General features: G+C 41.3%; 3 protein-coding genes and 1 long non-coding RNA gene across 10 annotated transcripts; 1 reads left to right on the top strand and 3 right to left on the bottom strand.

Moving 5' to 3' along the window:
- Nucleotides 1-48542: 48542 nt before the first annotated feature.
- CTXN3 (cortexin 3) lies at nt 48543-53244 on the bottom strand. Its single transcript, XM_077346414.1, has 2 exons — nt 52868-53244; nt 48543-49747 (listed from the first exon to the last, which is right to left on the bottom strand). The coding sequence occupies exon 2, from the start codon at nt 49692-49694 to the stop codon at nt 49401-49403; it is 294 nt and encodes a 97-aa protein (XP_077202529.1). The 5' UTR covers nt 49695-49747; nt 52868-53244; the 3' UTR covers nt 48543-49400.
- Nucleotides 53245-74131: 20887 nt separating this feature from the next.
- PRRC1 (proline rich coiled-coil 1) lies at nt 74132-92259 on the bottom strand. 4 transcript variants are annotated; one of them, XM_077344458.1, is made up of 9 exons: nt 91895-92259; nt 88763-88880; nt 86596-86997; nt 84949-85112; nt 81388-81490; nt 79129-79292; nt 78223-78326; nt 76674-76776; nt 74132-76376 (listed from the first exon to the last, which is right to left on the bottom strand). In XM_077344458.1, the coding sequence occupies exons 2-9, from the start codon at nt 88860-88862 to the stop codon at nt 76167-76169; spliced, it is 1350 nt and encodes a 449-aa protein (XP_077200573.1). In that variant the 5' UTR covers nt 88863-88880; nt 91895-92259; the 3' UTR covers nt 74132-76166. The 4 variants fall into 4 exon arrangements, with proteins under 4 accessions (XP_077200573.1, XP_077200574.1, XP_077200576.1 ...); XM_077344459.1 differs by lacking the exon at nt 91895-92259 and adding an exon at nt 91635-91758; XM_077344461.1 differs by lacking the exon at nt 91895-92259 and adding an exon at nt 90238-90266.
- Nucleotides 92260-97078: 4819 nt separating this feature from the next.
- MEGF10 (multiple EGF like domains 10) lies at nt 97079-212967 on the bottom strand. 2 transcript variants are annotated; one of them, XM_077344457.1, is made up of 26 exons: nt 212369-212967; nt 191224-191305; nt 188111-188243; nt 185898-185999; nt 184930-185030; nt 180096-180188; nt 151166-151412; nt 147029-147149; nt 143941-144077; nt 141941-142153; nt 134758-134932; nt 133609-133729; nt 132019-132182; nt 127562-127664; nt 119477-119623; nt 118163-118297; nt 116385-116513; nt 112644-112772; nt 110065-110193; nt 108185-108313; nt 105930-106166; nt 103177-103298; nt 102934-103057; nt 102654-102695; nt 100252-100458; nt 97079-99410 (listed from the first exon to the last, which is right to left on the bottom strand). In XM_077344457.1, the coding sequence occupies exons 3-26, from the start codon at nt 188224-188226 to the stop codon at nt 99244-99246; spliced, it is 3390 nt and encodes a 1129-aa protein (XP_077200572.1). In that variant the 5' UTR covers nt 188227-188243; nt 191224-191305; nt 212369-212967; the 3' UTR covers nt 97079-99243. The 2 variants fall into 2 exon arrangements, with proteins under 2 accessions (XP_077200572.1, XP_077200571.1); XM_077344456.1 differs by lacking the exon at nt 191224-191305.
- On the top strand, nt 144019-178707 carry LOC143840962 (uncharacterized). Of its 3 annotated transcripts, XR_013232497.1 has the most exons (4): nt 144019-144178; nt 153059-153325; nt 178080-178163; nt 178297-178707. It is a non-coding gene; the product is annotated as an uncharacterized LOC143840962 (long non-coding RNA). The 3 variants fall into 3 exon arrangements; XR_013232495.1 differs by lacking the exon at nt 153059-153325 and having other exon boundaries at nt 144025-144205; XR_013232496.1 differs by lacking the exon at nt 153059-153325 and having other exon boundaries at nt 144030-144178.
- Nucleotides 212968-216017: the final 3050 nt, after the last annotated feature.

Genomic DNA, 216017 nt, shown 5'->3' with positions numbered 1-216017 from the left:
CTGCGATGCCTAGTGGGACCCAACTGAACTAGTTGGAAACATCTGGGAAGTGTCTCCCCTCTGTTATCCCCAGTTCTTATGAACAACTAACTGTTCATGATGGGATCCTGAACAAAGCAACAGCATGCAACAAATCAGGATCCAGTTTCACCTTCTTTTTTTCACCTTTCTTTTTCTCTTTGATGTAGCTGCTACTTGACAACATTACTTTTTTAATACACGAATAAGGAAAGTGGTGCTGCAGAGACATATCAAGTAAAATATACTGTTAAATATTTTGGAACTGTAGGAAATATGCATCTAATTATGTGACTTGGCACGCTGTGTTCATTTTTGCAGGTGCTCTACTTATCTTGTGGAAATATAACACTTCTCTGAAAAGCTTTCTTTTGTGAGCTTTGAGAGCTATTTTTGCCCAAATCATAGGATCTTCTAAAAAGGCGGGGGGGGGAGGGAACAACAGTATCAGGACAGTTTTAATTTCACCCTGCAGAATGTAAAATGGTGGCAGCATTCCTGGCAAGTCCTGTACTCTTTTTTACTCTCCCTCTTCATGATTCCGTACTTCGTGGCCCCTGCTGACTCAGGCAGCCGCCAGAATCACTGCTGGCACCACAGCGTATTAAGCAACAAATGAAACAAACACACCAGCTGGCTGGCTGACACACTGCATATACAAAGGGCAACTCTGCTGTCTGTAGTCGACACCTCTTGCTTGTCTGTGGCACAATCCCTTTGTCTCTCCTCATCCATTTTAAAGGAGGACTGGAAATAAAGAGGGCGGGGAACTGGTGGGCATCTGTTTACAGAGCCTATGTGCCTCCGCCCTGTAGAAAAACAAATACACATACATACGCTCAACCCGACATATTTCTCACAGATCTTAGCGCTTCATAATTAGCTATCCCAGTTTATCCTCATAACAATGCTCTGAGGTAGGTTCAGTAGAAAGAGAGAGAATGACTCACGCAAAGCCATCCAGAAAGGCTTGTGGCAGAGTGGGGATCTTAACTCACTTCTCATTCTTTAATGTATTAATTTACTTCAATCACACCCTGCCTTTCCCCTTTGGGGAACCAAAATGTTTTACATCATTCTCCAGTTTTCCATTTTATCCTCACAACAGCCCTGTGAGGCAAGTTAGGCTGAATGCGTATGACTGGCACACGTCACACAGCAAAGTTTCCATGGGAGAATGGGGACTGGGATCTGGATTACCCAGATCCTGGTCTGACACCAGACTGCCTCTCCATATGCAAAAGCACTATAGACCTCAACTTCTAGGTTTAGGCTTTTATACTGAGTCAGGTGTACATGTCATGGTGCTGACTTGTATCCAGGTTTCATATAATCTATTTAGATTCTGAACTTCAAACTACCATGTAGCTGCTGTTAAGTATTACGTATCTTATAAGTATAGGAGACAACTTAGACCAACTGATATTTACCAGGTCAGTGAGAGCCTTTGTGGGATGAACACTCCACCCTTGTCCACCCACTATGCGGTTAGTGTCAAGTGATACAAGCACATTAGTGCCAGATTTCCATGTTTGCCCCCTCTATAGGGGGTGGTAAATTGCACATACGGAATTTCTGTTGCATCAGAATTTTCTTGGCAAATTACAGGGATGGAATCACTTGCCAGTGTCGGGTAGAGGTTAAGAGCAGCAGACTCTGATCTGGAGAACCAGTTTTGATCCCCTACTCCTCCTCCACATGCAGGCAGCTGGGTGACCTTAGGATAGTCAGTGTTCTGTTAGTGCTGTTCTCACAGAGCTGTCCTGTTAGAGATCTCTCAGCCCCACCTACCTCATAGGGTATGTGTCATGGGGAGAGGAAAGGAAAGGTGTAAGTCACTTTGAGACTCCTTCTTTGCATTTCTTTTCTGTCTTGAACTGGCTGGAACTAAATGTTTTTAGTTAATGGAAAATTTCAGCATATTATGTTAGATGATCTTCTCAATTTTCCTATGGGAGATGTCTATACTCACAGAGTTACTTGCCTCAGGACATGTATAAACAGAATATTTTAATATTCTCCTTGTTTGTTGATGGAAGTGAGCCATTGCGTCTTAGAAAGAAAGCAGTTCTGAAACTGGAAAAAATCTCTTCACCTTTATGACACCCATATTATGTTAGAAATTAAATCAATGATGATTTAAAAACATGATTCATATGTCAGTGGTAAGAAGCTAGTTCCCATGGGCTAGACCTTCAGGATGGAAATGTTCCAGAAGCTACAGGTTCCCACATCAACTGTAATGCCAACAAATTTTCTGATATGATTGGCTGGCAACAAAGGGACAAGTTCTACAGACCATTTCACAGACCACAAATTGAAGAAGAGTTTAAGAAGAGCCTAAGTGGATCACACCAAAAGTCTCTCATGTCTAGTGTTTTCGTTCCCATGGTGGACATGAACAGATACCTCCATGAAAAGAATAAACTAGATGTGGCCTATCCTGGTCATTCATAACGTGTGTGGGTGGGTGCGTGGGTGGGTATGCACATGTGCATGTGTGCATGCATGCATTCAGGTATATCTGAGCTTAAAATGCTTGAAATTATGTTAAGGTATTTTAAAGCCAAATACAGATTAGAGAATCTGTCTGGTTACTGATATAGTTGATCTTGAATAAAGCTGATTTAAAAAAAAACTTTTCAAGATATATTTAGCTATTCCAAATAGCTGGTGGTGGAGAGGTATAAAGGGCTGCAGAAAGATCTCCTCTAGGGCCTGTTCCCATGTACATTTCTCACCAATTGTCCTTTCACATCAGTGTGCTCATGTATTTTAAGGCACAAGTGACAAAAACTGTGTGTTCCCTTCTCATATGATATACTGTGCATGTATTTAGCTTGGAGATAGTTACTTGACAGGAAATTCTATGCTGCTAGAGAGAAGAGAGTATAAGAAAGGGAATCTAGTTTTTCTATATGAAAATCTTTACCTACTACTAGATTTGAAATAATGTATGTGTGGAACAAGAATGGTTGCTTTTTATACCAGTACAATGATGGTTCTCCTATATATTCTGAGGTCAAAAGTGTCTGTCATTCTGTGATTTAGTGACCTGCTGGAGATGGCAATATGTATCTGAGAAATAGTTCCCCCAGAAACCCCACTTTCTGGGAGGGCTTAAGTTACAAAGCAGAGAGCCAGGTTAAACCCACATTCTCTGTAAGGCAGTTGCTACCACCTTTAAATTGGATCCCCAGCCCCTAAGAGTCCAAGGGACAACTCTCAGGATTTTAGAAAACCTTCTGGCTTGTGACTACTTTTACACCTACGTTGAATGTGAAATCAGGATTCCTTCAGGATCATGGCTGGGTCACAATTGAATGACACTGAGGAGGGAGTCAAAATTGTAACTCCAATGAAGCTATGTAGCCCTGTGCATGGGGTAACTACTGGCCATCAAGATGGATTTCAGTCATAAATCTTTATTGTGAGTGGCCAAAGGCCATTACAAAGTTGATCTAATATAAAACCGAAAGAACGAAAACAATCATTAAGATAAGAAGCTGCAGCTGAGGAGAAAATACTATTCCTTCTTGTGTAGACATTACATACATGGCATCTATATATGCCCTAGCTGGCAAGAAAAGACGTGCAAAAGTAGTATCCAAAACTTAAAATCTGTAGTTTTGTAATCTATTTTAATTGTATACAAGGTTAAGACAGATAAGCAGTCAGTCTGTGAGCTAGACTGAAACACACATCAAATGCTTAAAAATGACACAGGTGTTCATATATACAGTTCACTGACTTTTCATTCTCAGCTTTAATTATTGGCAGTTAAATGCAGCAAAGGAGTGGCTATTGGGGTGTATGTAGAATGTCTAAAGTGCACAGTGTATGGCTGCAACCATTGTGAGTAAGCCAGCAAACCGGCTCAGTCAACTCACAAGCAACCTGAACTGCCTAACAACAATCAGTTCCCCTACTTGCAATTAGCCAGCCGGATGGGAGCTGAGCTGCCATGAACTAATTGCTCACACTTCTCTATTATTTTAAAATAATTATCCAATAGCAAGTTCTTTATGGTTATTTTGTCATTTCTGTATGAGGATCAGTGATTTTTTTAATTAAAAAAACTTGGTGTGTTTTATTTTCAATAGTATATTTGCATATGTTGAAAGAATTCTGTGAAATTATGCATGGTGACAGTAGAATGTGATCTTATGCACCCTCCATTTATTTCTGATGTGTGCCTTCAGACTGGCAGCCTGACAAAGAGGAAGGTGTAAATGTTATGCAGTATTACAGATGTTTGATTAAAGTCTTTATTGAGTGCTTCTGATGCATAATTTATATTATGCAAATGCTACCAAAACACTAACAGTGCAATTCTATGCAGAATTACTCTAGTCTAAACTCAGTTACTTCTGCTGGCTTGGACTGGAGTGATACTACTTAAGGTTGTACTTTGACTCAATTACCAAAAGACTCATAATATAAAATACTTACTTCCGTGGAGAAATCAGCAAAAAGCCGAACAATGATTGATGAAGATCATGATAAATATATCCTCTCTTTAAGCAGAGACAAAACAAAAGCAATTATTGTGTCATTCTTCATAACAATCGTCTGCTTGTGTTGATGAGCTAAGTTGAATATAAAACCATTTGGGAAACAGGAAAAATGAGAACTTGAACTCCGACCTCTGGAAGTGCCTGGGTCATTTTCCCACTCTATGTTCATGAAAAAGGTCAATGTCAATATCAACAGCATTTCTGAAGAAAGGAGACTCCCCCCCCCCATCTTTAATGTATGGTACTGATGATGGACTGCCTCCTTTTTGAGATTCAATTGGATAGATATTGAATATTTAGTTTTAGGCACATATTTGTATCAGTAGTGTATAAATGAATATGATGATTTATTTTAAAGGAGTTTACTCAGAGGAGAGCCTTCAGGGCTGCCAAAAATAAAGATGAAAATTAGTACTGAAAATCACCAAGGCTTATGAGTCTTCAGTTAATTAGCACTCTAGAAACAAACGTGCAGTAACAGAAACTCCTGCCTCTTCTTGGGTTTCTCTTTGAAAAATAAATACAAATACAGTTGGGTGTGGGAGAGATCAGCAATGCAGTCTTGGAGGAGGAGAAAAGAATGGTCTGTTTGTAGAAATGTAAAGGTATTTCTCCATCTGCTTTTTTGGAATCTAACAGAGAGACATGTAGTCCTTCAATACAGTTGTCTAAGTTAATTAATGGCACAATCTTGACAGAGTTACACCCTTCTAAGTCCAAGAGGGATTCTCTGCTTAGGACTGTATTTCTGTTCTGTTACAGACTGATGACTAGATAACAACCCCCTGGTTATTGCTGACAGGGCAGGGTTGCCATGTATTAATTCCTGACTGTGTCTTTAAGCTTCATGAACTCCAGTAGCTGCAGTAGTCTCCACCTCTGAGTTTCAAGGCAGTTGAATTGAATTGTTAATGGCAGTTATCTGGGGGTGGAAAAAAGAAGCCACATTAAAAACATGTGCCATCTGTAAACAGCCCGTGGCGCCACGGGCGCCACGGACTGTATAAAGGAGTAAGGGGTAGTGGGGAGGAGTTAGGGCGGGACCGGTCCGGGATAAAAACTCGGGGGGGGCCAATCAGGAGCCGCGAAGCGGCTCCTGATTGGCCCCTCCGAGTGTCAATCCCGCCCCAAGCAGACAATGGGGAGCCGCGCGAAGCGCGGCTCCCCATTGCCTGCTTCACTCGCTCGGAAAATGGCGGCCCGCCTGGTGAGAGCCTCGGCTGGGGGGTGGGCCGGGAAGCCTTCTCTCGGCCGGCGGAGCGGCCTCGCAGCGTTGTGGACGCTGCGAGCCCGCTCCGCCGGCCGAGAGAAGGCTCCAGAGAGCCTCGGGGGGGGTGGATGGGTGGGCGGGGGAAGGGAAGCCTTCTGCCGCCGGCCGCAGCGGGCTCACAGCGTCTACGACGCTGTGAGCCCGCTGCGGCCGGCGGCAGAAGGCTCCAGAGAGCCTCGGGGGGGGGATGGGTGGGGGGGGGAGGGAAGCCTTCTGCCGCCCCAAGGAAGCCCCCGCCGCAAACACAACACAAGACTCCAGCCGCCGAGAAGCTGCAGAGAAAAAAGAAACACCCCCGGAGGAGCCTTTCGCCGCTAGCGCGACGAGAGGCAGCAGAAAAAAAAACCCCTGTAGGAGCTCCAAGCCGGCGCGCCGACGAGAGGCAGCAGAAAAAAAAACCCTGTAGGAGCCTTTCGCAGATCCAAGCAGCAGAAAAAAAACCCCGGAAGGAGCCTTTCCCAGCTCCAAGCAGCAGAAAAAAAAACCCCTGTAGGAGCTCCAAGCCGGCACGCCCATGAGAGGCAGCAGAAAAAAACAACCCTGTAGGAGCCTTTCCCAGCTCCACGCAGCAGAAAAAAAAAACCCTGTAGGAGCCTTTCCCAGCTCCACGCAGCAGAAAAGAAAAACCCTGTAGGAGCCTTTCCCAGCTCCACGCAGCAGAAAAGAAAAACCCTGTAGGAGCCTTTCCCAGCTCCACGCAGCAGAAAAAAAAAACCCTGTAGGAGCCTTTCCCAGCTCCACGCAGCAGAAAAAAAAACCCCTGTAGGAGCCTTTCCCAGCTCCAAGCAGCAGAAAAAAAAACCCCTGTAGGAGCCTTTCCCAGCTCCACGCAGCAGAAAAAAAAAACCCTGTAGGAGCCTTTCCCAGCTCCACGCAGCAGAAAAAAAAACCCTGTAGGAGCCTTTCCCAGCTCCACGCAGCAGGAAAAAAAAACCCTGTAGGAGCCTTTCCCAGCTCCACGCAGCAGAAAAAAAAAACCCTGTAGGAGCCTTTCCCAGCTCCACGCAGCAGAAAAAAAAAACCCTGTAGGAGCCTTTCCCAGCTCCACGAAGCAGAAAAAAAAACCCTGTAGGAGCCTTTCGCAGATCCAAGCAGCAGAAAAAAAACCCTGCAGGAGCCTTTCCCAGCTCCACGCAGCAGAAAAAAAAAACCCTGTAGGAGCCTTTCCCAGCTCCACGAAGCAGAAAAAAAAACCCTGTAGGAGCCTTTCGCAGATCCAAGCAGCAGAAAAAAAACCCTGCAGGAGCCTTTCCCAGCTCCAAGCAGCAGGAAAAAAAAACCCTGTAGGAGCCTTTCACAGCTCCACGCAGCAGAAAAAAAAAGCACCTCCTGGTGTCCCCTGGGTCCTAGCGCCCATTGCATTCCTGGTTGCAATGGGCTTTCTTGCTAGTTCCTTCATAAATCAGCAACTGAACATAAGGAAGATACATGTTTGAGGATCAAGATCTAAAGTTAGTTGGATAATAAGCTTATGCCAACCCTCCACCCCAGCCCAGAAGCTATTGATTTCACTTTGCTGCTAAAGCACAAAGTAACCTGTACAAATTTTTACTATCACCTGGGTCTGCAATGTCTTATAAAGGAAAACTTTATATGAATCATATAAAATACAGTTGATAAAATATGGTATGGATCCTAATTCTGTCAGGTGGATCAATAACTGGTGGACAAATCGTACCCAGAGGGTACTTGTTAATGGTTCAGCATCTTCTTGGAAAAGAGTGACAAGTGGAGTACCCCAAGGATCTGTCCTGGGGCCTGTGTTGTTCCACATATTTATAAATGATTTGGATGAGGGATTAGAGGGGATACTTATTAAATTTGCAGATGATACTAAACTGGGAAGGGTAGCAAACACAACTGAAGACAGCAACAGAATACAGGATTATCTTGGCAGGGGTAGCAAACACAACAGAAGACAGAATCAGAATACAGGATGATCTTGATAGGCTCGAGAAGTGGGCTAAACTGAATAAAATGAAGTTCAATAGGGACAAATGTAAAGTTCTGCATTTAGGTAGGAAAAACCAAATACATCAATATAAGATGGGCGAGAGTTGTCTTGAGAGGAGCATGTGCGAAAAAGATCCCATACATTGAACATGAGTCAGCAGTGTGACTTGATGGCTGAGAAGGCAAATGGGATTTTGGGCTGTATCAAATGGAGTATAGTGTCCAGATCACAGGAGGTGATGCTCTGGTTCGGCCTCACTTGTGGTTCAGTTTTGGGCACCCCAGTTGAAGAGGGATGTAGACAAACTGGAGCATGTCCATAGGGGGGCAACAAAGATGGTGAGGGGTTTGGAGACCAAGACATATGAAGAATGGTTGGGGGAGCTTGATCTGTTTAGCCTAGAGAGGAGACGACTGAGAGAAGATTTGAGGGGGAATCAGATCAAAAGAGGAGGGACTGTATTTTCTAAAGAAGCAAGTCTCTTGGGATGCCACTGGCTTAAATTATTAGCTCCACAATCTTTGCTTCCCTATCACTTTGTCTTTTAATAATAATCTTTGAAATAATCTTTCGTCAGAAATGTCTAAAACCATTTTACTGAGATATTTTTTATCAAACAAGATAAGATTGGCTAAGAATTTTAAAGCAGAACAGCAGCCACCATCACAAATGCTTTTTCAGCTTTAAAACATTGTAAGATGAAGGTTTTTTAACTTTTCAGCTAGGCCTTTTCAAGCTGGACATACAATATGAAATGACTTTCACCAAAAAGACCGGAGGCCAAACCAGGAATGTTTTAGGAGACACATTAGAAACCCTTTGATTTACACAGGAATTCCAAAATGTCTTTTGTCATTGTGTTGTTATGTTTGTCATGTTCAAATGAATTTTATCTATTACAAAATCCATTTTTCTGGCTTTGTTGTGAGTCCCCAAGGGCTTGTGAATATAGGTGGCTCTGCTGTTCTAAATAAATAAAAACACTGAAGCTTTGGCTGCATAAAGACTTTAAAAAAACTACTCAGATTTCATGACTGAAGCTCACCCACCTACATAGTAAAGTCCAAAGTACTGGATTCAGACTCAACAGTCTGACATGAAAGTTTTTGCAGCCTTCTTGAACTATAGAAAAATACTATAGAACTAGGTCAGCTACCTTTAATGTGATTTAGAATATACCGCATTATAAGGTGGCTAGTCGAGGTCCATAGTATTTTTCCATAGCTCAAGACACAACAAAAAAAAGTAAATAACCTCTGTGTTTTTGTATTTCAAAGCTAAAAAGAATCAAGTCATTTGTTTTGGTGATAGCTGTGTTTTCTTCCAAGTTTTTCATGGACCTTATCATAATTGATAAGAAAATCTCATTGAAAAACTCAAGATCAAGCTAGACTTTAGAGCCAAAAGTAGCATTTCAAAGTGCTATACTGCTACCTAAATTGACCATTTTGCTATGACTATTGGAGACTTTTAAAAATCAATATCTTAGAGTTTTAAACTTACCTGAGTGCAATGTGTAGTGCTGAGACACGGACTGAGAAAAATCAAGTTCCCTAGAAACCCATCCTGTGAACTTGGGCCTCTCATTCTCTCTTGGTCTAATTCTGATTCATAAGAGTTCTTCCTGTGAATACAAAATGGTGGAGGATGGACTGGCAACCAGCATGAAATGGGGGTGAGGAAAGGACTTGCCAGTTGCTTGCGTGATAGACTTCCCCATATTAGAAGGGCCTCCATAGGAGGCTGTGTAGATGTGGAGCCACAAGGCAGAGTGTATGAGTTAAATGTAATTTTTACTCTGTTTAGTTCATTACCATGATAGATCTGTGTTTGTTTTGAACTAAGCTACTGTATTGAACAATTTTACTTTGTATTTGATCTTGTGATGGCCTAGTGCAATAAAGTTTGACTGGACTAGTAGAAGCTGATGCCTGCAGATCATCCAGCTTGTCTGCCACCACCTGGATGCCAAGCAGGCCTCTAGGTCTCGGGTTTGAAGTGTGTGCACTGCTTTATGCCCAGATCTGGCCGACTGGATGGGGCATCCTTGTTGTCTGCTGGCTGCAAATAGCTCGATCCACCATGTGGCACCCATGTTCACTTGCACAACAATAAATGTTGTGGCTGAATTTTTGCCAAATAGTATTTTTGTCTGAGTCCTCATTCCAGCCTGGGTAAATGCCCCCTTTCAATGCAAAACATTATTAGGGATAGCAATTCTTCTCAGTGGAACAGGCTTCCTCGGGAGGTGGTAGGTTCTCCATCTTTGGAAATTTTTAAACAGAGGCTGCATAGCCATCTGACGGAGAGGCTGAGTCTGTGAAGGCAAAGGGTTGGCAGGTTACAGTAGATGAGCAATTGGGATGTGAGTGTCCTGCATAGTGCAGGGGGTTGGACTAGATGACCCATGAGGTCCCTTCCAACTCTATGATTCTATGTTAGCCAGTCAAGTGGCTGTGGGAAACAGGGTGTCTGGACAGTAGGTATACTGCTATACTGGGAGATCTTTGTCCCCCCCCCCCTTGGCCCCTAAGGATGAGGGAAACAAGGCAGTTCCACACTACCATGGAATAATTTAGGATAGACCCAACCTAATGTTTTCTATAGAGAATATCTGGTAGTAGGGTTTTGTAGTGTGTGCATGTGTACAAATCATAGAATCACAGAATCATAGAATCATAGAGTTGGAAGGAGCCATACAGGCCAATGCAGGATCAGCCCAAAGCATCCTAAAGCATCCAAGAAAAGTGTGTATCCTACCTTTGCTTGAAGACTGCCAGTGACTTCACATATTTTTTTTTCTGTGGTCATTTTAATGACAAGGAAGGAAAGTACTATTCTCATATTGTGCCATTGGTGGGGCTCAGGCGGAAAGGCTTATTGACAGCTGTGGCATGAATGTGTGGTAGATATAAGGTCCAAAGCACAGATTACCTGGCCTCAACCACCACGCTCTACCTGCTTTCAGTCATGCTTTCAGTCTTTACAAAACAAACCATGCTTTGGAAGGACTAGTGAAACAACACCTTTAACAGGAGATTTAAACAGGAATTATACAGGCAACAGTAAATGGAAACAAGAAGTGGATTTAATAGAAGGCTGTAATGTAATGGTGTGTAAACAGCAATGAAAGTGTAAATGAGTTCATGTCAATGGGAGATAATTTGATGCCAAACAATAAAGGTCTTCCCCTCTAGATAAAGATGTCAAAGGCAAATAATACCACAATACAAAACAAACAACTTATTTTTTTCAAGTATTGTTGGTTTAGAATGTAAATGGACCAATTAAACAAATGGCAGAGCCATAAGATAGGAATATGAAGTTGAGTCATGCTGACATTTAGGAATTTTTATCGAGGTGTCAACAGACTGTCAAAACACATATTTTCTAACACAGGAGCAACACAGGAGCAAGGGGAAGAACCCCATGCACTAGGGTATGCTGTAAATATTTGAATACAATAGAGTCTCTTTTGACTGAAACTGTAATTAGCAGTGTGTTTCTCCTTGAGCACATACTTCCCACAAGATGTGTTCTATCAGTATACATTAGGGTTGGGTGCTTTGGTGTCCGAAGCAGCCATTCGCACCCAAAGCAGCCAGCGCCATGTCACGGGGGAGGGAGAGGCGCGTTCACGCCCGTGCCTCCACCCCCCCCCCCCGGCTGCAACGCGGCACTGTCTGCTTTGGGCATGAGCGGCCACTTTGGATGCCGAAGTGCTCAACCTTAGTATGCATGTTTTTCCTGATACTGTTTTAAGTGTGGAGTTGCTTTCAGGGGTAGCAGTGGGAAAATTAACAATTGAACAATATTTCCAATACTCCCTCTGGAAACAAGTTCTAATTGGAGAGCCAGCTTGGTGTAGTGGTTAGGAGCGCGGAGTTCTAATCTGGCAAGCTGGGTTTGATTCCACACTCCCCCACATGCAGCCATCTGGGTGACCTTGGGCTCGCCATAGCACTAATAAAGCTGTTCTGATGGAGCAGTAATATCAGGGCTCTCTCAGCCTCACCCACCTCACAGTGTGTCTGTTGTGGTGAGAGGAAAGGGAAGGAGATTGTAAGCAGCTTTGAGACGCCTTCAGGTAGAGAAAAGCGGCATATAAGAACCATCTGATCTTTTTTTTCAGGGTCAGATATATATTTGGTATATACCCAGTGCTAGGATTAACACATACCACAGTATTCAACCTTATGCAAACAGTTATGTATACAAAGTGCAACTCTAAGCAAAGTAGCACCCTTCTAAGTCCATTGATTTCTATGGTCATTTGACTGAACAGTTAAGGATTCCATTACTCATATGAGTCAGTTTAAATATTTATAAGGGCTAGAAATGTAAATTTCAAAACAGTGCTGTTGTTTTAAAAACAATTGTGATTTAAGAATACCCATGTGCCAGACATTGCTAAAACTATGAGCCACAGAAAACAAGAACAGGAGGATTTACTGTCTGACTGAGAGATTTTCTCATTGAGTCAACAGCCAGAAGGCAAAATGCAGGAGGACAACTGACTGAATCTGTTTTAAAAAGATAAATGATGGGTATCATTTGGTCAACTCAAGAATGTTGAAAGATCACATACTCAGGCCTTTTAATAATAAAACTCAAAGCAATGACAATTTAAATGAATTACATGTGTTGGGGTGGGAGGAAATTTTTTCCTTCAAAAATGTACTTTGCTGAAAACCAGTGTTAACATCTTCTACCATGAAGACCGTAGATATGTTTTGAAAGCAATTATAAACACACTGAGGAACAGTATATGCTATGAAATAGTAAATTTTACAATAACCTTGGCAACTCATATCTGTCAATTTCCAACCATTTTACAACAAGAAAGATCCCACAGTTCTGTGGGCACAGAAACCAAGATCCATAACAGAGGAGAACAGCCCAGCCTCTCTTTCAAGACACTAAAAGTAAGCGCAAAGATTACTTTCTCTGCTTGTTTCCCCATTTTGTCTCAAAGTGTGTGTATGTGTGTGTGTGTATGTATGTATATAAAGATTCTCAGTAAGCTAAAATTTTATTTCACCTCCAACCAAGATTCCACATAAAATACATCTAGATTTCATCGGCGAATTCAATGTGAGTTGGGGTGATTGGAAAACTCCTGGAGATTTGGGGAAGGAACCTGGGAAGGACAGAGATCTGCCATAGAGCACACCCTCAAGAGCATCCATTTTCTCCAGGGAAACTGATCTCTGTTGAGCATTTTTTCCCTATCTCTGTAGACTTGCTAATTAAAGCTTTGCAAAATTTCCTGTAAGGAAGCATAATTCCACTGTTACTCACAGATAAACTGACCTCTTGAGAAACACAATCTGGAAAAAAAACAAAACAGAGTGTATGCTGAGATTGAGAACCTAAAGGCCATATCCTTTTGCAAGTGCCCAGAATCACATACACAAACTGACCAACCCAGGAGGGTAAAATGAACAAAAATGCCGCAGCGCTGATGGTCTGATATGCAGCCAGAACCAGAACTCAGCTATCTGTCTGTGCTAGATTGATTCATAGTGATACAGCTTCATTGTTTACTGGGGGTGATGGTAGCACAGTTGAGCCTTGGGAATTAATTAGCTAGATACAAATTAATTGGTTCACAAACCCTGAGCTTTTCAAAATTGGAAAGCCTGATCCCTCCCACCCCCCAGTATCAGTTATAGCAGAATTTTCTTTCACTGATGCTTCAAAAAAATGTTCCCCTTTGACTAATTTAATTCCAACGTTTGTTTTAACAAAAATGTAATAATAAGCAGTTTTTTGCTCATAGAATGTGCTGCTGACAGCTTTGGACAAATGTAAATTTTGCTTCATTTAGCCTGGACCATGGAACTCTCTGAGTATAAAGCAGGAAGCATCAGACAATTAGTTGTATGAAAAATAAATATTTATTCTTTGTAAGACTGCCCTTTAAAAAAAACAATTACCGTCTTCGGGCAAAACAGATTTGGCACAATTGTCCATTTCTTTTTCCCAGACCAGTCTTCAAAGGTCTTATACTGATGGAGCCTCTGCTCATGCAATGATTTAGCTTTATGAAAACAGGATATTATATGAATGGTTCATTCATATTATAGAGGGGGAGTATACTTGACCTTAATAATTAATGCAAATGCAAAGGCAAATTCCATTTTGGGCTGTATCAACAGGGGCATCACATCAAAATCACAAGATGTCATAGTCCCATTGTATACGGCACTGGTCAGACCACACCTGGAGTACTGTGTGCAGTTCTGGAGGCCTCACTTCAAGAAGGATGTAGATAAAATTGAAAGGGTACAGAGGAGAGCGACGAAGATGATCTGGGGCCAAGGGACCAAGCCCTATGAAGGTTGAGGGACTTAGGAATGTTCAGCCTGGAGAAAAGGAAGTTGAGAGGGGGCATGATAGCCCTCTTTAAGTATTTGAAAGGTTGTCACTTGGAGGAGGGCAGGATGCTGTTCCCATTGGCTGCAGAGGAAAGGACACACAGTAATGGGTTTAAACTACAAGTACAACAATATAGGCTAGATATCAGGGGAAAAAATTTCACAGTCAGAGTAGTTCAGCAGTGGAATAGGCTGCCTAAGGAGGTGGAGAGCTCCCCCTCACTGGCAGTCTTCAAGCAAAGGTTGGATACACACGTTTCTTGGATGCTTTAGGATGCTTTGGGCTGATCCTGCGTTGAGCAGGGGGTTGGACTAAATAGCCTGTATGGCCCCTTCCAACTCTGTGATTCTGTGATTCTGTGAATCCAAATCATCACAACTTTGGAAAACAAAGCATATTCATTGAGAGCTCAGTTGCATGTTTCTTACATGTTTATTTTCAATTTGTGTTTTCATTTCAAAGATAACTTCTGGGATTACTTTATCATGGAGCAGAATGCCATTTTCTCAATAGAAACTGCTTTGTTGCTTTTAGCCATACGGGGGGGGGGGGGGTACAGGTACCTGTCATTTTTTTCTCCACTGGAATAAAAGTAGCTGGGAGGGGGCAGTACAATAGATCAACATTGGAATTCAGAAGAAAATGGAGTCTAATATTACATTATATTGAATTGTCAAAATGGATATGAAAAGAATTTTTAGATTGTATATGCAAACTTTGGGGGAAATGCAAGCTCTGGAAAAAATGCAGTTTGTGGTATATAATCTTTAAATAGAACAGGGTCCTATTAAATAAAAGAGTAAGGCCACCTGGGGAGGAGTTAGGGCGGGCCCTGTCCAGGAAAAAAACTCAGAGGGCCCAATCAGGAGCCGCAAAGCGGCTCCTGATTGGGCCCTCCGAGTGTCCATCCAGGGCCAAGCAGGCAATGGGGAGGCGCGCAAAGTGCCTTCCTATTGGCCCCTCACCAGGACAGGCCAAAATTCCATTCACCCAGCCCAGTCTGGCTGCCAGTCTGCTCCTGACCACCGCAGGGAGAGGAGGTCAGTAGGGCTGCCAAGGAGAATGAGAACAGAGGCTTGGACAGGCCAGCCCTTTTCACCTCAAGGCTGTCCTAACTGCCATGTGCAACTGCCACTTGCCTCAGAACCCTGACAGAGCTGGCAGGAGGCTGCAGAGTGCTCCCTCCCCCTCCCCCCCTTGAGGCCTGCTGCGAAGGAGCCTCTGACAGGCCCTGACTGAGGGAAGGAGGCCTTTCCAAGAGCAACGCAGGGGAGCCTGAGGGCCTTCCTTTTGAGGGGGGGCACTTTTCCCTTCTGCCAAACAGTTGCCTGACAGGGAGGCCACAGAAAAGCCCCTTCTCACTTAAGATACTGCTCTGGCCGGGGGTCAGACACAGCCAAGCCATGTGTCTTTCTTCTTTGCAACTCTCTGCAGATTTGAGGCCACTGCACAGCGTTATTCTGCAGAGGAAGCTGGCTCTTTTGTCTCCTGTTTCATCTGCACAACAACCCTGTGCAGTAGGCCTAAAGTCTTTCAATTCAACAACAACCTATGTGGGAAGCCTTAAATGTTTCTTCTCTACCACAACCCTGTCCGAAGTTGCCCTTTCTGTCTGGGGAGCTGATCTTTATACTCTGCAGGTGAGCTGTAATTCCAGGAGCTCTCCAGGCCACACCTGTAGGTTGGCTACCCCTGGGTTGGAAATATTCCTGGAGGTTTGGAGGTGGGACTTCAAAATCGTACAATGCCTCAGAGTCCAGCCTTCAAATGAGCCATTTTTGCCTGCAGTTGGTAGGGAGTGGTGCAGGTGTGTCCCTCCTGGCCTATGGGTTATGGCCAGCCCTTATCAGCAACTGTTTGTATTCTGGGGCGCAGACAGGCAGACCAGCATCAGTCCTGTGAGTCTGGAAAGTACAGGAAGATCTAAATAAATATTTACAGCCTGAAACTAAATAGAGAACAAGTAAATGTCTGGAGACACATAGTGACTGAAATAGTAACTGGCAAATGATCTTGGCCTGGCAAATAAAAAAAACAGTATAAAACACCTTACTAAGGTCAAGACTGCTGTGCACAGAGAGTCTTCCTCTTAGGGTTGCCAGCTTCCTTGTGAGGCTCGCTACCCCACCTCCCTCATGGGGAGTCTGCTATGGGGAGAGAAGGGGAAGACGATTGGAAAATGCTTTGAGACACCTGAGGCCTGCTGGGTCACTGCGGCCCATTCCCAGTTCTCTCAGATCTCTCACAACCCTACATACCTCACAGGTTGACTATTGTGGAGAGACAAATGGAAAAGGTGTTTGTAAACCGCTTTGAGACTCCTTTGGGTAGTAAGCAATAGGGTACAAAAATCCGTTCTTCTAAGGAGCAACCATGAAAGAAGCATGTGGGCACATAACATTTTACCAACAGTGAAAATATGGGAGACAGAAGGAACACCTGTGTACTGTGACTACCCTATGTGTATTAGGGCAGAGGGGCATTTCGGTGAATGTGGCCTAATTCACACAAGAAGGGAAATGACGCAGAACTGGGGGGAATTGGTTGCCATGTAATCTTCCCCTAAGAAGAGTCTCCAGTCTGATTTTCCCTTCACATATCTGAGGACATGGCTCTGGAAAGCTCATCTGTAACCACTATGCCACAATTCCCAAAGGTCAGTCCTCTCCCACAATCAACAAACATTCCACACCACAGGTTCTTGACACCCATATCTCCACACCCATGGCCTCATTTGCAACCATGCCACCACAACCTCCCACACGACACACATGACAACCCCATGCCCTTACAGACTGGACAACTCCTCCCCTTCCTCTTCCCACTGCCAAGCTCTAGCGCCCGTTGTATTCTTGGAGACAACGGGCTTTGCCCCTAGTATTAAGATGATGCAAAAGAACAAGATACATATTGACAAATGCTAGCTTTATGCTTATCTTTTCTTCAAATAGTACTTTAATATGCAGTATTTCTTTTTTTCTAAATAATCCTTTTTTTTAAAATGTTACCCATTCCAACATATTACTTTATTCACAATTAAGCATATACTCTTTGAATATTCCAACCAATAACACCTAACATCAAAGTTGGCCTCATTAGATCGGCAATTCTTTTTAAAGCTCTAAAATACTCTGCATTCCTGGGCAATTACTGCATGCTTCGGATGATGTTAACCACCCAACAAGTCTAATAGTCCCCTAGCAATGCACCACTGAAATATCTTGTTGCTTTCACAGAATTGAGTCTGCAAGGAAATATAAGGAAAACAATCTAAATGGGCACTGACCTATATAGGCTACTTCTACCAAACAATCCCTACGGCCAGAGGGCCAGTGCCGTTACATAAATAAACATGTTTAACATTCTTATTTGTCAGTTATAGTTTGGCATGAGAGAGCTGCAGGGAACGCTTTGCTAGAAAGTGATAGGCCACCTGAGCTCTGCTATGCACTAGATGCCTAATGACAACAACTGAAATTACAATTTTATTTTCTTAAATAATTTAGCATTCGTCACAATTTGCCTGTTGGAGAGTTACAAGGTTAGGATAAAAAAGTTTAATAGATATAGAGAAGATCTGGGATTTTTTGAACAGTAGCAACTCCCTGCCCTCAATAGGAATGTCTCATAAAGTTCGGAACATAATAAAAATATGAGACAAAATTGCAAGGAAGAATTTTTCAACTTAGTGATTCTAACAGTGCAAACCACAATTTTATTTGGAAAGTCATTAAGATTTCCATGACGCATCTCACTGGTTTTACTTGAAGCCGTTTATTCCTTGGGTTCATCATCCAACAGAAATTGTACATTTCAAGTTCAATGTAAACAGCATATTCATAGCACTGTCCCCTGTTAGGATGGTGACTGAATCTGTTGATGTTGGTTTTAATGCTGCAATGTTCATGGTATTATTTGTATGTGTAAACTGTTTTGAGTGTATGACAGTTAAGCAGTATATAAATATTTTCAATAAATAAATAAACAAACAAACAAACAAACAAATAAACAAACAAATAAATAAATAAATATGCTGGTGAGCCCATATGGCACTTACTTTCAGCACAGCAGCATCTTTTATTTGTGCCAGAAGATCGGCAGCAAGAGCAGGGGAGGGACTTTCTTTCTACCGCTACATTGAGAACGCACATGCCTTTCTCTGATGTGTTGCAGCTTGTGCGCAGAAGTGTAGTGGTTTTCTCAGGGGGAATCCACTTTTCTGGATTTCCCGTAAAGCACTACAATGAAGCGCTTTTTGCGGGAGTGTTGCAGGAGTGTTGCAGATTGTGTGCGACGTCACGTGGAACCTTGAATTAATAGCGTTTACCAAAGGTAAGACTTCTGCTACATTTAAGTCGTGCGGAATGGCCCCAGGAATTTCTGTGTATATATTTGGCTTTCAATTTCATTATGTACACCCCTACAGTGCTGCTGCTGTAGGGATGTATTTTCATACCTCAGTGTAGATACAGCCAGTCACATGTTTTGTTCCTCCAAACTGAGTTATGCTCAAATGCTGAGCACAATACACACATACACACTACATCTTTCAGATCTTTGTATTTGTCCCTGTACAAGTGGAAGATACGGTCCCCTGAATCAGCATGACAAGGAGCATCATCATAGTTAATTTTGAGATGGCAAGAAGGCTGAGATGGCTACCTAAAAAGAAGCACTACAGTATTTATTTTATTTACAAACTTACTTCATTTATGGCATGCTGTTCTCACAGCAGGAAACCTGGTTTATTTTCACAACAATCATGTGAGGTTAGTCAGGTTGAAAGTTTGTGACTGGTCCAAGCGCACCCAGCAAACTTTCATGGCAGACTTGGGATCCGAATCTGGGTCTTCCATATACTAGTTCAACATTCCAATTACCACATTATATGTCAGGAGTGGTGAAACTATGGCTCTCCAGATGTTCATGGACCATAGTTACCATGAGCCCCTATCAGCATGGCTAACTGGCAATTATAGTCCATGTACATCAGGAGAGTCCCAATTTGGCCACCCCTGATATAGGCACACAAGTAGTTGGGAGTAAAGGAGACAATGCTCTACGAAATTATGACTGCTTTTCTCCATTTTCCTTGCATATTATTTCTTTGGCCTCATTCCCCAACCTTTAAAAACTAGTACTGGAATAGGACAGCATTGTGAATTACAGTTTTGATGTGTTTGCCCTTCTAAACATTGTAGAGGATAGAACTAAAAAGTCCATCTAATGCAGGAGTGTAGCGCTTTCCGGAGGGTGAATCCACTTTGTGGGATTTCCCTGAAAGCGCTACAATGAAGCGCTTTTTGCGGATCCATTTCAGGAGTGTTGCAGATTATCAACGACGTTGTGCATAACGGCAAAACTGTAGCGATTTCAATTAGTAACCATTGTGCTATTTTGGACAAATGCGGAACGGCCCTGGGAGTACCTGTGACTCCCCATTGATGTTCATACTAGTTTATGAGACTGCAATGACATCTGTAGGCAGGTCTACTCAACAGTGTAATAAACAGGCCCTGAATTCAGCCAAGAAGAGTTGCTTCCATGTGAAACAGTTCCTATCGAGAGCCATACTCTGATTTCTATAGTGCTTCTCATGTGAGCAAAGCAAAGTAAGGAGGCTGTGACCCTGGGAATCTGTGACACAGTGTTCCAGGAAGCAGCCTTTGTTTGCACACACTGAGTCTCTTTTATTTTACTAATATGTGTCCTTAACAATGCCTTTTGTCCCTTTCCATATTAGAATTCTGTCACATGAGCAGTTCGAATGACACCAAAAGGATTGTGAGGCAAAGACAAGAGGCTCTCTGGTTCCAAAGAAATGTTATAATACATTAACACTTGACACACTTGACAAATGTCTCTGACAAATGTCTCTTTTGAGATCCCATCACCCACGTACGTTTTTAGTTTTCACTTACAAGGAAGCACCCAAACAATGAAGTTGAACAAAGACATTTTTTTCTTCAAGCTAAACAAAAGAATGATTAATTTATGAAGTTGTGGAGGCAACGTCTTGTTCTTTACAAAAGACAATTAAGTGTGTAATCAGATTAGCTGAAATTTCTGCATATTGAAGACTTGTGTATTTGTTAGGTAGTAAATTTGATATTTATAATGTGAACAATACCGCCATTCTCTTTCAATCAAGACTATTCTGCCTGATTTTTACTACACAGTAAATGTCCACTTATTATTTGTTGTTTTAGATTAGATTGTGAAGAGGTGCTGCTGTTGCTAGGATTCAGGGTGTCCCCAGTATTCAAACTTCCTTATTTTGTTGTTGAGAATATGCTATTCCATCTCAGCTATGCAGAGAAGACTGATGACTATAGTTATACCTGTCTGCAATTGGGTTGAGGAGGAACTGTCATTGGACCCTTCTGGATTTATGCTTTGAAAATTAGTAATCAATAGAGTTTCCTCATTCTGCACCATTGTCTGTCCTTTTAAAATAACGTTAATTTGGTACAGTAGAAATGTGCCAGGATCCAGTAGCATCTTAACAAAAATTTGTGGCAGGGTATGAGCTTTCATGTATCACTGCTCACTTCTTCAGATATTAATTTGCTAGTTTAGAGACACTGGATTGGACCAAACAGATACCTTTAGCCAGAGCAATACATCTCTTTACTTAACAGAAAGTAGCCATGATTTCAACCTGTACTTTTCCATTCTGCTGCACCATTGATAATTTAATCATGATGGCAAACATCAAAAAGCTACTCTTTTCCTCCAAATGATACACATCTTCAAAAATATGTAGTGCTGCTATGAAAGAAAAAACATGGTGACTGGCAAAGGAAGAAGAGTGGCACCCAGTGGCCAAATAATTGTATGCCTTTAATTCTTCCCTTCTGTTTTCCTTTTTCACTTATAGCAGCTAATTTCCAGGGGTGGGAGGAGGAGGCATGAGTGAATGTCCATCTAATACTGAGACATAAAAACGGCTTTATAATAATTTTAAAGGGCCATTACAAATCTATTATGTATGAAACTGATGATATTAACACCTGTAATCAAATCAAATTAACTCAGATTACAAAAATTGGTTGCCCTGCTGTGGTTCTAGGCACAGTTACAAGAAAAGAAAAGCTCACTGAATTCTGTGGTGTATATCGTATGTGTGTGCTGCTGCAGCAGAAACAACAAAACACCTTAAAGCCTATAAGCTTCAGCGCAGTAAATAGGCATGCTGGGAACTTTGACATGAACACATCACCAGGCAACCTACCTTGACTGAAATGCTCAGTTATACATGAGGTGATCAGATTGTCTTGATGGTTTTGGTCAACATTTGTCTTGATTCCTATCCAAACAGCTTTAGGCCTTCATAGTAGACACATGGTACAGGGCCACAAAGTGCCTCAGTAATAACTTTAATGACGTAACAAATAACAAACATGACAAAATCTTTCCAGTTACCAGAGAAAAGGTACATATGCCCCAGGATGTCATTGTTAAAGCAACCTGCCAGTCAAGCAAAAAATTGCTTGCAGTTCATCCCCTCTTCATGCCTGTGTAGAGGGAAACCACCTTTAAATGACCAACAATGACACCAATTCCACGTGGAGGTGTAAAACGTGCTTCACCTCCTGATTGCAAATGTAAACCGCGTGTTTGCATGCTTCCTGATAGGAGACCCCCTCCTCTGTTATCCCACCATTCTTGTTGCAGTTTTTTGCCTCCCAATGAGGCAGCAGAGAAAGATGGAAGTGTGGATAACCCAAAGTTTTCCCCTAGCTCCTCAGGTTGTCAATCAATGCAAACCACCAATTCCCTCATAGCGGTGGTTTTGAGGACTAAAACTTCCATCCTTCCTAGGCCCAAAGTTAATTTAAAAAATACACTTCCATGTTTCCACAGGAACATGCCACAACAGTAAAACATTTATTTAGATCTCTTTTCAGGATTCCTTGTATAATGGTCTGTCTTTGTTCAGGTAGACTTGTGATAGGCTGCTGATGGTAATTGGACCCTGATGGTTGTGTGTTCACAATGAAGATTTGAGCAGTCGCCTGAAACTCAACCCCTCCAAGGCGGAGGTCCTGTGGCTGGGAGGCAGAGAGCGGGATCAGGCAGCACGTTTACCCACCTTGGCAGGGGTGCAACTTACCATCACATCCCTGGCCAGGAATTTGGGGGTGACTATTGATGCCTCCCTGACTATGGAAAAATATAGATGCACTGGGAAACCAATATGGCAATAAAATATCCAAATTGGACTTATATAGAGTCTTCTTTTTTCAGTAATTCTTTTATTCTTATTATTTCACACAAGTCCCGACACATTTCGCCTTACAGATTTTTCAAGGGACGGTTCTTGGAAAATACAAAGGTAAAATTAGTGGTTGTTCAACATTGATATTAACAAATTAACAATCAATGGTCATTAATACATACTTTATATTTAAGGACCAACTTCAACTTATTAAGGAATCTCTTGATAGAGTATCTATCTAAAACAGAAATACGATATTCAAATTATTCTGAAAACAGGAGTAAAGATATTTTACAATGATTGTAAACAATATAACAAGCTAATATTGTTATTCTATAGCATTAGACTTGTAAGAAAAAGACGAAACAGAGACTTACAAGGTCATGCTCACAATGCTCACAGTTTGGGTAATGGCTCAATTCCCTGACTATGGAGGCACAGGTCAAGAGACTAGTGAGCCAGGCATTTTCCATCTTCGCCAAGCTTGGCCACAGTGATCCATGTGATAGTCACCTCCAGAATAGATTTCTGTAACTCGCTCTACATGGGCCTACCCTTTTCCCAAATCCAGAAACTTCAGCTAGTGCAAAATGCAGTTGCTAGGGTTCTCACCAGCACACCTTGGAGGGCCGATATCCAGCCTGTGTTGAGGCAGCTACATTGGTTGCCAATTGCTGCCCGGATCAGGTTCAAGATTCTTGTTTTAACCTTTAAGGCCTTACGCAGGTTGGAACCCACATACCTGTCACGCTATGTTCCCCGCAGGGCCTTGCACCTTGTGGGTGAGAATTTGCTGGTCATTCCTGGCCCTAGGGAAGTGTGCCTAGCCTCAACCATGGCCAGAGCCATTGGTTCTGGCCCCTACCAGGTGGATTGAGCTCCCGGGTGAGCTACGGGCCCTGTAGGATCTCTCAGTGTTCCGCAGGGCCTGTAAAATGGAGCTCACTATGGTTGAGGCTGGGGTCAGTGAAGTAGAACCATCGTCCCTCCACTGGGATTGGAAGTTACATCATTCCTCTCCACTCTCCCTGCTGCTCTGGTATTGGGGGGTGGAAATGAGATTATTTTCCATCATGTTGGGATTTTTAAAAGTCTTTTAATGGGTATTTTAATGGGACCAGACTATTGTTACCTGCCACAAGCCTCTTAGGGAGTGGCAGGAAATGATAATAATAATAATAATAATAATAATAATAATAATAATAATAATAATAATGATAATAATAATAATAATAAAAATAATGATAATAATAATAATAATAAAAATAATAAAAATAATAAAAATAATAAAAATAAAACAAAGAGCACAGATGCTAAGCAAAGGGCTGCTTTATCACATGCTCCCCCTTTCCCCATTCATACCCCACCACCAAAAAACACAACAGGAATGTGTATTAGATTGGGTTGTGCCCAATCCCAATATTACTGTGCACACTGAAGAGAACATTTTATTTGAACTGAGGGCACATTGCTTTGTAGTCCCAGATCTACACAGACCATGATTTGTTTGTTTGTTTTTAATTTCAATCTGGAAATGGGGAAGGGAAGGCAGGTGTAACAGTGGGCACATACTCCAAAGACTTTTGTGTGTTTCTCCCTTCAGATGGACTTGTTCCTGTTCGCATCCAGATTTGTGCGACAAGAAAGGGAAAGCAGGATTTTGCAATTTCCCTCATTGCAGAGCAACCTGAATGAAAACTCGCGCCAACTCCTACACAGCCGTGGGTTGCTGTCATGAGGAAGCAGCACTAAAACCTGCAAGTAATAAGAGGCTGTGCAGGGGCAAATGCCTCATGCAGAATCAGTCTGAATATGTAGCATTGACTGCTTTTTGTACCTATATAGTCAGCAGCACCTATTTGCAAATTAATCCCAAGAACTGATTGCAGTATTTACTGCAATAAATAGAGTAAATACTGTATTTGCTGCCCATGGGTGAGTAGGCAAACATGAAGAAGAAGAAGAAGAAGAAGAAGAAGAAGAAGAAGAAGAAGAAGAAGAAGAAGAATTTATTTTTATATGCCATTTTTCTCTACTAGGAGTCCCAAAGCAGCTCGCAATCGTCTTCTCTTTCCTCTCCTCACAAAACAGATACCCTGTAAGGTAGGTGAGGCTGAGAAAACCATGATATTACTGTTCCGTCAGAACAGCTCTACCAGTGCTGTGACAAATCAAAGGTCACCCAGCTGGCTGCATGTGTGGGAGCAGCTCGCCAGATTAGAAGCTGCCGCTCCTAACCACTACACCAAGCTGGCTCGTACATCAAAGGCACACAGAGACATATAAGTATTATGTCTCAATGCAAGTATTTCAAATGGGTTTCCCCCGTTTAAGTTATGAGACGTGTCAATAACTGGAGACAGTATATAAAAAAGGCAATCTAATCATGCAAGAAAGCAGATCTTACAATGGGTGAAACTAATTTGTTTGGATGCAGAAAAATATGATCTTTTTAAAATGAGTAGACAGGTAGCAAACCTGAACCTAATGTGAGAAGTCTGCAGCCTTGCTTCTTTCAGCTAGGTTGCTAGTCTGTGGCACTCCATCATTAATCCATGGATGGGTACAGAATTTATTTATCGCCATGCCATCTCCAGTTCAGCTGCATATTTGATCAATGAATACAAATAATATAGCATTTTCTAACATTTATTAAAGCAACATGTTATTTATTTTTAGGACACAAGCCAAAGCACACAGGAAATAATAGCGCATCTTTCCATTATCTTCAATTAGTTTTGAATTGAGCTGTTTCCCATCATTATACTTCTGGGAAACATGCATATTTGTTATGATAACAGTGCAAATATTTAATCATTAGTCACAAAGAAATTAATGGTTGCTCTCTGCATTAACAGTATTGTTGGTTTGGAAGACTTTCATGTCCTCTCATTTATTGCCTTGTATATGATAAAATGGATTCACTTTAGACTGCTGTTGGGGAAAATATATTCTTGAATGAGCTTTCCGTAGAAAATTTCCCCACATAAAGAAAAGTAACACACCAGGAATAGTACTAGATTTTTACCTACAATGCAACATTTTTTTGCTAAATTGGGTGGATTAATTATTTGTTTAACATCTACAAGGGTGCACATATCCTGGATACTGGATAAGCTAGCACATTAAATTAAATATTGCCTTGAATATGACTTACTAGTTTTAATGCCTTTCACTCTTTACAATGTTAAGCAGAAGGTTTTTGACTGCGAGCTAATCTAAATAGACACACTCATCCCTTTTAGATTTTCATATTCATATTGTTTGTTTAATTAGCCAATATGATATTTGCATGATATTTTTAGCTTGTGGGATTGTAAAATAATGAGATTTTACTCATAAGACATATCTTCCATCACAGAATTCTGATTTCAAACTGTCCAAAAATTAGAACCTAATTAACCATCTCTATCTATGATTGTTTTTCTAAAATACAGTTTTCTAAAACTTTCTTTAAAATCTAGTAATGACTTATAGGGATAAGTAGGCTCTGAAACTTTGGTAGATAGTGTGAAACATTCCAATGTAAATTGTGCTGTTGAAAAATAAATCTTCCGATAAAGATTCTCACCCCTTATATAGAACACATCTACATAAGAGGGGGGGGGCTGGCACCATGCTGAGCTGGTGTTAGTCTGCACACATATACATACATAGGGAGAGATTCCTTCCCCACACTCCTCCCTTGCCTCTCCCCCTTACCACTCACTTCCCCAACATCCTTCCTGATCCCTCCCCCTCTGTCTCTCTCAGACACACACAGATACACCCAAACACAGATTCCTCCCCCCCCCACTGCCCTCTCACCCCTTGCATCTCACTTCCTTAACCTCACCCCTGGTTCCTCCTCCTTCTCCCTCTCTCAGAAACATATACATACATCCAGACTCACACAGCTTCCCCCCTCCTTTCCCCCTTGCTGATGTTGCTGATGGGCAGACACACACTGCTTCCACTGCTTCCTGGGAGTTGCTGGGTGGCATTAGTGGGACTTGGCCAGCCCGCACCACCTCTGCCAGTGCCCGGGTCTTGTCGGGCTGCATTGGCTGGGCTGGGCTGGGCTGGGCCAGGCCACCTCTACTGCTGCCTGGGACTAACTGGGTGGTATTGGCAGGGCTTGACCAGCCCATGCTGCCTACACCCCTGCCCGAGACTCATCAGACAATGTTGGCATAGCTGGGCCAGCCCATACCACAGCTGCCCTGGACTTTGTGATCAGTTCCCTGTGGCTGGACTAGCCTCATCAGCTGCCATCTCCACCACTGGCTGCCTCCATGGCGGCCACCTCCAACTGTCTTCTAGCATGCTCAGTGGGGGGGGGGTCATCAACATCACATCCATGAAAACTTCTGCTTCACTGAGTGAGCTAGAAGATGTGTTCTACATCAAAAAAAACTTCATACCATACAATAGAAGAAAAGAAAGTGGTTTTTAACACCTTGCAAAACAAAGATACTTTATGCCTACAAGGGTAAAGGGTAAAGGTATCCCCTGTGCAAGCACCAAGTCATGTCTGACCCTTGGGGTGACGCCCTCTAGCGTTTTCATGGCAGACTCAATACGGGGTGGTTTGCCAGTGCCTTCCCCAGTCATTACCATTTAACCCCCCAGCAAGCTGGGTACTCATTTTACCGACTTCGGAAAGATGAAAGGCTGAGTCAACCTTGAGCCGGCTGCTGGGATTGAACTCCCAGCCTCATGGACAAAGCTTTCAGACGGCTGCCTGACCACTCTGCACCACAAGAGGCTCTTCATGCATACAAGAAACCCATATAAAGAGGAAACATGAGCATATTTTTAAATAATAAAAAGGTATAGTATATCTTGCTTCAGTCCTAAAAAGTGTGGAGTAGCTATTTATATTGGGGGGGGGGGGAGAGAGAAATTATAGAAAACTTAATAGATCCAGAGGAAAGATATTTAATTTTAAAAATGACACTTCTGGAGGCAAGGTATGTATGCTAGCAATAATATGTGAGCCAAACAATAGCAATTTCTATCCATCAGGGACCACATTAATGCTCCTTTACTAGTATTCTTCCTGGGACAGAAGGAGTGAAACATGTCCTTGCATAAATCAATAGCAATTTAAATTACCATTATAAATGCTTCAGCATTGGTGACTATTTTCTCCCACCAAACTCTACCTAGAAAGGTCTTGACAAATGTTCTGAAGACAACCTTGTTTCAGCTGTCTAAAGTTCAAATGCATTCTTAAAGACAACCATCCAACACTGACAGGGAAATGGTGGAAAGTCCTGGTTTAGCAGATTCAGGTAGGTAAGCCATGTTGGCCTGAAGCAATAGAACAAAGTTTGAATCCAGTGACACCTTTAAGACAAACAAAATTTAATGTTAAGTATCAGCTTTCGTATGCATGCACACTTTGTCAGTTGTACACAAGAACTCATATCCAGAATTAAATTTAGTTGATCTCAAACTTTGTTCTGCTAGTTTGGCAGTAACAGATTATTTTTCTGGAAGAAACTGATTCAGTATTAAACTACAGGGGATTTTCCATGACCTACAGTTTATTTTTGTAGATTCTGATGTATGCTTTTGGTACATTTTGTGAAACAGGGTCTGGAAATATAAACAGGATAATGGTGTCTGGGAAATATATTACATCTGAAGAATGATGCCAATATCATTTTACAATGGATAACTGTGGTGGTAATTTGCTGAAATTTGAACCAAGAAAAAATGAAAAGCTAGTATAGAAAAACATGAAGGAGGTAGTCACGGTGGAGATAGCAGACACTTCTTGCAAATAACTGGATGACACCATAATGATGAGGATATTCCAGGTTTATGGGAGAATTTGTAAGGGAACCCTATGAATAGGGTTTTAGAAGGAGGTTAAAGAAGCTACATCTGTCACTGGAGCTGAAACAGCCCATTCCACTGGTGGGGAGGGTCACAGCAGTTATTGTCTTACCCCTGTAGCAGAATTTCCATATTAGGGAATCAACTGGATTCCATGGATTCAACCAGGATGTGGATTTATTTAGGGCCTGATCAATAACATCTGCAAAACTGAGTTTTGTGTACATGTCAGTGTATTTTGTTACCATAAACCAGAGGTGGTCATACTGTGGCTTTCAGATGTCCATGGACTAAAATTAGCATGAGCCCCTGCCAGTCCAGCATTTTCTAAAGCCTCCCTACGTTTCCTCCCCTAAGTGAAATGCCTTGTAATACAAATTTTCAAATTTACACACCGTTTTCAGACTTTGTGGGATTTTAAGAAAGAATACCCTACTGGCCCTCCATTCCCTTTTCCTTGTACAATATTTGTATACAATATATGTTTCAGTTCAAAGACTCTGAAATGTTGTGAGAGAGATTAAAATACATGGAACAATATCTTTCTCTTCTCTTGTACTTGATGACTATTAAACAAAGTTTCTATTTGACTCAAGCAACTGACTATGGGCAGAGCAATCCTGTGCCAGGCTAGGCCATGGTGTCATATTGGCCAGACAGTGTACAGAAAATTATATTTTCCATGGCATTGGGGAAGGGCATTTAATGGCTATCAATAAATGAGAGGAGTGGTCTGCCTGCTAACACTGATAGGGACACCCAAAATAGGGCCTCTGAAGACGACCTGCACGTTTCTCCCAGTTTAGATGTTGCCTTTAAAATACATTTAAATGGCCCATGTTGTAAGCTGAAGCAAATCAAGGTTCTTGTAATTTTTCTAAAGGATAGATCTGCTTGGAGTTTTTCCGCCTCCTCACAATTCCCTTTCCAAAACACACACCCAGTGTTTAAACTGAAAAGTCAAGGAATCTATTTTTGGCTCAGACTGCTGGTGGTTTTTTATTACTTGAGAGAAGTTAGTGAAACCACGTGAATTCTTTTAAATTTCCTTTTTAACTAGTTCGGTCATGGATTATGGATCAATCCCCATTAGATACAGATAATTGACTGAAAACTGAAGTTATGGGTTTCACAGCAGAGAAGCCAGACTGCCATCAAGGCAACAAGAGGAAAAGATTGATCAGCTCACAACAAATTTAGGACTATACACCTCAAGGCATTTTGGTTCTCCCTGTTGTGCTCCCATCCTTAACTCTTTCCTGCACTCCAACAAAATGGCAGTATGACTGTGTTTCCAGGACACTTCACAAGGCAACTGTATTAAAGTGCCTCCCAAGCCCAGAAAACCATTATTTGTGGCATTGTGATCTTGTAACAGCTTCACAGAATCAGATTTAAACAGCACAAATACTGTTTAAATAATGCAGTATGCAAACAACTCATAGGCCCATTATGCACAGAGTGGAAGGTCCGCATTCGGGGTGGAATGGCGGTGGCTAAAATCACCAATTATGCACGCTGCAGGCGGCAACCAGGCGCAGAGTCAATGTATGCCACCGAAAAAGCCATGTTAGCAGCCTATTATGCACGGCCGCTGAAACGGCGGCATGGAGAACACAGAGGAGGAAGAAGCGAAGCAAACTGCATATGCACGGGACAGAACGCAACTGCGGCAAAACCCAGAGTATACGATTATGCACGCAGCTACTTCGGAGCCGCTTTTGATTGCGCCCTTGTCCCAGGAAGCTCCACTTTCTTCTGCATCTCACTAACACGGCTTTTTCGGCGGCATACGTTGACTCTGCACCTGGTTGCCACCTGCAACGTGCATAATTGGTGATTTTACCCGCTGCCATTCCACCCTGAATGTGGACCTTCCACTTCGTGCATAATGGGCCAGCGAGATGCGGAAGAAAGTGGAGCTTCCCAGGACCAGGGCACAACCAGAAGCGACTCCAGAGTAGCTGCGTACATAATTGGATACTCTGGGTTTTGCCGCCATTGTGTTCCGTCCCATGTGAAAGCGGTTTGCTTTGCTTCTTCCTCCTCCACGTTCTCCATGCCGCCGTTTCAGCGGCCATGCATAATAGGCCATATAGATCGCAGTATAAAGGATTTAGTGCCAATGGGGAGAAATGGTTAGTGGAGTTCAGATACCTGCTGTACCGTGAAGCTCATTGAGTCTGTTTATATACTGGAGGTTTCATGCCAGGCTGCAGGCTGTAGTTTTAGTTGTGGCAGGTTGCCCCACCTCCTCCTGCAGCCACACGGGGGAGCATTTGACCCAGTGCACCTCATTAGCCCCCGATTTTTGCTCCTGCAGAGAAGCTGGGGCAGTGAAGTTCCCAGTGTGTAAACGGTCTGAGTGATGCTGGGTTGGTCATTCACTCTCTGCAACCTGTTGGTTTTTGGACTGACAACAGGAAAGGTGATGTAGTATAGGATGAACAGCAAATTTTTAGCAAACTTTATTATTTGCATTATTTTTAAATGTAGAAGAGTGACTTTAATTTTAATTTTCTGTCACATTGAGTCCTAAGATTTTTTTGGTCTGATTTTGGAATGCCAAGTCCTTTAAACACATAGTGATGACATAAAATATATTCATAAGAAGCCAGACTCAGGGAACATTGAGGTTCTGGATTAAGTTTACACTTATAACTATCAGCATGGGGTAGTTTTCATTTCTTGGCCACCAATGAGTGGCCTATTCTGTGTTTGCTGTTTAGCTGCCAGGGAGGGTGGAAGAATGTGGAGTGTTGATTGGTGTATGAATGTTCCGCCTCTGGGCCGCCTCTGAAATTCTGACTCAACAATTGGCCTGGATGCTGCAGCTAAGACACAAACACGCTTCTACAATTTGTAAGTAAATGTGGAAATAGGGAGACACACAGACTTCTGTCAGAAGCCTTTCAGTGACACAAATATATCCAAACAATAGTTTATTTGATGTGTTTATTAAGCCTGAAGAGAACTTGGAATCTAAGACCCAAACCCACATGCCATCTCAGCAAGATGATTTTAAAAACAGCCTTGTTTATGGTTCTGAACTGGCTAACCTCTTTATATGTTTTAGCTCTCTATGGCTTCTTTTATTACAAATTGCTCATTGCCAGATCTAGATTATTAATAGAGATCAAAACTGAAATATAATATGATGCAACATTAAACTTGTTGTTTATATGTCTATATGCTTTTACTGCACTGTTAATTTTTTCCATACAATTTTTTCCCATAAATATTTTAATGCTCTGATGAATACCACCCTGGGACCATATTGGAGTGGAAAGACAGCCCTGGAGGGCCCATGTTCAGCCTTTGTTGAAACATCTCCATTGGCTGCCAGTTTGCTTCCGGATCAGATTTGATCTTTAAGGCTTTATGCGGCTTGGGCCCTGCTTACCTATGGCACTGCCTTATGCCGCCTGCAGTGCACTTTGCTCTTCAAGCTTGATGTTGTGCAATGTCAGACTGCCTCCCAATTTTGATCTGGCATATTTAAGGTGGATATGGATGAAGTGGCATCTCTCTCTCAGCTGACTCCCCCAGGATACTCAGTCAACCAAGAAGAGGAAGATATGAGGTGGGGGCAATTCTCATCCAAGATTTTTTTTTTTCTCCTTTGAATGACTGCCGGCACCAAATATTGCGGGTGGGAGTCTTTCGGATTTACCATCTGTCCAGTTTACAGCAAAATGCTCTTACTTCTCTGCCTCTATTGCATCTCCCGTGTCACATGCTTTTGACACAATAGACCTTTTGGTCCTGGTCAATTGCCTGGCCTTGCCAAGTGTGAGAGGTATGGTACTGAGCTGGTTCTTCTCATTCCTCCTGGGTCAGTCATCACTGTGGGTCCTAACCTATACAGTTCCACAAAGGCTGATTCTTTCCCCAGTGTTTTTTAACACTGATATGTATGCTTTGGCAGGATTGTCAAGAGGTTTGGAGTGGGGTTTCATCAATATGTGGATAACACTAACCAGTGTCTGTGAATATGGCTTGATTCTTTGCTCTCCCTGGACAAACATGACCTCGGTGACAAAGACTGCATTTTACCATCTATGCTAGGCCTGCCAACTGGCTCCTTATCTGTCTTAGAAGGGCCTTGTCTTGTAATTCACTCAATAGTCTGGACTACTGTAATGTGCTCAAAGTTGGGCTTCCTTTGAAGATGCTTTGGAAACTGCAAGTGGTCCAGAACATAGCTGCCAGATTGCTATGAGGAGTATCCTGGTCAGTATGTCTTACATCTATCATATTTCAGGTTTACTGGCTTCCAGTTAGTTTACAGTGTCAATTCAAAGTGTTGCTATTTACCTTTAAAGTCCTAAATGTCCTGGGACCCTCATACCTTTGGGACCACCTCTCCTGACATCATGTTCCCCATCTTCTCTGATCCTCATCTCAGCATTTATTGAAAGACTCGGGTCCACAAATTGTCCACCTTGTGCTAACTGATGTGAAAGCCTCCTCAGTTGTGGCTTCTGTCCTGTGGAACCATCTGCAGAAAAAGTTGTGTGTCAAATGGGACCTAGAAACCACAGGCCTTGCAAGGCTGCTCTTTTTCAAGAAGCCTCTGGTGATTTTCATCCACCAGATAACTGGTAAACTACACCCATTCTACCCAGCTTGCTAGTGGATAGATTTTAATCGGGAAAGATTTTTAGCCATTTTATATTTTAAAGATTATGTATTGTGTCCCTATATTGTTTTTATTGGGCGTATTTTATATGCTGTTATATTATATGCTCTCCAAGTCCCATTCTGGGGAGAGGGAGTGGTATATAAATTTAATAAATAAATAGGCAAAAAAATTCCATTTGGAAATCAAACAACTCACTATTTTTGTGCAGTGAAAGAAATCACAGTAACACAGAGATACATACTCTGAAGGCTACATGCAGAATATTATAGTAGTTTAAACCAAGTTGCAAGAAGAGCCAGCCCAGGATCAGCCAGGGCAGTGAGAGATGAAAGCTTCCAACCAGTTCTGCATGTGATGGGGAGAGGCCACCCACTGCCCAAAGATCCTGGGACTAGCTTTTCCTCTGGCATGGTTTAAATCATGAGGCAGGAGAAACCCCTCCAGCAGGTCTGCATGCTGGGAGAAACCTGCCTGCTTCACACAGATCCTGGGGATAACCTCTCCTGCAAATCGGTTTAAACCTTGCTGCAAGAGAAACTACACCAGCCCGAGGGTTGGGTTGGCTTTAAAAAAAAAATTCACATTTTTCTTCTTGGGTCTATTGGACCTGGAAAAAAAATCAGGATTTCTAAAAAATCCTGGATGCAGATATCATACCAGATACCATACCGACATCTGGAATTTTTCAGAAATACTGATTTTTTTTGGGTCCAATAGACCCGAACTAAAAAATGTCTTTTTCTTTTCATGCACACCCCTACTCCACTGAACCACCCTCTTCCCTTACTGTCCTTCCTTGATTCTGACTTGTGTGACTGAAAACTTGAAAGTTCAAGCACTAGAAATTACAAAAAATGTCCCATGTTTATGGATATTTTTGTCATCATTTTGAACAATCAGATGCATTATAATACCAACAATGATGAAAATGGATTTTTCATTTGGGTCATTTCATTAATTACACATCCTTTTATAGCATGTTTATTCTACACAAAGATAAAAGTAACAACATACAAGTCATAAAATTGCCCTCAAGGCAACAAATGGCCTATTTGGAAGAGATTTATGATTGTGGGAATTTCAGTTTTAATGCATTTTATAAACTTCATGGTAACAGAGAAAATTCTGACGCAAAATAAAAGAGCACAGAACTTATTTTTAGTGGTATATTTTAAGCCAATTACATTTGACTCCAGACTGCTTAATAAATGGAGTTTGAAATATTAGAATAGGATAATTGAAGTGAATTATCTCTACTAAGTGCCCCTATTGATTTCATTATTTGGTTAGAAGATTATTTATTTATTGGCAGTTTTTAAAATATTATTTAATTTATTAGACCATATACACTTCTCCCTTCAACAGCACATTTCCAGATTTTTAAAATGAAATAATTTAATTCCAGGAGTGATAAAGAGAGGCAAGATAGTAAGAGCAAATGGGCAACAGGATTGGACACACAAAGGGTGTCATAGGGACTCTGAATCTCCCAACAGACAGTAACACTTTATTCCTACCATGAGTAAAGGAGACAATAAAGAAGCTTCAACTCAGAATATGTGAAATGTGCCTAGTGGTATTCCCACATTGTTGGGAGTAAGAAAATCCTATAAAGCAAATCATTTAGTGAAAAGGCTTGAACATCTAACTGGATTCTTTATCTGGAATATAGTGAGGAAGCCCTCAAAAGAGATTGCTACAACATCTGAGAAACTCAACACAAGCCATGTCAAGAATGCAGATCAGTTTGTACACATCAAAGTTACCACACCAATATCACACAATGAATAGTGTATTTGATTTCAGCCTCCCATGATGCAAGCCAATATTGCACTGTTACAATGATCAGTTAGTAGTATTAATGTTATGGTTATTATATGTTATGGATTGTTTCTTTTATTGTTTATACGTTTGATGTTAACTGCCCTGAGGCTCCGGGGAGGGTAGTATATAAATATAATAAATAAATAACCGTGCTGGAGGGAAATCCTACTTTTTAATTGTTTACTGGAATGGGAACTCTGCTTAATTCATGATTTTCAGTTCTGTAATACATAAAATATACTATTTTTGAAGATTATGTGAACAGTAATATTAAGTTATGGGATGAATCTGCTGAGGCTTTTGTCCTCTGGGTATAGATCAGATCAAGATACAGTCACACCACCTACACCCCATGTGTCCTCTCAAAGGAAGATGCTGGCAGTCAAAATCGTACTTCTCACTTGGCAAAGGACTTCACAGTCTTTCCTTCTCTTCAAATGCGTGATCATGACTCATTAGGCAAAGGTAACATCAAACATATGTCACGAGAGAAGGGGAAGCTGGAGAGGAACATTCAGCTCCACTGGTGTTCCAAGGCCTCAGAAAATCAGTTTCTGTGATCATCCTGCATGAAAGGTAATCACAGGTTTGTTTTTCTACATAACAGAACATGCTGAATCTTTTAACATTTCATGTCACAGTATGAGTCAATCAGCACACTTAGAATACACAATTAAAAAGTCAATCTTGAGTCATGTATATGATATCTAGCAATGGCTAAAGTTTCCATTACACTGGACTCCCCTTGTAGCACAGGCTATTGCTTATCCTAAATCTACTATCTTGAGTATCTTACCCACAGACATGAAAGGACCACGAACATAATAAAAAACTAGTCTATTTGTATACAACCTATGTACATCATTCACAAAACATAGGTATGTGTAGAGTGAGATTCTTACCTTTCATTGTTGTTATATTCTGGCCCCTCCACATGACGTTGCCAACATGCAACATCTGAGCAGTAAACAGCCGGCTACATCCACCATTTTAAAACGCTAGTTGGGGAATCCCAAAAAGTGGATTCACTAACATATGTAGTGCTACCTACCGGAGAACAACCAGCAGGTCACCAGCAAAAAAAAGCATGGAGGTGAAGAAGTGCTATCTACACCTCTAATGTCCCAACCACACACCTATCTCCTTCTCCCTTCTCCCGGGGATGAGAGGATTTTTTTAAAGTGAACTGTTTGGAGCAACAAATGGGTGTTAATCATGCTGGCAAAGGGAAAAAAAATTCCCCCAAAGTTGTAGCACAAAGCATGCCTATCTAAGCTTCCCCACCCCAATCAGGAATGAGATTTATTTTTAAAAGAAGCAAGACTCATGATTCCATAAGCGGTAGCAATAAAGAAGCACTATGCATCTATGAGTAGATTAGATGCATGGGTATTTCAACAGATAACTATTGATTTTTTAAAAATAGCGGGCATCACGGGCCCTTTAAAGCATAGAGAAAGGGGATTGGCTACCTGGCTTGATTGACAGGTGGAAGAGAGTTGCGTATAAATTGCGTTTCTCTCTTCCACCATTTCCAGCAGCACTTGTGGAGGGGGACAAGCACGAAATGGCAACAGAGAAGAGTGAGAGAGCAAAAAAAGGTGAGAAAGGGCCAGGAGGCACAGTTACATGTAGCGTTATGCCACTCAGCTGGTGTAACAATATTTTTAACAATCTGCGGAAATCACCGAAGAGTTGGTTCTTATATGCCACTTTTCTCTACCTGAAGGAGTCTCAAAGCATCTTACATTTGCCTTCCCTTTCCTCTCCCCACAACAGACACCTTGTGAGGTAGGTGAGGAAATGACAATAAAAGAAAGCAGAGTTCATGGAGGATATAACACTTCCAGATGAAAGTCTATGCTGTATCCCCTAGTTTCTTTATTAAAGAAGCTAGGGAAATTCAATGAAATTTCAATATGTGAAGGTCATTATTCTCAATTTCTCAGGGGTGAGAGGTTGAGGATGGTAATTCTCTGTCTAGGTGGGTAATTAGGAAACATTGTGCTACATATGTACATGAAGATTTCCCCAATATGCAATTTCAGATATGTAAAATGGTGGAAGGGGGAACTATGATAATTGCCTGTGTACTGTGGTCCTAATCCAAATCAGGGCCCACATGCCAGGAAATAGTTTCGAGTGGCCCTTTATTACATGCCCAGAGTAACACCAGTCACCACTTTGGGAACAGGAAGGAATTTTCCTCCAGGCTAAATTAACTAGGTTTTTTTGCCTAGAGCAAGAAACACTGCAGGAAGGGGGGAGGGGGATTATCAATTTCTTTCAATTCTCTTTCAGCTCTGTGTTTGTATGAAAACCTTATGCGATTGCCATAAATCAGCTGCAACTTGACAGCACTTTACATTGTTGTTGTTAGGTGCGAAGTCGTGTCCGACCCATCGCGACCCCATGGACAATGATCCTCCAGGCCTTCCTGTCCTCTACCATTCCCCGGAGTCCATTTAAGTTTATACCTACTGCTTCAGTGACTCCATCCAGCCACCTCATTCTCTGTCATCCCCTTCTTCTTTTGCCCTTGATCGCTCCCAGCATTAGGCTCTTCTCCAGGGAGTCCTTCCTTCTCATGAAGTGGCCAAAGTATTTGAGTTTCATCTTCAGGATCTGGCCTTCTAAGGAGCAGTCAGGGCTGATCTCCTCTAGGACTGACCGGTTTGTTCACCTTGCAGTCCAAGGGACTCACAAGAGTCTTCTCCAGCACCAGAGTTCAAAAGCCTCAATTCTTTGATGCTTGGCCTTCCTTATGGTACAACTTTCACAGCCATACATTGCAACTGGGAATACCATAGCCTTGACTAGACGCACTTTTGTTGGCAGGGTGATGTCTCTGCTTTTTAGGATGCTGTCTAGCCATAGCTTTCTTCCCCAGAAGCAAACATCTTTTAATTTCTTTGTTGCAGTCCCCATCTGTAGTGATCTTGGAGCCCAGGAAAATAAAATCTGTCACTATCTCCATTTCTTCCCCATCTATTTGCCAGGAATTGAGAGGGCCAGATGCCATGATCTTTGTTTTCTTGATGTTGAGTTTCAACCCAACTTTTTTACTCTCCTCCTTCACCCGCATCAATAGGCTCTTTAGTTCCACTTTACATACACATACAATAAAAGGTATGACACAAGTTTTGTATTTGGCATTTGCCTGGAGATAAATTTAAAACTGTGCACTTTTTCTCAGCCTCATATCAGTCTTCAATTCTATGTCCTGATATTCTCAACTATTATATTAACATCTCCCAAAGGATGTTAAGGAGGTTTACAGAGTGCCATAGTTCCTTTCCATTCCTATGCTTGAATTCCTGCTTTATGCAAAAAATTGTGACAATGCATATAGGAAGGTCTCATTCATAGAATCATAGAGTTGGAAGGGGCCATACAGGCTCAACGCAGGATCAGGCCTAAGCATCCTAAAGCATCCAAGAAAAGTGTGTATCCAATCTTTGCTTGAAGACTGCCAGTGAGAGGGAGCTCACCACCTCCTTAGGCAGCCTATTCCACTGCTGAACTACTCGGACTGCAAACCCATTACTGCGTGTCCTTTCCTCTGCAGCCAATGGGAACAGCATCCTGCCCTCCTCCAAATGACAACCTTTCAAATACTTAAAGAGGGCTATCATGTCCCCTCTCAACCTCCTTTTCTCCAGGCTGAACATTCCCAAGTCCCTCAACCTATCTTCATAGGGCTTGGTCCCTTGGCCCCAGATCATCCTTGTCGCTCTCCTCTGTACCCTTTCAATTTTATCTACATCCTTCTTGAAGTGAGGCCTCCAGAACTGCACACAGTACTCCAGGTGTGGTCTGACCAGTGCCATATACAATGGGACTATGACATCTTGTGATTTTGATGTGATGCCCATGTTGATACAGCCCAAAATGGCATTTGCCTTTTTTACCGCTGCATCACACTGCCTGCTCATGCTTAGTTTACAATCCACAAGTACCATCATTTGTACCAATGGATACAGATTTGTTGTAAAAATGACCAAGCAGAGGCTTATTTTGCAGTCTATCCCTTGCTAAACATTAAAAATATGGATACCTGGAATTATCATCCCTCCCAATTCAACAGCCATTCTACTATTATGCTGAAACCAATTGTTTTTTTTAATGTAATAACTTTGTTACATATGATTTCACTTGCAGCTGGCAGTTGCTTGTTCTGCTCTCCCAAAATAGTAGGCAAGAAACAATTCTTCAATTTGAAACACTCTTGAATAGTGATCACCCAGATGTTAAATGTTTCATATTCCATGTTTCTAAAGAGTTTGACTCAGAAGTTAAAGTCTGAATTGAGAAATGTATCTAAAAGGATATACACAATTATTTGAAATCAATGACTATTATTTTCTTTAAAATGTCTTTACAAGGTTGCTTTACAAACTCTGTGTGTATTTGTGTGTGCGTGTGTGAACACAGGATCAAATGTCCTGAAAACAGCAGAGAATAGTCAGGGAGAATTCCAGCCATGGACAGTAACCACAACGATAACCAAACTAATGGAGCAGGGAGGGGTTTTTTCGCCTTACAGATGTCTTCTTATTGGTAAGTTTGGCACTGTTGGTAAGCATAGCCTAGGTTAGCACTGTTTTGTCCACTCTTGAAAAGTGATTAGTACTTTGATGGGAGGCCACCAAGGAAGTTCAGAACCAGGATTCATGAACCAGGAAGATGCATTTCAGTTTGTGGTTTCTGGCATGATTGGTTTGTGAACTTCAAACCATCAGTGTTTAGGTGTTAAATTAACCAGTTCAGTTTGTGACACAGTAGAATGGCCTGCTGGCAAACTGGATTCACTGACCTCACAGGATCTCTGGCTGACACTCCTCTACCTGCCCTCTAAGTTTGTTGATGATTGGATTTACAGGTTCTGAGTTAAAGCCCTCAAAGAAGGTGCCCCCAGGAAAGTGCTTTTGGGGCAAATAACAGGCACAAGTTCAGGTGTGCATAGAATGGATCTTGTGCAAGTTAGAACCACGAGACTTGCAGGGAATCTCTAGCTGACTGTCCTTCACCTACCCTTCAAGTGTGGTGAGGATGGATTTACAAGATCTGAGTTACAGCCTTCCCAAAAGAAGGTGCTCCCATCAACCATTGTTTCCAAAGCAGGGAGGAAAAACAGCAAAATACGCCACACAGGAACAGAACCAAAGTCACAGAGGATATCTGCAGTAGAAATGGAAAGTGGAAGGCATTTTGCAAGTCTAGCAGAACTACTGTAATGTGCCCAGCAGAGGCACTGCCACAATGGCAGTGCAAATCCAACAGGACTAAAAACAATCCAGAGAATCGCTGCAGTAGAAACTGGAGGGGGCAAACCGGTCAAAATCCTTCACAAAATTTAGTTCATGAATTAGTGGCCATCCCTATTCCAGGGTTGTTGTACAGAGGCAGGCAACAGTAAGCCGTATCTTCATCTCTTGCCTTGAAAACCCTGGGGGGAAAGGGTTCACCATAAATCTGCCATGATTTGACAGCACTTTCTACCATCATATAGTACATTGTAGATATTTCCAATAGAGTAGTATCTTTTGTTATGAGATTTGCTGTTCTATTGGATTCTCCTGACAGAATAGAAGGGCAAGCTCCGTGCTCTATTAATTTGTGAACTGAAAGTATCACTTTGTTCATTGTTCATTCAGTGTTTTAATTGTGAAGGCTTTCTGTGTTGATTTTCTTTTTTACAAAAACTTACTTGTAATTAAATCTCACTGAACTCCAAGATTTGCTTCCAGATAAACATGCATTGGATCCAACTATTTGTTTTCAGCTACTGGTGACAATATGCCAGAAATGGATATTCAAAACTGCATCAGGAGTGCATCAATGGGAGGGAGAAGGACTTTGCATAGTACAATGGCATAGTTCAGTATAAGTATGTTATTTAGTCCTGGAATGGTCCTTTATATTCAGCTGAGTCCAGGGACCAATTCCCATAATAATTGTGCAGAAGTATTCCTTGGGATTTAGTTCCAGGGTGAATTTTCTCACCTATTTGATTGCATGATTACTAGCCAAAGATTATTTTAGTTTATCTCTTTAATATCAAGTACAGATTTTGCTGTAGAAGAACAAATGTGGATTCATTTAATTAGATCATTTCAGGATGGAAATTCCATCAGAAACATTCTTTCTTGTTGCTTTGTAGCTTAAATAAGAAAAGTAGCAAGCAGTAGAGGAATCATTGTGTAGAAGAATAAGAAAAATACATGTCTGGCTATATAATACAGACTAGTTATGTTCCTGGACTGCAGGTGGCTTTTGGAGGGACTGATAGGCTTTCAATATTTGGATTCATATAGCTTTAATATATGCACAGAAAGAGACATTTCAGGAGGCACAGCCTATGTCAAAGTAGTTCAGTTAAACAACATTCTTTCTTCTACACAGCTATTGAAGGTCACTGATGCTCATAGGTTACTCATCCTAGTTTGGGTTTCTCAATGCAATTCATCCTGTCACCACTTAAGCTAAGAAATAAATGAACAGAGTATTACAACTAACAACTTGATCCTACGCGACCTGACTCAAAAGTGGGCTTGCCAACAGCACTGCTGGGCAGAAATTTGTGACAATGCAGATGGAAAGCTCTCTAGTAAATGCATCAGAACTGCAGCCAGAATTGCCTCCAGAGTGATTCACAGTCTAGTTCAGCTTCAGTACTTGGCCTTATACAGATTCATGGAACAAAAGGTCTCATTAAGCTATTAGACTTTTTTCAGATCTTTACACATGGAGGGAATGTGATCATGGCAGTAAGTCCTGTCCATAGTCTAGACAATACCCATAGAGTGAGTTGCCAATCTTCGTGTGTTAACATTAAAATAGTTGTGATTAAATCCATGTACAGCCTTAGAATATGTGCCATTTTCAGTAGTATTCCTTATTTTTAATATAAACCTTGGTGCAATGTTAGAAACTTGGAGACAAGAGGCCAGAATTCTGCCAGAATGTAATGTTGTTGTTGTTAGGTGCAAAGTCGTGTTTGACCCATTGTCATCGACCCATGGACAATGATCCTTCAGGCCTTCCTGTCCTCTACCATTCCCCGGAGTCCATTTAAGCTCACATTGACTGCTTCAGTGACTCCATCCAGCCACCTCATTCTCTGTCGTCCCCTTCTTCTTTTGCCCTCAATGGTAATGAGTGGGATTCAAATCCTGGTTTTGCTATATATTCATTGTTTTCCATATGATTCAAGGAGTGCTTTTTAAAATAGATGTAGCATTTGAAGTGTAAGGCTATGATTGATGACCTTTCTTTAGTGCTCCTGCGTTTGAAGCATATTTTCTTTTTTCCAAGCTCCAGCACAGGAAGCCAGAGCAAGGGAAGGTGTGAGAACAGTTTCACTCCCATCTGGCTGCTGAACTTTGCCAGAGTGAACAGTTTCCATCCTGCTGAAAACTCAGATATTTAATGGCCAGACTCACTACCACACCTACAGATGTACATACACATATCTTTGCTATCATACAAATGATAATCGCACTTCAGTATCCTCTTTATTGCACATAACAGTGTGCATGGTAATACTGGGATGTGTTTTCTGGCAGTAGGGTATGAATGGGTGAAGGGGGCGTGTGTGATGCAGCAGCCCACTCCCTATTAGCTTGGCATCTGTGGTCTTTGTTCTAAATCTTTATTGTTAACACACAGTCTTCGAGGTCCAGTTACCATGGCCAACCTACCACAAATCTACCAGAGCATACAGACCATTATACAAAGAATCCCGAAAAAAGATTTAAAAAATGTTTTATTGCTGTGATGTGATCATGAAGCAACACGGAAGTTTTACTGTTTTACAGAACGTTTTACTGTTGTGGTATTTCTCCATAGCAATGCAAACGTGGAAGTGTTTTTTGAATTAATTTTGGGATTTGGGGGAAGGGAAGAAAGTTTTGAGTCCCCAAAACCACAGCCGTAAAGGGATTGGTGGCTTTTATTGACAAGCTGGGGGAACCTTTTCAGTTGTCTACGCTTCCTGCTTCTCTGCCGCCTTGTCAGGAGGCAGAAAGCTGCAATGGGGCAGCGGGATAATGCTAGATGACCCATGAGGTCCCTTCCAACTCTTCTAGGAGACATACCTTGTTTTAGCCTCACTTTGGATTTCCTTTGGATGCTGCAAGTTGAGTCTGGGCTTTATGCATCTGGGCTTTCCTCCCCTCATTTCCCAGGCTGAAATTCATGATATGCTTTTCGCATTGGAGTCTGATGGAGGCAGCCCCCCATCAGACTTTGCTCCCTTCCCCTTTAAAAAAAATATATTTTGTGCAAAATGGTGCCTGCTCGCACCTTTGTTTTCATTTTGCCCTTTAATCCCACCATTCTGCACTCTTGATCCCTTCCGCCCTTCCCCCCAAGCATACTGGATGTATTTTTTTAATTGAGTTATTCCAATAACTCAATGGTTGTGCCTCTGTAGCACAACCATTATTTTGCATTTCTTAAAACAGCGTTGTAACCCGATAGCCCATTTTTTTTTTAAGTCAGATTTTGGGGATAGAGGGAGGGGCTGGGGAAATGATGATGAGGAAAGAGGCGTGCACAAATGACTCGAAATGGCAAGTGCAGGAAAAAGCCTGAATGCATGCATTTCTGCATTGGGCAGCCTCAAATCAGATTCCAACGTGACTAATGTAATCACTGTAACTGGGAATTTACAAAATGCATAGTAAGGCAGAGGGCTATTTGGGTCTGCTCTTGGAAAGGTGAATTTTAATGTGGAAACAGACAGAAATGTTGGCCCTTTAAAAATGCAAATCCAAACAATGTTGCTATTTGGGCAGGTATCACACACTATTGTGAAGGGAGAGAGTATTCTGCTCCCCATCGCCAAAAACATGTCAAAACCAAGTTGGTTTAGTGACACACATGCTTTTCACAACAAAGCAAGAGATAATAAAAATCATTGTTTGAGCCACACTACAGACTGTTGCTGTTAGATGTATTTTAGTAGACCTTTCCCTGGCAGGTCTAATAGATACCGAGAGTGTCTTAACAAGTGTCTATTAGTGCAGCCAGTAGCAGGTGTGAAATTGTTTTTGTTAAACATCCCTAGTGAAGAAACAGAATAGGCAGAGATAACAGGAGACTTTGACAATCACAACTCTCTAATTTGATTTCTTCTCTACAATAAATTTTCAGAGACAGAAGTTGTGTGTATAGAGAATTACTATAATAGCTATAAAAAGAATTCCAGGACCATTACAGTAGACGGTCTCAAAGTTAGGGCAATGGGTCTCCTAATGGACTTCAAGCCTGAATATAACCTATGGCCAATTGACTAATAAGCATTAAATGCTCTGGGCTCAAGGTAGTGGTTGGTGTGAAGGGCTGCCCAGAATCCATGTGGGACACAGCTACACACCTCCCCCGCCTTGGCCTGCAGGCCACCATTTGTCATCACCAGCACGGCTCAACTCCAGACTATTATTATTATTTCTTAAATTAGTAGGCTCGTAGCGGGTTACAGATGTCCAGTTAAAACCTCCATTAAAGCCCTATAAAGAGCAATTTCCCAGGTGAAAGCGGCTGCTTCAGAGGGTGGACTCTGAGGCATTCTACCCTTCTGAAGCCCCACTTCCAAATCACAAGGAATATTTCCAACCCAGGGGTAGCTAAGTCCTAGTGGGTTCTGTAGATCTCCTGAAATTACAGCTTTCCACGCAACTATAAAGTCTATAAAGATTAGTTCCCTAGGCAAAAATAGCTGCTTTTGTGCAGGCACTCTTTGACATCGTAACCCACTGAGGTTTAGGGATACCAGCCTCCTGAGAATCTCCTGGAGTTATAGCTCATATCCAGGCAGCAGAGATCAGTTCCCATGGAGAAAATGGCTGCTTTGGAGGGTAGACTCTGGAGCACTGCACCCTTTTGGTGTAGTGAGCCAATTTGGTGTAGTGGTTAGGAGTGCGGACTTCTAATCTGGCATGCCGGGTTCGATTCTGCGCTCCCCCACATGCAGCCAGCTGGGTGACCTTGGGCTCCCCACGGCACTGATAAAACTGTTCTGACCGAGCAGTGATATCAGGGCTCTCTCAGCCTCACCCACCCCACAGGGTGCCTGTTGTGGGGAGAGGAAAGGGAAGGCGACTGTAAGCTGCTGTGAGCCTCCTTCGGGTAGAGAAAAGCAGCATATAAGAACCAACTCTTCTTCTTTTGAGGATCCACTCCCAAATCTCCTGGAATCTTCTTGTCATGTGTTGGCAGCCCTAGCCTGGCTAGCTCAGGGGTCTTTGACAACCACAGGCTCAAAGTCCCAGTCTCCCCACACCACCCAGCATCCTGCATGAATGAATCCAAGGCCCCTCTCCTATTGTTCACTCCCCCCCCTTGTTGCCCACTTACCTCCCCATCATCATTTTGCTGCTTCGCCCTCTAGAAAAGGTGGTGGTGGTGGTAACTCTCCCTCTTTTGCCAGCAAAAGATGTGCAAGACTCTGAAAGAGGATCTCGTGGTGCAGTTTGGTGAAAGGTAGCTTAATTGAAAGAGATATGTGTGAGGGAAGAGGGTGACGCTGTGGCAATGAGAGCTGGTGAGAGTCTGGAGGGAGGGGCAGAAAAGACATGCATTGCTTGGATGCGTCATCCCTGTAGCAGTGAGGCTAGCTACAGCAGGATTGTAAGTAAGAAGGGGCTTTTCTCTGGCCTCCCTGTCAGCTATCCAGGGAAAGCTCCCCCCTGTCACAAGTGCCCCTTCAAAAGGAAGAGAGGCAAACTGTAAAGTAAATCCCTGCTACGATTACTATGCTGTCCTAGCTTGCTACACCCAGTAGCAGCTGTTTCAGAGAAGCCTGAGCAGCAAGCCCAGCCGGAGCAGAGTCAGAGTTCAGTCCAAGTCACCGGGGGTTAAACAAGTACACTGCAAAGCAAGGCAAAGAATAGTCGAGCAGTCCCAAGCCCCAAATCCAGAGAATCCAGTAGTCAAACATAGCCTTTACCAATGCTGTAGTCAAGAGCGAAGCCAGGAGTCAGTTGCCAGAGATCAATCAGACATTCACAGGAGCAGAGCTGGTCCGGAGGGGTAGTTGCATAGATTGTATCCATGCCTGAAGAGTTGCTTCTGTCTTCCTAAATGCAGCCCAGCTAATTAGCTGCACCTGGGGGATGACACCCATCCTCCCCCAGATCTAACCCAGCTGGCCCCCATCTATTCTGGCAGTGTGCCTGCAGCCTCTGGCTTCTTGGGTGTTCTGCCATCCCCACCCTACGGCTTTGTCTGAGTTGCTCAGGAAATCCATCTGAATCTGATTCAGACTCCTGTTGTGGCAGTGTCCATGATCTCTCATATGTCGGGCCCGGCTTACTGGAGCAGCCCTCCCCAGCGTCCCTGTCAGAATCTTCTGTGTCTTCAGCCAGAGCTGACTCAGCTGACTCCAGTTGTTCTGGCAACCCCTGGGAGATGTGGGGTGGCAGCGGGGGCGTGTAGAGCAATGAAACGCCTTTATCCTGCTTCAAGGCTAAACTAAGGGCCATTCCTCACAAAGGGCAATGTGGCTAAATCTGTGCGCTATTTAAAAGCGCTGCAGGCAAAAGCGGCAGATTGCGGTAACGCACACAGCCGTTTCTAGCGAAAAAAGGCTCTCCCATTAGCGCTGTTCTCATAATGCACAAGTTTCCGGTCTCGCCAAAATTGCAATAGGGGAGGTGATATTTTTTCATTCTTCCACCCGCCCCTTAACAGCCAAGTAACTGTTGTGTTCATGTTCCCCTTTAAGAACTCTTTTTTAAAAACCCGAAAACACCTGTAGCCATGCATATTCGTTCCTTCAGTGTATCAGAAAGACCTTTTCCGCAGGCGCTTAATCGTTTAAAGGCTCCTCAAGTTAAAAAAAGAAATCCTCCCCCCCCCCCCCCCATGAGCGAGATTTGTGGCCGAAATTATGGGCAGTGTCGAACAAGGGGCTGTATTATGCTTGGGAACTTTAAAGACACTTGCAGTACGGAGCTTTGTTTAACTTTTAATCACTTCTGTGGAGGGACTTTAGCCGGAGAAGCCTCTGAGAAGCCTCACTCGTTTGTTGCTTTCCCCGTCTAAGGAAAAAAAAATAGCAATCGCTTTGCTGGAAGTTCGGCGGCAAGAGCTGGAGAGGGCCTTTCGCTGATATGTTGCAGCTTGTGCGCAGAAGTGTAGCAGTTTTCTCAGGGGGAATCCACTTTTTTGGATTTCCCGAAAAGCGCTACAATGAAGCGCTTTTTGCAGGAGGCAGGAGTGTTGTAGATTGTGTGCGACATCATGCGGAACCTTGAATTAGTAGCGTTTACCAAAGGTAAGACTTCTGCTACATTTAAGTCGTGCGGAATGGCCCTAAATATTACAATTTCACATTCCCCACAGCCGTACAGGGAATAAAACAGAGAGGGACAGAGACCAAACACTTGAAATGGGGCTGCAGGGGTGGACAGTGAAAACCGGATGTGGAGGGGGGTGACATTTCCCAGGTTTTGCTGCTACACATGAAAGTCTCCCATGGCACTGTTCGGAGCTGGTATGGACTCTGCTTTTTTCTTTTCTTTTAAAGAAGCCATTCCCTTCAGGTGCTGTGTGGCTGCAGGGAATACACATTGAGTTGGGGGGGGACCTGAACTCAACTCTTGAATAACTGTAGTATTTACTTTGGCCCACAGAGCTGTAATACATGGGAAGGAAAAAAAGTATTAATAAACATACATGTGACTTTTGCTTTTCTACAGTGTAGATTTTCTACAAAGCAAATGATCTTAAAAATTATATTTCTTGATCCTTGCATTCTTGAATTTAAATTAACACTTCAATGAAATGCCATTAAATCCATTAAAATGTTTAGACTTATTATTTTAGAAAACACTGATACCATATTATTAATGTTGTTTTCTGAAACACAGTGGATGATGATGTATTAGACATTGCTGTACTTATTGGATTTGTGTTATTCATGTAATGTTCTGGTCTTTCTTGTCCTGTCTGACAACATATTCACCTATTCAGATTAGTTCATCCTTGTGACAGAATCTGACCACTGTGACCCAAGGAGTCATAATGGACACAGTGGAGCATGAGACAGGTTAGATGAAATCTATCGGCAACAAGACAATGATGTCAAGTTGAACATTTCCCTCCATTTTATTCTCTCCCAAAGAAGATTAACGGGTTGAAGAAATGACCTTCTAGATACGTTGGTGCAGTTGAATCTGACAGAAAATAAAACAACCATTCCTTATTATGTAAACGCATTAAGCTTATATATTTTAATGAAACTTGATTGATAGAATGAATCCTCACAAAGAGTTTTCAGGCCTGGTACACAGTACTGTGTCAATCCAGATATGGGATTACAAGAAATGGAGACAGAATGGCATTCTGTAAGAATACCTGCCCTTAATTGGTAATGATACTGTGCCATTCAATTAGGGAAGGAGCACAAAAATGCTCTGGAGTATGAGTATATGTTGTTCCCATTCACTAAGCAACTAATGTGTAGTGCAGACTGCATGCTTTTTGAGAGTACCTGCTAGCTCATTGGCACGGTTTCCACTATTGTCTCATAGTTTCTTGGGCCTCCATGTAGTTGGCTGTTCATGTGAAATATTGCAATGTGAACTGGTTACATTTACATGGTGAAGGAAAGCAGCCTCTACTTGTCTCCAGTCTCCTGTACCTTGGAGAATGTGTGTACAGAGGGACTCAAAGTTACTTAGTGAAAGACACATTGGATATGCTTTGTTTTTCCTTGGCACAAGATGAATAGTAAAATAGGCACTTCGACTGATTTGACTGAGTGGCTCTTGAAAGTAATGTGATCTTTGTTTAATAAGAACAATTTTAACATTTGAGGCCATGTAAGTTTCACAGAAAATACAAAGAAGCAGTCAAATTTTTATATTTTATTGGGCCAAGTAATTATTCTTCTGTCAAATTATATATAGTGCACATAAGCTTACAAAAATTAATTAACATTTAGAAAAGCTTTTCAGCATCAATATTTTCACAACCATCACTCCTAAAGAATTTCTTGTTAAAATAATCAGATAAGCTATTTCCACCTTGAATGGGTATGGAAACATCTATTTTCCGGTTTTTGCTATTTTGGCACGTGTAATTAGAGCCCTGGACCTGGGAGACACACACTTGCATTTTCACAGTGTTGTGGAAGCTTGCTCAGGGACCTTGGGCCAGTCACACGCAGTCAGCCTAACTTACCTCACAGAGATGTTATGAAGATAAAATGGAGGAGAGAAGAATGTTGCAAGCTGCTCTGGGTCCCATTGGAGAGAAAAGTGATGTATAAATGAAATAAAATAATATTTAAAATACAAAGATGATATAACGAAAATTCCACACAAAATTCAACAAATGGAGGGCTTTTTGTTTCTCTATTATCTGTATTGTATGTAAGATTCTTCCCAATTACTTTAGGGAATTTATACTATTAAAATATATGATAACAACCACCTTTGGGGGGGAAATCCAAGTATATTTTCTTGCTTAGGCATGATTGCAAAGGGTTTGGTGTTGAACAAACACTAAGAAATGGTTACCCTTAAAAATAACAAAACAAATGTTGTTTAAACTGTAGGTAACTACAGTATATGTATTGTATATTTTACTGCTTTGTTTTTGAAGCTGAATTTGGCACATGGAAATGTACTACTTTATGGAGACAATACAGCTTTAAAAAATAATAGCTTTTTTCTTGTTAAACATAAGCTTTTTTACATGTCAGAAGATCTAAATAAAGTTACTCTTTGACTCTAAGCAAGAGCATAATCAAATTGGCCTTTCTCTAGTCCATCAAGTCCATCAGCCCAGGTAGAGGTTGGCATACTTCTGTATGGGTCCAAGAGAATTCGGAAACATCGGACAATGAGGATTCCTAGGAAAATGAACAATAAAATCACAAAGATGAAGGTGGTCTTCTGTTCCAGCGTCATGCCAGTTTCTGAGGGAATATTCCCAGAATAGAAGAAGGTGGAAGTGAAGGTCTCTCCATCCATTCTCCAAGAAAGTGACAGGAAATAATTCCACAATTTTCTTCTTTTCATCATCAGTGAATGGAGGACATTTTAGAAGTCACTTGAAAATTCTTTGTTGCCTAAAACTAAAGGGATGAGAACCATAGTTATAAATGGAAATCACTCCACCCCGCCCTGGCCTGTCTGGCTCTATGCAGTTTCCCTCTGAAATCTGAAGCTAAGAGACAGTGCAACAGAAACGTCTCCTATTGAAGCAGTACTTCAAGAAAGGCTCAGCAAATCTCCCCCATCCTCCGCAGCCATCAGTCATATTCCCTGGCTTAGAATCATAGAATCATAAGAGTTGGAAGGGGCCATACAGGCCATCTAGTCCAACCCCCTTCTCAACACAGGATCAGCCCTAAGCATTCTAAAGCATCCAAGAAAAGTGTGTATCCAACTTTTGCTTGAAGACTGCCAGTGAGGGGGAGCTCACCACCTCCTTAGGCTTACAACAGACATCTGCTGCCCTTGCCCATCCCAAGCTTGCTAAAGGCAGTCCCTGTGCTGCCATAACAAAGCAGGGAAAGGGGAAGAGCAACCTACTCAAGGAAAATGAACAAGAGCAAAGCAGAATTTCCTATGTGATGCTACTGATGTGGCCTGGTCCTTCCTCTTTATCCTGGTAGGTCCCCTGCAACTTATGCTTGTGGTCCAGGAAGGACTTGGGGACCCTAATATACTCCATATTTACCCAAATCCCAGATAAAGACATCTCCATTCAGCAATAATTCAAAACTATCATCACTGAGCATAAGAAGTACAGAAGATTCCATGAAAAAAATGTTTTACTTAAAGGCCTTCCTACAAGAAAACAACAGAAAGTTTTTCCAGAGGCCTGGAACAGTTCTGTTCAAATGCAGACCAGGGGAGAAAGTAAAGAAATAAACAGACAGTAAGGAACACTAGCCAGACCTAAGGTGGCTCAAAAGGTCCAAGGATTAAAGAACATTAAACAGTATATATACTGGGGGTTAAAGATATGACAAAAATGCTTCCCTGTGACTAATACAGTGGTGTGAAAAGTGTTCCTCGGTTATTTCATGTGCACGTGGACAAGCTAAGATAGTGCAAAACTACAGGCTATATATTTAAACATGTGGCTGGGTTTTTCTGAGCTGATTTTAACTCAGTCACACCTAGGAGGAAAATTGGGCTCAGCCTTCTCTTATGTGCCTATTTCCTGACCCTACACAGTACCAGGGGTGCTATTTTTCCCATCAGGAGGCTGTATTTGAAGCCTGTCAGTCCTCATGCAGTCCCCCAGGAGTAGAGGAGTATTTTTAGTTACCTTTATAAATAGGTAGGCCAAACTGCAAACAGAGAAAATAATTTCTGTACTATGGGTTTATAATGTCCAATATCTAATGCAATACTATAGTTGAGTTTGGATTTAGGAGAGCTGCAATTCAACCCCCCTTCAGAAGTTATGAACTTCCAAATTCACAGACTTCTTGTGAATAATATTGCTCTAGAAAAATAGACTGAAAATTCTAAAAGTCTTTACTGCTTTTAACTGAAGGCCATTACAAACTGGGATACAAATGTGATATTTAAGTGATGCTTCTACCTCTTTGCTGAGTCATGTGTAATTTTTGTCTAAATCAGCAGCATCTGTTCCCCTGTCTTTTCAACTGTTACCTTGCAGATAGTTTAATTCGCTTTCATTTTGCTGAAGGTAAAAGCTGTAGAAGAACAGTTGGTTTTTATGCCCTGCTTTTCTTTCCTCTAAGGAATCTCAAAGCGGCTTACAATTGCCTTCCCTTCCTCTCCCCATGACAGATGCCCTGTGAGGTAGTTGGGGCTGAGAGAGTTCTGAAAGAACTGTGACACTCAGCAAGCTTCATGTGGAGGAGTGGGGAATCAAACCCAGTTCTCCAGATTAGGGTCTGCTACTCTTAACAATAACACCATGCTGGCTGTCTCTTAAATGTTTAGGTTTATAATTCCATCAAATCTGGGATGAAATATTAGAGCTGCAGTTATATGCTCATTGGGAGTAGGTCCCAATGAACTCATTAGGATTTACTTCAGAATAGACAGTAAAGAATATTAATTTTAACACACACACTGGGAAATATGCTCTTAGTTCTGTCAAACAGACCCTTTCAATTTACTATTTAAGCTTGACATTTAGATCAGTGGCTTTAACCAGTTACAGGATTCACCATACTACCCCTTTCTTACTGGTTCAACTCCACTAGGTAACAATATGTAGCACCTGTTAAGAGAGAGGGAAATCAAATTACTTCACATCTGTGGAGATATCCTGTTTTTCCATAGCATACACTCTAGCAAAGGACTCAACATATATATATCGTTAATCTGTCTCAAGTACCAAATGTACCAATAAAATAGCTCCATATATTTCTGAGTCTCGTTATAAAAGCAGCAACACTTGAAATTAATCCTAGCTTCTTAAAACTGCTGAAGCAGTGTGAAAGGATTCAGCATACCACTTGTTCTTGATATTAGTCCCTCAACACAATCCATCTGGTCTGTTATGTCTGCATCTCATTTTGTCATTTCATGCTTACAAAGTACAGGTCATTTCACTAACACTACTCAGGAAACAATGCTTTTCTAGCAGTTTGTAGACAACAAATACCTGAACATACATATGGCTAAAAACACTATTACTAATAAAAATCAGGGTTCTCTTAATCCAACCTTAAATTAAAGGCAAAATTAATAAAGCTTCCATTCTGGTTTTCAGGGAGGAAATCATAATTCTACTAGTTATCTGGAATGAGAATACTGAGAGAAAGTTGAATTATCTACTACATTCGGCAATGTTCAATATCTTTCTCAAGTTCTGTCACAATATAAATCCACCTAGTATTTGGCTTGGTTTTATGTGTGCGGGATGCACCATTATTACCATGATCAGGTGCAGCCTAATCTTATGTGTGTTTACTGAAAAGTAAGTTACAGTGAGTCCAGCGGGATTTACTCCTAAGTAAATGTGTTTGCCAGTGACTCCATAAGAAACCATCCTGAATAACAAAGCCCTTTAAGCTAGTCAAACGTTACGTGATTTAAAACCAAATTTAATTTCAGACTCTATACATAAGCAATGCCTAAAAAAATTCCACATGTCATCACCAACATCATGCTCTTACATTTAACATGCTCTTGTTTATAGTTAATAGGAGAGATTGATTAAAAAAAAACAGAAGGCACTCACACCTCTTCCTGGTACTTACCACATGTAATAAGCGTTTGCTTTACAACAATAAGTAGTGTTAGGCATGTGTAGAGGGGTTTTTGTTGCTGTAGAAATGTCTTTGTCCACTTGAGAGCAAACTTAACCCACATTCTGCTGCACAGGTTGATTTGTTCTCCTTCTCCAGGACCTCATTTGTGCCCAAAAGTATCAAGCAACTAGGTGAGCAACCCAACATCTGGCACCAGATTTTAAAGGCTTAGAATCTTGCATGAGCTTTTTTTAAAAAAAGAAGAGAAGAGAAAGCTTGAAAGTTAAAATAATTAGCTGACAACTCTGTCGTTTCTTTGAGGCAAGCCATGATTTCAGTTCTGCCTCAGCAACTCTTCAGCAGATTCTGCTTCACTGAGTCACAGCATCTGAGCAGCCTGTCTGAAACCATCTTCAGAAAACATTAACATTCAAACAGAGTACTCCCCCCCTTAAAAAAAAAAAACATCACAGGGCATTCCCTATGCCTTTGCAAAAATCAAAGCTTTAATAAGTTTCCCACTGTTGCTTCTTTTAGACAATATTGATTGCTATCAGTAATCTGCCTTTTTGATGCCAGTTAACGCTCATGCATTAGCCAATTGGAATATTCATTACTGTCAGTGACCTTCAGGCAAACTCATTCAATAGAAATCTCGTTAAGAAAAACATAGGATAATAATTCAGGATGATGGTTAATGGGGAAAAAATGTCATGTTCCTTGCCAACACACATTTTTATCCTTTCAGTTGTTTGATAGCCAGGATCATGCAACTTTTATCCCAAGTAGCTTCATTTGGCTATATTTGTTCTGTCTGTTCTTCACAGTTAGGGTCACATTCATGTACATGACAACATGAACACATGAAGCTGGCTTATTCTGAATCAAACTGGTCATCTAAGATTTTCTATGTTGGCAACAGCTTTCCACGGTTTCAGGTAGTCTTTCATATCACCTAATACCGTAACTGGAGTTCCTGGAACATTCTGCATGCCAAGTAGATGTTCTGTGATAATAAGTCTACAAAGCTGTCATTCATACCTTTCTAAGTATATAAACTACATCAGAGCCTGCTGGTACAACCAATTCCTAAAGAATCTTTCTACCACATATTCCATACACCTCAACGGAGAGAAGAAACGTGGCTTCCCCCCCCCCCCCATTCAAAGTAGCACACACATGTAATCTCAAAGAATGTAACCACGGCAGTTAACACCAGAATCAAAACATGCTGCTCAGCAAAAAGCTCATTAAATAAAAGCTCTGATTTAAAAACCAAGAATGATTGTCATTACATCAAAGCTTGTTCAAATGGAATGTATTTGCATAGTCTGTAAAACCTCACCAGACACCTGGCAAGCTTCAAGGGTAATCCAGAGGCAAGATGCCACCACAGAAAAATATATGTCTAATCCTCACTTGTCTCACCTCTAATGGTGGAAGAACAGACAGAAGAGCTTGAGAGATGGCCTAAATAGTATGGGGAGACTTTTTAAGATACCCTGGTTCCAAGGGCCTTAAAAGTAAGAATTGTGCCAGAAACAGATAGTTAACCAGTACAGATCTTTCCATACAGGGGTGATACAATACTTTAGCCAGTTCCTTACAGTAGCTTTTTGAGGAATGACCATATCTAGTGAACCAGCTGGAGCTTATAAAGGTCATTACATGCCATAGAAGGAGACCTAAGCCTTCATCCATAGACCAAGATCTAGCAACACCCCCAAGCAATGAACCTGCTCCTTCAGGAGGAGTCCTGTGCAATCCCCTTCAGGACAGGCTAACACTGCAGTCCCCAAAAGCACTTCAGTCTGTCTGGATTGAGTTTCACCACATTGACTTTCATCCATCCCCTTACTGTCTCCAGGCACCTATTCAGTAGCTTTAAATTTTGGCATAATTCCTTTCTGGTACCACCCAGGCCCTACCTACAGCAAATCTTTGTAACTAGAAAAGACTGCAGGAGATGTTCCTTAACTGGTACAAGTAATCTCACAGAGGACACTCATGGACAGAGGTTCTTGGCCCTGCTCTTTCAAAAAGGATACTGTGGCCAACTAGTTGCAGGACCTGGACCCAAAAATGGTTAAAGCCCTAATGACTGAAGAATAAATCAACCTGGCAGAAAAGGTGGTGATAACACAGATACTTTAGACTGCACCCTCAGTTGCCTGAGCATGAGTCATATATAACCAGTGGGAGCAGCTGGAGAATTATTTGATTGCCACCACTAGGCAAACCCACTTTGGGTCCCTTGTGAAGAAAAGTATTAGATAAATGTGCTTTAAATAAATAAATATAGTTATGCCTCTGTGCAGAGATACTGGCAAAGAATACTTAAAGTTCACTGGACTGCAGCATTTCAAAGCCTTTACATTCATTTCATATTGCCTTTTCAGTTAATATATTTTTGTCTTGTTCTGAAATGAGTTTTGTAAAGTAGCACAGCAGTCAGAACCACACAGTGTCCTTTTAATAATTCATTGTATCTGTTGGGGAGGGGGACCTCATTTCAAACTGTCACTGTACTATTTTCATTTCCTCCATTTCTTACTTTCATTGCTGGATGAAATGAAAAGATAAAGGATGTCTTAACGAAGATGACAAGATTGCAAAACATATGACATCTGCTGAAAAATCAAGGATTATGGAAGATAAACATTATGAAATTCTTCTTTCTTCCACCCTCAAGTTATTTATGTACATTTCTTGAGATAATTTTGACAGCAATAAGACAGCAAGTTATTCATTCAGCTTGTTGTAGCTAAGAAAGTGTTAGACAATCCAAAAAAATCCACTTCAACAATAATTTCAAATTCCAATCCAAGCAAAGTGGTTAGAGTAAAGAGCATCACAACTTTTAAACAGTTTAATTTTCAAAGGTGGAATATAAATCTCAAAATAAATAAAATAAAATAGATAAATTTGCCAATTAATTAAATGTAACTACAGTATTTGTTGGCATATAAGACTACTTTCCCCCCCCTGAAAAACATGCGTCCAAGTGGGGGGGGGTCGTCCTATACACCGGGTGCACTTCAGTTGGGATAGACATAGCTGCCCATAGTATTGTAATGTAATGTAATGTAACAAACTCTATATTTTGAGTGGAAATGTTGGGGGGGTCATCTTATACGCCCAGTCGTCTTATACACAGGCAAATACGGTAACTTAATCTCTGTGCTTCCTTTAAAGACAAAGTCTATTAATACAATTTCATATTACAAAATTTATTATATGATCTGACAGTCAACATGTGAAATTAATATTAATATAGAAGCCTTAGCCCCATTGCCTTGTAATCTTGAAAACAAAGACTTCTTATCTGCTTCCAGTTCTTTATTACAAACGAAACACTCCTCCTCAGGTCCCAAGGCCACATGTAAGGTTTCACCCTCAGTGAAACTAACCTTCCTCTTCCATCATGCTAGCAGTTCTGAACAACAGTGACCAATCCAGATATTATATAGTAGTCAGGATTTTTGACATGTGAATCCCTTGTGTTTCTGAATTCCCAATTCTAATGTAACATCTAAAATGTGTATGCCCAGATGTCCCTTCAAAACTTCACACATGCAAAAGTAAAGCACAAGCTTAAGTTTCTATTTGTTTGCTGATAGATGTATTTCTGTCCTTACATTTATAACATTAAATATCTACATTAAGTTCATGGGAAATGAAGTAAGGCTCAGAGGCATTTTACTGAATCCCACAAAACATTAAAAACTCAACAACAAGGTTTTTTTTGTAATAAGGGGATGGTTAATATCAGCTGCAGTCTTCTGCCTCATAGTTTTTTGCCTATTATAATTAAAACAGTTAAAGAGTACTTCAAGATCAGGCAGCAGCTTTCTAACATATAACTTTCAGAATCATTTTAGATGTGAGGTGTGGTTTTAAAAATTGCCTGCTGTTTAGGCTGACAGTGTTGTTTGTTTAATCACTAAATGATAAAGCTCTGCAAAATGAGAAACTCCAAATGGGAATCCAATCAGCACAATGAATCATGGAAGATAAACAATACATTAATGCTACTTGGGTAAGACAGATGATGAATATTGTTAACCCAAGTGATATTGTTAGCTCAAATGAAAGAGTTTACAATACTAAGGATTTATCAATTCCATGCTAAAATATCAGCATTTTTAAGTTCCCATGGGAACTTATTGAAAAGCTGCCTTGGAGTGTAATAACACAAAACCAAGCTAGGACCTAACTAAATATTACAGCACTCAGGAGGCGGACCTTTGGATGTCACTGTTATTTGAGAGAAGAATTTGGCAATTTAAACATGCCATGAGGGACTAAGGGTATAAAAATGGTGAAACAAGGTGATCTGCATTTTTTCAAGTGCTAAAACAACTGGTGGGGGCCAGGCAAGGGTCCAGGCAAGGAAAAAAGGGTCCAGGCAAGGAACAAAATTGCTGTGTCCTATTTAGCTGTATTTTTAATTGGCTAAATTTGTCTCCAAAATGCCATCAACATTCTAATATTGCAATGGCTATTTTGACCTATTCAGAGCACTGAAACGAAACAAAATCAGAACATGATGGAAGAAAAATGTAAATATGAGGGAAATGCTTAGAATTTTGATGCCATTTGGTTTACCCTGGAGATAGGGAACATGGTCACCATTGGCTTAATCAGCTCTTAAATGTTTCCCAAGTCTTACCATGTTTCCTCCTTAATAAAGGACCGGGATCCACCTATAAAATTTGAGACCACTCTTGTGTTACCTAGTGGATAATGACTAGATTCCGGACCACCTTTTATTCTTGTTGCCAGCTCCAATAACACATGAATGGATACCTTTCTACATTCTGCAGTCAGAAAAGAATCTGCTTCTTCAACTGACTGACAAGTGGTTTAATGTTAACATCTGAGTGTTTACAGGGTAGAAATCCAATATCCACCTCATCATTTCAGGAACTCTTGTACCAGTTAAAGGCTTTTTTTGTTCTGGAATGCTTCTTTTAAAAAACCCGTACCGCCTGAGACCAACATTCCCTAAGAATGCTTACTCCCATATGAAGCTACCCACTCACTCCAGATTCCCTGCTTTGGTTGCCCCTGCCATCTGTGACTAGACAAGTGGCAGCCCAAGAAAGAGCCTCATCCATCATGGTACCAAAGCTTTAGAACTCCCTCTCCAGGGAAATTAATTTATCTCCCTCTATTGGTGTCTTTTGACAGCAAAGTAACATATTTTTATTTCACCTGGCATGCCACCAATTCCTTCTATTGCTGTATGTTTATGTGTTTTAATTGAATTTTATATATTTTTATATTGTTTGATTGTTTAAATGTTTATATATATACTAGAGGCCAAACCTGTTGCATTCAGAAATACTATGAATGATAGACTGCGGGGTGGGGGGTGAAAGAACTCTGCAGATGGCCTCTCCCTCCCCCTAGGACCTGGAAACGCTGCAGGCTAGAAGCCACTGGGAAGTGAACTCACCAGCAGGGGCAGCAGGGATCTGCAGTCTCCAAGCCTCAGGGGGAAGTGGAAAGAGGAAGGAGTGGTCAGGGGTGGGGGATGGAAGATGATTGGCTGGCTGCTGGACAGACAGGCCAGCTGGTTGGAGGTCGAGGAAGCATTCCGGGGTAGGACAGCTGCCCTGAGTGGGTGTTAAGTGCTGAGTGGCACTTAAGCCATGAGACACGCTCCTCCTCCAAGGCCTTACCAGAAATATATTATGTGGAACAGATGCTGCCTTTGGACCCTGATTGGCAGCACAAAAATGTTTAAAATAAATAAATTTTAGTGTGGTGTAGTGGTTAAGCGTGCTTGATTAGTATCTGGAAGACCTGGATTTGAACCACTACTTGTGCCATGGAAGCTCACTGGATGACCCTGTGCCAGCCATAATCGCTCAGCCTCACCTACCTCAAAGGGTTTTTGTGAGGATAAAATGGAGGACATAAGAATGGTGTAAGCTGGTTTGAATCATAGAATCATAGAGTTGGAAGGGACCATACAGGCCATCTAGTCCAACCCCCTGCTCAACGCAGGATCAGCCCTAAGCATCCTAAAGCATCCAAGAAAAGTGTGTATCCAACCTTTGCTTGAAGACTGCCAGTGAAGGGGAGCTCACCACCCCCTTAAGCAGCCTATTCCACTGCTGAACTACTCTGACTGTGAACATTTTTCTCCTGATATCTAGCCTACATCGTTGTACTTGAAGTTTAAACTCATTACTGCGTGTCCTCTCCTCTGCAGCCAACAGAAACAGCATCCTGCCCTCCTCCAAGTGACAACCTTTCAAATACTTAAAGAGGGCTATCATGTCCCCTCTCACCCTCCTTTTCTCCAGGCTGAACATTCCCAAGTCCCTCAACCTATCTTCATAGGGCTTGGTCCCTTGGCCCCAGATCATCCTCGTCGCTCTCCTCTGTACCCTTTCAATTTTATCTACGTCCTTGTTGAAGTGAGGCCTCCAGAACTGCACACAGTACTCCAGGTGTGGTCTGACCAGTGCCGTATACAATGGGACTATGACATCTTGTGATTTTGATGTGAATTTTTGATGTGAATTTTTGATGTTTGGATCACCATTGGGGAGAAACGTGAGGTATGAGTGAAGTGAATACAATAAATATAGATATTTTGCTGGGTTTTGTATTTTGAACTGTTGCACGCCACTTTGAGCTTTCTTAAAATTAAAAGGTTGCATAAGTGTGTGTGCTAAACAAATAATAATGCTTAATTGTCCTCGCTGGATTCTTTGTCTGTTGCCCAGATCTAATATGCCTTTGTAAGAGACAAAGTCCTCTTTTCTTTCTCTGGTTTTTTTCATGTACTACCCCAAGCATCCCCCTTGTCATATAATGCCAACCCTATTCATATAACTTAAGCTGTATGTCTCTCTAATGCTGGAGTAATTTGCTCTGATGTCCATGAAAAGATGAAGCTACAAGCAAAAGATCCGGGCATCTCTAGAAAATGGTGATATGTTTCAATCCAATATAAGCAACAGTAATGTTATCAAAGTACAGATCATTGCCTGGTTGTCAAATGCCAATGTGCATTATTGACCTGGATACATAGGTTAGTTTATGTGAATCTGAAGTTTGATATTGTGAATGAAGTGTTGGGTTTTGTTTACATTCAGATGCTGGGTGGTTGGAAATACCACAATAAACAATATTTCTATTCTCAGCCTCAGAAGAAATCAAGAAGGCAATATCAGGGTTCACTTGAACATTTGTGTGGTACCTCTGTTTATGTCTGGGGTTCATTGTAAAAAGCTGAGATCTCTCCAAGATGATGGATGGAGTCATTTCTGCCCTTATTGAAATGCAGCCGCATTCTGATATCTTTGTGTGAATGTCCATTCAAAAGGCATACATCAAATGGGCAGCATTCCTTAGGAAATTCACTTAATTTCACCCTCAAGCAGACTCTTGATTCTTCTTCTCTCTTTCTTTGCATATGCCACATATGCTTAATAAAGGATATTCCATGTATATCCAGTTAGAATATGACATATCACTCAGCTTCAAATTGATACCCCACTTAAAAACCATGTAAAATATGCGTCTTTCAGCCCAACAAACGTCCTGTATGCTAGCCCAACTGAAATGGAAGTACCTTAGGATAAAACAAGGGCATCAAACATATGACTTGTGAGCCAGAACCAGCTCTTCCAGGGCTCTTATCCAGCCTACATACAACTGGTGCAAGGGAGGGAAGGCAGGAAAGTGCTTAATTTGTCCCATTTCCCCTTAATTTGTCCCCTTTATTTTCTGTAATATTTTTGTGAAATGTTTAGTTTCTTTCTTTCCATGGTATCTGAAGAACTGAGCTCTGACACCCAAAGGCTCATGCTGAAATAAATGTAGTTAGTCTTTAGGATGCCCCTGGACTTCTGCTCAGTTCTCCAATGGTCTAATCATGATCCACTGTTTTCCCCCATTCTCCTTAATAAACTACTAATATCTGCAGCATGATCAACCTGATCTGATTTCCTTGGAGAAACATGATAATTCTGCTCCTAATTCCGGTATATTTCTCCCTTTGTTGGCTTGTTGCTAAGTTCATCCATGTTCCTTCCTCACCCCTTCTTGCATAAGCCATGAGGGTGGAATCCTGATTTTAAAAAGAAATCCAGCTACCTGTGATATATGAATGCAGGCATTCAGTTCAGGTTAACTGACTTAGTGACCCCACCTTCACCCCATGTGCTGTGCTAAAGGAATTCAGAACCTGGCCTAAACTCTGGGTTAGAATCCCTGCTTGACTCTCCGTAGCAAGCATGCTTTCCTTCATATATCACGAAATAGGTGGAGCTCATTTTCAAGCAGGAGGATTGTCCATGGGAGAAGGGTGTCTGCTTTCACTTTCAGAAATTAAAAAATGACAACACTATCAACTTTAGGGTTAAAATCTAGAAATGCTTGCTGGATATTTTGTTCAGCACCCCCCACACACACCCCACACCCTTGCACATAAGAAAAAGCCCCTTTTGTCAGAAGGCTGAAACACAAATAGTCACTGAATTCTTTATCAATGAAACACTTCATGCCACATGGAATGCAGACTAATGAGATTGGTTACTGAACACAGCAAAAAAACCCATTGTGGTTTTGAGGCACAAGGCACGTTGTACATGTCAGTGTGAACTTCAGGGAAGGATCCATTTGTTATTACTTTGATCTTGATCCAACTTTCCTTCTGGACAGAATGTGACTGTGGTAACAGTAAGCATTGATGCTATTTGGCCTAAATATGGCATAATTTCCACAGTCTAAATACGGATTTTAGAAACCCACAGTTCTTCAAATCATCATCAAAGTAGCAGCTACAATTTGGTACGTAATTTTAAAAATGTGTACAAAAGTCTTTGAGACAGAAAATATTTGCTATGTAATACCTATCAAAATTAATTTGTAGCAAGAAGAAACTGCTATTGCTTTTATCAGGCCATCATAAAAATATTGATTGGAATTATAAAGAGAATTCTGACAGATCAGACCTATTAAATGGGACCTACTGCCAGGAGAATGTCATTTTGATTGCATTGTAAACCTACCCGACCTACTAAAGACCTGGTGAATCTCCCAGGATATGTAGAACTGCATGCTTTAAATCCGTGAAATTATTCTTTTTATATAAAAACTACTCAGGCTGAGAGCACAGGTTTTACATGTCCTGCATTATTTTTATTAATTAATTAATTTTAAACTGCCCCTCTTGGCAAACCATCTAAGGGCAATTTGCAACATTTCTGGTTAACATCAATGTAAAAAATTATTAACTTTATAATTTAGAAAAACATTTATACATTAAAACCTTAAACATTAGAAAACTCTTATCCAGAGTATGCCGATCTCAGGTGTTTGGAACTCTGTTTCCGTCCTTCCATTCCAGGGTAGATGATTCTGCGGGGAGAGCCCTTATGATATATTGCTACTCATTGGCCCCAACCGAACACCTGGCAGAAGAGCTCCATTTTGCAGGCCCTTTGGAACTGTGAAAGTTCTTGTAGGGCCTGCAGATATTCCAGGAGCTCATTCTGCCAGGTAGGTGCCAAGACTGAAAAGGCCCTGTCCCTGGTTGAGGTCAAATATACATTTCTCAGGCCAGGGATTGCAAGCCTGTTATCATTGGGTGAGCAAAACACTCTTCAGGGGATATAGTTAGTTAGGCAGCCTTTCAGGTACATGGGGCCCAGACCATGAATGGCCTTGAAAGTCAAAAACAAAACTTGATCTGGAATTCAACCGGCAGCCCGTGAAGTTGCATGAGAACAGACTGGATATGGGCCCTTCAAAATGTTCTCGTGAGGACCAGTGCTGCTGTATTCTGGACCGGTTGTAGTTTCAAAAAGCACATTGCAGAGCTGGGAAAAGTACAGAAAGAGCAACCATGATGATTAAGCACTTAGAGCATCTTTCCTGTGATGAAAGACTAAAGAAATTACACACAGAGCAGGGGGAGTGGATAAAGAGAACGTGTTCTCTCCCTCACAAAATACTAGAACTCAATGTACCCAATGCAGTTGATGGGCAATATATTCAAGGCAGACAAAAGGAAGTATGTCTTTACTCAGTGAATGATTAAAATGTGGAATTCACTGTCAGGGTGTTGGCCACAAGCATAGTGGATTAGATTTATGGAGGATAAGTCCACCATGCCACTGAATGCCAGTGCTAGGAGACAACATCAAGAGAAGGCCTGTTATTTGCCCTCCAGAGTAACTGGTTGGCCTAGCCACTGTGTGAGACAGGATGATGGACAAGATGGACCACAGCTCTTCTTATGTACTTGGGTCTTGAAAACGATAAAAATGAAAATTGTAATTAGTTATGGTGCTGACGATTGAAATGGCTGCTTAGGCACCTTTCACCTACCTGACAGACCCTCCCTACCCCCCCCCCCTTATATTTTGAGTAGCTGGGTAAAATGTCATATGACTTCACAACCTGCTTTTGAAATTCTCCTCAGTTTGTGAAGTGTTTTGCCATGCTGTGTTGCAGGATGAGGAAGTGATGTTTGAGCAAAACAAGTCAATGCCCACCCACACTTACACACACTAGGTACTCACTGAACTAGTTTTTTGGATCCCTGCCAGTAGTACAAAATGACCCAGATATCCTTCTATAATTTCCTCTTGCCAGGATTTAATAACATGTTATTGTTTATTTTACTTGAAGGAAGTACTTCTGCAAGGGAGTTTTCTTCTAACAGCTAGTACCCAACAGTTCACATATATAATTATGAACTCTTGGCACATTTGACCTTAGATGCTCCGTACATTAATTTTTTATATTCTAATAGCAAAGTTGGCCACATTTTCGGATACTTAAATCCTGTGACAGGAGCTAAGAATGGGCAAGATAAATATTTCAACAAACCTGAAAATGTCCCCAGGTTTGCAGAATAACATAACAATTTAAAAATAATTACATTGGAATTTTAGAAACCAAAAATAATAAAAGGATCCCCTGTAGCTTCAAACAATCTCTCCCCCCCCCCCGGTAGCAAGGCTTGGTTCTGTCAGTAAGAGCAGGGGGGAGGGGCAGAGCCATTTCCAGGCCAGCTTTGGTCTTTGAGAGAGGTCACCTTGGGGCCTGGCTTGATTAGGGTTGCCAGCTTCAGGTTGGAAATTTCCTGGAGATTTTTAAGTGGCATTCCACTTCTCCCACTGCCTTGCCCTTGGTATACCACTGGTTTGTTGCACTGTCATTGAGTTAGCATGGTGTTCAACCCAACTAAGTTGCTGACTGAATGGGAAAGCTATGTAGTCTTCTAAGACCCCATTATTTTAGATAGCACACAATGGGTTCCAACAAACATGCAAAAGGACACTGAGAATTTCTAGTCCTATATGCAGCATTATGCATGTGCATTGACAGCTGCATTGTCATATAGGTATTTTCCTTCCTGTATATAAGAATGATATAAGAACCGACTCTTTTTCTTCTTCTGTATTCTAAGATGTGCGTAACACACCTGAGTGTTTAAGTTTATGATAGTTTACTCAGGACAGACAGGAGAAAATGTTAATTATGCACTTCACATAGTACATAATTAACCATGGAACACACTGTACAAGGATATGATGATTGCCACCATGAATTTTGAAAGCTAGTGGCTAAGGCTTGTTATTAGTAACTGGCTGAATAGGACCTTCACACTTGAAAGTATATGCCAGCAGTACTGGGGAAAGCTTTCATCTCTACATTCCTGATTGTGGATCTTCTGGTCTCCTAGCGTGGGAAACGGGACAGTGTGTTAGATGAATTATTGATCTGATCCACCAGGGATCACCTTTTATTCTTAGTTGTACTGTAAAACTAATATTATTTCTATTGAGTCTGCGATTTCAATGAACACAGACTCCAGTTCTTCAGAACACCTGTTTTTATTTAGCAACTCCAGCAACAAACTCCAAATACTGAACAGAGAAAAACAAGCAAACTCATGCACTTTTATACCTTTCAGGTAGGCTGCTACTGCCTCTGATTGGCTCTAAGCAGAGCAATCTAATTGGCCCTAAGCAGAGCAATCCAATTGGCCCTAAGGAGAACAATCAGATTGGTTCTAAGCAGAGCGATCTGGTTGGACCTTAACAGGATCCTTTGATTGGTTAGTTCCTCAGCTGGGAGAAGCCCTCATTTGCATCAGTGGCCAAATGCCCACAGACATAACAATTTCCATCTGCCTGAATCTGTAAAACTGCTTTACCAATCTGCCAGGGATTCCTTGAGTTCTTCATTTTATCAATTCCAGCCGTGCTAGTAGGGATGGGCACGAACCAGGAAAATGCAGTTAGTGGCATTTCGTGAATTGTGGCACAAACCGGACCATGAACTGCCACAAACAAAAAGGACTTCATATATGCAAAACTAGTTTGTGAAGCCTGTGATACAGTGGAATGGCCCCCAGGTGTGCTAGAGATGCTGAACATCAGTGGATTTCCAGCTGAAACACCACTACATGTCCTCCAAGTTTGCTGAGCATTGGATTTGGAGGGTCCAGGATATACCCTCCACAAAGAAGGTGCCCCCAAGAATGTGCTTTCTGGGGAAATGACAGGTGCACATTCAAAGGGCAAGCTAGAGACATCAAACTCACAAGGGACATACCCTTGATGCTCTTCTATGTGCCTTCCAAGCTATGTGCAGATTGAAGTTAGGGCACCCTAGTTATGGCCCCTCTCAAAGAAGATACCTCCATGACAAGTGCCTTTCAGGGGAAATGTCAGGCATAGGTTCAAAAGTGCATATAGAATGGACCCCCTTCAAGCTACACACACACTTTGCCATTTCTCTACAACAGTGGTTCTCGACCGGTGACTCAGCAAGGTGCTCCCTCACCATCAGCTCTGCCAAATTCTCTGCCATTGCCTCCCTGCCTTGGGTGGCCACAGAAAGGGTAATGCAGGTCTACCATTTGCTCAATTCTTCATCATTCAAAAGGACTGTAAGAGTGGTGAATCAGAAAATCTTTAAAAAGTCAGTGATCAAACTCTGCTTCTTCAGGCCACAGTTCCATTTCAGATTTCTGCAATTTCTAGACCTCTTGCAGTCCTCTCTACGTAAATCTTTCATAAAAAGCAAAAGATATATATGGTGTGGCTATTACGCTTATTAGATGATTGTATTGATTTATGTTATATCATTCACCTTGAGTTTTAATGTGAAAGGCAGACTCTAAATCATGTAACTAAATACCCAGTATTAGAATGAATGCATCAGAATCAATGACAACAAACTAGACTTTTAAAAATGGAAACTCTCAGAAAGTAGTATTTCCATTTCCCAAGATAATCAGCAATAAACTTAAATGCTGACATACATCAGAAGAGTTTCAGAGAGAGACTCTGAGCTGAGATTCATATTCCCATTTGATTAAGCTTGAACTCAATAAAGACCAGGGGTGGGTAACTTAATACATGAAGAAATAGTCCCTCCCCACAGGTGCACAACCCCCAGTGTTGTTTCAAAGTTGGAAAACAGCTGTGGGCAGAGGCAAAGGCCTTCCTCCCTTATGCAGCAGTAGTCTGCATTCACATGGGCCCTCCTTTCTTTTTAAACTGTTATTACCTGCAGCTGTCCTGAGGCTGTGGGGAACCTGAGTTTGGTCATGTGGACCTGTACACAACCTCTTTAAAAAACAGAACATCTGTTTTGGCCCTGAAGCCATTGTACGAAGTCATAATGCTTTGTCTCAGAAATACTATTCTATTTGAGTGCTGACCTTGATATGCCAATTGGGAAGAAAGCTGCCATGTTTGACTTGCAGCCTCAAAACAATCATCAAAGGTTTAAATATAGATGCCTTATAATGAAAGATGTGAAAATAAAATCATGGAGGTAATTAAAACTGACTCAGAGGCAAATGTATTTAGCTCAGATAAAGAATCAAGTTCTGACATTCCCCAGCCAGTCACTAAGGAAAACAGGTGATAGATGTAATGACACCATAGTTTCAAGGGACTCCTGTTACTTTTGTGGCAACAGGACATTGGTTTCTTCTGTTGTGAAAGCCCTAGTGATCACACTACTTACAGCATCTTGTCCTTTGCGCAGCAGTTTTACAAAACAGTACTTGATTACTGTTATTCCCCAACAGATTTTCTGTGTGAAATAACCTTTTAAAAAGCTGTCATACTACTGGAAGTGATGTGAATTTCTCAGTTCTTCAGATTAAGGACAGTTACATTTAAAGGCTGCAGATAACCACTGTATGATTTTAAAATGTGGGGCTAGGACAATGAAATTTGTAACTACAGGGTGAAAAGAAATAAAACCTGGAGCCTTCTACCTGTAAGGCAGGCTATATGAGTGGAAAGTCTTGACTCGCCTGTGCCACAAGGCAAATGAACTGTTTTGTTTTCCATCAATTTCCATCATATGCTCATGTAGGATATTCCTGGGGTGACTTGTTCAGTTCACACACATCCATATTTATGAAATGCATTGCAATAATACTGCCCTCTTCTGGAGCATAGAACGAGTGGCAGACCATAAACAAATGGTAGAAATATCCCACTTAGCCCTGCAGTGTGCTTTACACATTTGTGCATGCGGCATGGCAGAAGCAGAATAAAATACACAAGAGCTGTTGGAATTATTTCTAGGATTTTGTAAAGTTGTGAAGGATTGTCTAACTTTGTGAGACAATCATGACAGGCAATAATGGTACTTGGTGGAGTTTCCATTGTTGAACTTACTTTGTTCTCACCAGAACTAAATACAGCTGAAAAGTAGACCAAGAGAGCAGTATTGAGGGTAGAGTTTTGAACAGCATGAATGTTAATGCTTCAGTCAATTGGATGCCATAAATGTAACCAAGTCTATAGTAACAGACGTTTGGACCAGGCAGCCCTCTCTCTTCCCTTTTTCCTATTATCAGACCTCCAGGATCAGTCTCAGCTGAGTTGTGCTTCACATACAAAGCTGGAATAATCAAACTTATTGTATATGATTCTTTATGGTACAGTGCTTTTCTTGTTGGTACTTTCTCTTCATAGAGTGAAACATTTAGTCTATCTGTAGCTGCAAAATGTTATGTAGGCTTTAGCAACTACATTATTAAAATTAGCAATATATTCCTACTAGTAATCAAGCCCGCTGCAGGGAAATGCAGCGGGCGCTAGGTACTCACAGTTGGCGGCGGTGGGCTGGTCGGCGGCTTGGTCGTCGTTGTCGGCAGCGGCGGGCTTTTTCCGGCGGCGGCGGCCTGACGCGGCGAGAGGCGCTTCGCAGCTCTCGCCACATCAGGCCGCCAGGCAGGGAACCCCCGGCAGCCGCGCTTCACGCGACTGCCGGGGGCTCCCTGGGGCAGCGGCCTGACGTGGCGAGAGCCGCGAAGCGCCTCTCGCTGCGTCAGGCCGGGAGCAACTGCGAGCCGTGCGCTGGGGCTGGGAATCGGAGGGACCAATCGGCAGGCGCAAAGCGCCTGCCGATTGGTCCCTCCGATTGTCTGTCGTGAGGAAGGGTCCAATCCGGACCCTTCCTCATCATGGACAAAGCCCACCTCAAGGCCCCTTACCGAATTATTTAGTCCATGGCGCCCGCGGCGCCACGGGCGGTTTAAAGATAATTGCAGCTACTTGGCAGGCCAACACCTGAGATTTGGAAAGCTGAAAACTTAAGCTGAAACTTAACCTTGACAGGACAGAGGTACTAATGACACAGAGAAAGGTCAGACCTAAAATTTAAGGCGTCACCCATTCTGGATAGGGTTACATTCCCTTCGAAGGAACAGGTCCATAACCTGGACACAGGTCTATTGCTAGATAAGCAGGTGGCAGAGGTGGCCAGGCTGGCAAGTCAGCTGCTGCCTTTTGTGGGCAGGAAAGATTTTGCTGCTGTGGTCTAAATGGAATTGCACTTGAAGGCTGCCTACAGTCTGTGAAGCTACACTTGGTACAAAATGCTGCAGGCAGAATGCTGACTAGAATGGGTTGTAGGGTCCAAATTATTGGAATATTTGGTTAATATAGTACAGGGGTAGTCAACCTGTAGTCCTCCAGATTTTCATGGACTACAATTCCCATGAGCCCCTGCCAGCAAACACTGGCAAGGGCGCATAGGAATTGTAGTCCATGAACATCTGGAGGACCACAGGTTGACTACCCCTGAATAGCAGATGCAGTTCACACTCAGGTTGCAGTCAAAAGGAGAGACAAGAGAAATCTAAAGCAGTGCAAAAAATGAGAGGAACGAAGGACACAGAAAGAGGGGAAGGGTCAGAGAGGATACCTCCCAGTTTAAGACAAAGAGAGGCATACCATTCATTTATACACACATAGAATGATGTTGCATCCCCCTCCAATGTCCAGGAGTTGCTCCTTCTAAGTCATGTCACTCCGGTCCCGTTCCATCTACACCAGTTCCGGATTTGCTGCTGGTATTGACCTTTAAAGCTTTCCATAGTTCGGAGCCAGCACACATTAAGGACTGCCCATTCCCATATGAGCCTAACCAAAAGGACCTCGAAAACTGCATACTCCAGTAATCTTGGGAGGTCCAGCTTTTGGGTATCCTTGCCACCTGTGTCTAGATGGGTAGCAGCAACCTGAGAAGTAGCCTTCTTAGTCATTGTGCCAAAACATTGGAACTATATCCTCAAGCAGACTTGTTTATCTTACTCTATCATTGTCTTTCTCCAGTGAGTGAAGACTTTTTTTGTTTTGCTTGGCATTGTGCCTCTAACTCTGATTAGCCCTCCTCCTTTTCATGTGCTTTAAAATTGTGTTTCACACATAGAAATGCTTTAATAATATAGTGAGGTTTTCTTTTTCTTTTTGCAAATACAGGATAATTTTTAAGAGTTCTAAAACAGTGCAAAATTTCCCAATCCAGACAAAGATAACCTCTTGTTCATAGTTTACAGAGGAATTACTGCAGCCAGTTAAGGTGCATGGCATCTTTCCCACAATTAGATAGTAGAGTAAAACATTGCAAATGTTCATGTCAGTGTGCCAAATTATTTGCAACACACCATGCAGAAAGAACGGGTACATTTTGAATGTGTAGTACATGCCACTTAGCATCTCACCGGTTTGAAGTATTCTTATATAGTTTTTGAGTTTGTTTCGTAGTGAACTGTATTTTCCAGGGTGTTTGGGAGGAACAAATTCTATACACTAAAATAGAATCCAACATGAATGAGAATAAAAAGCTTTTCATAAACGTTTGGAAATAGTGAAAACAAATGATTTGTAATGGAAATCTATTAAGGTTCAAAGGAAATGTATTAAAAGGCAATTTCATTTCCTAACCAGCATGTATTAATGACTGCATCTTCTATGTGTAATAAGAGTCCAGTGGTGCTTCAGAGACTGGGCTTCTTTGGTAGGAATATTGCAACCATATGGAAATAATTTTCCCTATGAAACACCAACATATATCTAAGTGAGCCTTGAAGATTTAATAATCTTTAATGACTACAGAAACCATGAAAGACCAATTGCCCTGTAGGAGAGCATGGAACAGGAAGCTGGATGACAAAGTCACAATCAAAGGCTTACTCTTTCTGGAGCAGACGAACTGAATGATCTCATGTGTGGGAGCCTTGGATACTTTCTGGGAGGGGGGAGCTTGGTTTAATTTTTAGTATGTTAAGATGGACAAACATGGTCCCAACTTTATCTTCTGACACCTCTCCCTGGCTATCTTCCTTTACCATTTCCTGTCACTGCCAGTGATAGTCCTCTTCCTGTTCTCCCCTCCCCCATCTACACTATACTCCCCTTGCCCCCCCCCCCAACACTGGTTCCTTACTTTCACAGCCCAAATGCAACCTTTCCTCATTTTGATCTCTGCTCTCCCACTCTTCACTGCTCTGCCTGCCCACCTATCCCTCTCCTCACCATTCTGCTTAATACCCCATTCTTGCTGCACTGCTCTCCACCCCCATTGTTCTATCCACCCATCTGCTCCACACCACTCTATTCACCCACCCCATCCTCCCTGCTCTGCCTGCTGACCCCAACAGAGTGTGGCTGATAGTCACAACGTGGCCGCCACTGGAGGCAGAGTCAGCCACAAAATGGCTTCTGCAGCTAGTGATATGATGACAGCTGCTGTCAAAAGAACTTTAATTAAAATCTGCACTGCCAATCAAATCTCCAATGGTCAATCAGAACCCTTGTTGGACAAAAGTCCCATTTGGCCCGGCCCACTTGGCAGGTGCAATGTCACCCATGGACCATAGGAAACCACTGTCCTAGAGACATTGTTAGTGGTGCAATGTGAACTCAAGAGAGAATAAATATTAGAAAGATGAACTTTTCAAGTGTATTTTTTTAAAAATGAAGTTTGCCAAAATTCCATAATTAAAAAGAAGAGTTGGTTTTTATACCCCACTGTTCTCTACCAGAAGATATCTCATAGTGTATTACAATCTTCATCCTTTCCTCTTCCAACAACAGGTGCTCTGAAGAGTTAGGTGGGGCTTAGAGAGCCCTGAAGTTACTCCTCTGTGAGAGCAGTACTATCAGAGTTTTGATGAGCCCAAGGTCACCCAGCAGGCTGCATGTGGAAGACTGTGCAACCAAACCCAGTTTGCCAGATTAGAAGTCACCCCTCTCAACAACTGCACCAAGCTTGCTCTCCTAGGAAAGGCAACAAAATAACATTGTTGGGGAAATATTCACAAACATGAAGCAACCTTTCTGATGTTATGCCACAGAATCTTAGAATTGGAAGGAACCTCCTGGGTAATCTAGTCCAACCCCCTGCACAGTGCAGGGACTCACATCTACCTGCCCAACCACTCACAGTCTGCCTACGTTCATAAAATCAGCATTTCTGTCAGCCTCTGCTTAAAAACTTCCAAAGGAGAACTCACCACCTCCCGAGGAAGCCTGTTTCACTGAGGAGCCACTCTAATTGTCAGGAACTTCTTAGGGATGCTTAGTCAAAAATTCTTTTGAACTAATTTCAACCCATTGGTTCTGGTCCAACCCTTTGGGGCAACAGAAAACAACTCTGCTCCATCTTCTATATGATAGCCCTTCAAGTATTTGAAGATGGTTACCATATGACCTCTTAGTCATCTTCTCTCCAGGCTAAACAGACCAAGTTCCCTCAACCTTTCTCATACAACTTAGTCTCCGAACCCCTCACCATCTTTGTAGCCCTCCTCTGGACACGCTCCAGTTCTCTACATCTTTTTTCATGTTCCTGCTACCAAACCTAAGGAAATAAGAAAATAAGATGATTTCCGGACATATTATTTTGTGGATATTGAAATTATTTTACTGGGATCACTCCTATCCCACAGTGGATAATAATTGTATCAGGAAAAGTTCAAAAAGATCCCACGGCTTGGTTATGTATTGCTGAAGAGGTTGGAAGCACATTAATACACCTTGAAATGGAGAATAGAAGCCTATCAATACACCATTTATGAAAAATAAACACTATGAATGCTGGGGTTTTAACTATGGGCTTTTCTGCATTCTCATTTTCCTCACTTATAAGTTCCCATTTCTCCAGGGATTTTTTATTGTTCACGTTTTGCGCCTTCTAGTGGTCATTACATATTATATCAGGTTATATCTTGCATATCTCCCTGAAGATTTAAATGGCAGGTTTTTATGCAGAACGTAAATGTAGAAATGCCTTGCCCTCCCAAACTTCACAAGCCATGACAGAAACAAGAAAAAACAGCAACTGTAATACACGTCCTAAGATAGGAGGCTAAAGATCTTAAGAAAAGTGGACTCAAACTATTTACAAGTGTAACATATAGATTTTGTTGGGCTTGCTCAGTTATACTTCTCAGTTGACAGTTAGTGGGTGCACAGAGCAGTTGTCGGTCAAGCTTTCAAAACTCTTGAACATTTGGCTGTTCTACAGCTTCAGGAATCCCACAATGTAAATGCTTGCTCCTTCCAGAAGCTTTCCCCAGAAAATAATTTATAAGACAAGTACAGTCTCTTCCTAAAGTATTCACTAAAGAAAGCAGCATTTCCTAAAAGACAGATCTTTCCTGGGAAAGAACTCCCCCAGCCTAACCAAATCCTCACTCAAATGGAGAGTTATATGGATTCTTCGCTCCACTCCTACCTCCCATCTGGCTCCTTCAATATTCCATGGACTGTGATTGTCCATTAGGTCTGCATGCACACCAAAAAGGCATACAGGAGATTGGCAGTTGTCAGAAAGAGGCAGGACTTTTGCCCATCCATTAAAGACACCTACCGATTTATGGCTGTTCATATCTTAACTCAGAACCCAGCACATGGTCTTCATGCTTTCTAACTATTTCTCTATTTCAAGCAAATGCAAATCCCCCTATGTTTTTTGAGCTTCAGTGATCTGTTGGAAGATCCAATCACAGCTCCTCAACATCACCTTTAGAAGAGAAGGATGCTTTCAGAAGCTCATGTCTTCCAAGATGTTACGGATTTCTTAGTGATTTCCCATATTAGTTACTCATAGGGAAGGTGCTGAAGTTTGGTGGCAAAGCCCATATTTTACATGTATGAAGTCCCAATCTCAATCCCTGGCATCTCTAGTTTTAAAAATACCTCAAGTAACAGGACTGGGAAATGCTCTCACCTGAAGTCTTTGGTTTTTGTCAATGATGGGATGAATCTTTTAACCTAAACAAAACTTCATGGTTTAACCTACCTAAGATACTGAAGAATCTACTGTTCATATCCTGGCAAGAGAACAGATAAGACCGATACTTTCTCAGATAGATTGGAAGCTGCTAATTTTCCAAGTACAATTTAAAGTTTGGACCCAAACAGGCCAGGGCTTATTACCATAGCATCTTTCCTTGATAACCTAATTTAGGGATCACTTTTCCCTATACTACTTGTTAACGTTCTCTGAGAGAAGCCCACCCCTTAGCATGACCTAGAACCAAGGTCAAATATATAAGGGGCAAAAACAACCTTCTGAATTAAGCACCACATATTTGGCAAAGCAAGCCAGTCCAACTCCAGTCATACAATCTAAAAGACAGTTGACCCTATTTTCATATCTGTAAAATTATTTAGGGACATGTTAACTCAGTGCTGATTTATTGTAGTGATTTTGAACTCATTTATACTATTGTCTGCTCTTAATTTTGGGGAACTCTAATTGCCTTTAACATCCTGTTCCTTTTCATTAAATGGTATAAGAAACTATCCTTTACCTGAACCAACACCACTGGAGGAATTCAGAAATGTGGAAGACAGTATGATAACATCTCAAAAATGTTCAAAAATATTTTTCTTCAACTTAAGAAAATACAGGACAATATTCAATCTGAAACCTAGATTCTTCTTGCAGTGTGAGTAATGGAAACACTAATTTTGAATGAAAGACACTATTTTATTTCACCCATAATAGTCTTAAGAACATCCTATCTAGCTGATACTTCAGACATGAGCCATTAAAGGCTCTTGCGAATTTCTTTTCAAATATTTTTCAGCAAGAGGACACATGCAAGGATATACATAGAATTTTTGATTAATTATGCAGGAGAAAAAAATGAGAGTAGGTAAATGTTACCCAGTTGCAAACTGAATAATGCAAAATTTTCTTCTCTCCCTTTTTCCAAAGGAAGTCCACTTTGCAGAAACATTATGCTATTCAAATTGATTTAGGAGAGCTGGTTTTTATATGCTGCTTTTCTCTACCAGGAGTCTTAAAGTGGCTTATAATCACTTTCCCTTTCCTCTCCCCACAACAGACACCCTATGAGGGAGGTGAGGCTTTATCGTTATCAGTCAGAACAGCTTTATCAGTGTTGTGGCGAGCCCAAGGTCACCCAGCTGGCTGAATGTGGGGGAGTGGGGAATCAAACCCAGCTCGCCAGATTAGAAGTCAGTGCTCCTAACCACTACACCAAGCTGGCTGTACTTGTACAGTTATGGCTGTGCTTGTATTGTTTTAAATAGTTTCTTAAAAACATTCAACAATAAATCCACTATTAAACCTAATAGTTTAAAGAAAAAAGAAATTACAATTCTATAGGAACAAAGTCTATTTAATTTTAATTTACAAGTTTAGCAAATAATGGCAAAATTACTTGGAAAAAAATATTATTATACCAGATAGAAATACAAGAAACTGGCTATCCAGAGTATTTGATATAAAACTACTTTTTGAAGTTGCTATAAAAGGTAGAGCTTAGTATCAATTGGGAAGCTTGTACTTAAGGCAGAAGGAATGCGTTTTGCATGAAGTACAAGAATTATCAAAATACTCTCTTTCCATAAGTGGTTCTACAAATTGGAACAGAGATTGTGCCAGAACACAGAATATGGATCCATATCTTCAGTGGGCAAACAAAACTCCTAATGGTCTTTTGTGCTTTGGAGAAACATAATTTACTATATTAATTTTCTGTCAATTCTCCTGCAATAAGAAGAATCTATGACAGTTCTAGATCAAGACGTTACTGGACAAGCACCAGTGAATTAATTAAGCAGCACTGCTGAGATATTTTCATGTATCAATAATGACAGAAATGGAAGTCACTTTTCTCCTATCAGTTCCGAAGGTCATTAAGCCTACAAAACTATTTGAGAATAAAAAACCTCAAAAGGCAGCATCTTCTCATATGTTGTACTTCAGTCTTATCATTTAACCTTTTCAACAACAATCCAGTAATGCCCAGTACCTGAAGATGTGTGCCAATATAACTTAATAACGGTTATAAGGGTAGGAAGAATCCAGTCGATGGCAGAGATTCAATTAACTGGTTGGGATGTGTTCCTTGGCAGAGAAATAAATACACATCCCATCATCATAAATTATATTTGCATGATTCTTAACATGCTAGACCTAAAATAAGCATATGCAAAAAGAAATTTTATGCTGGAAGTCCAATAATCTCTATAGATCTGCACACAAGTGCCATACTCCTGTAAAAATGAGAGATCAGTTATCCTGATTTTCCTTTCCACATTGAGTGAAGATTGCTGTAACAACTATTACAGATTAATATTTCTCTCAAAAATTATTGAATTATTATCATCTATGTAGTGTTTAAATGCATTCCATCAATCATATTTTTCATTTTAGAGTTCTATGGTCTTGCCGCTTAGATCTTCTCTATGAAGATATTTACAGTGTAATCCTAAACCTTCAATGGAGTCAGGAAGATGTAATTGTGATTAGGATTGCACTGTTAGTCAGATGAATTGATTGAGAATGGTTCACTTTCATTTTTCAAAGAATACCTTCACTTTTTTAAAATAAAAAAGGCAGGTTACGTGTAGAGTAAAAAGTTGAGGTCTATCTATATAGGTCCGCTGAATAGCTAGATAAAAACAGTTTCTTCCAAAACCCATCTGAGGAATGAATGTTCTTCAAAGTTCAGAGATTTCTCCTCTCCCTTTCAAAAGGTCCTTGGTGGCAAACGTTGCTTGTACATTCCTGCTACAGCTTTGGCTGCACTGTAGATCATTTGTCGACGGGACATACCAGTGAATGCAACATGCCAGTCTGTTCTGTTGACATGTAGTAAGTTCTTTTCTAGCACTTCACCCACTGTCACCAGCAAACCTGACCACCTTAGGTTATAATCCTGAGGAGTCAGACTTTGAGCCTGTGAAATAATTTAAGGACAGCATAAGAACAAAAGAAAACAACCCAAAATAAAACACATTCAGTATTATTTAGAGGTATAGTTTTGGAAGAGGGGCATATTGGTGTGGATAACTTCAATGTCCTGAATTTGATTTCACTATAAATAACACGCATGAAAATCTAATCCATATTGTATTTACATACGTAATGAAAAAGAAGCTGGTAATTTAATGACAATATCAGAGGCACTGTAGAACTCCTAGGTCTTGAGTTTGCAGTTCTGAATCCTTGGAAGATCCCACTCGATGAAACTCACCTGTTGTACATATTCCAGAGGCACTGGTGTTGCTTGTGTAAATGTTTCAAGATGAATTCCATGGATCGGATCTTCTACAATTAGGCAACCAATGTCAAACCACCTGCAACAGAAGAGAGCATATCAAATTCTACTGATGTCTAATAATAGGCATTAACTGAATGGAATGGATGAGACTGGTGGTTTTGAAAGGCAAGGCAACTGCACTTCACGAAAACTATTCTGTTGGAGACCATTTTTAGAGAACAATCCTAAGGTCTACTCAGAAGAATGCCCTATGTTATTAAATGGGGCTTAGTTCCAGGAAGTGTCCTTAGCATTACAGACTTACACTGAAATCATAAGAACACTTTCCAAAGAGAAAGTCTCCACAGACCTCAGTAAGATTCTGACTCTTAAGACTGTGCTCTGTCAATCCTATGCATTCTTAGTATGCAGTTATGTCTTACTGAACTCAGTGGGGCTGACTTCTGAGAAGCAGTGGCACACTTACTCAGACACAACATTTGCAGTCTGAGCCTGAGTGGAGGAATAACTTTTTCACCATCTGCAAGCCAGCTACGTGGTCTGTGGGGGTCTTGGCCCCAGCAGCAGCTCGTCTGGCCAATTGCATCCTCCCTGGGCCAGCCTTCAAGTTCCCACTCCAGTCTGCCCCTTCCCTGTTTAGTCATGCTGCCATCGTCATTTCATTCTTACTCAGTTTCCAGCATTCTTTCCCACCCTCCCTTTTTTCAGTTCTGAATTGTGTTTCAGCACATTTGGTTCCTTGTGTTTCATCACAGCTTGGTTGGACAGTTTGAGCACTGAGACAGATCCTTTGGAGGGAGTAGGCCGCCCCTGCACACCCACCTCCCCCATTTGGAAGGCTCCATTAAAAGGACTTGTATGTGGAGCCAGTGAGCAACATGCCCAGATTTGGAGCTGTTGGCTGGCTCCCAACAGCAGGAAGCAAGGAAACCATGCAGTGGCTAGCACCTGGGGCTATCAGGTAGCAGGCAGACTGCCTGATGCACGATTCATCCCCATGCTGTGCCAATGCTCCTACAGTTGTGGTCAATAAGAGCCATGGCTGGAATTTCCTGAAACTGGTTTATGTCGTGGTACTTCCTTCCTCACCCTTGCTACCTTTCTTGTCTCCAGGAGCCTGCAATACTTGTATATGATTGCACTGCTGGTTTCCTAGCTAATTAACACAAAAGACACAACTCCTAGCCAGCCAGGAGTTTCAGAGTGAAGGCACAGTAGATGGAGGTCAAGAATTAGATGCTTATAGCATGCACTGTTAGAGCTCAACAGTTTAACCTAAGACTTACCATTTTCATGAGTAAGTCTATGCATGTATAAATACCAATGTGTTTGTATGTTGTAGTGTTTTACTATGGATTTAAAGCACTATGATGCAAGATAGGTAAGTAAGAACTATCAGGTATCAGCTACACCAGAAAGCAACTCTTTTTCCTCTCCTATGTAAAATGCTTAGTAGTAGCCACTTTTTATGAGCCCAAAGATACAATACTTTTTTTCTGATGAACACATTAAAGCATCTCACTTGTCAGGAAGCAATTCTGCAATAAAATTCTCAACAGACACAGCAGGCTGTTTCTCATGTATCACTCCTGTCCTCCGCAGGCTGTCAATCCTTTCTTGTGCTCCCTAAATCAAAAGAATGCAATCAGTAAGAACCAGACTCAATATAGCACTGAAGTGATGAAAGAAAGTCATTTTTGATGCTTAAGATAAAGAACAGCTAGAATGCCACACACTAAAGGAAGCTGAAATAAAAACCAATGGGTTGGATCTAGCACAAGGATTGCCGGTTTCCCTGTCTCCCCAGCAACCATTTCTAATTCTAGTAAAAATAATCATCACAGAAGTCAGTGGGATGCAGTTAAAAGGAGAAGGGGGGCAAAATGACTGATTTCTTTCTCTACCACCAGTGGAGCTCCATTGACAGAAGTAGCAAGGAAGGATGTTTCATCTATTTCACCTTCCCACTGCAGTCTTGTAAACTATATTTACATAGGTCTTACAATCATAGGGATAAACTTTACCAGGGTCAGAAGTGGCTGCTGGGAGCTTTGAGAGGAAGAGCAGAGAAAATATATAACTATCAAAGCCTTCTGCTGACAGACACCTGGATCCAACTCCAAAAAGCGGAAATGAAGGATAACATAGCAATTATTGCCCTTTGCACAAGGCATATGTGTTGCTACTGTAGTTTCACTATTTATTAAACTTATTAGGAAGAAAGCTCTTGTTTTTGAGCACTTGAGGATGAATTCATTCTGACAGAGTTTTATTGTGTTCTAGTGCATTAAAAAATCTGGTCATGCCATAAAATACCTTCTTTAAAAATGAATTTAATTACAAACCGAGAAATGCTATGTTTTTTATTGCATTTTTCTCAGAATATGAAACATTTTCCTGTCAGGTGATCCATATGGTGGTTACTCACTTTCAACCCAGCTGCATAGCCAACCGGTTGTGGTGCAATGTTAGACTGTCCAGCTTCTCCTGTAACTGTGGCCAATCCGAAAACTTCTTGGAAAGCATCTCTTATGGCTGCAACCTTGACCTCTTTTGCAGAAGTGACAACAATGTCCAATTCTCCCCCAGATTCTGTAAAAGAATAAGCATATTATGTGGACACCTAGAGCTGTGTTAAAGCATCATTGGAAAACCAATCTTTTTATTGAATCATAGAATAATAGAGTTGGGCCATCTAGTCCAACCCCCTGCACTATGCAGGACACTTACATCCCTATTGCTCATCTACTGTAACCTGCCACCCCCTTAAGCCTTCACAGAATCAGCCTCTCTGCCTGATGGCTATCTAGCCTCTGTTTATTTCCAAAGATGGAGAACCCACCACCTACCGAAGAAGCCTGTTCCACTGAGAAACCGCTCTGTCAGGAACTTCTTTTGGATGTTTAGATGGAATTTCTTTTGAATTAATTTCATCCCATTCGTTCTGGTCTGTCCCTCTGGGGCAAGAGAGAACAACTCTGCTCCATCCTCCATGTGGCACCCTTTTAAATACTTGAAGATGGTTATCAGATCCCCTTTCAGTCGTCTCCTCTCTAGGCTGAACAAACCAAGCTCCCCCAACCTTTCTTCATATGTCTTGGTATCCAAACCCTTCACCATCTTTGTTGCCCTCCTCTGGACATGTTCCAGTTATTCTTGCAGCAAAGAGAACACCACAGCACTAAATGCTAAGAGTGATCTCCTTTTGAAGCTGAAGTAGTCATTGTGACCTGTTTGACTGCCCCTTAAAGTTTGTGAAAATAAAATAAACACCACTATAAGAATAACTACAGTTAAAACCCTCGTTACGAATTTATTCTCCTGCCTGCACATTAATGACACTGTTTACTTATTTATTTCTTTAAAAATATTAGCCACTTTTCCACAAAGCCCAAGGTGGGTTACAAAATATAAGCATCTACAGTTATAATGCATCAGACTGTAAGACTGTAACTGCCAGATATCAAGAGACATCCATCATTACCTGTTGATGATGTTAAATGTTACTGACTTGTTTCCAACCCTCCATACCTTGGCAAGGTAGTAGCAAGGCAACTCAGAAATACTTGAAGGAGGCATCTGCTTGTGACCAATTTTAATTTGACTTCAGACTTAGGTTTGGTAGTAAGACAGTGCTAATTGTTGTGGTGGACAGTTCCCGGCTACAAACTGCTAAGGGAAACTCCTCTTCAGTGATTTTACTACACTCTCCTCTTTCCATGAAAGGAGCAGAATTAATTTGGAACACCTTTAGCAGAAATAAGTAATGATTTCTTCCATAATAGTCTTATTACAGCATGTTCTAACTTTGAAGGGAAAGCTTCCTCTAATAAGGAGGTGTGAACAATTCTATCCAATCAAGAATTAACTGGTGAAGGGGACGGTTCTAATTAGCCATGAAGGGCACAGATCCAGTTTAGAACTTGTAAGTTTCACATTCCCATCCATACCAGAAGCAGTTAGTCTCATGCTTCATGACTGCATTACTGCAGTGTTGGGCTCTGGATACCCTGTAGGCTATACATAATTGGAACGACACTCTTGAAGCTCATTTTTGATAGGATTATCTCCTTCCCTTCCCCAGGTACACTAGCAGTTAGCTTTATTTTAAAAGTTTGTCCACTATCATGAACTGAGGCTCAGCTTTTCAAAAGGCCTCTTATAATTATTCAAGCTGGATTTCAAAGGATATTCAATTATACCTCTTATAGTTCAAGTCCAACTCTTTTGTTCTTGCTTCTGCAGAAATTTTAGCTACACATAGCCTGACATAAGCTGCAGGTTGTTTATGAAGCAATCCATCAAATATGAGTAAGTTGACACCACCAACCAGGCTTGTTATTTAAAACAGGAATGTCCACATTGGAGGAGATCATAGATTCTATCAGCAAAGGATTTTGGAAAATCATCACAATGCCCTGCTAATTCCCCTCTATCTGAGCCAAAACATCAACCCTATGAGGTTCTCAGTTATTAGCCAACTTTGCATTCATGTGAAGAATGCAGGTGGAAAATGTGCATAATTGTTACCTTTCTTGGTTTTGTCAACAATGCTGAAGTACATCAAGCAGTAGTACCTTAGAACCCAGCACTTCAAAGCAAGGACATACATCTCACCAGAAGGTAATCCCTGTCATACAATCTGGATTTACAAATACCAGAACATTTCCTATTAGCCTTCACTTACTGATGTAAGGAGCCATGCCAGGATCCAGTGTCGTGATCATGGTCTCTACAGAATGTTTGGTTTTATCAAGTACTGATTTCACCATAGGATTTCCAGCTACACCCTGTAGGAGAAATTCAGGGCGTTAAATTCACTTTGCAGTCACTTTGGTCTTTTTTCACACTGTGGCTGTATTTGCATATAACTTTCATAACTTCAGATTCAGCACTTCTTTTGCCACACAACTGCATTTGTCCCTTTGACCACAGGGAAAAGAATGACATTTACTGAGTCCTCTAAGTACAGTTAAGGGCAAACAATACTTGGTTAGTAACCTCTCAGTAAGTAGTTTATTACAGGATTGCTGCTCCAATAAGGAGTTTATTACAGGATTGCTGTACAAATAAATACATTAGAGTTCATTCTGTTGTAACCTAGATTCCCGTGTTGTACACATTAATTCTACCATTTGTACTTAATTCATAAAACAGCATGTATTTGAAGGCATTTACTAGATTAAAAAAAACTTATTAAAAACACTACTACAGTCAGCCTTCACAAATGCTCACTCACATTTGGAATATATGCAAGATGTTTCCAAAGACAAACTAGTATTTGACTACATTGCTGATCAGCAATAAAATTAATAGGTGGACTTTGTCTACTTGTGATCTATTAATCAAATGTACTTCACAATTTTGCAAGGAAAAACAATAGGATAATAGCATGTTCAATGCTAAGAGCTCCTGAGGGCGAAATATAAATATAAATAAATTTATTTTCACACCAGATTCATTGTTACTTTTTAGTTGCATATATCAGGCTGCAGACTCTGCACTTAGGAATTATCATTCTACCCGTACAAGCTGTCCTGATTCCTATAACCGAAAGAAAAGAAGTTGTCAGTGTGGTGCACGTGGGAACCATGGTCCCCACCAATGTCTTTTCTGGCACCTGCCAAGCAGGCAGGGACAGATGAGATTGCAGCCAAGCAATGCACACTTCCTCAGACAAAGGATGGTTCATATTATAATGTTAGTTCTGTGTGCATGGGTAAATCTGCTTCTGAACTATATATACCATTTGGAAAATGTTCTGACATTCCATAAATTAAGAAAACACCTATAGCTAAAAGTGGAACAATCCAGTCATTGGTTTGTAAGTGCTGTGAAAAATGAGCCAAATATAAGGTATTAATCTACATGAGCTATGGTAATATTCAGAAGGAAATTCTTGTATTTGACCATTTCCATAAAATGCTATATTCAATTCCTCAGCTGTGTAGGGGGCATTAGCAGAGCAAGATAGCTGGGACAGGTCAGGAAAACAACAAAAAGCAAGGAACACCATGGATACAGAAGAGTGGAAATCACAGATACTGCTCTGTTTTAATACAGAGATGAAGAACTTAAATCATTCTGGTCAGTAAGTCAAGAGAGCCGCCTTCTTCAGCTAACTACGGAAAATCAGTTTTCTATAAATTTAAATCTGTATTGTTTGAGAAGTAATACTAGCATAGTAATGCAGGTAAAGGTATCCCCTGTGCAAGCACCGAGTCATGTCTGACCCTTGGGGTGATGCCCTCTAGTGTTTCATGGCAGACTCAATACAGGGTGGTTTGCTAGTGCCTTCCCCAGTCAGTACCGTTTTACCCCCCAGCAAGCTGGGCACTCATTTTACCAACCTCGGAAGGATGGAAGGATGGGTCAACCTTGAGCCGGCTGCTGGGATCGAATTTCCAGCCTCATGGACAGAGCTTCAGACTGCATATCTGCTGCCTTACCACTCTGTGCCACAAGAGGTTCCCATAGTAATGCAGGTACTTCCCTGTAAAAGAGCCTGAGTGCTTTTACACATCTAAATGTTCCCAGAATTGTGGAAAGGAGCCACAACCAGTAGGTGTTTAGAATTCCCCTAGAACAGGGGTCCCCAACATTGTTGAGCCTGTGAACACCTCTGGAATTCTGACATAGGGTGGTGAGTGCAACCAAAATTATGGCTGCCTTGGGGGTAGACAAGCACAGAGAAGAAAAATGGTAAAATGCAATATGGATCCTAATTCTGTCAGGTGGATCAATAACTGGTTGACAGATCATACCCAGAGGGTACTTGTTAATGGTTCAACATCTTTTTGGAAAACAGTGACAAGTGGGGTACCCCAAGGATCTGTCCTGGGGCCTGTGTTGTTCAACATATTTATAAATGAATTGGATGAGGGATTAGAGGGGATACTTATTAAATTTGCAGACGATGCTAAACTGGCAGGGGTAGCAAACACAACAGAAGACAGAATCAGAATACAGGATGATCTTGATAGGCTCGAGAAGTGGGCTAAACTGAATAAAATGAACTTCAATAGGGACAAGTGTAATTTTCTGCATTTAGGTAGGAAAAACCAAATACACCAATATAAGATGGAGGAGACTTGTCTTGGCAGTAGCATGTGCGAAAAGGATCTAGGAGTCTTAGTAGGCCATACATTGAACATGAGTCAGCAGTGTGACTCGGTGGCTAAAAAGGCAAATGAGATTTTGGGCTATATCAAACGGAGTATCGTGTCCAGATCACAGAAGGTGATAGTACCGCTGTACTCTGCTCTGGTTCGGCCTCAGTTGGAGTACTGTATTCAGTTTTGGGCACCCCAGTTGAAGAAGGATGTGGACAAACTGGAGTGTGTCCAGGGGAGGGCAACAAAGATCTTGAGGGGTTTGGAGACCAAGACGTATGAAGCAAGGTTTTAAACAGAGGCTAGATAGCCATCTGACAGAGAGGCTGATTCTGTGAAGGCTCAAGGGGGTGGCAGGCTACAGTAGATGAGCGATAGGGATGTGAGTGTCCTGCATAGTGCAGGGGGTTGGACTAGATGACCCATGCGGTCACTTCAAACTCTATTATTCTATGATTCTATGCAGAGGCAAGGAGGGACAATATTTTTAAAATATACCAGTGAAAGTGAGGTAGCATAAAATCAACATTCCAGTGGCAGCTATTGCTGAAAGAAAATGGCTAGGCAGGAGGGATTGTGCCCATGCTTGGCTCTTGTAGTGCTTTCTTACATGCCCAGGGAAATGCTGATTGCCACTTGGGGTCAGAATTTACTCTAGGCCAGACTGGCCATGGATTCTGGGGGTTGGGGAGGCATCATCTGGCCATGAAATTGGGGTCACCGTGGGTGGGCAGGTAGTTGTGAATTTCCTGCATTCTGCAGGGGATTGGACTAGATGACCCGGAGGTCCTTTCTAACTCTGATTCTATGAATGTGATTTTAATCTGCACAGCCAATCAGATCTCCAGTAGCCAATCAGCTGGCCTGCTGGGCAAGAGCTCCAGCCACTTTCTCAAAAAACTTGGTGGGAGCTGGGAAAGGTGTCAGGGAGCACCCTGGTTCTCACCACTTCCATGATTTGGACTCCTGCCCTAGAGACAAATTTTAGGCAGGAAAGGTGCCACATCCCATGGAAACTATGTCATGCAGGCATGTTCTAATTGGTTACTGAAAATATTTTGATTTGTTTAATTTCATTTAAGTCTGTTGTATAAGAAAAATTTTCATCAGGAGTGTAAACATAAAGTGACCATTACTTTTATGAAGCCCCACAGTCCTCCAGCAGATGCTTCCATTGGCATGCCAACTACCCTGGGGTCTTCTCTCTCCTCTGGGAAAGTAATTGTGGAGCCACTTCCAGGACCAGGTGCTAATGAAGGTGGTACAGAAGTCTGCTGTGTTACAGCAGTTGTCAAGACACCTGAGAAGCAATAGCACAAATAAATACATTAGAGTTCATTCTGTTGTAACCTAGATTTCCGTGTTGTACACATTAATTCTACCATTTGTACTTAATTCAGAAAACAGCATGTATTTGAAGGCATTTACTAGATGTTTAAAAAACTTATTAAAAACACTACTACTACATAAGATAAATTGAACTGGATTATTTGGGAGCAAATGCTCTGGAGAGTAATATTCAACAGATATAAATAGAAAGAATGCTAAAGTTATTTATAGAACATGTTTCAATGAAACAGAATTCATATGTTCAAAGCGTAACATTTTTTCTCAGTGAGAGTATGTTCTTTATTTTGGTATGGGAGAGGACAGGGAAAATGTTATAAATGAAACAAAAACAACATCTAACTAGAGTGGAAGGATCACTTGAAAAAATGTAAACACAGTTTTAGGAGGATTAAAATCACTTGAGGGGGAAATCTAAAAATAACAGTCATAGATATTAAAATATGGATCTTTCCTCTTGAAAGGTTCACAAAGGCTCTCTTCTTTTCTCTGGAATCATTAACTCAGGAAAAATTATTTGGAATAGCAACTTTTGATTCACCAAAACAGAGATTCCCAGCCAGGGTTCTGGGGAATCTTGGGGTTATGAAAGAGGTTCCCAGGGGTTACATACAGCCTTTCCCAAAAGTTCAGATGGCCGCTGACACCACTAGACATCACTGGAGCCCACTTTCTAATGACTCTACAGATCTAGCTCTGTCTCCACAATGGAAATGGTAAATGACTGATTGATTGGCTGGCTGGCCATTGCATCTTACTTCCATGCCCACTTCTCTGAAGGGGCATGTCACCACTTCTCGGGTTCCTACATGGTCAAAAGTTTTTTAAAAGACTGCACTAAAATAGTAGGTCTGTAATCAGTGATGATTCACATATATATGTTTAAAAATCAAAATTCTGTGGCAAAAACTTAAAGTCTATGGCACATATTATTTTACTATTGCTGGTCATGGAAAGGAGCACTCTATTTATAGTGCAGTTCATTAAGCGGACTAGATTCTGACTGTTAGTCATCAGCAAAGATTTTAGATTACCAAGTTCTAGCTGACTGCATGTAAAAATAACATGTAAACTGTTTAAATTACTTTGTCAGTCATAACAGTTATTTATGATAAGAAAGTAGCCAAGATCCATTTTGTATGCATTAACACAGCTTATGAACTATATCCAGAAAAAATAAAGAAAAGCATACAAATCCTGGCTCCAAACTTAATATTAATGATTGAATTTTGGTGCTCCTTTATCTATGTAAACTAGCAGAAAAGCCCATTGGATAGTCTACCTATAGCAGAAGAAAAGAGCAAGTGAGCAGTGACTCATGAAACTTCATACCTTTCCATAAATTTTGTTAGTCTTTAAAGTGCTACTGGACTCTTGCTCTTTTATACTGAGAGTTGCCTCTGACTCTCAAATGTTTTATTAGAACACAATCTTACCTGGAACTGGTGGTGCAGAAAATGATGGCATCAGTGGTGTCTGTGGTGCTCGCCCAGCATGACCTTTGGTAATATCATAAGTTGAAGTAACAGAAAAACCTGAAATGGGGGGACCAGCTGGGGGTGCAGAAAGCACAGGGCCAGGAGCAGAGCTTAGTGGAGGAGGTGGTGTGAGGTGGGGAGTGGAACTACTGAATGCTGATGTGATTGGAGGGCTTACTGTAGGTGGATTATGAACAGCAAGAGGGGTGCCAGTAGAAATAGATGCAGAAGGTATAAACGGCAAAGGAGCTGGAGATAACATAGAAGAAAGTGAAGACACTGCAGAAGGTAAAGGGGAGGAGAATGTTTGGGGAGGAAAAGATGAGGAAGACGACAAGTTTGGAGGAGGAAGTGGAGCAGCTGAGGGTGAGGAAAGATAGAGAAAAGACACATTTTCATTAAGAGCTCCATTCAATTTTCTGCATCATTCAAGTGTCTGAAAACAGAATCTGAAATCTGCAGCAGAATGATTAATGATTCCTTCTAAGGATCACTTTAATGATACTGTGCTGAAAATTCAGTGGTTAACAACCTTCTCTGGCTCAACAATTCAACAGTAACTCTGCAAGATAAATCAATGAGCCTGCTACAGAGTGTAAGCATTTACTCGAATAACTTGATCATTTGAACAAACACCTTTTGACAACTTTTAAACTCTTCATGGGGATCTAATGTTAGCTAAGTATACATGAGGTAATTTTTTTACTAATTCCAGAGGAACTGATCTCACATTTTACTAAAACATCCACATCTTAATGAAAGGAAGACAAGTTGATCTAGAAGAAAGTGCATTGCCTGTTGTGAAAGACACATTTTATTTCAGCAGAAGGTTTTGCCAAAGGGTCTCTTGCATTGCACTTCTGAGCAGTGTTACACCCTCTGAATTCAAAGTCAATGTACTTAGAAAAGTGTAGTTCTGCTCTGGATTACATGTTTGGCAAAGTGCTTGGCGGTAGACCATAGTGCTCACTTCCATCGCCAAAGTCCCCCTGCCATAGATGTCATTCAATTTACTCCCCTTTTTCATCTCTGTATTGGCAACTTCAGGCTGCTCCCAAGTGGCTACATATGACCCAGGTAGAATCATATAGTTGGAAGGTACCTCCAGGGTCATCTAGTCCAACTACCTACCCACCCACAGTGACCCCAATTCCATGGCTGCCAGTCATCCTATGTGGTCAAGATTAAGTACCCATTCTAGCAATATTCTTGGTTTCATATCTGCTCTTGGAGAATCAGGCAGCATCTATTTCCTAGAGTGCCTTATCCCCCTAAAGGTAAAGGTATCCCCTGTGCAAGCACCGAGTCATGTCTGACCCTTGGGGTGACGCCCTCCAGCGTTTTCTTGGCAGACTCAATACGGGATGGTTTGCCAGTGCCTTCCCCAGTCATTACCATTTTACCCCCCAGCAGCAAGCTGGGTACTCATTTTACCGACCTCGGAAGGATGGAAGGCTGAGTCAACCTTGAGCCGGCTGCTGGGATCGAACTCCCAGCCTCATGGGAAAAGCTTTCAGACGGCTGCCTTACCACTCTGCACCATAAGAGGCTCTTGCCTTATCCCCCTACACTTTGCCAAATCTGCTGTCTCTTAAGGATAAAGGGCTTGCCCACTATAATGTATTTAGAAAATCTATATACTGCAGTGCCTTATTTATATACTTTGCTACTTTCCCTACTGGATCACAGAAAAACATTCTACACAGGCTGTCTTTGAAGATGGCTTGGAAACTTTATGCAGCCCAGAATACGTTAATCATATTGTTAACTGTCCGTGAGGCTGATATGTTACACGGCTGGTGATGACATTGCACTGGTTTACATTTGCTTTTTGGGGGGCTTGTTCAAAATGTTGACTTTAATACCCTCCTCCAACCCCCAACCCTCCTCCTCCCCCCACAATTGTCTAGATCTAGAATATGGAACTCCTTGCATGAGGCCCTACCTTGCATAGACTGCCCATTTGTTGCTGCCCCCTGAGGAAGCCACTTTGTGAGACAGGATACTGGACTAGATGGACCATCGGTTAGATTGTTTGCAACATTTGTTTTTACTGTTACTGACTAACTGCTAGGCTTCACAAAACATTAACAAATAAAACTGGTCATTTATGAAGCTCTTATACCTAATGAGATGGGGGCTGGGATGGCGGCAGCAGTAGCCCCTGCTGTGCTTGGTGGAGGGGTTCCAGGTGGGGTTGTCTCTATACCACTCTCCTCCATCATTTTTCTTCAGTGACAAAGCTGAAAGACAGAGGGGAAAGATGCTGAAAGGGGGGGGGGGGGGGTAGAGCTCAAACTTCTTTTCCCCAAACAAAACAGGAACATTAAAAAGGTGCTTTCTACTAGTGCACATCTGTAAGAAAAGCTCTGTACCCAAAACACTTCACTCACCACATCTGCCTCTCTCTGTTAGCCATGTCTGACCCTTGGGGTGACGCCCTCCAGCGTTTTCATGGCAGACTCAATACGGGGTGGTTTGCCAGTGCCTTCCCCAGTCATTACCGCTTACCCCCCAGCAAGCTGGGTACTCATTTTACCGACCTCGGAAGGATGGAAGGCTGAGTCAACCTTGAGCCGGCTGCTGGGATCGAACTCCCAGCCTCATGGGCAAAGCTTTCAGACGGCTGCCTTACCACTCTGCACCACAAGAGGCTCTGTAAAGTAGACATACAAATTTTGTAATTTTTTAAAAAATGTGTTGTCCCTTAAAGGTATTTCATGTTTTGTTTTTAAAAAGATAATGAAGTTTGGTGAAATAGTTTAAATCAGTCTACATACAAGTTCTGTTCATTTGTTACTAGAGTTGACAGGTACCAACAGGCAGGGGTGGGGTAGGGGCTTACAAGTAGGAAATCTAGACCCAGGCCTGTGTGGCAGGTGAGGCAATGACATCACTTCCAGGAATCTGATATCTGGGCAAAAACTCTACAGTAGAAATCATTTTAACCACAGAGTTTTTGCCCCAATACTAGAGCGTCACATGAAGATGCCTTACACCGAATCAGACCATTGTCCATCAAAGTCAATATTGTCTACTATGATTGGCAATGGTCTCAAACGTCTTAGGCAGAGGTCTTTTACGTCATCTACCACCTGGCCTTTCCAACTGGAGATACCAGAGACTGAACATGGGACATTTTCCAAGCAAAACATTGAACCACAGCCACTTCCCAAAGCACATGCTGGAAGAGATGTCACTACACTGCCTAGGCCTAGTTTTCCTGCCTTTAAGTCCCCTGCTGGCCAACTGGTCAATGCCAGGAGAAGGGGCCCTAGAGCAGGGGCCTGGGAGCCCTAAATTTTACAGTGAGTTCATATATATTCTACATCTATGTGTATACGTGTGTAGAGAGACAATGCTAATTTACATTGCAAATGAAAACTGGGACCAGTACCTAGCTACATGCCAGGGTTTCACTCACAAAGTCCACTGTACATGCATTATAACAGGAGAATTGCTCAGTGCACATACAAAGAAAAGTCAAGTGTACATTTTATATAGATTATATTCATGTGTTCACTGTAACTTGTAAACAGCTACTGAGAACAAATGGTTATGAACTATGTGCCATATACAGCTAATCCTCTGAACATATACCTCAGTAAGGCTGGCCATCAACAGGAGAAAGGCCTGAAGCCCAACTTGGGAGAATTGCTAACTTCCTTGTAGGTATGTGGGGGACCCCAAGAGATCAAAAGTTGTACGTTAGAATTTCCTCTTTTAAGAACTACCATATTAAAAAGCATGTTTCAAGTTATCAATCATATTTCATAGATGCTTACAAATAGCTAATATAGTTAAGGAATGCCCTCCTCCCACTGATGTTATAAACTGTCAACTGAGACAGCCTAGGCAGCAACAGAAGGAAGAAAGTCAACAGCTTGACATGAGAATATTGCTAACAATTTTGCAGGCCCAAAACAAAATAAAAGAAATCACGAGCTCAAGCAAGTGAACTTAAGTGGGTGCAATCCATATAATTTATTCTGGGCCGAATAAGCTTTTGAAATGGTGCTGTATGCTGTATTTAAAAAAAGCACATAAATCATCTTATGACTAAGTTACCCAGTGATTGTAAATTACCACCAGAAGGACATTTGAACAAAAGACTTTTTAAACCACTATGACTCTCTAATCCCTAACAGTAGGTAGTACAGGAGCACATTTGAAAGTTTTTTGGCTCCAGTTGTTCTGTGGAAGTTGACTGTTTAATTAGATCAACTATTCTTAAGATCTGTGATGGAATCAACTCGGATGTTTTTTATTCATTTGTTCCTTAACAAGAGTGTTTCACTATACCAGGTGTCATCTGTCACAGCAGCCACAAAAAAGGAGGAGTGGAAAACTGAATCTCTAAATGGGATCTTGACAAAAGCTACTAACCATGTGTGATGGCCACAGGTATATGGTCCTCCCATTAAACATTTTGGGGACTATAGTTCCTAATCCTTTAAAGTCAATAACGCATTATTGCTCTGTTTAATCATATGGAGCAACTAAACATTGTCATGGACATCTATGCATGGGAGGCCACTCTTAAAACTTAAAATCTGGGCCCAATAGCAGGGGCTCCTCCTACACGTGGCTGCACTGCTGATTGTTGCTCCTACTAGCTGTGTCGTTTGCGACTTCTGTGCCTGGTGCACTGTGGGTTACAAAGTCGATGCCATGAGGAGCGATGCTGTAGAACAAGCCCCTCGAGGGAACACATCAAACGTCACATCACTAGACCTGGACAATTTCTTCCTCTGAATTCAGACATGACAACTGGCAACATTTACAGGGCATATCAATCCCACCCAGATAACCCTTCGGTTCCTGCGTGAAAGTTGTACTGAGCAATCCCCCAACGTTGCCTGTCCACATCGTCAGCCCTTTACATACAACAGTACCACCCCGGCCGACAACACGGTGTAAACGCCATCCCCGCCCGCCCCCAGTGAGCACGGGAGGCGCTAACGCTGCGTAGAGGTTACTCGGGATGCCACAATTACCACTCCTAGGGCGCTGCGGGTGCTGCTTCCTAGAACCGCAAGAAGGGTCTCTTATCACCCCTTCACTATTTCGGAGGCAGGGACTATATGTCCCGTGAGGCAACGCGGACACTGCCACGCACGCGCACATCTGTGTGCCACGTCTCTGTCCCTACTTTCACCCCCTCCCTCCTCGAGAGCCATGTTGACGCGAGGCCGGGTGGCGGAGGGGCTCAGGCCGGGACCCGCCTCGCCGCTTCCCGCCAGTCGTCCCTCCTCACCTGACAGAAACTGCAGCGGGCGCGAGCGAGGGGGTGGGGCCGCCCTGGCCTCGCGGCGTCGGCGTTCCTGCACGGGCGGCTCGCGGTGCGTCTCGAGGTTGAGCTCTCTGCGTCCCGCTTCTTGCCGGCTCCAGGAACTAAAATGGCCGGGGCGGGACAAGCTCGGGAAGCGCTTCTGGCCCAGCCTCCTCAGGCTGCCACGTTCGCTGCCGCCAACGGGGAGGAGTTGTTGGGCGAGAGCGGGCCGGAGCGCCTCGTTTCTCCGCCCTCCGCGATGCAGCCGGGAGCGCTGGAGCCACGCAGGCAAAGCTGCCTCTTCATGGGCAGGGACTCGGGCAACACACCTGCTGCCCCCGGGCTTCAACGGCTCCTTCGGTCAAGCAGCCCCGCCCGCCTTTTGGGGTGGGGAACCCGCCTTTGGAGTCGCGTTGCCGACTTCCCTGTGGGGGCTGGAGATCTGGGATTACTGGGCTCAAGTCTAACTGATTGCCACACTACGTAAATAGCTTACTTTGCATGTCTTTAAAACATTTATTTCACTTCTGGAGAAAGGGGACTGCATGGCACAGTGGCTTATCAAGGTCCCTCCTCTCTGTAAACATTTCTCTCCCAGTCTCCACCATGAAATAAGACTTTGATGTTTCCTCAAACCTTTGCTTCACGTTCATTGAAGCCACCCAAATTTTAAATGTCAGTCTCTATGCCACACTTCCAGTACAGATTAAGGGAGCAAAATGAAATGGGTACGCCTGACAAAGAATTATTTCGGTACATGGATGCTTTGCACTCTGGCATCTGCTCTGCAGTGACTGTTTTGAAGAAGGGTGTTTGAAGAGCAAGAAAATTGAGGTGATATGAAGTTCTAGGACTTTCATAAAAAGAATAAGGTTCCAAATTCAGATGGCCGGCAGTTCTTAAGAAACTTAAGTTTTCAATCTAGCCAGTATAGGTAACAGGAAGTGTACTTAGCCATCCTGGCCGGGATGCAACTGACCACCATGCCCCAGATCAGGAACTTGGGGGTGACCAGGTGTTTTTCTATCTTCGTCAGGCACATCTACTAGTGCCCTTCTGGATGAAATTTCTGGAAACATCAGGAAAAGTTTTCTTGACTTGGCCTGACAAGTCAGTAGGTGATGAAAAGGGAAACAATAAAGCTCTGTGGGGCAGAATCCACCAGAGCAAATAGAACTCTTAACTGAGGTCTGGGGGAAGTGGCCATTAACCACGTGCTGGCCAGGAAAGCTGAATTAAGCATCAAGATAATGGAAACACTGTAGAGATCTGCGGTTTCCTAAGCTAAGAAGCCTGCCCTATAACATCTGATGGGATATATATAGGGAGGGACAGATGAATTGTGTTATACCCATTTCTTTTAAATCCCTTGCTTAATCTGGTGTTATGCTAAAATTATCCTGGTAAACATTTTCTTTTTAATAAACCCTATACAACTTTTGATGCTAATAGTAGCTTTCTATACCTTATAGATATCCAGGGCCATTTCGCACGGCTTCAAAGTAGCAGAATGGTTGCTATTTGGAAACGCTACTAATTTGCCATAACCCACGACGTCGTAGACAATCTGCAACAATCCTGAAACCAATCAGCAAAAAGCGCTTCGTTGTGGCGCTTTCAAGGGAATCCAGAAAAATGGATTCACCCTCCGGATAGCGATACACTCCTGCAACCAATCTGCAACAGTAGCGCTAAAGACCTGTGCATTACCATTGTTGCTGGTTCTTCAAAGTCCCTCCCCCTGGCTCTCTCCTCCAAACTTCCGGCGAAGCGATTGCCATTTTTTTTTCTCCGAGCGAGTGGGGATAAACGCACCGGCGAGCCTCTTTCTGTTTAGAGGCTTCCCTGGCTTCAGTCCTTCACCTTTAGTCACTAAGCACAAACCACTGAAAAGCCCGTTTGCTGAAATAAAGTCCCTTTATTTTTTACAAATAAATTCAGCCGAAAATCGGGCCCGTGAGAGGGGGGGGGGGGATTTTTTTTTTTATCACTCGAGGCAGCGTGCAAACAATCATACAATCAAACGACAGCTCACATTAGGCAGCTGGATGGGTCTCTCTGTAGCAACGAATCTACCTAGATTCGTTGCTATGGGTCGTTTTTTTTTTTTTAAAACCTTTCTTAAAGGGAAAGGGGCTGTTTGGGAGCATGCTAACGGCTGCCCATTGGCTGCTTGACGGCCAGGGGCGGGACGAGCTTGGCAATAGCGCTTCCTTTCTAGCGATTTCTGCCGAGACCGGAAGCCTGTGGGAAACGCTAAAAAACGCAACTGATTCCACTACAAAGGCAGGTATGCATAACGACGAATTCCACTATTTTAAATGGCGATTTTTCATTCTGCAAACAATTTGCAACAAAGATCCCTGTGCGAAAAGGCCCCCACTGTCTTGGACATATTATTGTAAAAAGAGCATCAGAGGGAAGGTCAGCAGTTGACAAGTGGCTATTTCTCCAAGGTTGTACAAGGCAGTAAACTGTCCCTATAGTGACTAGGCTATAGTCATCTGGGAAGGAAAGTTGGGGGTCCCGACCCTCCTAGCAAGCAATTAATTACAAAGGTCAAGTGGTGGCTATAAGTTACCCAAGAGAGAAATAAAAGCCTCTGCAGATATTGGAAAAACCTTGGATGGCAGGGTGGAACAGGGTCTGCAGGCCTAAGCAGGCTTGTTTCACCACAATTTGGCAGCATGGTGGGATAAGAAGAAATCATGATTAACCAGGGATTGTGAATTTGGCACACATGTGCAGAGAGAGCCATGGAAGTTTGGGGGTTTTCCAGGTCAGCTAGAGTAGGGTTAGATCAGAGTAGGTAGGATGGAGTTAGCAGAGCAAGTGAGAATATTTAAGGTGACAAAGCAAGAGATGCAGGGGGAATTCCAAAAGTGGCTGATAGTGAAAACACCAACGGTGTTTCTTCATTTGGATAATGAAAACAGGACTGGTGATAAAATCAAGGCCGTCCTGCTAAGCTGTGGCAAGTCAATAGAGGTGGCTGCAGTTGAGTTCCCAAATCAGCAGGATGAGGTCTGGCACAAGGAGCTAGAGCTGGATTAGTTATATTTGTAGGCAGAAAGGAGATCGAGATTCAGAAACTGAATCTGCAGAAGGAGTGGCAGGAAATTAAAAGTTACCCCAAGGAGGAGGAAAGCCCTACTCTGATCTAGCCTTCAACATTTGAGAAAGCAGCTATGCAGCAGGGCATTGCGGAGGCAATTCTAGCATCCTAACTGGGAAGCTAGCTGCTATCTACAATAGTATGCCTATGGTGGAGTAACTTTTGAAGATTTTAAAGCCACAATTTTTAAACAGTACAAACTGGGGGCTGACCACTTTCCTGGGGCTTATCCCTACACTATTGCAAAACCTGTTTGGAATGTATGGTAAAAATGAGTGAGATGTGGAGGAGATGGTTGTAAAAGGCAATATTAGAGGACCTTGAGGTGTTATTCCAGTTAGTGGTGCTAGATCAATTTTAGTCAAAATTCCCAAAGAGCTAAAATGTATGTTAAAAGACAAAAGGCAAAGATGCCACTAAGGCATCAGAAATTGCAGATGAGCTGATGCTAAACAGGAAGGGTTTGGATCAAAGGACTTCCCAGTTAGAAAGGGAAAGGGTTCCTGAGGGGCGGGAAGGTGGATTCTCAACTGAAACAGGAAGGGGCTTCTGCTCAGGCTGAAAGGCCCTGATTTAGCTAACTGAACTGTAAAGAGACAGACCACTTGTGGGCTGCCTGTCCCGTTTCAAGCAGGAACCTCCAAACCTGCTGAAAACGCATCAGCTATTCAGAAGGTGAATGAGAAATTAGTGGCTGCAATTAACCATGAATGCCTCTTTGCCACTATGGAAGCAGCAGAAGCTTGGGGACACTACAGGGAACTGGTGTGACTGAGAGGCCAGTTGCTTTGGGGATATGCTGACACAGGCTCCTCTGTAGTCCTCATGAAGACTGAACTGGTGTCAGAATATGATACTGTGTCCAACAAAGTTTACCGAGGTGACCCTGACTGTTCTTGTGAAATGGATGCTCTTTGGGTTGGAGAGGGCCGGTAGGCCTTACAGAAATAGGGGTTATGAATAACCAATCCTTCCCTGTGATAATTGGCCAAGATCCCCTTGGTGGGCAATTTTCAGTAAACATGGAAATATGCAGCCAAACCTTAGAAAGGGAAGGGGGGAGGGTCTCTGTGGAGACCAGCTCTCCATGAGCCATTGATGGGAGCTGAATGGATTAATAGAGCGCACCCCGATACTGACTGCTAGTCTTGCATACGTGAGGGAAACCCTGGCGTCTGCAGGGATTAAGATATGGCAATAGCTCTGGTGGGAGGAAGTAGCCATGGTGGGAAGAAGTAGCTCAGAACTGAGGAAGAAAAGTTAACTTAGGAGGGGGAGGGTTAGCCCATCTCAAACCCTGAGGGAGGAGGTCACTGAAGAGGGGTAAGGATGCAGTTTCAGCCAGGTGCAGCAGGAGGCTGTGGATCTTCATAGTGAAGAAGTGGATGTGTCTTGCTTCAGTTAAGAGCAGGCTAAGGATAAACAGGTAGAGGATAAAGGTTTCACAGGAGTTCTTGAGGGCAGTGAAGCTAGTGTTGACTCAGAGGAGCAAATAGCCAAATGCTTGGGGGGAAGCAGAGGGGTTCCTAGAAGAGGTTCCCAGAGCGATCCTAGTCTGGAACCCTACAAATTTGAATTTATGCGACCAGTTTGGGTTTGAATTATACCTAAGAAATTATAAACATTAGAGAAGATTGAGATTATAATATTGAGAATTCACTGATGAAGGAAGCGAAAACTGAATATACCTGGGAATCCATTTTGAAATTGTCTTGAACATTGTGATATTTTGAACATTAAGTCATTTTGTCATCGCCAGTTTGAGACTTTTTTCTTCTATAGTTCAGTCAGTGGGGCAGCATGATTGTCTCACCCTGTCACTTCTTAGATTGGAAATGTGTAGTTAAGCAGATAGCTCTTTCTCCTGGGATCCTGGGGCAGTCATCATATCTGTAAATTGAGAGGGCGGCCTAACATAAGTTGTCTATGACGTACATTTCCCTTTCTTTGTATGGCAGGGATTGGAGTGAGCTGTATATATCCAGACTTGGGGATTGGAGACTCTTCAAGAATTTGTATCTTAAAAATGTTGGAAATTATACTTGTAATCACAATTTCAAAAAAGATAGGCTTTTATTTGTGAGTTTGTATAACACAGTACAAAACAGTGTCAAACTAAAATTCTAAACACCATATCATATCCATCCTACGGTAGGATATCTGTGCTGCTTAACTTCTGAAACTCAATGTCTAGGATGCATGTTCCAAGCACACATTTTGGTAGGTAAAGATACAGGCTGCCAATGGCTTAGTCAAGCTATGGCAAACAGTTTTGATGGGGAATGCTTCCAGTGACACAGAGTAAGGCAATGTAAAACATAGGTCAGTCTACCTTGAGTATCCAAAAAAGTATGGCCTTTCCACTAATAATAGCAGCTGTTTTCAAGTCCATTTTTGTTGGATTGCCGCCACAGTATTTCTTTGAATTTAAAAGTTTTACTGGAAACTGCACATCAGCTATCATATGAGAGTTGTGATACTAAAAATAGAAGACTTTATATGTACACAGGATAAGTATGAGTGGAACATTTTGCTCACGTATTCAACAGTTATCACCTTAGCCATCCTCTCTTATCAGCTTTAGGGTTTACAGGTAACATGGAGATGAAATGGAAAGTTGAAAACTAAACAGAACATTAACACACTCACTTCATACTTTGAGGAATCGTCTATCAGAGCTAAGAATAAACTAGTAATGGGAAGTCCAATCTTGCAGAACAACTCTACATTAAGACATGACTTCTATGACAATTTACTTTATTATAAGTATTTAACTATAAATTGTCCTTTTAGAACAGACAGTAAATGTCTTTGGAATGGATGGCAACTCTACAGCCAAAGGAACTGGTTGAAACTCAAGATGGAAACAATGAGATTTCTATTGAATAGTCCTTTTTCCTATAAACATTATCCTCACATGTATTTCAGTCATTTTTTTTCTTTTGCTGAATCCAATAATTTAGCCATTGATGACCTCTCTAACCTATCTCTGATTTGGCAACTGACATGTCTTAAACTATTTTATAAAAAGCAATGCTATTTAACTAGGTAAAATGTCAGGAAGAGTGTTCACAAACATACATGGGAGCATAAAATATAATGTTTTGGCACGGTTATCCGGAAACACTAGAAAACATAGCGACATCATTTAAAAACATATACAAGTTAATGAAACCTAGAGTAAATGTGCCAGGTTATTAGCAATGCGAAAGACCAGCTTAAGCATATTTTCTCTAAATCAATTATAAAAAGAAAAGTTGCCTTTGTAGAAATTAATTCACTGAGACTGCTCAGTTGATTTCAGGCAAATAATTAAGCATTGTACTACTCGTATTCCATGTTACAATAATAGCGCTACTTGTTTATAAACCCATTTCTTACATTTCAAATGTACAGCATATGCTACATTTTGTACTGTTTAACATCCTTATTCCGTCCATTGTGACAAAAAATCAGTTATACTGACATTTCTAAAACAATTTCTGATATGTTATGAATTATTACATGTGAACAGCAGAAATGGCACCCAGTACTGTTGAGACTCAAAAGTGCCAATAATTTGGCAAGCATCACAGCTCTTTAGGTATGCTCATTCATGGTTTCCCTTGCATTCTAAACAATGCCAACTGTACAACTCCATTACCCGCAATGAAGTTAACATCTTGGCTTTAACCATTTTTTTCCTGAACTGTGCTCAGTTATCCTCTAACACACTGAATAGCCTTTATGTCATGGACAACATTAATCCTCTGGGAATATATAATAAAATGAGAAAAAATGATAACAAATTAGTTTCTTCCTTTTTCTGAAATACCTTGTAAGTCAGGTGACTTGGTTAACTGAATATTTGGTAGATTGTATAGACTTGGCTGCATGTCAACTATGCAAGTCAAGCTACCGAAAGAACCAGCCATCCTCCGTGAGGCACAGCAATGCAGGCACTACAACTGTTCTGCAAGCTCTTACTTTTGAACCAGTACATTGCAATGTACATGTCTGGCATTTGTTTCTCTCTTTAAAAAGGCAATTGCAGTGTAACAATCTGACAGAGTCTTCCCAGCTTGGCATCTTTCCATTTGCCATGTGTATATGCAAGCCTTAGTTTGACACTCCTGGTTAATATACAGTAAAATGTCTACTGAATGCAAATGGCAAAAGAGAGGAAAGAGTATATCTAGGTCCCCATTCTCTGTAAGAGTTCCACTGTGCTCTAAAATCCTCACTGTCCTTCGCTGCTGTCATCTTTCTCCGAAGACACAGGACTATCCCGAACAGGCAGCAGGTCATAATGAGAGGGAATGTGGCTGTTTTTTGGTAGATCGTAAAGATCTTGGCTGAAAGGTCTGTTGTTATTAAATGCTCCTTGGACAATGCTAACTGTAGGTTCTACAGTGGAAAAAACAAACAAACATTAGTGTTCTGATATTGATAAATGGGAAAGAATCACAGCATTTAGTAACAATCAACAGTCTAATCTTGGTATGGTAAAAAAACTTATCCCTCCCAATAGTTCTTTCTGTGGTATTAAATAAACTGTTGAACCACTAAAACAAATCTCTTATTCTGTTTATGTATATAGATATGCTCACAGACCCACCCATATGCATAAACAAGCAGAGATGCAAGACCTGCTTCTACTACAGTGAAATTGCATGTTTGTTGATAGGGGATGGTGACAATTGATCACAAATAAGAGTTTATTAAGCTTTTCACTAAATTTTATCTATACTTTGTAGATTAGTCGTGCTGCCATACTAGATACTTATTTATTGATTTCTTCACTGTTATTTAAGGATAAGAATAAGGTAACAGTAATTCTTAAAAAGAGGATCCTTCCCTAAATACTTTCCTCATTTTCAGGGAGGCGGGGGGAACACAGAGGAGCAATTGCAGATTGGAAACAGCTTTTCAGAGAAATGTGAAGTGAGGATATATCAAAAGATGCAAAATATAATTAATCTGACATTTTATTTATATTTATTTTGAGACCTCTATACCGCTCCCTCATGACTAGACATAATTAAGTGTCTCTACTTGTTTAACTAACCTAATGCAGCCTAAGTTATTGTTTTGTTTTCATGTCAGCAATCATTTTTGTGCATCTATTCGTGTTGTAAAAGAGGTATATGAACAGCTGAAATGACCACAAAATAAAATCTCTAGCTGCAGTCTTAGAGACTGGGACCAAGGTTACTCACCCACAGTAAAATGCTCCATTTGGACTTACCAATTTCATATACATTCTTGTTAGCTGAAGCAGAGTTACTAATTTCTGCATAGGCAGAGTCCCTGCGTGCTGGTGATTTCATTTCAACGTATCCACATTCTGAATTTTTTGATGTAAGTGCTGGGGGATCTTTAATAGTGGCATATGGATTTTCAGAGCTGCTTAAGGAGCAGTTACTTAAGTTATATTCAGAATTCTTCACCAGATCTAAAAATACACACACAAATGTTAATGATGGAGTACCTGTAGACACTGAATAATTTTTATTAAAGTGAAATTATCATTCTATTATTCCAGAACCTTTTGCCAGCAAATAGAGGTACTAAATTAGATCTTTATATGTAAGGATTCCAGGAATAATCATTCACATACTCTGATGATGGCACACTACCACAAAGAACAAAAGAACCCAACTGGATCAAGCCAACAATCCATCTAGTCCGCCATTCTGTCTCACATAACGGCCAGCCATTACTGTGGTTGGCAAACAAAGCATAGAAACTGAGGCTTTCCACTGATGTTACCTCCATAGCATTGGTATTCATAAGCGTACTGACTCTTAAAGCTTTCTTTCAGTTAGTAGCCACTGATACGTCTGTCCATAAATCTGTCTAACTTTCTTTTAAAGCCATTGATGCTTGGGGTCATCACTACTTTCTCTGAAACTGAATTCCACATTGTAATCATTCATTGATTAAAATAAGTATTTCCTTTTGTCCTTCCTGAATCTACTGCCCATCAGAAGAGAGAAAAGCTATATTTTTGAACCCCATTTTTTACTACCCAAGGGAGTTTCAAAGTGGCTTATAATCACCTATCCTTTCCCTTCCCACAACAAACTACCTGTAAGCTAGGTGGGGCTGAGAGACCTTGAAGGAACTGTGACTAGCCCAAGGTCACCCAGCTGGCCCCATCAAAGAATCAAACCCAGTTCTCCAGATTAGAGGCCACCATTCTTAATAACTACACCAAGCTCAGTATTTGGGAAAACAGAAAAGTTGTCTCTGTCCACTTTCTCCAATACTGGCTAGGTGCCAGCAATGCTAGTAAGTTGATTCAGCAGTGGAGATAAAAGTAAACAAAAGACAACACATCAAGGTGCAGAGATCATAGCGAGTGTACTAGAGTCCATGGTGTAGCTTGGCACTGGCATTTCTTCAAGATATGCCACAGAGGGGTTTATTTGCCATCCTAAGCCACTCCAAGGCAGAATTTAGGATGGTGCCTTTAGGATGGTTGATGAGTACAGAAAAAGGGGAGGGGGCTATTTTTGCCTTCAGTATAATGTAACAAAAGCAAACATTCTTAGGAGAAGACATGGGTGTGAAAAAGTGGGATTTTTCAGATTGAACCTATTTGATCCAAAAATGTTTTGTTTTTTCCAAAAAATCCCAGATCCCAATACTGGTTTTGTATTGGATCTGAGATTTTTCAGAAATTCCTCATTTTATCAGGCCCAATAGACCTGAGAAGAAAACTGCCAATATTAAAAGCCAGCCTGACCCTGGAGCTGGCTTAGCTTGTCCTGCGGCATGATTTAAACCGCACTGCAGGAGAAGCTGGCTCCAGGATCTGTGAGAAGGGGAAGTCTCTCCCCACCACATGCAGTCCTATATAGGAGATTTCAGCATCTTTGCTCCAGCCGAGTCAACCCTAATTGAGGCAGCAGAGACCTCTCAGCTCCATCGGCCCCAGCTATAACTAATGATCCCTGAATAAAGGGGGGAGAATGGCTTTTATTTGGGCTCAGCTGTATTGGTAGCCTATCTGTATTATCTGATCTGTAACTGGCTTAAAAAATAAATATCAATAAGGTATTTTTCCAGCTCAGTTTAATTTGATATGTTTAGTATAAGTTGTTATTTATTATGCTTACTAGTAAGCAAGCCCGCTGTACATACAATACAGCGGGCGCTAGCAGAGCAGCGCGCGGCCGGTGAGTCGGCAGGCCACCATGTCCCGCATGCTGGCGACCTGACGTGTCGGAGGCGCTTTGCACCTCCCGACGCCTCAGGCCACCGGCCAGGGAGCAACTGCGAGCCACGCTGCACGTGGCTCGCAGTTGCTCCCTCGGCGGCGGGGCAGCAATCGGATAGGCCAATCGGCAGGCGCTTTGCCGATGGTCTGTCCGGAGGAAGGGGCCAATCGGCACCCTTCCTCATTCAGACAGAGCCCGCCCTAACTCCTCCCCCCAAGCCCTTACGGCTTTATTTAGTCCGCGCGCCCGCGGCGCCGCAGGCGGGGTTAAGATGGAAACTCTTAGGCAGGGCTCCCAATGGCGTTCCATGCAGGGGACTGTGCAAATCCATAACAGCTTGACTTTAGTGACAGTTTAGCACCAGAAGGTTTGAGATCATTCATTGAGCCCCTGCATTTACATCTGTGGGAACATACAAACTTACCTTTCAGAGATTTTCCTATAGTTGCATCAATTCCAAATGCCCCTGTTTATATGTAGAGAAACAAATAAAAACAGTGGAGAAGAAAATATTAAGTTCTTGGAAGAGCAATTTTAACAATTTGGCATATTAACTGACTACTACAAATTTTAGCATACTGTATCTTAGTTGATAGTAAAATGCCTTAACTGAACACATTGTCCACAGTAGGGCAAAAAGCATTAAGAGCATGAATATTCATTCTTCTAAACTCTTACAGAGAATGGTTATTATATTTCTATACCAAGCTCATTGAGGTAGCCTCCATGTTTCCAGTCAGCAGGCAGCGTTCCTGTGTAGTCCACAAGAGGCCCTCGCTTCCCTTGATCCACATTCTTAAGATTCAAGAACAGTTGGTTGTTGGTTGTCTGTTCAAAATAAAGAACAGCTGAAGGTGGTAGCTGGTCAATAATATTTGAATATGCTAAGTAGACTAATTTAAAATATAACAAAATAGCAAAAAGGCATGCAGTTTCTCTCTTCTCACCTTTGCCAGAGTCATCCTGTCCATGTTATTGGTATTTGTTGAGCGTTGTGTCAGAGTATGATAGCTTGGGTTAGAAAAGTAGTGGCTATTAGCATTTCCACCATTATTGTGAGGAATGGTTTCTGGAAAACAATTACAAATGAAATCTGTAAAAGCAATGGCATTATTGCCTATCGTGACCCTTTCCCCTCTATTATTGACCTTACCACCCGGCACAACCTGGAGGTTCAGGGTTATAGGTCAGTCAGGCAGTCACAGTTCACCGCCTCTTTTAAAATAGAGAGCCCTGTCCCTTTCACACACTTGATCCTCCCTCTCTCATAGAAACACCACCAAACAGGATAGTCCAATACTTTTAAACAGTCACCCTACACTCAAACACTGCACAGAACTACTAGGGTTGGGATTCAGCCACTGCTTTAGTCACACACTGCCAGCATTTAATCATATCCAAGGACATACAGTATTTGCTGGCGTATAAGACTACTTTTCCCCCCTGAAAAACATGCCTCCAAGTGGGGGGGGGGGGTCATCCTATACGCCTGGTGCACTTCAGTTGGGATAGACATAGCTGCCCATAGTGGTCCATAGTACTGTAACGTAATGTAACTCACTCTATATTTTGAGTGGAAATGTTGGGGGGTCGTCTTATACGCCCAGTCGTCTTATACGCCAGCAAATGCGGTATATAAAAATAATTTATAGCTGAAACACACACAGCAGTGGAGTCAATCAAGTAGATGATTACACAGGTTTTCAATACTTGCATTTCTGAACCATCACTCTGTTCAAGCATTAGGGATTCTTCGTTACATTGTATTTCATGAAGTTAGTGGCAGGCTGCTGTCCTGCTACGTGCTGGCTCAAGTTTACTGCTTCTTACCCCAGACAGTTATAACTAAACAGCTATTTAACTGTCAGCCTCAGCTCCCATGGGTCGCTCTCAGTAGTGCTGCCACATATTCCCTAGTGACCAGCACAGAGTGGGGAGGGCTTACCAGGAACAAAAAGAGGCCTTGGCTGGTGTTGGTGGCAAAGCAGGGGTACTCAAGTAGTTGAACAAAAAGCCTATGATAGAACGTGTTTTACCATAGAGATTTTGCCCATTAAAAAATACCAAAGCATCCCTGTATCACCAGTGATGGGATGATGTCACTTTCAAAGTGTGTTAGAAGTGAGGTCGTCACATAGCTGATGATGCAGGCCTCAGTCTCCTTTTGTTGCCAGCAAGTCCCCCACCAGCCAGCTGATTGATGGAGAGCCCCTGAAGTGGGAGCTTGGCAAGCTAAGCTCTTTAAGATAGACAGAATCTAAGCTGACTGGCATACCCACCGTTGTCACTGACTTCAAGACTAGACAAGAGGTCATCCAGAATGAAACATAGGTTAAAATCCCACATTTTAATGTATCTGTATAGTCTGATGTGGCCTGTTCCTCTAAATGATGAAAGCAAGCATTTTACATGTTAACTTTAATACATCCTTCCTTTCTTCCCTCTTGATATGTTTAGATTTTTCCTTCCCCATCATTTCTTTGTATTAAAGATAATCTTTCAGAAAAGTTCAAGTCTCCACTCTTGACATCGAAACTTGCTGGGTGACTTTGAGCCAGTCATATATTCTCAGCCTAACCTTCTTCAAAAGATAGTTTATTAACTTAGTTAGTTTTTGTACCACCTCTCCTGAAGAACCTGCCCAAGGTAGTTTACAGAACGTAATAGAACATAACATGAAAAGTTACAAATTAAAACCCAGCATTAAAAAAAGACCCAAGCTTGAGGGGAAAAAAGCAAATAAGTTTACTTTTTCATTTATTATTACATTTCTAAACCACCCCTATCAGCACAGCCATTTTGGGGCACTTTACAACAGTGTTAAAAATACAATATGTTAAAATAAATACAATTAAAATAGATTAGATGATTAATCTACCAGATAGTTGATGATTCCCAAATTAGTTCTTATGATTGGGGCAGGCAATGAGCTACTGGGTTACAGCAGGGGTGGCTTTAATTGTCCGTACATTTATTTATTTGAACTGGCCTCAGCCATAGACCTGGCGGGACCTACAGAACTGTGCTAGTTCCGTTAAGGCCTTGATGTCATCGAGGACCTCATTTCACCAGACTGGGGCCGGAGCCAGTCGGGCCACTTTTGGGCCAGGGATTACCAGGCAAGTTGCCCTCTAGGGCAGCTGTTCCCAACCCCTGGTCCAGGGACCAGGCGGCGGCAAAATCCCTCGACAAAAGACTACCCCCCCCCGGGCCTCAGTAAAATTGTCAAGCATTGACCGGTACCTGGTGATAAAAAGATTGGGGACCACTGCTCTAGGGCAGCTGTCCCCAACCCCCCGTCCGGGGACCGGTAACAGTCCGTGGATCAGTTGGTACTGGGCCTTGGCTCCTCCTCGTCCTCCTCCCTGGATGCTGCCTCGGGGGCTGCCCTGCCACTCTGCCGCTGGCTCCCCATGATCTGACACTGGACGTCTTTTTATGTGTTGTCCTGATGGGAAGTATTGTTTGGTACTTAATTAATGTTGATAATTAGTAGAGAGGAACTTGGTGAATAGAGAAATGTTGACTGAAATGGAGCATGTGGGAAGGGACTTAAACTAGATTTTTATACGTCCTGAGAGCAAAAGTTTTCTGTTACCATGGTCTCTGCAGTGAATGCTATAAGGAAACCAACCTTGTTCCTTTCTAATATTTTTGCTTAGTAGATACACTATTATGATCCACACTAGAAAGTTCCTACCTGAAATGTTGTAGTCTGCATTGATGACTCGCATGGCAGGTGTATAAGAAACTGCAGGCATATTTGTTTCCTTTCCTTTCTGCTTTTGTCTATAAATGATGAATAGTGCTAGCAGGAAAAGGACAACCAAGACAAGAATAATGATACCAGCAATAGCTCCAATCTGGTAAGAATCCGCAGGGATGGCAGCACTAGTGCGGCTTAAACTGTTCAAATTTCCTACTATGATTACTCCAGCTGGAAAACAAGAAAAGATGGGATGGGGTGGGGATATATATATATATGCCATGAATGACTAAAGGAATGGAATACAAAAGACGGACACAGCTTTTGGTGTGTAAAATTTAGCTACATATGTTAATTTAAGCATGGTCAAAATGCTTCTGAAGACATGTCAGATGGCTGATGCTATGGAGCTCTGAAATGCTAGTTTTAAAACCAGTTAGGATAAATTAATATGTTTTACATTTATATCCACTTTCTTCCCTGAAACGAAAGTTGTGTACTTAAGGTATACTTTAAGAATACTCCCTCAAACCCATGATTATACATACATTTGTTTGAAGTGCTATGCTTTGATGTATGGCAGATAGGCTTGTCCTTATTTGTTGTATTCCTGTTGCTATTTTTAGTCATACAATCTGTACAAGAATTTAAAATGTTATGCTTTAAAAAAAGCCCAGAAAATATGGATTGGGATAACATTTTCTGTTTAAAAATGCCAAAATATTTTCATATTTTTCTCTGCAGCTGTGTATATTAGCAACCTCCCTTTTAAACAAATCCAGAAGTTTTAGTTAATCATCTAGATCTGTGTTCCCCAATCCCCGCGCCGTAGCCCGGTACCGGGTCACGGCGAGGGGGAGAGAGGCGCGGGCACCGGCACACCAGTGGGAGCGCCTCCCCCCCGTGGCGCAGCCCACAGGGGGAGGCGCGGGCGCAAATGCGCAGGCACGGCAGCTCTGTGCCTGCATATTTGTGCCTACTGGCGAGCACCGCACTGAGGGGGAGGAGGCGCAGGCACAAATGCGCAGGCGTGGCAGCTGTGCACCTGCACGTTTGTGCCCACTGACGACTGCTGCTCACCTCGCAGTGCAGAGCTCGCCAGCGGGTGCAAATGCGCAAGCGTATAGCTGCCACATCTATGTGTTTGCGGCCGTGCCTCCCCCCTTTGCGTTTGCACCCGCACTTCCCGCAGGCATCCGCACCTCCTTCTCCCCTGGTCCCCGGGCCTCCCTCTCCCCCTCCCCCAGTCCCTGGTCTGAAAAAGGCTGGGGACCACTGCTCTAGATAATTCAAGATGCTATATGCATTACTGCAATTTGTCCATACAGGAGGTGGGACCCCTTCCTGTGTGGCACCTTTTAAAACACCCTGGGCCCATGCCCCCTTGTGAATGTTGCACGTGTGATGTGTCAATGCCACATCCATCCTGCGCACTGTCAGGGCACGTGTCTTCCTGCCACCTGCTCCTCCATGGTGTCAATGGCGGTCAGAGGTGAGTCTCTGCCATGTTTTTCTTTATAGATATAGCTTTATTCATTGTTCATCTAAATGTGGCCTTTTAAACATTTAGAATGGATTATATTGTATTATATTATTAAAGGTATTATTTTGTCTAGACAAAAGTATAAAATACAATCGAGATACATTTCAAATACCTTAATGAAATAGGAATTCTACAGTGTAAAAGATAATGTAAAATGAAGCACCACAAAGTATATGAAAAATTGGGGAAAATACATAAAACTCCAGAAGGAGTTATTTCTCATACTGTTACCTGGAAGACATCAGAGCCTCCCTGAATATTTTCTCAGTTGTGTCATGAAGGAGACTAGATTTCAATAGGTTTAGCAGGGTGGATGGACCAAGGTACCCTGATCTCAGGTCCTGAAAACTAAGTAGGGTCAGTTCTGATTAGCACTTAGATGGTTAACACTGCCAAGGAAACTAGGGTTGCCAAGCTTCTGTATTTCTCTTGCCTTGAAAACCCTACTGGCTGCAACTTGATGAGATTTTCATCCACTAGCAGTTCTGCTTAATATTGAACTGTAATGATGTTGTTAGTATGATACAAAATCACAGTGAAGTGAAATCCTGAAAGTATTTCTTTCTTTATTTGTATGCCAGATTTGGAATAGCTAAAAATAGGCATAGGTTTTAGTTCCATCTTTTTCAAAATGCTTGCTGTATACCTTTCCACATATCAACAACTGGAAGTTCATTTTTAGTTTGCTGTGTTCTGAAAATACTACCTTGGTCACATCTTGCTCCTTTCCATCCAGGACTGCAGTAACAGGTCCCTGTGATGTAGTCACAAGTTGAGTTGTTCAGACAATCACATATTTGTCGGCAGCCATAGCCATACGTCCCTGGAGGGCACTCTGTGCAAAATAATATGCAACAAATGTCTTTTTTGCCTTCCAAGCAAAATAGACTTGGGAAACTGAAATTTCTCTGTATAATGGACAGTAACTATGATCTAATAAAACAACTCTGTGTGGACCTGGAACTACAAAATTGTCAGAAAACACTCAGTATTCAGAGAAATTTGAAATTATGCACAATGAAAACTCTAAATTATCTATAATTTTCCAGATCTAAGCACACAGACATCATTTTAACATGAATAAGATTTGAATAAGATTTAAGATAAATATATGCCTTAAATAGCCATTTTAAATATATATATAAATCTGAGATACAGTTCTTTGAAATCCTGACATGTATAGGACACAAATTTCTTAAAATTTGACTCTGTTGAATCTTCTTATATACATCACAACTGGAAACTTTGCAGATTCTGTTTATGAGCTCCCAGAAGAGCTGAGGGCCCTGCGGGAATTACCAGCATTCTGCAGGGCCTGTAAGACGGAGCTCTTCTGCCAGGCTTATAGTTGAGGCCGGGTGGTAAGAAGATCAGCCCCCCCCCCTCACAAACTGGCGGTAGAGAGTGTCACCCCCCCCCTCCTGTAGTTGAGGATGCAGAGACTAAATGAGTAAGATTAAGCCATCATTGTTGCCACTATTGTAAATTTATTGGAACTTATTGTTATTTTATGGTTTTTAGGGGATGGGGTTATGTAAGCCGCCTCGAGCCTTCGGGGGGGGGGGAGGCGGGGTATAAATACAACAACAACAACAACAACAATAATAATAATATCAGCAGCAGATGGTAATGTTTCATTTTGCCAGGCCCAAAGAACATTAACCCCAAATGGGTATGTTTAAAATCATATACATAGAGTGATTCATACTTCAGAAAACATGCTGAAGGTTCCAAAGACTCGTATTTCTGAAATTTTCCCTCCCCCTTGCTCAATATTCCGTACTCCCCTCCTCCCTTCAGGCCTGATGTAAAGGAAGCCTCTAACAGCCCCTGATGAGGGGAGGCATTTCCAAGAGCAATGCAGGGGAGTCTAGAATGTGCATTCCAAATCACGCATGTCTCTTCTTCAGCACTCTCTGAACATTTGAGACCTACTGTGCAAGATTATTGTACAGATGAAACTGGGTGCTGTTGCGGGGTTCTTTTGCCTTCTATTTCATCTGCACAACAACCCTGTGCAGTAGGCTTCAAGTGTTTCATCTCCACAACAGCCTGCGTTGGAGGCCTTAAACATTTCTGCTGAACAACAACCCTGTCTACCCTCCAAAACAGCCATTTCTGCCTGGGGAGCTGATCTTTATAATCTGGAGATGAGCGGTAATTCCAGGAGCTCTCCAGGCCCCATATGGAGGTTGGTTACCCCTGAGTTGGAAATATTCCTGGAGGTTTGGAGGAGGGCCTTCAAATGGTACAATGCCTCAGAATCCACCCTCCAAAGTAGCCATTTTTGCCTGCAGAGCTGATCAGTATAATCTAGAGATGAGCAGCAATAGTAAGGACAATGGTAGAGGCTTGCAGGCTGAAGTTGGGGTGGAGTTGTGTGGGTGTGTCCCACCTGGGCTACAAACAGCAACTGTTTGTATTTTGGGCACAGACAGGCCACCATGGGTCCTGTGAGTCTGGAAAGCGGGAAAATCTAAAAAAGAATATTTAGGGCCTAAACTATAGGGACACAGCTGTCCCAGGCTAGAAAGATCTGATGAACTTGTGTATTTCTTCTTCTGTGTGCACAATCTTTTAGCTTACTTTGTTCACAGTGTTTTCCCATGAATCCTGTGCGACATGTACACTGCCCTGAAATGTGATCACAGTCAGCTCCATTTTGGCACTGGCAGATTAATGCACAGTCCTTTCCATAAAACCCCAAAGGACATCCTGCAGTAGAAAGAATAAAAAAATCTATTTCAAAAATTGTTGTTTTCAATAAAGTGATGATCATAGCCATATCACCAACATAATAATTAAATTATTTAATTAGATATTCAATATAAAAGCCAATAATATTTGAAGGAAACTATATGGGAAGTTAGGGACTGAATTATTTTAACAGAGGATGGGTTACATAACTAATTCAAGTAGTGAAATTTAAATACTTTTTTCAAGCAGGAAAAGTTGAGGTACTACTCTCTATTGAAGACGGGGAGGCTTGTTAATAATGAATGGATCTTTGGATGAATATTCTCTGCACAAGATCCAGAAGCATAAAACAGTAAAATAATGCACTGCAATCTAGCCCCACAACAAAGATCCCATTTCATTCTGGGTGGAAAAAAGAGACTTATTATATTTAAAGAGATAATTATTTAGAATAAGGAAAGCAAAGAACCTAGAGAGCTGGTGGTTGACCAGAACAAAACAGCCCTCTAAGACAAGGCCCAATTCCTGGCATTAGAGGGTTGAAAATAGAAAGTCTGGGTTTTTGTTTTTAGTCCGGCCATAGCAATCTTATGGAAAAATTGTAGTAGTACTGTTTCTGTATTCAAAATGGCTAATGTACAATGTTGACTACAAGGAAATGGTCCCAAGGATATATAATGATCAGTTAATTAATTAATTAATTCAGTAGGTGTGCTAAAGAACACATCAGTCATTGTGACATTTATCAACAGAATGAGGTTGCCAGTGTTTATTAGTCCATTACAGCCTTCACTACTTTAGCTATTTTCTTAAAGACATCACTGAAAACATTTAAAGTTAAGAATGGGATTTTAAGTAGTTATTTAACTGTTATAATTTAAGAATATTTGCATAGTGCACAAAGAGTTAAAATTTAAAGCATAGTGCTTCTAAATCTTGTGCTTCTAAAGTTGTCTTTTTGTTCAGAATTCAATAGCTCCAACCCCACTAGATCCAGAGCTTCCTATACACTCTAATGTGCTTTTCTTCTAAGATAGCACATTTTAACAGGAGTTGTTTATTGTGTAGATTATACATCAATTTTGATTTATATGCCAGCACTACCCATTCCTACTGATCATGGAAAAACATTTTTCATACAACTGGCATGATCCATGTGATCAGCTTTCTAATGTTATAATTTCTGCAGAAAGCCACTGACATCTGAAAGCTTCTCTAGTGTGGCTGTACCATAGGCATTGGATCCAATGTGATGATTGATCTGGAACTTCCCCCTCTTTTTATGTCTTCACAAGAACTGTGAAATGTTCACACCCACACTCAAACCATTTACACATGAGGAATTTGGACAGCCTCTGATTGCTGGTGAGTTTTAGAGCCCCCACCACATGACAACATCGGCATCCCAAGGCTGTCCAGGGGCTCGCTTGAGTTTTGGCCAGATTTGCCTTGGGATGAGGGAAATTTCCAAAATTGGATTTGCCAGCTCCTCTCATGCTTCACATCAGGGAGCAACCAGGGGCAAGCCTGTAGGGAGGGGGGAAGGTGTGATAGTCTCTGTAGCATTGTTCCACCCTCGCATCCGCCCTCCCCTCTCCATTTCCTGCTCTATAATTTTTTTTAAATGGTATGGACTGTGTTGTTGTGGGACTGCAAAGCTACTTTATCAAACGTAAAATAAAATCTTCTGTAAAGTCTCCACAGTCTTTCTGGAATCAGCCAGGAAAAACACAGGCCCATTTGTGTTTTCTGGAGGCGGGGAATGAACAGAAAAAGAGAGAAGGGTGCGTGATGAAACAGCCCTCTCCTGATCAGCCAGGCATTTGTGCACTTTGTTTGTAAACCCACTGTTTACATGAAATCACTTTTTGGGGTCCAGTTACAATTTCCAGCCTTTCACAAATCTACCCAGACATAAATAGCATCTGAATCACCATGAATTCCAAAAAAAAAAAAGGGGGGGGGATGCTGTATTGTTCTGGCATTTCTCTATAGCAATGTGGACGTGCTAATTTTTTTATTGAAAATGCTTCTGTGTTGTGGCATTACTACATAGCAATGCAGAAGTGCCTTTTTAAAAATGATTAATTTCAGGGGTTGGGGAGGAAGAAAGTTTCTGTCCATGAGAGAACTGCTGTGTAGTGATTGGTGGCTTGCTGTGATTGACAAGCCAAGGAGTGGGGGAGATGTTTGACTGGTTTTCCCTTGCAGCCTTGTTGGGAAGCAAAAAGCCACCAGGAGGCACAGGGAAAACGTGGGAGGGGTCTCCCGTAAGGAGGCATACCAATGTGCATCTTACAACCATGGAGATATTGGGACAGAGCCTATCCTGCTTCTATTACCAAATGGTGAACATATTAAATACTTTTTCTTTTGTGACTATCAGCAGCAGATCCACTATTACAAGTTTTATTCTACTAAACATTTTGAGTGCACAGCTGTACAGGTATATATTAGGGAGAACTCACTCTGAGTACAGTAGAGACCAGTCCATCCTGGTGTACATTTGCATTCTCCATCATAGGCACTACACCGAGCTCCATTGTGGCAATTGCAGGTATGGATACAGTTGGGGCCCCAGTGGGAAGGAGGACAAGCTAAAACAATTCAAGCAAACCAGATAGTTACATTTGATACAACTTCGTAGAACTCTATAACTCAAACATATGTGTGACACGTAAATAATATTCATTGGTTATTTTTAAAGTACAATTATTACAGTTTGACAACATTAAATCTAGCCCAGAAGTTAAGACTGTATTCTTGAACTGTGCTGTATTCTTGAACTGTGCTCTTTGTGCCCCTATGGCAAGCAGAGACAGGTTTTTTTGGCTGTAGCACTACACCCTTGAGGTTCACTTTACATTCCTTCAGGTACCAGGGGAAAACATTTCTCTTCATTCAGTCTTTTAATTAAGAGGTTTTATCCCTTTTTATCTGTTTTGTGATATGTTTACAGCCTAAGGACTATTTTATCAGTATAATTTTGGACTGCTCTCTTTGTGACCTGGCATGTTTTTATTGACTTGTTTTTATGGTCTTGTCTTGTTTTTAGTTGCTTGTAGATATTTGTTTGTTTCAGCTGTTAGTAGTCTGAAGCAGGTTCTGGAGAGGTGGCATACATACTATCTAAATAAATAAATCAACAACTGCCATGGTGGATTCTGCTACTTACAGCAAGGAAATTTTAAACATACTGTTTAATTACTGGCTATATGCCACTTTGTCTCTGCTGCTGTAAATGGCTGCAATTTTAAAACAACATTTTCTCAATTTTCCATGCATGCAAACTGTATTCATGCTATGATTTACTCATTAAGGTATGAAATGATGTGATCAATTCTAAACAGGTGTAATTGAAATTCTCATTTTAATCAATTGGGTATTCTCCCAGGAAAATGTTTGTACAGTTGCAGCCTACATGTACAAATTTTGAAAACAGCTCGTGCTAGTAAAATACTGAGAAATTCCAGGGTTGTCGGAGTTTTTTTTCGTGGAGGGGGTATTTGAAATGCCATGGTCACAGCACTGTGTCTGGCTCAGCATTGACCTCAGAGAATCTACACATGATTTTGAAATAACTTCTGTGGATCCCTTGTTCCTTGTATGTGTAGTAGCTGTTGAAAGTTTTGCATCTGACTTACAGACACAGAAAACGAACACAGCACACCCTTTCAAAATATCCTTTTTGGTGTATTTTCATCTCACTCATAATCAAAGACACTCAGGGCCTGTATATGGTTCTCTCTTCCCAATTTTGTCCTCACAGCAATTCTGTAAGGTATATAGATTCTGATGGGAGAGAGTAACTGGCCCAAGGTCACCCAAAAAGCTTCAAAGAATTGTGGGAATTTGAGACCAGATCTCCCAAAACCTAGTCAAGCATTCTAACCACAACACACTGTCACCGTGTTTTACTAGTTCCAAGGAATGGATGAATATATTTCATATGGATGATTATATTTCACATGGAATACTGAGAATCAAGCATTAAATATGTTCATGTACAGTGAACAAATGAATCACAATGGTGGGTTCCCATATTCCATTAATTATACTTTCCTACTAGTGTAAGAGTAAACACCACCACCACACAGGAAGTTTGTGAGAATGCAGAACTTCAATTATATTGCTCCTCTAATTATTCATATGACACACCATGTGATGGTAAACAAAGGCCATATTCTAGCCATGTGAGAGATGCTGATGGACTACTGCAGAGTGAACATGAGGGCACTATAGATTACAGGTTCTACAACAGAGGATTCCCAGCTTATTCAGGAAAAGCTGTCCAAAGATATTCCTTATTGGACAACTTGGGAATCTACTTTTCCTGATGTATAATGAAAAGACACAGAAACTCCCATTTAATTCTCACAGAATATGGACTATAGTCAGCTCATATGGTCTACTGGGACCACCTCCTGCCAGGGAAATCAAGGAGTCAGTGGCACATTTTTACTGTGCAAAAGGCCTTCAATAGAACTTAATTATGAGGTTAGGAATACTGATATAGCCTAAGGACTCATCTTTGTTTTCATCAATGTACTGGTCAATAACATTTTCCATGTAATAATTCATGATTTATAGAACAGCAAAGCAACCAGACACTGCTGTATTGATGGTACAGAACTGAAGGCCACTGCAAAACAGGGAAATTAGAGAAAATATAGGTTGCATGTGTTATCTCAGCAATTGAGCAGCTAAAGTTTTATCAGCCAATTTCCAAAACTACTTAAAATACAACATCTTGAAGAAATGCAAGTAAAAAGATAATTAAAAATTAAATTGCATATTTATTACACAAAAAATGGGAAATGCTAGTGATCTAGACAAAACAGGGACTGTCAATTCACATACACAAAATTCTTTAAGAGATTTCATGAGAGTCACACAGAAGTAACTTTAAATGATGGTGTCACAAGAACTGAAAGCCTTTATACAAGTCTAGTAAATTCCTTTTCCTGGTCTGAAGGTCAGCCTTAATAGACTTCTCCTCTTTCCACTCTTCCGCTCTTTTTCTTATTGCCCCATCTCAAGTTGAACCAAAGAAGAATAATTATCTAATAAGGAATGAACAGGGGCTTCAGAAGCAAAGCAAGACAGGCGAGTTTCAAGCTAATCCTAAAATTCAAATTTTAAAAATCCTAAACATTTAAATTAATAATTCTAAAGGTACAAAGAAAAAATGTTAATTTATAAATTTTAAAAATTTATATAATCTATAAAAGCCATTTTAACCAATCAATCACTACTTGTCTTTTTTTAAAATATGTTTTAATTGTAGGCCATATGAGACCTTTTAAAACACAGACCTAATATACAGTATGGAAACCCAGCACTACTGCAATCATACATAAGCATCTATAATTTTTAAAATGAAACAAAGCTAGTAATAGGAATATAGTTTATGAAAACCTTTGCATTTAAAGGTTTCTGAATAATCCATCTGTTGCCCAGAACTAAGATTCAGCCAGTTAACCTGCATGGATTACGTGAACCAATGTGCCACATTACAAGGAGTTCCATAGCAACAAGTTTTATTCACCCTTAGAATACGCTTTGAGAGGGTCACCCCCCCGCCACCACAAGGTGGCAAGGCTCAACCCCTCTGCCCCCCCCATGTCACCATGGCCTCTGAGAGGCTGCAGGTGTGCTTCGCGGCCTGGGGGGAAGCCATCATCTCCCCCTCACCCCCGCAACAGCGCAGCCCAGGTGGAAGCCGTGTGCTTGCCGGCCCACGGAGAAACAGTCTCTCCCCCCCTCCCCCCCGGCGGACTCTTACCTGGGGCCCTGAAGTGCGGAGACTCACAGACGTGTCAGCTGTAGCAGCCAGGCACATCTGTGCGGTGAGGGGTGAGGGCTCGGTGAATGAGGGTGGGAGCTGTAGGGGCAGGGCCAATCAGGGTGCAGCTAGCATGATTGGCTCTATTTCCAACTCGGGCATCCAGACCGTTCCATCACCAAGGCTGCTTCATAAATATATAGAGCAACCATGGATAAGGATTGTTACTACTGTAATATTGTTACAACTACTGAGTTACCTGTATTGTTCCCTGTTTTATGTAAACCTCCCTGAGCAGTATAAAGCCATTATAGTTTTTCACTTAGCTATGGAGTATATCTTCACTGTCTAGGGTGAAGAATAAAGAAAATTAAACTATGATTAATTATCAAGAAATCTGAACCAAGAAAATTCAAGTACTTACGCTGAGAACAGTCACTGCCAATCCATCCAGGGTAACATTGACATGACCGATCAATTGGATTACAAGTTCCATTGTTGGTGCATGTGCAAATTCCTGCACAGTTCTTCCCAAATCTGCCACTGGGACAGACTGCAAAAATCAAATGTTGGATTCATCAGTTTTGCATTTTTGCATTCTTAGAACTTGCTCAGTTTTGTTTCATATTTGTTTCCCTTAAAACATTATAACATTTGAGAATACTCTCTCACTGATGGAAAAATGGTAATGATTACAGGTGATAGGCAGAAGGATAGTTTCTTTCCCTGTTCCCAGTTGGCTTTTTTCTAGCTTCCTTTCCTCTAGACTAGCGGTTCTCACCCACCGTAACGCTGTGACCCCAACTACAGTAGCGGTGGCACGTGTGTGCGCATGCACGCAAGCCCACAATGATCTGGAGGTGGCGTGGATGCAGCTAGTGCCATGGTTCCACTGCCGTCGGCTGCGGATTTTGAGAGAGAATTTCTCTGAAGTGATATCATTTTCCATTATTTTGCTGTACCCTCTTCTACCCAGGTCGACAAAATGATTCAGAGGGTAGCCATAGGACCACATTCATAGACTAGTAGAACATTGTTTTGGTAGTTGAGTATAAGGCTCAAATATATATGTTAAACTTTTAAAAGCAAGCTTTTATTTTTAAATCCATATTCAGACAAAATACTATCAAATATTATTATTTAGTGCTCGGGCACCTATACATTTAAGGAAGATTCATTTCATGTGTAACAAACATGCTTCCTGCTCAATCAAAATTCTTCTTAAATGTTTCATTGTGAAGCTTAAATATGACTGTGATGGATTGTCAAGGGTTCATGCCTAATAGAGTCTGAGAACCTTTGAGTGACATGCAGTTCAAACACAATTCTGCTGAAAAAGTCAGTTAAGGCATCTGGAGGACCACAGGTTGACTACCCCTGAGTTAAGAAATGTCATTGGGGACATTTAGTTAACAGTTAAAGAGACAATTAAGCACTGACTGTGGACTGGGAAGAAGGCTAAGAGAGTGAGTGGATCAAGAAAGTTCTTCATTTGCACCAAAAAGGGGAAACAGTTTCTAGTAACAGAAGTTATCATGTGCAGTTAAGAAGGGAAACAGCTTTTAGAAAAGAGGAGTGATCCCAAGTCTGTGTATAAAGAAGGATTTGGGGAGATTGCTTGTATGTTCTTGCCTTCTAAACTCCACGTATCAGTGTAACTCAGAAAATTATGCTTGAGTGATTGAGCAGATATTGAAAAAAAAAGTGTCTCTCTTCAAAAGTTGAATAGCAGAAGCACTTATTTGTTGGCAACAAATTTTCTGTTGTTTATGTGAATACAAAGTTACTTCAGTTTTATTATCTCTTCACCTTATACATCTGAACCCTGACCAAAAAATAAAGCAACTGGGTGGGACAGCCGTAGACAAACAAGTGAAAAGAAAATAGATATAGGGGCTGCTCAGCAAGAAAAATTGAACAGAAAACCTTGCATGTGAGTGATGGAAAAGAGCAAGCTCATCATACTGTCATTTCACAAGTATCCAAAAGGAATAACTTATCAAACCATGTTAATTTGGAAATTATACCTGTAGAATAAATCTGAGCTTCTTAAAAACTGCAGTTTCTTAAATCTGTACCTTCTTAAAAAACTGATCTGTTTTTACAAGCTACCATCTGACAGTATGATTTATAAACGGAATTATAACAATAATGATAATAATTATGACACTACTACTACTAAGGCTGCAGTATGATCTGTACCTTCATTGCAGAGGGCTCCTGTGAAACCAGGTAAGCAATCACACAGTCCCGTCACATGATGGCATGGACCACTACTGTGCACACACTGGGGGCATGCCTGGCTACAACGATGACCATAAAATCCAGGAGAGCAAACTGAAAATAGAAAGATGTTATTGCATTTTTTTTTCTTTATTCATATCCAACCAAGACAAACATAGCACAGTAGCTTTGGATCACTTATCTATTTTTATAGAACATTTGAGAATACTGAAATTATGCAACAGAACACAGTGCTGAAATAAACAGATTTATTTGGGAAAGAGTTAAAAGGAACAACTTGATATGTATGGGATATAATTTTAAAAAACCCAAAAGTCTTAGTAAGATATGGAAGTATTATCCAAAGAAGTTTACCTATATTTTTGTCATAATTTTATCACCCCATCATGATACCATTACCATTGATGTTATTTTTGCAATGCTTATTAGCAAAGCACATTTCTCCTCTACAGCAGAACTCCTCTGAATCATTGCAACCTAGCAGCTTCCAACAGAATATTTATTTATTTATTCATTTATTCATTCATTAATTTATAGTCTGCCGTCCTCCTTGGACTCAAAATATATTATAGTAGTACCCCATTAAAACACCATTAAAACCTCAAAACTATAAAACCACAATCACAAAATGGTAGAAAAGCAAAATTCTCCAGCCTCCATACAACTGTCCATGAAGGGGTTCCTCAGATGGAGTAGCATAGCCTGAGGGGACCCATTGGTCTTAGCAGACCCAGTCTCAACTGAAGGCCTGGCAGGCATTTTTATCTTAAGTAGCTTCCATGCAGCAGCTCTAATGTTTGATTTAATCCCAATGGCCAATTTAACTGAAGCAGGAGATTATAATGTCTACAAGATTATGCATTTTCCAACACAATGGGCCTGGTTTACTGAAGATGTACTGATACATACTTTGATATATTAAATTTTGATAAATACAATGTATATATCCAGTTTACTAGTAAAAAAAAGGTCAATAAGTGGCAAGCTGATGACAAAATCTGATGAAGTATGCATGCACACAAAATCTTATATCCAGAATTACTTGCATTTGCATTGTTCAAAGAGCTTCACACATATTATCCAAGCAATCTTTACAATAGCCTTGTAAGGTAGGCTATTATTATCAGCATATTGCGGATGGGAGCTGAAAGAGTGCATCTGTGGCTGAGATGAGATTTAAAATCATTACCTTCCACCACGACAGTCTAGTCTCTTAGCTACTAAGCTACAATATATCCAAGAAATAAAGGAACAGGTATTTATAACACTTACTTCTTTGGCAAGTAGTGCCTCTATAGCCAGGTGCACATTCACAGATCCCTTCATCTGGAGAGCATGATGCACCATTTTTACAGAAACAGGACAATGAACAGTTTGGACCCCAACGTCCCTCAGTACATACACTGTCACAATGCATACCTGCAAACAATTAACATATAGAACTGTCATTAGAACCCCAGAGAATGTACCCTAATCACAGATGATATTAACTGGCAAATTTAACACTAGCAATACAACATGAAGGAGGAAGGCACAATGCAACAGTATTATTTATTACACGTAAATAATATTACAGACTTCACATATTCCCCAAGAGTTCAAACCAGAATAATTAAGGGTCAAAGTAGATTCGACAGCTGACAACCCACTGTGAAAGCTGGGAATGGCGGCAAGAGACAATGTTCAGAATAAAGGGGGAGTGAAAGGGGAAGGAGGTTTAATGCCCTTTCACTGGCCAGAGCTCACCCACAGAACATCCATTCTTATATGCTTGTATATAGTACTACAAAAGCAGTTCACACATAGGGACATAGCCACAACCTTATGTAGCTACTATTTACCACTTTGTGGAAGAAACTACTTTTCTCCAAGACAAGTCTCTTTGGGTTTCATAACTTAGCAAAAAGGGACGGATCATGCTTTCTTCCACTAGCTATGGAGCTTCTATGTTCAAGGGCAGTGTATCACTGCATATCGGAGGCAGAGAACAAATGACAAATATTCACCTCCACATCCTGCTAATGAGCTCCCAAAGATCTAGGGCTGCAGGGAACAGACTGCCAGACTAGATGGCTCTTTGTTCTTAATCCAGCAAGCCAGTTTCTATGTTCTTATATTTCAGTTTCTCTATTCTAATAATTGCAGAAAAACTAAAGTTCCGTTCGCGTTTACTTCCTCCTTTGAAGAAGGAATGTTTGCAAGGCAATATGTAATGAAGAACCTTGATTTATCTTAGAATTACTAATAAGCTGATTACTGCTAAGTTTCATACCACAAGGGAAAAAGCAGAATACAATAAATGAACCACGAAAGCTTTCCAAAATGCTTAGCTGTAAGAAATACATTAGGCATTCAATGGTCATTGTAAAATAATGCATATTGTGGAAAGAACTTCAGTATATAAGTATGTACAAAAATGTACATAGGTATTAAAACTATCTTGGTATCTCTTTAGGAGTTTTTTGCACGTCTAAAAAGTCTCCCTTCATGTCAAATGCCAGCAGGACTCCACTGTAACTCTCAGACCTCATTGTGTCTACAGTGCTTTCTTTCATCAATTGACTATTATTGGAGTGCAGCTATTGAATGAATCATTTGGCCAAAGAAAAACGGGTCTAAATTCAGAAGAATGACTGGCTTTGTAAGTATTTCATGCAAAATATGCTTCAGATCTACTTTATATTGAGCTGTTTAAAAAGCACAGAAAAGACTGGGGGGGGGGGGTTGCCCAGAAAAGTTTTCTAAAAACATTTCAAAGTAGATGTTTTCTAGAACACGTGAAAGAATTAAGAGAGACTGTCCATACTGACAATTAATTCCTCTATGTATCTTTCCAATAGCCAGTCTTAACCACCCTTTCTTAATTAGTGCATAATACCCTGTTTGGAAAAGATCTTCTCCTGACTGGAAGACAAGTCAATGAGTGCAATACTATACTTGTTTATTTTCAAGTAATTTCCACTGAATTCAATGGCAATTACTTCCATGTAAATGCAACCTGACTATGAAAACCATTAACTCTTGTGCCTTTCAAAAAATCGATTTACGGCTGTCAGAGAAAGGACCAGATACAGCCAACTGAAATGGAAAATACACAAAAATGTAACAACACAGGATACTGAACAAATATAAAAAGGACTACATTCCTTTGGTGAATACAAATGTCAATGGAATTTGAATGCCAAGACACAAAACACTCCTTATACCATCGTGCTGTTCCCAGATGATTTTTGTCTGCCTAGCTAACTGAGTTTTCTGAATCAAGACACAAAGTAACTTATTTCTCAACAGGCTGGAACAATATTTTCCAACTTGAAATCTAAACCGAGGCACCTAAATTTGCATCTGAATACGGCTCCTGAGTGAGAGACACTGAGCCCTCTTATTAGATAGTTTCAGAGGGTAGCTGCATTGGTCTGCAGTCGAACAGTTAGATTTGAGCACAGTATGACCTTCAAGACCAACAAGAGTTTCAGGGTAAAAACCTTTGATAGCCAAATTTCCCTTCATCAAACATGAGTAGAAATGGAGTTCTCCAAGTAATTTTATCCTAGTCTGGAGGTGGGAGGGGTGCTTGTAAATGATGCAAAGATACAATGCATATATAAAAGGACTCAAAGATTTACATTTCTACTCATGACTAATGAAGAGAGCTTTGATTCTCAAAAGTTTACAGAAACCCTTGTTGGTCTCTAAGGTCCTACTGGATTTGAATCTAACTTTTATAATCTGTCATTGAAAGCTGTGTGAAGATCACACCATTAAAAATTGACTAGGCTGCTCTCAAAATGCAAATTTCTTAGTAGAAAGCCAAATAATGATAGGGCAGCAATCTACTTGTATTAGGATCTACAAAAAGGCAAAGTGAGGGTAATAAGAGAATTTATTTTAAAATCCACTTGAAGGTGTACTTTTAAAACTAATCTTTATTAGGTTAAAATTCCAGGGTATATTTTAAAGGTATATATTTAAAAGGTATATATTAAAAATATATTTAAAGGTATATATTTTAAAGGATATATTTTAATGGATGTGTATTTTTGTATGTTAATAAAATTTTATTTTGTACATGTTTACAGTACATAGCTGGTTGTATTCTAAGTATATATGCAACAGAGAAAGAAACTGTGTATTTGTGTGCATGTGTACAGCAAAACCTTTTCCCAGTTAATTCATCTTCCTTCATACTAAAAGAAATGGAACTGATTATATTTATCTTGGTGTATGTTAAAATTGCACAGTTAGTAGGGAGTAAGCCATACATAATGGAACTGAATTCTGAGTATACATGCTAAGGTATAGATGGTAAATGGATTTACATGAGACTCAACGGAAGGAAAAAGTCAAAAAGAATTTGTAATAGGAATAGATTTGTGCATACTCAAATTTTTAATATCAAATGTCAGCAAAGAGCTCTCTCTGAGCTTTTTTGGTGAATGATTTAAGCCTACATACAATACTGTGGCTGATAATTTGTATGCAAGACTTTTAGCTAAATCAGTATAAATAATGTACCTACATGTACACTTTGAACACGTAAAGTATGTCTTGGGAAACAAAGGAATTATTAATAAGTGTGCATGTTAATTTCATTCTTGATAAGCAGATTGGAAGGAAATGTTTCTGCCAATAGAATGAACAAAGAAGTCTTTGATGCCCTTCACAAGTTGCTAGGCAATAGCTAAATGGTCATGATAAACTTTAGCTAAGCAGCTGAAACCTCATGCATTTAATGCTTCAAACACTATGCCAAGGGCCTCACATCTAAATCGGCATTCCTGAAGCATCTGTAATTGTGTGAAATAAATAATAATTTGAGGGTATTAGTGTAGTTTTTATTTCTGTAGTTACAATGTTATATATCTTTGCACCTTTAGTATTTTAACAGTCTGATAGTATGCTAGGCTATAGTATGACAGTATACTCTCATATAGAAGGGTTGGCTTACAACGATACTTATCCACCTTTTACCAATATTGCTAAGATAATAAGTTAGTAATTAACTATGGTAAAACAAAAGTTTTGGTTTTCTCTAAGAGCTGGCATGCAATGATTTTAAGATCTGTTTGGCTATGTAACCCCATGGCCTATTTTATTATTTTGTTGAAATTTTAAACCCTATTTTTATATGTCTTATACATATTTTATGTCAATAAAAGGTTACTGACTGACTGACAGTGGTGCTTTAACAGTCTCATAAATGTCACAAGGGGAGGCCTCATCACAAAATTGGAACTCTTAGCCAGGGTAAGACTGGGTCATACACAATGGGGAAAACTTGTTCAAGCTAATGTTAGGCTTGGGACCAGTCAGTGATTGGACTGGGGATCTCCCAGAAAATTCATATCTTTTATCCTGAATAGTAGAAGACAGAAGATAATCAACTACTACTGCTGTTATGATAATAATGTGCATTCCAAGCCCTGTCACAGCACACTAGCTGCCAGTATGCCCAGCCCAAAACCTGGACCATTTCCCAATGCAAAACATCTTTCCAATTTCCATAATGCCCAACTATCACCACCCACATTATTCAATAACACATGGAACTGAAACCAAATGCATTTTGTTATTTCTGGTACAACATATGAGAATGCACTTGTGAATGAGAGCTGAACAGATACAGAGAGTGGCAGTCCTTAGAATTATATTTTAAAGTGTGGGCTCCATGCCAGAATATTTTTATATATTATGTAGATTAGTAGGAGCTTCAGCAAGACTTTTTAAACCATCCAGCAAGCCCTAAATGTTACTGTATTAGTGCATTTTTAAATAACCACTAAGGAAGACCCTTTGGATGAAACGTGGTTTTTTCATGATTTATTGATGTTTTTAATTTTTAATATGTGCACTTCATTGTAATAAATATTTGTTTTTTCAACTTCCCTTCTAGCTGAACATTTAGGTTCCTAACTTGAAACAGTATTGGAGACTTGAATAACCTGAAATAGTATTTGTACCCTTCTCTAAATCCAAATCCCCAAATATTGACTATTTCCCCAGGCACACACAGAGACTGCTTTACATCTATCCATACTTCTTGGACTATGCTACAGAGCCAGTATCTAGAAAAGATGCCTCTAAATGACAATACAGTGATATGCAGAGTTACTCCAGTCTAAGCCCACTGAAATCAATGGAGTTTGTGAGCAGGATTGTACAGCCAGTGTCTCAGTACATAACTGCGGTTGTTGTTAGTTGTGAAGTCGTGTCCGACCCATTGCAACCCTATGGACAATGATTCTCCAGGCCTTCCTGTCCTCTACCATACCCCATTTAAGCTCGCACCAGGACTCCAGGGACTCCATCCAGCCACCTTTTTATTTATTTATTTATTTATTTATTTTATATTTATATTTTTATACCGCCCTTCCCTATGGCTCTGGGCGGTTTACATAAAACATTTTTGAACATTCACATAGAACACTAACAAAATCAATATCAAAAATCAATATAACAATATAATAATAACAACAAAATATCAACTGGAACAATTAGAACGGCACTTCAACAATAACTTGACAATCCCTCAGTCGGTTCGTTCCCTCAGTCTGGGGGGCACCTGTAGGTGTTATGGCTCAGTCGGCCCCACCAAATGCCTGGTGGAAGAGCTCCTTTTTGCAGGCCCTGCGGAATTGTGGAAGTTCCGGCAGGGCCCTGATCTCTTCGGGGAGCTCATTCCACCAGGTGGGGACCAGGACCGAGAAGGCTCTGGCCCTTGTTGAGGCCCGACGTGCCTCTTTAGGGCCAGGGATCTGTAGCCAGTTGGAGGTGGCAGAGCGTAGAGCTCTTCTGGGGGTATAGGCAGGGAGGTGGTCTCTCAGATACACTGGGCCCAGACCGCGTATGGCCTTAAAGGTGATTACCAAAACCTTAAGCTTAATCCGGAATTCAACTGGGAGCCAACCAAGTTCTTGAAGTACCGGCCGGATATGTGATCTCCATGATGTCTTAGTGAGAATCCTGGCCGCGGCATTCTGCACCAGTTGTAGTTTCCAGATCAAGGATAAGGGTAGGCCTGCATAGAGCGAGTTGCAGAAGTCCAGTCTGGAGGTGACCATCGCATGGATCACTGTGGCTAGGTGCTCTGGTTCCAGGTAGGGCACTAGTAGTTTGGCTTGGCGGAGGTGGTAAAATGCCAGCCGTGCTACCTTCGTGACCTGGGCTTCCATTGTAAGGGAAGCATCCAAGATCACGCCCAGGTTCCTGGCGGAGTGAGTCGCTAGGAGCTGCACACCATCCAGGATGGGCAGGCGCGCTTCCTCCCATGGTCCCTTCCTACCCAAACACAGGACCTCCGTCTTTGCAGGATTGAGCTTCAGACGACTCTGCTTGATCCATTTTGTCACTGCTTCCAGGCATTTAGCTAAAGATTCTGGGGGGGAGTCAGGGCAGTCATCCATCAGGAGGAAGACCTTCATTCTCTATCGTCCCCTTCTTTTGCCCTCAATCACTACCAGCTTTAGGCTCTTCTCCAGAGAGTCCTTCCTTCGCATCAGGTGGCCAAAGTATTTGCATTTCATCTTCAGGATCTGGCCCTCTAGAGAGCAGTCAGGGCTGATCTCCTCTAGGACTGACTGGTACAGCTGAACAAAACCACCTCATTGTAGACAGGTAAGAACTCGGTGTCATGGACAATTTGAAGGCACCAAAATCCCATCTGGCTTCAAACAGTAATAATTCAAGTAAAGGTCTGCACATATTGAATACAATTGTCATGATATTTTTATTATACTGCCATCTTTGAAGACAGTATCTTGGAAGTGTTTGTCAGAGGTACATAACTCCTCAGGTGCTATAAGACAGAGCTGCTATACCATAGCTATGGTTGAGGCCAAGAAATAACATCAAAATTCTGGCCTCTCTACCTAACATACCCAACATACAGGCTTACTCCTACTACTAACAATGCACTTTATGTGCCCCTATCTATCCCTAAAGAGAAAGAGTCAGCCTGTCTGAAATTGTGAGAGGTACTTTGAATGCTAACAATTTGTATGAAGAAGAAGAAGAAAGAAGAAGAAGAGTTGGTTCTTATATGCTGCTTTTGTCTACCTGAAGGAGTCTCAAAGCAGCTTACAATCACCTTCCCTTTCCTCTCCTCACAACAGATACCCTGTGAGGTAGGTGAGGCTGAGACAGCCCTGATATTACTGCTCAGTCAGAACAGCTATATCAGTGTTGTGGCGAGCCCAAGGTCACCCAGCTTACTACATGTGGATGAGCAGGGAATCAAACCCGGCTCACCAGATTAGATGTCCACACTTCTAATCACTACATCAACCTGGCTCTCATGACTTTATGTGATTATATGACTTCATGAGATTTAAATTGTTGTGAGTAGGTCTGAGACTCATTATAACTCATTAAAAAGACATGTCTACTTTGTTCTTTACATGGGCACATTATAGTTTGACTTCTTAAATATAGCATTTTCCTGGTTTCTTGCTTCTAAAGCATACTCAAAGCACAGAATTGGCCATAAGAAACCAGCAACAAATATTGCACTGACTTGAAGAAGCATAAAATGCTGTATTTTAAAACTTTATGTGATCAACTCAGGGCTTCCCTGGAAGAGTGGAATAAAAATGTAAACATAAATGAATAAATAAGTAAGTAATGGCAAAATTAATTTCAGTAAATATCCTTTGGTTCTAGATACATTTAGGTATCCCTTTTTGAAAATATACTCTTCATTTTGTGGTCATCTTAATTACTTTGAATGTCATATTCCATTCCTTCATCCACATTTCTTTCTGCTTGCCTACTACAATTGCAGCATCAGAAACGCTCACCACTATCAGCCAATGAGCTTTCTGCTGTGAATAAGATTACTAAAGTGGCAAATCTTGTGCTTTATTTTAGAACTCACCCTTAGTCATGCCGCTTCATTATTCACATCCACAAATAACAGAGGGCGAGTATCATGGCTGACAATACCAACATATTTATGTGGGTGGGGATTTTTTCAGACACTCAACACCAGCAAACTATCTTGTTCATGCCATATCATATGTCTAGACTTCACTGACACATTCTTCCCTTTTCTGGGTTTCAAACAAGGTTTAAATAGTCTCCTGTACACTCACTGCTTGTGATACATTTAGATGATACAGCTTTGGAATAGTGGTGGCCATTTGGCATCTTCTTCTTTCAAGCTCTCAAAAGGAACTGCAACAAATTCCTCTTTTATTAACTCTGATAACTTGAGGTTAATATTTTATTAGGACTTTTTATTTCTGTTAGCTGTCTTAAATGTTCATTTTGAACAGAAAGTGACACATAAATATATACAAATATAATAAATGAATCATTTGGAAGCTGCCTTCATATTACTTTCATTGATTTCTAATTTACCTGACCATCCAGGGAGGCAGCGACAGTAGCCAGTAGTTGGGTGGCAACCGTCTGCATGGCTACAGTCACAACGCTCAGCACAATCCATCCCATAAGTACCATCCTACCAGAGCACAAAAATATGAAATAAAGAGAAATGTTAGATACAGTGATACAGAGCTGTACAAGAGACTTTCAGAGAAATCCAAAACTCAGACTTAAGTCATGTGATATTCAACAGGACTTACTCCCAGTGCAGAATGCACTCCTACATAGCTAGGAGATTGTTCACAAATCCAGCATCTTTCAATGAGCAGAAAAAACACCTGACAGCATAGGAAAACATTACACAGCAGAGGACCATCTCCACACATATCCTGGGTTTCTCTCCAATGGGAACCCGAAGTGGCTTATATCATTCTCCTCTACTCCATTTTAATCTCACAACAACCTTGTGAAGCAGGTTAGGCTGAGTGGGTGTGTGACTGGCCCAAGGTCATCCAGTTAGCCTCATGGCAGACTGGGACTTAGAACTTGTGGTCTTCCAAACCTAGTTCAATGCTCCAACCACTCCAACCACTGCACAACACTGGCCCTCTAGCAAATAGACAAAGATGGCCACAATTTGAAATATGGCTTATGATTCAAGGCAATAGCACAAAGTTATGATTGTCTAATGCAAGTCAGTATACCTTGAAGCCCATGAAGCAGAATGTAGTCCAACAATGTTATAAAATTCAGCACCACATCTCCGTCCATTCCAATAATGCATAATAAAACATTTTAAACAATGTTACCAACTCCTATTAGCTGTCCTGTTCTAAGACAACATAGCAATTTTGCTTTTTAAGCCTTCAATGAAAACTTTTCAAGAAAACCTTCTGCTATAGTTTCATTTTCTATTCTACTTAGCTTGCTTCTTGTCCTAAATGCATGTGAATTAGGTGGTAATCATCAACAATAATTGAAATCTTTAAAATGTTCATGAAAACAAATATTTTCTAATTCAAACATTTAGATACATAATATTAACATGGAAAATAATCATGATTTTTAATAATGTAACAACTGGGACCCACAAAAAAAGTAGGAGGCATTTCTGCCCTTTGTTTCCTCTTCTCTCCCCTTACCTCTCTGCCTCTCACTCTTTCTTCATCATATTATCCCATCTCATTCTCTTTCTAGCCCCTACCCCATCATTCACTCTCATTTCCCCTAACCTCATTACTCTCTTTTTTTCTCCCGGTCTTCCTCCAGGCTTTCCCTCCAGCCAGTCTTGGAGGCTGGTACACCCCCAGGCAAGCCAGTAGAATCTCTTCCACCCACTTCCCATTCTCTGTGGCTTGCCTGGAGGTACTCTGGGTTATATAGCTGAGTCTCCCTTCACCCACCTCCTTCTGTGGTTCTCCTGGAGCTGCTCCATGTGAGCCAGCAGTGTTCCCTCCCTTCACCTCTCTCTGTGGTTCCCCAGGAGCTGCTCCATGCAGACCAACAGTACCTTCCATTCCCCCTGGCCACCACTGCCACTGTGCCACCACACTCTGCAGCTTGCTCTGGGTGAGCCAGCAGAATCTTTCCCCCCCTCGAATAGAATCTCCCCCCCCCATACTACTGATGCTGAGCAGAGAATGCTTTTTTATTTGGGGATAACTTACTTTCCCCCCCAACACATACTGTTTTGGTTTTAAAACTCAGATTTTTCTGCAAACCAAGGCAGTCCCTTGAGTTTAGCATCCGCAAATGGGGACCACAAGTGGTTAATAGTATACAGATATTATATTGTTTTGCAATGGCCCATGGCTTTATGCAAATTAAATTTATTCTTTTAAATAGATATTTACATGGAACATTTTGACTTAAGAAACTTGAAGACAAAATGTAGAATGGTTCCTACATATATGCTGCCCTAGCTGGCCACACCCAGTAGCAGCTGCCTCGGTGAGGCCTGGGCAGCCAGCCCAGATGGAGATAACATTCAGTCCAAGTCACCGGGAGCTAATAAGAACAACGTAGAGCCAGGCAAAGAGTAGTCAAACAGTCCGAAGGTCTGAGTCCAGAAAGTCCGAGAGTTCACCAAGCCAAATCACTTTACCAAAAGCCATCGTCAGGTCCGAAGCCAGGGGGTCAAGGATTAAGCAGCAGGTCACGATAGCAGAGCAGGTCCAGGGGGTAGTCGCATAGATTGCTTCCATACTGGCTAGCTGTTTCTGTCTCCCTAAATGCAGCCCATCTAATGAGCTGCACCTGCAGGATGACTCAGCCCTACTCTCCCGGTGTGAGTCCAGCTGAACCCCATCGCTTCTGACAGCTCACCTGCCATCTCTGACTCCTTCTGCGTTCTGGCAACCCCACCCTTTGGCTTCGTCTCAGACGTACAGCCACTTCTTCTGGGTCTGAGGTGTCCTGTTGAGGTCTGTTATCTGCCAGCTGCCAGGAATATCCCTCCCCCAGGTCCATCTCATTACTCAGATCTGGCTGGGCTGTTGACCCTGGTTGCTCCGGCAACCCCGGGGAGCCGGGAGGCAGCAGCGGGGGTGTGACAACATAGGAGACCAGGAAGCAACACGGCTATGGTTGAAGTTCATTTAAAGTCCTTTAAAACAGTGGTCCCCAACCCCCAGTCCATGGATCAGTCGGTACCGGGTTGCGGCCCTTCCCTGTTCTCCTCCCCAGCTGCTGCCTCGGGGGCTGCCCTGCCACTCTGCCACCAGCTCACCTCTGATGCTCTCCAGCAGCCACCATGGCTGGGGATCCCCCTCAGCGTGGCACTGTGCAGCTGCGGCTGGCAGCGCCCCCCAACGGGTGGTGGGAAGATGGGGCACTGGTGGGAAAGCTTTGGCTCAGGAGGCAGCGGCGACATCCCTCGGCAAAAGACTACCCCCCCCCTGGGCCTCAGTAAAATTGTCAAGCGTTGACCGGTCCCAGGTGATAAAAAGGTTGGGGACCACTGCTTTAAAATACCCTTGGAGTGAACTCAGCCTGGAGACAGCATTTAAAAGGACTGTGAGGTCTCTAAATGCCATCACAGCTCACTCACACCACTGCTGTAGCTTGTAGGAGACATTTAAATTTTAAAGGGACTGATCCCATTTTTTACAAACTTGGGTTTTTTTGAGAGAGGCACCAGCAGTTCTACCTCAAAAACAGCACCCCCAGAGTCCCAGATATCCCCAGATTGATTCTAAATTATATTTTATGGGTACCATTGATTATAATACTCCCCATAGGTCAACTTTTCTCAATCTTTTGACCATGTAAGAGTCAGGTTTTGAGGAGCCCCGGAAGTGATATCAGCTAGCCATGCCTCCCTGCCACATCCTCCCAGAAGTGAAATATCACTAGAAGTGGCATCACCACCATGTTAACAGGCAAACCCAAGGAGAATTGAGGGGGGGGAGGGCCAAGAGTCTGTTTAAGGCAGAAGTAAGGGTATAGGCTCCAGCCCCCCCCCTCCCTGGAGCAGAAATCACAAGAAAATTCACTCATGCTCAGCAGGGGTGGCAATGGTAGTGCCCAGTTCCTTAGTTTGTGAGCTGAGTCCATTAAGGCAGGAGATGATCCCCTCTGGAGCTCCCACAGAACCTGGGAGGTCTGTGGACCCCTGGTTGGGAATCCCTGCCATAGGCTATAATGGAGCCAAAAAAATCCCACATTCCTGAATATTTACCAAATCCAAATACCATACTAGTACTGAGATTTGGGGATATTGGGAAATACCAATATTTTTCAGGTTCAATGCACCCAAAATGGAATTATTATTTATAAATTCAAGGAATGGATTTGGTAACCATATAAATACACATTAGGGCACATTTGCTACTTCTACTTCTATGATGAGGGGAAAAGCCTCAGTGGGGGAAATAAAAATCTAAATTCCAAAGCAAAAAATGATCCCAACATTATAAACTATACCTGAAATGTTGGCCAAGTAGTATACATTGACAACTGTTCAATATTCACACCTATATTTTTGAAGCACAGCTCAAGGATTAACTACTCAACTCTTTCCTTCAGTCATCTAGCACAAAGAATAATGCTATTTTCTCTTTAATGCATTTTAAAATAAAGGACAGGGACTGAAAAAAGTATTTCTGAGGATATAATCAGATTTGAGAAGACAATCCCACAACTATATACTGAAAAAGTTATTTTGACCAAAAGCTAAGTACTGTAATATCATGTGACTCTACACCTGGTGATACAGTTGGTATAAGTATGTCTGAACTAGTGTAATTCAAACAATGCATCATCCTGAATTCATCTGGACAGTGCAAACTTTTTCTTAAACAATATCACAGCCTCAAACTCCATCATTTAGTCCAGGTGTAGTCAACTTGTGGTCCTCCAGATGTCCATGGACTACAATTACCATGCACCCCTGCCAGAAAATGCTGGCAGGGGCTCATGGGACTTGTAGTCCATGAACATCTGGAGGACCACAGGTTGACTACCCCTGATTTAGTCGATTGCTTTGTTACCTGACAATGGTGTTCACATTTTTCTCCTCTCCATCCTGGAGCACAAGTACAAGTTCCATCCAGAGTGTTGCAAGCTCCTCCGTTAAGGCACTGGCAAGTTAAATTACAACCAAGACCCCATGTTCCACTAGGGCAGCTTATAGAGCAATCCACCCCATGCCAACCTGTCACAATAAAAACAAAATGTCTGCTTTCAGTAAAGCGATACAATTTTGAAATCTCTTTTAGATAAAATGTTTTAAAGAGAGGGAAGAGTGCCATGGAAAATGGATTAATACAATTAGCCAGTAGTTGTCTCTTATGATGACTCAGTCATGATTGCAGAGTAGAAATAGCGACAAACTGGTTTAAACCTAGGTTTGCTGCAGACACATAGAACCCTTTGGGGTTTGCCTTGGAGGTCCAATTTGAACAGCAACCATCCCACATGGCTTTTGTCCATGCACAACTCATGATTCCTAGCACAGCCTTTTCTTTTCGGTATTTAAAGGGGACTCCTGCTTCCTTTTTCACCATCATAAAAGCTAGATGGATCCAACCTTACTACAGAAGACACTTTGTATTTAAGTTTATCAAAATATGAACTGCAGTCAACTGTGATCATCAACATCAACACAAGATGGGTTTCTAATTTTATACTTTATTTACAGCTAGGAGAAAATAACTGTGCTCAATCTAATCAATAAGTCATTCAAAACACACATGTTGTGATGTACCTGCCTCATGAATCTGTTGATTTTCCAGCTACAAAATTAGATGCTTCAGTTACAAAGAGTGTGTGGTTGAAGCATGCCAACATATACTATCACAACAAAAATTTCAAAGGACTAGATATAGTGATCATTGAGATGATTGCAATTTCATATAACTTTCTCATTTTTAATAGGCTAGTTTAAAAATTCTATGAACTAAAATGAGAAAAAGTATTATATAATTAACAGCTCAACTGTATGCAGAGTTAAATACCCTCCTAAGTCCAAGGAAGTCAATGGAATGTTTAGGATGGCACAATAGCTGCTGCATTTTATTCCTGCTTCCTTTTTGCAGTCTCATGCCCATGCCTCTGACCTGTAGTAGAATTAGATCAAATTTCTGGGTTTTTAAGAACAACTCAGTTAAAACAATATATAAGAAATCTTGTCTGATTTTACAAACAAAAACAGCCAGGAGAACAGTCACACTAAGGTCTGGCAAGTCATTAGCCTATAACTACTCCCTAGTCTCTTTAAAAACTTTATTCTGAATTTTTTAAAGTTCATATAAACCCTATATTATGAGCCTCTTGTGGCGCAGAGTGGTAAGGCAGCCGCCTGAAAGCTTTGCTCATGAGGTTGGGAGTTCGATCCCAGCAGCCGGCTCAAGGTTGACTCAGCCTTCCATCCTTCCGAGGTCGGTAAAATGAGTACCCAGCTTGCTGCTGGGGGGTAAACGGTCATGACTGGGGAAGGCACTGGCAAACCACCCCGTATTGAGTCTGCCATGAAAACGCTAGAGGGCGTCACCCCAAGGGTCAGACATGACTCGGTGCTTGCACAGGGGATACCTTTACCTTTACCTTTTAAACCCTATATTATAAATTATTTATCTTACCTGTTTTGCAAGTACAAGAACCATCCACTGGAGAGCAGGTGGCCTCGTTTTTGCAGCTACATGCAGAAGAACATTTTACTCCATATGTTCCAAGAGGGCATGGAATAGAACAATCAGAACCCTAAAAAATGTTGGGGAGGACAAAAAAACAGCATATAATTAAGAGAAGAGGGATGATTTTGTATGGTCTTGTTTGCTTCTTGATTGCAGAGAAAGGTCTGAATGAATGATATAGTCATTAAAATGAACAGATATTTAATGCTGCAGTCTTATGCAAACTCACTCGGAAGTAAACCCCAGTGATTACTTTGGGACTTCCTTTTGAATAGACATGCATACAATTGTTGTTTTGTATGTTACACTTTTCCCCATCTGGAGCTGATTTCTATATATGAGATTAGGGGTCACTGCTGAAGAGTAATTACACATTGTGATATTAATATTAGTAGACCCCTACAAATTTGGATATTATGTGACCAATTTGGGGTTGAACTACATAAACCAAGAGACTAAGTAGGTTATTTTCAACAATCATAAAAACACTATTAGATAAGATTGAGTTATTACAATATTGAGAATATCACTGATGAAGATATTGAAAACGGACTATACCTGGGAATCTGTTTTGAACATTGTGAATTTGTTTTGAACATTAAATCACTTAGCCATCACCAGCTTTTTTTTCTTCTACAAAAAGTATAATTCAGCAGATATTTTTAACAACAAGCAGCAGCATCTCCCAGGAAGAAACCCCGTTTATTGACAGTAAGGTACAACACTATCACTTTAATACCTAGATCAATACTTTGTCTGCTATTCTTCATAATCAGAGTCCAGAGTCCAAGACCAACCAAGGTTTATTCAAGGTGTGAGCTTTTGAGTGCAAGCACTCTTCCTATTCTTCATGTTTTTTTTCCCCAGAAAAGTCAATATTTATACCTTGCTGGAAGTTTTCCTTTCTCCTTTGCTGGGTATGCCATTTTTGCTGCCATTTTTGCAGATCCATTTAACCTTTAGATATAACCTTAAAACTGTTTCCTTAATTAATTTACCTGATTACATCTTTATTAGTGTCAGTACAAGAAGGCTATTTTGGGTCTAATGGACTGATAACTAGCAAAAGAGTTAATAAGGATCAGAATTATTTACCTTAAAACCTGGAGCACAGACACATTTTCCAGTCACACTATCACAGTCAGCACCATTTTGGCAACTGCAGATTTGTTGACAAGATTCACCATAGAATCCTGGGGAACATGTCTCATTACAGTACAGACCAGACCAGCCGGGTTTGCAGGAGCATTCTCCAGACATAGGGTGACAGCTGCCACAAAGGAATGAAAGGAATAAAACATTTGGGGCTAACATGATACCAAGAGGCCAATGCATAAAAATAATATTATAAAGCATTAAAGGATTTTTCATAGAAGCCTTGAAAAAAAGACCATATTTGGGGGTGAGGGAGCATATGACCACATGCTGTATTTTTCTTCCACTGTTTAGTTATGTAACTCAGAAACTTCACTTCCATTCCTTAAATGTTTCTTCTTTCTGTAATTTTAATGTAATAGGGTTATAATTATGTTTTGGGGAAGTTTTGCATTCATTCATAATGTGAAATATACCCTTCATCCTGAAAGGTTCTTTAATTTCTTTGCTAATTTAGATAGCACTTTGAAATCTACATGCTGTTCACTTAAAACAGTTTAAGACTGAAACTGGTTTCTTTCCTAGAAATGATGGCAAAAGACTTTTACAGGAAAAGATGCCAGGGCACTTATCACCTTTGTGAATGTGGATAGGCTGTAGGATTTCATACCTGGTGACAGACCAGCTGTCTCTACCTGAAAACAGCAGCCCCATTCAATGACCAGCCACACAGCTGTTGCCTTGTAACAAATGGACATCATCAGCTGTGGTAAGATATATTGCCACAGAAAATGGACACAATAGGGTGCTCTGTGGTGCTCTGGCAGACAAAGCACGTAGCTTAACTCTCACCAAAGGGAAGCCTTAATATCCAGATCAATTATGTTTACAATAGGCAGCCTGTTTAAAAATGGACTCTGATCACTGATTGAAGTCATACCCCCTACGGCATTCTAGAAAAAGTGAATCCAAGCTTGAACACATTAAATGAACTATGGCAGAAGGCTGCATTCCTCCCGTGATTTTTTTAAAACCTCTCTGTGAGACCCCCTTCTTATTTATGTCAACTTGATTTCCTCAAAGTCTGCTATTATTAAAAGGCAGTCACATGCACATTTACAATATTGACAAAAATTTAAAATACACATAGAAATATGGTCATGTGTATTTTAATAGGTAGGAAGATGTAACAGCAAGAACTTTCTCTAGCTGTTGGGTCCTTGATTCATAGTCCTGAACATTTGGGAAGACAGAGACGAAAAGAGAGAGAAGTATCTCTTGGAACAGCTCTACTAAAATTCAGAATAATTAAGCTCATAACAAATTAAGACTGCTTTCAACTACTCATACCTCAGTCTTTTACTTTTATATCCAACTGTAATTCTTTTTTTCACTATGGCTATCTTTACATTTTAGCAACTGAAGTAACAGTTCACTGAAGAACAATGTTTGAGTCCAGCAGCAATTTGAAGAAGAAGAAGAAGAAGAAGAGTTGGTTCTTATATGCCGCTTTTCTCTACCAGGAGGAGGCTCAATGTGGCTTACAATAACCTTCCCTTTCCTCTCCCCGCAACAGACACCCTGTGAGGTGGGTGAGGCTGAGAGAGCCCTGATATCACTGCTCAGTCAGAATAGTTTTATCAGTGCCGTGGGAAGCCCAAGGTCACCCAGCTGGCTACATATGGGGGAGTGCAGAATCGAACCCGGCATGCCAAATTAGAAGACCGCACTCCTAACCACTGCAAACAAACTGGCTCTCCAACAAAGACCAACAAAGTTTAATTCTTTGTATAAGCTTCCAAGTGTATGCACACATCTTCAGATACATTGAAAGAGACTTCCAAAACCATTACATATAGGTAGAGACAGAGGGGGGTTAGTAACCAGTTTTGTAATGATGCATGTCTTATGCTACCAAGATTGGGGTGGGGGGGGGTGCTAATTTCTGCTTCGTGCTTAGTTTCTCTTTTTCATAGCAAGGGAACAAGTTGAAGCCTAACTGCAGCACTGATATTTTGCAACCCTTTTTGGATTCCACAGTGAGTGTGAGGAAGCCACATTTGCACATATAGTGACTGACACCCAAATTACTATTCTGTAATTTGTAATTAAATATAGGAAGCAGAAGCACTTTGGAAGCTTTTGATGATTCTTATGTAGTCTGATTTATTGGCAATGAATACCTAAAGCTGGCATTAAGGAATGCTGCGTGTATTTTTCTCTTTTTAAATTTACATTTTAGGGGAATGTGATACAAAAACAACAAAACAGTATCCAAATGTGCAATAAATCAATGGCAAAATGGCACTGGCATTAAATATTAAATCAGACATCCAGATATAAAAATGCCTGCCTCCCTATGACTGATTATACATGGGCAGGAAAAGCCAGGCCAGCGCTTGCATGACAATGGGGCTAATCTCTGCTGAGGAACCACGTTGATGCTGGCCTGGCCATCTCCCAGCACTGGCCTGCTTAGGGCCTCTGATGGCCCGCAGCAAGGGAAAACTGAATTTCCAGTGTTCCCTTTTTTGCTGTAGCCACCATCAACGGACAAGCTGGACCATCCGCATGCACAAAGAAAGAGCCAGGCCTTCCAGGCCCAGCTCCTCCCCATGCTACGGTGCCCAGGAGAGAACTCAAAATGCCCCACTTGGCTATGCAATGCTTCAGTGCTGTAGGGTTGAATAGAGGGTTTTTTTTGTTATTTTGCAAAAAAAAAAACCCCTAACCCACCCCACCCCTCCGCAACGGAACCTTTCCACCATGGCTGTGATTCCCAGGGGGACACATTTCAGTGGCAGAGCTGCTCCATTGCCAAATATGTTCCCCGCAGGGATGCAGAAAGCGGTGGACCAGTTCTGTCCTCAGGGATACAAGAAATGGTGGAACATGCTGCTCCACCACAACACATTGGCAGTGGCCACGTGCAGCCATCATCATGGATAATCAGTCCAAATGCATGATAGTTACAATGTTTAGGGCAAGGAGAGTAGGAGTTCCCACTCCTTTTCTTCTTCTCCATGATCCCTAAAGTTCCACAACTCCCCAGGTCAGGAAAGGAAAAGTTCAACGGGTGCACAATGCTTCACTTCCTTCAGATGATAAACAGCAGAGTTTCTTGTTCTGCCTCCCCACCCCAACCCTTTGAAGCTAGCCCGAGACCATGTGTTCAGTGAAGGTACACAGCTTCCCAGTCATATAGCTGTTCAAGCCACCAGCAATTCCACTGATTGGTGTTTTCCACATATCTCAACTATCACAGGAAATTTTCTGATTCTGGCTTATATTTAACAGCCAGAGTTATCACAGCTTGGCTGGTATCTGATAGGGTCTTCTCCAATCTCATCCAGTGGGGTTCAGATGCAAACAAACGGAACTATAGGCCTTACACCCTAGAACGCTAAACAAACTAGCTGAAATTATAACTGAGTCTAGAATAATAATTTCTGTATAAATATAATGAACATAGGAAGAGTCCTGTTGCCTCAGATTGATAGTACATCTAGTCCAATGTTTGGTTTAATAGTGGCCAACTCATGTATTAGAGGACCAACAACAGGGCATAGAGGTTAACAGCTTCCCCTGATGTTACCTCAGCACTGGTATTTGCTAGCTGCCAACAATGCCATTTCTGGCAAGGCTTAGACACAATATTGATTTGAATATCCTTTGTGGTGCATATTGGAAGTGGTAGCCCATAAAGTACCCTGGTCCCAGGCCATTTACAGCTTTAAAGACCAGGATGGGCACTTTGAACTGGATCTATAAATAACCAGGCAGTCAATGAAACAATGCAGGCTGTATGTTGCATATAACTGGAAAAATACTGAAATACATTAATCTTTCACCAGGGCAATTGGGTTTTGAGAGTATAGTGAAAATAATTCACTGACAACAAAACCATGGTTTAGAATAGTGACTTCCACATGGTAACTGCAGTGACATCAGATGGCTGTATGTTTTGACATTTTTAGTACAAAGGATTACTGAATCACTGTAAGAAAAGTGAAAAAGGGAGAAATACCTGAATTAACAATGAAAATTTCCATTAGATTTTAATATTTCTTTTAAAAGAAGACAGTTGAAAATACATTTTACCAGGTACCTCTAAAATATATTGATTTCATTTTGATTTCCCTCTGTTCTAAATTGTTTACTCTTATACACTAACCTATGAAGTAAAAATAGAGATGCAAAACCTGTTCAATTAATCACAGAGGAGAAATATTGAAAACATGCTTCTGTTTACATTTGCAATTTGACTTGACCACAAGCTGGCTTCCAATGATAAAAATGAAGAAACAGCTGTGTCAAGCATAAATCCAACATAATCCTTGAAATATCAGAAATGCCATATGATATACTGCAATACATTCTTGTCAATACAGAATGTTTACATCAGAGTTTAGATAACTTTCGGCTCCTTTTAATAGAAACAAAGTGGTTGGCAATACTGAAGTTCCTTATATATCTAATTCTGAACCAAAATCCCTTGTGGAAAGAAAAACCTAGAGAATTGGGCCAGGTATAAACATTAGAGATTTTTCTACAGAATTGAGGGAATCCACAGGTTTACAGAAAAATCTGTGGGGAAAACCCTATGACATATCTTTAAACATATCCTTCTTTTTACAAAGAATGGTTGTTTTATATTGTTGCTTTTTTGCTTTCAAATCTAACAATGCTTGTGTGTTAGGGGTACTTCTGTGTGTTTAGGTTACTTATGTTGTTGGCATATTGTGCCTGAAGAGCATGCTTCACAACCCTACAGTCGGTGTCAAAACATGATTTGGAATAACTGGTTCTATATTTTAATATTCTATTTTGAGAATTAATTGCACTCTCAATGACATCTTGAATTTCTTTAAGCAACAACTCATACCCACCATAACACCAATCTGGGGTCTCAGCAGACAAAAACGTATTAAGTTTCTTTTGCATGTCACTCCGTTTATATGTTTCTACCAAACAAGAATTCGGTTTAGCATTCCAAGCAGGCCTTTTATGGGTTACAACCTCAGAAGTTGGTACTATGTATTTATCAAACACATGTGGATAAATTCATTGAAAACTAAATTTTAAGATTATTGGTAAATGATTACTGTCATAATATGAAGAGACTTTAAATGAGGCTACATACTGGAAAAAAATTGACGTTACTATATAATCAATAGTATAATCAATAGTACTCATCCTACTAACACACCAGCTGATTCCACTTCAATCCTCCCTATTCCATGCTGTCATGTTGGGCTGCATACTAAAGGAGAAGCCAGCTCTTTCCCCTTCCCCTTTTGCAATGCATAGATCTGCCAAACTTGGAGAACAAGAAAAGAAATGAGCTCTAGAATCATTCCTTGAACAAAAGGGAAGTGCAACATCAATCCCTTTTGCAATATCACTGTGAAGTTATTTTGCTGAAGGGGCAGAGTAGATAGAAGCCAGAATTCCAGCTGATTCTCCCTATGAGCTTTGAGTGAGCTTCCTATCAACAAGCAGCTGCATACTTGTGAGTTACTTTAGCGATCCCCAACCTGTGGGCTGCAGACCACATGTGGTCCTTCGACTTATTGGAGGTGGGCCGCGAAGGACGCCTTCTCACCCCCCCCCTTTACTTCATCCCCCCCGGCCCTTTACAACACATTTTGGGTGTCATTGTCTCCCATCACTCCCAGATGGGACTATCCCGTTTCAGAGAAACAAGCTCAGGGTTCATGGAGTTAAAATTTCCATGAAAATAAAATGTTCCTTATGTTCATTGTTGTGGCGTGTCTTTATCTTATTTTGAAGGCATGTTTAAACATCACCATAGCGATCAGAGAGCGTTAGGGCAGTGGTTGAGAGCAGAGGAGTAAACTACCCTCACACACACACACCGGGCCTCAGTAAAATTGTCAAGCGTTGAGTGGTCCCTGGTGATAAAAAGGTTGGGGACCACTGAGTTACTTGATGTAATCCAAAGGGTGTTGGACTAGGTGGCCCTGGGAGTAGCTTCCAACTATGATCCTATATCCCTAATCAGCTCTCAGTCTGATCATAAGTGCCAAACAAGGAAAGCCAGTCTGCTAAACAAGTTTCTTGAGGCCCAAAATACATGTTATATTTAACACCTGTCAGAATACAGGTACCTGACTCATCTCATAGTCAATAATGAAAGTGGGAACTAATATTTAAAAATGGCTTTGTTACTGTGCTTTAGCTCCAAACACTGTGAGGAGGAAGGAGCTGGCTTCATGCTGGCCTCCTGTACTATTTTCACCAATGGAAATTGCTGTAGTAGGAGAGGCTGTTTGCCCCTTCCTCAAGTTCCATGTCTCCGTTCCCAGGACACATGGAGCCAGACAAAAGGGTAAAGAAGTCCCCCGGTGGCTGTACCTAGTGTGGGAGGGAAACATGAAGGCTCTCTTCATCCTTGAAGAATTTGGGGTAATGAAGACAATGAAGAACAACATCATTTCCCTATTTATACTTTTCTCAAAATGATGCCGCACAAAGAGGAGATTTTTCTCTGTCATTTGGAGTTGTTTTATAATTTTTAAACAAATATATTAAGTGGAATAATACATTGTGTTAAAAACTAGTGCATTCTTTCAAGTAATCATCTGGTAATGTGTCTCTGCCAAGGATGTCTGTACAACATATATTACATGTCAGTACCGCTTCAGCAAGCCCTAGGGCATGTACACACACAGTGAAGGTTTTTGCTTTCTCTTTGGTACACCATACTTTGTCTTCTGCTCTGTTAAAAACCATGAAAATACCATTATTTCAGCACTATATCTAATCTTTAGTAGTAAACTGTTTGGTCCCTGTTTAGACAGGAAAGGAGGCAGGGCTTTCCAGAGACAAGGTAAGAGTCCTCACCTACTTGAGGGTCTTCCCAACTATATTGAAAAATATGTAAACTTACCAAAAGGGGACAAGCAGGGGGGCAGAGTTCCAAAACCCTGCCTGCTCTGCCCGTTTGTCTTGGTTGCATTTGTTACAGACACAGAGCCTAGGGTCCTTTATCCTGTAGCCCACAGCTACTGTGATTGCTTCTCAAGACGAAGTAACAGACTTAATTTTAGAGTCTTCAAAATGCCTATTAGCCTTTGCACTCTTCCCTTTGCTTAAATATTGCTTTGCTTATAAATGAGTTCATAATAAAGATTGCTTGTCAAAAGTGCTAGAACTTTACCTGTCAGTATTTGGTAAGTGACAGGGACACTTTTTATCACATTTGATACCATAAACACCTTCGGTGCATAGTCTCGTTTCACAGCGTTCTCCTGTGTATCCTGGCTCACAGAGACATGCACCACTAATGTGATAGCACTTTCCACCATTCATGCATTGACACATCTCTGCGCACTGTATTCCAAAAGTTCCCACTGGACATTCATCTTGGCACCTGTAAATCAAAAATAATTAAATTTAATTAGTTTTTATTAAAACATTTCAACTAGAGATTCCATTTTGAATACATGCTTAAAATTCTTGCTGCTTACGTATACTTCCATCAGTCTCTAATGGTCTCTTCACCATAATATTCACTGTCATTCTCTGATCTTCCTATATTCTGGCCCACAGAATGATGAGCCCTGTGGTTGGAACATTAATGCATCTATGTTCTATAGAGGGTCTGTCTCAATGGTGGTGCTAAATAAATCATTAGGCTATAAAACTTTGACATCCTCCAATATTCTCTGTTCAAGTGAAAGTGGTATGAAGACTAAAAATTGATTTCTAAGACTCAGCACGGGTTTCGCAAGAACAAATCATGTCAGACCAACCTTATCTCTTTTTTCGAGAAAATGGCTACTTTGCTGGATCAGGGAAATGCTGTGGGCAAACTTTATCTGGATTTCAGTAAAGCGTTTGATAAGGTTCCACATGATATTCTTGTTGACAAGATGGTAAAAAGGCTTATTGCACAGCCAGTAACCAGTTTGTCTGGACTTCGCAATTTTTGCTGGGTCAGCAAAATAATGCCAGTATCGGCTCACCATACTTGCTTCCCATCAAATGAGGTATGTTTGCTCAACAAACCCACTTGTGGCAAACATGAAGTCATCTTGACCTCTGGATGCGCTACAAGCTCCTCTGTTTCATTACTTGTTCTGGCGACAATATTAGTTGATGAAATTATGGTGCATTTTTCCTGTAGTGTTGTTTATGTTGTTTTATGATTATCTTTATATACTGCATAAAGGTAAAGGTGGAAGCACTGAGTCATGTCTGAGCCTTGGGGTGACGCCCTCTAGTATTTTCTTAGCAGACTCAATACAGGGTGGTTTGCCATTCCCTTCCCCAATCATTACCGTTTTACCCCCCAGCAAGCTGGGTACTCATTTTACCGACCTCAGAAAGATGGAAGGCTGAGTCAACCTTGAGCCGGCTGCTGGGATCAAACTCCCAGCCTCATGGTCAGAGCTTCAGACAGCATGTTGGCTGCCTTACCACCCTGCACCACAAAAGGCTCTATATACTGCACAGAAATTCCTAATAGCAAAGATACCTGAGTCTGTGGTGTAACTTTCATTACAAAGGGAAGTTTTGTGGGAGATATTACAAATATTCAACAGCATCCATTATGGAAAGTGGCCAAGTATATAAGTCATGGCTTTCCTCTTCAAAATGTATGTAGGTGGTGACTTGGGAAGAAATAAAACCAGAAATGCACATGAAACAGTCCTAAATGACCGTTGACTTTGGCAGATGTGCTGTGTTTAACCACCTTTCATTTAAATTTTGTAATTCCTTTTCTCTTGTTCATTGTAAGGGGGGGAAATTCAAATTCAATTTAATCAAAGTACAAAAATGATATGTACCATGTTTTTAAAAATTGCCTTCTTTTATTTTTTTCAAGGAAATCAAGAAAATATATTTTTGTGCATACAGTTCAGCCCAGTTTATGGTTACCAAAGGCATCATTTTCTTAAGCACACCTAGAATATTCTTACAGATTATTTGGTCTCCATGGACCACAGTGGGAGAAACACGTAGCTGAATCACTTATTACAAATACTACTTATAACTCATGTTGTCCCCGCTGATGTTTTGCTTTTTTATGGTTTTGAATTAGAAATTGATCTAGATGTGTCTGAATACATTTACTTGATTTTTAAAAATTATCTTTTCTTTCTTCATTCTCCCTTTTGCTCAATGATTCCATTTACAGGAAGGTACACCGCTTACCGTTCCCCTGTGTAACCTGGACTGCAGTGACACTGGCCTATTGCTGAGTCACATGTCCCTCCATTGTGACACTGGCATTCTTGGGAACAGTTTCTTCCATAACGACCTTCTGGACATGGCTGACCACAGACTGTGCCCTGTTTGGAAACAGAACTTCAACATTATCACACACAGGAGTGGAGCTGTGAGAGGGAAAGATAAGTGGATTTACTGTGAAGAGATTAGCATCTTCTTACAGGTAGCAACATCTTTTTCAAAATGCCAGGTATTTTTTAACACAATATATATTTTGCCATAAGTGTTAGGCTGTTAATTTGTTGGAATGTTTCATCTTGTAAAACAATTCCAGTATTTTATCTCTGAGCAACAGTAAATATTTAGATAGTTAAACCTAGCTCTTCCTTGTTTTCTTCACACAAGCCAGTACAAGAAAACATTAAAGGATCAAAACCATTGTTTTGTTTTAGGATTTTAAATTTATGTTTTGTGTTTGTTTTAAAATTCTTTTGAGAATAAGCCTATGATCCTTATTCAGTTCTCGTGCTCAGCCCCTTTTCTTAAAATTAAACACTTCCAAAAAATGGTAATTAAACAAAGAATGCCAGCTTTGTGAAATGGTAGTCTTGAAGGTTAGGGTGTAACTACACAATATGTCTGAGAAGTCTAAGGAACTGCCTTACAAAGTGCTTGATTACTCAGGGGCTTTCCGCACCGGGATCTTTGTAGCAAATTGGTTGCTGAATGAAAAATCGCCATTTAAAATAGTGGAATTCGTCGTTATGCATACCTGCCTTTGTAGTGGAATCCAGTTGCGTTTTGTAGCGTTTCCCACAGGCTTCCGGTCTCGGCAAAAATTGCTAGAAAGGAAGCGCTCTTCCCAAGCTCGTCCCGCCCCTGGCCGTCAAGCAGCCAATGGGCAGCCGTTAGCATGCTCCCAAACAGCCCCTTTCCCTTTAAGAAAGTTTTTTTTTTAAAAAAAAACACACCCATTGCAACGAATCTGTGTTGATTCGTTGCAACAGAGAGACCCATCCAGCTGCCCGGTGTGTTTGAGCTGTCGTTTGATCGTTGCCACGCTCCCTCCGAGTGAAAAAAAAAAATCCCCCCCCTCTCACGGGCCCGATTTTCGTGTAAAAAATAAAGGGAAAATACATCAGCAAACGGGCTTCTCTGTTGTTTGTGTCCAAAGTGTTGTTTGTGCTTAGTGACTCTGGGGAGGGACTGAAGCCGGGGAAGCCTCTAAACAGAAAGAGGCTCGCTGGTGCGTTTATCCCCGCTCGCTCAGAGAAAAAAAAAATGGCGATCGCTTCGCCGGAAGATCAGAGGAGAGAGCCAGGGGGAGGGACTTTGTAGAAACCGCAACAATGTTAACGCACAGGTCTTTTTCGCTAGTGTTGCAGATTGGTTGCAGGAGTGTATCGCTTTCCGGAGGGTGAATCCACTTTTGGGGATTTCCCTGAAAGCGCTACAAGGAAGCGCTTTTTGCGGATCGGTTTCAGGTGTGTGGCAGATTGTCAATGACGTTGTGCATAACGGCAAATCAATAGCGTTTTCAATTGGCAACCATTGTGCGATTTTGAAGGCGTGCGAAAAGCCCCTCAGTGTTGCAAGTAGGAGGAGAAGTTTCTAGTTTCTTTATCACTCCACTTTCACCAGCAGGGGTAGGGCTTTTCCCTTCTTTTCTCTGTCTCTAGGAAGAATTAGTTGCCAGCCTTCAGGAGAGGCCTGGAGATTCCCAGGAATTACAACTGATCTCCAGACTACAGAGATTAGGTTCTCCTGGAAAAAAAGTGCTGCTTTGGAGGATGGACTATGAATTATAACCCTGACCTAGTCCTTCCCCAACTCCACTTGTCCCAGGGAGCATCCCCAAATCTTCAGGAGTTTCCCAAGCCAGAGCTGGCAACCACTGGAAGGACACAGAGAGCCTGAGAAAAGCGACCAAAAGTCCCCCTTCACTGCCTTCCTGTTGACAAAAATGCAGTGGGGGAGAAACTAGAGGCTCCTTCTTTTTTGCAGCATCAAGCACTTTTTAAAAAGAAGAGGGTTTTTTATGCGCTGCTTTTCTCTGTCAGAAGTCTCAAAGTGGAGAGACAAGTGAATTACAATCACCATCCTTTTTCTCTCCCCATAACAGACACTCTGTGAGGTAGGTGGGGCTGAGAGAGCCCTGACAGAACTGCTCTGAGAACAGTTGTAACAAGCCCAGCGTCACCCAGTTGGCTGTATGTGGGGGAGTGGGGAATCAAACCTGGCTCAGCAGATTGGAAGCTGCATCTCTTAAACAGTAGACCAAGATGAGTTTCCTGATGTACATCTGACTGAGAGCCCAGTTGGGTATATGTAGTCATTCCCATAGACTACAGCTCAGGTAGAATTAGGCAGATGAGAACAGCAAGTCAACTATATCCCAAAGAGGAGATGTTGGACTTCTCTACCCTAATCTCCTTCTATCCTAAATTCCTGTACACATCCCAAGGTATGTATTAATAATTTCCTTCATCAAATATGAAATAGAAGTAAAAAAAAACTGATATTTTTGGTAGATGCGTCCCAGTTTTAGAACAAGTCTCACCATGTGGAACTCAATCAATAATTATCAGCGATTGTGAGTTCAACAGAGCTCTAGCTGCTGGGAAGGAGTTTGTGGTATGTTTTTGTGTTTAAAAATGTAAAGCTGTAAATATTTCTGTAACATTTCTGTAACTATCCCAGAGCCATTGGATTAGAACACAAGATAGATCTATATGTATATGGCTGGAAAAAGTATAATAGATATTTAAATAAATTAATACCACATTACAGGCCTCTGAGACTTGTAGTGCATATGTGTGGGATAGGAAGTACAAAGAAGGTGCCCCCCCACCCCCAGTTCACCATAAAGCTCTTTAGGCACCTTGGAATTAGAGAATGCTGAATAATATATGTTTTTGTAATCATTTTATTTTGAAAATCCCTTGGGGTGATATAGTATGCTAATATACAGTTCAGTCTTATTTTTGCTGAATGACTGGCTGTTATTCCAATTCTATTTTCCCAAGAGGCCCACAATGGTTGAAATGTATACCATTTTAAAAGGTACATTTACCATCCATCCAGGAGGACAGGCACATTCCCCAGTTACATGGTGACAGACACCTCCATTCTGGCATGGACATCTTTCTTCACACTGTGGCCCGTGCTTACCGGGAGGGCAAAGATCCTCACAGCTTAAAAAAAAAAGTGTATGTTAAATATGATGTTTAATTATGAAAATCTCTCTTTTGCTTTGAGTATTTCACATAAGCATGCAAAACAGTAAGCCATCCAAAATTATACCAATATAGATATTCAACAAAAACCCCTAATCTGTAAAAACAAAGGAAGCATCATGACAATTTACTTAAGATGTGAACTCTTGTTACTTACAATGGAAAACACATTTATTCCTGGGAAGTTAGATCCACTTTAGCAATTGAATCACTACAAAACAGATGTTTCTGGCCTAATCCAACTTATACCTGAGTTTCTGGTTATAAGAAAAAAGTTCAAAATGTAGTAAGTATTTATTGAATTAACTAGACTTTTAAATTCCCAATTATCTATTTGCAGATATTTTGTAGAAATTGCATGCTGCTTTAAGGGGAAAATTAAGGCTGTTGGTGTAGATTGTCTGCTGTTTCTATTTGTGCCTCAGAAATGGCTGGCTTTCTAGCACTTTACCTTTTCTTGTTCAGTACATATATAGCCAATGAAGAAATTGCTCCTGGGGCAATCTTATTATCCAGGGTTTGCCTGAGCAGCCCCCGGACTAGAACAGCTTCCTCACTTACTCCTAGGAAAGACCTAATTTTTATTGTTGATGAAGCTTTTGTCACTTCTTGGTTGCATTGGCATGTCAACACTGTTTAAAAAAACAACAACTCTGAAGCTCCACGTAGTCCACTCATGCTTTCTTTCATGTTTCTGTGATATCTCTATTAGTCTCAACTATCAGGAAAAAATAATTTAGCAGTCAATGCATAACAAAATGAAGACCATTGGTACTCATCGAATTTTGGACTAATGAAGTCCTTTCCAGCATGCTTGCTGACCATACTTCTGACACCTGCTTTCCTGTAAAAAGCCATAATTGTTGTTTTCTAATAGGTTGTTTTGAGGCACAACCTGTACTCTGGATAAGAAGTTACTGTTAGGACAGAATATAGAAATAGTTTCCAATTGACAAAGTTGCCATGCTTGCACCGACCGCACATCTGGCTGCAGTCCCAGGGGGCGCTCCGGGGGCCATGGCCAACCCAGATGCGCTGCATAGGCCAAGCACTCTCCTGACATCACCTGGTGATCCTGCCATCAGGGGCCACAGCTTGGGCACAGCTAGGCTGATACTCAGCCCTATGTGCCAGTCTACAGAAAACCCCAGACCAAGACCCCATCTAGCCCAAAGGACTCTCCTATGTGGCGATGAAGGTGATGGCTTGCAATTCTGACAGCTATCAGAAGATCAGCATGGCTGTTAGCAGTCTAGATGGGGTCCAGGTGCAGCTCCTTCCTCAGATGAGGATTAGACCTAGCTGCAAGTCCTATGCCTGAAGACCATTCCACCCAGCTTTGGTGTACTTCATGAGTGCAATGCGTACATATCCCTGCCCGTCTTCCCAGATGCTCCTGTGTTCTAGTTTGCTATAGTGAAGCTCTGCTTAACTATTTCCTGGTTCTAACGCTGATTCTGACTTCTGGTTTTGGTATTTCCTGACTCTGGTTCTGACTCCTGGTTTTGGCTCCTGACATCAGCTTCTCTTGACTCAGCTCCTGATCTCAGCTTGTTCCTTGACTCCACTCCAGTCTCCTGACTCTGGTCCGACTTCCAACTCTGCTCCCAGCTACTTGACCATGTTATGGCTTTGGCACTCCCTCTGGCAAATAACCCTGGCAAATAACTCTGACTACACTCCTGGCCCATCCCTCCTTGGAGAACTGTCTTCCCTGGCTTAGACTCTCTGGACTGGACTCTGACTTCACACCTGTCATCTGATTCGGTCTCAGCTTCCCGACTGAGGGTGTAATTGAGGTGGGCTACCTGGCAGGGCAGCACAAAAGCTTTCAGACAAGAATGACTTGGGAATGTTCAGCCAGGAGAAAAGGAGGTTGAGAGGGGACATGATTGCTACCTTTAAGTATTTGGAAGCTTTTTACTTAGAGGAGGGCAGGGAAAGGTCCGTGCTGACAGCAGAGGATAGGACCCACAGTAGTGGAATTAAACTATGTGGAGAACTATATCAGCTAGATATCAGGAAGAAAATTCACAGACCAGTTTAACAGTGGAATTGACTGTCTAAGTAGGTGGTGAGCTCCCCTTCACTGGCAGTCTTCAAGCAGTGGCTGGACATATCCTGGATGCTTTAGGTTGATTCTGCATTGAGCAGGGGCTTGTATGCCCTTCCAACCTATAATTCGGATTCTATTTCATCTCCCATCTCTTCAATTTATATGTACAGCATATGTACTGTACAGCACAGAAATCTGTGCTACAGCACAGAAAGCAACGAACCAGCAATTAGGAAAGATGTATTAGATTTAGATGAAGCTGGAGTGAAAAATGATAGAAGAAATATTAGCGGTTTGAGATATGCATATGGAACCACATTACTGGCAGAACATAGTGAAAACTTGAAACAACTACTGGTGAAGATTTAAGTAGAAAGTGCCCAAGGAGGATCACAGCTCAACTAGAAGACCAAACTAATGACTACTATGGAATTATAACTTTAAGGTTGATGATGAAGAAATAGAAACTGTTTAGCATTTTCTATTCCTTTGCTCTATCATTAACCAAAAGTGAGACTCCAACCAAGAAATTATAAAGAGATTGAGACTGGCAAAGGCAGCCACGAAGGAGCTAGAAAGATCCTTAAGTATAAGGATGTGACACTGGAAACCAAGATCAAGATAATTCATATCATAGTATTCCCAATTACTATGTATGGGTATAAAAGCTTTTGGCAGAAAGCTGACAGGAAGAAAACTGATTTACTTGAAATATGGTGTTGGAGGAGAATTCTATGGATACTGCCGACTGCCAAAAAAGTGGATAAATAAGTGGGTTCTAGATTAAATCAAGCCTGAATTCTTCCTAGAGGCTAAAGTAACTAAACTGAGGCTATTGTACTTTGGACACATAATGAGAAGACAAGAATCACTGGGGAAAAAATTAGGGCCATTCTACACGACTTTAATGTAGCAGAAGGCTTGCAAATTGTAAACACTACTAATTTGCAGTTCTGCAAGACGTCGCTCACAATCTGCCACACTCCTGAAACAGTTCCGCGAAAAGCGCTTCGTTGTAGCGCTTAAAGGGAAATCGGGAAAAGTGGATTCACCCTCCGAAAAGCGCTACACTCTTGCAAACAATCTGCAACACTAGTGAAAAAGACCTGTGCGTTCCCATTGTTGCGGTTCCAGCAAAGTCCCTCCCCCTGGCTCTCTCCTCCGAACCGATCGCCATTTTTTTTTCTCGGAGTGAGCAGAAAGCAACGAACCAGCGAGCCTTCATTCACCCAGCGAGGCTTCTCCGGCTACAGTCCCTCCATAGAAGTGCTTTAAAGCTCCCCTAAGTCCCCAAGCACAACACAGCCCCGTTTGCAAATTCCCTTTATTTTCAGCCAAAAATCGCGCCCGTTCGGGGGAGGATTTTTCTTTTCACTCGGAGGAGCGTGGTAACAATGAATCTGTTTCTTGTACTAACTAATGGGAGAAAAAAAATGGGGAGTTGACAACGGAAAAGTCTGATTTTTCCTTACATCAATAAAAGTGGTTTAAGTAAAAATCATCATCTTATCAGTTTTGTATCTTTGCAGTTGTAATGCAAATATTAGCAACAACACAAGAAGTATTAGCATACAAAATAATGTATTTATCTGTTCCTTTTTCCATGGAGCTCAGTGCATCCCTACTACCACCACTCATATAAACCCTCTAACAAATATTGATTGGTCCAAAGCCATCCAATGAGTTCAAGGTTCAGGAGGAATTTGATTGGGATTTCTTTGGTCCTAATACCTATCTACTGCACCACAATGAGTAATATATGTTAAATTCATTGGTTAAGTAGAGTCATTTGCATAAGGATCAAGGACCTGTAGAAAGTCTTGTTACTCACACTAAGCTACTGTGAAAGGAAGAACAATATACATGATTTTGGAAGTATACTGCTGTTATCTACATCAAAAATACAATTATTGCATACAAAGCTCCAGTGTATCCAGGAGGGCATCTGCATTCTCCAGTCACATGATCACAGGTGGCTCCGTTCTGGCACTGGCACTTTTGATGGCAGTCATTTCCATATGTCCCTTGGTCACAGTGTTCCTCACAGCGCCATCCCTTGAATCCAGCAGCACAGTGGCAGGCTCCGGTGATGGGGTTACACAAAGCTCCATTCTTGCACTGGCAGCGACTACTGCAGTGGGGTCCCCAGTGGAAACTATCACATGCTGAACGAAAACAGAAATTAGGTGTTACAAGGGCTTCCTTAGCTAAATATTCTCCAAGTACTGATAGTCAGCAATGTGGGTATGGCAGCAAAAAACTAAAATATAAACACTTCCATTTTCCCCCTTTAAAGCATAATAGTTCTTTAATATCATTTACTGTATTAAGTAAGGTCTAAACTGTTGGGAAGGAAAATTACTTCAGAGAAATTGTTGTCAGAGTGGTATGTATGTGCATAACAAATGCTATATGACGGACAATACGAAGCTGACTATTCTTGTTTACAAATATAGGGGGTGAGGGATTCCAGACAGGTATTAGGAAAAAAAAAACTTGATTCAAGCTGAAATCAGGTTTCTTTGTTGCATTTTTTACATGCTTCATGTTGATGCTAATTCTTTAAATATACTGGAGAACCAATGGTACAATACTTTGGAATATACTTTCCTTCCTATATCTCAAAGGAAAGGCTTTGGCTCAGTGATGGAGCATCTGTTTAGCATGCAGAAGGTCCCAGAATCAATCCCCTACTTGTCCAGTTAAAAGATCTGGCAGTAGGTGATATGAAAGACTTCTGCCTGAGACCTTGGAGAGCTGCTGCCAGTTTGAGTAGAAAATTCTAACTTTAATGGACCAAGGGTCTGATTAAGTATCAGATCATTTCTGCACGAGGAATTTGCCCCTGTCAAGCCTCTCGTAGTTCGTGGGTTTTAATGCTACTTCCACATGATGTCGGCAGCAACCCATAGCTCTCCAGCGGGTGGCATGAGTTTTTGTCCTCTTTGCAGTGCAATGAGGGAAAGCGATAGAACCTGCTTCCCCCTTTCTTGCTCAGTGCACAATGCAAACAGGGGCAAGCCTGGTTAGAAGGAAAAATGCACAACAGTCTCTTCAGTGTTTTGCCCACCCTCACACCCATCCTCCCCTCTCTATTTATGGATCTAACTTTTTTTTTTTAATGGCATGGTCCACATTGCTACAGAACCGCTACAAATTGCTACAAAACTCAGAGTGAATGTCTAATTATAGCCAGCTTAGTGTAGTGGTTAAGAGTGTCGACTTCTAATCTGGTGAGCTGGGATTGATTCTGTGCTCCCCCACATGAAGGTCCCACACATGCAAGGTCACATCTGGGTGACCTTGGGCTCGCCACAGCACTGATAAAGCTGTCTTGACTGAGCAGTAATATCAGGGCTCTCTCAACCTCACTTACTTCACAGGGAAGGGAAAGTGACTGTAAGCCGCTTTGAGACTCCTTCGGATAGAGAAAAGTGGCATATAAGAACCAAATCTTCTTCAAACCTCCAAAGAAAAAATGCATTTCTTCATAAGGTACTTAACAGATACTGCATACTTCAAATTGAGACTGCCAGCAACTAACAATCGCACAGTATTGGGATATGTTGATACAGACTGGGTCGGAGAAAGATCAGACTTAAGATCCACCTGAAGCTTTGTATTTGTCTATGGAAGTTATACTATATGTTGGACAAATCATAAACAAGAGCTTGTTGCCCCCAACCTACTGGAGCAGAATTTAAATCAATTTCTCAAGCATGTATGGAATCAGAGTGCCTTATTATGTTTCTGAAGGATTTTGGTATTACTTTGCCAGTTCTACTCCTAGAAGATAACCAGTGTAGTACAGCCCTCTCTCTTTCAGTAAGGAACAGCATGTGGACAAAGTGCATCGGAATTAGGAACCAGTATTTAAGGGACCTGCATGGATGAAGTCAAGCTATACCACTGCTACACTGAGACATATTTACCAAATCTCTACCAAGAGACAAATACGAAAGCCTGCAGGACAGCGTGAACATTGTGGACCTTGATGATATACAGTTTCAAGAGTGCACATTGCAGCAGTGAGCCACTCAACATGCCTGGGCCTTACAGGAGCACAACCTCATTCTAAGTGAGTATAGGTGTTATCTCCTTGAATGGGATGCCTCTCTTCATCTTAACCTAGGAGCTGCCCTCTGACCCCTCCTCTCTCACACACTTTGTCCTCTCTCATTACATGGCCTTCCATATAGATGCATGCCTCTCCATGTCTCCCCTGTAGATACAATACCCCCATATTTCCACACACATGAGGCAGGACAAGCTGGTCATTTGTGATAGGAAAAGTACTACTTAGATTCTTTCTTTTGACTGCAACCTGAATGTGAACTGGATTTACTTGGATAAATGTAAGTTCATATTTTTTTGAAATATACTTCTTAGGAGATTTCTTTACTGCACGCTTCTATGACAGGACAAACTTTGCTATATTACAGCTTGGTGTAGTGGTTCCGAGTGGTGGCCTCTAATCTGAAAAAGCCAGGTTTGATTCCCCACTCCTCCACATGCAGAAAACTTGGTGATCTTGGGCTAGTCACAAGCCAGTTAGACCTATTCTCACAGAGCAATTCAGACTCTCTCAGTTCACCTATCTCACAGGGTATCTGTTGTGGGGAGAAGAAAGGATTTAAAGTTGCTTTGAGACTCCTTCAGGTAATGAAAAGCAGAGTATAAAACCCAACTCTTCTTCTTAACCAAATATCCCAACAAATACCCTTAAAATGCTGTTCTGGGGGATGGGGAAAAGTTGGAAGATGTTGCAAGAAGGGCAATCTAGTGAGTATTGCTTCTCTTTGTGTGCATGGAACCTAGATGGTATCTAATCCTCAATTTTCATTGTACTGTGTCTATTGTACCTATGGTTTGCTATCTGATAGGATTACTGTACAATCCTAAACAGAGTTATGCCTTTCTAAATCCACTGCATTCTATTTAGGATTGTATTGTTAATACAAAACAACTGAACACACATGAACTTGCCCTACTCTGAGTCAGCCTCTGGTCTCTCAATATGATTACATCAACTTTCATAAAGTTCATGCTTCTTTTAAATGGAGCTTAATTGTTTAATAAAACAAAAATAAAACATAAAAATCAACAGTATGTCAGGAAAACAAAAACATCATCTACGGAATAATGCATCCCAATGTATATGGCAGCTTTCAGTAAAATTACCCAGATAATTTCTTACAAACTTTTGAGGCAAAATGGTCATTGAGTTAAATAGAACTGAAGAGAACAAGTAGGTTGGATCATAGTTAATTTACTGATTCTTCAAACAGAGATAAATACATAAACAACTTAAAGTCATATAAGAATGAATACACTGAAAGAAACAGCAAAGATTTCTAACAGGTGGCATCATTATGTTTCTATTTGGGAACACAATGTTATACTGCACAGCCTACAACAATACTAGGGTTCAAAGTTTGTATTATTAGTTACACATATTGGAGGTTTGATCTGTCCTTCTGTAGTCACAGTCCATAGTACCCATACATGGAAGGATGATCATCACTAGATATAACTGAGCCATTTCCTTTCCTTACTTCTGTGTCTTTCCCAGGTTATTATGTGGGATAGAAGTCTGTAATTGTATTTCCAGACAAAACAGAAAGGATGTACAGAACAGAACTTTTAGAAGTGCACACAACCTTGCATTTCCCCCCAAATGCTTCATGCAGCATATATATGAAATATCAAAGAAATCCTAATAGATAAATTTCCAAAATCTCTTGTTTGGTTTTCCAAGAGAAAATATTCAGCAGCGATTTTCAACGGAAGAACTATAAGTAACCTACAAAAAGGTCATATGGAGTTCACCAGGAATTCACTAAACATGTGCTCAGAGCATCTGCGTTTTATTTTTATGATTTACTGATAACAATAGTGCCATGGCAAAATTCCAGAGTAGCTACTTGCTGATCATATACACTCTACTCCTTAGTGATTGACAACTATTGTTCCCATAACCTTCTCCAGAGTCAGAGCAGTCAGGCAGAGAACAGACCTACTTTCTTAGAAGAGACAAAAAGAGCACAAGACATTTCCTCAGGGTAGAAATTACTCTGATGAAAAACTAGATCGTTCAGACTGCACAAATAAAAAAAGTGTCAGGCTATTTAAGGATCATTTCCTATTTCTATGATCAGTAACCTAGATGTTGTAGACAATTATAGATTACTTTGATGTGACAGTTTCTTATGGAGCAGTATTCTTCTCTATAACAGTATAATATGCAGTGTACATACAAATATTTATATATGACAAAAATGACCCATTAGTAGGAATTACTGTACATGACAAGCATATGCAAACATCTGTTTGTTTCAAGTTCAGAGACACAGCAATTAGCTGTCATGTTACTCTCAAAAGCTGTTGTAGCAAAAAAATCTTTTATTGCATCAGGATAGAAGAGGAAATCTTATTTTTATATTGAATCACTGTTTACCATCTTCTGAGCAAGCTAATAGGGTTGACATATATCCATTAGATACATTTGCCAAACAATCTCATCTTCCCTGAAGAAAAGGCCATCGGATTAATTTTGCTTAATACCTTCTAGAATATTCAGATTGCAATCTCCTTTCAAATGGAACATGACTGTGTCAGCCCATCCCCAAGGGTAAATTAATATGAACATGAATATCTTTGAATGTCTGGACAAACCACCATGGAGAATTGAAAAAGCTAAAAAAATGACCATCAGACATTTCTAGGAAATAAAATGGACCATATTAATTTCAGCCTTGGATTTGCACTAGGGACAGATTTCTGCAAATACTTCTAGCTATACTGAACTGCAGCATAAGTTTTCAGCTTGCATTGTTTTTCCAAAGGCTAGAATTAGGATATTGAATGTTACCCACCGATGGTCATGCAGATATTTGGAGAGACAGCTAAAAGTCACCACAATAAACTTCTGCTACTGCATTCTTGTCATGTTACCAATGCAGACCAGATAATACAGAGACTGGCTTTTACAAATTCTCTCCACTTTGCCTATGAAGCTTTATAAAACTTGAATTCAACACATTTTTCAAAAGTCAAATAATACTCCTGATGTGATACTATCTCTTAAAGTTGAAATGAGTTTTATGCCAAGTGTGTGTGAGAACTTAAATTACTTCAGTTGTGAGAGGCACATTCTGAATAAACAAAGACAATTCATTATTTCCCTCTCCACATTCTGTTTGGGGAAAATTCCTTTAAATTATACAGCAGATGCTCCAGATTTCCATCTTTACAGACACTTTGGCAATCAATCAACAATGAATTAAGACCACTTCACATACAAGTTTCACCAGCACAGAGAGAGGATGAATCCAGAAGTCATAAACAAGAGTCACTTGACCAGGATGGACAGGAACATACTTTTGGCCATACTATAGTTCCTCACCATAGAGAAAATTATTACATATAAAACTTTCAAATAATATACAGGCCACAACACAAATGACCAAGATAATGCATCTCCATCAGCCTGCAAATGATCTGACTATTGCTATCAAGATGGTAGTTACACAGAAAGGGAACATATTTAACCCTTACAGCCACTGCTTATAGTTGATTATTGAAAGAGTTTATCTTCTTTCCCATTGATTAAAACCACTAATAAAAGCTCAAGAAGACCAGCTTCAATTAGCCAATCAAGTGGGTTTGAACAGTTAAACCCTCTGTCCTCTACCAACATGGCCCTGATTCCACTACAGCTATGGGTATGCATAATTATCTTTTTACAGACTGACAATGAACTGTGACATCTGTTTGGAACATAAGATGCAGATCATTCTCTCAATGAGTTCATAGTGCTTTCCTTTAGAGAGGCTTTCCATTTGCCAAGTGCCATTTCTTCAGTGCAGTTTCATGTATTTCAAGTGCATCAGATTTATGGGGTAAAGAGAATACCATTACTGACGGACTTTTGATCATTTTTGCCTAGCATTTTTTAAATTTGTAACACATTTGAAGATTACTTTAATTCCTTTTTAATGGTGGATAGAGGAAATTCCTTTACAGATAAGCCATATGATTTTAAATCTTTTATTGTTGTAAATTGTCGTTATTTTTTTAACTCTCATGCAAGCTGTCTGAAAATTAAACAGATTCAAGTCGGTAGCTGTGTTGGTCTGATGCAAGACCAACAAAGTTTTATTCAAGGTATGAGCTTTCGTGTGCATCCACACCTCCTCAGATAAAATGGTCATGGGATAAGGGACATGAAAGTAGCTGTTTTATTGCAAAGGAACTTCAAGAACAGGTTGGAAAGGAAGACTGGAGAAATGCAAGTTATTACAACACTCAAAATGATGACATATCCTGGACTCAACAAGGACATAGGTTTTTTATCTCACTATTTATGCTAACCTTGTTTAACTTGTGTATCCATATTCGTCACAATTTATTTTATTTGTGATACTGTGACTGTAAAGTGATGGTAATGGAATGGAATTTTGAGTTTAACTCCCTGGTCTTGGGATGAGATAGTTGTCAGCAATTCCCTTGCAGGAATGTTTCACACTTGGATGGAGACGGATAGGGCTAGGAGCTAATGGTGGGTTGCGGACCGGCGGCGGCAGGGAGAGCGATCACCTGGCTGTGCATGCTGCACATGTGTGGCACTCCCGCAAACGCACATACACGGCACTTCCGTGCATGCGTGCATGCATGGGAGTGCCGCGCATGCACGTTTGCGGTCGTGTATGAAGCAAACGCACATGCACGACCCGGCCCGCACACACACGCATGCGCTGGAGTGCCGTGCATGCGCATTTGCAGACACACATGGCACAAACACGCATGCACTGCCTGCCGCGGCCCTGCGGAGGCAGGGAGCTGCGGCCCGGTGCCAGGCCCTTCACGGCCCGGCACCAGGCCGCGGCCCAGTGGTTGGGGACCATCAATGTAGGGAGTTCTTAGTCTGAGGAAGAGTGCTTGCACTCGAAAGCTCATGCCTTGAATAAATCTTTGTTGGTCTGAAAGGTGCTACTGGACTCTGATTTTATTGTACCAACCATTATGTTGGTATAGCACTTAGTCAGCAAACTAACCCCCCAGTCCAAAGGAAACAAAACCTCAGTGGTACAGCTGCTCTTGGAACTTTTCACCATTTTGGAAGTACTGAGTATACAATAGTATTTCATAGTGTGTATTTCCAGGACATGGCAAGTATATGAACCAGTGTCTCCATAAACATGCTACATGACATTATGAATAGTACATAGTATAATCTCAGTGAATAAAACTATTTTCTTAATTTCAATTTGTGATATTTTACTTGCACATTCAAATAATTTGGGAATAACATTATTTTAGTCCTCTGGACAGAAACATTCATATTCATGGACAGAAACATTTCATTTTTGATATCTCAAACCTTTGGAGAATAAGAATATTATGCTATATGCTTTATTTATTTATTTATTTATTTATTTATTTATTTATTTATTTATTTATTTATTTATTTATTATTTTGAGCCGCAGGCTCGTGGCGGGTAACAACAGTCTTAAAAATCCCATTAAAAACTTCCCATTAAAAGACTAAATATTCATAACATGGCAGACACACTCCCCCCCTCTCCCACCCCTACAACAAGGCATTGAGGAAAGGAGTGAGGATAATGTCCACTGTGGGCTCTGTTTTACAGGGCCTGTGGAATGTTGACAAATCCCACAGGGCCCACAGCTCACCCGGGAACTCATTCCACCAGGTAGGGACCAGGACAACTGGCCCTGGTTGAGGCTAGGTGCACTTCCCTGGGGCCGGGAATGAACAAAAGGTTTTCCTCTGCAGAGCGTAAGGTCCTGCGGGGGACGTAGGGTGATAGGCGGTCCTTAAAGGTTAAAACCAATATCTTGAACTGGATCCAGGCAGCAATAGGCAACCAATGCAGCTGCCCCAGCACAGGCTGGATATGGGCCCCCCAATATGTGCCAATGAGGACCCTAGCAGCTGCATTCTGCACTAGCTGAAGTTTCCAGATCAAAGACAAGGGTAGGCCCGCATAGAGCGAGTTACAGTAATCTATTCTGGAGGTGACCATTGCATGGATCACTGTAGCTAGGTGGTCGGGAGAGAGGTAGGGCGCTAGTAGCTGAGCCTGGCGAAGATGGAAAAATGCCTGGCCCACTATTCTTTCGACCTACACCTCCATAGTCAGGGAGGCATCGATGGTCACACCCAAGTTCCTGGCCTGGGGTGCGATGGTGAGTTGCGCTCCTGCCAGGATGGGTAAACGCGCTTCCTGGTCCTGCCCCCTACTTCCCAACCACAAGACCTCCATACTGGATGGGTTGAGTTTCAGGCGACTCTGCTCGAACCATTCAGACACCGCTTCCAAACATCTGGTGAATGGTTCCGGGGGAGAGTCCGGGCGGCCGTCCGTGAGGAGATAGAGCTGGGTGTCATCAGCGTACTGATGGCAACCCAGCCCAAAGCTCCATGCAAGCTGTGCCCGAGGGTGCATAAAGATGTTGAATTGTGGTTATTACAGTCCTTATTCAACATGTTATATGCAATTAATAATTTCAGTTGACTTAAGAATATCCAGATGGACTTCCAACTTTATGTGATAATGTTCCGCCCATATTGCCAGGGTTCTCTCGAACCCAGTTGCCAGTAGATCATGTGACACTGTGCAGCTCACAGCTCTAGCACTCAAGCCATATACCCAATTCCATCCACAGGAAATGTGGGTGGGATGCAGGGGAAGGACAGTTTTTCCAGTCAGACCAAAGTCCTGTGGTTCCCCAGAGTTTAAGTTATCTGTGCAGTAAACCTTCCTCCTGTGCCTCAGTTTAACCTTAGAGACCACTCCACATTTGCCAGCTATGCCTGGCACACTGGTAGAAGAATTTTTGTGGGTAGAGACAAGCTTGGCAGCCTCATGAGGAAGTGAAGTCATCACATTAGGGCAATACTCTAGGATTCACCCAAACTCTGTGATTAAACCAGAAGCAGCTACGGTCCAACTAAAAGCAATATGCGGATAACACCCAGTTCTGTCTGTTAATGAGCGACTGGCTGAACACCCAATGTCTTTGACAGGTTTCTAGAGGCTGTGATAGAGTGGCTCCAACAAAGCTACCTGAAACATAACCCCCTGAAGACAGAGGTCCTCTGGCTGGGAAGGAAGGGACCAGAGGAAGCATGCCTCCCTTATGGTGAAGGGCTGTAGCTGCAAGCTGCACAGACAGTCAGGAATTTGGGGGTGACCTTTGAGGCCTCCCTTACCAGCCTGTCAGACATTTTTTCATCTTCAGACAAAGCTACTAGCACTCTAAATTATGCAAAAAAAGATTGTCTCACTAAACCTTTGCAGGAGTGAACAAACATATGGATAAGGACAATCTAGTAGATGTTGATTATCTACATTTCCAGGAAGTTTCTGATAAAGTTTCTCATCATAGGCTCCTAAGTATATTCAGCAGTCATGAAATACAAGGACAAGTCCTCTTGTGGATTAAAAACTGCTTGATTAATAGGAAACAAAGAGGGAGTATAAATGGGCAGTTTTCATACTGGAAGGTGGTAAACAGTGGGGTACCACAGGGCCCCGTACTAGGTCTGGTGCTTCTTGACTTGTTCATTAATAATTTGGAGTTGGGAGTAAACAGTGAAGTGGCTGAATTTGCAGATGACACTAGGTTGTTCAGGGCAGTGAGTACCAGACAGAACTGTGTTGATGAGGTCTGAAATAGTATTAACTGACTAGGAGAGAGATCTTGGTTAGATAGGGGTGTGCATTCAGCTAAAACGAGCCAAAAAAAATACTCCAAAAATACCTTACCAGTATTTTTCGAGTATTATTATTATTATTATTATTATTATTATTATTATTATTATTATTATTATTATTATTATTATTATTATTATTATTATTATTATTATTATTATTATTATTATTATATTTATCATATTTATTTCCCGCCTCTCCCGATAGGCTCGAGGCGGGTCACAACAACTAATCCCATTAAAATTCCCATTAAAATATCAGTCTACTAACATGGCGGCTAAAAAACCCATCCCTCCCCCAATTATTAAGAGGTGAAGAGGAAAGGATAGGGGAGTAGCGTATTATTGAAGACTATAGATCTGAGCCTGGGAGAGCCCAGGATGGGCCAGGGCAGCATGGAGTTCTCAGCTCTTGCAACCCCAGCTGATCCTCAGGTCTGTGTGTGATAGCGATTGACTTCCCTGACACACAGATTTTGGGGCCAGCTTCCCCTGCAGTTTAAACCAAGCAGCAAGAAAAGCCAAGCCAGCCCCAGGGCCAGGCTGGCTTTTTAAGATCTTTTTCTTTCTCCTCAAGTCTACTGGACCCCAAAAATTCAAGATTTCTGAAAAATCCCAGATCTGAATACCATACCAATATTCAGACTCAGGATTTTACAGAAACACTGATTTCCCCCCCCCCACACACACACACAGTTTTAATAAATAGGGGAAGAAAAAACTTTTTTTTTTCTTGCACACACCTAATGAAGATGTTGACTCAGTGCATGACTGCAATTAAAAAATGCAAATGCTATTTTGGGGATTATTAGGAAGGAGATTGAAAACAAATCAGCCAGTATCATAATGCCTCTGTAGAAAATCTATAGGGCAGCTTCATTTGGAATACTGTGTACAGTTCTGATCAGCATATCTCAAAAAAGATATTTTAGCATTAAAAAGGTTCAGAAAAGGGCAACTAAAATCATTAAGCAGATGGAACACCTTCCCTATGAAGAAAGGTTACAGAGGCTGGGGCTCTTTAACTTGGAGGAACATGAATAGAGGGATGACATAATAGAGGTTTACAAAATTATGCAAGGGATAGAGAAGCTAGAAAAAGAAGTACCTTTCTCCCTTTCTCACAGTACAAGAACCCTTCATACAAAAAGTAATAAACATATGGAATTCACAGCTGCAGGAAGTGATGGTCACTACCAGCATAGACAGCTTCAAGAGAAGACTGGAGAAACATATGGGGCAGAGGTCAATGAATGGCTGTTAGCCACAATGTACTGATGGAACACTATATATGGGGCAGTGATGCTCTGAATTCTTGGTGCTTGGGAGGAAGCAGTGGAAGGGTTTCTGGAGTTCTGGCCCCACCAGTGGACCTCCTGATGGGACCTGGGTTATGGACACTGTGTGACCAAAGTGACTTTAGCGCCAAAACTGGGCCTAAAGCCTCATTCAGATAGTAATTTTTGATAGTTATCTTGCTGTTGTCACAGAAGTGTCCATGAGCATTCCCATGCAAGGTTTTGTAATTCAATTCTGTAGGTATCAACAAGAATAATTTTGTATGGCAAAATGCATGCATAAACCGAAAGGCGTACATTATAGAATCTTTTGAAAGTAATAATGAATCATTTTCATTGAAAAAAATTTTCTATGTGTTCCAGAAATACCTAGCACATTTTTTATACAGTGCGCTTCCTATCACATCTGGGCTTTCTCTCGAATCTTTTGTTTCTATGATTATCCTATTTCATTTGTTGCATTGAAGGCTTTCTGCCCTCTGGCATATTTGGCATTCTTTGTTATTGTTGTGTGTAAAGAAAGATTCTTCTATTCAAGAATCTAATTTTTCTTGTAAAGGCTTTTTGATCCATGAAATGAAAGAAAAGGGAAGATGTGATGCTCTGGGATATAAAAGGACAGGAATGGTACGCCTTTCATATAATACATTTTACAAAACCTTTTGATATATTTAGAAACTCAGCAGACAAAACTGAAAATTGTTTAGGAAGAGAACAGATGGCTCTGAAAAACAGGAAGAATCATAATTACAGGAAACCTTTAAAACACAGCTATGTGTGGTTTATCATCACAATGCAATTTGTGGTGGGCTTTCTCCCTGCATATGTTTGTGGTTATTCTCATAGTTGTTTTAAAGTCAGTTGATGCAGTTTTCATGTATGGAATTCTAATGTCAGCTTAAATAGTTTTATTTTAGCGGTGTCTGGAGATGTGTGTTGTTGTTGTTGTTGCTGTTATTGATATTAATAATTTAATTTCTATGCCGCCACTAGTATGCCAGCTAGCCCACAGCAGCTTACAAAAAGCATAAATAACATACAATAAAAATCAACAACAAACAGCAAAATTCCCTTCCCCAATCACCCTACCTCAAAATTCCCCCCTTACCAAGCCACCAATGTGCTGCCATATGTGCCCTGGAAAGATGTAAATAAGACAAGCACCAAAGTGCCAGATCTTCCACATCCTGGCCTCAACCAAATGCCTGGTTGGAAGAGCTCAGTCTTGCAGGCCCTGCAGAACAGAAGAAGTTTCAACTGAGCCCTCAGCTCTCCCGCAGCCTGGAGGGGAGGGGAGGTGCCAGTGGCAGCGCCTCCCCTCCCCCCACGCTACAGTGCTGGCTGTTTCAGGTGTGAACAGCTGCTTCAGATGCTGAAGCGCCAAACCCTACTTACAACCCTCTGTTCTGTATCTGGTTGTGACACAGATGTAACAGAACTGATTTTTGCTATATATTTCCTGTCATGTAAGAAGGTCATAGTCTGACCGAAGGGTGCTTACACTCAAAAGCTCACGCCTTGATTAAATCTTTGTTGGTCTTAAAGGTGCCACTGGGCTCTGATTTTATTGTGATACTTCAGACCAACATGGCTACTCATTTGAATCAACCCTCTGTTCTATATTCTTAAGAATGTGTTGATGGGTATATGTGGCTATTGAGCATGAACAAAGAACACAACACTGATTAAACTTATTTCCTTTTGCTGTCTAATAGAACTTTTAAAAATGTGTTATCTATAATACAAATGTGGCTTGAACTACTGGGACTCTTCCAATTTAAAGTAGTATTTCTATAAAAAGAAGAAGACTTTTGTTAATTGTACCAGAACCAGGAATGTTGTAAAACATGGCAATGATTTTATTTCCACAGGCAAAATCATGAGGCATGACTGCACAACTAGCTATGTGATTTAACTGATCACTGTCTTAGGGACCTAATTTGGCAGAATGATGGGATATGATATTTTAAATAAGTAATAAGTAAAGTGGAAGTTGTAGAGGGTAGGCAAGATGGAAATGGTTATATATTTCAGGGCAACTGAGGTAAATGAGGCAAAAGGCCTGCTGTTGGATGACAATGGAGAGACACTGACAGAGGTCAACACAAAGGAAAAGAATTTAAGCCTATACAGGGTGGAACATAATTTTTAAAATGTAGTACCAGTATTTATTAATCAAATTAAAACCTCAAGGCTTTAGCATAGCCTCAATAAAATCAATCAATACATACATACTAATGCCTCCACTGACCAGATGCATTTTGGCATTACCCTCTTTATCTATGGTCAGGCATCATACTCATCATGCTGCAGCATACTCTTGATGCAAATTGGCTCCTGATTACTATACACTTACAGATACTGAAAGTGCTTGCCTTGAACAGGGCCTGTTTTTGAAATATTAGAGGCCTCAAATAGTTGTATCTGGCCTCTGGTCCACAGAATTGACTACAGGTCCATAATATATCTTTTTATATAAAAGAGTCAACTGGCTATAACAATGATTGTATTTGTTGTATATTTTATGTATGCTAGTTTTATTTGATGCCTGACCGTTGATAAAGGCAATAACGTCAAAGCACGTCTAGTCTGTTGAGTCATTAATATATATGTATGTATTGATTTTGTTTAGGCTATGCTAAAAGCCTTGGTTTTATAACTTGATTAAAAATACTGGTACTATAGTTTTTAAATTATGTTTCACCCTGTATAGGCTTAAATCCATTTCCCTTGTGTTGACCTTTTTGGGTTCTTGACTTTTGTGTGAATAAGGATATTTTCTCCTTTTTGTTTTGGAAACACTGACAGAGAACAGAGAGAATGCAGAAAGGTTCAGTACCTAATTTGCTCTGTTTTTTACCGGAAGAATATGGACACATCTAGGCATGGTAGTAGGCAAGGTATTGTGTCTGGCTGGCAGGTTGACATGGACAGAGAGGCGGTCAAGAGGCATCTGGCTGCACTAGATGAGTTCAAATCCCCCGGGCCGGATGGTGTGCACCTGAGAGTGCTCAAATAACCTTCTGGAGAGCATGTAGAACCTTTGTCCATCGTCTTTAAAATCTCTTTGAGGGCAAAAGGGGCAGAAGACTAGAAGAGAGCAATGTTATCTGAGTCTTTACAAAAAGGAAGGAGACACACTTATCAACAGGACGGCCTTTTCCTTTATACTTCCCAAAGAACATTAAGATCATCAGACCAATATCTGTTCAAGATCCCATGCCAAAAGAAGGTGAATTTGGCCTCTACTATGGTCAGGGTTTTTTCATCCCTGGCTCCAGCCCGGTGGAATGCTCTAACAAAAGAGATCAGGGCCCTGCAGGATTGTAACCAGTTCTGCAGTGCTTATAAGACACAAGGCCTATGGTTGGAGCCTAGAAAGACCATCAGGAAATGTTAGCCTCACTACTTTAAAGATCTGCTCCAAAACCTTTGAGCCCCCTTGGCTCATTATGCACGGCCGCCGAAACGATTTCGGGTCACATGGAAAACGTGGAGGGGGAAGAAGCGAAGCAAACTGCTTATGCATGGGACAGGACGCAACGGAGGTAAAACCCAGAGTAACCGATTATGAACGCAGCGACCCCAGCGCCGCTTCTGGTTGCGCCCCAGTCACCCGGAAGCTGCGCTTTCTTCCACATTTCGCTAGCGTGGCTTTTTCGGCGGCATGCACCAAATCTGCGGCCGGTTGCAGCCGGCACCATGCGTTATCGGTGATTTTAGTCTCCACCATTCCACCCTGAATGTGCGCTATCCCCCCCGTGCATAATGGGTCCTTGTTTGTCTATTTAATTAGTTGGAGGAAATGAGAGGGTGAATGTCTGTATTTTTAACTGACTGTTTTAACCATGTTGTTACCCACCATCAGCTATACAGGAAGGGTAGACTATAAAATATTTTTTTTATTTTTTATTTTTATATTGAGAATCAAAGTTCTGACAAAGGGAGCTTTGACTCTCTAAAGCTCATAAATCAAAAATCCTTATTGACCTATAAGGTGCTACTGAACTGGAATACATATAGGAATATAATCAACACATCATGTTGGAGAAATTTAGTATTAAAAAGTATAAACATATAGTTTAAGGCATACATAAATATTGGTTTGATGTGTTTAAAATGTATTTTAGTTGGGAAACTTACAGTTGGCTTACACTGAAGTAACTCAGCCTATGATTGCTCTTTTCACCTCAAACATTTCTTAAGACTTATTTCTGAACAGATTATTGGTTGGAATGGATCCAACCAGCTTCCTTAGTAGTGAAAAGAGGAAGAGAGTAACCCCTCTGACCATCAAAAGAGCTGTGCTTGGGATCCAGGGACCTACATGTCCCAAAGGTATGGGCACTGGAGGGCACAGTAATAAAAGAAAATAGGTGAGACTGAATGAAAAGTTGGCTGGATTCAATCCAATTAGATACTGTAAAAAGGTCTGTTCCACTTAGTGTCAACACACACAAAAAGGATCTCAGGTTCCATTCAGGAAAAAAACAAGATGTGACTTAGTTTGTGTTCAGGTTTGCTTTAACTGTCTGGTTATTTTCCATCTGTGCTGGCAAAGTGTATTCTTTTGCTTTAGTTGTCAATCCAGTTCAGCCTTTCAAGGGTTCATTAAAAACGTAAAGCTTCTCTGAGAATCTGGCAGTGTTTGTACTTCATGTGTGTATCCCACAGGAACTGTGCCAAGGGATACTGTTTCTTGCTCTCTTCTAAGTCTGCCACATCCTGTGAAGAAAATACTGCAAGTATGGAGCTTGCAAACTTTACAGCCATTCCTGATGGTACTACAGGATAGCATGATGGTTGTTTCTGAAAATGTCCGTAACAAATAAGCAGAACTTAAAAATAAAGATACAGTGGGCTTTGTTTATTGATTTTGAATGATTATGCCTGACGATTCGACATAAAATATGAAGCTCAAGCTTTCATTTTTCTTCTTTTTTTATCAAATATTTTCACTACATAATAAGGAACAGCTGCATTTCTTCAACATTGTTTTCTCACTGAGATGTTATTTTTCTCTGAATTGTTCCTGTAGGCTAAAAGGAATACTACCAGTGAAATCAAGTTGTTCTTTCTTTGGAAACAAGATAAATAAGGATAAGTAACTTGCATTTTAGAGTGGCATAGTCCAACAGGATTCACTTGTACTGGTCACAGTACTGAGCCAATAACATTATTTACTCTACACTAGGTTTAGCAGGCAGGGAGAATCTGAAATTGAAATGATTTATCACATATAGATGCATGTGTTATTACCTGACAGCACTTTAAAATTTAAAATCACTCCAGAAGGGCAGAGGGTATTTAATATGCATGTGAATATACCTTGTTTGGGCAAACTGGCAACGAGATTTAAGGATCACAAAGAAGGAGGTAGGCAAAAAACTAATAGGGCAGGATCCAAGGATCAGGGTAAGAGCTGAAACCAGAGACTAGAAGTAGTAGTAATGTTGGTTTTTTATACCCCGTTTTTCACTATCCAAAGGAGTCTCAAAGGGGCTTACAATCGCCTTCCTTTCTTCTCCACAATAGGCAAGTATATATGTTGGAATTTCAGAATCAGCTACTCTCTAAGTCAGGCTTTCTCAACCAGGGTTTGGGAAACCCTGGGGTTTCTTGACAACCCTGAAAGAGTTTCCTTAATGGCTGGGAGTTAATTTTAAATATATATATTTTAAATTTGTTAAACATGTATTGGGCGATATGACCATATACAGTCATGTTGACCTGCCCCCCCTCCCAAAATGGCCAATTATGGGCCTGGAGGGGGTGGGAAGGGGAGAGGCATATGCAGCTATGCTTCCCAATCTTATGCTGCATGATTGTGCCACCTCTGGGGTTTCTCAAATCCTGAAGAATATTTCAGGGGTTTCTCAATGATAAAAAAGTTGGAAAGGCTGCTCTAAGTAAAGCACAATTTTGTTAATGTGAGAGCTTGAACCAGCAAAGGTGGGGACTCAACTGCAGAATTACATGGGGAACTGAGTGTTTCAACCTTTCCTGTAGCCATGGATAAGTCCCTGCTAAAATGATCTATTGTGTTGCCTCTTCTTCCTGAGAGGCTAGAGTGTAAAAGGCTCAGATTTGCCAAGTGTTTACTTCTGTGTCTGATCCATACTTCAGTTCTTGCTTTGTGACTTCTCCATTCCTGCAGTTCCAGCAGAGACTCGGGAGTTGCAGGAGATGGACCGGTCCACTGAGTTGTTTCATTTGCTAATTCTGTGAAAACCTGATCATGCTGTGAAACAGGATGCATGGGGTCTTCCCTGGGAGCCTTTGGGGTGTTTACAGCCTTAAGTATATTGGTAACCATAGGAAAGTCCTCTTCTAAGAAGAGTTTCCACTCCACATACAGGTGAGACTAGGGCAAACCCTAACAGGATCCCCACAACAAAGAATTTTTGAGTGGGGAAACACAGGACAGGGAAAGAAAAAAGAAACACAAACAAACACATACATCTTTGAACCTCGGCACTTTAAAACAGCTTTTTCAATTAAAAACTGTTACTACAGTAATGTTACAAAAATTTGAATGTAATGGCAAGTGTCGCCTTGAGATATGACTTGGTCATAAATATATGTCATTTTCACAGGTTATTTCCAGATTATGAGTTTTAGTGCAATAGTTGTTCTCTCTCTCCTGGACAGACTGAAATCAGAGAATGTATATACAATATGTTGCTGAAATTAGATTTTCTAACACATGTACACTAATTTGAACATGGCCACAAAATACAAATTTTAAAAACCCCACTCAGTGGAACTAGGTACAGAAAATAGAGGCATTTCAATAAATCTGGGAGAACATTCAGGTTTGCAGAAAAATCTTACATTTAAAAAGGAGAGGATAAAATAAAAAATAAAATAAAAAATCTTAAATGCCAAGATTCTATTAAGATAACCTCACAAGCTATTGGCAGACCTTCTGGATTGGCTAGGCAACCACAGACAACATTACCTAAGTAAACAAAATGACTGAAGCATTGCATTTTGAAAGAGAGAGGAAAGAAATTAAGGAAGCAAGGAATGAGGAGAAGCTGCAATGACCATTGGAAAAGTCGGGATAGAATAGCTAAGAGAACCAGTGAGGTAAAGATGAGATTTTTCCCTCATGAGTTTCCTCACAGGTTCCTGCTTTAAAAAAAAAAAAAATCTGCAGCAGGGCCTTTAGCCACAATGAAAATTGGGATATAAATATTTTAATAAACAAGAAAAACATTATATGTAGCAAAATGCTTTGAGCTGCAAATGTCTGAAGTCTGGTTTACTAAGAGGTTTGAGAACCACAAACAGAACAATCAATATCCTTCCAGCTTTATGAACATTTTTCCAACATGATCCTGACAATGTGCTGTGCTGATGCCCTCGCTGCGAGGTATAGTTTCAACTTGTTTTGTTTGTGCTCAAATGATATTGATCTGTTTACGATGTCCACTCAATTGACCCTTAATAACATAGTTCACATTAATGTCAGTTCCTTTGCTGTTCATACCAAATAAATATTATTACATACTATTGTCTTCCATCCCTTTCTATGAATAAATACTTCAGTCAACACAAATACTCAATATCACGTTTCCCAAAAATGAGTCAGATAAAAACAGAAAGCCTAAGAAGCATTTTTCACCAACAACCATTTTTGAAACAAGAAGCTATCAAATTCTGATGCCTTCACTAAAAAATTGTGATCAGAATAAAGCTCAGAAACTATGCCACTATGCTGCCCAAATCAAAAAATATCTGTGATAAAGCAAAGACATGTGTTTTAAGCCACTCTCATATCAGACTGGAAGCCTGATACATCAGGCTTATTCCCCAAGGATTTTAATTAAAATCATGAAAAGGATGTGAGGCTTAGTACAAAAGGCAACACAAAGCAAGGTAGTGCTGGAGTAAGAAGAGTACACTGTGGACACTTCAGAGGAAAAGGCAAAACAAATGAGATATATGGGTTTTATTGGCCCTCCCAACTTGCCATACTAAGGGCCTAACTAGATATGACATTTGTCATGTATCCTCTATGAGACTGGCAGCCATACACCAGCTGACAGTCCCCCTTTAAAATTACAGCAGGGCCATAATTCTATTCAGGGAGTGTGCAGTGCAGGGGTTCCCGTCTCCTCCATGACATTTTTGAAACACAAAATGACACTGAGGGCATTAGTTACCTTGCTGGGTAGCTGCACGTGCATGGATACTTGCATATACAGCTGCCTGATGAGGCAAATAATGGCATTGTTTCCATGGGTCGGGGGAGGAAGATGTCCTTCCTCCTCTTGCATTGTAGTTCGGTCCAGATTCAGTGTACTTTTAGACACAGCTCTCAGTGGAGATAGCAGTTGGCACATAGCTGCCAGTCCCTGAGAGCCAGCTTGGTGTAGTGGTTAGGAGTGCAGACTTCTAATCTGGCGAGCCAGGTTTGAATAGAATAGATTCTGCTCTCCCACACATGCAATCAGCTAGGTGACCAACTGGGTGCCTTGGACTCGCCACAGCACTGATAGAGCTGTTCTGATCAAGCAGTAATATCAAGGCTCTCTCAGCCTCACCGTCCTCACAAGGTGTCTGTTATGGGGAGGAGAAAGGGAAGGAGATTGTAAGCAGCTTTGAGACTCCTTCTGGTAGAGAAAAGTGGCATATAAGAACCAACTCTGCTTCTTTTTCCTCTTGATTACACATGACAAACATTGTGTCAAGTTGGCTCTCTTTCCTGAAAGGCTATCTCCTTTTTCTTTCTTGTCAACCTCCAGTGGGGTCTCAAGCTATCCTGAAATCTCAACTGATCTTCCAGCTACAGAGATCAGTTGCCCTTGGGGTTGCCAGCTCCTGTTTGGGAAATTCCTGCTCAAGATTTGGAGTTCGAGCCTTGGAATGATTAGATTGGGGAGGGAAACCACCAGTACTGCATAATATCATAGAATCCACCCTCAAAAGCAGCCATTTTCTCCAGGGGAACTGATCTCTGGAGGTAAGTCATAGTTTTGGGTGATCTCCAGCCCCCCTCCCCAAGTTGGCAACCTTCATTGCCCTGGAGGCAATTTGTGCTTTGGAAGGTGGAGTGTACAGCATTATATACATCAGAGGTCCATTCCCTTCTTAAAATCTTCCCTCCGCAGGCTCTAGCCCCCAGATATCCAGGAATTTCTGAATCTGGAGTTGGCAACTTATTTCCTTCCCATCCAACAGTCAACTTACCTTTATCTGCCCTCTCCCCGAATCATCTACCTAGGAAAACTGTGGTCCATTTGTGTGGTACTGGCTAGTAGACCAGGCCCACTTGCATGGGAAAGTCCCATATATAAGGAAAATCAGGAAGCCTGACAATATGCAGCAGATCCCTCCAAAGGAATTTTAAAGCAGTAACACTAAAGGGGCTTAAATCTCTTGCCATCTTTGGAGATCCTGTTTTCGGCATCTTTGCAGACTGAGACCAGATGGATGGCAACTGAAGAAAGGGCCTTCTCATATGTGGTGCTGAAACTAGAGGTGAAACTAGAGGCATGAACCCAGCTGAAAAAATACACGAATAAATCCTTACCTGTATTTTTGGGGTATTATTTAAGCCAAATACATATCAGGGAATCTAATCAGCTACTAGTATAGCTAAGCCCAATACACTTGAACCAACAAATATATATTTTTTTCCTACTCCTACCTGAAACTTTGGAATTCCCTCTCCAGAGAGATTCATTTGTTTCACTTGGATGTTGTCTTCTGCCAGCTGGTGTTCCCCCACTAACTCATCTCCTTGTTTGTGTGTTGTGTACATATTGTGTGTTTTGTACGTATATATGTATGCATTTTAAATGTTTCTTAATGTCTCTAACATTTTAATGTTTTAAGTTCGTTTACATGTTTTAATATTTGCCACCTTGGAGGACCTGAACTGTGTGGAAAGGTGGCATAGAAAAGTGGAAACTAAAACAAAAATGCCAAAATAGATGAGTGCAATGTTTTCCTCTCTTCCTTTTTTATTAATGTGAATGTACAAAATCCTGACGAGTGAAAGAGTAACCACTGGCCAACTGGATGAGATGACTAGATAGGGAAAAGGGTAGGGAAAAGTGGCATATAAGAACCAACTCTTCTTCTTCTTCTAGATCACCCTTTTTTAATAGCAAAAGGCATATAGCAAGGGGCTTCAAATTGTTTGGGATATCAGTAGGAAGAGGGGTATTTAATCCTTCCTCACTAGCATTTCCCTAATCAGAGACTTCTGTCTCCCAGCTACTGTTTTAGGGTATCTGTAAGAACTATGTTGTGACTGAACTTTTTTACTTAAAAAAATAAGAGTTTTCATAGAATTGTAATAATAAATGTAATTAATAATAATAGTAATAATAATAATATGATATGAATGCTATGAAAAAATTCCAGAGAAGAATATAAAGTATTTCCTTCATGGATCCAAGGAGAATTTCACTACCAGTCTGCAGGGGGAAACAGAGAAGAGGAAATCATACGTATCTTATGGCTCAAACAATAACAAACAGCATTGCTGAAATTATGCAGGCTGAAAGTGTAACTCATTTTGGAATGCCTGGGGATAATTCAGTTTGCAGCAGAACAATCCAATAAAAGCATCATCTAATTTCTCTTTTATCTGCTAAGGAAACATGGATGGATGCCAGGCAGCACAGACTGGACCTGTTTCCCCAAACCCTGCCTCAGCAGCTTGTGAACAACATAGCCTTTCCTTTGTAATCCACTGCTGAAGTATAAAAACAATATGAAACATTTTTTAGCACTTCACATTAGCTGTGATTAGTATGCAAACACTTTTACAGGAGATCACAAATATCCCAGGGAACCAATCAATTCAAGGTACGACAAGAGCTCTTTCACATGACTCCTATTGTGCATAGCAAGAACGTAGTACTGGCACAGTTAAATCTGGTTCCACTAGGAGCAAGCAACAAACGAAAAGTTACAGAAAAAGCTTTAGCAATAGTTCAAAAGAAAGAAAGAGGAAATTATTGTGGAAAAGAACAGGACTTCAGTCTCTCAAACACAATTACTGAATTTCTGATTTCAGTTAACTTTATTTTGAAAGTAATAAAAAAGAAAACCTTTATTTATTAGTATATACAGATGAGTGTCCCACTGATCCTTCAGATTCAGGTGTTTAGCTGTGTTGGTCTAAAGAACAAAGTTTGAGCCCAGTGACAACTTTAAGGCCAATTGTTTTATTCAAGATATAAGCTTCCATGTACAATCATACTTCAGATATAATAAAACACAGCTTCTTCAACCATACAAATAAATAGAGAGGATGGCATGTGGTGGTGGGTGGGGTAACTGACAGGAAGATTCAGCTAGAGTTCAGATGCATCATTGACTAGGCAATTATAGCTGAGATAGGATTGAGGCAGTTATCAGAATCTTCCAAATGGCTATCAACCAGCATACAAATACAAGAGTTAATGGACAGAAGTTTGAATTCAATGGTAGTCTCAAGGTCAACAAAGTGAAGGTCTGCTCTCTACCTATACGTATGGTTGAGAAAAGACTCTTTCATTATATCTGAAGAAGTTTGTTTCCACAGAAAAGCTGATACCTTGAATAAAACTTTGTTGGTCATAACGGTGTCACTGGACTCATACTTTTGCATTGTTACCATATGATCTTTGTATTCCATTCTACGTAGTTTAATACTGGCTCAGCTTCTCTTTAGACTGAACCATTAATTTATTTATTTAAAATATTTATAAGCCACTTGTCCGCTTATTTTATTTAATACTCAAGGAAGCTTACAAAAGGAAAACTACCGTATATACTCAAATATAAGCTGACCCGCATATAAACCGAGGCACTTAATTTTACCACAAAATCTGGGCAAATTTATTGATTTGCATATAAGCCGAGGGTGGAAAATGCAGCAGGCTACTGGTAAATTTACAGGGTGGCCTAAGCACTTAATCTATGCTCAATCATCACAGGCTTTCCCATCCAGCCTCCCCCCCAACAAATATAGAAAAGTCAAGAGGATGAATTGCTGCTGGTTTTTGTACCCTGCTTTTCATTAACCAAAGGGGTCTCAAAGTGGCTTACAATTGCTTTCCCTTCCTCTCTTGATGCCAGACACCCTGAGAGAGCACTGACAGAACTGCTCTGTGAGAACAGCTCTGGCAGGAGAATCAAGCAGTGGCCTCTGGGCCAGCAAACCAGAGCAGAACAATAGTACCCAAAGTAGGCAATCTACTACAACAAGTACAACAGCTACCAAACTGGGGGCTACAGTGCCCCCCCTAAAACAAAACACTGAAATAAAGAACTGTAAAGCTGAAAACTGAAGAAAGAACTGTAAAAATCAACTTTTAAAAGAAACACAACTACAAGAAGAAAAGGCAAATAATGCTGCCCCTCAGATAAAAGAAGAAAGAAACACTAGAAGAAACAGTAAATCCCAAAGCACCCCCAAAACCCACCCACCCCACCCATAGAAACCAAAAGAATAGTTTGGAAGAAGTGATTAGGAAAAGAAGGGGAAGAAATATCAGATTCCCTCAATCAAACCATTGATGTTCTACAAGCTGCCAGAATAAGCTTTCATGATATTTGCAGAAGGCAATGGTTAGCTGGGAGCATTTAGCTCACTTGCAAAGAGCTTAGTTTTTAAGATCTTTGCAGAAGGCAAAGGTTAACTGGGAGCAACTAGCTCACTTGCAAAGAACTCAGGTTGCAAATGCAATGCTGCAATGGCTAGCTGGGGGGCAGGCTGTTAATTACCCGCATATAAGCCGAGGAGGTCTTTTGACTGCTAAAAACTGTGCTGGAAAACTCAGCTTATATGCGAATATATATGGTACTCAGAAAATAAAACTGAAATGCAGCATCAAGAAAGAGAAGGGACAGCCAGGTAACAATAAACAGCAGAACAAATAAAGTAACAAGTCAGCAACAATAAAAACACTTCAATATGCCCACAAAAATTCAGACAATTCCAGAAGCCCTAAAGGAACAGAGTAGGGATCAGCATGACAAGCCAAAACAGGTTGGATTGGGGCTCAGAAGGAGACATTCAGCGTACATGTAGTCTCCAAAGAAATCTTTGCACGTTTTGAATCAGCCCAGGGCAAACTGAAGCTTTGACATGAAAATACTAAGCAATGTGGGGGCTGCTTTCCAGACTTGGTAATACAAATAGGGATCCTCCAACTGGTACAATGCTCTGCTGGCTGCCAGTAACATAATTCCCATTCATAACAACAGGACTCAGATATCTATATAAAAATGTAGATGCACTTTCCCTTTGTTTGCATTGTGGCCTTTGATGGAGAGGGCGTACTAACAAAAGAGCTTTGCTGCTGGGCACGGTGGCGGATTGCTTAGCTAACTTACTCGGGGTGCAGGAAGCTTTGCTTTGCCCTGGGTTCCTCTGTGTTGTGATTCAGTTTTTGTTGGTTTACTGCAAAGGGTGGAAAAATTGGGATTGATTTCCTCTTTCACATGGCAAGCATTTTTGGTTAGCAGGATTTTTCAACTTGGTTTCCTTTCTATTTTGTTTTCATTTCTAAACCCCTCCCACTTTGGGCTGCAGTAAAATGAGGGATTGCTCTTTGGGAATTTCTTTTTTCAGGTTGCTTTTGGAGAGGGTTTCAACTTAGTTTTCTGTCATTTTATCCCACCTCACACACTGAGCTGCATTTTGTTTTGGGATGATCTGTGTTTGTCTTTACTGCCCAATAAGTTACCTTATTATTATTATTATTATTATTATTGTTGTTGTTGTTGTTGTTGTTGTTGTTGTTGTTGTTATTAGATTTATTCCCCGCCACTCCCTTGCGGCTCGTGGCGGGTTACAACATCCTAAAATCCCCATTAAAACTCCATTAAAACAATAATTACAATCCCAACATTACTAACATGGCAAGATCGGCAAATCAACTTCCCCCCCTCCCACTACTGGCGAGTGGAGAGGGGAGCCTGATGGTGATTATTTCAGACCCTGATGGTGTTTACTTCGGCCCTAGTCCCAAATCCCAGGGGGGGCATAGGTCTATATTGTCAGCCTTGGCCTCAACCATAAACCTGGCGGAAGAGCTCCATTTTGCAGGCCCTGCGGAATGATGAAAGATCCCACAGGGCCCGCAGCTCTCCCAGGAGCTCATTCCACCAGGCGGGGGCCAGGACCAAAAAGGCCCTGGCCCTGGTCGAGGCCAGGCATGCTTCCCTAGGGCCGGGAACGACCAACAGATTTTCACCCGCAGAGTGCAAGGCCCTGCGGGGGGCATAGGGCGATAGGCGGTCCCTCATGTATGTGGGTCCCAACTCGCGTAAAGCCTTGAAGGTTAGAACCAAAACCTGGAACTGGATCCGGGCAGCAATTGGCAACCAGTGCAGCTGCCTCAGCACTGGCTGGATGTGGGCCCTCCAAGATGTGCCAGTGAGGACCCTAGCAGCTGCGTTTTGCACTAGCTGAAGTTTCCGGATCAAGGACAAGGGAAGGCCCGTGTACAGCGAGTTACAGAAATCTATTCTGGAGGTGACCGTCGCATGGATCACTGTGGCTAAGTGTTCTGGAGACAGGTAGGGCGCTAGTAGTCGGGCCTGGCGCAGGTGGAAAAATGCCTGGCCTGCTACTTTTTTGACCTATGCCTCCAAGGTCAGGGAGGCGTCAATGATCACACCCAAATTCCTGGCCTGGGATGCGATGGTGAGTTGCATCCCTCCCAGGGCTAGTAAGCACACTTCCTGGTCCCACCCCCTACGTCCCAGCCACAAGACCTCCGTCTTGGAGGGATTGAGTTTCAGGCGACTCTGCTCGAACCATTCTGTCACCGCTTCCAAACATCTGGCAAATGATTCCGGGGGGGAGTCCGGGCGGCCGTCCATGAGGAGATAGAGCCCCACACAGGTCAGAGGGTTGGTTCTGTTCAGTAATCACCTTATTGATTGTACAGTGAGGGAGAGTAGACCCGGGAAGACATTGCCACCCACAAATGTACAGGTGGCTCCTGAGCCCTGGGCAGAGCAAGAAGGTTGGCTCCTTGACTGCCATGGGAGGGTGGGCCCAGGGAGGGTGGACCCAGGGACACACCACCATTGGTTGTGCTTTTGGCTCTTGGGCCCGAAGCAGGGCAGGAAGATTGGCCCTTCCCTGTAATTACACTGACTGCAGTTGGAAGGTGAGGCCAGGGAGACAAGCCACCTGCAACCATGTGGGTAGCTCCTGGGCTTCAAGCTGGGTGGGAGGATTGGCCCTGCCTTGCAAGACAGTCACCTTGGAGGATGGGCTCGGGGGGTGCAGAGCCGTCGCTCCAAAACCCAAACTTCACAAACAGGTTTGGTTCAGCAGAATGGCTGAGTTTGGGGAAGAACCCAAACACAGTTTGGTTTTTTTTCTGTTTGTTCCCACCCCAGGAACAGAGCATCAGAACCCCAGCTGTAAAAGAGCCAAATGAATCTTAGAGGGCAAAGAATTACATAACCTGGGGATAATCACTAAGCAAGCTCTTTTCCTTATGCCCACCAGGCTTACCTTTATCAAAGTAACTCAGAAAATTGGAGATTACCAGTTGATCATTGGTCCCAGATGGATGTATGGGCATTCTTCAGCTTCCCTGGTTTGAAGCTGTTTACAGCACTCAAATTTGGGTCCAGAAACACTGTAAACTTGTGAAGCTGACTCAGCACTGACATGATATGCTCATCATGGCCCTGGGTGCTAGTTTTTGAAGCAACTGAAGTCCCTGAACATTCTTTCAAAGTCCATGAATGGCATATTACAGTATTCTCATCTAGGTACTGCAAAGGTTATGTATAACTGAGTCAAGGTCTGCTCTCTCCAGGAACAGCTGCAGATGAAGAACAAACCTAAACCATTAAAAAGCATTGCTGGCCACTTCTGCCATCAGTTTCTCTAGCAACAGCAGGTATGAACTCATGGCTTAAGGAAGACTCTGAAGCGTGGGACTGGATCTTCCAATAAACTGAAGCGCTAGACATTGGGGGTTGTATCCTAGCTCTACCCCTAACCCACAGTGTTTTTGTCTTGTCTGAATTCAGTTTCAGTCCAGCTCTTTATTGACTCAAGACTACAGTTTAGGATTTTCATCACATGTATGGAACGAAATGGAAAAAAGACATATAGATGACTGTCAGCATACCGATGACATTGCAAACCACCTCCTAAAGTCTCTTGTCTGGCTGCTAGACAGTCTTGTGGATATGATAAATAAATGATTAATGTACCTCAAATGATGTGTCCCAGAGGTTTTATACAGGTGTTAATCAGCATGGTATATCATATGAAATCATATGTTATTTTCTAAATCAACTACCCAGCAATATTAATCCAGTGCTAACTTCTGAGAGCTTATTACCAGGAAAGGCAGAGACCCAGCAAAATATTTGCGCCACAAGCCATTCCAGTCAAGCAATGCATATCATAGTCCATGGTTTTGCTAAGCTGAACCAGCAGAGATTACTTCCACACTACTTGCCAGTATAGGTGATTCACAACATGATGATGGCAATTTCTAATTTATACCTATGTCAGAAGTCAGATTAGTAAGATAACATTTATCAACCAGAAAAAAACGCTGATTGAGCTGCCACCACTCTCACAAACTTCTTGTTTAAAAGGGGAAATTTAAAATTGGCCAGTTATTGTTTACGTCAGTGGTCCCCAACCCCCGGTCTGGAGACCGGTGCCAGTCCACAGATCACTTGGTACTGGTCTGCAACTCCTCCTCGTCCTCCTTCCTGGCTGCTGCCTCAGGGGCTGTCCTGCCACTCTGCCGCCGGCTCACCTTTGGTGCTCTCCGGCGGCCACCATGGCTGGGGCTCCCCCTTGGTGTGGCAGTGCGCAGCTGCTGCTGGCAGCACCCCCCAGCGGACAGCAGGAAAGCAAGTGGAGCAGGGACTCAGGCGGCGGTGACGTTCCTCAGCAAAGGACTACCCCCTGTCCGTGCCTCAGTAAAATTCTCAAGCGTTGACTGGTCCCCGGTGATAAAAAGGTTGGGGACCACTGGTTTACGTCAATAAGGATAAGGAATTTTTAATGGCCTTGCCATAGCTTACTTTGAGGCCATCTGCATGGGACCTCTCTCTTAATGATGCCAGTTCTAGCCCTTGGGCTAATTCTGTTACCCAAAAGAGCTAGGAACTAAATAACAGTACCACTCTGCCAGACTTAATCAGTCAGATGTAATCATTTGGGATGGACAAAGATTAAGTAAGCCAGCGATTGGCATGCATGCACACATGGACACAGACATAATCATGAAATTGTTTTTGTTACTACTAACACAGCTAGATTTTACACTAGGCACTCAGAAAGTCCTAAGAATGCTAATGTTGGGGAGTAAATGACATCTTCTGTTTAAGTGCAAGAGAAACTTTCTCCTTTAAATGAAGGTTACATGGTCACCTGAAACTTCAGTCTGTATATCTCTTGCTTTTAGAGCTCAGGATTGAATGGCTTTTCTGGTGGAATTATTTCCAAGTCTGCAAGACTGTGGTCACGTAAATCAAAATGTTTTGCACTGGTCTGTCCCAAATATTTTTACTGTGATTACAGATGTATATATCATATGTTTATATGCAGTCTGTTAGCAATTGTACCTATGAGTGAAGGTGTAAATTAATTTGGGCTTTTTGCTGATGACGCCTAGCACTTCAGGGAGTTAAAGAAAATTTAGAAAGAAACTGGGTTACAGAATTCCTGTACTTTTATGTATATCAGAGTTGATTCTTCAGGCAGGAAACACGGAATCCTGGCACAATTTTTTTGAAACCTGCTCACAAATAAGGACAACAGAACAGACAGAGCACCAGATAGACAGCAGCAGATGTAGACTTACCACTGGAACAGTTGGGTCCACCCCAGCCAGGCTCACACTGACAGGTGTTTGGAGCAATGCAACGGCCATGGACACATTTATCAGCACAATGAGCTGTCAGAAGACAAGACAGAAATCAGGAAGAATAAAATTAGAATAAAGCAGGGGATAAAAACCTAGGCTTTCAATAACTCGGCTGTTTTCTAGTGTCTCCAGTTTCTCTTAAAAACAAGGGAAATCTTAGCATATTTAAACTTTTTATAACTTCCTCACAATTTCTAGGTGTGTAATGTCTTCTCCAGTCTCAGTATTTCAGCAATAATCCCACAATGACTATTACATTTCCATGTACTGAGTCAGGAAAAATGTATTTCAGAGAACATATATCACCTACTATTTTTTGGAAAAGCAAGTATATTTTGTTTTTCCTTTCTCCTCTTTCTCATTTAAGATTCTCAAATAGACCATTTAGTTACCTATTTGTCTATTCTTTATCCTAGAACTAAGTATGAGTCCAGGGGCACGTTTAAGATCAGCAAACTTAATTCTAGGTATAAGCTTTCCTCTGCATACACAATTCTTCAGAAACAATGAAACAGACTTCCTCAAGCCTTACATATAGACCAACACAGCTAACCACCTGACTGTATTCTCTGTCATGCTGTTTAACCTTTTATATACCAGTAATAATTGTCAATGTTTAATTATTAAGAGAATAGTTGCCTTCCCACTTTTCCCAGCATATTTTATCTTCCTTCTCTGTACCACTTGTATAGTTTTACAAGTACTTCTATCCTTACCCTGCCTTCCCCACTTCCCTTACAAATTTCTACACATTAACTTCTCCTAACCATTATACCTTTCTCTACCACTCTAAGGACATTTATTTATTATTCCTGTTATGCACTGTATTTTAAATGGAGAAAACATTGCAAAAATATTAGTAATGAGAAAAAGAAAGTATTGTGATCAACCTATGACTTCGTGTATTTAAAATTAAAAGTGCAACAAAAGCAAAATACAAAGGAAAGTAAGCTATTTTAACCTTTCTCACAAAAAAAGGTTTTCAATAGAATTTATTATTATATTTAAAAATATGTTACTAGTTTTATTTTAATATAAACCATGAAACAGTTGTACATATAGTTTCATTCATAGCTTCTGTACACAGAAATATCAAATATTTTTTTCTAGTTTGCATTTTTACTATATATTAATTATTCTGTGTCTCTGCAATTACTTCCTGATTCAGTATTCATGATCACTAATGCAGGTAAGCATCCTGCCAAATATATTCACGGAGGAGAAAATTTACTCTCCATACTTTAAGATCTTTTACAACATAACTAGATGCATGTTAAATGCACATTGCTAGGAAAGGGCAATTATCTATTAAATTAACTGGAATTATGCATGTAGAATCCTAAAAGAACTTTGATTCCCTTTTCTTTTTCAAGGTTCCCATACCCTTCTTTCTCTCTGCTACACCATTTTTGTGAAATTATGCTAATATGCAACTTAATACTTGAGGCACATCTTTCTGAATATGATGCATTAAGCAAAGACTGAATAATTAAGGTCTGACTTTTTACAACTTTCTAAGTTGATTTTAATGCTGATAACATACTAGGAAACATCATCTGTACATGTGCACAACAAATAGCACAGCTGTTAGGGAAATACATAACATACTAGAAGCAGCTGTACAGATATTTATGATTGGACTAGGTTCAAAGACTTGGAGACTCTTAGGAAGGTGTAAAGAGGGGGTTATGTCATGGTTTGCCAGGAAATTTTAAGATGCTAAAATACAAAACCTAATGTAATTTCCAAGTTTTGCTGGCAACAAAGACTGTAAGGAATTGCAGCGTCAGGCAGCTAGCCTGTTTAGCATCACCTAATTATCACCATCACAATAAAATGGAATTGATTTCTACAAAGCTACTTACAGCTGTAAAACATTTCAACTACTGACTGACAGGCACCTTAATCACATGTTGTCCAACATATTCTGCTATAAGGAGAGCACACAGGAAGGATTAAATCACATATGTTTAAAGTGTGAGTCATTTTATTTGCAAATCAAGTTGCCATCCGAGTGTATTTGTGCACTTTAGATTTATCACTGGTGTGGGGCTTCATCTTCTTACATTGCTGTCACCAGTGGAATTATTCAGTTATTCTTGTCCATTAAAATAAATATAGCCCGCTTTAAATTTTAAATTTTTTTTCAAGATATCTGACATTAAAAAAGGCAAATTAAAGCATAACATAAAAGTAACAACAAACAAAAAGGTATGCTTATTTATTTATTTACTTATTCATTCATTTATTTATCAGTGTTTAGCCCGCTAATCCCATAAGCAGTTCGTGGCGGGTTACAAACAGTTATTCCCCAATAAAAACCCATTAAAACCCCAAATCATAAAAATACCCAGTGGTGAAACCCCCCTAATCCCCACCCAACCAGATGGTACCCCCTGCCTTGGGTGAAAGGTATAGCCCAATGACATGGCTCAACCTGGAGGGGCATGATTTTACTTGCCTCAGCCTCAACCAAAAAGCTTCATTTTGCAGGCCGTGTAGAAATGGGATAGCTCTGTCAGGGTCCTCAGCTCTCCTGGGAGCTCATTCCACCAGGTCAGGGCCAGGCGAACTTCCCTTGGGTTGGGGACTTCCAACAGATTAGCACCCACAGAGCAAAGAGCACTGCAAGGGGCATAACGAGATACGTGGGACCCAGGTCACATAAGACCTTAAAAGTTAAAACCAGAAATTTGATCTGGGCCGCAACCAATAACCAATGCAACTGCCTTAGTACCGACTAGATATGGGCCTTCCAAGATGTACCTGTGAGAATCCTAGTAGCTGGAGTCTGCACCAACTGCAATTTCCATGTAAAGGACAAGGGTAGGCCCATATAGAGCAAGTTACAGAAATCTATTCTGGAGGTGATTTTATAGTTTAACATATAATCTCACAATAGGGCAGGGCGGACTTACCCGTGCTGCCTTTTTGCGGGCGGAGGGCAGGCGGGAAGAGCGTCGGTTCAAGTTGTAATATATATTTTGTCACAGCATATGGAACACATGAGAATGAGCCTGTTAGGGGAGCCGGTGTGCGATCGGCCTCCCCTCGGGGACTGGGGCCTCTTTAAAGGGACAGTGGCAATAAGCACCTAGCCAACCCAGCAGAGTAGGCTAGGGTAGGTCGTTCATGACCAGATAGCTCTGGTTTGTGCCCTTTGGCCCTCTACCTGGGTTATCTCCCATTCTTAGGCAAAATCTGACTTGAAGTCCACATTTCCAGCAGGACTTCTTATAGTTTTGATGCGGGTGGTGCAGTCAGCGGACTGCCTACGTCAGGCTCATTCCCCTTGTGTAGCTCCAACCTTCCGAGGTTGTTTTGATTAAAGCTGTGGCCATCTTAAAGCCAACACCAGAGTTGCATTTTTTCCACAAGACTGGCCTCCTGCCAGCCAAAAAAACTCCGCTTCTGGAGAGTATTATTTTTGTTTATGGCACTCTGTAGACTAGAAGATGACTATTTACATACAGGGTGAAATTTATTCAATTATTATATTTATGTGTTTTCACTGAAATCTCCCTAATGACCCTAAATGAATGTTAAGAAGAATAAGTGGTTATTATCCTAGGACAGCAATTAACTGTCCAGTGGGTATTTTCTGGACCAAATTTTCTGCTATTTAAAGTACCCACAAGGCATTAATAACAGCTATCATAATTGGAGACAGAAAACAAATACTTGAATATTATTTACACAAGACAAATAAGATGCTGACATTTGAGAACCATACAAAATTAAAACATTTTCTAACAAAGAGTAGCTTTTTTGGTTTCTTTTGCTACTTTCACTGAGAATCAGAAATTTTATTCCCCAGGGAAAATCAAAATTCATAGGAAATCTAGCCGTTCACTAAATCCTAATGCTCCACCAAATATGTGCAACCTAACAATCCATAGTCATCTCTGTCCACCCAGAATTTGGAACTGCAAGCAGAAAAGAAGCCAACAATAAACTGTCATCTGCTCCCTGAAAATAAACTGACATTTTTTAAGTCTGGACCTTGAGTATAATCCTTTTTGTCATGTCCATCTGAAGCCCAGTGTTCATGGTCCAAGACTTCCATTTACCCTTCTGCAGGAAGAAACCAGTTTTGTTCTCCCCATTTCCTGTGACAGCTACTGTCCACTTTTAATCTTGCACACTAGAATTTTTCTGGCTGACTGACAGCTGAAGGAATAATCAGTGGCTCTTCTAATCCTGGCACTAGAGATGTTAGACAGCAACGTACAACTGCCAACTGGAACTGTCACTCAGAAAAGTTATGCTTCCATCAGCACTGGCACCTCAAATGAAGAGGAATTCAGGAGGATGTTCTGGGCAGCAATCTTTTTCAGGCAAACAGCAGAAGGATCTACCATGCAACAAGTTTCATTTAAGAAAATATTAACTAACTAGCTTCAAAGCCTGTTCCTAAGAACAGGCCTTGAAAGGGCCCCCTCACCTGGCCAGGGAGTTTAAGGTGGCTTTGGACTGCAGCTCACAGCCAGATCAAGTGGGGCAGGTGGGGGCTGGGCAGCTCGTTTGCAGGGCCGGGGTCAGAGCTCCTTAGCAGGTAGTCAGCAGGCCGGGAGGCCCTCGTCAGCAGGCCCAGCCTAGCAGGCCAAGAGGCCCTTGTTAGCAAGCCCTCCACCACGACCTTTTGCCCAGGGCCCTCTCCCTTTATCTGCTGCACTGAGGCGTGTTGCTGCTTTAGGATCTATTCCTTGGAGGTACCAAATCTTCAGATAAGTAAAGAGAATTCAAATCATATAAACATAATTACACTTACGGATGCACATTTCTCTGCTTTCATAAAATCCAGGGCAACACTGTGATTTCCGTCGGTACATAGTTTTTTCTCCATGTCTGTAGGCAGTACGATAACTGATTCTATCAAACAAATAAATTAAAAAATCGTTAATATATATTTTAAAATATCCAAATGAAGATATTTTGGGAGATGTCAAAATCCACAAACAAACCTGTTTGCAATGTTGGTATTAATGCTTTCCTCAAGAAACCACTAATTTAAATACTTTATAGTTTAGAATTTTACAAGTAAAGAAAAAAACCTTAAGGACATAATACAATTTCTATGAGACTCTGATATCTCAGTTCTGTGACCTGCATCTCTTACTAGTCCAGAGCTTTGGTATAAATTCTAAATATGCACAGTATAATCATAAAGCAAGAATAGGGCAATCAGAAAGCCCGAAGTAAAGGCACTTAAAATAATATTTGAATTGGCTTCTTTTTATACTAATGAACATAAAGCATATGAAGTAAGACTTTAGAGCAGCTATCCTTTATTGAAAAGCATGCTCCCTAGTCAGTGTTACAGGCAGGCTACCAATGGAAGGTATGAAAGTACTAAAGAAAATTATTTTCACAGATAATAAAAACAGAACAAACTACCTGCATCAACATTATACTTTTTTATAATTTCTCTTAAGAGAACTTTAGGGAATATCCTTTTAAACTTCTGCATCTCAGAGTCTTTCACAGATTAACCATCCTTTGTAAGATCCACAGAGCATGCTTAAAAGCTTACATTCCTCATGGTGATTCAGAGGTAATTTACAAAAGAAATCATGTGTTCCATGAAAAATATAGTATTTGCATCCACATAAAGTGTAGACGTTATTCCAAGTGGCTGATGAATTGCTTAATATGTACGCATTGTAACATGAAGAAGCAGCCATATATCTCTGACAAGTGGTTAGTCTTATAAAGTAATCTGAAAGCAGGAAAAATTACCTGTGTCGAGTGCATTTAAACCAGTTCAGTATATCAGTACAGCTGGTGTAGTAAATTTGATCGAAAGGATGTGGATAAGATTCTTGCACTGTAACAGAATAACTGGGCAGAAACAAAAAGAAATTACTGAACATGTTCACTAGTACAACCTCTGCTGATCTGAAGCGGAAAGAGCTGCCAATTTAGGTTTCCAAAAGCTGCAGACATTGGTGGTATTCAGATACTATAACAAACAGAGGTTTGTCCGTGATGAGCACAAACATAATTTGTTGCCAAGCCCCATGCTCTCCATCCTTCCCTCACATGCAGAGCATAATTTAAGACTTCTGCATTCACAAAACTTTAATTCCAGATCAAAACAAATGAGAATATTTTAAATCAAACATTGTGTGTTGCTTAGTAGGTTTTTATAAATAGTGGTGTGAATGATGGAAAGGATGGAAAAAATGGTACACTTTATTCTGGTGAAGATCTGGGTTTATATCTACGTCAAGTCACAACCTGAACAAGCTTGGTATGTCAACATCAAATAAAGACACTTCTACCTTCTCAAGAAAAATGTTTTCTTCCCACCCATTTCCTGTATTCTCACGTAGGGATGAAGAACTTCAGCACATACTAGAAATCTATTATGGTGCATTATGGTCCATGTGTACATTTCTGATAAAAAGTTATTTGTATTATCTGGAAATATTTTTATTAACCAGGAAATGAGACCTGGATGATCCCACTCTACAAATAATTACGAAAAGTACAGCACAAATGTGAAAACCCTGATTTTGCCCTAAAGAATTATCTTATCTTGGTAATTGGATAAAACACAAGAATTTAAACCTTACTTTCCTGATTGCAAGTTTCTAGAATTTTGTACATTTATAAGCTCCTCAAAAATCTGTTTAGGAAAGTAAAAACTGGTATTTCCCTAAGTATAATAAAAGGCTATAGAGAATGTAAACAATATTGCTTTGTGGGTTGCCTGTAAAATACATGACATATTGCATAACCATACTAGTTGGTCAGTGTCTGAAAAAATACTGTGCAAATTAATCAAACTAGATTGGCATTCTGTTCATTCCTTATTTACTCAGAGGCAGTATTCTTAAATTTATTCTAAAATCTCATCACACTTCATTATTAGGTAGGTACACAATTAGGACGGCTAAAGATACAAATATAACAAGTTGATGACAGCTAATTTACTTGTGTGTTTTACCATCTCTTCCAGTACGACTAAAATTCTATGATAGCTTTCCAGATTGTGGTTTTCTATTTTCTTTACCCCTGCCACACCCCTGAATACAGGAAGAAAGCTGAAGATTACTATATTTTGAAATAACCAGGGGCAGATGGGGGGAGGTTTTGCTTGCTTGCTTTTACCAAAAGCTGTTTGTTATATATTTGTTGTGATATATACTGGAGATTAATTAAGTGTATTTTCCTTGGGAAGCTAAAGATATAACAACATATTGGGATTATTTCCAAATTTGGTATTGCGCTAAATAATCTTCCTAGCTGTACAGTTCCTGGGATACATATTTAAGAACTCCAAAGACATACAATGTTTCTATGTATGTTATTCCTCTTAGGCTGCTGTATAGCTTCATGTACATGACGTATGCACAGAAGCAAATAATATACTGCACTGAAGTTATTTATTGCTGAATTTCCTGTCTCCTCTTCAAAATAAGAAAGTAATTAAGCCAACAAGTTTTAATATAGAAAAGATTCATAATTATACCTGGATAGCTTCCAATAAACTAATTTACTCTGAAAATGCAGATTCCCCTACTGTGTTAATTGGCTTAAAGTTATCCTTCATTTCTAGTGTGGCTGTTACTTATAATGATTTATGTTCCCTAATCCAGATAAAGATACATTTTAATGTAAAATTAAGTATGCATATTTAGTTGAATTTTGTATATTTTTTCTATAGAGTAACATCTGAATATGGTCCATGGGGTTGGATTCTAGATGCCTATTCTGCTGGGTTTACCATTTTCCTTCAGCCCCTCTTCCCTGTCAGAATAATCTCTTGTGTGTCAACAAAAAGCTCTGTGCCAGAAGAATATGGCAGTGCTAATGTCAATGGCAAAGGTAGGATCCAATTCATAGCTGTTTTTCTACGCATGCAATGCACACCTTAAATATAATGAACTAAATAAGCATAAACTACTATCAAACTAGCATAAGAATTTGATTAACAAAAATGTTACCTCTCCCAGTGGCTACACACGTTTGGATCCTCAAGGTTTAGGGATATAGTTAAGTCTAGCCAATGGCATAAAAATATAAATGGGAAATAACCAAACCAATCCAAATAAAGAACCATCTTTTCAATATGCAGTCCTGTAAAAAGAGAGAATACATTTGCTATATTATTGTTATATGATTCAAGTAATAAAGAAGCAGTAATATTTTGTACAATGCTATACTCAAAGCAAAATAAAAACAAAAATCAAGAACAATATTCATACAAACAAGAAAAATTGTCTGCATTCACAAGTGTGAGATAACTTGTAGCAGAATGCAAGAGTTGATAGAATCAGAATCCTCCATTATACCATGTTTGAATGTAACACATGGAAACTTTTATGATGAGCAGTATTTGTGCTAAATGTCATACTTTTATCTATTAGTGGACAGTCAAAATGGGTCTAATTCTCTTTCTATTTGTGCCATTAGTGGAACAATTTAGATCTCATTAACACAACACCTTTGGAGTGTTGGAAATGACTTTTGAAATATATTGGTCATTGTCTGAATAGAACTCCCTGACATATTTTGGGAAATCTCTGTTTTCATTCCACAGGATAAATCAACGTCGTCACAACTTATAGAGATGTAAAATGCCTGGAATTTGTGAAGTCATAGGGGAGAAAGTTTTTTGGGGGGTTATATAGAATGGAGAGGACCAGAGATCTTTTAAAGAAAATTGGAGATATGAAGAGAACGTTTCATACAAAGATGGGTATGATAAGGGACCAAAATGGTAGGGACCTCACAGAAGCAGAAGAGATTTTAAAAAGGTGGCAAAATTATACAGAAGAACTATACAAGAGCGAGCTTAACATCCCTGATAACCACAGTAGTTACTGACCTGGAGCTAGACATCCTGGAATGTGAAGTCCGATGGGCTTTAGGAAGTCTGAGCAACAATAAAGCTAGTGGTGGTGACAGCTTTCCAGTTGAACTATTCAAAATCTTAAAAGACGATGCAGTAAAAGTGCTACACTCAGTATGCCAACAAATTTGGAAAACTCAACAATGGCCACAGGATTGGAAAAGGTCAGTTTACATTCCAATCCCAAAGAAGGGCAATGCCAAAGAATGTTCAAACTACCGCACCATTGCACTCATTTCTCATGCTAGCAAAGTTATGCGCAAAATCCTACAAGCAAGGCTCCAATAATATGTGGGCCGAGAACTTCCAGAAGTACAGGCAGGATTTCTAAGAGGCAGAGGAACTAGAGATCAAATTGCCAACATACGCTGGATCATGGAGAAAGCTAGGGAGTTCCAGAAGAACATCTACTTCTGCTTCATTGACTATGCTAAAGCCTTTGATTGTGTGGAGCACAACAAATTGTGGCAAGTTCTTAAAGAGATGGGAATACCAGAGCATCTTATTTGTCTCTTGAGAAACTTATATGCAGATCAAGAAACAACAGTGAGAACTGAACATGGAATCACTGATTGGTTCAAAATTGAGAAAGGAGTTCGGCAAGGCTGTATAGTGTCGCCTTGCCTATTTAACTTGTATGCGGAGCACATCATGAGAAAGGCGGGATTAGTCACAAATTAGGATCAAGATTGCAGGGAGAAATATCAACAACCTCAGATATGCAGATGATACCACTCTAATGGCAGAAAGTGAAGAGGAACTAAAGAGCCTGTTGATGCGGTTGAAAGAGGAGAGTACAAAAGTTGGCTTGAAACTCAACATCAAGAAAACGAAGATCATAGCAATTCCTGGTAAATAGATGGGGAAGAAATTGAGGTAGTGACAGATTTTATTTTCCTGTGCTCCAAGATCACTGCAGACAGGGACTGCAGCAAAGAAATTAAAAGACACTTGCTCCTGGGGAGGAAAGCTATGGCAAATCTGGACAGCATCCTAAAAAGCAGAGAATTGAGGCTTTTGAACTCTGGTGCTGGAGGAGACTCTTGCGAGTCCATTGGACTGCAAGGCAAACAAACTGGTCAGTCCTAGAAGAGATCAGCCCTGACTGCTCCTTAGAAGGCCATATCCTGAAGATGAAACTCAAATACTTTGGCCACCTCATGAGAAGGAAGGACTCTCTGGAGAAGAGCCTAATGCTGGGAGTGATCGAGGGCAAAAGAAGAAGGGGACGACAGAGAATGAGGTGGCTGGATGGAGTCACTGAAGCAGTAGGTGCAAACTTAAATGGACTCCGGGGAATGGTAGAAGAAGAAGAAGAAGAAGAAGAAGAAGAAGAAGAAGAAGAAGAAGAAGAAGAAGAAGAAGAAGAAGAAGACGAGTTGGTTCTTATATGCCGCTTTTCCCTACCCGAAGGAGGCTCAAAGCGGCTTACAGTCGCCTTCCGATTCCTCTCCCCACAACAGACACCCTGTGGGGTGGGTGAGGCTGAGAGAGCCCTGATATCACTGCTCGGTCAGAACAGTTTTATCAGTGCCATGGCAAGCCCAAGGTCACCCAGCTGGTTGCATGTGGGGGAGTGCAGAATCGAACCCGGCATGCCAGATTAGAAGTCCGCACTCCTAACCACTACACCAAACTGGTAGAGGACAGGAAGGCCTGGAGGATCATTGTCCATGGGGTCGCAATGGGTCGGACACGACTTCGCACCTAACAACAACAACAAATAAAAATTAACCCCCATATTTCCATATTTCCCCCCTTAATTATCAAACCACTATTGCCTTACACATGAATATAATAGTCAATTAATTCTGTTCAACTTTAATAGAAGTATATTTGCAATCTTATTTCCAACATACTGGTGATTCCCTTATTACAAGAGTTTAAGAAAGTAAATTATATTTCCTTTTTTTTAAGTCAATACATTTCCTTCTTAGTGTGTTTAACAAGAAAACTGACTGTAAAAAAAATCAACTATTTGCATGAATCCCCTAGTGTACAACTTGATTGCATCCTAGAGCTTTTGCTTAATTATTAAGGAAAATCAAAACGGAAAATCAGCACAACTGATTAGCATTGCTAAATTGTTTATATTAGCTATAAAAATGTAGAAGGTTTATTTAACTCTTACTATCTATAACAGGCAGGAATAAATTTTATATTATCTATCTATTAAAATATAAATGCCACAAGTATCTGTCATACCTGGATATACCCAACTGGTAATCCCCAGGAGGGGAAAGGAAATTTAAATTTCTTATTTCGCCATGTATATTTCAGCAGAGGACTGTAAATTAAAAATTAAACATAATTGTTATATATATGTTAAGCCATAAGATCTAAGCCAAGCCAACAGAAGCAAAGTATATTGTTGCAAATCCCAAAGAACCAATGTTGAACCAGAGGATCCCAGAAGAACCATAGGCCAATGTGAGAAGACCACCACAACCAATGTCAAACCAGAGAATCCAAAGTAAGCTAACTTTAGCATGGAACACTTGTGGCAACAGAGCCTATTTCACACCAGAGGATACAAGCCAAGCCAACCAGGCAAGCCAGTCATCAGACTTGACAAGAAGATACTGGCACAAACACACTGTAAAATTGAAGAAAACCACTTACTGGGAGCGTTAAAATGATGCCCCCAAATGTTTCCAGGATTTTTTGGAATGTATTTATCAGTTTCCAAAAAAATCTCATATAGAAGAATAAGAAGAAGAAAAAGAAGAAAAGTTGGTTCTTATATGCCACTTTTCTCTACCCAAAGGGGTCTCAAAGCAGCTTACAAATGCCTTCCCTTTCCTCTCTCCACAACAGACATCCTGTAAGGTAGGTGAGGCTGAGAGAGCTCTGATATTACTGCTTGGTAAGAACAGCTTTATCAGAGCTATGGTGAGCCCAAGGTCACCCAGCTGGGTGTAAAATGCATGGAGCTTTTATTCCAATCCCAGGTCAATTCAGTCCCTGCCATCTACACAGAATGCGATTTCCATTTTGATTTTGAGCAATTTAAATTTTCCTTCTGCAGCAAGAAGGATTGATCCAGAGTGACCCTACCTTTATTGTGCGATATCTTAGAGGGCTTTTAAACCTCAATATTTTAAGATTCGTATTGAGAAAGCAGGCTGTTTTGAACCTCCATGGTAGAGACACCCTGACTGGCCAAAGGTGGCCGTGTGACAAGCTTGCCTTAAAGGAGAAGCCCCTAATTTCTCTCAGCTTCTGTTGGTCTTGGATTTTTTCTCCCTCCTCTGCCTTCTTCGATCCTCTCTCCCCCCCCCCTCCAAGAAAAGAAAGAGGCACCCTGGAAACCCCCAGGAAATGTTGAGCCTGGGGGATTATTCATAGGATATCAAACCACTCAGGAAGAGAACAACCTTGGAAATGGGCCACTGAAAAAGAAAAAAAATGTGTTCATTCGGAACCTGTTTAATAAATGTAACCAAAAAGATTATATTTTTGTAACATCTAACTGGTTGAATTTTTTCAACAATGTTATGTATGTCTGGAGCCCTTCCCCTTCTCATCCCTTCTAGGCCCATCACTGGCTATTTTGGGAAGGGGGGGTAGGTCGACCATATATGGTCATAATTTTATTAAACAAATATTATAAATTAATTAACTCCCACACAATTGGTGAAACCTTTTCAAGGTAGTGATAAAATCCCAGAGTTTCAGAAAACCCTGGTTGAGAAAGCCTGATGTAATGCAAAAGACTAGACTTAAAAAACATTACCAGTTTAAGTTTACTTGCATTTATACATTCCTACTTCTGTGGTAAACACCAGTTACTGTTGTTTTAGACATATATGCAGTTTCTTCTTTGATTAATTTTGTTTTATTTACGCATGAGAAATCCATTTGAGCTTTGGTTTTGGAGAAGCTGTATTTTATTCTGTACACATCCATGCAACAAGCTGAATTCCTAACAGCACGCCAAGAGACTTTATAATGGGTATGTGTTTGCATGAGTCGAACTATCATTTGAACAGCTGCACATCATATGACAGCTGCAAGACTTACAAGTTTAAAGTTTTCTTGGATTAAGAATCATATTCTATTCACACAGAAGTCAGCAAATTAAAAATGACAGGGTTAAGAAAAATAAGTTAAAGTTGTTTGATTGTTTGATCAATATCCATAGCATTTTTGACTGCATGCTTACTAAGATGTATTATTATTTTCAGTTTTATTGTATTTCTGGCTCTATGTCATTCGGTTCTATGTTATCCACTTTTCAGTCAGAAAGTGATAAACATCAGATAGCATCATATGGGATTGGATATAAGCCCCAAACCAATGATCTGTTTTGTTGACAGGGACAGATAAAAATGATATTTAAAACCAACAATGCTGACCTTATAAAAATCTTGAATCTGATCCAGTTTTGTCAGTAATGATTAATCTTATATTAACCTTTGCCTAGTAATCAACAATTTATTGACTGAGATACAATATTAGAGTATGAAATACAGTCATTTTAAAACATATTAGAAATCTTCTTCAACTTCTTGCTTAGATAATGATTATGAATATATTTTTATGCACTATTGCTGTTTATGTATAATACAGACATAAGTAAAGAAAAACAATTTACTCATACATTTAAGGTAGAGCTATGCTACTGCCACAATCAGAGTCAAAGTGAACTGTAATTTAGGAAAATGGTATTTTAAACATTATATATATGGAAATAAATATATTGTTTGTCAAGAGGATTCAAAACATGCAAAATATTTAAGATAAAATAAATATTTTATAAAGGGAGCACTGAATATATATAGCATGATTTGTGCAAATAAAATTATAAAAGTTTGATTCCCGTTCAATCCTTGCAAGATATGAAGTTAAATCATACTCTGAATCAGTTTAGAATTAGGTTAGCAAATATACTTAGGGGGTTTCACAAATAGTTATTTTGCAGTTAGAGTTGCCATCTCTGGGCTTCAATATTCCTGGAGTCTACCCTCCAAAGTAGTCATTTTCTACAAAGCTACTAATCTCTATAGTCTGAAGATCAGTTGTATTGCCAGATGATTTCCAGGGCCCAACTGGAGGTTGGCAATCATATTTGTGGGTTATTTGTTGCTGGATATAAATTTCTAAAACCAGGTTCAATATATTCTTTACGGTAAGTGTCCCCAATTATGCCAAGCCTATAGAGGCTTTTGGAATTTGGAGAACAGAGAGTGGGGCTGTCATAAAATAGGGGGATGGAGACAATAATAAACTGCAGGAAGGTTACAAGCTAAAACTAGCTGATTCTGAATGAAATTTCCCTGCAGATATAGAGATGATGCCTCCAGGATTCCTCTGCTACAATGAGGAGGGGGAAGAAAGCTGAAAATGGCTATCTGCTTTGTAAAAGTGATACTTTGGGGAAGGACATGGACAGCAGGAAACCCGTCACTGGGGATCAAGAAGGCACCACATTGAGAATCACTACTTTAAGGGAACATTCAAATACTTTTTGTCCCCATGATGCAGTACTTAAGGCTTAAGGAAGGTAGCCTGGTATAAAGTCAATATTCTGTAACATCACTTTTTACTCAGAACTATGTTTCCTCATTATCTTGAATGTATTGTATGATTCCACCCCCCCCCCATGTCCCCCAAAGAGCACACAGAATAAGTGAACAAAATCTGCTCAGGGCCCACAGCCCCAAGGAAATCAAATTGGCCTCAGCCAGGGCCAGAGCCTTTTCAGCCTTGGCCCAGCCTGGTGGAGCAATCTTCTCGTGAGATCAGGGTCCTGCGGGACCTTAAACAGGTCCATAGGGTCTGCAAGACCTTGCTCCACCAGGCTATGGTTGAGGCCTAGAACCACATCAAGATTATGCTGGCCTCCCTGCCCAAATCTAATGAAATTTGCATCCAGGAGACTATATTTCATACTATGTCCCTACCCTTTCTTCCTTTTTCTCTGATAAGGTAATGACAGGCATAGAAGCCTGTAGTTTGTGTCTATTTTTTATATTGTAAAGATTTCATATTTATTTTTGTGCCTTTAAATTGTTTTGTTTTAACTATTGTAACATGCCCTGAGCCTTTGGGAAAGGATGGCCTAGAAATACAACAACACAACAATAAAGGTAAAGGTATCCCCTGTGCAAGCACTGAGTCATGTCTGACCCTTGGGGTGACGCCCTCTAGCGTTTTCATGACAGACTCAGTACGGGGTGGTTTGCCAGTGCCTTCCCTAGGCATTACCATTTACCCCCCAGCAAGCTGGGTACTCATTTTACCGACCTCGGAAGGATGGAAGGCTGAGTCAACCTTGAGCCGGCTGCTGGGATTGAACTCCAGACTGCATGTCTGCTGCCTTACCACTCTGCGCCACAAGAGGCTCAACACAACAATATATTCCAACAATTTTTCTGGACATAGTATCAAAATGACCATGTTATAATAGGTTTCATGGGTAGTTCCTTTACTATTTCCCAAAGGTAATTGGCAAATTTGATAATTTTGAGAAATATAGCCTACTGCTTATGCTATAAAACATTCAAAGCACCTCATTTACATGATGTCAATTATCATTGCTATAATACCTGTCCTTGAATAAGCCTGAGACAGTGACTTGCTTCAGGCATGACATCTGGATCAACCAGCCAAGAGTTTTTGGAAACTATATAACACCAAGTGGGACTATTTGAAGAGTCCCCTATTATAATGTATGTTTATAACTGAAGTTGATCATCATATCACATCAAACTTTGTTCACTTTTCAAAAATCATTTATGTTCCTATTTAAATCTGGCCAGAAACCTTTTATAACTATAAACATGTGAAAGAAGAAGACAAAGAAGAAGAGTTGTTTTTTATATGCCTCTTTTCTCTACCCAAAGGAGTCTCAAAGTGGCGTACAATCACCTTCCCTTTCCTCTCCCCACAACAGACACCCTGTGAGGGAGGCGGGGCTGAGAGAGTTCTGGCAGGAGTGCTGGGTCAGAACAGCTCTACCAGCTGACTACATATGGGGGAGTGGGGAATCAAACCCATCTTGCCAGATTAGAAGCCACCACAGTCAACCACCACACCACACTGGCTCTCTACATTCCGAGGAGCTCTCCACACACCACAGCCCTTCAGCAATACCTGTAATTGTTACAAGTATGTCAAAAATGACTGGTGAAAAAAGGCCCCTAAAAATGCTCCAGGGGAAGCATTTTTGTTTTTCTCTTTTCCATACATTTGTTAGATATCTACAAAATACAGATATTATCATATGATGGTTTCTTATCTTAGATGTCTCTCCCCCAAAATTTTAAAGCAATGTTACTTGAAAAGGGCATGTTGTAAAAAAAAAAAAAAGCTTCTGTTTGAAATGCTAAAAACCAACAATAAAATTATATGCAACCTCACTCTCTGACACTTTGTTATGGTCACTGCACACCTACCCTATGTCCGAATTCTAAAGGTGTCTGCAGACTGAAAAGGTTTGGGGACGCTTGCCCTAAACTTGGTTGTGCAAGTAAATAAGAATAAAACCAGTTGCCTGGAGTGCCAACAAACAGGGCACGGATGCCAAGGCTTTGCCCTGATGCTGCCTGTTGGCACTGGTATTCAGAGGTTTGCTGTCTCTGTACATGAACTTGCAGGCACTTACTTATGAGCAACCAAGAACAACATAAAGGCAACTTCATATTACATGTGCCCAGTGTGGTAAATAAGGCTTCCTTTCTCAGGATCCAGACTCAGAGGGTTGCAGTGGGGGAAGACTTATTGCATCCCTGCTGACTCCCTTGTGGAGATCCTCAGGGAGTGGTCCTCTCCCCCACAGTTATCCATGTAACAGTCACCTCCAGACTAGACTTCTGTAACTCACTCTACACAGGCGTACCCTTGTCCTTGACCCAGAAATTGCAGCTGGTGCAATTGCAGCTGTGAGGGTCCTCACAGGAACATCTTGGAAGGTCCATATCCAACCTGTGCTGAGGCAGCTACATTAGTTACCAGTTGTGGCCCGAATCAGGTTCAAGGTTCTGCTGTTTACCTTTAAGGCCATTCACAGTCTGGACCCTTCATATCTGCGGGACTATCTATCTCCTTATGCCCCCCCCCCACGGGGTATTGCATTCTGTGGGTTTGAATTTGTTGGAGATCCCTGGCTCAAGGAAGGTTTGCCTAGCCTCGACCAGGGCCAGGGCCTTCTCAGTTCTGTCCCTACCTTGTGGTATCAGCTCCCAGGAGAGCTAAGGGTGTCACTGTCTCAGTTCCACAGGGCCTCCAAGAAGGAGCACTTCTGCCAGGTCTTTGGCTGAGCCCAGGGCTAGGAAGATCTAGGTCTGCCACTGGCTAGTGAATTCATCAGCCCCCTGGAATACTGGTTACAGAAAAGGTCTACTGAGCTGGAGGGAGGTGGGATTGTTGCCATGAGGAGCGTTTTTGGGGGGATTCTGTGTTTATTTTATTGTTGTGAACCACCATGAGCCACTGTGTGGGAGTGGCAGTATATAAACTGAAACATAAATAAATAATAAATAAGTCCTGCTGAGCAGCAGTGGGGAGCACAGACAGAGGATAAGAGGTTTTCTGCTATTTTGCCTTATTCACACAAAATGATAATCATGTACCAAGGTCATTACTCTACAGCAGCCTTTTTCAACCTTTTGATCATAAAGATACTGCTGAAATATTTTTCATGGTTTGAGACCATAATCAGTTCTCCCTGAAAAGCCAAAATAGACCAGAAAAGGGCCCTGGCCCTCCTCTTGTTGTCCATTGTCAGAAACTAAGACTCTAAGGCTGGCTATACTGTTGTTGTTGCCAAGCAAGGGACACTGGGAGCATTAATTTCTTAAAGCTACAGGTGCTGCTTGTATTATAGTAGGGAATGGATGGATGGACAGACGGATGGACAGACAATTTCAGTTTCTTCTAGTAACTTGGGGCATTTTTCAGGTTTGTAGAAAGATCAGTCTTGACTGTTCATGAATTCAGTTTCTAGTGGCTCCATGTTAAGGATCTACATATTTGGCTACAAAAATTAGATATACCAATGCTATGTAAACTACTTTACTAGCGGTAAAAAAAACCTTGTACATTATACATAAAACACTTAAATAATGATTTAATATCAAAGCTACCAATTGCTATTCATATGATTATGCATTTCTAGTCTCACTTTAAAATATGTCCAGAGCCATTAAGTCTTTACATTCATATCCTTTAGAAGAAGAAGAAGAATTGGTTCTTATTTGCCGCTTTTCCCTACCCGAAGCAGGCTCAAAGCGGCTTACAGTCGCCTTCCCATTCCTCTCCCCACAACAGACACCCTGTAGGGTAGGTGAGGCTGAGAGAGCCCTGATATCACTGCTCGGTCAGAACAACTTTATCAGTGCCATGGCGAGCCCAAGGTCACCCAGCTGGTTGCATGTGGGGGAGCTCAGAATCGAACCCGGCATGCCAGATTAGAAGTCCGCACTCCTAACCACTACACCAAACTGGCTCTTTAGTGCGGAGTCCAATTTCCTTTAAGATAAGAAGCCTTTTTCATCATTAAAGGGGCCTAACAAAGGCAATGCTTTGGAAACTCTAACAATCAAAGCCCCTTTTTCTAGTAATTAATATCTTTCCACAATAATTTCTTCTATTAAGATATGTCGATTGGGTCTAATTTCCAGTTACCTAAAACTTCTGAAAGTGAGTTTGTAAACTATTTCCTTTCTGGAAGCAATAAATTGAAGCTAAACAAATGAAGAGTGCATTACATAAACATAAGTAAAAGGGATTTCAATCCTCAAACTATGTTCCTTGTAGAACAGTTATTCCACTCTTTAAATTTGACTGCACCCTCTTTTGAAACTCAAAGATATTGATAATAGGCACCCAGCACCAAGGGTACTTATCTATCATTACAAAAATTATTGTCATCTGCAGCAATGACTGATGAAGTAGCTAGAGTAGCATACTACATTCAGGAACCCAAATTTTACAGATATCTAAATGTCCTTAACATTTTTTAAAAACTGTGAATTTAATAAGGTACTTTGTAAAATGTATTCTCCATAGTAAAAATTAAGACAGAAAAAAGAAACTAGCTTCCCCAGCTTAATTGCAACATGTGTTATAAAGCACTTTACAATTATTGACTCAAGTGTATGTCAAAGCTCATGCCAAAAAAGCTATACTACATAGGCAGCCTTTAATCGCAACAATTATTAATGGTTTTTCTTCCACAAAACCTACTGCTAGTCATTTAAAGTTGAAAAGTCTGTGTGCATGGGATTCTGTTGCAAAAGAATTATGTGCACATATTGCCAGAAGTTTTTTGGTAAAAATCAGTCCCTAATATACTACTTTCAAGAACTATCACTGTTGTTGCTTGTTACAACAAAGTTTATGAGTATTAAAATGCATAGGATGGAAACTAAAGGATTCAGTAGAGTTTCAGGACATAATAAAAGAGCAATAAGCCAGTGATGTCAATTGAGGCACACATTCTTAGTTTTCTGGATTGTATCCATAATAATATGCACAATCATAACAAAAAACACTAAAAGAAAAAAAATCCCTTTCTTACTTAAAGGTTTTATATGCTTATTTTTAAATTTCTGTATAGATGATAATTTTAAATAACCCCCCCCCCCTCACACTTTATATTTCATTCTAACTGACAGGTATTCTTTGGAAGCAGTTGTTATTTACAATATCTGTCTGGAGAACGACAGATTAAAAGATCAAGTTTCCCTTGACTTCCAAACTGGCCAGGCCACAGCTGGTGCATCAGATTTTGAGCAACTGTTCCACATGTACATAACAAGACTTCTGTCTTCCTGTAGGGTTTGCTCAGGTCATCTGCATGTGGCATGGATTAAACAAGCAATAAAGCTCTGCTATAAAAGTAGGCTAAACAGTGAGTTTATGCACAGAACTCCCATGATACTGGTATATTCTGCCATCTGACAATGTCTTCAGAAGTGTTTCTTTATCTGACACACATAGGGAACAGTTCCCTTTTAAGCACCATTGAAAAAAACATCCCAAACCAATCCTGTGCATTGTAGCAGAATTAACAACTTCAATCAGTACCGATGTTCTTTAACACGGGCTTCTTCCACATGGTGATTTTTTTCCTGATGGAAAACAGGGAACTCAGCTTGCATCTCACACACACACACTTTTTTTTTTACTCTGGTGACAATATAAAGCATGTACTGATAAGCCATGAAAAAATCAATAGTCTCCCCCCCCACCAAATAACCTCATCAGTACATACTTATATAGTACCTGCTGTGCTGTTGTATCTTTGCTGAAAACGTGCCAGCAGTACCAGAGGCCACCCTACCACAGCCTGCAAGGGGGCATTAGGCTTTGAGTTAGCCAGCAAGCCTCTATCAGGACCATAGCCCCCAGGACCTGCTTACAATGTGCAGGAACAGCAGTGACAGAAGTCCCAGGCTGAGGTAGTGCACAGGATGTGAAGTGCCAGACTGGTTGCATAGGACCCTATCCAGAACATTGCTACGAATATAGTACTTCCACTCAGGATCTTGGCATGAACAGAGCACAGGCTCAGGAACTCCAGCACATGCAGGTATTATAGCTGGGCCCAAGTATCACCCAGCCTTATTAAGTGGACCCCTGGAAAGACAGCCTTGTTGAATTGTCTGGTTCAACAGGAATAAGCCCAGTGTAACCAACTCCCAAGCCCCAAGACACATTCAAATGAGACGACGTCTACCATTTCCAGAAATATTTACAGCTGGTAAACCAGCAAATGCTAGAAAAAGACACTCATAGCTCATCTATACTATTAGCCTCTCAGAAACAATGCAGGATCCAAACTGTGAATCTGCTTGTCCTTGGACAGAGTTACTGTGTTCAGAACTGGCTATAATCCTATTCTCATTTTTCCATGCCAACCCTACAAACTTCAATTCAGAGTCTCCACTTGTCCAGCATGAGGGGAAAATATATCTGACAAAATGTTGTTGTCATTCATTCAGTTGTGTCCGACTCTTGGTGATCCCAAGGCACAGCCACCAGCACGATCCCCAATCCTACAACGCCACCCTCAGCTGTGCAATGTTCTGGCTGGTGTCTACCCCAATCGCATCCAACCACCGTGCCCTTTGTTGGCCTGGTTTCCTTTTTCCACTGACCAATCCTAGCTTAATTGCTTTCTCCATTGAGTTGGATTGCATGATATGCCCAAAGTAAGTGAGTTGTCTTGTGATTTTGCTTTTGCTTGAGGCTGACTGACTCAAAACATCTACAGGTACCTCCCCCCCCCCAACTGAGAGGTAAACCTACCGAGGGCTTGTCAAAGTTGCTTGTTGAAATGTTGTTCTAGCTGATATGTTACTGTTATTTGTTATATTGATATCTGTTATATTGTTATTGTTATATTGATATTGTTCTCTGTAAATGTTCTATATGGTTTATGTAAATCGCCCAGAGTCGTAGGGAAGGGCGGTATAAAACTATGAATGAGTGAATGAATGAATGAATGAATGAATGAATGAATGAATGAATGAATTTTTCCAACCAATGATATATCAGATTTTATGCACTGTAGTATTTCCTTGTTTGTGACTTTTGCTGTCCATGGAACCCGCAGAAGCCTTCTCCAACACCAGAGTTCAAAGGAATTTATTTTTCTCTTGTCGGATTTGTCTTGTGTGACAAATTACAAAGACTTAAATGATGGTTTAAAGAAATGGAGAATTACTGTAACAAGAAAGTAACCATCTTGCATACTTTGTAAATATATTTGTTCAGCTATTCCAATCTACCTTAAATGCATGAAACACATTTTATGTTATGATTCTTAAAATATATTAATAATGACTACTTTAAGGAAGGTAACTTTTAGACAGAAAGCTGCATGGATGATTAAAATACTTTACAGTAATTAATAGTACTTGGTGGCCTAAGAATATTCCATAATGACAGTTCATGAAATGCTCCCAGGCATCATTTACAAAGTACTTCTCCAATAGCGTGCAAATCTTTTAACTTTTTTCCCCATCAAGGCTGGCATGACTTGAAAACAAGGAATTTTCTAAATGGTTAAATAAAGCTCCTTCTCTTCAAAGTTGCCTCTCAGAGAATAGAAACAGGCTGTCTAGCTCAGCCCTACACTTGTGAAGCCTTTATTCCCCTACCCCATTCAGCTGTGTTGTCACAGTGATCACTTTTCCTAGGAAGCTTCAGCTAGTCAATGGAAAGAATGTCTGATGCTGATGGCCTAGACAGACTCTGTTTCTGGGCCAGGCTTGGTAATGTGTCAACTGTCTCCTGGACTTGTTTCTTAACCACTGAAAATAATAATCAGAAATCCATGTGCATGTTTGCAGGAACCATTGTTACAGAGATTATTTCTCTAATAAATATTATTCCCAAAGGTTGTCCAGGATCAGTAGCAATCTCTGTTAATTTTGCAGGGAAAAAAATAATTACAGCCATAGTCTAAAACTGTTGCACTTCTGAATAAAAGTAAAATAATATTTTATGATCTACAGATCTGAGAGCACAATGCACTTCTGAGGAGTGATGCATGACATTCCCCTACCCACCCAAAAAGCTTCAGTGATTGGGTTCAGTTCCAGAAGAGTGATCTATATGTTTATTGACCTGGATAACTATCCAATGACACCATCATCCTCAATAAATAACCATTGCCATAAGCAAACAATTGCACATCAACTAAGGATACAATTTTACTGTTGATTTTTTAGATTGATTACTAATGGCATATACAGGGAGTAATTACTGTTGTTCTAATAAGAATCAGTGAAAATTCTATCCTTAATTACAGCTATGACATTAAAAATAAAACAGTACTTTGAAATGTTTCCTTGCTATACTTATCTTCTTAAATATATCTAAAATAAATTGTAATACAGACGAAAGAGAAAAACTCAGATTTTTTTGATAAATGTATGCTGATATTAAGTTTGTGGAACTATGAGAAATTTTATTGAATATATGTAAACAAAGTGAAAAAACACAAGGGAGTGGGTGTCAGCATGACTGATTCTCCCCAGTTGCTACACTCTGTCCTCAACGCTGAAGGAAAGAGATCAGTCACTGTAGGCTACTTGCATTTTTAAAATACAGGTAGACTTTTAGGGCCATGGTTTGGGTCATGGTTCTAGCCCTTTGATATCAGCACAGATTTCACTATGGGAGGTATACAAGTCACTTTCAGGTGATCTAATACCTGTTTTTACGCCACTGCTTATTTCAAAGCCAAATCTAGTAGCAGAGTTTATGGAACTTTTCACTGCCCTGAAATGAAGAGCATGTAACAGTATACACATTCTGTCTTGAATTATGCCAAGCTCTGCCTGAATATAAGTTTGAGCAGGTTGCAACTCCAGTCTGCCATGTATAATAGCTTTTTTGTTTAGCTGTCACATGGATAGTATTATGTTACCATTATTGTTACTCCAGGCTTAAATGGAAAGTATGTTTAGTTAATTATTTAAGAAGATTATTATTCATAGTGAAGTGATGTTATCTAAGTTGGCTTCAACTCACTCCTTACCTAGTGCATCACCTAAAAGTAATTACTTTTTTGTTGATATAAGGATCACCACATTCTATGTATGACCACTCCAGAAAAGTGAACAAATTGCTCCAAAAAGGGAAAGCTTAATTAAGCTTAAAACTCTAAAAGGAAATTTTATTAAGCAGACAGAGAGAACCATTAGTTCCAAAAAAAAGTTATGCATGAAAATCAAAAGATACTGTTTTAGTAAAAGCTATTCTAATTCACATTAAATTTTACAAGTGAAAAATCCATCAAAGTGACTTTTACAGACAGGAAAATGGGCTTACATGACACCATATAGGAAACAACTGCAAAGAAAATCACTACAATAGAATATATTACTTAGGCTTTTAGAAAAAGCTATAGTCTACTCTTCAGAAAAAGAATGACTTAAAACATTTGCAAATTCTAGCTCAGATTTTACAGAGGTAAAAAAGGTCAAAGACTGGTAAATGATGAACACTTAAAGCACTGTCATGGATTAAGGAATGTGAATATATGAATGTCAGTGTATGCACCAACCATATTTCTCCCCTTTCTGAAATAGTGCCCCAGAAAAAATGGTGTCTCTCTTACAGGCCTTGTTGAGACAAATCAACACTAAAATTAGTTCCTATCATGTGATGTAAACATTTGCTTGGTGAGAACAAGCTTGAAACAGATTAGTCCTATTTCACACAGCAATGGACAGTGAACAGCTGTTCCATTTAGATGTGGATGGTAAGATATGGATTTGAACCAGGAAACCAGTGACGTCCATAAGGTTATCCACTAAGTAAATACTGTTGGCCAAAAGTTTCTTGTTGATTTAAATGCCGTCCATGGCTTCATCATCAACTTACCTTATAAACCAAAAGAGTAATACAATTCAGCATATAATCAAGAAATATTAACATTAATTTCAGAAAATGCATGATCAAATTAGACCATTTGCAGAAAGGTGCTCAACATTTCTAGAATCTGTATCATGAGAAAATACTGCCCAAGCTACTTGTCAACTAGGATTTCTATAAAGCCTGACAACATAATATAAACAAGCCATTAAGCAACACAGAAACACAATTATGTTCACAAGCCTATCTGTTCCTATGCTAAATTCTATCTCTAGTTCAGTTACTTGCATCCTATACTGCATGCACATCAGGAAAAACACACATAGCTAATTATGCATGCTCTCTTCTTGAATTGTGTTACTGGGCATTCATGAGTGTTTACAAGAAAAAATGAAGTCCAAAGCCAGCTTTCAGTTTCAGTCTTGCATTAAATCCAAAGCTCAGTCCATAGATACTCCCCCCCCCCCCAAATGCAGGGCATTGGTTTGTCCAGGGATAGGCTGTTATACTTCCACTTCTTCAGGCTTGTTCTTAATCTTACTACATTGGTGAACAACATTTACTTTCAAAGTACTTGTGTCCAAGCTAACTGAATGTGTTAAAGGTAGAAAGGAACCTTCAATAATTTTGATAACATACAAGGGGAATGTGTTTATTGTGAGAGCTCAACAGCTAGCGGACAAACACTGCAATCCTACACAATAATGAACTGTTACCTTGGGGGTAGGCTATGGTGATCTACATATATGTGTGTATGTGTGTGTAACTGGGTAGCCTGCAATAGAATAGTCTGATTTCTGGTATTTAAATGACTAGTTTAGTTCTGTTTTGTCAAGTTTTAGTTAAGGGTTAGTCAATAAGTGTGTACTAGTCTGAAGAAGGCTATGCTAAATTAAACTGTTGAACTTCTGCCTTGCCATTTAAATTGTTGGACTTTGTGATTTGTTGTCAGTAAAATGAAGCTGTAATAAACCTATCTATCTCTGCTACCTGCCCTTTACCACCCCGAGGCACTGCTGAGCCTTCAGGGTGAGGTTCTGCCCGCAAGCTTCAACACCTCACCGGCTTGGGTTCTCAAGGCAGCACTGCATTCCAGCCAACTAGGCTACCCTCTCCAGCCCACCACTGAGGTTCACGTGCAGAATGCCTGCCCTTCACCACCCTGAGGCACTGCTGAGCCCTCAGGACGGCCTTCTGCCCATGAGGCTGGAGAGGGGTGCCTCATCTGCTTAGCTTCTTGAGGCAGCATCACATTCCAACCGGATGATGAGACTTATGGGCAGAAAATGCCTGCCCTTCACAGTCCCAAGGCACTGCTGAGCCCTCAGGGTACTTAATACTTTCAAACACAATGCCTAAAGAAAACCAACCTCTGGGGTCAGAATATATCTACAGATCAAAAAGTTGTTAGTCAAGGTCCACTCTGACTATCAAAAAGGTTCTGCTTGAGATCTGCTATATTAAGGAGGAGGAAAGATTGCTGTATCCATCCCATTTAATTCCCTTGTTTTAAAATAGCATCCTTATCACATTTCAACTCTATACCATAGCATACATTACTTTTTGATACACCCATGTTAAATATGCTAGAGAGATCTGAGAAAAACAGTGACCCCCTTGCTTTCCAAATAGGCCCATGCACAGGATTTTTTTTTGGGGGGGGGAGTTACAATGCATTCTAGAACCTTCATGAAACTTCTTAGTTTTTTCTCCTTTTTCATGAATTTTTAAATGCTTTTTTCTATTATTTTCCTACTTTGTCCATTGTTAATAGATTTTCATTGATTCAATGTAGCTATTTGTATTTGTTTTATTTTATTTACTTGGAAACATTGCCCCTCCCCCAAAAACTCCTTGTGCATGGCCTTGTTTCCAAATTAATGGAACAGTTTAGTCAAACAAAGATACTTTAAATGGTACACCAAACACCTGTGCTAAAAAGAAAAATGCAAATAATTGGTCAGTAAATTGGTTCAGGTATGAACAGGAATGTCACATAGATGTAGACCTCAGGACACAAGGGAAGCTGAGTGGAACCAATGGTAAAGGGCTACTTGCCACTTTTTCAAATGTCCTCTTCATACACCACAAAAGGCATCCTCATTGCATCAGGGTGGCCACACAGACAACTGTTCTCACTTAATATCTCACAACTATGGATTTCCTTTTCCCTGGGGATTGTAAAGCACCTTTGTAGGTCAAGCACCTTTCACAAACATTGCTTTGTGACCATTCAATTAGGCTGAATGGGATTAAGCAGGTGGAGGGAAAGGGATTTAGCAATATTAATAGTTTAATTGGGTGGTATTTAATATTTGGGTTTTCAGTTTCCAAATCAGGGTAGACAGCACATATACATTATTTATACAACAAGCCACTGATTAAACTTCAGTGTTTTCCAAATTTGTTTTCAGAATATACCACACACCACAAACATTTTAAAACAATGAGTGCCCTGACCTAAATAGCCTAGGCAAACCCAATCCCGTCAGATCTTGGAAGCAACGTGGGGATGACCCTGGCTAGTATTTGAATGGGACACCTCCAAGGAACACGAGGGATCATGATACGGAGGAAGCAATGGCAAACTGCCTCTGGATGTCCCTTGCCTGGCTGCCAAACAATTCTCCTGGCTACACTACATACAATGTACAATAAATAATCATAACTAGAACAATGGGCCACATAAGACCTACTGATTCACTCAACCTAATCCTATCTTCACCCTAGCCTCACTTCTACTCCCACATTACCCTTTGATTAAGCAGCACTTAAATCTTTTACCTTCCTGATTGAACTTCGGGTCCAGTGCTTGTAGAGACATTAAGACTCTCACATCTTTTTTGTCTACCTTAGGTTAAGCCATTTCATCTCTGTTTTCTTGCCAGCATGTCATCTCCATCTAAGGGCACAGTCCTATAACTGGAATAACCCCTACTACTCCAGTAGTTGGTGTGTATGTGTGTTACTGAATCCTCTGCACATCCCCACTTTCCTGTGGATCTAATCTTTCACTTCCCAAAATGCTGGCCATTTTGCTCTTACACTTGCTTTTACCAGCCTCTTCAAGATCGGTAATTATTGTCCTTCCTTAAATAACTTGCCCCTTTCTCACTATTTTCTTTGTTAATTCTTTTGTATGTTTCTGTGTGTGTATGCGTTTTCATTTTCTTTTTAATAAACACCTTTCCAGTTAAACATCTACCTGGTTTATTTGAGAGATCTTAAAGGGGAAAATCCTCATATATATAAGTAAAGAATCCCGCCTTTTGCTCTGTCCCTTTACCCAATTAATTACGAGACTGCCTATTTGGGTAACAACACATGCAAATAGAATCAAAGAGCTGGATGGGACTTCCTGGGTCATCTATAACCCAACCCCCTGCAGAATGCAGGAAATTCACAACTACCTGCCCTCCCACAGTGACCCCAAATCCATGTCCAGATGATGCCTCCACCCAACAAGAAAAAAAAAACAGAATCCCTGGTCAATCTGGTCTGGAAGAAATTCATCTTTTGAGCACCAAGTGGCAATCAGCATTTCCCTGGCATGCCAGAAAGCACCGCAAGAGCCAAGCTCAGACACAATCCCTTTTGCCCACCCACTAACAATCTGCCTAAATTCACATAATCAACATTTCTTTCAGATGGCTATCTAGCCTCTGCTTCAAAACTTCCAAAGGAGAACCCACTACCTCCCAAGTAAGCCTGTTCAACCAAGTATGTTAAGCTGGTAATTATTTGGAATTAATTTCCTCCCACGGGTTCTGGTCCATCCTCTACGTCAGCAGTCCACAACCTTTTTGAGGTTGCAGCCCGTTGCCTATGCATGCACGACAGCCCTGCGCAAACCCACATGCATGGAGCTGCTGCGCATGCGTGTTTGCGCCTGGTGGGGGAACAAACGTGTGCACGTGGCAGTTTCGCGCATGCACATTTGCGGTCCCAGTGGGGGCACAAACGCGCAAGTGCGGAGGTTCTGTGCATGCATGCATGCGTGAAACTGCCATGTGTGCATGTTTGCGGCCCTGCCAGGTGCTTACGCGCATGCACAGCATGTCCGTGCATGTGCGTTTGCGTCGGCGGCGTACTGACAGCCGCGTTTACCTCTCCCCCCCCCTCCCGCAGCAAGAAGCTTGCCGGGCCACGAGCTAATCGGCCACTTCAGCCACCGCTCTATGTGACAGCCCTTCAAGTACTTGAAGATGTCTATCATATCACCTCTTAAGTCATCTTCTCTCCAAGCTAAACATACTAAGCTCCCTCAACTTTTCTTCATACGTCTCCAAACCCCTCACCATTTTCGTTGCCCTCCTCTAGGTTCACTTTGGACTCATTTTGGGACTAAACCCTCTTTAGTAGAGAGGATGGAATGCTACAAACTAGGTCACTGTGACATACTGCACTTTTTAAAAACTTTGAAGTCCTGTACAAATAATGGTGTAGAGTTAATTTTTCACAGAAACAGAGAGCTAGCTGCTCTAAGCATTCTAGTTGGTGTGCATCAGCCAAGCTGAGAAAGACTTAAGATGCTGAGAATTGTGTCGGATTTCAGCCCTGCTGAGAGTGGTTTAACACAAACAGAAAACTCGGGGGAATTGCCTAGGAAGTTTAGGAAGTAGGTGAAGACTCCCATTCAGGCCAATGATGAGGACAGATCTTCCAGAGAGAAAAAAGAATTCCCAACTCAGTCAAACAGGGAGTTAGCTTTGAAGAGTGCAGAGATTCCTGGTCCGGTGTGGTTAGACATTGCCTGTAGAAACCTTAAAAGTAGTTAAAAACTCATGATGAATACTGGTGTCTCAAGAGAAGGAGGTTGGGTACTAGAAAGAGTGTAACAGCCTTCTGGAAACCAAAAGAGTCAGAATATTCTAAGAAAGTGTACTGAAGTGTTTAGAACAAAAGCTTTTCAACAGAGAGCCAGTTTGGTGTAGTGGTTAGGAGTGCGGACTTCTAATATGGCATGCCAGGTTTGATTCTGTGCTCCCCCACATGCAACCAGCTGGGTGACCTGGAGCTTGCCACGGTACTGATAAAACTGTTCTGACCGAACAGGAATATCAGGGCTCTCTCAGCCTCAGTGGGGAGAGGAATGGGAAGGTGACTGTAAGCCGCTTTGAGCCTCCTTCGGTTAGGGAAAAGCGGCATATAAGAACCAACTCTTCTTCTTCTTCGAAATATTTACATCACTGTGACCCATTATGCACAGACTGGAACGCCTACGCTGGTGGTGGCAGGGCTTCGGGGAAAATCCCTAATAGAAGAAGAAGAAGAAGAAGAGTTGGTTCTTTACTAATTTACTAATTTACTAATTTACGCCGCCACCGCCAGCGTGCGCGTGCATAGGCCCTCGGAAGACCCATGTTAACGAAACATGGTTTCTTCTGGAGTCCCAGGAATCCCAAGGGCACAGACGATGTCCAAGCCACCCGAGCCCTGTGCATAATCGGAGGAGCCAGGCTTTTGCGGAGCTGACAGGGGCGATCGCCTACCCCCGCCATGGGGGGAGAGCAGCGTGCTGCTCCCCACCATCCTGCAGTGTGGGCCTCCTGCCCCCAATTCCCCATCAGCTGCTACTGCCACTTACCTGTGCTCCCGGCGCTTCTGGGCCCGTGTTGCCTGCGCTGGGCCATTGTGCAAGGATAGCTGGTGGAGCTCTGCCCCCATGCATACACGGAGGATGGTGGGGTTTTTCACCCGCCGCAACAGCACAGCGGCAGCGCGGAGTAGCTGCCGCCGTGCATAATGGGTCTGTGAAAAGCTTTTAAAACTCTAATTAGCCTGAAACATAAGAACTAAAGTTTGTGCATGTACTGGTTTTATGATGGAAATTCCAACCCCTGGTTTCAAAAGACCTTTTCTCTCTAAATAAAATATTTTGTTATTTTTGAATTTCAAAATGCCTCAAGTGCCATTTAAGTTATTTAAGTTTGGGTTTCTTTGCAGAGCTAACAGCCAAAATATCATACTATTAGTGATCAAGCCTGCTGTAAAATAAATAGCCCCCAGCAGTCGCATGGAACGTGGCTGGCGGGGGCTCCCTCGGGCGGCGGCCTGACACAGTGAGAGGCGCTTTGCGCCTCTCACCGCGTCAGGCCGCCAGGCAGGGAGCCCCCAGCAGCCGCGCTCCGCGTGGCTGCCGGAGGCTCCCTTGCGGGCGGCCTGATGCGTCAGAGGCGCGAAGCGCCTCCGACGCATCAGGGCGGCGGCAGAGGAGCAACTGCGAGCCGCGCTGCGCGTGGCTCACAGTTGCTGGGCTGGGAATCAGATTGTCTGTCCGGAGGAAGGGTCCAATCCGGACCCTTCCTCATCCCGGACACATCCCGCCCCAGAACCCCTTACCCTTTTATTTAGTCCGTGGTGCCTGCGGCGCCATGGGCGGTGTTAAGATGATAGGGTGGGATAGCCAGAATTCTTCAGCAAAGAAGAAAATACATTACTAGGGCAGTAATTGTTTTGTTTTGCAAACCTGGTCCATACCATGTTTGTACTGTATTTTTTGTTTATTCTTTCTTTTTGTTACACCAATAAAGGCTTTGTTGTTGTTGTTGTCATACTAGGGCAGCTCAGTCACAAAAGGGATAGGAAAAATCTTGCCTCTAATGGAGGGAAGTGCATGGGACTATCATTGTCACAAAGGTAAGGGACCACTCTTGTTAAGTATACTATGTATAAAAGCCTGTGAATGATGCAGAGAGAAAAACTTCATTGCTGAAAATCAGATATTTGAGAGCTCAAGTAGCCCCTGAAAGACATTTTGTTGACCCTAGAGCCCAACTGTTGTGTATTTGGAAACAGGCTATGGCAGCTAATGGGAAGAGAAGGGACCATGTACATGTTTAGAGACTACTCTTTATTACCACCTCACATATTCCACAGGAACACAGTAAACTTTGTTACAAATTATGTCATTCTTTCAGGGCTATTTCAGCAAACATTATGTACATTCTATGGTACCAACAATATCAAAGCTATCAAAAGTTAGCAATCTCTTGCAGTGTCTTTCTAATCAACTCTGGAGTTAGGGGAAAACTGAATGTGATGTTAAGCTAGTCAGCTATTAAAAACCAACACTGAGCCATGAACAAAACAGCCCAGACTCCCAGCCTACCCCCTCTGAAAGCGTAAACGACATGCTGAGTGAAAGAATTCTTGCACGGACTTGGGAGGAGGGGGGGGGGGGGTGGAACAAGGACAAGCAGTTTTCTCTCTCAAAACAAGACTTTGTTGGAAGCCTGAACAGAAAGCCGCAAAGGATAGGAGGTGGGACTGGAAACAAAGTTCCAAACAGTAGCCATGTTTCCCTACAGCAGAAAGTATGCCACCTTGGAAGATAATCTACAATTCCTGATAGCAAAACGTCTACAAGATTCATAAAATGAACATTTTACATGAATATCTGTAGAGTGTTACTGTGTGTTTCCTATGGAAGCTCAAGTAGCCAGTTAACAGCTCAAAAGTGATGCTTTTTTTCCTAAGAGAAAGCATGTACATCCACATGTGTTGTGTAGATTTATCTATTTTAACCCTTTCTTCTGGCTTTGCTTATCTGTCCAAACAACTAAAGAAGCGTGGAGGGAGGGATAATCGTGGCCACTGGCCCTGCATTTTCCCCTGCTCTTCTAGATCTTTAAATACTAAATCAACCTGACGGAGAATTTCACCTGCTGGACTGTCTTCTACTAGGATTCAGCATTACTTTTCTGAATGTGATTGATCATTATTTCTCTAGACAACTCTAATCCCATGAATGGCCCTTAACTCTGCTAACCCCGTCCCCTTCTTCTCCCTGGGTAGCCTCTGCGCAGTACTTCGGTCCAGAAAACAGACAGACATAGCTCCCCTCCCCAGGCACTTGAAGAAGAGGGCTGGGAAACGTCCCCGGTCAAGCAGCCCAAGCACCAGGGGTACCGCGAGGGAGTCTGAGCGGGATGCGGGCTCTCGAGCCAGGCGCCCCTGGGAAAGCCCTTCTCCCGGAAGGCACCTGCCTTCTCCCGCCTTCGCCATCCCTCACCTGTTCAGGGCAGCTGCCGGCTGCGCGAGCGGAGGGTCCTTCTGCAGCGCGCGCCCAGGCTCCGCACAGCGGCGGGGCGCCTACACCCGCTGCGCCCGAGGCGCCATGGGGCGCTCGGCTTCCTCCGAGGGTGCCGAAGCCAGCGGCCGCCTTCACTCCGGCGCCCGAGACGCTTCAAGTTCGGCCGAATGGAGAAGATGCAAAGGCCCCCTACGCCGACTGGGACGAGGGCCACAAGCAGCAGCCGGTGCCTCCCGCCGCTGCCGCCGCCGCCGCCAGCCCCAGAGACCCGCTGCTTGGCGCGCCTTCGCCACCAGCGCCTGCTCAGCCGGTCCCCGCAGCGCGCACCCTGGCCAATGGCAAGTGGAGGGCCCGGCGGCAGCAACTTCAGAGTTCGCGACCAGAAAGGCGGCTCGAGGACTGCCACCGTCTCCCGCTCGCTCCCTCGCTCGCTCGGGAAACAGGTGCTCGCCGCCCAAGGTCACTGAGCCAAGGGGAAATTTCCTCCCCCGCTTGTCACACACCACGCGCTCGCGCACGGGGAAGGGGGCGTTGGGGACTCCCCCTTGCAGCACGCCCTCAGGCTGCGCGCAGGGTTTGGGCGCACAAAGCAACTCTGTCAGGATTAGCTGCTTTCTGCACAGAGAGGGAGAGAGAGATGGGGAAAGGGGAAAGGGCGGGCAGGCACTGGGTTTGTACAACAAGGACGTCCAACCACACACTTTAGGCTCAGGGCACCCCAAATATGTTTAGCAGTGAAGATTCACTTGTGGCACTTCCTTTGGCATACATCAGACTGGGTAATAATGAATTGTCCACAGAAAGGAATGCACACATGCTCACAGTCAGACAGATGTGTATACATATGAAAAGAAACATGGTTGCTACACATGCGTGCAAGCATACATATGCAAACATGGAAAAACCCTATTTTATCTAAAAATATGGATAGTGGTTTAGGAACAAACATGCACCTTATAAAAAAAATAGGTGTTGGGTGTTTTGGGTTGTTTTTACATGTGCAGACAAACAAGTGGCTTTCTGTCTCAAAGCTTGAGTGATGGACAACTTTTAATGCCTAGATGCTGATAGTATTGTACACTTGTATGTACACTAACAGATTAGCCTTATTCATATATGATACTGGCAGCCATGCATACAAATAAGGTAAAGTGCTATAGCCAGTTTTCAAACATAGTTTAAAAAACCCACTGTTTTACACATCTAAACAAAATAGATGAGTAGTTGTACACATGAAGCAGGATAAAATGTTTTATGCAGAAATAGAGAGAGCTTTTCTCTAAGCATTCCTGAGAAATACCAGTAATTTACAGCATTTGCATGATGTATCCCAGTAATGTACAGCATTTTACAACTTTTGTGCCTTCCTTTTTTATGGCAAGTGCAGGAGCAGTGTCCTTTGCAGATTAAAATACAAGCTGGCTTTGCCTAAAAGCATCCGTTCATAGCTGACTACTGCACATATTATGGAGAAGCAGAGGTGGTTTTCCATGGAACATATACTCAAATGCAATCTGCAGTCAACAACAGCAGAGGCAACATAAGACACCCTTGTTCCATTGCCTCTTCCACTCATCCCTCCCATCAAGATCACAGGCCTGGGCCTCTGTGGTGATTCCCCATTTCGAAGATGGAAGGACACCCAGAATGAGCATGAGAGAATTATGCAGCACTATTAGCAGGCTGCTCTCTTAGAATGATATTGAAAAATGCTCCAATGGTCTCTGCAGTGTCACAAAGACCTCTGGGGGAATTTCCGGTTTTCCATTGGGAGATTCACCAAAGGGAACCCGGTGTGACTTTTGTTTTTCTAAGAGCTTTTGCTGTGCTTTCTCCCCAAGGAACTGGAAGATCACATCAGATCTCCTGCAATGCAATGCAGCAGGACTGTTTTGTGCTCTTAGCCCCACTAGAACCAACAGGAGTAAAAGGAGCATAAGAGAGGTGTGCTATGCTGCCACCTTGCATTCTTTTCTTTGGGAAATGAAGTTAACCTCAGACACCCACAGTAAAGAGTGGAGCAGCACTGCTTGTGAACTCCTTCTGACCTTTAAAACAGGTCCTGATGAAAACTGCTACATTAATATTTTGAAGAAGAGCTGTTTTTATACCCTGCTTTTCATTGCCTGAAGGAGTCCCAAAGTGGCTTACAAATGCCATTCTTCTCCTCTCCTCTACTTCACAACAGACAGTCTGTGAGGTAGACTGAGAGAGGTAGACTGAGAGAGCTCTAAGATAACTGCTCTGTGAGAACAATTCTGAGAGAACTGTGACTAGCTCAAGGTTACCCAGGTGACTGCATGTGGAAGAATGGGGAATCAGACTTGGTTCTCCAGATGAGATCCACTGCTCTTAACCACTCCATCATGCTGGCTCTTGCAGGAAGACGGGAAGGAAAGGAAACCACCATTTGGAGAACTAGAGAGAAAACTGAGAGATACAGGTTTGAATTCCTCCTCTGCTATGGAGATAGATCAAGATGGGCAATAGATTGTAAAGTGTTTGTAGCAATAGAAAAAAGCAAGAGTTCAGTAACACCTGAAAGACTACCAACATTTTGTGGCAGGGTATCAGCTTTTGTGATATTTCTCCTGATACTTCTTCAGATATCTAAAGAAGTGAGCTGTGACTTATGTTCATACCCTGCCACAAATTTTGCTCATTTTTTAAGGTGCTCCTGAACTCTTGCTCTTTTCTACTGCTCTGCTATGGAAATTTGCTGGGTGACCTTGGGCCATTCACACACCTGCCTGGAGTGGTTGCTATGAACATAAAAAAGCATAATGGATAATGATATAAGCTGATTTGGGTCCCCGTTGAGGAGAAAGGTGGGATATAAATGGCATAAATAAAGAAATAACAGTAGAGACATTATAGAACATTGCCTGAACATGGTGACATCACTTCCTGTTTCATGCGGGAAGTGATGTGCATTGCCAGAATGCTGAACACTTTGTCCCCACCTCCCAAATTCTCCAGCAACCCTAGGCACCCCCCATTAATTTTAGGTCACTGATGAGTCTAATTCTGCAGAATTATGGCTGAGGTGCTTGTTGATAGAAGTATTACAGGAATAAAACAGTATGTACATTACGTTTTATAAAAATCATTTTCAATAATAAGTTATCCTCATGTTGCATCTTGCTCTCTTACCAGTTTGCAGGGTCAATGAGGATAACTGCAGGACCAATGTGAGTTGTGTCGTTCACAGTACCAAAGCAGAATTACAATTCCATCAAGATCCATTGAGGGCCTTACTTTTGAGTGAACATGCATAGGATAGATTCAGATGAGTGTGTTGGTCTGCAACAACAGAACAAAATTTGAGTCCAATGGCACCTTTATGGCCAACAAATTTAAAGTCTATCATGAAGAAGTATGCATGTACACTAAAGCTTATACTGAGAATTAAACTTTGTTGTTCTTGACTCCTGGACTCAAACTCTGTTCTCATGCATAGGATGCAGCAATGTGAGAAAGAGTTTGCTAACTCTACCAACAAAATCAGTCTTCTGCTACAGTGGCCCAAATAATTGTTTGACCTGCTTTAGCTTTATCTGTTTCTTTAAACAACCTTTGTTCTGCATTCTGTTTGTAAATTATGTTAAGGTGACTGGAGTTTTTTCTT

The sequence above is a fragment of the Paroedura picta genome, chromosome 7 (genome assembly GCF_049243985.1).
Source record: "Paroedura picta isolate Pp20150507F chromosome 7, Ppicta_v3.0, whole genome shotgun sequence".
Classification (NCBI taxonomy): domain Eukaryota; kingdom Metazoa; phylum Chordata; class Lepidosauria; order Squamata; family Gekkonidae; genus Paroedura; species Paroedura picta.
This window is presented reverse-complemented; position numbering and strand designations above follow the sequence as displayed.

Coding starts and splice junctions, on each gene's coding strand:
- PRRC1 (XM_077344458.1), bottom strand. CDS start 88,862: ATGATGGAGGAGAGTGGTATAGAGACAACCCCACCTGGAACCCCTCCA. Junction 79,293..81,387: donor TGGCATGGCTCCTTACATCA/GTAAGTGAAGGC, acceptor ATTCTTTTACAG/AATCTGGGGGAGAATTGGAC. Junction 76,777..78,222: donor GCAGAATTGCTTCCTGACAA/GTGAGATGCTTT, acceptor CTTCTGTTGCAG/GTGGTTTGACATTGGTTGCC.
- MEGF10 (XM_077344457.1), bottom strand. CDS start 188,226: ATGGTTCTTTATTTGGATTGGTTTGGTTATTTCCCATTTATATTTTTA. Junction 186,000..188,110: donor GTGTGTAGCCACTGGGAGAG/GTAACATTTTTG, acceptor GTTTCTGCCCAG/TTATTCTGTTACAGTGCAAG. Junction 127,665..132,018: donor AATGTGAACACCATTGTCAG/GTAACAAAGCAA, acceptor GTGCTCTGGTAG/GATGGTACTTATGGGATGGA.
- CTXN3 (XM_077346414.1), bottom strand. CDS start 49,694: ATGATGAAAAGAAGAAAATTGTGGAATTATTTCCTGTCACTTTCTTGG.